This window comes from Sitophilus oryzae, unplaced genomic scaffold, assembly GCF_002938485.1.
Source record: "Sitophilus oryzae breed Bouriz unplaced genomic scaffold, Soryzae_2.0 scaffold_1067_pilon_pilon, whole genome shotgun sequence".
In the NCBI taxonomy this organism is placed as follows: Eukaryota; Metazoa; Arthropoda; class Insecta; order Coleoptera; family Curculionidae; genus Sitophilus; species Sitophilus oryzae.
Genome location: NW_022145690.1, coordinates 1,089,132 through 1,371,172, shown reverse-complemented (window position 1 = coordinate 1,371,172; position 282,041 = coordinate 1,089,132). Strand labels below are relative to the sequence as shown.

General features: G+C 33.0%; 19 protein-coding genes across 30 annotated transcripts; 9 read left to right on the top strand and 10 right to left on the bottom strand.

Moving 5' to 3' along the window:
- Positions 1-2,454: 2,454 nt before the first annotated feature.
- On the top strand, positions 2,455-31,433 carry LOC115879481 (dynamin). 4 transcript variants are annotated; one of them, XM_030896388.1, is made up of 16 exons: positions 2,455-2,905; positions 3,961-4,034; positions 5,089-5,238; positions 5,297-5,500; positions 15,153-15,345; positions 15,807-16,016; positions 16,092-16,299; positions 16,468-16,605; positions 16,722-16,879; positions 17,589-17,883; positions 18,215-18,334; positions 19,427-19,639; positions 19,709-19,955; positions 21,590-21,734; positions 24,227-24,331; positions 31,270-31,433. In XM_030896388.1, the coding sequence occupies exons 1-16, from the start codon at positions 2,742-2,744 to the stop codon at positions 31,331-31,333; spliced, it is 2,688 nt and encodes an 895-aa protein (XP_030752248.1). In that variant the 5' UTR covers positions 2,455-2,741; the 3' UTR covers positions 31,334-31,433. The 4 variants fall into 4 exon arrangements, with proteins under 4 accessions (XP_030752248.1, XP_030752239.1, XP_030752252.1 ...); XM_030896379.1 differs by having other exon boundaries at positions 2,456-2,905; positions 24,224-24,331; XM_030896392.1 differs by lacking the exon at positions 24,227-24,331 and having other exon boundaries at positions 2,456-2,905.
- Positions 31,434-48,281: 16,848 nt separating this feature from the next.
- LOC115879723 (NADH dehydrogenase [ubiquinone] 1 beta subcomplex subunit 8, mitochondrial) lies at positions 48,282-50,002 on the bottom strand. The gene is made up of 3 exons (XM_030896688.1): positions 49,828-50,002; positions 49,548-49,768; positions 48,282-48,561 (listed from the first exon to the last, which is right to left on the bottom strand). The coding sequence occupies exons 1-3, from the start codon at positions 49,907-49,909 to the stop codon at positions 48,343-48,345; spliced, it is 522 nt and encodes a 173-aa protein (XP_030752548.1). The 5' UTR covers positions 49,910-50,002; the 3' UTR covers positions 48,282-48,342.
- A 974-nt stretch (positions 50,003-50,976) lies between these two features.
- Positions 50,977-52,768, top strand: LOC115879693 (protein FRG1 homolog). The gene is made up of 5 exons (XM_030896638.1): positions 50,977-51,548; positions 51,660-51,829; positions 51,880-52,079; positions 52,243-52,442; positions 52,512-52,768. The coding sequence occupies exons 1-5, from the start codon at positions 51,490-51,492 to the stop codon at positions 52,657-52,659; spliced, it is 777 nt and encodes a 258-aa protein (XP_030752498.1). The 5' UTR covers positions 50,977-51,489; the 3' UTR covers positions 52,660-52,768.
- Positions 52,769-55,617: 2,849 nt separating this feature from the next.
- Positions 55,618-62,602, bottom strand: LOC115879697 (DCN1-like protein 5). Of its 3 annotated transcripts, XM_030896660.1 has the most exons (6): positions 62,412-62,601; positions 62,295-62,327; positions 61,996-62,124; positions 61,023-61,377; positions 58,562-58,769; positions 55,618-55,925 (listed from the first exon to the last, which is right to left on the bottom strand). In XM_030896660.1, the coding sequence occupies exons 3-6, from the start codon at positions 62,082-62,084 to the stop codon at positions 55,858-55,860; spliced, it is 720 nt and encodes a 239-aa protein (XP_030752520.1). In that variant the 5' UTR covers positions 62,085-62,124; positions 62,295-62,327; positions 62,412-62,601; the 3' UTR covers positions 55,618-55,857. The 3 variants fall into 3 exon arrangements, with proteins under 3 accessions (XP_030752520.1, XP_030752512.1, XP_030752526.1); XM_030896652.1 differs by lacking the exon at positions 62,295-62,327 and having other exon boundaries at positions 62,412-62,602; XM_030896666.1 differs by lacking the exons at positions 61,996-62,124; positions 62,295-62,327; positions 62,412-62,601 and adding an exon at positions 61,433-61,711.
- Positions 62,603-62,868: 266 nt separating this feature from the next.
- LOC115879473 (NEDD4-binding protein 2) lies at positions 62,869-77,359 on the top strand. 2 transcript variants are annotated; one of them, XM_030896371.1, is made up of 6 exons: positions 62,869-63,086; positions 63,151-63,336; positions 70,443-72,961; positions 73,259-73,695; positions 73,801-73,877; positions 76,811-77,358. In XM_030896371.1, the coding sequence occupies exons 2-5, from the start codon at positions 63,213-63,215 to the stop codon at positions 73,871-73,873; spliced, it is 3,153 nt and encodes a 1,050-aa protein (XP_030752231.1). In that variant the 5' UTR covers positions 62,869-63,086; positions 63,151-63,212; the 3' UTR covers positions 73,874-73,877; positions 76,811-77,358. The 2 variants fall into 2 exon arrangements, with proteins under 2 accessions (XP_030752231.1, XP_030752235.1); XM_030896375.1 differs by lacking the exons at positions 62,869-63,086; positions 63,151-63,336 and adding an exon at positions 67,042-67,149 and having other exon boundaries at positions 76,811-77,359.
- Positions 77,360-85,019: 7,660 nt separating this feature from the next.
- On the bottom strand, positions 85,020-96,670 carry LOC115879585 (MAPK/MAK/MRK overlapping kinase-like). 2 transcript variants are annotated; one of them, XM_030896481.1, is made up of 11 exons: positions 96,444-96,670; positions 96,271-96,385; positions 96,105-96,194; positions 95,960-96,058; positions 95,138-95,297; positions 92,717-92,895; positions 92,554-92,658; positions 90,458-90,628; positions 89,312-89,423; positions 88,285-88,574; positions 85,020-85,198 (listed from the first exon to the last, which is right to left on the bottom strand). In XM_030896481.1, the coding sequence occupies exons 1-11, from the start codon at positions 96,469-96,471 to the stop codon at positions 85,036-85,038; spliced, it is 1,512 nt and encodes a 503-aa protein (XP_030752341.1). In that variant the 5' UTR covers positions 96,472-96,670; the 3' UTR covers positions 85,020-85,035. The 2 variants fall into 2 exon arrangements, with proteins under 2 accessions (XP_030752341.1, XP_030752347.1); XM_030896487.1 differs by lacking the exon at positions 96,444-96,670 and having other exon boundaries at positions 95,960-96,044; positions 96,271-96,319.
- An 11-nt stretch (positions 96,671-96,681) lies between these two features.
- On the bottom strand, positions 96,682-97,694 carry LOC115879759 (trafficking protein particle complex subunit 5-like). The gene is given in 4 exon segments (XM_030896748.1): positions 96,682-96,915; positions 97,023-97,208; positions 97,265-97,391; positions 97,450-97,694. Coding segments are annotated over 4 exon segments (567 nt in total). The 5' UTR covers positions 97,605-97,694; the 3' UTR covers positions 96,682-96,816.
- Positions 97,695-97,925: 231 nt separating this feature from the next.
- Positions 97,926-154,726, top strand: LOC115879628 (cathepsin L1-like). Its single transcript, XM_030896527.1, has 5 exons — positions 97,926-98,141; positions 120,701-121,058; positions 124,747-125,100; positions 126,847-127,087; positions 153,899-154,726. The coding sequence occupies exons 2-5, from the start codon at positions 120,735-120,737 to the stop codon at positions 154,228-154,230; spliced, it is 1,251 nt and encodes a 416-aa protein (XP_030752387.1). The 5' UTR covers positions 97,926-98,141; positions 120,701-120,734; the 3' UTR covers positions 154,231-154,726.
- A 6,760-nt stretch (positions 154,727-161,486) lies between these two features.
- Positions 161,487-175,061, top strand: LOC115879668 (cathepsin L1-like). Of its 2 annotated transcripts, none has more exons than XM_030896593.1 (4): positions 161,487-161,671; positions 164,697-165,032; positions 167,455-167,689; positions 174,688-175,061. In XM_030896593.1, exons 1-4 carry the CDS (start codon positions 161,525-161,527, stop codon positions 174,996-174,998), a joined length of 1,029 nt encoding a protein of 342 aa, XP_030752453.1. In that variant the 5' UTR covers positions 161,487-161,524; the 3' UTR covers positions 174,999-175,061. The 2 variants fall into 2 exon arrangements, with proteins under 2 accessions (XP_030752453.1, XP_030752462.1); XM_030896602.1 differs by lacking the exon at positions 161,487-161,671 and adding an exon at positions 163,353-163,466.
- Positions 175,062-179,007: 3,946 nt separating this feature from the next.
- LOC115879739 lies at positions 179,008-179,895 on the bottom strand. The gene is made up of 2 exons (XM_030896713.1): positions 179,698-179,895; positions 179,008-179,311 (listed from the first exon to the last, which is right to left on the bottom strand). The coding sequence occupies exons 1-2, from the start codon at positions 179,836-179,838 to the stop codon at positions 179,096-179,098; spliced, it is 357 nt and encodes a 118-aa protein (XP_030752573.1). The 5' UTR covers positions 179,839-179,895; the 3' UTR covers positions 179,008-179,095.
- Positions 179,896-180,674: 779 nt separating this feature from the next.
- Positions 180,675-189,174, top strand: LOC115879680 (cathepsin L-like). The gene is made up of 4 exons (XM_030896611.1): positions 180,675-180,900; positions 182,085-182,193; positions 187,459-187,815; positions 188,431-189,174. Exons 2-4 carry the CDS (start codon positions 182,101-182,103, stop codon positions 188,995-188,997), a joined length of 1,017 nt encoding a protein of 338 aa, XP_030752471.1. The 5' UTR covers positions 180,675-180,900; positions 182,085-182,100; the 3' UTR covers positions 188,998-189,174.
- A 2,833-nt stretch (positions 189,175-192,007) lies between these two features.
- LOC115879686 lies at positions 192,008-193,683 on the top strand. Its single transcript, XM_030896625.1, has 2 exons — positions 192,008-192,216; positions 192,278-193,683. Exon 2 carries the CDS (start codon positions 192,295-192,297, stop codon positions 193,108-193,110), a length of 816 nt encoding a protein of 271 aa, XP_030752485.1. The 5' UTR covers positions 192,008-192,216; positions 192,278-192,294; the 3' UTR covers positions 193,111-193,683.
- Positions 193,684-201,512: 7,829 nt separating this feature from the next.
- LOC115879577 (alpha-aminoadipic semialdehyde dehydrogenase) lies at positions 201,513-220,849 on the top strand. The gene is made up of 8 exons (XM_030896474.1): positions 201,513-201,903; positions 202,018-202,234; positions 202,434-202,651; positions 210,887-211,102; positions 211,406-211,585; positions 211,784-211,966; positions 220,153-220,359; positions 220,415-220,849. Exons 1-8 carry the CDS (start codon positions 201,712-201,714, stop codon positions 220,625-220,627), a joined length of 1,626 nt encoding a protein of 541 aa, XP_030752334.1. The 5' UTR covers positions 201,513-201,711; the 3' UTR covers positions 220,628-220,849.
- Positions 220,850-235,967: 15,118 nt separating this feature from the next.
- LOC115879508 (transcription initiation factor TFIID subunit 3) lies at positions 235,968-244,763 on the bottom strand. Its single transcript, XM_030896399.1, has 5 exons — positions 244,645-244,763; positions 244,434-244,574; positions 243,181-243,988; positions 240,043-241,508; positions 235,968-237,232 (listed from the first exon to the last, which is right to left on the bottom strand). Exons 3-5 carry the CDS (start codon positions 243,785-243,787, stop codon positions 236,675-236,677), a joined length of 2,631 nt encoding a protein of 876 aa, XP_030752259.1. The 5' UTR covers positions 243,788-243,988; positions 244,434-244,574; positions 244,645-244,763; the 3' UTR covers positions 235,968-236,674.
- On the bottom strand, positions 243,832-245,537 carry LOC115879194 (methyltransferase-like protein 5). Its single transcript, XM_030895888.1, has 4 exons — positions 245,403-245,537; positions 244,625-244,836; positions 244,434-244,574; positions 243,832-243,988 (listed from the first exon to the last, which is right to left on the bottom strand). The coding sequence occupies exons 1-4, from the start codon at positions 245,535-245,537 to the stop codon at positions 243,832-243,834; spliced, it is 645 nt and encodes a 214-aa protein (XP_030751748.1).
- Positions 244,648-246,074, bottom strand: LOC115879745 (SOSS complex subunit C homolog B). 2 transcript variants are annotated; one of them, XM_030896727.1, is made up of 3 exons: positions 245,859-246,073; positions 245,403-245,805; positions 244,648-244,836 (listed from the first exon to the last, which is right to left on the bottom strand). In XM_030896727.1, the coding sequence occupies exons 1-2, from the start codon at positions 245,887-245,889 to the stop codon at positions 245,537-245,539; spliced, it is 300 nt and encodes a 99-aa protein (XP_030752587.1). In that variant the 5' UTR covers positions 245,890-246,073; the 3' UTR covers positions 244,648-244,836; positions 245,403-245,536. The 2 variants fall into 2 exon arrangements, with proteins under 2 accessions (XP_030752587.1, XP_030752595.1); XM_030896735.1 differs by lacking the exon at positions 244,648-244,836 and adding an exon at positions 244,855-245,019 and having other exon boundaries at positions 245,859-246,074.
- A 5,087-nt stretch (positions 246,075-251,161) lies between these two features.
- Positions 251,162-269,019, top strand: LOC115879568. The gene is made up of 7 exons (XM_030896465.1): positions 251,162-251,472; positions 251,525-251,665; positions 251,717-251,872; positions 252,061-252,720; positions 252,774-252,891; positions 267,481-267,708; positions 268,633-269,019. Exons 1-7 carry the CDS (start codon positions 251,230-251,232, stop codon positions 268,953-268,955), a joined length of 1,869 nt encoding a protein of 622 aa, XP_030752325.1. The 5' UTR covers positions 251,162-251,229; the 3' UTR covers positions 268,956-269,019.
- Positions 253,082-257,727, bottom strand: LOC115879596. Its single transcript, XM_030896495.1, has 2 exons — positions 255,649-257,727; positions 253,082-253,280 (listed from the first exon to the last, which is right to left on the bottom strand). The coding sequence occupies exon 1, from the start codon at positions 257,137-257,139 to the stop codon at positions 255,700-255,702; it is 1,440 nt and encodes a 479-aa protein (XP_030752355.1). The 5' UTR covers positions 257,140-257,727; the 3' UTR covers positions 253,082-253,280; positions 255,649-255,699.
- Positions 269,020-269,089: 70 nt separating the features above from the next.
- LOC115879608 lies at positions 269,090-279,929 on the bottom strand. Of its 3 annotated transcripts, none has more exons than XM_030896503.1 (2): positions 279,479-279,929; positions 269,090-270,029 (listed from the first exon to the last, which is right to left on the bottom strand). In XM_030896503.1, the coding sequence occupies exons 1-2, from the start codon at positions 279,897-279,899 to the stop codon at positions 269,128-269,130; spliced, it is 1,323 nt and encodes a 440-aa protein (XP_030752363.1). In that variant the 5' UTR covers positions 279,900-279,929; the 3' UTR covers positions 269,090-269,127. The 3 variants fall into 3 exon arrangements, with proteins under 3 accessions (XP_030752363.1, XP_030752372.1, XP_030752378.1); XM_030896512.1 differs by having other exon boundaries at positions 269,090-270,014; XM_030896518.1 differs by having other exon boundaries at positions 269,090-270,011.
- Positions 279,930-282,041: the final 2,112 nt, after the last annotated feature.

Here is a 282,041-nt window from a genome sequence, read left to right as displayed (position 1 = left end):
AATAGCCAGGCATAATGAAAGAATGGAACTTGATAGACAATTCTGAAAATTTTCATCACAATTGGTAGATAAAAATTGATATATTTTTTTATTATTAATATGATGGAATGTTTATTATGTTGGCAGTAAATAAATGATTAAAATAAAGTTTATAGTGTTTTTGTTTTAAATGGCATAATTTTAAAAAAGCCTAAAATAAAACACATTTTGTTTTTATAAAAAATAGTCTTACAGAAACTAAAAAGTATACTTAAAGCAAAACAAATAGGATAAAAATAGATCTTATACAATCGTTAAAGAGGGATATTAGGATTATTTGTTTAATTTATCTCTTTTTACGAAATATATTTAAATGTGATTGTTAACCCGGTAAATCTAATGATCCAACCGTTCGTAATTAAACTACCAGCTGATTACTCTCAGCACTGATCTTGGAACAGCTGATTAGTAAACTACCTAATCTAGGATTTTATTTCCGAAAACCCCTTTTAACAATCAGATTTGTATATATTTAATACTTAAAATACTGGAGTAGTGTGTTATTAGTAAGTTGATGGGTAAATAAAGGGTAATGGTGTGGATCCGGTGGCTGACCTTGAAACGAGTTTTTGCTGCATATAGTCACAGATACTACGCATGCGCAAATCGTCGATGTTGCCGGAGTGCAAGTTATTTTGGATTATTTTCAGTAGAAAACAAATAATTTTAATTTTCCTTCATATGTGTTTTTCAGTGTTTTTTGTCAATATATACCGTATGATCGAAAAACGGCGTCCAGTTGGCTGGGAAATGACGATTGAGGACATTTCCCATATAAATTTACATAAAAAATGACAGCGATCTTCATTTCATAGTCATCGCTGACGCTATTTTTTTCGATCATAGTACGGTATATTATTTATATTATTTTAATATTTCGCACAACCCGTGAACGCTTATTATGTATTTTCATAATCAATAAAATTAAATAGAAATAAAACTCTAGATTCCTATAATTAATCTAATTGCTCTAGATTATTATGCAACGTTTAAAAAGGGCTTTATTAAAATTCGGGAAATTAAAAGGAAGTGCCCAAGTTTTTTTTTTTTTTTAATTTTTAAATGCTATAGCTCCATGTCATGTTCATAATAGTTTTTGTTAACATTCCATCAAAACTACGGAGGCCTTAAAATGCCTTTTAGCCTCCGTAATTAAAATTGTAGAATCAGCTTCAGCAACATTAACAGTTACCTTGTTTAATTCTGCTTATACATATATTGCGTTAATTTTTCTGCTACCTTAAGATTTCTCTATTCTTACACCTAATTTAGAATAGCATATATGATTTATAAACCATATTTTTCCTAATGGAAGGATGGAATAGGATATGCAAAATTAAGATATTTTAACATTTATTTTATAATATAGTATTAAGATTAAGACATAACAAATATTATAAGAAAGATCTTAATATAAATCCCAAACTAACTAAGTCTTAATTTGGTCTTGTATAAACACAGGTATAAAACTAATAAGAACAAAACTCAACCTTCACCATATGGTCAAGATTTGGCATTATAGGAAATATAGGAAACAAGAAATTACAGTAAATTAAGAAAAGAATATCAAAGTACACGATATTAAATACTGTAATGTATTCTACGACACAAACCATCTCCCTTCTAAAGAGAAAAAGATAAAACATAAAGCTTATTTTAGTCTTATCACCACACTCTTCGATAAAATATAAGTCTAAAATTGCTATTAATCCATTAACTTGATATTTTTAAGAAATTATCATGGAAATTATGATACAAACATTACAATCAAAGTATATTATATTAGTAACATTATAGGTAAAATGTTACCTCTATCTCCCATTGACGTGTATTGTTCTATAAGATTCGTCATGGTAGTACTTTAATACATCAATACATATAATCAAAACTATTGTTGCCTGTAAATAACTAGAAATTAAATAACTTGAAATAAAATAATTCTAATAAGTTTAAAACCATTAAGAAAAAATCCGTAAATGATAATTTTTAATTCTAATATAAATGTATAAATAAATGTTATTATTATTACAATTTTATATATCATTCCTCAATTTTGGATATCAAGATAAATCTGAAATTATAAAATTAATTATAGAATTTGTATTATTATTGATTAACACTCAAAAAAAAATTATCAACTGCAAATAATTCGAAAATAAACTGCAATTTGGCAACATCGACGATGTGCGCTTGCGTAGTATCGATGATCAAATGCAGCAAATATGGGCTTCAAGGTCAGCCACCGGATCCACACCTTTACCAAATAAAGTTTATTGAGAAATAGAGGTGTTTATCTTAGTATTTATTTAAAAAAAACCTATTATCGATTATTTTATTAGTTTGTTGGCAACACTTGCTAACAATTAAAATACCGTTTGTATTATAGGCAACCAGTCGTAGTATATTCTGTATTCTGTGGTCTTAAATTAAACATTTTTTTTGAAAAACTCCATAACGTTCATATTAAGATTAAGATATTTAGTAGATTTTCCTGGAAAATACCTAATCTCCTTTATAGCGGCTCAAATACTCTTTATCGCAAAATCGTTTCTGAGCATGTCTATTTAATACCGAATCTCTATCGAAATGGGCTATGAGTCATGCGCGTTTAGTTTCAATTGTTGTTCAGCCATGTTCGTTGTGTACTGTTAAGTGTAAAGTATTGCTGGTTAATCGGGAATACAATTAATTCCGGCCTAAAAATGGCAGGAAACACGGGAATGGAACAGCTCATCCCCATAGTGAACAAGCTGCAAGATGCGTTCACACAGCTCGGTGTTCATATGACTTTGGATTTGCCACAAATTGCTGTGGTGGGCGGACAGTCTGCAGGAAAAAGTTCAGTTTTGGAGAATTTCGTCGGAAAGTAAGCTATTTTTCCGTTTATAATCGAAAAGAAATAGTAAACTAATTTTGTCTCATGCCCTATGCCCTTTAAAACTGGCAGTTATATCTAGGGGAGTTTGACCTGATTTTTATAGATCTAGATTATTGAATGAATTAGTATTGACACAAAGATTTTTAAAGGGGCGACTCGAAGTTTTCCTACATACAAGATTTTAAATCGTTATTAGAGAATCTACTAATGCTTCTTTTTATAATTATTTATTTATGTCCGACTATCATAATATGTGAATTATATTGATCTTCATTATTATCACAGTATACCTATACTTTTCTGTGTCTTAATATTCTCTGAATTTAATATATTTAATAAACAATAAGGAGTTCTTTATTAAGTAATAAGATATAAGGTCTGTTCCCAGAAGAATCCCTGACTAGTCAGCGCGTTTCTTATTGGTTGAAATGCGTAGAAACCTGACTAACAATCAGGTTTCTACGCATTTTAACCAATGAGAAACGTGCTGACTAGTCAGGGATTCTTCTGGGAACAGACCTATAATAAACAAATTCCCTTTAAATGTCATCCAAAAAGTCGATATACAGAGTGGTTTGCTTTTTAGTAGTAGCAAGGCTTAATAGTATAGCAAAACTTAGTTTAAAAAGAAAGTTTCATATTACTATTGAATCAAAAATGGTTAGTTTATTAAATTATGTTCCTTATTAAAGAATAAGATATAATAAATAAATTCTGTTTTAATAACACCCCAAAAAAGTTGATATTAATTTACTTTTTAATAGAACGACTTTGTGAAGCATGAATAGAAGTTCTTATTTTAAGAAAAAAATATTATATTAATATTGGTTCAGATCAATAATTAGTTTATTAGGTTATTATAGTCGTGCAACTGAAAAGTGGGCCACTCTGTATAATAATTGATTAAAACTTTCTGTTATACTATTTCTGTATAAGAGCATAAGACTCACAATGTGATAAGTCTATTTTTCATATTATTTGTGCTTAGTATATCCTCTTTGAAGAAGGTCATCCGTTTATTCACTTTGTGTTATCTTTTACAGAGACTTCCTTCCTAGAGGTTCGGGCATTGTAACTAGACGTCCTTTGATATTGCAGCTGATCCATGGCAATGCTGGTAAATACACATTTGTTTGATATCAACAAATATAACACTTACTAAGTTTTAGACAGATACAATTTCAAATTTATAATAAACAAAAAACAATGATTTTTTATTTTTGTTGTTTTTACTTGATAATTTTTTCTTACATTTAAGATGTATAGCAATTGAAGGGTCAAGGGGAAGAACTTGATAAGCGCCAATTTCTTAATTTTAGGATTTTACAATATTATAGTAGGTCTAACTGGTCCCTACAAATTATCTAAACTCTGCAAGGCAATAAGTTGTTAAATCCTATGATATATGCCTAGTAAAAATATAGAATACACGGAAAGAACCTGATAACTAGCAGCCGTCCAGGGCTTTCCTGTAAAATTAGTAAAATGGCGCTTATCGTGTTTTTTCCCTGGACCCTTCAACTAATCTAATAAAATGTATATGAAACCTTATAGTTTAAGAGAATAAAGCTATATTATATTGTTGGTTGCTGTATTGCAATCTCAAAGAAAAGAGTAAATATTGAGGTGACTTAACATGTAAATAATGTTTATAATTTTTAATGTTTGGAATCATTTACAACATGACTATATTAGTGGGATGAAAAAGCAATAACAGGCTCTTTGGAAGAAACTATGGAGGGTAGAGGTAAGGAGAGTTATCTTCATGTATTGAAAAGTGATTATTAAAAAGGGAACAGTTAAAATGGCACTGCTGCAGCATTTGAAACAAACATCATACATTTTTAGAACGGGAAATAATTAAAAAAGTTAAATATAAATGCGATTTATGAAGGCGCGTGTGGCCAAATTTTTTGATTAACTTCACTTTATTTATAACCTCTAAGTTCAGTTCGATCCCTTATTGCTTATTAGCGCCATGTGGTTATTTAGTGAACCCCAGTTTTCCCCGTGACTACTTTTTCAAACAAAATCCAAAAAGAGATGAGTTTCCTTACCTCTTTCTGTTAGAACCCTCTCTATATTTACTTGTTTTTGTGATTATTGCAGTAAATCAATAGCAAATATTCACAGAACGGTACATAGCACTTGACAATTGAATTTTCTTTTAGAATTTGGAGAATTCTTGCATTGCAAGGGCAAGAAATTTGTCGATTTCGATGAAATCAGACGCGAAATCGAAAGTGAAACAGACAGAATCACTGGTAGCAACAAAGGCATATCAAATATTCCGATTAACTTGAGAGTCTACTCCCCAAATGGTATTATTTAAACAAAAAAAATAATAATATTTAAAAATTCAATTTATGCTATTTTTAGTGTTGAATTTGACTTTAATTGATCTTCCTGGTCTGACGAAAGTGCCCATTGGTGACCAGCCAGCTGATATTGAACAACAGATCAGGAGCATGATCTTGCAGTTTATCAAGCGCGATTCTTGCCTTATATTGGCCGTCACCCCAGCCAATACGGATTTAGCTAATTCTGATGCTCTGAAATTGGCCAAAGAAGTAGATCCCCAAGGTAAGATTGGTTTTCTATTTGATAACTGGCATATTGAATAAAAAAAAATGAGGGAGCATACCGATAAAATTAGTCCGACCGTGAAGTTTTTTTAATTTGGCTAACTTAAGGTACGCGCACACTGATCCGTACCTAACGACAGGTATGGTACATAACAGAAATGACGTCACGCGAAATTCCCGATCAGTGTAGCAGTTAATGTACGTTCATATTTATAATGCGATATCTCAATTTTTTTAAATGAAACACCTTGTATATTATTTTTCTGTTAAATGCAGCTTTAAAAAACGAACATTTTTTGTGTTTAAAGTGTTCCTATATTTTTAACGGTTTCGGAGATATTCGAAGTAATATATTACATAATATATGCCTCTTTCAACAGTAAAATATAACGTCAGTGAAACGTGATAACCTGCTAACTCCATTTTTTACGTTAATAAGTTTTTTTACACCATTAGAAAGAGAAAAAAATACTCTATAAGTAGGGAAAGCAAATACATTTTTTCCCATTAAAGAAAATTTGCAATTTTAACTCAATAATATCTGCTAACTCCCAGTGATCTGAAATAGCCACCGAAATGCTGCTAAGTCCATAATTTCCGTTACGATCACGCTAAAGCAAACACACAGATTCTTACTTGTATGTTTCTTTAGGACAGTACTTCCAGATCCAGGGTCGCACTAGGCCAAAGGGGCCCAGGTGGCAATGTAAGAAGGGGCCCGTGTAGATTTTTTTTTGCGAATTTGTTCGCCTTACGTTTTGGTCAATTTTTCACTATTATATACAGAGTTACTCTTAAATAAATGCAAATATTTTTATGGGTTGTATATTTCGACCCAAGGAACACGATTATGATTTTTTTGAAAATTTGGATTTTTTTTTTAAAAAAATTGGAATTTTTTTTTTAATTTTTAGTTTAAAACATACTTTGTTTGTAATATGGCAACATAGGTAGTAAATTAAATTTACAAGAAAGAAAATCTAATGATTCTCAAAATTATAGCAAAAAATTGGAAATTTTAAAAGTGAAATAACTCGGTTGTTTGGATTTATTTGAAAAAACGGTAAAGAGAAAATATTATGTTTCTTTTATCGAGATTTACCAGCCCTGAAAGTATTTGAAGTTATTTAAGACTCACCCTGTATAGAAATCAGGGAACTACCCTAATGCAAGGTAAACCAATGCAATGCAAATGCCATAATGCAATGCAAAAGCAAATATTGTTAAGAATAAATAATGAACTATAAAGGGGGCCCGCGAAGGCTGGGACCCCCCTAATAGTTATATACATATATAATATGGCCAGTTCGACCCTGCGTCGACCCGTTCTGTAAATACGGGGTATCCGTAAAGGGTAAGGGGAAAAACTAAATTCTCTATATACGAGCAATTCATCGGCATGCTATAAATAGTTTAAATAACCATTACTTACTTGTACAAGAATTTCCATAATACCTAATCAGTTTTATTTTTTTCAACGTTTTTTCACGTAAATGATATATAATCTTTATAAAAATTAAAAAGAAGGAGAAAGGTAATTAAAATTTAATAAAATCACGCACTGTTTTCCAAGCTCGGTCTACTACCGTTGTATAAAAATTAGGATAAGCATGGAAGAATTCTACTATATCTTCTAAGAATTATAAGTTTAATTTTTAAATTAGGTATTTTCATATTCATTAAGTCCAAAATGCTGCTACTTCAGATCTTTAAAAATGTATTAAAAAATTATTCTTTTTTGGACTTGTATGTTTTGCTTCTAGACCGACGATATTATAAATATATGGTTATATATATATATATCATATTTTTTAAATAATTGATTATTTCTAAATTTGTTTTTGTAATATTCAATTCCATTTTCAACATTTCAAACAATAAAGGTTGCTATCTCCTGAAGTATATTTTAATTTCTTATTTCTGCAAGACGAATATCTGCTATCTCCCTATTGTGTCTGAAAAAAATGATGTGACACGAAATATTGAGTTATATTGTTTCCCAGCAAATAAAATTCTTATCTCTTTATCATATTAACGCATCAAAATACTTCCTACATGTGTATATATTTTTTGTACCGTTTTTTTGCTCTCCTGTAAAATTATGAATAATGGAGTTAGCAGTTTATCACATTTCACCGACGATAAGACAAAAAATAATGAGGGGGCTTTGATAAAGTCTAGATTTATACATTTTATATAAAATCAATTATTATAAAAATAAAATAAACAAGAAATAACAAAAATAAACAGAAAATTGAAACTCGCAAACATTCGAATTTATCAAGAGCTGTGCCACATCTGTAAATACATAATCTGTGGTATTGTTTCATAAATTATATTACTACAAGAGTTTTTCTGTTATTTGTTGATTTTATCTAGAGACAAAAAAAACAAGCCAGTTTTCCATTAAACAGATATTTTGATTTTTAGAAAGTGTTTTTGTTTTGGTGATGAATATTCCCAGAATATTATATATTACCATAATAAGTATACTGTTTTTAATATTTATTATTAGATACACATAGTATATATTTATTACAGACCTATACAGGGTGGTCCAAGTTAAAATATATCTATAAGGACAATGGTAACGCATATAGTGCGTGATGGAACCTGTTAGTTTAAAAATATTTTAATATACAGTATGTCCCCGGAAAAAAAATGATGAATGCACTTTTTTGAAAATGTCAATTAAGTATAAAAAAGTTTTTCCTCTTGTAAAGACAATCCGGGGACATATTGTACATATATAAATGATAATATACAAATAATTGATATTTGATAACTGAATTTTTTGATTAAATTTTTAGTTTTTTTAATGGTATGTATATATTTTGTTTGTTCAAAGGTGACTAACTTCTCATTCTAAAAATACCATATTATCTCTACTGATTTAACAATTTTGTGAAATATTCTATATCAATTTTACAAATTTAATAATTTAATCTAATAAAAATGATCATATCTTAACAGCCATTCAATATTTACTGAGTTACAACAAAATATGACATTATAGTATTTTTCGACTAGGGCTTTAATGGCTGAGTAAAATATACATAAATATACATCACCACACATTTAAAAATACAGAAGTTCAGTGTAAAAATATATTTGAAACGTCCTGTGTATATCTCTGTGAAAATGTCTCCTCATATTTTATAATAGTGATTTGAGTGAAAATCATAAATATAAAATGAAAATCTCAAATATAAATATTGATCTAGTCTTCTTACGGGACCAGTAGTGGGATGTAGCGTATGATAAAAAAACGGCGTCAAGTTGGTTAGTAAATGACGATCAAATAAATTCACCGAATAAATTTATATACCGGGTGCGTCTCAAAAGTGGCTTACCCCTATAACTTTTTTATTTTTTCAGATAAAACAACGAGATTTGGTATGTTAGTATATGACATAAATTGGGATTGATTGACGTATTCAATTGTTTTTGGTCATTTCCTGTTTCACCCTCAATGGCACCCTCGGTATTTTTTTACTTTATTCGATAGAAAATGACATTCTGAATCGAAAGACATATCATATTTCAATTTTTGACATAGTCACTCAAAAACAAATTCTATTTTAAATTTCAATCTAGAGTGCCATGGCTGTGTTAAAAACACTAATTTTTAATCAAGGAGCCTCGGAAAAATAGATTTGATCGTCTAATGTTTTTAGTGTCTTGTTCTGACCGATTAAAAGATGCCCAAATCGTATTTTTAATCATATCTCAATTTTTTCAAGTGGAACGAGGGTGGCTCATTAGCATATTTGGAAAAAGCATTTTTTTATGAATAATTTGATACCACACACTTGGTATTTTGAGTCAAATTGTTGTTATGAACCGCATGTTACAATTTCAAATAAACCATATGCCAAAATGTCAAAAGTTGATATATGATATGGCATTCGATTCAGAATGTCATTTTCTATCGAATAAAGTAAAAAAATACCGAGGGTGCCATTTGAAAATCAAAAGTTGTAGTCATTTCCGGTGAAACAGGAATTAACCGATAACAATTGAATACGTCAATCAATCCCAATTTATGTCATATACTAACATACCAAATATCGTTGTTTTATCTGAAAAAATAAAAAAATTATAGGGGGTGAGCCACTTTTGAGAGGCACCCGGTATAAAATGTATTTCCAAGGTAACTCTGACGCGTTTTTTTTTCGATCGTGTAATCGTTGCAAGATACTAAAAAATTTTTTAAATTATTTAAAAGTACAATGTGATTGTTTACATTTTATTCATTCATATATCTGCACTTCACACAAAATTAGAATAATTAAATTCAATTTATTTTGTTGACAAAACTTATTGAAAAATCCCATTTTTTATCAATTTTCAAACATTCTATGTCATTTTTAAAAAAATTGTAACTTATCTACGTTTTTAAAAAATTATGAGTCATATAAATTATAGACTATTTTGTGTTTGTTTTATATTTTACAAAATAAAAATGTTTGATAAGAGTTCATTACTAGGCCATATAAGATGTTATTTTTAAGATATAAATATAAATATTTCAGAGTAAGACAAACTATTATATCTTTCCAGTGATTAACAAAAAAAATATTGTCTATGTCCCTTCTATGTCTAAAAGATTTCTGGTAATTTGCTGTTTCTTTTTATTATAATGCAAACATCAAGGATGAATAATTTTTTAATTAAATTAATTGCACATCATTGTGTACAATTAAGAGGTATTTATATTGTTTCATCTTACATTGTTTGTAAGACGATATAACTTGAGATATTCATGTAAGAGTTTTAAAAATTAAAAATCATGAATTTTCTTGGAAATCCTCAACAAACTTGAGTTGACTAACTACGTTATTTTATTTAATGTTCCTAGTTTTATGGATTTATGTATATGTATATACCGGGTGCGTCTCAAAAGTGGCTCACCCCTATAACTTTTTTATTTCTGAAGATTACAGAACGAGATTATGAGGTATTAGAGGTATGTTGGTTATATGAAATAAATTAGGATTGATTGACGTGTTCAATTATTTTCGGTCACTTCATGCTTCACCGGAAATGACTACAACTTTTGATTTTTAAATGGCACCCTCGGTATTTTGTTACTTTATTCGATAGGAAATGACACTCTGAAGAGAATGACATATCATATGTCAACTTTTCACATTTTCTCATATGGTTTATTTGAAATTGTAACATGCGGTTCATAACGAAAATTTGACTCGAAATACCTAGTGTGTGGTACTAAATTATTCGTAAAAAAGGCGTTTTCCAAATATGCTAATGAGCCACTCTCGTTCGAAAAAATTGAGAAATGATTAAAAATACGATTTGGGCATCTTTTAACCGGCCAGGACAAGACACGAAAAACATTAGACGATCAAATATATTTTTCCAAGGCTCGTTGATTAAAAATTAGTAATTATAATACAGCCATGGCACTCTAGATTGCAGTTTAAAATACAATTTTGTTTTAAGCGAAAATGTTAAAAGTTGACATATGATATGTCATTCTATTCAGAGTATCATTTTTTATCTAATAAAGTAAAAAAATACCGATGGTGTCATTTAAAAATCAAAAGTTGTAGTCATTTCTGGTGAAACAGGAAATGACCAAAAACAATTGAATATGTTAATCAATCCTAATTTATGTCATATATTAACATACCAAATCTCGTTTCTGTATCTGAAAAATTAAAATAGTTATAGGGGGTGAGCCACTTTTGAGACTCACGCGGTATAATTATCATAAGATATTTTTTTCTATATTTAAATTATTTTGTTTGTTTAGTGTGCTGTTAAAATACTATGGAGAAATATTCAATGTAGAGATAATTAGTAATTATGTAATTGTGTATATCTTAATTATATTTAACAAGTCGTAAATAAAAGCGAAAATGCAAATATAGTTAGTTAATTCCAAGTGAATTTCATAAATGATCAGTTTACTATATACTATGTATTAATAAAATTATATAAAAATTCTTGCCATTTAACTGCTGATATAGAAATTTAATTCCACGCTGTGTTTGTCATAATGTGGATCAACCTGCTCTCACTACCGATTTCGGAGCCCTACTACATCATCGGGTGAGCTTGGGTCGGTTCCACAAAATGACAAACACAGCGCAGAGTACCTAAATCCGACTTGTCGGAAAGTAGCAGTTAGATTATAGGTTAGATATTAAGTCCCGCACGGGAAATAGCGGCCCGCGTGCAATGGTAATACTTTCGTACCACCGAGGCGACACTATCGATAGTAAAAAGGTTTTTTTTCAGTCAAGTCAAATTATAAAATGGAAAACAGATTTCTTGGAGTATAGGTATATAATAAAATTATATAAAAATTCTTGCCATTTAACTTCTGATATAGAAATTTAATCCCACGCTGTGTTTGTCATAATGTGGATCAACCTACTCTCACTACCGATTTCAGAGCCCTACTACATCATCGGGTGAGCTTGGGTCGATTCCACAAAATGACAAACACAGCGCAGAGTACCTAAATCCGACTTGTCGGAAAGTAGCGATTAGATCTATGGGTTAGATATTAAGTCCCGCACGGGAGATAGCGGCCTGCGTGCAATGGTAATACTTTCGTACCACGAAGGCGCAACTATCGATAGTAATTTTTTTTTCAGGCAAGTCAAATTATAAAATGGAAAACAAATTTCTTGCAGTATAGGTATATAATAAAATTATATAAGAATTCTTGCCATTTACCTTCTGATATAGAAATTTAATCCCACGCTGTGTTTGTCATAATGTGGATTAACCTGCTCTTACTACCGGTTTTACTATGTATTTTATACAGTCACTTATCAGTGAAAAGTTATTCCATTATTTCCCTCGATTTTTGATCGAGATCTACCGCACACTGTACAACCAACTATGTTACAGTCTTTTTCGATAAATTGCCGGTAATTTCAAACTTTGCTGGTAACATACATGTATAGGGTGGTCCGAATTGTATTTGGAAAACTCCGGCAGCATATTATGCAGATAAAAATAAGTAAAAAATGTGTATATAAATGTTTGTCCTAAAATGCTTAGCCCCGTATTTATCGCGTTTCGAATCTGGGTCTCAGAAAAGATCGACAAAAATAACAGGCTTACTACCCTACTAGGCGCGTGTATATCGGCGACGAAACGTAAGTAAGCCTGTTATTTTTGTCGGTCTTTTGCATCTCGTGACTGGAGTCGCGGTTTGAGACTCGACTATATATACAGGTCTTAGATTCGGAGGTACAGGTTGCAGAAGTTTCATTTTTATTTCGATTTTTTCCAAATCATTTCTGGGCCCGAATTCTGTAACTTAGAAAACGCTAAGCGCTTTTAGACGGTCAGCGTATATGACGTTAATTTTCGCATAGCGCGCATTTAACTACCGATTTGGATATTCTCATCTGACGCGCTTAGCGTCTTTACCTTTGAATAAGAAGGCTAAGGAAGGAGCATAATGCTATCCATGTATTCATGCATGGTGGGCGGAAAAAGGACTCTAGGGTGGGGATCCTTGACAGTTCTGTTTGACGATTCATTTGACACATTTAAATTTGATTTGAATTTTTGTGGATTTGTCAGTCTTTACGGAGCTTATTTTATGATATTTATTATTTATTCTACTACTAATAGTTGTATAAAGGTAGTAAATCTAGATGGAAATTGTGGCAGAACTTAAATTAACAGTGACACTATCGCGATTTATCGAAAAAGACTCTAAAATAGTTGGTTTTGTAGCGTGCGGTAGATCTCGGCAAAAATCGAGTAAATAATGGAACAACTTTTCGCTAGTAAGTGACTATATAATATACATGCGTGTAGTAAACCGATCATTTATGAATTTAAATACGTCAATTTGACTTATCTGCTTCAGTAGCGTATCGGATGTTTGTGTTAATAAATAATTATTAAAACTTATCTATTTTTATTATAATAATATGTTTTTATAACAATTTTAATAACTACCAACATTTATTCACAACGTAAAATAAAAAAAAATATTGAGTCTACCCTACATCATAGTTTTACATTTTTTAAGTAGTTCGGCCATATTTGAGTCCCATTGCGGTGGACCTAAGGTTTTTGATATGCTCCTTCCCTAGGCTTCTTATTCAAAGGTCTTTACTGATGGCGCTAAGCGATTCGAAAACGGTTAACTTAAAGGATCGTTTTGCTTGTCGAACTGTCAGAGAAAATCGAAGAAATTGTGATTTTGTGCGTTATCTTGCTCTTTTGTGAAGATTACTTTCTCTTCTAAAATTCCTCAATAAGTAATTGATAATTTACGACTTGACAGCTATAAATATTATTCAAAACATTGAAAAAGATGAGAAGCGTCTTCAACATTTCCCTCGTATAATAAGAATAATGACATATCCATAGAAAAATAGGTTGACATTAACTCAACAATAGGTTATGCAATTCACGTAACATTGACATTTTTCATTGTTTTATTAGCATTTGACTATTAGATACCTGAGAAATTGCGATGCTGTTAATATGTGCTCAACGCGTATCCAAAAAACGATTTGCACGGCAACGAGAATACCAAAATCGACTGCTTGGCGTTCCGCTAATCGAATACTTTTGCTTACCTCTTTGAAAGCGTAACATATTTATGTCAAAGTTACAGAATTCGGGCCCTGAACTAATGTCGATATTTGATGAAAATTAGTGTCTGGGAGTGTTTTGAGATGAGCACATGAGCAGTTTGATGTAAATATGACTCCTACTTATAGAGGGCGCCACCTAGATATTTATTAATTGATTTAAAGAGTATTATACCTTTCGTCAGTACAACTTAACAAGTATAGCTAGAGACGTGCGAAATATAAAATAACACGCGACCGGTGCTGTCCCCAAGTCTCTTCCTATATTTGTACAACTGTACTTCTATAAAACTACTGAGTAAAAAAAATATACATTTGCGACCTTTTTTTTACGCAAAAAAGGTCTCTTGGTAAAAATCGCTACGATTAATGGTCCCCGAAATATTTGGAATCGAAATTATCAATACCTGTCAGTGACATAAATTAAACATATTGACTAAATAGTTATTAGACTGTAATAATAAATTTGACATTTTTTTGTGCTAAAGGTTCCACAAAAACTGTTTTATCATAATTTTTTTCAAAGAAACATTTTTATGATTAATATAAAAAAATCCCAAATTTATTATTTCAGTCATATAAGTCATATTGCCATTCTAAATATCATGAGAACGGTTACTTGTAGCGATTTTTACCAAGACACATTTTTAAATGAAAATATATATTTTTTTACTCTGTAGTTTTATACAAGTACGGACGAAACGTTATTACTTTTCAAAATAGTTAAAACACAGTAGGTGGCGCCCCCTACAAGTAGGAATCATATTGACATTGAAATCAAATTTCTCACACACCGATTTCTATCCAAATATCGACTATAGTTTAGGAATTATTTGGAAAAACCGAAGTAAAAATGAAACTCCTACACCCTGTATCTCCGAAAAGAAGCATTTTAAACCATAAATTTATACGAACTTTTTTACTTATTTTTATCTACCGAATATGCTGCCGAAGTTTCCCGAATACAATTCGGACCATCCTGTATAATAATCTTGGATTGTAATATCAGGTATTATACGTTTTTTGATTTATGAATTGTTTTTTCTTTAGGTATTAGAACCATTGGCGTAATAACAAAGTTAGATTTGATGGACGAAGGGACAGACGCAAGAGATATTTTAGAGAATAAGTTGTTGCCATTGCGGAGAGGATATATCGGAGTGGTTAATCGATCGCAAAAAGATATCGAAGGCAGAAAAGATATCAATGCAGCTCTAGCAGCAGAGAGGAAATTTTTCTTGAGGTATAGAAAAATACTATCTATAATTTAGTTGAATACTAAAAAAAATATAGTTAGCTTGTAAAGCTTGACCTTCTTTACATAGAACAAGAATTAGTAAACCCAAAAAAATCCTTTATGGGTATTTCGCCACTGTACTGCAAATATAGATATTTTTTAAGAATTAGTAAAGTTTACATTACAAAAAAGTTAAAATAGTTATAAACTCCATAATTTTTAATCACCTTTGAACTGAAAATTTAATTCGGCAACATTATTTAGAGATGGCACTGTGTAGTCCTGTTATTTTTGACATAAGGCACGCATTTGTTTCTTTGGTAATTGTTTGTTTTAGGTCCGTGAAATGATTTTGCTTTTCGTTGACGAACTCGATTTTACGGTTATTTTTACAATTACCGTTCCTATATTTTTTAAATAAATCTTAGTTTATTTGAAAGTATAATTTTTTAATTATTTTCTTACAGCCATCCTTCTTATCGCCACATAGCCGATAGGCTAGGCACGCCTTATTTACAAAGGATTCTAAATCAACAGCTGACCAATCACATTAGAGATACGTTGCCTGGATTAAGAGATAAGCTCCAGAAGCAGCTGCTTACCCTGGAAAAAGATGTGGATCAATTTAAGCATTTTAGACCTGATGATCCGGCTATTAAAACCAAAGCTATGCTACAGTAAGTCATTATTTACTATAAATTTTAAAAATATTTAAATTATATTATTATAAATATTTTCTTCCATTTTTACAGAATGATTCAACAGCTTCAAACCGATTTCGAAAGGACTATCGAAGGATCAGGATCCGCACAAATTAACACCATGGAGCTTTCCGGTGGTGCCAAAATCAACCGCCTGTTCCACGAAAGGTTTCCGTTTGAGATCGTTAAAATGGAGTTTGATGAGAAGGAGTTACGAAGAGAGATCGCATTCGCTATTAGAAACATACACGGTATTAGGGTAAGTTTAATTTTCTAAGTAAGGGTTTAAATTGCTTGGTTATCCTCCTTACTTTCCAGATTTAGTTCCAAGCGATTTTAATATTGATTTTCCTACGTATGTACATTTGAACTACTGCTTGTAGTGAGTAAGAAAAAATAATTTCTAAGGTTGTTTCTATTCTTATAGGTTGGTCTTTTCACTCCAGACATGGCTTTTGAAGCTATTGTAAAGAAACAAATTTCAAGATTAAAGGAGCCGTCACTTAAGTGCGTGGATTTGGTCGTCACCGAACTGTCAAATGTCGTTCGCATATGTACAGATCGTGTAAGTATTTACATAATATCAATTAAAATTATGTTTATATCTTTGTAATTAAATGAATGATCTATAAAATTATCTACAATACTGGTAGTTATAATAAAAATACTTTTAATTTCTAGATGAGTCGTTACCCTAGGCTTCGCGAAGAAGTAGAGAGAATTATTACCACTCAGATTAGGCAAAGAGAACAGTATTGTAAGGACCAGATTTGTTTGTTGAACGATTGCGAGTTGGCATACATGAACACAAACCATGAAGATTTTATCGGTTTTGCCAAGTAAGAAATATTATATACTGTTTTTTATTATAATCACTTGAATAATTAGGCATATTTTATCTTTTTTGTTAACATAAACATCTCTATGAACGTAAATAGATATGGTACATTTGAACTACCGTTCAAACTCTAAACCATATTTTTTCATTACATTGAACAAAAATGCTAAGGACAAAAAAACATATGTATTTCTAATAAAAATAAATGAATTAATATAATTATAACAAACTTTTAAAATTGACGTATCTTATTTATTTTTGACAAGTAGTAAATAAATGCGAAAATTTAATAATAAAACTTTAATTAGTTAAGTCTAAATGAATTCCAAAATTTGTTTGTTTACTACTTGTAACATGTATTATATAATTACTTACTAGTGAGATGTTTCATTATTTTTTCATGTTCCCTTCTTGCCTAGGGACAATCGCGCTGTAATTTAAGTCCTGACATAATGTTTTTCAGATTTATACACTACATAAAACCAATTATAAAATTAACAAGAGAAATATGAAATAAAATCAGGAAATCGCAAAAAATCGTCAAAAATTAAGTAAGATGTGAAAACAAGTTTTTCACATCTGTTTTGTCTCTAGTGGTATAAAATATGAGATATCACAAAAAGTTTGCAACAAATGGGATCTTTTAGAAAATATTTAATTATGTATATGGTATATTTGAACTACCGAACCTATGACAATATTTCTTTCAGTGCTCAGAACCAGTCTGAGGCTGCCACAGCCAAAGGTTCCCGGTCCTTGGGCAACCAAGTGATCAGAAAAGGTTACATGTGCATTCACAACCTGGGCATTATGAAGGGAGGCTCGCGGGACTACTGGTTCGTCCTCACTTCCGAAAGCATCTCCTGGTTCAAGGACGAGGAAGAGCGTGAAAAGAAGTACATGCTGCCGCTGGACGGACTTAAATTGAGAGATATCGAGCAAGGGTTCATGTCTAGAAGGCATATGTTTGCTTTGTTTAATCCTGATGGCAGAAATGTGTACAAGGTAAGTGAATCTTCATTACTAACTACATACAGCAACACAAGAAAAACATTATTATACTAGTTGAAGCCTGGCGCATCCGCCACGACATCAAAATCCGGCGACGACAGTTTTTAGTAGAGCCAATTAGCTATCTTTTAGTAAAAGAAAACTTTCTAGAGCAAGTCGTTACTTCAGTAGAGACGACACAGATAAACATTAGCATTTTATATATCCACCTAACCTAACCTAACCAAGCAAATTATATTGAAATTTTACAAGAGCAAATACAAATATGAAGACAGACTAGTTTGTTACAATTTGTTTTTACACTATTTTACATTTTTTCTTCTAGGACTATAAACAATTAGAATTGAGCTGTGAAACATTGGATGAAGTAGATTCGTGGAAAGCTTCGTTTTTACGAGCTGGAGTCTATCCAGAAAAACAAACAGAACAAGTTAATGGAGATGAGGTAAGTCAGTAATAAACAACTGTCATCATTGTATCACAGATTATACAGATTATAATCTTTGTTTTTTCTTTATTGTTTTTCGTGGTTCCAATTTTCGGAATCGGGCACTAGTTAGGTGACTAGTTTGCGCACATAGCACGCCCACTTATGGCCTCTAAAATTGTGCACAGCGCCTGACCGGCACAGTTATTAGAGAGATATCGGTAAACCGAATAGCGTCATCCAGTATTTACGCGTACCTTATCATGGTTACGATATGCGCGAGTCAACGCAACACCCGCTAATAACGTTACCGCCTGACGTAATTTGCGGATCAATTACACCAAGCGCTCTTTCCAAATAACCTCTGATAACGTTTAAAAATTGCTTAAATGGGCATGTGCGGGTATTTGACAACCGGAGCCGGCCGGCGAGATCTTTTACTTTAGATTATGTTTGAATTGTTTTGAATTATTGCTTTAGTTTTATTAGGTAATCTGATATTTAAGTAGCTGGGATTAGTTTTAATTAAATAAATATGGCTCAAAATATGGATTCCACCTCTTCCAATACTAAAGAACCTATAAAGAGTCTTAGGTTTACAGCGGATGACGACTTAGCCCATCTAAGAGAATTTGTTGCTTGTTGTCCTAAACCCATTGGCAGACGTTGAACAATAAAGCACTGGAAATAAGCACTTTAGCCCTTTAGTTTTAAAATACCTAGTCAACAAAACAATTTCAAAGTTTTAAATTCAAAGTTAGGTTAAGTTTAAATAGCGGACGCGACGCGATCAGAATTCTTTCCGATCCGATAACTATAAATGAAGAGAGTTAATACCACCTCACGTAAAGGAAATAACACCTGGCCTTATTAACGTCCATGCACGCTATTTTTTTAGCGTTTAGCGATATCTCTCTATTACGCTGTTTATTGTTATTTTACGCGAGTTTATTTTTGCGCACAGGAAATTTGACTCGTTTGCACATCGTCATAAAAAAACAATTTTCGTACCACGAATTAGGGACAAGATTTTTATCTGTATACTTATAGGATACTTAATCTGTGGTTGTGTAGTAGTATGCTCTATTAATTTATAAATGCTTTTTTTAGCAAACTATCAACGAAGGATCGTCCAGTTCCATGGATCCTCAACTAGAACGTCAGGTTGAGACCATCCGAAATTTGGTAGATAGTTACATGAGAATTGTAACTAAGACTACTCGAGACTTAGTACCTAAATCTATTATGCTTTTGATTATCAACAATTGCAAGGATTTCATAAATGGAGAACTTTTGGCCCATATTTATGCTAGCGGTGATCAGGTATAATAAGCTTTTAAATCTAAACATTTCTCTTCAGGGAATTAAGAACCAATTAACGATATTTTTCAGTCCCAAATGATGGAAGAAGCACCGGAAGAGGCACAGAAACGAGAGGAGATGATGCGCATGTACCACGCGTGCAAAGAAGCTCTGCACATCATCGGGGACGTTTCCATGGCGACGGTGTCCACGCCAGTCCCGCCGCCGGTGAAGAACGACTGGCTCGCGAGCGGATTGGATAATCCGCGCTTGTCCCCACCCAGTCCGGGCGGTCCCAGAAAGCCCACGCCTCAAATGGGCGCGGTCGGATCCAGCGGTAAGATTAATTGTAATTAAAGGGTTTTTAAGTCCTCAGTATTTTGAAGCTGTTATACCTTATCATTACGCGATACGTAAAAAAGAATTACGGTTTGCGTTTTTTATATCGTCTTCTGAAAAACGTTTTTGCGGCTTGACTACAACACGTACCATGTTATTTATTTTGACAGGTGACGTTTCATCTAATCAAAGCGTCAAATAATTTATAACCATGAATAATTGAAGGTTTAGTCAGAGGTTAAGTCTTATTTCATGGTTTGGTGATTGTTACAACTGTTTTTTTTGTGCTCTTTTTTGTTTTAATCCAAGTTCAAGTTGAAGACAATCTCTTTACAGCTGGCGTTCAATACCGGCGTTGCCAAATTTATGTTTAGGGAATCGCATTTTTAATATTTTACTAAAAAGGTCATTAATCTGATGAGGAAATAATTACAGATTCATTCCAAGTATAGATTTATTGATAAAACTACGTTGCCTTACATTTATTTTAACTAAATGTTATATGCAATGAATCTGGCAACAATGTACAGACTTTCACGTTATTAGCGTTAGTGATATTTGTCCTTAATTAGCGTAGTACGTTATCGCTTATTAACTTATTTGGTTATTTAAGTATCAATGCACCTGCTCCGTATAATGTATAAGGTATAATGGAATAATTTTAGAGGGCCTAAAAACTCCCTATTCCCTATTGTCTAGTAAAAGTTAAGTTATATTAGCAGAGAATGAGATGCTTTTAATAAGAAAAATACAGATACGCTACTAAAACAACTAAGTAAACTTTATAAAATTGATGCAGTAAATACGAAAAGGCAAGGTTAACAATATGATTAGTTAATTTTAAATGAATTTCGTAATTTATTGGTTTACTAGGCATAACATGCCATATGATCGAAAAAAACGGCGTCAAAGACGGCTGGGGAATGACAGTTGATGATAATTGTAGCGAAGTCAATCTCTAGACGTCATTTACTAAAAATTGACATAAAACTTGTCAGAAATTAACCCTAATTATCGAAAGATTAAAAAAGGATAGAACATTTCCAGACAAATCTATTTCCAAAAAATATTTTTTTTTTCTCGAATTTTAAACTACACCATTTAAAAATCATTTTACTCAATATAAAAATAAATTACAACCTTCTTAAGCACTACTAAAAAGTAAAGAAGAGCCATGGCTAAGTAATAGGGTAACGTCTAGAGTCTAGGGCTTGATCTCGCCAAAATTTTCATCAATTGTCATTCCCCAGCCGTCTTTGACGCCATTTTTTTCCCGATCGTATTGTACAATTATTTACTTTTTAGTGAAAATTTTATCCTTTATTTTCAATGTTTTTCAGCTGGGAACAATAGCATCCAGCACAAGTAGTACTATTCTTGAAGTCTCTTTCTAAGATTTACAATACTCTCACTGCAATTCAAGTCCTGACACAAGGTCTTTTCAGATTCATACATTTTGTGTGAAACCAATAATAAAATAATCATGAACTAATAAAAAATATATACAGAAAATCATTGGCGTATTTAAAATTCGTAAAAATTCAAACCTGTCAAAAGTCAAGAAACAATATTAACAGAGAAGAGGTTCCTATAACGTAACTTCCATCCCTTATGTATGTTAAACTTTTCTAGGTTCGCTGGGATCCAGGGCTCCGCCCCCACCGCCTGCTTCCGGTCGCCCCGCCCCCGCCATTCCCAACAGGCCTGGCGGTGGAGCGCCGCCTATGCCTCCCGGTCGCCCTCAAGGTCAGGCTTTGCCCGCACCCCTCATTCCCACGTAAGTATCGTTTGTTTTTCATTCTTGTTCTTTATGTTCCCTTATATTAACGTACTAAGACTTTTTCGCGCTTTTGGTTTGAAGTTCGGGTTGATGCTATACAGGATGAGTAATTCACCGTGGTTAATTATTACCTTATGCAAGAGTAATAATACCAAGAGAAAATTGGTATTTTTTAATTGGCGGCCCTTTCGGGCCTCTTAGCGGCCATCTTTCGAACTTAATAATTTAGCTTGTTCAATTTACCTGTAAATATATTATTTTCTTTAAGCTCTATTTTTAACTATTTTTGAATTAAAGCTTTTAGACACTATGGGTTGTTCACCCTGTATATTTCAAAAAATAACACACTGACAAAATTTATTAAAAAAAACAGTATTAAAATTATAATTTTGATATTATCAAATTATTGCGGACAATTATGAAACATTTATTGATATTTTTCGTTTATATTGGACAAATTTAAATGTTTCCTAGATATTTAACCACAGGTTAAATTGTAAACTTGTGGTTTTCTTTTCAGGAGACGTTAGGAACGTACATGTGCGCTCATCATCAGAACATTGTATTGTTAAATTTACCCTTGGATATTATTAATGTTATTACAATATTTTTTATAGAACCTATTTTTTTCTTGCCTTTATGAAATTATTTTTTATTTCAAGCGTATCAAGAGATAATATCACAGTAAAAAGATCTAAGCAGTAAGTCGAAACTTGTTGATTCCATTTTTGTGTATGATTGAATTTTTTGTAAAATATGAGTAGCCAATGAATATAAAGCTTTACAGTCACGTGACATCCAAAATTGAAAGAAGGAGGATATCTGTAATAATGCTGACACAGTGTCTTTCCAAACTTGTACACTTTGCATAATAACAACTTTAAAATAAACAACAAAAAAGATATAATATAAACTAAACCTAAAAACCTCCACAAATTTGCAAAAATTCAAATGTGTCGAGCGAACCGTCAAACAAAGCGACGAAATAAGGTTCAAGCTGACAAAAAAGCAACTCTAAAAGAAGGTTCATAAATGACACAAATTCAAACGTATTAAATACAACCCTGCCTTATTTTCTACATTCCAGTGACATTCCATCTACATTCCGCACGCGCTATGAAGTTAACCTTCTACTTGGATCTTTATACTGTGATTATATTTATATTTATTCCTTTAAAGAAGATGAAAACAAGAATATATTATTAGGGTGCTAAAAGTTATTATACGTTAAGGCTTATTACAATATCATATATAAAATAAAATGTACTAGTTATTTAAGTGTAAAGTACTTGTATAGTATTTGTTGAATCCACATTCTTGTCTCTCGAATCTGAGTAAAAAAATGCTTTGTTGTATTTTTTTAACATGTTTTTTTTATGTATTTAGGAGGCTTGAAAAATGTTTTTGGCTTAGTTCAAATTATGGTGCTGCTGTTCTTATCAGAAAGTATGGCATTATCAAATGATTTTCTATTTATTGAGAACTAAACTTTGCTTTGTATGTGGAATATTTCCTAAATTTAAAAAAAAACTAAATATTTTTTTCCTAAATATATTTTGACCGAAAGATAGGCTTTTGAAGTATTTTTCGCGAAAAAATATTGTTTAAGAAAATATATTTTTTCTGATATATGTATATTACCGAGTTACTTATCTTCTGAACTGTTCTCAGAATATTTCAGAAGTGGGATAAACTGTTATTTCTAGATAAAATTTGGAAATGTTACTGTTATTTAAAAATAACAGCTTAAAATGATAGTTTTCCGTTGTTTATTCATTTTGGTGTAATCGGTCAAAACATCAATATAAACGAGTATATTTTAATAAGTATAAGTATAAATTAACATAACAGTACAGACATCTTTAATGTCGGTAATTTAATTAATCGGTTAATGCATTGTTATTCTCATATCTGTTATTTGTGGTAAGTTACTAACTGTTACCAGCATGTAAATAACATTAGGTCGCGGCGATCTTTACTTCGTAATCCGTAGTTGTCACTGTGCGGATATTTTCCTACCTGTTATTTTTTGGAAGTAACAATGGTTACGAACTGTTATTTCTTAATAACTGATCGTTAAATTTAATAATAGTCTCGGGAATCTTTATACTAAGACCTTCTACTTTATACTACTCTTTATACTAAAAAAACAATGCTGCCACTTCGTATAGTCCTTGTCGCTGTACTGTTATTTTCCTACCTGTTATTTTTTGGAAGTAACAACAGTTTCGAAGTTTCCGAGTTGTCGCTTACCGATTAACAATAGTTTTAAAATATATACACCCACTGATATAGGATGTACTGTGGTAAGGTTAAGGTACCTTTGCGATCACTCAGTCAGGGGGAGGGTACGTGCGTTTGTACCCTTTAGTAGTTTGAAATCAGTCACAGCAGCACCATAATTTGTAGTTACGCATATGACAGGGCGCTGACCTTATCTGCGTGCTCTGACCCAAAATAAATTTGTTCTCTCTGGTGTTTGACAGAAGGGCACAGACAGGTGGCGTCCAAATACCCCAACAAGTGCAAATGGCAGTTGGCAGGGCCATGACCCAGGCGGCAGTCAACGAATTATCGAACGCCTTCAAGTTTAAGTAAATATACACAATATGCATTTCACTTGTTTGTTGTACTTGTACTGTTTCTTTGAGAGCAAAAAAGCAACTGTCTACTAACATGTTTTATGTGCGAAAGCCTGTCAAGGTGTACCATATCTATGTAGAGATGAAATATGTACGTAGGAATGTCGATAATAAGTAATAGTTCACTTTTGTGGTACTGAAGTTGAGGTAACTAACAGGAGAAGGTTTTCAGAAAAGAAATGCTTATGCTTTAGATGTGGTGATTTTTTTATATAAAAATGCTTACTATACAGAGTGGCCCGAAAATGCTATATAAAGATATATCAGGTTTCCTATTCGAGATTTCTACTCCAATCTTTTTTCAAATATAATTTTTACAGTAAGTTAATTATTTTAAATGTATTTTTCGTTATGCGGATTTGCCATAAAATTCCGATTCCAAAAATAATGTAAGGTCATATTTCATATTATACCGAATAGTTTTTAAATATAGCCATTTTTTAGATAAATTGGTCTATTTTAATATAATTAGTTTTGAAGGAGAATATGATAAAATACTTCCAGTTATAAAGCACCCATAACTTGCATTTTTTTAATTTAGGAAAACTTTATATGTGTATAAATACATACCGTTTTAAAAACAACTTTAGAGTAAAACGTATATTTGAAGTATGTCTATAAATACATTTTTAAAATGTACACTACTGTTGTCAGGATATTTAAGAATAACATTTGAATAAAATTCTCAAATAGGAACTTGATACATATCACTTATTCGCCCTGTATATACCAGAAGTGTCAAAAATTGTTGAGTTATATTAAACAAAATTCAACTAAGAGATTCCTTAAATTCACAAACTTCTTTAAGAAAGCGTCTAGTTTTGGGGTTTAATAATATATTAATTTTTCACCATTATTATCTTATGAAATAAATTTTTGTACGGATTTCTTATGTAAATCCCCTTAAAAAACATGTGTTAAGCTCAACAGGATGTTTTTGATATGTTAACACAAATATTATTTATGGGGCAGAGACAGAAATTTATATTAAAACCTTAATAATATTTCGAGTGTTTCTGTAACAATGAATTCAATGTAGTGTACCAGTTTTGCCTAATGATTTGCCTGGTTATAGATAACCCGACTTATGTTTTATTGAATGTGGATAGTATATAAAAAGATTTTTATCTTATACATATAATAACGAGATACATATATATTTGAAGTATAAATATATAAACCTAAAGACACCTCATTAATATAAACGATTCCATACTTAACATTCCAAAGTAAGAGCTAAAAGTTAATAAGTTGTCGTCAGAAATCTAATAGAAATTATTTTATTTTACTGTATTATTTCAATTAAAAACAGTTATACATGAACTGTTTAACATATAAATAAATTATTATTTTTTATAAACATTTATTATAAATATTATGTATCTAAATTAAAAAGTATTTAATATGTAATTCCTCAGAAATACTTATTATACTCATATATCTGCAGAAGATTTTGAAATTTATGAATTTTGAATCCATTAGTGATAATATTCTAGTTTTCTATCGATAAAAAATTAAGAAAAAATATTTACAAAGATGGGAAAACTGAAACTTCTTTCAAAGTAACAGTTGGAGCTGTTACTGTTGTTTAAAAACGCGGTTTTAAAATTTCGTGGCGCAGCATACCGACATCGCGAGTCATTGATATCACTGAACTGTTATTTACTGTTCTGTTGCCCACTTGATAAAATATACTAAGTAAAAGCTGTTGCAAGCTGTTACTTAAAGTATTAGATTTTTGACGACGTTAGCATATTTATATACATATATTAGAGATAAAACTCGATATTGTGCAACAAATGGTACATTAGTCGAGAAGTTCTTCCGTATTAATGTGCATTATTATATAGATGTCTGTAATCATTAGGTGATTTCTAGAGCTACAAACGTATGTCTTAGATAAACAGCGTTCCATATTACAGCTAATATTCAGATTTTTTATCGTAATTATACAGAAAGCCCTTGAAAGGAAATAGGAGATTATTTTTAAACAGTGATAGATTGGAGGGGAAATTTAATATAGCGCCTTATCTCAGACGTACGTCATTTAAATAAAAAAGAATCTTTAAAAACTAATGTATGTCTCTTCACTACTGTTACTACTACTATTGCTGCATTGCTTAGAATTAGTAATAATATCTAACTGCACACAGAGTTGTTTGGCGTATGTCTTAACAAGCTAACAATGTAGATGAAAAACTAGAGCTAAATAAAGGTAGATTTAAAGCTGAATACATAATAGAAACAGTCAATTATTGACGTATTCTCTCTAACGAGTACCTTGTAAAGGTAATGTACTTTACTAAGTTGTTATGCAATATTTAAGTATATAAAACAAGAGTAAGATTAGATTTCGCAAATTATTTATTTCGATTGGCATATGAACATATACAAACATATACACGCAAGCAAAGCCTTGTGCAAAACTATATACTTTGCTACGTTTGTGTGATTAACATTTGTTGGCAACATTTTGGCCGATTTTGTAAAAAATGCACTGTAATAAATGAGATATCATAAATTACCATTATACCGATATACCGTATGATCGAAAAAAAAACGGCGTCCGGTTGGTTTGGAAGTGACGATCGATAACATTCCCTATATAATTTTATATATAAAATGACAGCGATCTTCATTTCATAACCATCGCTGACGCCGTTTTTTTTTTGTTACATTGTAGATTCTTAGATCCAGTCACCTATCTTGGGAACCTTCATTTTGTACTGTAAAGCATGTCTATATTATCTGTCTATTAGGTTCTCTTTAGACTATACATATATTTGATATGTATTACATTGCATTATACAAAATCGACCAATGTAGTTTATTTCTGTTTTATCAAAATCTAGATACTTTTATAGAGTTGGGATAAAATTTAAAATTAAATAAATAAGAATAGTTATTGAAATCGTTCATTACACATGCATTCTACCAAATATAAAATATCGTAAAAAGCTTAAATATTGTAATATTGCGTTATTGTTAAATAAATAAAAGTTGTAATTTATAATGTATCAGATCATGTAGATATATTTCGTAAAAATTATATAAAAAGAGGATTTTTGACTTTTTGTGGTTCCCGATATACCGTATGATCGAAAAAAGGGCGTCAAGTTGACTTGAGGATAACGATCGATGACATTTACAATATAATTTTACATATAAAATGACAGCGACCTTCATTTTCAAACTCCTAACGTGTTTCTTTTTCGATTGTGTGGTATGTTCCAACGCTTTGACATTGGTTGGGTGTGCTTTGTATTGGTAAATTGCACACTAAATTATAAAATTCTGTAGTTAAGTGTAAATATAATTCTACAAATTGGATCTACTTTTATTACCTTTAACGTTTTTTCCTTATAATAGTTTCACACCAGGAAATTTATTTGTGAAAAATTACTTTGGCCAGATATCTTTGTCAAGTTCATGTGACAAAAACAGTGTAAAACGATTTGGGAAGATATTTGATGTTTCTTGAGTAACTTGTAACTTCTAAAATACAGGACGTGGCAAAGTTCGTAACACATGAGAAAGATTCTTTAACAATTATTGAAAAATACAGTTATTGAAAAAGTTCATGTGGAATTTCTTCAGCATGCCCAATAATAAATAAAATCATTCTAGCATGTCATGCGACAACTGCCATGGCGACAAATTGTAAAAATTCTCTATATATTCCACTCTGTATATATGCTACGGCTAAAATGGATACTTGGCTAGTTTTCAAACTAGCCAGCTATTTTGCAACAAGCGCTGTTATTTTGTTGGTTAGGTGTTAGTTTGCAGTGGTGGTTGTGTTGTTTGTTTGCAAAATAGCTGGAGAGTTTGAAAACTATCCATTTTAGCCGTAACATATATAATTTTTGGTTGGTTCTTGGTTTTTGGTCAGTTCATAGCTTTGGTATTTATTTGGCAAAAGAGTATCTTCAATTTATTTGATGTCAAATTGTCATTTCATACTACCAAATAAATTGTACGAGATATTTGATCAAACTAATTTCACTAATAAATTGTCAGGTGTAAAACTGCTACTACACTAATTCAATGCTTCCCTCAGAGAAATAAATAAACTTAGAGGAGCTCATATCTTTGTTGATACAACTGTCACGCTTTTGTGTAATATTAGAAGTAACAAAAAATCACCAGAGCTATAAAATTTGATATAGGTTGCATTTTTTAAATAAAATGCCATGATGTCTTCATTTCAACAGACAGTTTTATTCTTTTCATAATCTTAACTTTTTTTCTTAAATTAATATTAACGGAGATATAGCTAAAATATACGTGTACATCCTGTACTTAAAGTTTTAACGAGAAAAGTCCAATGTGTTTATTGTTATTTTGTTTCACTTTCTTTGCCTAAGCAGTTTTATGGAAGTCTTTTTCGTATCATTTTCATTTATCATTTATTAATTCTAAAGAATGCTGTATAATGACCTTGTTTAGATAAATACACACACCCCTGGTCATCGAAAATCGAAACTGCGTGGTCTGGATTTTAACGTGTAAGACAGTGATGTCGACAGCTTAGTGGAAAATCATTTGTACTAAAAAGTGATAAAAGTTAGATTGATACATTTCTTCTATGCGGTATTGCCGGATTTTGCATTAAAATTTCAAACAGCTTTTTGGTTGGAACTTTTTTCACAATTAGTTACTCATTTTACTACAGCTGTAATAGATTATAGTTAGCTTAGATATAGTATCTTCATTTCAATAGTATACATGAAAGTCCTTAAAATAGTTAATTTTTTTCTACACACATTTTCCGAAAAACGTAAAAACCGGCAACACGTGTGCCGGTTTTTATTTTGTCTCTCTGTCTGTCACCGGTCATTTATACGTATTTATCTCTGTCGCACGCGTTAAAATACAGACTACGCAGATGAAGTGAACAGGGCTAGTATAGAAGGATAACGCATAAGTGGACATATCTACGGTAAGTTGCAATCTAATACAATCCAATAGAGGTTTGTATGTCAGAGCTCTTCTCTGTTTACTTATTTCTCTGAGATGCCTTCCTTCTCTAACCAAGTCTTTCGACGAGTAGCTTTTTATTTTATGCTGCTAATTGGATTTTTTTACAGCGGTGTAGGTAGGTATATTATAGTTATACAGGATATTCTTGTTTCAAAAAAACTTTTATATCGTCTTTCAGTTTCTTATTACAGATGGTAACGGATTTTTTTTTCTAAATACGCTACGAATAGTTGAGTACGTTTAAAAAAATATATTTTTTTAATATACAGGATAATTCACACTTATATTGACAAAAGTTGTATTTTATTTTTAGAAAAATAATTTAAAAATTGCTGTTCATAAAGCACTCTTCCTCAAAAAACGTATATCACATTCAAGTCAAAAACTATAACTCTAGCATGAAATAAAGTTCAAATTGTGACATCATTTAATAGAAGATATATTTTTAAATTGTGAACTATGTATCTACAGGGTGATTCCTGTAAGTCGGTCATGCTTTCGGGGAATGATAGGGGACGTCGAAATATTAATTTTGATATAGTACACTATGGGTCGGAAATACCTCTTACGCAAGATACAGGGTGTTAAAGTTTTTGAAAAATTAAAGCTATTCTTTAATAGTTTTTTAACAGTTGAAGGTATCGTTATTAAATTTTATTATAGGAGTCTACCTGACAGAGACACTTTAAATGTAAAAAGAAGAGGTTTTAGTTTCAACCAGTGGCGTAGATGTGATACGCATCGGGTAATTTAAAAAAAATATAGTATGCCACTGATAAAAATAAAAATTTCTGAGTTTTTTTATTTACTCTGTTTATTTCCAAGAAAAAATGTCTCTTGTAACTTTCTCCTATTTAACACCATTTTGTCAAAATAATTTAAAAATAAATAAATTTTTCATCACATGTGAAAAATGATTTAAATGGGCCAAGGTTAGAGATACATACCTTGGGTAACTTTAGTATTTTTTACTATTAGCCCCTTAACATTTTTTAAAAAAATATAAATTTAAACTACAACTTTTTTTATTGTTAATAAAATTCTTAGTTTTAAGGTAGTTATAATAATTCGCATATTTAAGGTTCTCTTTAAAAAATTATTTACTTTTAAATTAGTGTGACAAAATGGTGTTAGATAGGAGAAAGTTACAAGAGATATTTTTTCTTGGAAATAAACAGAGTAAATAAAAAACTCGATGCGTACCCGATGCGTATGACATCTACGCCACTGGTTGAAACTAAAACCTCTCCTTTTTCCATTAAAAGTGTCTCTGTTAGGTAGACTCCTATAATAAAATTTTATAACGATACCTTCAACTGTTAAAAAACTATTAAAGAATATCTTTAATTTTTCAAAAACTTTAACACCCTGTATCTTGCGTAAGAAGCATTTCCGACCCATAGTGTGCTATATCACCATTAATATTTCGACGTCCCCTATCATTCCCGAAAGCATGACCGATTTACAGGAATCACCCTGTATATAATATTCAACAGTATTGTTTTGTACAGTAGATAACCCTGTAGTATATATACGTATTTTTACCATGTATTATAGCCAAAACACATGCGGCGGTTTATGGGCGTCGCTCAGCCTGCGTTGGCTCCTTAATGGGCCTTACAAAACACAGTACCACGTCGATGTTGACAGCCGAGCGTACTCTGACCTACGAAAACGCCTAAAAACCGCCGCTTGTGTTTTAGCTCTTGTGTAGATTAACATTTTTTTGGTATACGGTCAATAAAATGACGTCATAGCGGATTTTTGAAATGATAATCGATTAAACTTTTATGTTAGTTATTCGGTCCGAAAAAAATAGCCATCGATTGTCAATTCAAAGGGCACTCTGGCGCCGTTTTTTTTTTGGATCATTCTATAAATATTTTATTTAAAATTTGTGTTTTCAGTCGTGCTGGTCCCAACATACCACCCAGGATACCTGAGAGACCATACCCGGCCAGACCAAATTAAAATCTAGTCATGGTGACCATATGGGACCAATGGATATCGCTAGGATACATATACAGCAAAAACTCTACCCGTTAAATAGAGTTCATGCTAGAAAACGACATCATACTGTGATCATTAAATAAGTCTAGATTTATTTCTAAGAATAGCTACCATTCTGTTTCAAATTTGAATCAACATTCAGCAATGATAGTAGACAATTTTAATATTAGAGGAAATTATCAGGAAATCTGATTTAATGTTATGTTACTTCAGCCTAGAACATAATGAAATTGTTCAGTTTTGAAAATTCACAGTTTGTGAATTTGACTAGTCCTCAAAATAGTATTAATTTTTATAATAATAAAAATAACAAGTGTATTTATGTATATATGTATAGGTGTGTATAATAAAAATATTTTTATATACTCTATCTTTATTTCATAAAAAAAACTGCGATATACAGGTTGTTAACTCGACAGTTACTTATAAGGGAACAGAATGGCAACACTGCCTGTTGAGACGCATGCACTTATAGGGTTTTCTGTCGACTCGTCGATAAAGCGGGCAATTGTTGCCATATTTCAACCATAAAGCTCTTGCCGCGTGCCGCGAATAATAAACACATTAACAACCTGTATTTCTACCCTAGAAGCAAACTATGTTAATTCCAAAATTGCCATATTTGAGTTATACTGGTGCGTCTCAAAAGTGGCTCACCCCTATAGCTTTTTTATTTTTTCAGATAAAAAAAATGAAATTTGCAATGTTAGTATATGACATAAATTATGATTGACTGACGTATTCAATTGTTTCTGGTCACTTCCCGTTTCACCCAAAATGACTACAACTTTTGATTTTTAAATGGCACCCTCGGTATATTTTTTACAATATTCGATAGGAAATGACACTCTGAATAGAATGGCATATCATATATCAACTTTTGACATTTTCGCTTACAAAAAAATCGTATTTTAAATTTCATTCTAGAGTTCCATGGCTGTGTTAAAAACAGTAAATCATATCTCAATATCTTCAAATGGAACAAGGGTGGCTCATTAGCACTTTTGGAAAAAACATTTTTTTATGAATAATTTGGTACCTCACACTTGGTCGTTCGATTCAAATTGTCGTTATGAACCGCATGTTACAATTTCAAATAAACCTAATAACAAAATAACCTAATTCAATAGAAAACGATACTCATATTGAGTGTCATTTTCTATCGAATAAAGTAAAAAATACCGAGGGTGTCATTTAAAAATCAAAAGTTATAGTTATTTCTGGTGAAACAGGAAGTGACCAAAAACAATTGAATATGTCAATCAATCCTTATTTATGTCATATACTAACATACCAAGTCTAGTTTTTTTATCTAAAAAAAAAGTTATAGGAGTGAGCCACTTTCGAGGCGTACCCGGTATAAGACAAGATCTGACTTTCGCTCTTTCAATGTGCTTTCAATAGAAAGCGTTCAGCGGCGGCGTAGCGTGGCGTCAACACTTGTGGTCAACACAAGGGGATGTAATAAATAACTACAATTTACATTTTACCATCACAATAAAGTTTTTTCTTTTTTTATTAAAGTCTTTAATTTTGAAGTTACAAAAATAACATACAAAAAATAATCAAACCTATTTAAAAAAAGAACTAAATTTAAGTAAAAAAAACAAAGCTGTGAACGTATCTGTTAGATTTTAAACTTTAAAATTAAGATCAATTCTTCCACTACGTATATTTGCGAAAACTTTTATTACATCTTCTTCAAATGAAGGAGAAGAACGCATACTCTCTAGTAATGAACTTTCAATGTTCATCAATGCTAAAGTTGACAGTCTCTCTTGTTTTTGTGAATTCCGAAGATATGTTTTTATTCTTTTCAGGCAAGAAAATGATCTCTCCGCGGAACAACTTGTTGCTGGAATAGTTAAAATTAAATGTACCAGTTTAGTTAATTCTGGAAACACTGTATGTAATTGAAGAGACACAATGTATTCGTGTAGTTTGAAAACACTGCCGTGTTTCATGTCAGGGTCAACATAAATTACAGAAAGTTCACTTTTAAGTCTATCAGGATCAAAAAAGTTTCCATATGACTTTAACAAAATAGAAAACAACTCTTCGGGAAACGCTTTTTGGAAAGTAGTGAACTGCGTCGAGTCAAGAAGATTTAGAAACTTTAACTTTGATATTTCGCTAAATCGATGCCTGACGTTTAAGATAATAACATCTAAAATTTCAGAAAATAAACAAGCATAACTGCCTTTTTTATCTTCTCCCTGGTTTGAATCCAAATGCACTTGTTTTCTAGGTGGTTCATTTTCAGCGATTAACTGTTCCATATTGTTCCAAAAAAGATCAAATTCACTCCTCATCTTTTCTATATGCATTTTAAAATCCTTAATCTTTTTTTGCAGTAATTAATATCGGAAACCTTTGTTTGTAGAATTTTAAATAAATTCTCAGAATGTGGGAAAATAGAAGAAAACACAGACAAAAAAAAGTTAAAATCAAAATCATTCAATAAACTTAAGAGCCCTCTTGCCCAAACTGTCGTCTCTCGATCCCATTCTGCAGATTTATTTTCCACAATGGTCTCAAAAAGCGCCTCCAAGTCTTGTTTATGTCCACTTATTGTTTCCACTACTCGACTTGGGAAGTTCCATCTTATAGGAGCAACACCGGGGATTCTTTTGGTCACAACACTTTCCAATGCACTAGTTCTTTTGGATGATTTGGAAAAGAAAAATGAAAAACTTGAGAGATTTATGAAAAAAACTTTTACTTGTTTAATATAGCTGGCTGACTGGCTCAAAACTATGTTAAACTTATGGGCATAGCAGTGAACAAATAGTCCGGATTCACAATTCTCTCGAAGTTTAGCCTGCAAACCGTCATGTTCTCCAGCCATTACAGCTGCTCCATCGTATGTTTGAGCTACTAATTTTTGTCGGCAGCCAAAATCGTCCAAAATTTGTAAAGTATGATTTAGTAGAGAAGTAGTTGTTCTGTCCACACTAATGTCCACAAAACCAATGAATCTTTCAATACTCCCATCCTTGGACACATATCGTAATGTTGCTGACAACTGAGATTTCATACTAATATCGGACGCCTCATCTAAAATTAAGGCTACATAGGAGCTCTCAGAAATTTCTAATTTAATTTTATTAGTCAGTACTTCTCCTACCGATGATATCAAGTCATTTTGAATATCAGGTGATAAACCTCGAAAGACTGTAGAGTTTTCTAAGTGAGTTTTAAAAACATTATCGTTTCTTGCAAGTTCATAAACAAATTCTACATAATTTCCCTTATTTGTTGAAGTCCCAATTTCATCATGTACTCTGAAGGGAAGACCTAATTTTCCCAAAAGACATGTCACATTTATTAAGTTTCCTACAATTTGTCTATTTATTTTTACTCTCTCATTGTGCATTGCATTATTAGGTCTGTATGCACTACTTACAATTTCAATACTTTGGTTTTTCCCAAATAAAAGCCAAGCCTTTTCAGATGAAATATGACTAGTTGAATTTCTATGCGCCTTTCCCGACCTATATATGTTATTTAAATCATCGTAGCCGCTAGTATTCCATACATTTTTCTCCTTGGAAAATAGCAGACAAGGCCAACAAAAAAGTTTATTGAGTGCCTTACAACCACATAACCAGTGTTCACTTTTATAAACATTTTCACTAAAATGACGAATACACGATTTTAATTTAGTAGTAATATTCAAAATATGCTTTGGAGGTCCTTCTTCAATAGTTTTTAATTTTTCTGAATACACCATAGAACTGAAGGATGATTGTAAAATTATTTCTATTTTACAGCCGCACTCAGAATCGGTCATCGTAACGGGCGACGGTATTTTTTACCTTATACCGCTAACAAGATGAGTTCACAAAACCACACAAAACATCCCCCTTTAGAACTTTTTTGGTAAATATTGGGAAAACTGGAAATCGTCCGATTTTCACCAAAATTGGTATACACACTATTTTGAGGTCGTAGATTACGAATCTGAACTTTTCTCTTACTGTTTTTCAGAAAAACGGAAAATTAATTCAACATTGAATTTTTCTTTATTTCGGCCATATAAAGTAATAATTTCACTATATTTTCATTATATTATAGTTTATCTAAAAGCCACACTTGATTCGGGATAGAAAAATGTCCAAAATTTTACTGAAAAACACTTTTCTTAACAAAACAGTGTTGCCAGATGGAAAAAATAAAAAGTGGTATCGAGTATTTAAAAAAATGGTATTTGACTGAAAAAAAATGGTATTTTTACTTTTAAAGAGGATCTTAATATTTTTATAATTTTGATACTATGATTAACCGTGGATTAACCCCAAAAACCAAACGAACCTCAATTTGGTTGAAAACATCGTAGCTGTTGGTTGTCACATCAGTTTTCAACTCTTGCGCAAGGCATTTAATTTTTTTTTAACATTTTATTTATGCAAAATAATAATAAAAGAAATAGGTATAATTAATAGCGTTTTTCGTTTTCCTGTTATTACCGATTCTGAACCGTCCTAGAATTGTGATGCGTATGCGCAGAAGGAAATATGAAGACATTATTTCATTTGCGCATGCGCTGGAGAGTTCTTGGACGATTCAGAATCGATAATAACTAGGAAAATAGCTATACCTAATATAATAATAATGTAATAGGAACATTTTAAATAGATAGGTAACATAAAATATATTATTAATAATTCAGCATTAATAATCTACATATTTGGCTCTGAAAATATAGGTAAAACCATAGACTTAGAATAAAATAGGTAAAACTTTTCAAGAAATAATACCTATAAAAAATAATAGAGATATGAGATAGCCTAATAGAGATGTGCTTCATATTTTTAGTAGATGTGGAAAACTAGATTGGTTTGCATTAAAAAGTTTAAAAATGTAGATCGCTGGGATTCTAAAAATGGTAGAAAAATGGTAACGTCTTCAAAAAATGGTAGAAAAATGGAAAATGGTATACTCAAAATTTTTGCAGGTATCAAGGAAGAAAAAATGGTATAGATACCATTTAAATGGTATATCTGGCAACACTGTAACAAAATAACAAAGAAAATTGCGACCAGATGGAAGTTTGACATTTCATATATCCTTCTTTCTCCAGCTTTCTCTCTCCTCTGTAATGAATGAGGAATGAGAGAGACAAATATATTCTAGACTTGATCAAGAATTTGAAAGTTTTACAACGTTGCCATATCTTCTATTTTTTCGGGTGATTAGGGATTTTAAATAGATTATTAGTAAATTAGTATTAGTATAATAGATTACCTATTATGAGATCTGACAATAATTAAATATACCCAGGGGTGGATGGGCCATATGGGAAAACGGGAAAATTCCCGGTGGGCCGTTCCAGATCAGAACTCAAAAAAATATTGAATTAGCAAAAATTAAATGGTTAATCTAACTAAAGTGACGTAAGATTCTTAGTGACTCCATAACTAACTAATCAATTTGCATCAGTATAATCGTCAGTTGCTTTTAAACATAAATACCAATTTGTAAAATAACTATTGTAAGATGTGTTCCTCTGGGACACTTATAATTTTAATAAACAACTATTGTTTAAGCTTGATTTTCATGCATCCGTTGTCCGACGATACGATATTAATTTTATTGGTTGAATTTAAAGACTTCGATTGGTTAGAAACGGTTAACCAATCGAAGCCTTTAAATACAACCAATGAAATTAATATCGTATGAACGTATCGTCGGACAACGGATGCATGAAAATCAAGCTTTATTTTTTTTTATTCGGTTTGAAAATTTTTATTATACAAGGTGAGTCTATAAGTGCAAATATTTTCAGGGCTGGTAGATCTCAATAAAAGAAACATAATATATTCTCTTTACCTAGTTTCAAATAAGTCCAATCGAGTTATTACCTAATGTTTGGAAATTAAAAAAATATATTTTTAAAAAAATTTGAGCCACCTCAATTTTTCGGTATTTGCATCTCTTTTAGTACCGTGGTATCAGAGATTAAGAAAATATACCGTGCAAAAATTTGCAGTGAACAGGAACTTCTAAAAAGTTTTCTAAAATATACAGGAAAATGCTCGATTTTAAACATCTTTTTCTGCAAAAAACCTCATAGACGTGTTCCTGGGGTCGAAATATACGACCTCTGAAAATATTTGCACTTATTTAAGACTCACCCTGTATAGTTTTACTACTATTCTTTTGTTAATAACTAATAAATATGACTGACTGGCAGAAGAAAAAGCATGTATAGCATTAGGTAAATTTAAATAGTCTCGATGTATATTAAGAATACGGTAGCGTAGATTGACAACTGAGGGCCTCGGGCAATATTTTTTGTGCTCCCAGTTGTAGAAAGGTATATAAATTTATCGCGAACTTTGCGGTTGACAGAGAAAACATAAAGATGGCTATCTCTATGCTTGGTTTGAACTGGGGACGGACTAAAAGCCAAGTCTGAGAACTAAAAGCCAAGTCTAAATTGTTGTTTAAAATGTTGCTAAAATGAATTCACTAAAAATTACTGAGACCGCAGAGACCAGTTATATAAAACAGTTAATTTAAACTATATTAGATAATAAAATATTAATATGTCTCGAAAATCTAAATATTCTTATTATGGACTGTAACATACCATTACATCAGAACATATTTATATCCACTGCCTAGGTATTGCCTAGGTTTTTTCGTTTGAGTCATGGCATTATCATAGAAGATGCCAAATGTAGAAAAGTAAGAGGAAAAGTTTTGTGATAAGAACTATATAATAACTTAAAAATGCAGCAGTTTTATTTAATGGCGACCGCGGTTCATTCAGTTAAAAACACGTATACACGACGAGGCTGCTACTGTACCAGAAAAGAGGGAATTTTTCTACAATTTGTAAAAAAGTATATACCTAAAAAGCTAAAAATAATGTATTTCACAGAAGATTGGGTCAGCTGAACTGAATGAAGCAGGAAATTTTAAAGTTTCTTAAAATCGTGACTCAAAATCGTAGCCTATTCAAGATCAAATTACCGTAATCGATAATAGAAATAAAGCAGGAGAACCCTGTAAAACTGAGCCATTTTGTAGTAAAGATTGAGATATCCGACCCAATAATGATCTGTATGAAAATTTTCATCACGACAATTTATTTTTTTTAAAAACCCGGAGGGTAAAAAAGCTTTTTCGTACGAGCCAAAAACACCCTTACTTATACAGGGTGTCTCAGAAATAAATGCAAGTATTTTAACTGGTAGTATATTTCGGCCTCAGAAACACGCCTATGAGCTATTTTTTGCAAAAAAAATTTTTGAAAATTTCAATTTTTTTTAGTTTTTAGTTAAAAAACATAATTTCTTGATAATATGGCAACATAGGTAGTAGCTTAAATTTACATGAAAGAAAATCCAGAAGAGATCCAGTGGTTCTCAAAATTTTAGCAAAAAAATCTTTTTTTTTAATTTTCAAAGTAAAATTACTCGGTTATTTAGGACTTATTTGAAAAACAGTAAAAAGAAAAAATGTTTCTTTTGACCAGATATACCACCCCTTAAAATAATTAGACTTATTTCAGTGACACCCTGTATATTAATAAATAAAATATGTTTCTTCGTTATGGTAGTTATGGTCATTTTGTTTTTGTGGATTTGGGCCGGTTGTCTGTTTTTTCTCGGGCCGGTTTCCACTTCCTCATCCACCCCTGAATATACCTACCTATATACTCAAAGTTACGCGGAAGCGGAAGAGTTTTGATTGCATTGGTTTCAACCTCTATGCGGAGGGGGTTAATCTTTTTTTTTGTTATATTTATAACCACGAAGTTGCACGAAAGAGTTTTGATTGCATTGGTTACAACTTCCATGCGGAATCTTTTGTTGTTATATTATATCAAAAAAAGAAAATGTTTACACAGCTGTTTTGGTTGGTTTTGGTTTCTGGCTGGGACTGGTTCTGGACCGTTCTAGGATCGCCCTAACGATTGCTAACGATTGGCGGTCTGTGTTGGCGGCACGTTGGCGGTTGGCGGTATAATATCAGTAGTGACGGCTGGTGACGGTTACTTGTGTCTAGCCCTAGCAGGCAACTGTTAAGCCCGACCAATCACGTTAGAGTTTTTGACAAACAAATGAATTAACACACTCCAAATAACCACGCTAACCAACCTGATTGGTCAAGCTTAATAGTTGACTGCTAGGACTAGACACTTCTGTGACGGTTTACGAATTAACAGTTCGCACATGCGCAACAATAAATCTTGGATGTGTTTTGGTTTATGGTTCTCTCGAATTGATTCCGAACCGATCCGAGATAATAGCTAGTACGCAATTTGTTCTGTGCAATTCTAGAATCGTCCTGAAATTCGAACCAAAACAAAGCTAATATCACAATGACCGGCATAACCAAATCTGGATAACACCATAATAACACATCTGATAACACAATCAGAATCTGTCTCTGAGTCTCTAAGCACGGCACATAAAACAATCGGCACGCCAACTCTGCTCAGATTCCTTTGTTTAAAATTTCTATAAAATTTGACCTTGACGGAGCCATTATCGTTTCCTAGTCAGGGCCGGATTAAAACGTATCAAAAAATTTCTCAGAAAATACGACAGGGTCGTATTAAAAAAATACTGTAATTGACTGAAACTGAATTTTATTTACACAATACTTTTGTCCAAACAAATGAATCCTTAACCGCGCATACTTCTCGACAAGTAAAAATGAAAAAATCAATTAAATATTTCACTGTAGAGAATAGACAATTAAAATTAAAAACATGCAACTAACAAAAACATGCCAGGAGTTACAAACAAGAATTAAAGAAATACCAATAAAATATTTATTGAACAATATAAAGAGGCTACGTACAAATTATGCCCATCAATGGGCGTAGCAAATTTTATTAATATTCAAATTTCACAAATTAATAAATCCACAATTTTTTTGAGAAACTTCTATTTTTTTCATGGCAGGAAACAAAGTAGTGTATTTTATACGGTTACAAAGTGAATTGGGAAACATTTTAAATTCAAAATGAACAGAACGCAACTTGTACCTTTTGTGGGCCTTATTTATATCTTCAAAATGTATTGTTAACTTATTTTAGATATACTCATTTTATTTACTTTTATAATTATATTTAAATTAATAGTATAATGACTTTTAAATTTAATTTTTAATGTCTAGATACAACATTAAATTTTACTAAATATTTAACATTAAATCTTACTAATATTAAAGTTTGTAAAGATTTTTAATTAGATCTTCCTATTTAGCTGAATGTCCTAATATGTATACTACTGTTTTTTTTTCACAACTAAAATATGTTAAAATCATTAATCACATATATACATACCTAATAGGATCTCTAGGAAACAGAAAGAAACTTTTATTGAACAACAAAAATAAAACTACTAAAACAAATTATAGCTCCCGTATATAGCGTTTGACGCCTTGGGGGTAGCAAGGTACAGCTTGCCATACTAGAGCCGTTCGGTATACAAAGGAAGGTAATGTGGCTAGCACTACGCATAAACCGCCTATTATTTCTCGAAATTTCGCGTTACCTCAGGATTGTGAATCCCAAGTACTCATTTAAGGCTGAGTCGACCTAGGTACCCAAACTATTTTTATTTTAATAAAAATTGTCGGCTGATGAAATGCCGGGTGTGGGATTCGAACCCACTACCTTGAGATTGGTAGACGAGTGCCTGTACCTCTACGCCACCGGGCACCTTTTAGCAATAATACATACAGAAACGAAAATAAAACTAGAAAACCCAAATATATCACATAATAAACAAAAATAAAATAACAAAAACAAAATATATCACTCAAGAAAAAATCAAAATAAATTAAGTCGCACGCTACTGACCCAAATCTGCCGTAACTGTGTGTTGTCGCTGAAAAAACTACGACACTGGTTACTTTCTGTTGATGGAAACGCAAATGGCGGCGTGCGCGAGGATATGCGCGTAGCGTTCCCGCCAAAGCGAGTCGGCCTGCCGTGTGATTTATATGCCGTGGTTATATGGCTTTTTCGGATATGCGAAAAATATTGCCGGAAAGCAGAAACCTGCCTCCACTATGTTCGTACCCTAAGTGTGCGAACACAGTGCAAGCAGGTTTGCCGCTTACCGGTAGTCGGCGTCAATCTGGGTACCTATTCTTGAGATCGTTCGCAATTTTGCGTATACGCATCACGTGTATTGTTATAAACAGGGTATCCCAGAAATAAGTGCAAGTATTTTAAAGGCTGGTAGATCTCGATAAAAGAGACATATTTTCTCTTTGTCGTTTTTCAAATAAGTCCAAAATAACGGAGTTATTTTACTTTGAAAATTTCCAAAAAAAAATTATTTTTTGCTAAAATTTTGAGAACCACTGGATCTTTTCTGGATTTGCTTTCTTGTAACTTTAATCTACTACCTATGTTGCCATATTATCAAGAAATTATTTTCTTTAAATAAAAACTAAAAAAAATCCCAAAATTTTCAAAAAAATCCGAATTTTCAAAAAAAAATATTTAGAAAAAAACCTCATTGGTGTGTTTCTGGGGTTGAACTATACTACCAGTTAAGTTAAAATACTTGCACTTATTTCTGGGACACCCTGTATATGGGTACATCGTAGCGCCGCGCCGCGCCGCCTCGCGCTTATAACCTTGAAAAATGAAAGCGTGTTATCAAATCGGCTAGTTCACAGTGAAAGCAGGCAGATGGCAGGCAGGCACCGTCAACCAGCGTTCATCGGCGTTCTCGCTTTTACCGGAACGAAAATTTATTTATATCTGCTTTTGCACGCGCCGACGGCACACAGAGGGTATTAAGAATTAAAAGTTGGCCAAAATTATGGTTTATGATTTTTTTTTGCTTTTTGCTTGTAATATTAATTATTAATTAGAGGAGAGGTTGCTAATATGGAACCCCATTTTGTTTTTCCTACACAATATTTTTTCCTCTACTCTGAAACCCTTTCCACCGATCAAATAGGGTCATTCTGTGCAAAATCAAGCAATTGGATGAGGATGCTAGAACAAGAAAGTAATTTGTATATTATAGACGATATTTGAGCGAGGATGGGTGTTATAGGGTAAAGACTATTTCCTTTAAGAATCTATTTAAATCAATGTTTTATTTGGCAGTGGCAAATATTGGCAAGATTTTTATACATATTCCAAAGCTGGAGACTTTAAGCATTGAACGGATACTAATTTCCATGCGGAATATTGCCGAATAGTCTTACACCTTATAAAAATGCCTCTGATTTTTTAAATATAAAACATTATAAAGAAATAGAATAGAAGAAAACGTTTCAAAATAAAAATATGGCATAAAACAGGACTTGCCAGCTGGCTCTGTATCCATCATGACAGTTATTATAAACAATTTGCAAAAAAAGCACTACAAGCAATTCCACTATTTTATAATCTTAGAAATATTCAGAATACACTCAAGCTAATTCATACTTACAACTGAAATATATTATTTATTTGATAGTCAACTTACGACTTAAAAAAAGCTAATAAACGCGCTTACATTTAGTATTTATAGATTTGTATTCAGTTAAGATAAAAAGTGAAAATAAAAATATTTCACTTTTGGCCAGGTTTATAGACCAAATACCCCTATGTGCGGCGCTGGCGCGGCGTTTGAATATAGTCAGGTTAGGTTAGTTAATCAGGTAAATTTCCTCTTAATTAACTACTTCCGAACCCTGCTCGCATTTCCGAAAAAGCCATAGAACAATACACGGCATATACGCAAAGTTACACATCACGTGTATTGTTATATGGCTTTTTCAGAGATGCGAGATGTGAGCGATATGTGGTCAAGAATAGGTCCCCAGAGACGGCGCTGGTTGCCGGAAAGCAGAAACCTGCCTCCACTATGTTCGTACCCCTATCTGATAATCTGAAATCTAGAGTAGTGCTGGGCGATGTTCATCGATGTTTTTATTGTTTTTAAAACATCGATGTTTTGTTACCGATATTCGATTTTTTTTAAAAGGTTCGATTAAATTTATATCTCTGAAACTAAAGTTTCAAAAAGAGTCGGGTTACTATATCTACAAATTCATTTACCCACCAGTAGCTCTGCCAGTAGATATAAAATACATTTTTGGTAAACTCTGTCTCAAATAGTTTCTGAAAAATAAAACTATTTTTTTAAAAGGTCCAATTAAATTTATATCGTCGGCTTTATGACGAAAAGACGTATCTCGATTTTTGGCGATTTTGAGATATCAACATCATAACATGCCCAATGGGTCATATTTTAACATAGCGAATTTGCGCATCTCAATATTGTAAATTTTTCATTTCATATTCGTTTAAAAATTTGCCCCATCTCATATACTACAATTCTTCGTTATGACGAAGAGACGTATGTTGAAAGAGGGCTCTTTGTTATATCAATTGTTATACTACAAGAAAGATGGAATTTGAGATAGGTCCTTTTGTTTTAAGTTATGAAAATGCATGCGAGAGAAAATCACACCATTCTACCTAATTATTTTCTGATGGTTGCTTGGGACAAAATAAAACTTCTATCATGGCAGCAGCTCTCTTTTACAGTGTGATTTTGAGTCTGTTTTTTTGCTAGAAACCATTGTTAGAATGAGCTAGACTCTGCACATAGCTGTATCGGGTAATGCAAAAGATTGTCCGAGAATAAATGGGCGAAGAAAAATTGATCGAAAGCAAAACGACGAAACGAAAATTGCCCTAATGGAAAAATTCCCGAAATTATAATTTCCCTAAGAACATTTTAGCGAACCAAAAACTTGCCCGAAAAATACAATAATTTTTATCTCATTATCATTGTCAGGCCATTGGCATTGTCATCCCTGTCAATTTTTGGAAAATTTTATTTATTGTGCCCCTATTGTGCCTATCATCATCCTGCAAAAACACGTAGAATGGAAGCCGAATTTGTTATCCTTGAACAGGGAAAACAGAAACTGTTAGTCCACAGTTATTTGTATCAAAAAGGCACGAATGAAGAAACATGTTTTGTTTTTGTTTAGTTTGGTTTTTATTAAATGGACCGTGAGTTTAAAATGCCTTGTATTAATGCCCTCAATTAACTGAATAATTACTAAAAATATATTAGTTAAAAAATGTATTTTTGTATAAAAAACAATATTATTAAAATAAGCTAGATAAGTGTATTTTAATTGATTATTGTCTTTGCTTCTGGAATGAAAATTGTCTTTGTTTTCAGTTGATCTAATCCAACGCGAATAAAAGTATTTAAAAATATTTGTTTCTGATGGTGATTTGTTCTTTTTTGGTGATTTTCAGATTTTTTTCTGTATGTATGTCTTGTATTTTCTTGTATGTATTCCATAATGTGAATATTGTATTTTTTTTCCTTATTAAGAACACTTTACAATCATTTTTAAATTTATTTTACGTGGGTACTATTCGTTCGGAAATAAATTTATTATCCTATTTCTATTAAACAACTAAAAAGAAATTATTTATTAGAATTTGCGCACAATTTATCTTCAGAACGTTTCCTCAATATCTCCGTTTAAGTGTTAATACAAAAACACTATTAAAAAATTAAAGACTTTACATTTATTGGAGAAATAAAGTAAGTGATTTTCTTTAAATTGCTCCTGAAAAGTAGCAAAAATCGAGATACGCCTTTTCGTCATAAAGCCGACGATATCTCCGAAACTAAAGTTTCAAAAAAAGTCATACTATATCTACAAATTCATTTACCCACTATACAGGGTGCTACAAATTCGAGATACCAGCATTGGTATCTACGAGCATTAGTATCGTAACGACGCGACGTATCGACTAACGACTTTGAATCGATTTCCATTAATTCTATTGGCTGTAATTCAATTTCAGAAACTATTTGAGACAGAGTTGGACAGAGTTTCCCAAAAATGTTTTTTATACCTACTATACAAGGTGCTACAAATTCGAGGTACGAGCATTGGTATCTCGGTAACCGTAATAGATACGAACATGGTTAAATTGCAGCAACGTTGTGCTTTGGGATGTTCACCAAGATGTCATCAAAAATTTCAAGGATTGCTAAGTTTTTTGAAAAAAAACTGATTTTTTTTAAAATCAATTTTATTTTTTCCTGTCGTTACTCTTTAGAAAATCAAAAAACTATTTGCACATTCTCATAGCCACTTTATTAGGGCTATCTGACAGTATTTTTAGATTTTCAAATTAGCTCATAATTTTTGAGATACAGAGGCGAACTTAATTTTTTTAAATACGGACCTGCATTTTTTATTTCATATTTTGAAAGAACTCGGTCTCCTGAATACAATGATATACCACACTTTATACTTATTGTTGTTTTGGATACCTTAACAGCAACAAAACTATTTAATTATTATTTAAAATAATTTCAAGTCCGACTCTGGTTTCTTAAATTATTTAATCTGATTATATTCATCGCAACAATATTGATCAGCGCTAATTAACATTGAAGAAGGAAAATCGAGCCAATTGGAAGATTCAAATAATCAATATCCAGGTCAGAAATTTAAAGATATTATTTTTAAGTTTTTTTATTGAGAATTTGAAATCTCAGTGTGCGATTTAATAATATGCATAATATTAATCGTAGTTATTATAAATAAATCAACTTCTACAAACTAATTTCTAATGTTCTGCATGTTCGAAAGGGTTACCACCGTCCCTATTGCACAAATTTATTTTTCGCTCAATTTTATTTATAGCTCTCTGAACTTTCTTTTTATAGCTCTTATACTTCCGAATGCATTTTGTCTCTTTATTGTAGATGTTGAGATGAATTGATTTCACTTTTACAAATGACATCAAATAATGTAGCCCCTTGGCGATAGGTCCAGGAACCTCGCTGGACATTATACTGTTCTACCATTTCCAATCCATCGTCCGGGAAAATGATTTGATTGTTTATATCACATTATATTTATATTAATTATTTTATTGCATTTGATTTTCCGTATTCAATGCTTTACCCCACGTCATTGTTAAGTTCGAAAGCTTATCAATATTGTAACGATGAATAGATTAAATACTTAAAAAAAATAGAGCCGGTCTTGAAATTAGTTTAAATAAATTGTGTTCAAAGGTCAAAACAAAAAAAAATTAAGTGTGGCATATCATTGTACTCACGAGACCGAGTTTTTTCAAAATCTGAAATAAAAAATGCAGGTCCGTATTTCAGGTCTGTATCTCAAAAATTATGAGCTAATTCGAAAATCTAAAAATACTATCAGATAGCCCTAATAAAGTGGCTATGGGAATGTGCAAATAGTTTTTTGATTTTCTAAAGAGTAACGACAGGAAAAAATAAAATTGATTTTCAAAAAAATCAGTTTTTTTCAAAAAACTCAGCAACCTCGAAATTTTTAAAACTTTTTGGTGACATTTTGGTGAACATCCCAAAGCGCAACTTTGCCCCAATTTAACCATGTTCGTATCTATTACGGTTACCGAGATACCAATGCTCGTACCTCGAATTTGTAGCACCCTGTATAGTAGGTATAAAAAACATTTTTGGGAAACTCTGTCCAACTCTGTCTCAAATAGTTTCTGAAATTGAATTACAGCCAATAGAATTAATGGAAATCGATTCAAAGTCGTTAGTCGATACGTCGTTCCGCTTTTTCTAGGATGATGTGGAATGTGGATGCACCCTCGCAACAACCTAATCATAAGTTTTGTTCGTTTTCTTGTTATTACCGATTCTGAACCGTCCTAGAACTGTGATGCGTATGCGCAGAAGGAAATATGAAGACATTATTTCATTTGCGCATGCGCTGCAGAGTTCTAGGACGGTTCAGAATCGGTAATAACAAGAACCCGAAAAAAGCTATTATCAATATCAACGCAATAGCTTGCAAAGAAAGCGCATTTCAAAGCTACTTTTCTTGCAATCCATCAATAAAAAATTCTGGGACGTAAAATAATTGTTCTTGTCACAGATAATAAAAATTAATTTATGTCCTAGAATTTTTTATTAAGAATAGATATATTTTTTTTGTTTTTGTTACCAATTAATTCATCCAGAAATATACTTTTTGTCGTAAAATACCTCAATATTTTTTCTATTGTGTCGTAAATAATTTATTTCCGTCGTCTATTCACTATACAATAATAAACTGTATTGTTGCGAGCCGGTGTGTACCAGTATATATGCCTGATTTATTTCAAATATTTTAATTTGAAAATAACTTCCAGTAAATACAATACCTACTTTGCGAACGTCAGAATACGCGTACGTTTACCGGGTGCGTCTCAAAAGTGGCTCACCCCTTTTTTGATATTTTCAGATAAAAAAATGACAATTGCTATGTTAGTATATGACAAAAATTAGAATTGATTGACGTATGAAGAAAAAACCAAAAGTTGAAATGACTACAACTTTTGGTTTTTAAATGGCACCCTCGGTATATATCTATTTTATTCGAAAGAAAATGACACTCATAATGACATATCATATATCAACTTTTGACATTTTCGCATATGGTTTATTTGAAATTGTAACATGCGGTTCATAACGACAATTTGACTAGAAATACCAAGTGTGTGGTATCAAATTATTCGTAAAAAAATGCTTTTTCCAAATATGGTAATGAACTACCCTCGTTCCATTTGAAAAAATTGAGATATGGTCAAAAATACGATTTGGGCATCTTTTAACCTGCCAGGACAAGACACTAAAAACATTAGACAATCAAATCTATTTTTCCAAGGCTACTTGCTTAAAAATTAGTGTTTTTAACACAGTCAGTTCAACAACATAATATATAAACAAACACATATAACAACATATGTTATCTATGATGATAAAGCATGGATATAAAGCGATAAGTGCCACGACTATTAATTGTATTGAAATAATAATTTTGGCACAATTATTTACTCAGTCTTCAATTTCTCTTGGTGTATTGAAAAGCGCTCATCAAAAAGAATAATACATAACCCCGATAATGAAAATTTTTTGACAACACCCTTTAATACTTTAAAATAAATTTATTATTTACAATACCAATTATTCGCATTTCTCAAATGTATAATATACTCTTCCATCTGATGGTTTCTGTGGTGGCGTAACAGGATGGAACATTTTCATGTCTTCAAAGAAATAAAATAATCCTAAGCTAACAGCCATCACACTCAAAAACTGAAGTACCAGTATACTGATAGGTTTGGGAAGATTAGGACTAATGTTAACACGATCCTCTCTGTATGTTTCATAGTCTACGTGAATCTAAAAATAATATGTTTTCTTTACCACTTTATTTACGACTTCATACATAAGATAAAGAATGGCTCACTGTTGTGAAATTATGTGTAAAAAAATTCAGCGAAAATTTCAAATACACCATGTATACAGGGTGTCCCAATATTCCGTAGACATAGAACTACTACGTATTTTTGGAATCAAAATAAGTTCATTGGACATAATTTACCTCTATACAAAAGGCTTCGTTTGTACGCTAGAGGGCTTTAAACTTTAAATAAATAAACAAATTTTTTCAGATATTTTAAGAACCGTTATTCCGATTTGAATGAAATTTTGGGTGTCTATGTTTTGCTAGGTGCTTTAACATTTGACTTTCTCAAGAATCAAGAAAAATTACGGCAATTAGTTGGCGAAAATATGGAAAATTTTATGTTAATATCACAAATTATATTTGACAACAAGCTTCATAAAAAGCTTAAGAAAATAATAAATTTTAAATTAATTAACATTCAGATTTATTTTTTACTGATGTCCTCTATCGGTGTATAAAGGTAAATTATGTGCATTAACTTATTTTGGTTCAAAAAAAAAACGTAGCTGTATGTATATTTTGTAGGTCTGCTTTGCAAAAATAAATTTTCCAAAAAAAATTTTCTCAAAAACTATGTGATGTGGCGTTTGACAAGAGACAAAAAATGTAGTAAATACTAGAGAAAACCCGCCATCAGTGAAGTTGAAAAATACTTCTACTAAAATTTATGTAGGGGTGGGGTAGTTTTCACCCTTCCCGTACTTTTTCTCGATTTTTGTGAAAGTAAAGTGTTAAAGCACTTAGCAAAACATACACACCCAAAATCTCATTCAAATTGGAATAAAATCGGTTTTTAAAATCTGATTTAATTCACGGAATATTGGGACACCCTGTGTAATGTAGGATAATACTTCTTTCTACTTGTAACTAGATATTCAAAATTATTCGAGATAATGTTATGGTCAAAATTCCTACGTACGGGTTCATTAAAGTTCCTTTTTAGTGCTGGAATATCATAGGGGTAAAAAGGATCTTTATTTTCAACCGACTCCAACGGTAATTCTGGATAATCGCCAAGACCCGATCCATTATCGGCATACGGTTTATACTCGGCTAGAGGAATACCGTACCTCGCGGCAGCTTTGGCTCTCTCCTCCTCAGTATGAGGGTAAGGCCTCGGCTTGAAATCCTTGTTCCAATCTTCAATATAGAAATTATGTAATAACGGATTGCCATTTAATATTATACACTTAACTTACGGTTTCTGACGGCTATTAACGTGCGGGGAGTTACTTTAAATAAAGAATTCACTAACTTTGAAGAAAGAACAAGCGAATTCATTTCGTATTATTTTTAATAACCCTTTTCAATTTAGACTTCTTTATAACCTCTATGCCTTTGTCTCTGCCTAAGTTGTCAAAAAATAGCCACAGAGTGGCATAGAGTAACTTTTTTCTCTAAGGTTATTAAAAAATTGGGAAAATCTGTGGAAACACAAATCATATCTAATCATATATACAAAAAATATTAATCATATTCATATTTTAATAATTGGCAGTTGGCGAACCTGCAAGCTGCAAGTAGGGATGACAAAATTTCTAAAAAATCGATATTCTATAATATTTTTTAAATAACATTACTCGAAATTCGAAATGTCGACTCATTTGTACAGTACGTCTGCCCGTTCTGTAGCTACGGGGTATCCGTGAGAGGGGAAACGATATTCTCTCCATGTTTTTCGTAAAAAATTAGACGACGCGTCCCATCAATAAAAATTCGACAAATTTGCAAGTAGCCAATAAAATGAGTGGACGGAGCGATTTGCGGTGACGAACTCGTCAAGTCGACGTATAAAATATATTGTTTATTTAAATGTTTTTTGTCCGCATTCCTTTCATAGACACAGATCCAGCAGACGTACTGTATATTCAGCAAAGGTAACATAGCAAAAGCCTGGCAAAAGCTAAAAACATAGTATATGTTATCTGTGATATTCGGTAAAATAACTGAAAAATAACGTACCTATCTTAATTTAACGAACATTGCAAATATTTATTTTTCCGCTAACTCGGTTTTGTTCTTTGAATCTTTCTAACGAGAGTATAATATCAGATAACATTTAACAAGAACAGATAGGTAGATTGTGAGCAAATTCTATCAAAAAATACAGTTCATAGTTGTCAAAGTACATAAGACATGGGTCATAACTAAAGATATGGAAGGAATTACATATCTCTGGTAATAACGTAATAATTATAAATATTTCCGATATTTTGTTTAACCAAATAAATTATAAACATAGACTATAAAATACTTTGATAAAATATAATTAGAAAATATCGATATATTTATCACCATTCGTATACGTGACCATACCTATAAAGTGTTGCCAACGGTATAACTTATTTTACCCTAGTCAAATTTCAATTTCAATTAAATTAAAACTTTCGTTAGTATATTCCAAGTATATTCTGTGATTAAAATCATAAAATAATAAATACAAGAATTAAAACATGCATTCTGCATGCCATAGCTGCATGCATTATATTATATATTAACATTAACTAATTATCATTAGATTTCATATGTATATGTAAACCATATGTAAACATGTTATAAACCAGTAAATTAACAAATTTGTTGAGTTGAATTGAGTTGGATGTTCTATTGTGATTATTGAAAACTTCATAAAAGCTTTGTCCATCTTATTAAATAATTTAGAAGATATTCGATATGGGTGTCGTAAATTTTTGAGTTTGAGGTTATTTGTTGTACACACTCAAATACGTTTAAATTAAACCAAAGTTAAACGTATTTGCTTACACTTGTAGACTTGTACAGCGTAGATGGTAGTCGTAGTAACCCCGCAAAACTTTAGATTATATACCGTAACTTAATTTGAGTATTATACTACCACCACTATGTCTGAATACGATAAAGTTCGTCCAGGCAAGCTTAAATTAAAAGGGGATAAGATCAAGTAAGTACACTGTATTCTATACATTAATTTTAATAATTATTATAGTCTCTATTCAATGCATATATTCCTGAATATTATAGAGATAATAATATTTCGTTATCTGATTGTTAGGGGCAAGAAAAGAAAGCATAAACACAAATCACACGAAGAACATACGCCACAAATCGATGCTGATACAATAAAACATGGCAATTGGTGGCGAATTTCGAAAATAGAAGACATTACTGGCCCTGTTGCTATCGAATTTGGAAAACATACTTATTTAAAAGCCTTAGATAATGGTAAATATATGAATTTGTAAATTGAACTTTGTTAAAAGTGTTATTTTTAGGATTATTCACACTTGGCGCCCCTCACAATGAAGGAGAAGGTCCGTCTCCAGAAGAAATCTTAACAGGTGTTTTTATCAGTGAAAGGAAGGTAGCATTTAAGTCAGGTTACAATAAATACCTGCGAATTGAGAAGAATGGGGTTGTTACTGGCCGTTCTGATGCTATCGGACCATCGGAACAATGGGAACCAATATTTCAGGTAAGACATAAATTTATATAGGTTTTCTCACATAACTTTTCACAACCTGACCAAGTAAGATCTATCAAAAGAAATCAAAGTTAGTATCAAGCATTTTTATAAACTCAAAATTTTTGTTTAAACGTGTCTTCCCAGTTTGTCTTGAATAACAATAAATTTATAGGATCAAAAAATGGCTCTGCTAGGCTGGAATGAATGTTTTATGTCTGTGGACGATGAAGAATCTGTTATAGCAAAATCGAAGAAAGCCAATGTAGAGGAATTTCTTACTATTCGATGTCACACTTTTAAAGAAGCAAATCCTTTGAAAGATGTGCCACAAGAGGAACAGGGAAGTCTTAAACAAGTTGAAATTAATTATGTGTAAGTAATCAATTAAGAGAAACTACAAAAAATTTTAAAAAATAGGAATTAATAATGATTTAATTTTAGTAAGAAATTTCAAAAGTTTCAAGATAAGAGACTTCGGTTGTGCACGGAAGACAGTAAAGATTTAAAGAAGGCTAAAGATGAGGGCACATTCCACGAAACACTTTTGGATCGTAGAAGTAAAATGAAAGCAGATAGATATTGTAAATAAAAATATAATAAAACTGTTAATTCTATGTATTTTTTTAATCTCTATGATTATTTTAAATTATTTAATATATTCTCATTTATTGAAAAATAAATATGAGTATGTCTTGCAAGTTTTGAATTTATTTTATGAATATGGAAATTCTTTACTTAACAGTTGTGCTACTGTACGCTGCGTATGAGGATCCAAATTAATATAATAATTAAACCTTATTTAACTTTCCTCCTATCTTACTACTTTTTAGTAATTATATTTTTTATTAAATGATTTTAATTTAAAAATAAGTTTCAGAATTAAAATAAATACAGAATTAAAAATACATATTTTTAATTCTGTAAATTTTGGTGTAGACAACTTTTAACATTGTTGCATGATTGTTGCTATATTTTTTACTGCAAGTCAAAATAATTAAATATTTGTTTTTAATTTTTTATAAAATCTTACATCGACTCATCCTTGTTTATCATATACCGTATAATAAAAAACGGCCTCCAGATGGCTTGGAAATGACAATCGATGACATTCCCCACTTAATTTTACGTATAAAATGACAGCGATCTTCATTTCATAGCCATACAAATTCAGTAATATACAGGGTGTTTCATTTAAAATAATCAATTATAGTTGAAAGTTGGAACCTTTGGTGTTACAACAAAAAAATAATAAAATTAATTTGTTTTGGTCATCTGCTGATGACGCTAACATGGTTAGCGAAACGCGAGTGCAGTAGGTGCAGTGCAAAAGTAATTGTTAATTCATTGGTTAGTTGGTTATTTGGTGGTGTTGGTTGGTTTTTACCTAAGGTTTTTACTAATTTATATTTGTTTTTTTAGATATTCATTGATTTTCTTTATTATTTGTTTGTAATTTGTAAGTTTGTATCATTGCTGCATGTGCTCACAAGGCAATAATCATAAAGGATAGAAATTAATATGGTGCGCGTATCTTTTTGTTTAAAAAGAGATAAAAGTTGTGTTAATACATTTCTTTAGTAAGCGTAGGCGTTTAGTAGCAAGTAGGCGTTTACGAAAAATGTCGCATCTAGGGTTGGAACTTTATTTTTCACAATTAGTTACTCATTTTACTACAGCTGCAATAGATTATATTTAGCTTAGATATATTATCTTCATTTCAGTAGTATACATGAAAGTTTTTAAAATAGTTTATTTTGTCTACCACAAAACCGGCAACACTGTATGCCGGTTTTTATTTTATCTCTTTGTCTGTAAACCGGTCGTTCATATTTATCTCTGTCGCATGCATTAAAATACAGACCACGCACGGTCCAGGATGGTATATCCATGCATTTTAGTGGCAGGATCGACATCATGACCCCCCGTTTTTGAGGTTTCAATTGGCAAATTTAAATTTGATATGAAATTTTGAGGATTTGTTGGGCTTTTTCAGAGCTTATTTTATGTTCTTCATATTCTACAATTATTGGTTTTGTTCAGAGGTAGTAAATCTAGAATATTGTGCTAGAACTTAAATTAACGGCGACTTTATTGCGAATTCTAGAAAAATACTAAAATAGTACCTATGTTGTGCAGCATGTGGTAATCTCGTACTAAAATCGAGAGAAGTAAGGGAATAACTGATATGAAATTCTAAAATGTACTTTCAATCAAATTCAATTAGAATTAACTAATTATACAAGGTGGTCCGAACTGTATTCCTGAAACTTCGCCCACTTCCCCGGCCCGTTGTTTCGCTTAATATCGCTGATTACATGCTTTACGATGCTGTGTCGTATATAGTGGCTTCGTTGTTTAGTTAAGGACACGGCAATCTACAAGGTGGACCAAACGGTATTCTGGAAACTTGGGCAGCGTATTCTGCAGATAAAAATAAGTAAAAAATTTCGTATAAATGTATGTCCTAAAATGCTGCGTTTCGGAGATACAGGGTGTAGAAATTTCCTTTTTATTTCGATTTTTTCCAAATAATTTATGAAGTAATGTCAATATTCGGATGAAAATTGGTGTCTGGAAGTTTTTCGACATTAGAAATTTGATTTTGATGTCAATATGATTCCTACTTGTAGAGGGCGCCACCTACATATTTTTAAGTGTTTTAAAGAGTGACAATTTAAAACAAAATCAACAAATTAGAGTCTATCCATCCTACACAATGACTAAAGAATCCAACGACAAATAACACCCGAGAGCAAATTGTGACGATGACACCAAACAGTGCGTAGCTTAACCTAGTTTTTCTTAACCTAGCTGTTTGAAGCAATATTTATATTTTTTGATAATTGTTTTGACTACGCCTATGGTGTATCATCCTAATTAATTACGAAAAAAACATATTAAAATGTTAACAAAGGTACAAAACTAGTATCGACGTATAGCACATATCAAGTACATATAGATGTTAATTGAAATTGAAGAATAATTATCGAATTCAATAAGAAAACGCTAAAAAGTTGGAGTGGACTGTTTATTTACCTATGAAACGTAACTCCTGGCTCTTTCTTATCGCTGCTGCTTTTACACTGAAAGCTGAACAACTAATCACCATTGTAATAAAGTTTATACAAAGTTTACTACACACAAACTATTAAAAATCGCTAAAATTGTCGCTGGTGATCAAATGATGACTCATTGTTTGCCACCAAAACAAAAAAAAAGGTCACAAATTCTGCTGCAGCCCGTATAGGGGCGTTACATGTCCTTATATTCTTTAGTCATTGATCCTACATTATATTTTAACACGCAATAAATAAAATTAGAATGGCACTGATAAAAAGTAGGTCATTTTAATCCCCCATCGTGTTCCACCTTAAGTTTGTTGATATGCCCCTTCAGTGAACTTTTTATTCAAAGACTAGAAATAAACAACTTTATAAATATGTGAAATTAATTTATTTCAACTTCCTAATGTAATTAATTATACAATGTCCAAGACTTACATTTTTTTTCCTTTGTTACCTAAAATTTCCAATTTTTTTTTTAATTCTATATATCCTACCGGTCAGTTCAATTTTTAATATTGTGACTTTTTTCCTCTTATTTATAATATGTATCATGGGTTTATTGTTTATAATTTACCTTACAATAATTTCGGCAAAGCAACATAGGCAACCGGTAACGCGGTTGCAGCGTAAATAAAAGTCAGTTTACTAAAATTACTGTAAGGACCTTTGTTAACACAGATTATTATCAGTATAAAATTTGAATTAATCTCCTTAGCTAGACCTCAACTGATCTCTGATTTAGTTCTTGCCGCTTTCAACCATTCAACAAATTCATCCAACATTACTGGCCCTTAAAAAAAAAACAAAGAAAAAAATCAGTGCTGGGCGATACTTTACATCCAAATAATAGTGAAATGGTGTATCTTTTAGTCATTTATATCGGGTGCGTCTCGAAAGTGGCTCACCCTTATAACTTTTTTTTTAGATAAAATAACGACAATTAGTACGTTAGTATATGACAAAAATCAGGATTGACTGACGTATTCAAGTGTTTTTGGTCACTTCCTGTTTCACCGGAAATGATTATTTTTAAATGGCACCCTCGGTATTTTTTTACTTTATTTGATAGAAAATGACATTATGTTAAAAACAATCAAGGAGCCTTGAAAAAATAGATTGGATCGTCTAATGTTTTTAGTGTCTTGTCCTGACCAGTTAAAAGATGCCCAAATCGTATTTTTAATCATATCTCAATTTTTTCAAATGGAACGAGGGTGGCTCATTAGCATATTTGGAGAAAGCATTTTTTTTACAATAATTTGATACCACACACTTGGTATTTCGAGTCAAATTTTCGTTACGAACCGCAAGCTATAATTTCAAATAAACAATATGCGAAAATGTCAAAAGTTGGCATGTGTTATTTTCTATCAAATAAAGTAGAAAAATACCCAGGATGCCATTTAAAAATCAAAAGTTGTAGTCATTTCCGGTAAAACAGGAAGTGACCAAAGACAATTGAATACGTCAATCAATCCTAATTTATGTCATATACTAACATACCAAATCTCGTTTTTTTAACCGAAAAAACGAAAAAGTTATAGGGGTGAGCCTGTTTTGAGACGCACCCGGTATTCACTCACCGGCACGCAAAACGGGCACCATAAAATTTTCATGTATTTTATAGTTTTATATATTGTGTTCTAGTATGGTCAATTTGTACCTAAATTATTTGACTTTTTAATATCTATTTCTAAATTATAAATGAAAGTTGTGTATGTCAATTATACAGGAAAAAATAAAACGTTGATATCTTGGTGAAAGTTTGTAACACCCTGTGGAGTAAGATACCAAAGCAAGGAATTTAAAAATAATTTTTTCATCTAGGTGTACCTTTTCTCGATAGTTTGTTTTTTGATTCATCTTAATAGCTTTATTTTTGGAGATATTCGCTTTTGAAGAAGACACTAACATTTTTTTTTGAATTTATTACATTAAGTCATGCCTTTGCTTTTGGTCTTAGTCAGCAGATCTATAAAATAGTGTTTATGATTTATGTAATGTCACTGTCTTTGAAAAATCATATTATTATTGTCTGTTAGGTAGTCACTCTAGCAGATATGGCTTTAAGTCAGGAAGGAGCATAATTATATCCATGTATTCATGTATGGTTTGGTCTGGTCGTTTGGTAGGAATCTAGGGTGGGGATCTTTGACAGTTTTGTTTGACGATTCATTTGACACATTTGAATTTGATTTGAAATTTTGTGGATTTGTCAGTCTTTACGGAGCTGTTGTTATTTATTATTTATTCTACTACTGATAGTTGTATAAAGGTAGTAAATATAGATGGAAATTGTGGCAGAACTTAAATTAACAGTGACACTATTGCGATTTATCGAAAAAAACTATAAAATAGTTGGTTGTGTAGGGTGCGGTAGATCTCGGTCAAAAATCGAGTGAAATAATGGAACAACTTTTCGCTAGTAAGTGACTATATAATATACATACGTGTAGTAATCCGATCATTTATGAAATTCACTTAAATTAACTAATTATATATTTTTTCTTGCATTTTTTGCTTTTATTTACTACTTGTCAAAGATTAGATGTCAAAGAATTTAGATACGTCAATTTGACTTACCTGCTTCAGTAGCGTATCGGCTGTTTGTGTTAATAATTATTATAACTTATCTATTTTTATTAGAATTTTATATTTTTATAACAATTTTAATAACTACCAACATTTATTCACAACGTAAAATAAAAAAACAAATTATCGAGTCTACCCCATGTCTACCCTACATCATAGTTTTACATTAGAATGGCACTGATAAACCGGAATTTGAGTCGGCCATATTTGAGTCCCATCGCGGTGGACCTAAGATTTTTTATATGCTCCTTCCTTAATCTTTTTATTCAAAGGCTAAAGTTGATATCTGCCATGATCAATTAAAGCAGCAATAGCCGATACTTCAGAACTTATAACCATCTCTACTAGAGTAAACGTCAATAAACAATAATAATATGACTTTTCAACAGTGACACTACAAAAACAATAAACACTATTTTATAAGTGTGTTGATGAGGAATTGAGGATCCAAAATCAATGCTAAAATTGGTGTAAATTGTTACTGTCTTATTCAAAAGTGAATATCTCCAATAAAAATAAAGCTATTGAGAAGACGTACCAAGACGATAAAATTATTTTTTAAATTCCTGCTTTGTTAACATATTCCACAGAGTGTTTCAAACTTTCACCAAAATATCAACATCTCGTTTTCCTCCGTATAATTGACAGATGGAAACTTTAATTTTTAATTTAAAAAGAGACACTAAAAAGTCAAATAATTTAGCTACAAATTGCTTAAAAAATCATCAAAATCGGCCAACTAGAACAAAATATATTAAACTTTAAAATATATCAATATTTTAAGGTGCTCATTTTTCGTGCTGGTCAGTGTAGAGGCTTTACATAAATACTTACATGCTCCATCTACATCATAATTCGAAAGATCATTATAAATAGTTCGCGAGAATTCCAATATGTTGCACCACTGATCCTTATTGATTACTTTGTACTTTGACTGGTCGAGGAACTGACTGAATTGCGTGTACAGAGGCCAATGTTTCCCAAGAAGCAGCTGGAGCATGGCTTTTGCTGTTTCCATGTCCATGCTTCTTTGATCCTTGTCCTGCAAAGAAAAATGTAGAGTAATTGAAGTTAAAGTCTCTTTTTTGCTGACCAAAGGCTTATCCGTAAGTGACCTACTTTGTTTACGCGGCTTCCGAACGGCGGTTCTCCGGTATAGAGGGCTATTCACCTCATATGACACAGAGTATTGTAGCCAAACGATTAGACTTTTACAAATTGTAAGTTTTGAGTTAATTGTAGGACTATTACAACTACAATTTAAAATTATTGGCAAATGGTATATAGAGTGTCCCAAATAAATAAAAAATATCAAAGTTGTATTTTTTTAAATGGAACACCCTGCATGTTACCACATTTTTAGTTTCTACGATTCAAATAAAGGTAAATTTGATTAAGGTTTACTCACACTTTAATCTTACCGTTTTTGAAATATTTACGATTTTATTAAAACGCAGTAACAATTTTAATGATAGGCATATTTAAGTTTTTAAAACCCTATACTGTACTGAAGTTTTTCTATTTCTAAATTTTATTTTGCAATAATACAACCTTATACATAGTGTCTAAAAAGCTTAAAGCCCCGTTCTCAGAACAGCGACTGTCGCCACGTCAAAAGAACGGTCCGCCACGTCAAAAGAATTGGTTCTTTTGACGACACGTGAGATTTGTACAAAATTCAAACAGCTGTCAATTTTAAATTTAGTACAACTCCCATTGGTCGTTTGAAGTGCCAATTAGTGTAGCTGGCGACACGACGTGAGAACGGGGCTTAAAGCCTCGTGCTCAGAACGACGTCGTGTCGCGGGCGACACAGTTTGACATTTCAAACAACCAAATAAATATAATATATACTAAATTTAAAATTGACAGCTGTTTGAATTTTGTACAAATCTCATTGGTTCTTTTGACGTGTCGCTGGCGACAGTCGCTGTTCTGAGAACGGGGCTTAATGGAAAATCAAATGTATTAAAAAGAGATAAAAACTGGGTCGACACAGTTCTTCTATGCGGTATTGTCGGATTTTACATCAAAATCTCAAACTGCACAAGTAGGCGTTTGCGAAAAAAAATGTTGCCTTTAGGGTTGTTAACTTTATTTTATTAACTATTCATTTTACTACAGCTGTAATAGATTATATTTAGTTTAGATACATTATCATCATTTCAGTAGTATACATGAAAGTTTTTAAAATAGCTTACATTTTTCTACACGCATTTTAACGCTGCTAAACAGCAATAACTTCTTTAATTTAAATAGAACACCCTGTATATTTTAGGCGAATCAGATGCACAATTTAATTGTCTATCAAATTGTATTATACCATTTCTTACGTATCTCTTCAAGTTTTCCCAGAAAATGCATTTTCTTATAATTTATAACTCATTTATCAATATACCCATGGAATATTGACATTTTAGATTGCTTTTTTAAATAACAAATTTATAAAATGTACAGATGCTAACAACGATAATATTGCTAGCCATCAATTTTTACAAAAAGAGAAGTAATGTTTAGCTAAATTTAATCTTTGTAAAAGAGTGTACCATTAATTAAATATACTACCATTATTTCAGCCAAATATATATTAATTACATACTTAATTGTGTTAGTTAATTACTGTATTTTCACAAAATTGTGAATATTTAAAAAACGTTAAGATTTAGGTGAGTTAAACTTTAATTAAACTTATCTTTACTTTACTGATAGGAACTAAAAATGTAATAATATACAGGGTGTTCCATTCTTGTAAAAATATTTTTAAATTAACTAATAGTCCGTCAACAAACCCAAAACTTACAGTTTTATAACAAAACTATTGTTTTGTCTACACTGAAAAAGATATATGTAAGTAAATTTACAAAAAATAATATGGGCATGTTACAGCATCTTTAATAAGCTACTTCTAGAAATCTATTATTTTTGTGGAGTTTCACAAAATAAAGTAATTTTACAAAGTAGTTTAAAGTTAAAAGTTATATTTAATGATTACCAAATGATGCTATGTCTGCAATTAGTTCTGTGTTTACAAATGAAGTTTAAACCACAGATACAATTTTGTAATAAAATTCCATGTTTTTTTAACGTCACTAAACACAATGCTATAATTGTGTTTTTTCTGCAACGTTATGTCTATTGTCTAGACAGGATGGACAACCCTCTTGAGAACTGCCATCAGTTTGGCTTAGTTTGTTTAATTTGTCTGTTTTAGTTGTACTACTTAGTTTGTCCATTACCGACTACTTAGTTTGTCCGTTTTGTCTAGTTGCTTAATTTGTGTTTTAGTTGTACTTACCCTGGCAAAATCGTAGGCATACCGGTAAATCGCTTTAAATGTATTCTGATCACTTAACAGACACCGCAAATAATCTAGCCGATACTGTAACTTTTGTATCGAGTCACACTGCATCTCACTTAGCCCCTTCAACCATTCCTCTTTAGTAAAAAAGCCCATCTGCCTGGCCTGCATTTTGTAAGCTAAAACTAACATGACCACGTTCTCGGGCTCCACCCCGATGTCCTCGCAGAACTTCTCCATTCCCTCAGGCCCCAGAGAGTCGGGATCGTCGGGAGTCGTGTATTCCCTGAACCAGGCTAGGCATCTCTTTTGACTAAACGACGTTTCCTCGAGTCTGGAACTTCTCCTAGAACTAGAACATATGAAGATACAGAAGTATTTTTAATAAATAATGCACGAACACCTACTTTGTGTTCTCCATATATACAAAATTTAAGGTTATAATTATGTGAAGTGTTTTTGGCAATAGATTTGAGATCTATTTTTAAATGACAACGTCTAATAGCCTTGGAAAACGTAGCAAAAAAAAATCTTGAATTAAAACACAAAACAACTAACATTAGATAACTTTTTAATGTTTTTATAACTTAAAAAAATATATATTTATAAATAATGTACAAGTAAATTAGTGACAGCATTAGATATATTACATAATTGAGAATAAAGCAGCTCAAATCTAAACCAAGGTAATATTATTAGAAACAATATTATTATAAATGTTTTGGTCCATCTCGTAACCTTGATATTGACATTCAAAGGTTAATTTAATTAATGAGGTTAAGAACACTAAATTCTGTACCTTTTTACAAGTACATAATTTACATCATAGATAAATAATATTTTTAAATAAATTAATCAAACTCAGATTAACTGTTATACCAAAAATTTCAACATGGATTAGATGTATACCAAACACATAAAAATGGCAAAGGTCCTAACTAAAATTATTGAAAGAAAATAACTTCATTACCTAGTTGTGTTACGTTGACGCTTTGAAGTGTATCTTTCTTCATCATTCGAAGCCATATCAGTTGTTGCCCTTCTTTTGCTGCGAGGCATTTCAATATTTTATATATTTATTATATATTAATGGCTTGTGCTAGAAAAAAAGAATCCTTTCACTGTGTTTCAACTCTAATCAATATATTATTTAAATCATTATTTATATCTTCCAGATAAATGTACCATCTATTAAGAAAACAAAACTAAACAAAAAACACTAATTACCAGTTTTATGAAAATCTTTATTACAAGGTATATGATACTTACTTGAAAGCTTCTTTGGAATAATTTTCGATACAGCTTTCAGTTTAATAAAGAAAAGTTAATGTATTTTAAATAAAAAAATTCTCATGTGTGTAGGTACTAGATACTAATTTTTCTCACCTGTTACTACTGCTCAGGTGCATTTAAAAACGTCCGTTTGTTAATCTAGAGGAATGATGAATTTGCAAATAAATAAATAAGTTACTTTAATTGTGGCTATCTAAATTTAATAAATATTTTAATATTATTAATTATTCTTAAAACACTTTCCTAGTTTTGCATTTCTAACCTTGAATAATTTTGACAAGCATTGTCGCCAATCAGAGGAAAATAAAAAATAAAACAGTTTTCAAAAATATTTGTTATTTATCGGGAATATGAGGGAATATTCATAAATAAGGATAATGGTTTTGGGTAATTACCTAGTTTTGTTAATCGGTTAATACTGAGGGTGGTAGTTAATAAAATATAAATCAATACTGTTGTTATCGTTATTTATTTTATATATGATTTGATAATAATTTTTCAATAGATTCTGTGGTAGCTTACGTTACGAAGGGCCACAGAATAGTAACAAAAGCCTTATCACTGCTCACTGCGCATTAAATATGTTTTGATTTTACTTTATCCATACTTTATCAATTTTTCTTTTAAGTACCAACGTAAATTTAATGTTTTTACGTGGTTTATTAATTTTATATTTCCATATCGTCTAAAAGATAACTACGTCAATACATTACCCTATTAATCCTACTGTGAGAAGTTCCATTAGTTGGGAACGACAATATTTAACAGGTAAGGTTAGAAGAATGTTTTTGTTTATAAAATTAGCTATGCATAAATTTATATCCTTTTCAAGGTAATTTTGTTAAGAAAGTGGTTACCTTTGTGTGTCCATAGTCCAGAAGGAATAAAGCAACAATGGCCTCATGTAATATTCAGAATACCTCTGATGAAATTGTAGTTAAGCAGTTGAATGAGTTATTTGGCAAGTCTTTAAATGTTGGTGTTATTAGAAGGGTTGCAGAATCGTGTCAATTTGATGGTAAGAGGATATTTTTTATACCATATTGTCAATTCAGTATTGGGACAATAAGCTAGAGCACTTTTTTTAATGTTAAATTAAGGAATGAATAAAACTAAATAATTATGCTATTCCCTTGAATATTTTATCACTACTTTCAGTCAGCAAATATCTCTAAAAAATTTAAAATTCTGATGTAAATCATAAACATATTAATATATGAAATATAGAGAGGAGGGACTTACCTAGATAATATTTTATTAAAACTTCCAAAAGTGGCAGAGTTGTATGTAAACATATTAAACATATATTTAAGAGCTATTCAATCTAGGCACTGCTTATTAAGCCATTTTTATCTAAAAATTTTGTGGGAAACTCGCTAAATGTTTTTAGCAGTCATGGGCATTTAAATTTTAGCAGAAAATACATAAAAAAAAATCTAACTGCGTTGTAAAAAACCTAATGGAAAGAAGAATGACAGTTCTCTTCCTTCCTGTACTTTGATGCCAATATATCATACATTTTATATTTTACTTATCTACCAAGTGCCTATCTAAATTTTGCCTATCTACATGAAAACTTAAGCTTAATATATTTTGTTCTAGTGGGCTGATTTTGATGATATTTTAAGCAATTTGTAGCTAAATTATTTGACTTTTTAGCATTTCTTTCTAAATTAAAAATGAAATTTGTGAAAGTCTGAAACACCCTGTGGAATATGTTAACAAAGTAAGAAATTTAAAAATTATTTTAATCATCTAGGTACTCTTTTCTCGATAGTTTGTTTTTTGATTCATCTCAATAGCTTTATTTTTATTGGAGATATTCGCGTTTGAATAAGACAGTAAATATTTATATAGCATCAATTTTGGGTTCTCATCAACATAAATACTTATAAAATAGTGTTTATTGTTTTTGTAATGTCACTGTCATTGAAAAGTCATATTATTATTGTTTTTTAACGTTTACTCATCGTTTACTCTAGTAGAGATGGTTTTAAGTTCTGAAGTATGTTGCTTAAATAATTGATCATGGTAGATATTAACTTTTGGACTTAAAACCATATTTGCTAGAGTAACTGCCCAACAGACAATGATAATATGATTTTTCAAAGTACAGACAATACGTAAATCATAAACACTATTTTATAGGTCTGGTGACTAGAACCAAAAGCAAAGGCGTGGTTTTAATGTATAAAATATGAAAAAAAAATTTACATATTTCATTTTTTCAAAAAATGTTAGTGTCTTCTTCAAGCGCGAATATCTCCAAAAAAAATAAAGCTATTCGGATGAATCAAAAAACAAACTATCGATAAAAGATATGCCTAGATGAAAAAATAATTTTTAAATTATTTGCTTTGTTAACGTACTTCACAGGGCGTTTCAAACTTTGACCAAAATGTCAACATTTTGTTTTACCTCGTATAATTAACAGATAGCAACTTTCATTTTGAATTTAGAAAGAGGTACTAAAAAGTCAAACAATTTAGCTACGAATTGTTAAAAAATCATCACAATCGGTCTCTCAATATATAAAACTTTAAAATACATGAAAATTTTAAGGAGTCCGTTTTTTCGCGCCGGTGCGTGGTATTATAAATAATAATAATTAAATTTCAAATATTTGATTTAAAATATGATTTATTTCCTGTATCAACATATTCCGATTCTGCTTTGTTTATTAGCTACAGAGGCAACAGAGGGTTTTGTTCGTGTATATAGGGTGGTGACAATTTCGATGCTCAACATTGGCAACTCAGAAACTACAAGAGATACGAATTCGGTTAAACGGGATAAAAGTTGCGTAATTATATGTTTGAAAAACACTTCGGAAGAAAACTCCGGTATCTTGATTAGTTTGAAATTTATGTCAAAAAAATGAAAATAAAACGTTTATATTAAACTATTGTATCTATTGGAACGTAAGTTGGTAGTTCTATATTTTTGACCTTGGCCAATTAAGTGCCGTTTTCAGAAAATTTCTAAGTCTTCTAGATTTCGCAAAACAGCAGTCAAGTTTTTGTTTTCTTATGACCGCCATTTTGAATTTTTATACTATTAGATAGAGCAAAAAATAATCGATACGGTGGTTTCTAATTTTTATTCATTATTATGAAAATTCGCTAAAAAATAAGATTTTTTAAAAATTCGCCCAAAAGATAAGTCTGCCTTGGAAATACAATTGACATTTTATATTTAAATGTAAAATTTATAGTAAATAGTGTATTTTTTAAATAGTATTAATAGTGTATTTTTTATAGTAAATAATGTATTAACAGTCAACATGTTCACAAGTGAGGAAACACGAGATATGTATGATGTTTACTTAAAAATAATAGAAATTCCGATATGGTATGCGTAAGTTATAGAATATTGTATCCTGAAAGGACGCAGCCTCATCGTACTATTTTCGCAAGAATTTCAAGAAATTTAGCAGTTGCTGGTAGCTTTAAGAAACAAGAGGGCAATATTTTAAAAGGCATAATGATTTTAATGTGCCATTCAGATTGAAATAAATCCGGAAACTTCTAGTAGTAAAGTAAAATAACTCGCGAGTGTTGTATAAGTGGTTCTTATGTAGGGAAATTATCAAAAAACATAAATATCACAACTTTAAATTTAAATGTACACCAAATTTACATCTTTTTACATGCTGGTGATTACGATGGAAGATTACAATTTTGCAAATGGTTCCGGGAAAGCGTTCAAGAGCCCCCTTTTTCTAGAAAAATATTATGAACAGATGAATCTTTATTTACAAATTCTGATACATTTAATAGAAAAAAATTCACATTATTATGCAAAAGAAAATCCTCATTTAATTAGAGAAACCAGACCCCAGACCACAGTAAAATATTCTTTGAACGTCTGGGCTGGCATTCTTGACAATAAAATTTTAGGTTCTGTATTGATCTGTATTGAACTCTACTATACCATTTTTGTGCATCCATATTTGATACTTAATAGAATAAACAAAAAATAACTTGACGACATATAAAGTGTCAACTGGATTTCCAAAACAGACTTGTTCTTTGGCGAATTTTGAAAAAAACTTTTTTTTAGTGAATTTACATAATAATGAATAAAAATTAGATACCCCGTGTAGACTTTTTTGAAAATGGCGGCCATAAGAAAACAAAAACTTGACTGTTGTTGTGCGAAATCTAGAAGGCTTAAAAATTTTCTGTAAACGGCATCTAATTGGCCGATGTCAAAAATATAAAACTACCAACTTACGTTCCAATAGATACAATAGTTCTGAAGATATTGTCATTTAATATAAACGTATTGTTTTCATTTTTTGACATAAATCCGAAACTAATCAAGATACCGGGGATTTCTTCATAAGTGTTTTTGTCAAACATCTAATTACGAAACTTTAGTCCCATTTAACCGAATTCGTATCTCTCGTAGTTTCTGAGATGCCAATGTTGAGCATCGAAATTGTCACCGCCCTGTATAGGATGTCCCATTTAAAAAAGATGTTTATACCATAAATGTAAATTAAAAGGGACAAAGATGGGAATATATTCAGTCTCCATTGGATTCTAATTTATTATTCACGTAGAATGAATTTATAGGTTAATTTTATCCTAAAATACCAATAAAAAATCATAATAAAAATAATACAAAAAGAGGCTAATGTATTTATTTATTGGGGTTTTCAATAGATAGGAGGTAATAAACTGCCTTATTTACTCTTTAGTATATTGTATGCCAAGTATTAAATAGAAGTGTCTATTCAAGGTGTTTCTGAAAATACTTAATTTTGATTTTTTTAATAGTAAATTGTTCTTTGAAGTCTAATTTTATTGCTCTTTGATGACTACAGGTATGTAACGAACAACGAATTGCTATTTACAAATAGAAAGAATTAATGTTACATTTATAGGGTAATTTACAGTTATAATAACATTATGACACTGAATACTGAATACTCTTAAAAAGGGGTTATAATCTAATAATTCATATAGGTTGTCCTAATATTTATAGTACCCCAAATCTCATTCAAATTGGAATAACAGTTCTTAAAATATCTTAAAAAATGTGTTTATTTTTTTTAAAGTTTGAAGCCCTCTAACGGACAAACGAAGCAGTTTTTTATGAGGTAAATTGTGTCAAATACTAAACCAAGAGATTTTTTACGCATTTTTACAGGGTTTTCTAATAGGTCGGTTTGGGTATGTGATGGTAATCAGGTTTACTGTTACAGAACGATGATGCTTTTAAACGGTGAAAAATTTCTTTTGCAATGATTCTAAATACTTAATGTGTACCAAAGGTGTACCAAAAAGTTCGCAACAAATGGGGAAAATATTATTTATTTATCGCAAAAAAAGTTTATGCTTAATTATTTATATTTATAATTTTTATTAGTGTTGTCATATCTATATATTTATATTAAGTAAAAAAATACCGAGAGAGAGGGTGTCATTTAAAAATCAAAAGTTATAGTCATTTTCGGTGAAACCAATTGAACAAAAAAACAACTGAATACCTCAATCAATCCTAATTTATGTCATATATTAACATACCAAATTTTGTTGTTTTATCTGAAAAAAAAATAAAAAAAGTTATAGGGGTTTGGTTTGGTTTGGTTTGGGGGAGCCACTTTTGAGACGCACCCGGTATATACAGAAAAATGGTGGGTGCAATTTACAAAACTTAAAACTTTATCATTATTTTTTTGGGACACCCTGTATGCAACAAAATATTTTTAGGATATGCACTATTATAAACCATACAACAATTGTATAAAATTTTCTTTATATTTGTGCCAACAACGACGATATTGCATATCGCACTAATAGGGGTTGGTTTTATTGCCCCTGGTCATCAGTATATCCTTAAGGAGATTCTTCAGAGCGTCAGTCTCAGTCTGCGTTCAGAGACAGCAGTTGTCTCTGCTCGGCTCTTACAGTTAGAGTTGACAGTGTTAGTTTAATAGTGCATCTAGAGTGGATTTTAATGATTTAGAATGGGTGAGTACTTGTAATTTGTGTATACAGTACGTCTGCTGGATATGTGTCTATGAAAGGAATGTAGACAAAAAACATTTAAATAAACAGCAATATATTTTATACGTCGACTTGACCCTACGTCACCGCAAATCGCTCCGCCCACTCATTTTATTGGCTACTTGCAAATTTGTCGAATTTGTATTGATGGGAGGTGTCGTCTAATTTTTTACGAAAAACATCGAGAGAATATCGTTTCCCCTCTCACGGATACCCCGTAGCTACAGAACGGACAGACGTACTGTATAAAGTGTATAAATTGTTTAACAGGTTGATGATTGTTTAAATTTTTATTTATAAACATAGATTGTCACAGATTTGTAGCATCATAACGTTTTTTTCATTGACTTGGGCGATAGTGTTTGCTTTGGTTTGGATTAAAAATGACAAGAAAATTTATTCTGTTTCCTTCGGGTATCTGTTAAGTTTGACATTTAAGCTTCATTCAGAACACAATTCAATTACACTTTATACTTTTTAGTTTACGATCATTCACAATATTTAAAAAAAAACAGAATTAAAATATTTTTTTTTGAAAGTAATTTTTATTTTTATTAAGTTTCCAAAATCCTCCTATATAATATAACGGGTGCGTCTCAAAAGTGACTCACCCCTATAACTTTTTTATTTTTTTAGATAAAAAAAACGAGATTTGGTATGTTAGTATATGACATAAATTAGAATTAATTAACGGGTGTTCAGTTGTTTTGGTCACTTCCTGTTTCACCGGAAATGACTACAACTTTTGAATTTGAAATAGCACCCTCATTTTTTGTTTACTTTATTCGATCTGTCATTTTCTAAAATGACATTCTGAATAGAATGACATATCTTAATCCAATTTTTGGGCATTTTCGCTTAATAAAAAATCGTATTTTAAATTTCAATCTAGAGTGCCATGGCTATGTTAAAAACACTGATTTTTAATCAAGGAGCCTTGGAAAAAATTAATTTGATAGTCTAATGTTTTTACTGTCTTGTTCTGACCAGTTACAAGATGCCCAAGTCGTATTTTAATAATATGTCAATTTTTTCAAATGAAACGAGGGTGGCTCATTACCATATTTGGAAAAGGCATTTTTTTACGAATATTTTGATACCACACACTTGGTATTTCGAGTCAAATTTTCGTTCTGAACCGCATGTTATGATTTCATATAAACCATATGTGAAAATGTCAAAAGTTGACAGATGATATGTCATTCTATTCAGAGTGTCATTTTTGATGTGTTCGGTTTCATTTAATGATGCTACAGCATTTTGTTCATCTATAAATGCTAACTTGAAAACTAATGTCAAATGTTATTAAGTATCAATCAATTATCGAAATCAATTAAATCGAATTGTTTAAGTGATATTCTTGAGTCTATAACTCGGAAACTTTTTAGACTTTGATTAGACTTGAAGGAAGAACCATAAAATATGCAATAATATACAGGGGGTCCTATTTAAAAAATGAATCTTTAATGTGTCACTACTTTATGACCGACCCTTTATACTTAAATTTATTACCCGCTAATAGATATTTATAATCCCTATAAATTTTATATTTAACTTTTTGCGGTACCTCTTATATTTTACCTAATAATCGACCGTTCCCATACATATCAGCGACCCTGTATAATCAATTAAAAAATTAAATAGAGTAAAACAGAGAGTAAAACCTTTTCTAAAGACCCACAACATTAGTTTGTAAGAAAGTACTTGTTGGTTTGTTAAAAAGCTGTTTTATTTGTCAGTTTTTGAATGCCGATTTTTTTTACATAAAATTGAAATTATTTATAAACTGTTAAAGTTATTAAACTTCCGTTAGTTCCGTATGGGACATTATACACAAAAGTGTCTAGAATCCAAAAATCATTAAATATAAAAGCGGTTTTATTTAAATCAAGCATATTGCTGTTTTTGTTTAAACACGAAAATAAAGGCTCACTTCTGACTTAAATAAAAGTCGACTGTTAATACTGTCGTAATTCAACCTTCAACCTGCTGCCATTGGAGTGGTAGATGAAGGCTGTAGGTAAAAAGTTTGTTTAGTTGTATTGTAGATGTTTCCATATTTTTTATAATACAAAGATAGATTCTACTTTTCTTTGTTTTTTTTCAGTTAACGCTTCATCTAACCAACTGTTCAAAATTACGAGAAACTCTCGTGGTGAAGTTTCTAGAGGAGGCTCACCTACCGTTGAGAAAAAATCCCGGAAAAGGGTTGATATCGAAAATGCCATTCGACGTATCAACGACGGATATAAGGTCCTGGTCATCATGCGAGGTCTTCCGGGTTCGGGAAAGTCCACTCTGGCCAAGTATATCCTGGACAGTTCCGTTGGTCTCGAAAATTGTTCACCTAGCGACCATATACACTCCGCGGACGATTATTTCATGAAAAACGGAGTGTACCAGTACAATTCCATTTTCGTTAACGATGCCCACGGTTGGAACCATGAAAGAGCGTTTAGTGTCATGGCAAAAGGTTATAGCCCTGTCATCATTGATAATACCAACACCCAGATGTGGGAAATGAAACCCTATGCAGCTATGGCAACGGATTTTGGTTATATTCTCGAGATTCTTGAGCCGGACACACACTGGTGTTTCAATGACCGCGAACTAGCCAAGAGAAACAGACACGGAGTACCCAAGGCTACAATAAGGAACATGATCGATAGGTACGATAAGAACGTCACTCCTATGAAACTTCTTACGGCGTACGACTGCAAATACAAGCTACAGAAACCGCCACAGATGAGATTGCACCCTCCCATACTCAAAAACACCATTAAACGGACATGTGATATGCCACCGGAAGTAGCTGCCAAAGTACAACATCCGAATTTCACTAGTATGAGTAATTTGACGTTTAGCCCTGGACTAACACGCAACTTAATGGATTTTAATGAACCTAGTAACCAAACAACTTTTTCTTCTAAAACTGAGAGCATGGAACCCAAACCTTTTAACAGCGTAGACAATTTGCTGATGTATGAAGAAAATACATTGTCTAAAACAAACATATTGAAACCTGTACAAAATTCAGAGATCAAACTATTTGACAGCATTCGAAGTTGGGGTATCGACGAAAAGGCTCTCCATTCGTGGGATATAGTGACGCCATTGAAAGATAACGAGTTTGAGAAAGTAGAAGTGCTTCCTCTAGTTGTTATAGATGACGATGACGGCATGATCGAAACCAAAGAAACTTGTGTCGGTACCGATGACAAAGATTTTGTTATTTTAAGAAATTTATCAGATTTATCAACTAGTCCACAAAATAATGGTATAAAAATTGTTCAAGCCTTTAGTAGGGACATTAATCAAAACCTCCTTCCTCGACCTAAATTAAGAAAAAAGAAACTGATGTTGGACAAGAGCTGTCTGACTAGTGATGACCTGATCGATGATGAGGATGCTGACATAGAACAACTTACCAATGTATTCCCTAACGTGCCTTTACAGAATGTTTTGTATTGGTATAGGAAATGTAACCGGGATATTGATTGGACTATTGAACTGTTGTTGGAACAGAAGGAAGAGGTTTTAACTGTAGCTATTGAGGACGATGAAGGTGAAGAAGTTAGAGAAGAAACTCCTGTAGTTGTAGTCGATAGTGATAGTAGTTCTTCGTCTAACAGTGAGAATGGAACGAGAAGAACGAAAAAGCAGAAACATCTTACTCCAGAATCGTTACAGTTAAAGCGTTGCATCGAAAATAAAATTACAATAAGCGATGTTCACTATTCCGATAATATTCGAAAAATAAAGCAACGAAAATACGGAGAACTTAGTCCTAACCACTCCAAAGAAACAATCGTTATCAATGAGAATGATAATAATTATCAATTTAGTGATAACATCGAGCAGATATACCCCATTAAAAATCCACAACAAAGTACTAGTAACACTTCCGTACTTCCCTCATCTCCCGAGTCTAACGACGAACCGTTTGAATTTCTCGAAATGGACAGCGGATCATCCTCTCCCCAACAAGTTTGGGAAACTGTTGAATTGAATCTTGGAGAGTTCTTCGTCAATCAGCTAGAGGAAAAATTCGGCGATCCAAACCTGATATACCCCAAAGGCTTCCAAACTACCGTTCAGGTCCCGGCTTCCTTAGCCAGACAACTGTACACCTGTTATATAGAGTCTGTTTACCAACAGATGGACGCTCAGAAAGCTTTGATGGAAGAAATGGTTAAAGAAGATGAAGAATTTGCTAGGAAATTGCAAGAGAGTGAAGCACAAGAGGCTGCAGCGCAAGGAGGATCGCAAAAAGTTGAAAACGAATGCTCTGAAGCGACTGGCATACCTGCTATCATGAGGGAAGAACGGCAGAGGAACAAATGGCAGAAAGAGGTAGATAAATGGAAGGACTTGAACCCTGATAATCTAGCTGCGATGTTAACTAGGGAAAAATTATTTAAAGCATTTCCATCTGTTGATAAAGATGTTCTGATAGAGTTGTTGTATGCTCATAATAACATTTATAAGGATACAGTAGATATATTGTTGATAAATACGGATGAAAATGATATCAGAGGTGATATAGAAAGTATAAAGGATCCGCCAGTGAGTTCTAGCGTGTTGACTGAAATGAGGGAAGCTCATGAGAGCTGCAATGATATTGAAGTAAGTTCACAGATTTTTTATGAACGTATTTTAAAATGTTTGGTTCGAGACTATTTTAGTTTTGTTTAATAACATAACCTTAAAAAAAACACATGCATAACGTAGGTTTATTTTATAATTAATATTTTTTAATACCAATATAAATTTAATAAGTTTATACAGTGTTGCAGAAATCTGTTTATCATTTTTTTTAGATAAGCAAAAACTTAACTGCGATACATAATTTTTCTGTCTTGATAATACAAAATAAATTGATGCATACCTTCTTACTGACACTGTATTTTTATTTTTTTATAGCCTGATGAAGAAGCCTGTTCCGGTAACGACTACCGCCAGGAAGCGGAAAAGTACCTCCAAAAACGTACAAGTTTATATGAAAAAGCCCAAAGACACTTTCAACGTGGCAACACCGAGATCGCCCAATTTTATTCAAGTTTAGCAGCTAAACAAACATTTTACTATGAGAGGGCCAATAGCAGAGCAGCTACAGCATTTCTCGGAGAGCATTCGCAGCGACTTCAAGACTTCAATACGCTGGACCTACACTTTCTCTACGTCAAGGAAGCTATACCGTCATTAGATTATTTCTTGGACATGAACATTAATCTTCTGAGACATAGTACGTCGAAAATTGTGGAGGAGTTGCAGATAATAACAGGCAGAGGGAACAACAGTCAGGGGAAACCGAGGTTGAGGCCTGCGGTTCAGGGCCACTTGAATAAACGCCACCTATCGTAAGCATTTTATTACTATTTTGAATATTTATTCTAGCGGTTTTATTTGACAAATTAAAGTAAAAGGGTAATTATTACATCATTATTTTTTTAATTTTTTTCTAGGTATAAACAGCTGAATCCTGGACTGCTCAAAGTGAAAATAACAAAAAATTCAAAACTGAGCAACGAATTATAAAACGGTAAGTGTCAAAAATAGAGCTATTATAATTTAACATACAGGCTTCCCTAACAGTGATACGGATACGCGCGGAATTTGTAATACATGGCGTTGAGATTGCACATTGATTGCGATAAAAAGCTGCGAGCAGCAGTTGCAGGAATAGTTCTAATGTTGGTTTGGAATTTATATTTTCTAGGAAATACCTTCTTACGACGGTGAATCATTTGCAAAAGAAGGATGGTATGGGTGAATGAGAGACCCTTTTTAAATTGCGATATTGATAATGCGATTCTCGCTGATCCCATAAATATTTCTGCCCACGTACTAAAATAATTAGATTTTCTGTATGCATTTTAACTTTCAAGCTTAGCGTCTTTATTGATTGACATTTTCGCATAAAAAAATCGTATTTTAAATTTCAATCTAAAGTGCCATGGTTGTATTAACACTAATTTTTAATCAAGGAGCCTTGGAAAAATAAATTTGATCATCTGATGTTTTTCGTTTTTTGTCCTGGCCGGTTAAGAGATACCTACCTAAATTGTATTTTTAATTATACCTCAATTTTTTTAAATGGAACAAGCGTGGATCATTAGCATATTTGGAAAAAACATTTTTTTATGAATAATTTGGTACCACATTTGGTATTTCGAGTCAAATTGTCGTTATGAACCGCATGTAACAATTTCAAATAAACCATATGCGAAAATGTCAAATGTTGACATATAATATGTCATTCTATTCAGAGTGTCATTTTCTATCGAATAAAGTAAAAAAATACCGAGGGTGTCATTAAAAAATTAAAAGTTGTCATTTCCGGTGAAACAGGAAGTGACCAAAAACAATTGAATATATGTCGATCAATTCTCATTTATGTCTTATATTATCATACCAAATCTCGTTTTAACTGAAAAAATTATAGGCGTGAGACACTTTTGAGACGCACCCGGTATAGATAGTTTTTGCTAAAGCTTAAAAAGTTTCTGACCTCACGATATAACAAAACATTTTTTGGAAAATCTATTTTCCTTTTTCCACATAATCTTCTCACGAAGCCTAACGCTTCTACCAACAATGCTGCTACTTTAACCGCTCGTCAGAACAGTAGTTGGCGTCTTTGTCACCTAAATAATTGTTCGTGAGGGTGATAAAAGTTGTTGTTTTCTAAGCCAAATTTTGGGCTTGTTGAAGAAAAATGTCGCTGGAAGATAAATCAGGTGAATATGCAGGACGGTCCAGTATTTCAAACTGTAAATCGTTGAATTTTCACTATATAATTTTCTTCTACTGTAGATAGGATCATTTTGTTGCGATTTCTGCCTTCAGTTTGTCAAGTAATAGTTTTTCTTTTCAATCAATTAGGATGACCCTATGGCTAGTCAGGGCTGTTGGGCAACAAATGTTGCGCGAATATTGCTGTATGTATGATGAGGTCGGAACATTTTCAGACTAACCTTGTACTTTACTTTTTTTTCCATAACAAGGGACCGCACAGTGGGCCCTAATGAACCAATAATATTGAAAAACTTTTGTACCATTTCTGATTATTAATTAAAAATAAAGGGGTTTTCTCAATTTTATTTTTTTGAATTATTCCACATTTTAAGTTGTTTCTGGCCCAATGTGGGCCGTCCTCTGCCGGAAACACTGCGACTTGTACTTTACTTACTTATTGTATCATCATCATCATCATTTTCAACTTATTCAACCATTTCCAATTATGGTGTAGCTCACATATTTAGATACTCTCTTTGTAGTTGAGCCTATTGTTGTCTATTGTTGGCTATGCGGGCCCAAGTTATCCCTGCTAATTTCCTAATATCATGGTCCCATCTCAAGTTTGGTCTTCCTCTAGGTCTCTTGATTCTTCGTGGATAAAATGCCGTAATTTTTGTGGTCCATCTGTTTTCTGTCCTTTTTGCCAGGTGTCCTGCCCATTGCCATTTGGGTCTTTTGCCGTATCCACTCTATTCTTTTACGATCTCTCTTGGTTATTCCCAGCATATTACACATTGGTAGAATGTTCTCTTCTTTAGATAAAGTAGCATTCTTTATCTAAAGATTTGAATATGATTGAGTTTCTTCCATAAGTACTCCATGCTGACTTAATTCTTCTCTTAATTTCTGGTAGTAGAGATCCCGAGATGCGCATTCATTGGCCCAAATATATTCTACTATTTCCAGTGTTTGGTTTGTTGGTTTGATTAATTTTGGCTTTTGGTTTTGTCGTTTGGTTATTATTTACTATAGAATGTCTTTTCTGTCTACCAATTCGTTGTACATTTCTTTAGAAACTAAATTCGTTTTGAGACCTACTTTATTGCTGGCTGTATTTAGTTCGTTAATTTGTGCTTGTAGTTCTTCAGGACTATTGGCAATTAGAACTATGTCATCAGCGTATCTTAGGTGGTATTCTTCATCTATACTTAATCCTTTGTTGATCCAGTCGAGTTGACGGAAGGTTTCTTTTAGTGTTGCTACTGCAACTATTCCTTTGCCAGTTGGGCAAATATCGTATACTTTATTTGTACTTATTGTATAATAATAATAACATATACAGGTTGTTAATTTGTTCATTACTCGCGGCAAGAGTTTTATGGTTGAAATATGGCAACCTCGACCCGCTCGTCGATAGACGACGCGACGGGACGAGTTGGCAGAAAAATCAATAATGCATGCGTTCTCAATAGGCAGTGTTGCCATTCTGTTCCCCTATAAGTAACTGTCGAGTTAACAACCTGTATATTAATAAAATTTATTGTAACTTTTGATACGTAATAATTCTATACAAACAGTAAAAGTATATGTTGTATATAGTAAAGTATAAAAAATAAATAATATTATTCATAAAAACTATAGAAAGGGAAAAAAATACAAACAAAAACATTAGAAATTCAAACTGATCATATATATAAAATGTAATTTTATTAATTTCTTCTTTATTATTTTCAGAGATACAACCAGGATGACAAGAACAAGAACCTTGAAAAGTACAAAGTGTGAGTACAAGTACAATTAATTTTAATAAACCTCTTCTCATTTTAACTATCGTTGTTTCTTAAGTCTTAAAAATTGTTTGTTCTATTTTTTCAAGGTTTTTTAAGTTACCATGAATTAATTTTAAGGTTATATTGTTTTATGTTGTGTTTAAAAAAATATTAGTTGTTTTTCCTATATAATAGATTCATTAGTGTTGAGTATTTGATTAAAGACAAATACATTTGGGTTGAAATTATCCTCAATTTCACTAAGCACCATGCTACCGTTTTATTATCTATCTGTTAAACGTCTTCAAAGCTCATCATAAGCAATATAAAGTGTAGAATGAGATTAAGCTTTTTTGTGGTAGGAAAAACAGCTAGTATATATTTGTTTTCTCCGTTCTCCATACCAGGGGCGCTATTCTGTATAATCGTCGGTATCGGTAAGTTACCGACAGCTATCGGTACGTACGGCCAATGAGCGTCGTGTTGATTGTTGTTATCATAGTTACCGATCGACCCTATGGCAGATATCGCAAATTTGTACCGACGACTCTCGGTATCTCTACCATGCCCTTGTTAATCTCACGGTAGAGATACCGAGAGTCGTCGGTTCAAATTTGCGATATCTGCCATAGGGCCGATCGGTAACTATGACAACAATCAACACATGTTTACTATATACAAATACGTACCGATAGCTGTCGGTAACTTACCGATACCGACCATTGTACAGAATAGCGCCCCAGTTGTGAGCAAAGCAATCGTTTTTATTTTTCTCTAAAAGAAATTAGGAATAAGTGTATCTTAATTAGCGTTTTTATTCTGAATTTTATAGCCATTGATTTCATATTTCGAAAAAAAAAATCGAATGGGTATCATTTATACAGGGTGTACCAAAAATGGAACAAAATATAGGAACGCATGTAAACAAAATACAAGCAAATAGGAGGCTTTTTAATACTGAGTTTAAAAAAAAATGTATGTGGAATTTTTTCAGCATACCCAATAACAAAAAAAAATCATTATAGCTTATATTTTATGACAGCTTTACTGTCATGATAGCAAATTACGAAAGCTCAGTAACCAAAAGTGGGGTTAGGGGTCTAAATGTCGAAAAAATGTCAAAGATAATAGTTGTTCAGAATTTAATTAAACGTCTACATGCTAAGTTTCATAAATATACAGGGAATTACAAAAAAATCTTTTACAGTTCAGTCTTTACAATTTATTGCGAGATAGTAAAATAAAAGTACTGCAGTAGAAATTACTTTTATTATATTCGCTTTGTCTTACAACATTCATACCAAAAAAATATTTTATTTTTTTAATAAAAAATATAATACATTTTTGGTTTGGCGTTTTCATTGACGTGAAATAGAATTCTGAACAACTTTTCTCTTAGACATTTTTTGATATTTTCAAATCAAAAATGTATTTCTTTGTTGAAAAAATGTCATATAAACTTTTTCTTAATAACTCGTTAATAAAAAAATCATTTGCTGAAACCCTTTGGCATATCCTGTATGTTGGTTGCGTACCACCAACAATATTCAAATATATTTTATCGTTAATTTTATAAGTCAATTTTTATTATGAAAAAGGTATATAGAGCTTATATCTTAGCTTAACGCATTATTTTACAAAATATATTTTAATATTTGTGATTAATTTTTTAAGTAATTTGACTTTATCCAGTCTTTATTTTGAATTTTTAATAATAAAATAATAATTTTAATTCAGTGACCGTCTTCCTAACTTTTTGAAGCCGAAATGAAAACCACGTTATAGTAGGCACAGCAATAACACTTCAACGAAATATTATATATTATTTATAATAACGTTTTAGTTTGAATCTTACTAGTGTATTATTCGAAATCCTTGTAAAACCACTTCAATAGTTTTAAAATATAACTATTTGTATTTTTTTCTGTTATTTTAATGATAACAAGTTTTAGCTATTAGACATAGGTAATCTCAAAATGAAGTGTCATTTTTCGTATTACACCTACTATGACATATTTTTCATTGCATCACAGGGTATATTTAAAAAAAAAATATTTTTTTTAGTTTTTGCACCACTTTGTCAAATAATTTAGTCATACAGATACTTTTTTTTGTGCAATTATATGCATTATTAAGAATATTTTTTGAAAACATAATATTGATTATAATACAGTCGAACCTTGATAGTTCGGACACATATTGGAACAGCCATCGCCGAACTAATGAAGCATCCGGATTACTGGAGGAACATTTTGATGTTATGGATTCATACTTTTATTGTTTCCAACCTAAACTCAAAATGTCAAAAAATGTGAAATTAATATTTAATTTCGAATTGAATTGATTGATTTCAATTTATTGTTTTCTTTTTCAAAATGAATCGATTTTTATCCGTACACATACTTTGGATTTTGTTGCTTCAACAGCCTTTTCTTTTACTGATTTCAAAAGCAAAATATCTTGCGAAGAAACATTTTAACCTATTTGTTTTCTTCTAACCCAACCAACCCAGTAAATACTATAAATTTCATTTTCAATTTATTATTTATTTAATATAATAAGTTTCATTTTCAACACAATATTGTTATTCTCTGTTTCACTTAAGTCGCCATTTGTTTCCTTTGTTTCCAGTGCCCAGTATTTTCTCTTCAATTTGTCTCTGCCTTATTATACTCTTCATACCAGAAAGAAATTCTTTTTCTCCTTAAGTTCATTTACATTTTTTTTATTTTGTACATGGTTTGATTTTTGTTCTTGGTATTTCTGATTTTTTATATCTGAAATATTAAATTTCGGAACAGCATAAAATATAGTCCGTCTAGAAAGTATCCGGAAAAAAGAAAGCAAAATTACAATTATCGATATATATTTTTAGGACTTGAGTTAAAAAACTTATAACAAATTATTAATTTTATTTACTTATACAACCTCCATTTAACTCCAAACACTTAACTAAACGTCCAGGTATACCCGAAACTAGGTCCACACCATAATGTTCAGTGGCGGTAATCCAGGCCTGTAATCCAGGCTCGTTCCACTTCAATCTTCATTAGTCCCAATATGTTTTCAATGGGACTAAGGTCTGGTGAAGCTGGTGGCCATGGAATTGTTCCCAAATCGTGTGGCAGACGTATGGCATCATGCATTATCCTGCTGAAAACGACACCCCTCTGGATATAAAACATGAGCCGTTTCAAGAAGAAAACCATTTAAAATATCAAAATATTTTGCACTATTAACAGTTCCATCAACTATACTTAGAGGTGTAGCACCACGCTGAGATATTGCTCCCCAAACCATTATTTTAGTGGGAAATTTTGAAACTTGAACGGTAACATTTTCTTTTGATAGGATTTTTGGGTGGTTTCCACCAAGCTGGAAACAACTTTCGTTAGAAATAAAAACATTACATTAAAATTATCTTCTTGAAACGTTGACAAAAATCCATTCTTCGCTGCCTTTGTAGAGGTGTTATTGCAGGGATTTTTTTGGCTTCCTTGATATGTAGCCTTATGTTTTCAGTGATATGCGGACGGTTTCTGGACACACTTTTAATTTTCGCTGAATTTCAAGTCTGTTAGCCAATTTGCGAAACCCTAAGCGCGGATTCTGTCGTCTTAATGCGACTAAAGCGTTTAAATTGTTTTCGCGAATCTTAGGCGGTCTTCCTGAAACTGGTCCATGCTTCATATCTGTGCCATTTTTTATCCTCTTTATTGTCTTATACAGGGTTGTTCACCACATACGACACGGAGTATTGTAGCTAAACGATGAGATTTTTACAAATTGTAAGTTTTGGGTTCGATGAAGGACTATTAGAGATACAATTTAAAAATAATTTTACAAGATACAGAGTGTCCCAAATAAGTAAAAAATATCAAAGTTGTATTTTTTTAAATGGAACACCCTGTATATTATTACATTTTAGTTTCTACGATTAAAATAAAGGTAAATTTGATTAAGATTTATTATACTTAAACCTTACCGTTTTTGAAATATTTTCAATTTTGTGAAATTGCAGTAAAAATGTTAAGGCTTCATTTCTCCAAGGGTATCAAAGTTTTTAATACTAAATATTTACTGAAGTTTATTTACTGATCAGTTATTGTGTTGCAATAATAAAAATAATACTACCTTATACAGAGTGTCTAAAAATTTATTTTAAATAATTATTAGCTTCAAACGGCAATAACTTGTTTAATTTAAATGGAACACCTTGTATATTTTACGAGAATCAGATGCATAATTGTCTATCAAATTATATTATACCGTTTTTACCTATCTCTTTAAGTTTCCGTAGAAAATGCATTTTCTTGTAATTTAGAACTTATTTATCAATATACCCATGGACTATTGACATTTTAGATTATTTTTAAAGATGTACCAAATTTTTAAAGAGTACAGATACTAATATTGTCGATATAATTCGTTTATTTCATTAAAAATAAAAAACTGTTTAAATATTTGTTAAAGAGGACCAATTAATATGATTCCAGTATTCAAACTACATTAACTGACTGTTTGTGTTGATTAATCATAATTGCTCCAAATACTAAAAAACTGAATTTTGTATGGGCATTAGACAGTGTGATAAAAAGTAACACCTTAAAAATGATATTTCATTTTTTAATAAATGCTTATTTATAACAACAGAGACTTTAATTTGATAACTTATTATTATATCAATTTCTGACTCAAATCCACATTTATTTATAATAATTTATTAACGAACACAATTAAGTATGTAATTAATTAGTATATGGGCGGAAATAATGGTGTTATATTTAATTAATGGTATACTCTTTTTATAAAGATTTAAATAGTTTTCTTTTGCATACAAATGGGCTAGTAATATTATCGTTTTGCTAAAAACGATAATATTACTAGTCTGTACATTTTGTACATTTGTTGCTTTAAAAACAATCTAAAATGTCAATATTCCATGGATATATTGATAAATGAGGTCTAAATTATAAGAAAATGCATTTTCTACGAAAACTTGAAGGGATTGGTAAAAAATGGTATAATATAATTTGATAGACAATTTAATTGTGCATCTGATTCTCCTAAAATATACAGGGCATTCTATTTAAATTAAAGAAGTTGTTATTGCGGTTTGAAGCTAATAATTATTTAAAATAAATTTTTAGACACTCTGTATAAGGTAGTATTATTTTTATTATTGCAACATAATAACTGATCAATAAATAAACTTCATTAAATATTTAGTATTAAAAACATTGATACCCTTGGAGAAATGAAGCTTTAAAATTTTTACTGCAATTTCACAAAATTGAAAATATTTCAAAAAACGGTAAGGTTTAAGTATAATAAACCTTAATCAAATTTACCTTTATTTTAATCGTAGAAACTAAAAATGTAATAATATACAGGGTGTTCCATTTAAAAAAATACAACTTTGATATTTTTTATTTATTTGGGACACTCTGTATCTTGTAAAAATATTTTTAAATTGTAGCTCTAATAGTCCTTCAACGAACCCCAAACTTACAATTTGTAAAAATCTCATCGTTTAGCTACAATACTCCGTGTCGTATGTGGTGAACAACCCTGTATACTGCCCTTTTTCCGAGTTCAGTCAATTGCACTAATTTTTTAACGGTTCGAACACCTTCTATACAAATATTCCACCTTTTTTTTTCTTGCGACATTATTACTCAAATCTTAAGCCGGTTTACAATCAACAATATTTGACAGATGGTGTTGTTGCCATGCGATTTTGGTCATAGCCTACTATCAGCACAACCTACGTGATGGATTACTGTTGTCTTAAGAGTGTTACAGGAAAAAATACATATAAAATTCCGGATACTTTCTAGACGGACTATAGAATGGAACAATACATATGGAACAGAAATGTTATGTATCCCTCCTTCATTCTCAATGCAACCAATCTTATATTTCTTCAGCAAGAGTCGTTTAGTTGGCTTAGCAACACTTATAAGTTTTTTAGCGGTACTTAATTTTACGATATTCCCGACTCCTGTACAGTACGTCTGTCCGTTCTGTGGCTACGGGGTATCCGTGAGAGGGGAAACGATATTCTCTCGATGTTTTTCGTAAAAAATTAGACGACGCGTCCCATCAATAAAACTTCGACAAATTTGCAAGTAGCCAATAAAATGAGTGGGCGGAGCGATTTGCGGTGACGTACTCGTCATATCGACGTATAAAATATATTTCTGTTTATTTAAATGTTTTTTGTCCGCATTCCTTTCATAGACACAGATCCAGCAGACGAACTGTACTATAAAGAAAATACTACATACTGCCTTTGATACTGCATCTAACCGTCCACTGTCCCAAAAAAAAGCGGACTTTCAGTCATTTGTATTTGAATTTTGTTTGCATCCGGAATAAAACGGTAAAAATATCAAAATTGTCCGGTTGATAAGAGACGCTGAACTAATGGAGTGTCCGGTTTGGCGCCTGTCCGATCCGAACTAGAGAAGTTCTACTGTATATTAATTAAATTAAATATCTTAAAAAAGTTTTATTTTACTGACTGTAAATAAGAGTTTTAGGGCGAAATTTTAATGCATACTTATATATTATTTTATGCTGTTCTGATTTATTGTGGGTTATTATATCGGGTTATTTTATTTGGTATTTTGTTTTTATCCATAAGTGGCTGTTATGTATAGATATGAACCTTGGGATAATTCTGAGTCTTTTTTTTTGAACGAAGAATTATTCCACGAACAAATTATTATGTATCTATGTGTTATATATGTTTATATTTGCTACTTCTATAAAATAAATCTTAGAAAATTAATAAACGTTTTTTTTTAATTCTGTCTCTTTCTGTTGTAAGTTCAACTACTAGGAGTCTACGTTAACATGGATATGGACAAGCAAAAGCAGTGCGTTACCGCAGCACGGATGCACCCGATGTTTTTATGCCGCCGATGCGGTATTGCCAGTTCCGAATTATTACAGAACTATGTAAGAAACAGTCCATGTTATTTTATAGGATCAATTTTAAACATCAACATATAACTGTGTTTTAGAAAGATTTGTATTATGCAGCTAATTGGACTTTTGCTTGTCTGTCCTCCTTATTTGTTTCCAAATGATTTCATTTATTATTTTATTTGACTGTAAAATCATTTTGGCACATAAAATCTATTAGGCAGTGGCAATTGGCAATCTGGCAATATTGTGTACGGTTATTGTTTTAGCTAATTCGCCAGGAGACGACACTAAAACTCACGATACCCTAGACAAGGAAAGAGAGTCTCTCTTTCCTTCTCTAAGGACAAAATACTCGGAAGCTAAACCGCGCAACCGCGGTTTACGTCAAACTCAGCTAAACTTTACCGCTGATGGACTTTGTAAACAATGGCACTTTTATAAATATCAGAGTAAATATGGCCCTATTTAAAAACAAAGTGAAAAACTCATCAGCATTCCTGTATTTTTAAATTATACAAAAAATACTAAAAGCACTTTAAAGAAAATTTGCAATTTGTGAATGTGTTTTGGGGATCCAGCGATTCATAGACAACTTTGATAATTAATATTATAGACCGCCAGTCTATTGACTGGATTATTTTTAATTTGTGTTGTGGTTCAATAAAAATCTACATATATGTATAAAATGCTAATGTTTATCTGTGTCGTCTCTACTGAAGTAACGAGTTGCTCTAGAAAGTTGCTTTTTTTACAAAAAGATAGCTAATTGGCTCTTCTAAAAACTGTCGTCGCCGGAATTTTTTGTTTCTCATTTAATTAAAAAAAAATAAAAAGTATTTTTTCCTTATGTCGTGGCGGATGCGCCAGACTTCAACTAGTATCATAAGTAAATTTTATATACGTACATTGTACATATATTATGTAATACATATGTTTTTTTTTAGTTTTTTCATATTTTTGATTCTGTTGCCTACCCTACTGTAAATGTACTGCACGCCACTGGTACCTCGCCACCAGAAGTATCATTTTACTCCTAATAAAACAGTATACTATTATCGATACATATGCGACGGACATGACTTTATGTGAATAACTAATAAATTTTAGCATGGTATTGATTAACAAAAAAATAAACCCCTAATTAATATCTCTGATAAATACCTACTTACTACTGATAACGTTTTGTGTTGTGTCTGCATTAAATGACAGATAAGGGAAATAAAACAATGTTATCAGTTTATCGTCGAGTCAGTTTTATTTACGTAGATTATGTTTGTTGGCAAAGTCGATATCGTTTATGGACGATATGTGCACCGTTCGCGACACTTTCTTCTTGGGAATCACCTGCGAACGGGAATGGAACTGGTATCGATCGGTTTTCGATTTGGAGTTGGGCGTATTCGTCGAATCAGAGTTCCTGAAAATGAACAAATGACTGATTCCTTATCAACTATATTTTTATGTTTAGTGTGGTTGAACCAAAGATATCTAACACTTTTATACAGGGTGTCCCAGAAATAAGTGCAAGTATTTTAAGGGGTGGTAGGTCTGGCCAAAACAAACATTTTTCCAAATAATTTCTGAAGTAACATCAATATTTGGATGAAAATTGGTGTCTGGGAGTTTTTTGATATGAGAAATTTGATTTTGATATCAATATGACTCCTACTTGTAGAGGGCGCCACCTACATATTTTTAAACTGGTTTGAAGAGTAATAACTTTTTGTTCATACCTGTATAAAATTACTTAGTAAAAAAATATACATTTACGACATTTTCTACGTAAGAAATGTCTCTTGGTAAAAATCACTACGAGTAGTGGTATTCGAGATATTTGGAGTCGAAATTATCAATACCTGTCATTACTGACATAAATTAAACATGTTGACATAGTTGTTAGATTGAAATAATAAATTTGAAATGTTTTTGTGTCAAAAGTTCAACAGAAACTGTTTTATCATCATTTTTTCGCAGAAAAATTTATGATTAATTTAAAAAATAAAAATTTCACAAATTTATTATTTCAGTCAAATAATTTATCTAACCAACGTGTTTATTTTTTGTCAATAATGACATGTATTAACTACTTCTATTATAATTATAATAATCTTGAGAACGGTTGCTTGTAGCGAATTTTACCAAGAGACATTTATTACGTAAAAAGTAACGGAGATGTATTATTTCCTCACTCAGTAGTTTTATACAGGTACGGACGAAAAGTCATTACTCTTTAAAACAGTTAAAATACATGTAGGTGGCGCCCCCTAAAAATAGGAGTCATATTGACATTAAAATCAAATTTCCCACGTCAAAAAACTTCCAGACACCAATTTTGATCCAAATATTGACGTTACTTCAGAAATTATTTAGAAAAAACGAAATAAAAATGAAAGTTCTACACCCTGTATCTCCGAAACTAAGCATTTTAGGACATACATTTATACGAACTTTTTTACTTATTTTTATCTGCAGAATATGCTGTCAAAGTTTCCGGAATACAGTTCGGACCACCCTGTATATCAAGGTATTATTACTTTCTACGTTAATGAATAATTCATAATATGTCATTCTGAAATCAAATTAATTATGAAGTTTATGGTTGCTAGGGTAATATTATCGCTTCAGTGTTAAAAGTAAATCATGTGACTTACTTTTAGCACCAGTGCTAAAAGTAAATGACTTTTACCATCAGTGACATAATGTCACATTTTAGGCACTGACAGCATGCGTTAAAAATTACATTTTTACTGACGTTTGTAGAAAAAAGCTATTACGAGTATAGGGGTGAGCCACTTTTGAGACGCACCCGGTATAACCTCTAATGTATATAACCACATTGGTATATTCTTTGTTATCAGGTAGTAATTGTTAATTTTGAAGTTTAACTTGATATAATAGCTTTGTTCGGGTTCTTGTTATTACCGATTCTGAACCGTCCTAGAATTCTGCTGCGCATGCGCAAATGAAATAATGTCTTCATATTTCCTTACGCATACGCATCACAGTTCTAGGACGGTTAGGTAATAAGAGAAACCCGAAGTAAGCTAATGTCATTTTAATAGAACGTTAACGGTTTTTGTAGACGTATCTGTTTTATAAAAAAATAAAGTGTTCTCGAATAGTCGCATTTAGATATTTTAAATAGTTTTTTCTTTGTGTTTTTTTTCCGACGACGGAAAGAGAACGTTAAGTATTTTTTTAGTCCGTTAGGCAAATTTGTTTATTAGTAAACCACTGCTGACAATTAGTCTTCGTTGGGTTAACGCAGAAGTGTTTACAAAAAATAAAATTTTATTTTGTAGATTTTCTTACAGTGGCGAAATACCATAAGACTTTTTTTGGAGAGACGAATCCGCCATAGAGGCACAGATTAGGTATACTATATCTATACAGATAAAAATCTTATCCCTAATTCGTGGTACGAAAATTGTTTTTTATGACAATGTGCAAACGAGTAAAATTTCCTGTGCGCAAAAATTCGTACTCGCGTAAAATAACAATAAACAGCGCAATAGAGAGATATCGCTAAACCGAATAGTACATGGACGTTAATAAGGCCAGGTGTTATTTCCTTTACGTGAGGTGGTATTAACTCTCTTCATTTATAGTTATCGGATCGGAAAGAATTCTGTTCGCGTCGCGTCCGCTATTTAAACTTAACCTAACTTTGAGTTTAAAACTTTGAAGTTGTTTTGTTTTTACTAGGTATTTTAAAACTAAAGGGCTAATGTGCTTATTTCCAGTTTCTAGTGCTTTATTGTTCAACGTCTGCCAGTGGGTTTAGGGCAACAAGCAACAAATTCTCTTAGAAGGGCTATCGACATCTGCTGTAAACCTAAGCCTCTTTATAGGTTCTTTAATATTGGAAGAGGTGGAATCCATATTTTGTGCCATATTTATTTAACTAAAACTAATCCCAGCCAAATATCAAATTACTTAATAAAACTAAAGTAATAATTCAAAAGAATTCAAACATAACCTAAAATAAAAGATCTAGCCGGCCGGCCCCGGTTGTCAAATACCCGCACATGCCCATTTAAGCAATTTTCAAACGTTATTTAGAAATAGCGCTTGGTGTAATTGATCCGCAAATTTCGTCAGGCGGTAACGTTATTAGCAGGCGTTGCGTTAAAAATTGACTCGCGCATATCGTAACCATGATAAGGTACGCGTAAATACTGCATGACGCTATTCGGTTTTCCGATATCTCTCTAATGGCTGTGCCGGTCAGGCGCTGTGCACAATTTTAGAGGCCATAAGTGGGCGTGCTATCTGCGCAAACTAGTAACCTAACTAGTGCCCGATTCCGAAGATTGGAACCACGAAAACTAATAAAGAAAAAACAAAGTTTATAATCTGTATAATCTGTGATAGAGGTATAGACATTTTTTATTATTCTCATTATTCGAAAATAGAATAACGACACGTGAAAACAAGTTTAGTTAAAGAATGAAACAAAATTGATTATAAAATAAAATACAGTAGCACAGATTGTATTTTTACCTTGACGATTTGAGTATGAGTTCAACGCTCCTCTTTAAGCTGCTCTTCTTCGACCTGTCACTCTTATCAGTTTCCGACGTGTTGCTCCTTCGATGGTCCTCTACAATCTTCGATATCTTGTAATCGATCAGAGGCAAAGACGAGATCTTTTTGTTTATCTCGCTTTTCCGTTTCGCGGGGTAATACGGTATTTCTATAGAGGGCGTTTGAGACTTTGAAGACTTGATGCTGCTTTTGCTGTCGCTTTTAGCGCTACCACTGGTCCTTTCTTTACTCAGTTTGTTTTTGAGCTAGAAAAAAGTCGGATAAATACAGTTAAATATGTACTAAATATAATTGAGGCTGCAGATATACAGGGTGTTTCTCAAAAGTGGCTATAACTTTTTTATTTCTTCAGATAAAAAACGAGATTTTAGTACATTAGTATATGACATATGACTTAAATGAGGATTCAATGAACCTTTGATTTTTAAATGACACCCTCGGTATTTTGTTACTTTATTCTATAGAAAATGACACTCTGAATAGGATGATATATCATCTGTCCCCTTGACATTTTCCCCTATGGTTTATTTGAAATTGTAACGTGCGGTTCGTAACGACAATATGACTCGAAATACCAAGTGTGTGGCACCAAATTATTCGTAAAAATTGCTTTTTCCAAATATGCTAATGAGCCACTATCTTTCCATTTGGAAAAAAAATTAGTTATGATTAAAAATACGGTTTGGGTATCTTTTAACTGGCCAGAACAAGACATATAAAACCTTAAACGATCAAATATATTTTTCCGACCGTCCTTGATTAAAAATGAGTGTTGTTAACACATCTATGGCACTCTAGATTGAAATTTAAAATACAACTTTTTAAGCGAAAGTGTAAAAAATTGACATGTCACTCTATTCAGAGTGTCATTTTCTATCTCGAATAAAGTAAAAAAATACCCTTTAAAAATCAAAAGTTGAAAATAAATCAATTCTGTGATATTCTATGACGAAGAATATAAATAAAACCATGTTATACTTACATAGGTGGAATTTATAACTCCAATGTTGTTGAGATTTACATTTTGTTTGTTAAAATCTTTCGATTTACGGTATTGTTTATAATTGCCTTCCATAGTTGGTTCAAATTTATACCTAAAAAGTAAATATAAATTATTGGGTGATGGTCCACTTTAGGTACGTCGTCAAGCTTGAAGTTATTGATGTGAATTTGATATTAATATGTTCTACAATTAATGTTTTAAACGTTTTAAGTACGGATCGTACGGATACTCGGCTAAATGTTTCAGATTTCTGCAATAAAATTATTTATTTTTTGAGGTTAGAATATAGCTTTCTTTATTAAGTTTAATAAAAGTGACAAGGACGACGCAGATTTAGGTTTATTTGTCTTGCTCACGTCTGCGTATATCGCTGGCGGTAACGATGAAATATTGAAAATTGGGATTTTTTTTATTTATACTTTCCTATTAATTTTGAAAAATAGCGGTAGCGATATTAAGCTGATAAGAATAGATATTATATTTTGATCTGTGTTAAAGGTTGAGAAGAGGATCATAATGGTAAAAACGTCCGCCGTAACTGAGTTTTGATTGCATTGGTTACATTTTTTTGGGGGGTTTGTTTTTCGTGTTATTTATGGACGATCCTGTATAGAAAATTCTAAAATTTTGAGGTACCTAAAGTCCAGCAGACCCAATTATTGATTTAAAGACTATATCCGAAGATATTCCTCCTTGAAGTCAATAATCAAATATTTATTACAATTGTTATTACAACTGTTTGTCAACAAAAACGCCTAAAAATATAACCAGACATCAAAAATCAGGATTGCCAGATTGTTATAGCTAAATTTCGGGATAGTAAGCGAGGACAAAAAAAAAGAAAAGATGACGCTCCAAAAAATAACACATCACCACTCCCTTCCACACTTTCAGGAATAGCGTATAGTATATAAAAATTTTCTCGGAAATCCCGGACGCCTGGTAACCCTATATACGACCAGATTAAAATTCACATCAAATAATACAAGAAGTTAAAAGACATCCATTCTTATTTTATTTTGCTTCTATAATTGCCCATGTGTCATATAACCAACATTGTCATTTTATTTTATTGTTATTTTAATTTGCTTTATGAACACCCCTTAAAATCTGTCAACCACTTACCGTATATCGTCGAAATAGCAGTTGTTCAACAGCCGCTTGACATTTATTCTTTTATCGTGATCGTACTCGATCATCAGTTCTAAAATACATCTACCCTGTCGAGTGATGTGAGGTAATAAGGGGTGAACACCAGTACCTCTTTCCTTGGGGAATACTATACAGTTTCTAGACCTGCAAAAAAATATAAATGTATGCTCTTATAATATAAAATATACTGTATAGTTTCACAAAAAAGTAGCTGCTAAAACTGCAAGGCGTATCTATCTATACCGATCCGTGGCTAACGTCAAGGCCTGACTGTTTTGACAAGAAGTGTCTAGTCTTAGCAGTCAATTATTAAGCTTGACCAATCAGGTTGGTTAGCGTGGTTATCTGGAGTGTGTTAATTCATTTGTGTTGACAGTTCTACCGAAGTGGTCCAGAATTAGTAGTCGTAAACAAACCAATTAAAAATAAACAAACCATTGTTTTCATTAGTTTCGCAACAAATCTGTGTTTTTTACGCGTTTCTATGCTAATAAAATTATATTAAATAATTTTGAGTGAATAGTGAACTATCTTGATCCGATTCATAACATCGTACCCGCGAAAAAAACCATACTTTCTGTAAAAATTATAGTAACACCGGCGATGCCGGCTGTGTGTCCGGACTAGGAAAAAGTTTTGGAATTTATATAAAAACATAATTAATAGCGTTAGTGTTAGTGTATAGTGTTAAACCAACGTAAGTGACGTGTATTTTTATGTAAAACAGTTTTCGTTTCTTTATTTTTACTTTATGAAATAAAAAATTTCGCGACATTGTTCTGTGACTGTGCCTTGTAGCAGCAATTATAATAAGTCCTCAGGATCTGTCTACATTCTCTTTCCCAACAATATTAACTGTAACTAGGTCACGTCCAAAACCTACAGAACATGCTGTGCCTACAATTTTTCCAAATCAACCCTCTTATGGACCCTCTGTGCATGTTCCCATAAAGAGAAAACGTCCCGATGAAAGAAAACAAGATTTGGAAATTCAGGATGAAATAAATATTGAAAAGTATTATTATTATTATGAAATGGCAATATATTTTAAAGAAATTAAATGAATTTGTACTTTATTTCAGTATTTTATATAAAAAAATTATATCTTTATCTTTTTATTTACGATTTATGGAGATGGTACAAATTACTTAATGTTAATAGTTAATTCTATCTGATATCCACATTTTTTAAATATGTTAGGCAAATTTTTACAATTATTTTTAATTAAACTTTAAAATGTATTCTGCCGTTATCATATACAATACATTTTCTTAACTTGTCGATAAACGTATAGTTTTCAAATTTTTTAATATTTGGAAACTTTTTATCACAGGTATATTATTACTAGTTGCTAAATACTCGCTAACGCAATTTTAGGACACGCTTTTATTATCTAGATTTTATTTTGTTCATCTTATGCTGTAGTTTATTTCATATTAATATTCGTGCTTTAGATCTAAATTTTAATGCTATTCAATTACTTTAACGCGATAAAAGTTAATGTTATTTTTTAATATCTTTCTGTATAACATTTTTCATATTTATATCTGGCAAAACTATCAATAAATACTATTATTTATGCAAAACCTATATGCAGTACCATATGGCACAATACAAAAGCCGGACTAGTGCGGTGACGTCACAAATCGATGTCTCTGGCCTGTCTGTCATGTTTGTCATGACCGATCTAGTCATCGAAATTGCGTGGTCTGGATTTTAACGTGTAAGACAGTGATGAAGACAGCTTAATGGAAAATCAAATGTACTAAAAAGAGATAAAAATTGGATTGATACATTTCTTCTATGCGGTATTGCCGGGTTTTGTATCAAAATTTCAACCCGCACAAGTAGGCGTTTACGAAAAATGTTACATCTAGGGTTGGAACTTTACTTTTCAACAATTAATTACTCATTTTACTACAACTGTAATAGATTATTTATATTATCTTCAATTCAGTGGTATATGAACATCCAAAATTTTAGGATGTGCACTCGTCGAAGTTCATTCTCCCAACCTCACTTCGTTTATAACATACAGTGCGAAACTAAAAATAACTGTATATACCAACCTTGATTTTAATTTACTCAAAAATTGTATAGGTGGCGATCCTACAATTTGATGGATTTTCGAGAGCTGGTCTATTTCGTTACTTCCAGGAAACAACGGCAATAAACTAAAAATATTAATTTATTGATAGGTCTAGTTCAGACATGAAAAAAAGTCAAACATACGTAATCATTTCGTAGAACACGCAGCCCACAGCCCACACGTCCATTTTAGGTCCGTAATTTCCGTTGGTCAGCAAACATTCTGGAGATCTATACCATCTGGTCGAGATATACTCGGTATATGGAGGTACACTGTATATACCTCTTACTGAACCCAGATCCGCTAATTTTATTATTTCATACTAGAATAATCAATAAAAAAAATATGTTTTAAATCAGGTATGAGCGTGTAAAAACACAATTTAAAAATAAACGATAATACCAATTTTCATATAAATTTCCCTAATTGACGTAGGTTGGAAATATAGGCATTGTATTCTCCAACCAATTAACAACTTTTTTGCTATATAAACCTTTTTTGTCTAGAGAAGCGGCCTATACATTATCAAACAAATTCAACACAGGCTGTTGCGCAACGAGTTGCCAATATATGGTCCTGTTTGATGCGTTGCGCAATTGTTTGGTAAGTTTCAAGAATGTTTAAATTCTTTTGTGCAACAGGACTGTTTGCGCAACGTGTTGTGTAGTGTATGTGTGTGTTGCGCTTTATTGTGCAATATTTTAGTTCATTTATCCAAATTATTTGTTTTTTTTTTTCGTTTTTTGGTATCATCGACATAATCTAGGGTATGTACGATAATAATTGATATAATGGCAATTGAGGATACGATTGTTTCTCGAACAATGCACATATTTTAATAAAAAGTTTGATCAAAATTTTACCAAGTACATGGGCGATGCAGTTGTGCAACACAACGTTGCGCTGAATCAGTTGTTGTGCAACGCAACATTGCGCATAGCTTTGTTGCGCAATTTGTTCAATAATGTATGGGCCGCTTGACATCAACTCGATATATTTTTTTTGCTCTACTCTTGGTGAAATAATAACACAGATTATTCATTGCACAGCCAGTCGATTTTGGCAGTTTTTGAGTGTCCGCGCGTTACCTTGCGCACATGTTCTCGTACACATGCAGGCAGTAGCTGCATCAGTCTCGGTAATTTTGAAATACGATTATTTGCTTCAATGGAGCTCAGAATACGACTTGTTATACCGGCTGCGTCTCAAAAGTGGTTCACCCCTATAACTTTTTTTTATTTTTTCAGATAAAAAGTCGAGATTTGGTATATTAATATGTAACATAAATTAGGATTGATTGACGTATTCAATTGTTTTCTATCACTGCCTGTTTCACCGGAAATTACTACAACTTTTGATTTTTAAATGGTACCCTCGGTGTTTTGTTGCTTTATTCGATAGAAAATGACACTCACGAACAGAATGACATATCATATGTTAAACTTTTGACATTATATGGTTTATTTCAAATTGCAACATGCAATTCATAACGACAATTTCATTCAAAATACCAAGTGTGTGGTACCAAATTATTCGTAAAAAAATATTTTTTCCAAATATGCTAATGAGCCACCCTCCTTCCATTTGAAAAAATGGGATATGATTAAAAATACGATTTGGTCATCTTTTAACCGGCCTAGACAAGACACAAATAACATTAGATAATCAAATTTATTTTTCCAAGGCTCCTTGATTAAAAATTAGTGTTTTTAACACAGCCATGGCTCTCTAGATTTAAATTTAAAATTCAATTTTGTTTTAAGCTAAAATGTCAAAAGTTGACATATGATATGTCATTCTATTTAGAATGTCATTTTCTATCGACTAAAGCCCCGTTCTCAGAACGACGTCGTGTCGCCAGCGACACTGATTGACACTTGACACTTCAAACAACCAATGGGAGCTGTACTAAATTTAAAATTGACAGCTGTTTGAATTTTGTACAAATCTCATTGGTTCTTTTGAGGTGTCGATGTTCTGAGAACGGGGCTTAAAGTAAAAAAATACCGAGGGTGCCATTTAAAAATCAAAAGTTTAGTCATTTCCGGTGAAACAGTAAGTGACAGAAAACAATTGAATACGTCAATTAGTTCTACTTTATATCATATACTAACACACCAAATCTCGTTTTTTTATCTCATAAAATAAAAAAGTTATAGGGGTGAGCCACTTTTGAGACGCACCCGGTATAACATAAGATATGCGAATATCTAGAAATATCTAGGCAGGTACACAGTCGAGCCGTATTCCATGTAAATGATCGTACTCGACTGGCTGTCTTATAAATTGGATGTGATAAAACCATAAACTATAGGTACTGTAATTATAGCCGGTCCAACGACTTAAGGAAGATTTCGACAGACGATATCCAAAAAATTACAGAAAACACAATTTGACTGTGAATTAAAATGGCAGACACAACTGTCACTGTCAGGGATTCTCCCATTCGACAGATTATAGATGGTGTTATGTTGAAATTCTCAAAATAATGATAATTTTCTCAATAGAATTAACTGGCAGAATATAATTATTAGTACAATTAAGGCCAAAGTTACTTAACTTACTTTTTTCATACGATACAATCGTGTTGATTCAGTAGAGGGGAATTTGATCAAGATATTCTCAGGTTTCACATCGCGATGGAATAAACCGTTTCTGTGTAAATGTTCCAATCCTCTCAGTAACTGATACAAATATTCCTTAGCTTTGGTCTCAATCAAACCCCTAAAAACGATAAAAAATTCAATAATGAATACTTCTCTGTTAATATAGTGGTAATTTTGTATTTGTAACGTAAGAATTTGCTATTATTTACTTCGTTCATTTAGTAATAAATAAAATCTCTCGCCTTACTTGATAAAAAATGGATGATAAAAATTAATAGAATAATTTCTTTAAAAATTCTAAAATCTATAATAGGGTTTTCTTCAAAATTCAGGCTAATAAACCTTGCAATGGTCTTTGATATACACAGAGTGTTTCAAAATTAAATGTTCAAATCACTGGGCTAAACAATATACAGGTTGTTAAATTGTTTATTACTCGCGGCAAGAGCTTTATGGTTGAAATATGGTAACCTCGACCCGCTCGTCGATAGACGAGTCGGCAGAAAACCGTATAAGTGCATGCGTTCTCAATAAGTAGTGTTGCCATTCTGTTCCTCTATAAGTAACTGTCAAGTTAACAATCTGTGTAGTATTCCATTTAAAACATACAATAGTGCAAAATGTTTTATATTAACAAAAATATTTTAAAAATGTGCGCAACTATTGCCCATGTTTTATAAAAAAAAAGGAGATGAAAATCTCAAACCAGACACATGATATAGATTTTTTTTTAGTTTTTTTTTGTCATACTGTATATATGCAACTTTAAAGTGACCCTACCTTGGATTTGTACTGGCTTTTTTCCTAGCCTTCAAATGATCATATAAACTCATATCCATCAGTTCAAAAACGAAGGTTACCTGACCTGAAAATGAGTCGCTGTATATTTAGTTTAATATCTATTTCTCGCATTGATCGGCCTTACTAATGGTACTCAAACATGTTCAATATGTTTACGTGAAAGGGTATCTTCTGAGCAGCAACCACTTCCGCGCATGTTAATACTGATGATTCTCTAGAACAAAAAATTCAGATACAATGCGACCAAAGTAAAAATTAAAAAGACCAAACTAAAATAGTAGAGTACTTACGATTTGTAATGTTTCTTTAACCTTTTTGCAGCATACAACAACCCCGTAGACTTGTGTTGGCATCTGAGAACATCAGAAAAAGATCCTTCACCAATTTTATCCAATATTCTGTATTCTAAACATAATAATTTCAACTTAAAAAATTGCTAAAAATAAGTGACATCATTTTATACTTGCATAGAAAGTGTCTACGTTACACATTATTTGTAATTCCTAAAAAAAACTAAAAACAAATAATTATTTTATTAAAAAAATCAATTTGTACTCTCAAGACATGCCTGCCAAAAAAAATGTCAATTTTAACTCTGAATTTAATTCAGGTACCTAGTTGTCAATTTTAAAAATATTAAATAAATTGTGATAAAGGTAAGTATAACTATAAATTTATTTCACTTTTAAATAACATTGCATATTAAAAAATTGAAAAGAAAATACAATATAATTGTTCTAAAACAAAATATTTACATCTAGGTACTTATATATTTATTTTCATATATATGGAATTTCTTATTGAGAAAAATACTTTATTTTGTACAAAGTTCAGTTTTATCTGTCTTCAACTTGATTATCTCTGGCTAAAACAGACTCTTCAAACTTAATCATGTAGGTGGTTCCTTTATGCCAATGAGCTGTTACTTTTGCTGGCTAAAAATTATGAACAACTACTTATTAAATATGTTTTGTAGTTAGTGTTTTCATGTATATGTGTGTACTGTTTACTAAAAACCCATAGTTTAGTTTAAGAAAAATACTTAAAAACCTGTTCCTGTTAACACGGCTTCTATAATACCAGCAATATACACAGCACAATTTAAGCTACTCTTGTCTCGAGGTATTGAAATAAATTTATTTACAACAGGCTCTTTTTCCATCAAATAATAAGTATTTTCATCATCATTGGAATGTTCTAACTTATCTGCTTCTTTCCCGAATAGCGCCTAAAGTATATATAGTTAGTATAAAGTAGAAATATATTTAAAATTCTGATCTTTACTTTCCAAAAAGTTGATTTAATAAAAAGAAGTATACTAAGTAGCTTCGTTTCACGTTTACCACCTCGTTCTCTTATAAAATACAAGTCTATTAGTTTCAAACCGACTTTTTGACCGAGCTCGTGCAACCTAAAACAAATTAGAGTGTATTTTATACTTACTATTTACAAAAATAAGTTGATCTTACCTGTTTTGTAGTTCTGGTAATGTCTGGGACTTATTTTGACAATACTGAACTACTTCGGAAAATAATAGGGCAAAACAACTTAAAGATACTTCACCCTTTCCTCTACTTAACGGTTTATCTAAAATACTTAAACGATTTCTTCCACCAAGACTCATTTTTGCTTTGATTTCTTAACATGAACTATTTATCAAAATATTTTTGTTTTTAATTTTTTTAGAGGTTAAATACGACATGTCAGATGTCAGTCAAACTCGCAACCAGTTATACAACACTGTTTTTCTGGTCAGCTAGCTTCTTCTGCTTGTTCTAATTGTTAAAATTTTGAAAAAGCGCATTTCCTTAATAAATGCATTTTTATAGACTATGTTAACCTGTTTTTTAAAAACTTTATAGAAATATTCAGCATATTTATGTTGATATTAAATGTTTAAACACATAAACAGTCTGTTTTTTTCGTTTAAATTTATACAAGAGAGTGAATGTGCGATCTTGAGCGGCAAATACGTCACAGAGGAGGACCGTTAAAAGAAATAAACTTCTTCAGATTCAGTTTAGTGTCTTCCTGTCGCTCAAACAGCGGAAACCGGTATTTAAATATATTCGCGCCGTAGAAATTGTATTTTATAAACGCGCTTTTTGGTGATTTTGGTTTTGGTTGGAGTTTTTTTGAGATACCATTATTAAATAAATTGGTAAGTATTTAAATGAATATATGTATTACATAATATGCACTATTCTTTTTAAATAATGTAATTTTGCCAAAAATACAATGTAAAGAAATAAGTTTTAGAAATATTATAAATTATTCTATTAGCAATTTTTATGGTATATTTATTTGCGTAAAAACAAAAAATATAGATATGATTTAATTAAAGAAATAATTCAGTTGCTACATATTACGTTCCTGTTATAATTAAAAACCAGTTGAAATAACTCCGATATTAATTATATTACTTGTTTATATTTATATTTTTTAATATACCGTAAAGCTGTTGATCCATTAAATAAAATTATAGTAATTATAATAAGATGTGAGATGTGATTATACATATAGATACGCATTAATACAGAGTAAATAGATTTTTTAAATAAAAATCTATGAATTGTTATTTTATATTGAAAAATCATTTTAAATTGAATCTATGAATTGGTATTTTTCTACATATATATACAGACTTACGAGTAGTTTAACTATGGTACAGGGTGATTTAACATTAAATGTTTTCTATGTTAGAAATGTTAAAAAAATTATAAAAATGTAACACATCAAATATTTTTTTATTCATATGTTTTTTATAAATATTTTACAATGCTAGTTTTATATATGTACATATATATACCGGGTGCGTCTCAAAATTGGCTCACCCCCATACCTTTTTTATTTTTTCAGATATAAACTTCCTGTTTCACCGGAAATAACGACAACTTTTGATTTTGAAATGGCACCTATTCGGTATTTTTTTACTTTAATCGATAGAAAATGACTCTCTGAATAGAATGACATATCATATGTCAACTTTTTTGACATTTTTGCTTAAAAAAGCCATATTTTAAATTTCAATTTAGAGTGCCATAACTTTGTTTAAAATACTAATTTTTAATCAAGGAGCCTTGGAAATATATATTTGACCGTCTAATGTTTTTAGTATCTTGTCCTGGCGGGTTAAAAGATATCCAAATCGTATTTTTAATCATATCTCAATTTTTTCAAATAGAAGAGGGTGTCTCATTAGCATATTAAAAAAAATATTTTTACGAATAATTTGGTACCAGACACTTGATATTTCGAGTCAAATTGTCATTATGAACCGCATGTTACAATTTCAAATAAACCATATGCGAAAATATCAAAAGATAGACATACATACATATACATATAGATGACATGATATGTCATTCTATTCAGAGTTTCATTTTCTATCGAATAAAGTAAAAACATACCGACGGTACCAATTAAAACTCAAAAGTTACCGAAACACACAAGAAGTGACCGAAAATAATTGATTACGTCAGTCAATCCTAATTTATGTCATATACTAACATAACAAATCTCGTTTTTTATCTGAAAAAACAAAAAAGTTATAGAGGTGAGACACTTTTGAGACGCACCCGGTATACAGAGAATTTCATTGTTCCAAAAAGAAGCATTATTTACTAACTCAACATAAAATAAAACCAGCAAATTATGAGTCTATATTTTAGTCCATTTTATTGAGTAATTCAAAGTATTGCCACGGTACAGTAGATAATAAAGTCGTATCTCCTTTTTGGTATTGTCGATATTTCATATGAATAGTTTATTTTTCATATCAATCATATCATATCAATAGTTTATCAATAGTTTTTATTGTTTGATATCGATATTTTCAGTGTATTAACCCATTCCTAATTAATAGGTCAATAATACAATAAATATTTTTTTTTTTCTATCAAAATACCAAATCGTGTTATCCGTTCCCTACACTCAAATTAGCATACATATGAATATCGGTAATATGAGTTATTGCTTCAAAGGAGCGTTTTCAATGAAAAATTCAATTATAGAAAATGGTGGAAATCCGGTGAAAACCCAACATAACGGGCTATCTATCATCCATAAAGCAAGAAAGAGATAATCTACCAAGAACAAGGTCGAACTATATTGTTTTGAATCAGTATCTGAGTTACATAAACCGTAGTACCTATAAATTATTAGGAAATTAGTACCTATATACTTTACAGATTAATTCCATGAATTATTCTTTAAAAAAAACTTAAGAATTACAATATTAAATATCTGTTCTTTTTTAGTTCAAAAATGCTAAATCTCATTTTCTTAAAATTTCTTCATTAATCAAAGTTATTCGACATCGAAATTTATATCTGACTTCAAAGATCGGACCACTTTAACTGTCTCTGTGACGTCATGTGAGTTTGGGCCACCCTGTAAAATCAAATTATAGGGAAACACCAATTCGAAAAGTATATATGTGAGTACTTTCTTGACAATTTCGTCCCCATATAGTATAGCTGTGTATATCAAGAATAGGTACTAGAAATTAAAAAAAGGTTAACATGATATTATATACGGATATTACGAGTTACGAGTATAACGGTTATATTTCAAAAACCACTCGGGGCACTCGGAGTAGTATATTGTTATATGGTATAGTATACAGGGTGTCCCAGAAATAAGTGCAAGTATTTTAACTGGTAGTATATTTCGTTTTCGGTCTCAGAAACACGCCTATGAGGTTTTTTTTGTAAATTTTTTTAGTTTTAAGTTAAAAAACATAATTTTTTGATAATATGGCGACATAGGTAGTAGATTAAATTTACATGAAAGAAAATTCAGAAAAGATCCAGTGGTTCTCAAAATTTAAGCATTTTTTGTTTAAATTTTCAACGTAAAGTAACTCGGTTATTTTGGACTTAGAAGAAATATTTCTTTTGACCAGATCTACCACCCCTTAAAATATTGCACTTATTTCTGGGACACCCTGTATAGTATATGGTATTTTTGGAACGGAAATTTAGTAAAATAAAAACACTAAATCACCACAATACACCAAAACACTTTTACTTTTACACTGGACGCGCGTTTCGCTAACCATGTTAGCATCATCAGCAGATGATTATAAACTAAAGTACAATCTACAAGTTGAGCGTTTATATACTCACTCAGTGGGCCCCGAGTGGGCGTGGCAAAATCTAGCCAACCAAGTCAGAGCCAACCGAGCGTAACAGTTAGATTTTCGCCACTAGAGTAGTAGGAACAAAGAACTTGAAGGAATTGGACCGTTGACTCTGTTCATACTATCTTTACATTTATTAATTCTGATGCTTTCATATGCATCTAATTGCCTGTAATTTGAGACTTGTTTAATTAATTTTAAATTATTAAGATCTATACAATGTTCTTTATCAACAATATGTTCGGCAACGCAAGATTTATCCGGTCTACCATATCTTATCTGAGCTAAATGTTCCTTAAATCTAGTTAATATTGATCTTCTAGTTTGCCCAACATATTTCTGATTACAATCTTTACAAAAAATTTCATAAATACCCGACCTTTCCAGTGGAGGTGTTTTATCTTTTGGATTACCTAATAATTGTTGTAATTTATTATTAGCAATATACACAAGTTTATAATTGACATTCTTAAAAATTCCTTTTAGACCACGGGATAACTCTCTATCAAACGGTATCGAAAAATATTTAGACGTATCTTTCCCCACTTGAAAAATCTAATTTTCAGAAATCATTAACCTATACCTACGTTTTCTAATTAATTTATCAACTAGTGAAGGAGAATATCCATTACACTCAGCTACATTCATAATGTAATCTCTTTCTATTTCATATATTTCGTTGGAAAGTGGGAAACTAAGTAATCTATGAACTAAGAAATTTAAACTAGCCATTTTATGTTCAATACTATGATGTGATTCATTAGGAATATATCTGCGTGTGGTCGTATTTTTCCTATAGGTATAAAATTTCAGGCAATTATTAGTATTTCTAATAACTAATACATCTAGAAATGGTAATCTGTCGTTGTTCTCAATTTCATGCGTAAATTTAATGGAAGGAAAACGATTATTTAACTTAGAAATAAAATTATCTATGGTGTCTGAATGTGTATCAAAAACAGCAAAAATATCATCCACATACCTAAACCATACTCTTGGAAAATACTCAAACTGATTCTTAGCCTCCACTTCAAACCTGCTCATGAATAAATTAGCCAAAAATGGAGAGCCACTAAGCTAAAAAAATATATAGCATTCCATTTAAAAATATACAACTCTGGTTTGAAAATATGTTTGAATCACCAAGTATGTTGACAAAAATATTTTCAAAATGTGCGTTATCCATTTTATGTTATACATATAGTTGAAATGATGTACACAAACCAAAAACCTAATGCCGGGTCCAGACCAAGCAGACAAACAACGACAAGACAGAAACATTCATGTTTTACGACAAAATTGCGACAATTCCAATACATTTCTGCGACATGTTTGTCTCATTTTTGTTTTGTTCCAAAATTCGGAGACTTTTCAATGTCCCGTCTCGAGTCGGTTAGGTAGTAAAATCTAAATCTAATAAAACTCATTTCAACTAAACTTTTTACTTGTACTTATTGTACTTTTGTCCTTGCGGTGTGGACAATTTGTCTCAAGTTTGTCTTGTCAGAATTCACCAATTTTTTGTCGCGAGTTTTTCTTGTTTTTGTCTCAAAATCGCGTTTACTTTTTGTCGCCTTGGTCTGGACCCAGCATAATATAGATCTTTTTCGGAAGGCTGAATCCCCCTGTATATTAAATGTTTATTGTTTTATAGGTTATTTTTTAATAATATCTATTAGAAAAAACACACACAAAACACAAAAGTAACACAGCGAATAACAAACTACTAAGACTTAATTAATCAGGATTAAATTTTCTTTTTTAAACCATATTACACGCATGAATAAAAGTTTAAATACTATTACGAAAATGTTAAAATGTTAAACTCAACTTTAAATTGAATGAATGTTTGGAGGATGTCAAGAACTCTTTTTGTTAAATGTTGCAACAATATTTTTTTAATACTGTTGCAACTAAATAGATTATTTAATATAAAACTTTTTTAAAGGATATAAGCATACATGAAAAAAAGAAAGAATAATTTTATTTTAGATTGGGTTTTTAAATTTTTCGAGATTTTCAGGATCCCGGGATTTAATATCGGGATTTCGGGATAAAACAGACACAGGGATCCCGGTTTGGAAACCTTAATGTGAATTTTATGTAGAGAGAAAAATATCTTCAAAAAATCCTATATAGGTATTTCGCCACTGCAAGAAAATGTTTCAGTTTTACAGATATACAAATTTGCCTAAGGAACAAAAAAATGCTAAACGTTTTGGAAAGTTTATCTCTTTCCGTCATCGGAAGCCAAAAGATACAAAGAATAAAGAAAACAACTATTTAAAAAATTTAAATTCAACTATTCGAGAACACTTTAGTTTTTTTAAAACAGATACGTCTACTAAAACCGTTGACATTCTGTTAAAATGACATTATATCTATATATATATATAAGTTAAACTTCAAAATTAACAATTACTACCTGATAACAATTACTTAATAAGGTAAAACCAAAAAGCCCAAACTTTCTGTATGATTATTTTTCATTTTTACGTAGGTATGTTCATTGGCGTAACTACAGGGGTGCCCGGGAGTGCCGCCCCCCCCCCAGGTACTGCTGGGCACCCCCATAGAAATCTTAAATTATGACTCTTGGCTACGTATTAATTTTTTTTTGCTTGTGATGCAGTAAAAATGACGTTTTCTAGTTTTGTGTTAATGTATGTAACCCAATATACAACTACAAACCTGTCTGGTCTTTAACCGTGGCAACACTGTTTTCTGTATCATTAATCAGTGGTAATATTAAGCAAGAAGATGTAACAAGTCACTCTATTTTTGTCCTGATTAGTTGATAGTTTGTTTAATGATTATATATATTGTTATTTGTTTCTTTAATAAATAAACCACAAAAACCAACATTTTCTTTTGTTAATATTATTTTGTTGTGTTCAAAAAATGTGTTAATTTTTATTTTTTAGAAAATTTGTAGGTATTTAAGATAATCTAATCTACGGGAACACGGTTTGATAACCAAGTCTAGTGATATACCCCCTTATGAAATATCGGGAATATCTCCTTAACTTCTAAGCCTACCGAGCCTCCACGACTTCATGCGAAGGCGACCGGAGATTTCGCCTAAGCCCCGCCTTAATACAATACAACTCCGGGTAACGTCGCGTCGCTACCGCACGATGCGTTAGACAGAGATAGAAGACTGCCGTACGTCGTGCATCGACTCTGATAGTGGGCGATGCAGAAATCGCTGAACAAAGGTACTCCAACGGTCAAAATTATTTTGGTTTCTAACGCAGCGGCACAGTCAGCGTATGCCAGCGATAGTGAATATTTTAATATACAACACCACAAATATTAAAATAATATAGATAAATAATATTTTTATGTATTATTTATATAAACAGTATTTTTATGTATTGGCAACATTTATAGTAAATAATGTGATGTAATAAACCGCATAAATTCTGTCAAAATATTAGGGTAGGCGCCGCACAGCGATTTTTGCGGCCAGAACCTTATAAAACAGAAGTTGCTTTTTCAATAAGTTTTGATGACCATAGAATACAGAAAAGACCGAAATATTATATTATGCACAGAAAAAAAATTTGGATGCAGATCTGTAACCAGTGAAGGGCAGTAATGTCGAAGGTTTAGTTCTACCGTGTATAATAAATGCAATTTGTAGGGCCCGAATAATAAGTAAAATTTCTTGGTTAGTTTTTCAATACAATTAATTTTTTGCTTTTTTTTTATAAAAGTACAATATTACTTGACTATTTCTAGCTATATTTTGAAAAAAAAACTTTTTCACTGATGCGTACTAAATTAATTAATAAATTAGTATAAAATAAAAAATAAAATATGCTATTTAACCTTGAGTTTTGTTGAGTGCCCAAAGTTGCCCAATTTATTGGCTGATGTTTTATGAAAGATTGGACATTACCCTTCATGTATTTGTCAAACCATCTTGCGCAACTTTGCGCAACTTTAAAAAAAATATTTTTAAAGTAAAGTAAAAGTAAGTATGTCCCTGGTACTTTGAGTAATAGATACTATAGGTCTTTATGATTTATTTAGATTAAGTTCGTGTGATTTTAATAAAATCTGATACTCATGAATCGCCTGTAATCAAGCACATAGTTAGGGGGTCCAAGAGTCCTAGACCCTTCAGCCCCACCCCACCTCAAATCTACAAATTTTGTGGATTTTAACTGAATTAATGCTTAGATTGAGGCTTAGATAATATACAATGTCCCCACTCCTTTTTTATCTTTTTAATGGAACAACATGGAGATTTGAAGTAAGGCAATATGTTTAAAAATATTACGTTTTAGTCTAAATATGACAGTTTAAAATTTCAAGATGGCGGCTTAACTTATTAAAATATCCGCACGTAAATTCAAACTATGATATGTACTAAAATAATGAACCGATTTTAAAAATTCAAGCATTTAAACAAATTATTTTTAAACACATTACATTACGCTAAATTTAAAATCTTTTAGTTGCTCCAATCCAAAAATAGAAGGAGAAAAAAAAATTCCGGCACCCAAAACCACCCTTCCCCCGAAATGGTCATTAAAATTTTTGGAACCCCCTCATCATCCGAAATTAATTTTTAGATGCTTGCCTGTAATAGGTACTTGAAAAACCTAGCCCATACTTTCTTGATTACGTGCCGACTACTAATTTTGAGACATGTGAAACCACGATTGAAAATAATTATTTTTTTACTTCTTCAAAACTAGAATTCAAAAACAATATTTATTTTTTTTATCAAAGTTGTTGGTTACATACGGATAAAAAAATATACCAAACAGACCGATAAACAGACAGACAGACACACAGACATGCCACAAGACAACAATATTCGAAATGGCTTGCAAGGCAAAAGTGTAAAAGTTTTGTCATCCGGGTATTTTTTCTCACATTATATTGATGTGCTGATATGCTGAGTATATACGTGAACTATAATTTAATTAACTAAAATTTTGAAGATTGACTACCTAGAAATTCAATTAAGCAAAAACTGTTAAATTCTATATATTTTTGGTTGATTCATATATCTTTGAAGGTTTTAGCCAACGATTCTTCAATCGGTCCCACCGTGCGCCGCCTACCTTGCCTATCCTGACGAGCCGCCACTGGACCGTACGTCTAAAATTAGTGAAATTAGTTTATGGAAAGCGACTCTATAATATGTAATTATCAAAAACTTATTAAACCAATCAAAGTTCACGCGTTGTAGAAGATTCATTATACGAGGAAGTTCGTGGGACTAATGACCTTATACCCGTAGGTTTGATTTTTGCATCGCGATGATGTTAAAATATACAGTAAAAACTAAAAAAGCACAATTTTTATGTGTGGCCAAATATTCAACGATATAATTTTATTTTAATATGTATTTTAATTTAAATTATAACATTGACATAAACCTGAGATAGTGTGATCATGGTTGAAATAAGAAAAAAAACAAAAATTAGAATCAGTTATGGATGGTATTAATGAAATATAATTTTCACTTTCTTGTTGCAAAATCTGTTGTAATCCGAACTATGAAGGAGTGTTTATAGTTTTGTTTGCTACCGTATATACCTACACACGTTCCATCTCTAAATTAAAATGATTAAGGTCAAGTGTACGTTATTACTCGAGATTTTCCTAGTTTAAATTACTTAAAAAAGAAAGGTGAAAGCATTTCAACTTGGTGGCAGAGTAATTTGAGTCTAGCGAAGTTGCGAAGTACCTAGATTTGTATATGACCAGGTATAGTTATGAATAATGAATACATACAATATTATTTATAAATAATAGACTTTGTAGAATGTAGAATGTTTAGCAGGGGGCTTAATCATCGCGACATTACAGATCTCTATTGTGTGCTCCCCTTTCTTGAGTTATAGCGGGTTATAACTCATCAATCAATGCTTTGACAAAAGCCAGTATCTGAGACGTCTCCACAGAGGCCAGCTCTCCATCGTCGACATCAGCCGTACCAAAGTTTATGGCATGAATGGTTATTATCTCGGCGCACTCAGTGATAAGGTGTTCTGGTGTTTCCCCATTTTCCTCATAGAATCTGCATTCGCCGTTGTTTCTCAGCTTCAATGTACTGAGGTATTCGTTGAGGAGACGGTGTCCTGTTAGAAACCCCGTGGACAATCCGATGATCGTTCTTACTTAAATCAAATTAAATCAAGGAAAATCTTTGATTTTTCTCGGTCGTAAGTTCTGAGGAATTTTTTTGAGTGTCTTAGACCAAACCAAGCCCACTTGACGTCATTTTTTCGATCTTAAGGTATATGTGGTAGGGGAGAATGCCCAACAGTGAGACACATTTTTTTAAAATAAACTATTTTAGTATACTTTAAAGGCAACCACTCTCTCCTAAACATATTTAATTAACTACTCTCATTGAGACAAAAACATGTCTTAAAATTAACAATATTGTTATTATTGCATTTGTCTCATTGTTGAGCCCTAAGGTCTAACAGTAAGACAGAGGAAGTTTTAAACAAATAACTATTTATTAATTACTTAAAAATAGTTAAGAGTATTTATTTGCGTTTGGCATAAAACAAAATAGAGCTGTCTTAAACAAAGAATTTAAAATATAAACACAAGTGCTAAAAATATAATTAACTTAATCAACTAACGAAATAAAAAAAAAGAGTTTCATAGATTTTTGTTGTTAATGTAACTTCGACTTAAAATAAAGAAAAACTCTGTTATATAACAATCAATAACATGATAGACATGTTCAACAATGCCAACGACTGCCCAAAAAGTACCTATGTCCCAGTCTTAACCAAGGGCGTAGATAAGGGGGAGGTACTGGGGGACAGTACCCCCCCCCCTGACGCTTGACGAGATACGAGAATTGAAATAGTCATTGACTATGAAAGGATTTTTTTAAATTAAAATCCGACATAAGAACACTTTGTATGCTTTTAATTATGTTGATTTATCGTTTATAATATGTTCTACCTAATTAAAAGCACACAAAGTGTTCTTATTGGCCAGTACAGATTAGTGGGGTTAACTCTAATCAATATCCATAAAGATATTGAAATAAATGTTGATGCTGTTATTGATAGGTTTTCCAAACAGCGTGCTAGAAAACTTGATTTTGTTTTGTAGTTTTATTTATAGTTTATAGTTTTTATATTTTTTTTTGATAGTTTAGAGTTTTTTTTATAGTTTATAGAAAATTAACTAATAAACGTCGTTGTTTCATTTTTGTTTATGTTATTTACAAATCTATATTTTGATTTTTGTGTTATGTTTTTATATCTTTTTGAAGACAAAAAAATCGCCGTCGTTTTAATTCGACAAAAAAATTCCGACGGTGATTTTTTTTGCGACTTAATCATAGTACCACCCCCATAGCATACACCTATCTACGCCCCTGGTCTTAACGGGTGCACTGTGTGTCGGACACTGTCTCACTGTTGGGAAATATATTTTGTCTCACTGCTGAACATTAACACCAGTCGGCCATTTTGTAATTTATTTTATTCTAAAACTACTTGAACAAAAAAACTTAGAGGTATATTCTAAAAAACCATTTTAGGCTTACCTCTCCACTAATGGATTTATTAAAAAGTAAGTGTTGGCCTTACAGACTGAAGAAAACGCACGTGTTAAAAATTATTTTTCGCTTCAGAAATTGTATTGGGTGCAGTTGACATATATCTCCCAACACTGCAGGTTCCATATTTGATACAAAATAGTTGGTATATAGGTAGTGTTTTACTTTTTGGGCTCGAGTAGTGTTTTACTTTAGGCCTCTCGAAAGGGGAATTGGATTCGACGCGTTTTAAATGAAGGGGATTAAATGTCTCACTGTTGGACCTGTCTCACTGTTGGGCATTCTCCCCTATATTTAATCTGATCCAATGTTTTTGCTATACAGTATACACTAATATACAGGGTGGTCGAAATTTGTCTGTTTTAACAGAGAAAACCTATTTCCTGCCTAGATAGAGCAAAACAGACATAGATGTCATGGGATCGATTTCTGAGATACGTTTAATGGCGTAAACCGCCTGTTAATATTTTCACTGCCAACAGAGATACGGTTTTTTTTGAATTTTTCACCATTTTGAAAATTGCCTAAAACTTTTTTATTTCGCGGAATAATAAAATTCTGCAAAAACGTTCTTAAGGCACTTTTTTAAGCACAATCCAGTGGCGTAGTCAGTTTTTTTCTGTTTGCTCTTTTTGTCAGAAATAATAAAAAATATAATTTTTTAAATGGAAATCGTAGTTGGTTATGAACTTAAAAAAATGCTGGCGTTTAACCCTTTCCAACGATATAAAGTTATGAGTATGTTATATAAGAATGAGAGAAATATTAGGGTTTTTATCTTTATATCGAACCGGGCCTTGGGGGATTTTGAGTTGACCTATTTGCCTAATTATTTTTTATCACAATTTAATATTCTATATTATTATTTATCTGCATACTTATCTAATTAATATAATATCTGCATAATAAACAGGACCTAGCAGGCCAAGATATGGGCCACTTTTTCCAACCCAATTCTCTCTAAATTCTCGATTTAATAGTTCAGTTGTAAACCTGGCGTTTTAATTGTAATTAGTACTAATATAGAATGTTGATTTACCTTTTCAAAAGTTTTTAATTATGCAGATAAATAATAATATAGAATATTAAATTGTGAAAAAATAATCCGGTCTTTTGATTGGGTCCGGCCAGCCTTGATGTTCGTGCTGATCTCCGTATCGCGTCCATTTCTACCGCCAGTAATTTTCTTTTGTTATTCTCTGTCAACCTCCATGTTTCCGCCCCAAAAAAAGCATAGAGAATATAACTTCTTCAAAAAGTTTCAAATAAACTCTTCGGAAAAAAAATGGGGAAAACTTATTCGTTATTTTTAAAAGTAACATGGGATTTCCTATGTTCATGTGTGATATTTCAGACTTTAACATTAGAGGTTATTTCTATTAAGGTAATATTTTTTTTATAAACACAGGTTTATTAATTGTGGCTTTATAATAATTTTCAACCTCCAAGAAAACGCATTTCTGAAATCCAAAAAGTATTTTCAAACACGCAATAATTTTCCCATGTCATATACTGTAAACGCTGTTTTGAAAACTATTGAGATACAATGACCGATAACAATCTTATTATTGCAATAGATTTACGTAAAATATTTGCATATATTTTCTTCCAAGATACTAAAGATGATTTTTAATGACAAAACTGTTGTTGGAAAATTAATTTGTAAAAAATAAATACATATTATAAGATTATGTTATAATATCTGTAATGCAAGTGTTTGTTCATTGCAGGAACTGCATGTGCAACAAGTTAATCATTTCGATCTAACAAAAGAAATAATGAAAAAGAAAATAGGATTTAATGACACCTGAAATGGCCTGGGAAAGAAACTGTGGCTCACAATAACATCTTCACTTTCATTACGAGAAACAACTAAATAAAATTAAAATATATACAGGGTGCGGCAATAGTGCGTCGGTCAGCATGTAGCTCCTAGTATAAAAAACTTGAGAATTTTGTTTAAGTGCAAACCTAAAGTATGTACCAGGATGTATTTCAGGAAAATATTTTAACTTCTATAGGGTGGCTCAAAAAAGTGTGAGTGGACCTGGATGATTTTTTTTAAATGGAACACCCTGTATATTATTGCATTTTTGGCTTCCTTTCAGATCAGTTTACATAACCCTAAGATATGAATAAATATATGCCAATAGTTTCAGAGATATTAAAAAATAAATCAAAAATATATTTTTTTCAGCCCTTCTTAAAAAAATTATTAAAAATACATAAACTTTTCTGAAATCAAAACTATATTAGGTATTTACTTTAGATAGTCTGTACTTACTTTGCTATAAATATGGTAATCGTAAATCATACAGGATATTGAATATTCTACGCCAAACTTTCTAAAATATAAAATATTTTTCCTGTGTTTTCTGTACCAGTTCTTTATTCTAGGAGCTACAGATGCCCGACGCACTATTGCCGGACCCTGTATATCTCACTTTTTTCTTTAATTAAAATAATTTCTGTGATTTTAATACTCACTTTTAACTACTTCTTGAGATTTGGGCGCTCAAAGTTATTATATGCCCAAAATGCGGGACAATATACATGTAATATAACCACAGATATAAGAATATGTGCAAATATTTAAATGTTTCTATAGATATTCTTATACACTCAACGGTACGAAAAACGAGCGTCTTAAAATTTTGATGTATTTTAAAGTTTATATATTTTGTTCTAGTGGGCCGATTTTGAAGCAATTTGTAGCTAAATTATATGACTTTTTAGTGCCTTTTTCTAAATTAAAAATGAAAGTCCCCGTGTACCAAATATACGAGGGAAAACAAAATGTTGATATTTTGGTGAAAATTTATAACACCCTGTGGAATATATTAACAAAGCAACGAGTTTAAAAATCATTTTATCATCTAAATAGTCTTTTCTCGATAGTTCGGTTGTTGATTCATCTAAATAGCTTTATTTTTATTGGAGATATTCGCTTTTGAATCAGAGAGTTAATGATTTACAGCAACTTTAGCGTTACAGTTGAGGGTTGGAATTTGGAACCTTTGGTGTAAGTAACTTTGCACTAAGTAATCAAAGGAACAATCATGTTCATACAAAACCGACTAGTAGACGAACTACAATCGGATGAGATTCTGGGAATAGTCTCGGATCTCACACCACCAATCCAACTCTTGACGCGCACCTAAAACGTCCTGTTTCCGAATAGGGATGAATGGGATAAGCCGAGAAGCGGCTTATTAGATGCGGAAATGTGTTGGTACACGGACGGATCCAAAAACGATAAAGGATCTGGCGCAGGAATTTACTGCAGCAGTCTGAGACTGAAATCTACCACAGTCTTGGAAAACACACCACAATTTTCCAAGCTGAGCTATATGCTATTGAAACCTGTGTGCAACTGCTGGTAGAACAGCAATACACCGGGAAAACAATAAGCATATTTTCGGATAGTCAAGCCGCGTTGAAAGCACTTGAGGCAACGAAAAGCACGTCTATGACGATTCTTCATTGTAAGAAACTACTCAATATATTAGGAGATAGGAACAAAGTGTCGCTAATATGGATACCGGGATATGTCGGCTTAGAGGGAAATGAACGTGCTGATTCCCTCGCCAAAACTGGTGCAGGCTGCAGGCTCGCCATTCGTGGGCCCAGAACCGACACTTAGCGTACTAAAAAATCTTAAGCGTACTAAAAAATCTTGCAAGAGACAGGCTCTGTGAATGGGTTAGGAGTGCGACGTTTCGGGACTGGTATGACAGTCCCGTAATGGAACATGCCAAGACAATCCTAGCAGAGCCATCCAAACGTAGAACCATAGAACAGATGAACTCCTAAAGGCTGGTAGGAACGGAGCGCGTACGCTTACTGCAGTATACACTTAGTATACACGGGCCACTGCCGGCTGAGATCACATATCGCATCTACAGAGGATGGGACTGGTGGAAGACGCCGAATGCCGACTCTGTATAGAAGATGACGAAACAATGAAGCACGTTATGTGTACTTGCCCCGCTGGGGGCAGGACCAGGTTTGAGGTGTTTGGCAAACTCACGCTAGACCTATCAGACCTATCAGCCCTAGATATCAACCCGGACATAACGGCCTATGTTAAAAGGCTGGGATTTGAGGGTGAACTTTAATGCTCTTTTTTTTATTAAAGAGCTTGTAGAAACTGAGCCACAATAGGCCCTCGCGGCCGCAGTGGAGGGTCCCACCTGGGACCCACTCTTAGTCAAATACAAGTAATCAAAAGTATTTTAGTGCATTGTCGTGAATTACTGTTTGATTTTGCCAACTTTAGCATTGAACCCACGCCTTTGCTTTTGGGTCCTCATCAACACACTTAGAATGGAAAGTGCCCATAAGGACAATGTAAACATTATTTGGCGCTATTCTTGCAACGGTCGCGACCCAAAGCTTTTGAAAATTTCTGAGCGGTTCGGCTTTTTCCGGAATTATATCGCCAAATATTGTTTATTCAAATTTATTATTTTCTTTTAATTTTATAAATAAAATACAGTGCGTTGCATACTAGAAACTTTATTTTATATAAGGACATGTATGAAATACCTATAAAACAATGGAAACCGACGTTATGCCACGATCCACGATGGTTTTTGCAGTTCACAGCACAGCTGTTTAAGTTTGTAATGCCACTTTTTCACAATTATCACGGGTTTGAGTAAATAAAACTTAAATTAAACTCACAAGATAGCAATAATTACTTTGAAAATGGACGCTTTAAACAATTTTTGGAATTTTTTCAATGAGAGCGGTTTAGATTTAGAAAGATTTTATAATTTTTGAAGATTCTGACTTTGACAAGAGATATGGACAAGAGAAATTTATTTCTGTTTTTGTTTGCGGTTGTTCTTAGCAACCGCTATAGCAGCGCCAGATCGCGTACAACGGTCGCGACCCAAAACAATTTCGCGACCCAAAATTTTGACGGGCATTCCAATCTAAATACACACTTATAAAATAGTGTTTATTGTTTTCGTAATGCCACTGTCATTAAAAAGTCATATTATTATTCTTTATTGACGTCTCTGATTGACGTTTACTCTAGTAGAAAAATATTATTTTTCACAGACAGATATTACATAAATCATAAACACTATTTTATAGGTCTGTTGACTAGGACCAAAAGCAAAGGCACAGTTTTAATGTAAAAAATACGAAAAAATGTTAGTGCCTGCTTCAAAAGCGAATATCTCAAAAAAAATAAAGCTATTGCGATGAACCAAAAAACATACTGTTGAGAAAATATACATCTAGATGATACAATGATTTTTAAATTCCATGCTTTGTTAACATACTCCATAGGGTGTTTCAAACTTATCACCAAAATATATCAACAATATGTGTTTTCCCTCGTATAATATATAATGACAGATGGCAAGTTTCATTTTTAATTTAGAAAGAGATGTTAAAAAGCCAAATAATTTAGATACAAATTGCTTTAAAAATCATCAAAATCGGCCTACTAGAACACAATATATGTATAAAACTTTAAAATACATGAAAATTTTTAAAGTGTCCGATTTTAGTGCTGGTAAGTGTACTCATTAAATCAACAGTAGGAGTATTATTGACAATAAAATTTTGAATGAAATACCTACTAGACATATTTTTTATAACTTGAGTGAGAGTTCTTAAAAAAATACTTTTCGTCTGATGTTTCGATATTAATAATATACTTCCTAAATAGTCAATGAACGATTATTGTTGTCTATCGACTTTCTCGATGTTGTTCGATTGCAGCATCTAGGATGTAATTTATTAATGACTACTTCTAGATGCGTCTTTTCAGAGAGATTTACATATTTTATAGTCATCGAAATCATAATAATTCTGTAATAGTTATGTATTTCTGTAAACAGTAATTTGTTATCACCGTTAGTATGTTATTACCTAAAAGAAAGATTTTATAAAATATTTATTCAATGTTTAGGCTGTTTTACACCCTGTATACAGGGTGCTACAAATTCGAGGTACGAGCATTGGTATCTCGGTAACCATAATAGATAGGAACATGGTTAAATTAGGGCAAAGTTGCCGTTATTGGGATGTTCACCAAGATGCCCTCAAAAAAGTTTTAAAAATTTCAAGGATTGCTAAGTTTTATGGAAAAAAATGATTTTTTTGAAAATCAATTTTATTTTTTCTTGTCGTTACTTTTTAGAAAATCAAAGAACTAATTGCATGTTTTTATAGCCACATTATTAAGGCTATCTGATAGTATTTTTAGATTTACAAATTAGCTGATAATTTGTGAGATACAGAAGCCAACTTATTTTTTTTTAAATACGGACCTGCATTTTATATTTCTGGTTTTGAAAGAACTCGGTCTCCTGAATACAATGATATGCCACACTTTATACGTTTTTTTTGTCCGACTCTGGTTTCTTAAATAATTTAATTTGATTATATTCATGGCAACAATAATGATCAACGCTAATTAGACATTGAATAAGGAAAATCGAACCAACTGAAAGATTCAAATAAATAATATTCAGGTCAGAAATTTAAAGATATTATTTTTAATGCGATCTAATAATATGCATAATATTAATCGTAGTTATTATAAATAAATCAATTTCTACAAACTAGTTTTTAATGTTATAGATGTTCGAAAGGGTTACCAGGTTACCACCCACACCCACTCTATTGCACAAATTTATTTTTCCCTCATTTTTATTTATAGCTCTTTGAACTTTCTTCTTATACTTCCCAATGCATTTTGTACTCTTTATTGTAAATGTTGAGATGAATTAATTTAATGACGTCAAATAATGTAGCCACTTGGCGATAGGTCCAGGAACCTCGCTGGACATTATACTGCTCTACCATTTCCAATCCATCTTCCGGGAAAATGATTTGATTGTTTATATTATAATATATTTATATTAATTATTTTATATCATTGTATTTTGTATTGCATTTGATTTTCCGTATTCAATGTTTTACCCCACGTCATTCTTAAGTCTGAAAGCTTATCAATATTGCAACGATGAAAAGATTAATTAAACAAAAGTATTAATTTTTGCGATGTGGTTGACATTGTTGACAACATAAAAGTCATTTTAACGCCCAGGTATAAAAGAAAAGCACTTTTACGCCTAAGAACAAAAGTACGAAAATATATTATTAAACTGACATGAAGTGTCAAATTCAACGAGCGTAGTAGTCATAGATAAAAGAATATAATCTTCTATTAAGATAGATATGAAACTTAATAGTACAATTTTGGGTCAAAGCGCCCCTCTGTGTTCTTAGTAGAGACTACGTTTAACCCAGCGCCTTCGCCTTTTCTGCTGTAAATATTTTTTATGTTTATATTTGATTTCAAAGGATTTATTTTTAAAGTTACACTGATATATTAGTATATCAGAATAACTTTAATAAAACATAAGAATATATATATATTTTACAGTTTATTAAATACAAATTTTGACTACAAGGTAGAAAGTAAATCACAATATTTGATAAAACTTATAAGTATACAATTTTTACAGTTAATAAATAATAAAACTATTTCTGACTATGATATTTAAAATTTAGATAGATACAATATTAAAAAAAATACCGGTATTTGCAGACGCAGGCCCAAATTCAATAAAAACCAAAATTTTTCCTGCGAAAATCGGGCTTTTTTCACAGAAAAGGTATTTTTTGATTTATCAACAATCATTGTCAAGTTGACAATGTACAGGGTGTTTTCTAATTAGTCTAAAAAATTGTGGTGTGATTCCTCATGTGTTCTTAAAACAATTTTTATATAACCATTAGGTCTAAAGTACTTCCCCTTTCTGATCTACAGGGTGTTAAAAATTAAAAAAAAATCGATATTTTGCTTAACATAAATGGTACACTACTGCTTTTTTAAAGAAAATATATTTTTTTCTTGACTGGCCATCCTTTTTCAACAAAATTGATCTTTTGAGTTTTTCTTGTTCATCAAACGGTTGCCGAGAAAAAAATAAATATACTTATTAAGAGCCCACCTTATGCCGTTTTCTAACGATTTTTTTATTTTTTAGATTAATTAGGAAACACCCTGTATATGCATATCATAGGCAACCAAATAAACTAGTAACCTTTAAAAATTATTTTTCCTACCACTAGCGACATACCGTGTTTTTAGTAAGTACTAAATTATTTTATCAAAATTTCACTACTGTGATATAAGTTTCCAGGCAATGGTAGTAGTTCCATAGTTTCTCGATATACAGGGTGAGTCTTAAATAAGTGCAAACATTTTTAGGGGTAGTATATTTCGATCCCAGAAACACGATTATGAGATTTTTTCGCGAAAAAAAGATTTTGAAAATTTGGAATTTTTTGAAATTTTATTTAGAAATTTTTTTAGTTAAAAAACATAACTTCCTGATAATATGACAACATAGGTAGTAGATTAAATTTACAAGAAAGAAAACCCAGAAATGATCCAATGGTTCCCAAAATTTAAGCAAAAAACTTTTTTTTGAGATTTTCAAAGTAAAATGATTCTGTTATTTTGGACACATTTGAAAAACGGTAAAGAGAAAATATGTTTCTTTTATCGAAATCTACTAGCCCTGAAAATATTTGCACTTATTTTAGACTCCTCTATATAATTACCTACAAGATATTACTTTTATTTTTTTTTGTTTTTTGGAACGCTATTACATATTATTTATTAATTAATTTTTATTTTTTTGAGAAATATACAGGGTGTCCCAGAAATAAGTACAAATATTTTAACGGGTAGTATAGTTCAACTCCAGAAACACGCCTATGAGTTTTCTTTCGCGTTTCGCGAAAAAATAATTTTGAAAATTCGAAACTTTTTGAAAAAATTTTTGGAAATTTTTTTAGTTTTTAGTTTTTAAAATTTTAGCAAAAAATAATTTTTTTTTAAATTTTCAATGTAAAATAACTCCGTTATTTTGGACTTATTTGAAAAACGATAAAGAGAAAATATGCTTCTTTTGTCGAGATCTACCACCCCTTAAAATATTTGCACTTATTTCTGGGACACCCCGTATATAACGATATATTTGGAACGATATTATTTCAGAAATTATTTCTGACATTTCAAAAAAAATAGTATGTTCTATTCGGAGTAAAAATTATTTTTTGTGCCTCGCCTGTATGTCAATTTTAAACTAAAACGGTATGGAAATTTGAAAACGTATAGTATAAACGAGATTAACCATTTTGGAACAAGTAAATTTGTTTATGAAGAATGCATTTTTCTCATAATATCAATAATAAAACAGGTTTTCCTCTTGTAAAGATAACCCAGAGAGATACAGGTATACTGATCTTGGTAATTTCATCGAACATTAACGTGGTAATTTAGACCAAAATATGATAAAACATAAATTTTAGTTAACAATGAAGCTTAATAACAGAGGAAAGATGAAATAAGATATTAGCATCTCTTTTTAATTTCAGAATATAAACTGTTTAATTACATAAGAAATATTAAAATTTCTTTACTTACTTCGTATTAATGCAAATTGACCTTATAATATTTATTTATTGATCGTGAGAATTGGTAATAAATCAGCGTCTAAATATGGATAATTAACTGACAAATTATTAAATGAGACATCAATCTTATAAGTTCACAGGAGAAACTTCTGTATTCGAGAAAAATATGTGGTAGAAATTTATGTTTTAAATTTTCTATGTAATTACTAATTTGGGCGAGATCATAACACAGGTAAGAATAGTCCAGGAGGCAGTGAAGATTTTTGGTACTTATTTTCCCAATCAGCAAACACCGAAAGAATTATTCGGTATCTTATTCTAAGCAAATTTCATATACCGGGTGCGTCTCAAAAGTGGCTCACACCTATATCTTTTTTATTTTTTCAAAAACAATAAAAAAACGAGATTTGGTATGTTAGTATATGACATAAATTAAGATTGACTGACGTATTCAATTGTTTTTGGTCACTTCCTCTGTTTCACCGGAAATAACTACAACTTTTGATTTTTAAATAGCACCCTCGGTATTTTTTTACTTACGATTATCACAATCAATTATATAGATTGTTGTCATCTCTACATGTTTTTCCTTTTCATAAATTATGGTAAGAAAAGTATTGGTTTAGGGCGATTTGAGTATGGTCAAAAACACTTTTCTCAACGTTTTGGCCCCAGGAATCCAAAAAAACAAGGTTTTAGTCTGGCCGTCCATCATCAAAAAACTTCATTCGCCAATAACTTTGTAATAATTATCAGAGATATGAGAAAGTTGTATTAATAAAATGTCAAATATTTGTTGTAGGAAATTTAATTCTCTACAAAATCGATCTCTTCACTTTATTTAGTACAAATCTCCCTTAGTTTTTAAGTTATTGCAGTAAAAAATCTGATCAAGGTGACTTGTCTTAAACTTTTCATCATATGAATGTTTGGAACTAGAACGATTTTTAAAATTAAGAGTAATGTTTCTCGATTTTGCTATATTGCAAATCACGAAATTGCAATTGCATTTGAGCGTCAAAAAATTTCGCATCTCAAAAAATACGAAATGTACGACCTGACTTATGAGTCTGATAGTGCTTTCATGATTGTAAATGACAGCCAGACGTGTATTTTCTATGAAATTATAGTAGATATTATAGTCTATGAGCTAGCAACGTTTTCGAGAAAGTATTTTAAGACGTCCGGCTCTTTGATATATCTTTTACTATGCTCTCTGGAACAGCATGCGGCCCGTCTGGCTGCCGATACCCCTCAGCGCCCTCTAGCTACCACGAAAAAAATTATGGAAACAAAATTTATACTGGAGATCATTAACGAAGAAAAGTTCTTTTAAACGAACCCTAGTTTGTTTAAATCGAATATCCTAAACCAGAATTATCATATTATTTCAATAAAAGCAAGTTTAACTTTCCCCCACCACTTTATTTTATGAGATAGAGCAAAATAGTCTATATCAAAAAAATTACAAATTTCTGGATGATTATAATAGTAATATTTAAAATACCTGTTCACCTGCATATTTTTGAGAAAAACTTTGTTTTCTGATTGGCTATCAGAGAAACGCCTCCTAGCGGACATTTTTCGAACTTGAAAATAATTTACAGCGATTTCTCTTGGTCGATTTCTTATTAGAATTTTTTCCCAAAGTTATACGATAAGTAGTTTCTAAGATACAGCCGGCGTCCATTTTTAGTTGGCCACCCGGTACAAAATAAAAATGTTTCTGTTGTTTTTTGTTTATCTATTATTGGTTTTATACAAAGTGATAAATAAAATTGGAAAAGGTTTGCTACTCTGACGCCTTTTTCTTCGATAATACCGTGCTGCCATAAGTTAATTTTTTCCATTCTCATTTTTTATTGACATTTATGTTAAATCTTATTTATTAAACAAACGCAAATGTTAACTATATTATGTAGTTTTTTTTATATAAGATGCTGTATGAAATTCTGGTTATGGTTATGAAATTCTGGTTATTTTAATTAGTTAATTGGTGAAAAGGTTAACACATTTATAAACTGCTACATTGTTATATAACATTCCTTGGGTTCATTAACATATCAGACCAATAAATTTCAAAAATATAAATTAATAGGTTAATATTGAATATTTTCAAGGAAATTAGAAGATTATGTAGACGTGTGTTCGCGAATTTATTTTGAATAAAAAATTATAATAATATGTTTTTTTAATTTTTACACAATATTGTACCGTATGATCGAAAAAATACAGTTGGCTTGGAGATGACGCGATCGATGACATTTATTTCCCATATAAAATGACAGCAATCTTCATTTCATAGCAATCGCTGACGCCGTTTTTTTTCGGTCTTGCGGTACAAAACAATTTCCTTTTTTTACTGTAAAAACATTTTCTCCCAACTCCTAACTAAACAAACTTCTTCCCTCTTAGTTTTCTTTACCTCAGAATTATTTTAGTATAAAATACTTTTCTTTGTGTTTATTTCTTTGAATTTCATTTTAATTTTTTTAGTCATAGGTTTACTATATAATTTACTTATTATTAACTTATTTTATTTACTTATACGATTTATTTCCAGATTGTACAATACCGCTACTCCACCCGAACTTACAATGCACTCCTCCAGAATTTTCTATTTTCTAACCACCCTCATCACTCTAACCCTAGCCGATGGGCCCAGGCATGGAAAAAGGGGCTACATTCACCCCCACGGACCCTTGCTCACGTTGCCCCACGTATCGGCCAGCGCTGGGGTGCTGGTTGGACCCCATCCTCCACACCCACACCCTATACACGGTGGGATAGGTTTCGGGGGGGAGCATGTGAGGTTCGACCTGCACACTATGCAGCAACCGAACTATATACAGAACGAGTTCAAAAAACTGGTCCCCGTCAGTTTGGAGAACTTGATTGAGGAGGAATGGAAAGCGTTTAAGGTGAGTTGTAGAGTCTACAGTGCTTTTATTTAAACTGTGAACATAGCCGTTAATCATTGTAATTTGTAAATCACTCCCTGTTGTCAGTGCTATCACCAACCTTTTATCATTCATTGATAAAATATTGACAGGCTATACAGTTTTTTCGCCAAACAAATAATAGACATAAAATAAAATTTCAGATATTTTTTTCCATCCAAACTATATGGATTCTTGGCAATCTCTTGCCTAAAAACTATTTTTAATTAAACAAAGTATTATTTTAAAACAAATATTTCTTTTGCAACGGAGTTTAGTTGGTTGCACACTATTCGTTGAAATTCAATGCATTGACAGTTCCACTTTAAAAATTAACATAGCAGAAGCACTATATTAAGCCATATGTTCATAGTTAAAATAAAAGCACGGTAGATTATACACAGGGTGTCTTTGCGGTTAAGCTTATTATGTTGATATTTATTACATTGAAAGTTCGCTATAGGCTTGGTGCATTTCAGTTGATTTCAAAAAAATTCCGACCCCAGCGCTCTATACGGCAGAAGTCAGAAGTTTTCACTATGTATTTCACGCCGTCCCGGTTACAGTTCATGTTGATCGCATTAAAATATTGAAATCGTGGCTCTGTCATAATATTTAAGTATTTTATTTTTTGCTAGTGCAGGTATTGAAACTATAAAACACTCAGCAAGTTTGTGAAATGTAACGCTGTTTCGGGTAGTAAAAAAAAGAGAAAAAGAACCCCTAGGCGTCGTGTTGTGTTGTGACAATTTCAAATGTTAATAAAATTGGCGAAAAAATATTCAATGATGAAATGGATATTCAAATGAATGAATTTGGAATGAAAAGGATATTCAACTTTCCCGAAACACCATTTTATAACTTCACAGTTTCTCACACCGATTTGATCAAAAGCAAAAATGGATTCAAGCAGTTCGACGAAACAAGTGAGTAAACAAAATGCTTATTACATAATCAAAAAAATTAAATAATCATATACTATGAGAGGATAAAATATAATTTGCAATGTTAATGAAATTTTATGAACATCTAAAATTATAATTATGAACCTTTAAAAAATTTCGTTATAGCCAAAATAGCCCCAATTATGTCTCCATTAGCAAAACCGGTGGTTAAAACTATGCTTGCACCGTAGTTGAACTCATCTAAAAAGGCTTTTTAGTTGGAATAATAAATTACAATACAAATTAGACCTTCTGAAGATATCAAAATATTTAGTTTTTTATTTTTATTTTTAGATTTTTTACAAATTATACTTCCTAACACTTTTTTAATAATTATATAATAATTTTTTTATATACTCGCTATTTAAACCCTTGTATTTGTACATACTAGTTGTTTACGATATTCTCTGATAGTGGCAGCACCGACGGAGAATGCACCAGGCCTATACATATAAAAATAATTTAGTTGAATTGCTTTTATAATTTTTTTATATGCTAAAAAGGAAGAAACCCTTCTTTACCTCTCAAACTTGTTGCGACCACTCTAAAACAGCCTCTACACTATGCGGAGAACTCTTCGAAACAGGTCAAGGTCGCGTTTCGTCGCCCAGCTTGACCCACTTCGGTTTGCTTCGACCTACTTTCGATTCTAAAAACTACTCGTGAGGAGGGCGTGGTGTTTTTTTTTGGCGTTTTTTGTTGCCTCCTTCAATTTTGTTTCGTTTTAAGCTATTTCCGAAACGTGGCGGTACCTGTACCCGAGGCAAAGGATTTTTTTCATAAATCTCAGTGAAATAAGTAAACCTAGACGTTTCTATTATACCTGTTAAACACGTGTTTATAATATGTATAGTAGATGTTTAGGAACAAAACTTTTCACTTCAACAGCAGGATTATAATAATTACAATATTTTTATCATTTAATTTTATTATAATGAATTAGAATATAAAATTGTATATGTTATGTTTGTTTACACAGCCTTAATTGATTAATATAACAGTAGTATTGCTTGATTATGTTAATACTGGCTTGATAATACTGGCTTGTTAATAATTGCTTGACTATATTAATACTGGCAACATCATCAATATATCGAGCTGATTGGGAAAATTATTGATTGGTCCCATGTCAATAAAAGATACTTTTATATATAACTAGCATGTACCAGCGACTTCGTTCGCGTCGAATTAATCATTTGTAATGGTGATGATAAAGCAAAGCAAGAATTTCCATTAATAATACAAACTGGATAAAATTTTCTCACATTTATGCCAGCATGAGAAAAAACAATATGGCGATATTATTATATAATAATAATAATAGCTCTCGTATATAGCGTTTAACGCCAAGGAAGGTAATGTGGCTAGCACTACGCTTCAACCGCCTATTATTACCTCAGGATTGTGAATCCCAAGTACTCATTTAAGGCTGAGTCGACCTAGGTACCCAAACTATTTTTATTTTTAATAAAAATAGTCGGCGGATGCAATGCCGGGTGTGGGATTCGAACCCACTACCTTGAGATTGGTAGACGAGAGACTGTACCTATACGCCACCGGGCACCTATTATTATATAACTTGGTAATATTTAAGGGGTAGTTTCATCTCATTGGAATTTGACTTTCGAAAAATCCGTTTGCCAAAAATAAGCTTTTTACTTCAAGCAGTTTAAGCAGAATCGTGGTTAAGAAATTACCCAACTTTTTGTAACACTCTGTATGATTTTTTAAAAAATTTCAAAATATGTAAAAAAACCAAATAAATTATGCTTGTCCAAGCGTTTTCCCGAAAGACTAACCGTTTTTTAAATAACAACATACTGTAATATTTGAGGGGCGTTTTCACCCTCTTGGAATTTGAGATTCGAGAAACCCCTCCTTATCGAACCTCTCTACACCCCACAGTCAATCCGTTTGCCAAAAACCAGCTTTAAACGTCAAGCAGTTTTAGCAGAATCGTGATAACTCAATGGTCATATTTTATGAAACACCCTGTATAAATTTATAAAAAATCTTAAAATATGTAAATCAAGAAAATAAAGTGTGCGTGTTTTTCCGAAAAAGTCACCGGTTTTTAAATAAAAAATATTTTAATATTTGAGGGATAGTTTCACCCCCTTAGAATTCGAATTTCCAAAAATCCCTTCTTATCGAAACTCTACACCCTAAAGTCAATCTGTTTTCCAAAAATCAGCTTTTTACGTCAAGCGCTTTAAGCAGGATCGTGATTAATCAATGACCAGATTTTTCGAAACACCCTGTATACATTTTTAAAAAATCTTAAAATATGTAAAAAAACAAAATAAAATATACGTGTTTAAGCGTTTTTTCGGAAACTTGACCGTTTTTTAAATAAAAAATATTGTAATATTTGAGGGGTGGTTTCACCCTCTTGGAACAGGAATTTCGAAAAATCCCTTTTTATCGAACCTCTACACCCTAGAATCAATCTGTATGCCAAAATTGAGCTTCTTACGTTGAGGGGTTTGAGCAGGATCGTGATTAATCAGTATATCAGTCACTTAAGGATTTTATATATTAGTATAGATAATAACATAGTGTGATATAAATCCATTCAAAAATAAGAAATAATTAGACGATTTTTTAATTAGTTTAACACCTATATAACCTATAAAAGGCAGACAGAAACATTTCGGGGATAGTGTAGGGGCTGTTTAAAGGTGTTATTTACAATACAGTATGATAAACTTGTCTTTTTTTTGTAGTTAACGTACGGCAAATCCTACCCAACCGATGAAGTCGAACGCTTCCGCAGAGAGGTGTTCATCGAAAACCGAGCCAAAATCGCCAGGTTCAACCAGGAATACAGCAAGGGCAAAACCAACTACGTCCAACAGCTCAATCCCTACGGAGACCTGTTGAACCACGAGTTCAACCAGCTGCTCAACGGGTTCAGACAGACCACGGCGAACGCCACTGGCGCGGAAATTCCTGCCCCCACCACTTTCATTCCTAGTGCTAACGTTGCCATACCTAACGGCGTAGATTGGCGACAGGTGGGAGCGGTGACAGGTGTCAAATCTCAGGGGGCGTGTCAAAGTTGTTGGGCATTCGCTGCGGTAAGTGTATATTTCTTAAACGTTGGTTATATTTTATATAAATAATGTCGTATAATATTGTACAGCTTGTTCGATTCAATGCCAAATTATTAAAATGTAATATATTTTAACAATTTTTATATATATTTGATACCAATTAAACATTTAGTTGCGTAATCGAGGGTGCGGTTTTTAAATTCATTGTTGCCAAACATGGACATATTCAGCTGACTAACTGAAATTTAAATTTCCCGCTAGGAATTCAGGTGGGAGCTCTGCTGCAAAAATGTCAAAAGTTGCCACAATTTATTTTAACCTTGTAGTCGAACATTGCTCTTTTTAGAACCTCTTTTAGTGCGAAAAGTGTACAAGATAGAAGCTTAATAGCCGTAAAAAACACAATTTTGAGCAGGAAAGCGATAGTAATGGTGTCCTTTAAATTGCTGTTAAGAAGATGAGTTTTGTTGATGTAAATAATAACTGTTTATATAATTATAATTAATTTATTTTTGTTTCCTAAAATATTTTGATTAATAGAAAATATATAAAAGTGGGCAACGCTATGCCGGTCAAGCTTAATCACGTGACTAAACGTAAATTTGATATGAACTATACAGGGTGGTCCGAACTGTATTCCGGAAACTTCGGTAGCATATTCTGCAGACAAAAATAAGTAAAAATGTTCTTATAGATGTATGTTCAAAAATGCTTAGATTCGGAGATACAGGGTGTTGAACTTTCATTTTTATTTCGATTTTTTCCAAATAATTTCTGCAGTAACGTCAATATTTGGATTAAAATTGGTGTCTGAGAGTTTTTTGACATGAGAAATTTGATTTTGATGTCAATATGATTTCTACTAGTAGAGGGCGCCACCTACGTATTTTTTAACTAGTTTGAAGAGTAATAACTTTTCATCCGTACATGTATAAAACTACTGAGTAAAAAATATACATTTACGACGCTTTTTACGTAAAAAAAGGTCTCTTGGTAAAAATCGCTACCAGTAATGGTTTTCGAGATGTTTGGAATCGAAATTATCAATACCTGCTATCAATGACATAAATTAAACATGTTATAGTTATTAGACTGAGATCATAAATTTGAAATGTTCTTGTACCAAAAATTCAACAAAAACTGTTTTATCATCATTTTTTTGCAGAAAAAATATGATTAATTTAAAAAAAATAAAAATTTCCCAAATTTTATTAACTACTTATACTCAACGTGTTTATTTTTCGTCAATAATAGCATGTATTGACTATTTCCATTCCAAATATCTTGAGATGTATATTTTTTCCCTCGGTAGTTTTATACAGGTACGGACAAAAAGTTATTACGCTTCAAAACAGTTAAAACACATGTAGGTGGCGCCCTCTACAAGTAGGAGTCATATTGACATCAAAATCAAATTTCCCATGTTAGAAAACTCCCAGACACCAATTTTCATCTAAATATTGACGTTACTTCAGAAATTACTTGGAAAAAATCGAAATAAAAATGAAATTTCTACACCCTGTATCTCCGAAACTAAGCATTTTAGGACATACATTTATACGAACTTTTTTACCTATTTTTATCTGCAGAATATGCTGCCGAAGTTTGCGGAATACAATTCGGACCACCCTGTATATTTTTTTTTAAATGTAGAGCCATAAAGTGAACAATTTTTACTTTTTTGAAAGTTTTGATGGTTTTGCAAATATTGGAATATTTTTATGAAAATATTTTTTTTATTTTAAATTATTTATATTAATTCAATATCAGGCTGGTGCCCTGGAAGCTGCCTGGTTCCGCAAAACAGGCCAACTGGTTGATGTAAGCGAGCAGAACCTAGTGGACTGTACCACAGAATACGACAACGATGGGTGCCAAGGAGGATTGATTGATCCAGCTTTCCAGTATATCAGAGCGAACAATGGTGTTGATGGGGAAGAGGTGTATCCATATGAAGGGCAAGATGGTCAGTGTCGCTTCAAGAGGGACGGCGTTGTAGCTCAGTGTACTGGTAAGTACAAGAATCTCCTTCATATTCCTTATAATTGGTTGGTTAAAGTGCCAAATACGACAGCTTATCGAAGTCAAATTGGCAGAATTGCCTATTTGATACCTATGATACACTCAGTCTGAAACCCTGTCCCTAGGATCTATACAGGTCCGGTAATAGGATATCTAGGCATAGGAATTACATGCATTGGAATGAAACGCCTATAAAAAGTCTAAGCTTAAACAGAGATGGACAACAACTTCCCCGTTTCCACTTCCACTACGACTGTCGAGTTAGACAAACTCCAATAAGATAACAAATTTTGATGATAACCATCCACCTGCCCTTTATCGCCATTATTTTATTTCCCTTCCCGCGCCTCCGCAAAACGCCGTCACGTCAGTCCATCACAGAGTTGCCAGATCTACCGGTTTCGTCTGTAAGCTACCGATCTACCAATTTAAACAAAAATCTAACGATATGTTCAACTGCGTCTCTAGTCTAATCTGACTTTATTATTGTTTATTAAATTTTATTTAGTAATCATAGGTCATCGTTCTGTCTAGTTGTAGAGTTACAAAGATATTCCTACAAATCCTTATTACTCTTTATTAGGCGCGGTATTGGCGATATGCCCTAAGAAGTTGATATCTTTTGAAAAAATTTTGTTTCATTCATCTACTAAAGTTGAACCCATATTTTCCCCAAAAATATAAACAAAAAACAAAATCTAAGTTAAGAAACAAACTAAATACGGATAAATATTTTAGTGCTTTTCCTGTCAAAAAAATATATTAATATGAAAAAAGAGTTGAGAGTTGCTACAGCTTTCCCACTGAAATGAAATTAATTTTAGATATCACTGATCAAAATTTGTACAAAAGGTAAAAAGTGACTGCTATCTCTACTTGTTATAGTTTTTATTAATATATTAATATTGTTTAATTTAATATATTTTTTTTAATATTAAATAATATACCTCTTCCTCAACCCGGATTCATCCACTCCTGGATATAGGTCTCTCCTATCCTTTTCCATGTCACCCTGTTTTGTGCTGTATTTAACCACCGTTTACCTGCCACTTCCCTAATGACACGCAGGCACGTGCCCCTGCCCACGCGAGCCTTAGCTTATCTCCCAAGACTATACTGGGAAAATCACTGTCCCATCCCATTCTCATATCCAAACCTCAAAATTTTCTAATCAAAAGCGTGGCCTTGAAATTACCAAACCACTAAACCACGAAATGTCGAACCTTAAAACAAAACTACCCCAGGCGAGTAGAACGTATGATTCAGAATCTCGCACTGAATATAATATACCTACCTATTTCTAATTCTTGTTATATTTACTATATTTGTATTTTATTTGAGCGATCTAGTATTACGACACATAGGAATGCTAATTTTGGACTTAAATATTATATTTTATTTTGTTTCTGTACTTTTGATTTTCATTGAAGATCTACCAAGAATTTTGTTCTCGTATGGAATTATAATCTAACAAACCCGGCAACCCTGTTCAGCTACTCCTTTATAAAGTTTTTTCGGCCTAATTCCTTTGTTACCGCCGCCGCCGACCGCTGTCGGGGCGACTGGAAGGGAGATCGTACAGTATTGCCATTTCTTAGAATTGCACTTGCTATTTTAGAAATGATTTCAAAGTTCTGCATGTTACTTTTTGTTTTAGAAAGAAGTTGTTATGTGCCTAGAGAAAACATTCTTAAAATTGTTTTGTACTTTATTTATGCCCACTTGCACCGTTTCTATAAACTTTGTTTAAAGGCTAAACAGTGATTAACTATATAATATTTTATTATACTTAATCACTGTTTAGCCTTTAAACAAAGTTTATACAAACGGTGCAAGTGGACATTAATATTTCATTAAGTAGGCAAGATAATGGGATTAGAAGATTCGGGATTTAGGATAAGCCAACATAATTTTCATTTAACAGAATGGCAACACTGTCCTTCGTCTTTCTATTTTTTCCATTCTATTCTATTAGTAGCCGGTAGCCCCCACGTCTTAAATACCCACCCCAATATTAATATTAACACATTAATATTTCATTAAGTAGGCAAGATAATGGGATTAGAAGATTCGGGATTTAGGATAAGCCAACATAATTTTCATTTAACAGAATGGCAACACTGTCCTTCGTCTTTCTATTTTTTCCATTCTATTCTATTAGTAGCCGGTAGCCCCCACGTCTTAAATACCCACCCCCTCACGCAGAGGCTCTCTCGTCGTATCACTTCTATGATCACTTCCCCTATACAATGGTAGGGAAAAGACACTTTATCCGTCTCTGTTGTACTGCAGTGTATTTTGCAGCCTTACCATCTTTTTTTATCGCATTGAAAACCTCCTATTGCTAATGAAATTTTGCCACACGTGTATACGAAGTACACTGGCATCATACTTAGACAAATATTAATATAAGTAGACCTTACTGGTGCTCACAACATTAACTAAGACAGAATATGCTTTGATTATTATACTATTGAATATACAGGGTGTCCCAATATTCCGTGGACATTGAACTACTATGTATTTTTGGAATCAAAATAAGTACATTGAACACAATTTACCTCTATACAAAAGTGCTTGAAAGTGAAAATATAGAATTTTATGTTAGTACCACAAATTATATTTGACAATAAGCTTCATAAAGAGCTTAAAAAATTAATAAATTTTAAATTAACGTTCGGGCAAAGAGGAGATACTCTTTGGTTCGGGTTTAATTTTTATTGATGCCATCTAACGGACAATCAAAGCACTTTTGTATAAAGGTAAATTATGTGCAATAAATTTATTTCGATTCAAAAAATACGTACTTCGTACTTGTTCTATGCCCACGGAATATTGGAACTTCCTGTATATTTTGTAGCTCTCCTCTGGAAAAATAAATTCTCCAATAATTTTTTCTCTATCTATGCGATGTGGCATCGTTCAGTTCGAAAATATTTGAACTAAAATTTATCTAGGGGTCGAGATAGTTTTCACACTTTCCGTACTTTTTTCTTGATTTTGGGTCAAATGTTAAAGCACTTAGCAAAACATAGGCACCCCAAATCTTTGAACATGAACTCCAAAAGTTTGAAAATGAACTTATTTTGATTTCAAAAATACGTAGTAGTTCTATGTCCATGTAATGTTGAGACACCCTGTATAGTATTCCCATTAAATTATATAGATTTTTTTCGCAACACTTTTTCTTTATTTAGATATTATTTAAATATTCATAACTTAAGGCCTTGTAGTTTTTGTTTCATTTACATTTTTAAGTTTCATGTTACGGTGTTTTGTTTTAAATTTGTATTTGGACCTTGCGTTGTGAGTTTTTTTTATCAAACCAAGAGGAAAATTCTGTGCGATGGTGGAGAGTATAAAGAGCATGATTTGTGGAATTTACAACAAAAATAAAAACATAGTCTTTCACAAGCTAGTATTTTAAACAGTAAAACAGTGTCTGGATCATATAGGTACCTATTATACAGTATGTCCCCGAATTGTCTTATAAGAGAAAAAACTTTTTTATTATTGACAGTTTGAGAGAAATGCATTCTTCAGAAAAATTTTTGCTTATTCTAAAATGGTTAATCCCGTTTATACTTTCCCAAATTGCCATACCGTTTTAGAGAAAATTAAAAAAAAACATGAAAGTGTGGTTGAATTTTCCTACTGTTTTTTTCTATTGTAATTTTCTATATTGAAAGTCCTAAAAATCAAAAGGCGTTTCTATGGTAATATAATTTCGATTTCATTCTTTGATAGATGGTTATTATTAACTTTGATTAACGTTATACTTTTTCCTGTATCACATTTTCAGATAACTAATACATAGTCTTTCCGTAGCATAAAACTAAAAAAAATGTTGTACTTCTTTAACACGTTAAAACAGCAAAAAAATTGACTTTAATTGAACTTTTATCCATAACAATCTATCAAAGAATGAAAACGAAATTATATTACCATAGAAATACGTTTTGATTTTTAGGACTTAAAAAAATTCAACCATATTTTCATATTTTTTTAAATTTTCTCTAAAACGGTACATACAGTAATTTGGAAAAGTATAAACGGGGTTAACCATTTTAGAACAAACAATTTTTTTATGAAAAATAATTTTTTCTGAAAATGTCAATAATAAAAACCTTTTTTTTATTTATGTAATTCTTAAACCATTTTCGCCTGAAGAGAGATATTCATTAAGTGTGTAGTCATGTGGGCAAATCAAACTAAAGTCAGAAACGAGCCAGAGAAAATTTCGACAGACGACATCCAAAATGTGTCAGAAAAAAACACCTGGAAATACCCCTTATTTAGATAAACAATTGAGATTTGTATCTTTAATTAGAACCTTAAAATAACTCTAATGAACAGGTTGTTTGAAATACCCTATTAAGGTGCGTATTCATTATCCGAACGAACGAACGAACGAGCGAGCGAACGAATGGAATTCGGTATATTTGGACGGTGGACCGAACGCATGCGGTCGTTCGTTTGTTCGTTCGCTCGGCCATCTGTTTCGAGTCGGTACATCAAAGGCGTTCGCAAACGAATGGGTTAAGGTGTTTTCGTTTGGTTCTAAAATCCGGTTCCGTCCATACTACTACCGAACGAACGAATGAACATTCGTTCGGATAGTGAATACGCACCTGAGTATTTTTTCTCCTTCGGTGATCCTTTTGTATTCCCTTTCTGTAATCAAAACTTGACGAAACACACCTCTCTCTACACATGATAAACGATATTAATCGATATTAGTAGAATAAAATCTCGTCATGCTTGATTAGACAATTTAGTTAATTAGATTCTATAAAAAACAATACGGCTTCCTGTATTAACAATGTCAATTAAAGAAAATGTTGAAATTTCAGGCTCTGTGTTACTAATTATGAAAATATTATAAGTATTTTGTTGACACATTATTGCGTGTTGACCCCACCTAGTTTATACAAGATGATGCATTATAATAATGATAAATATATAATAATAAATAAAATACTTGAATTACATATGTAAATTTTATACTATGTATAGTCAGTAACTTTCAATGCATAGAAAATCTAATATAGTCTACCATCGATAAAGTGTTTAGCTTCATTCTAACAGCACACTGTTGGTTTGCCATTGACTGCAAATAAATGATATTTATACATATTTAAGGCCATGTCTATGATTACTTATTTCTCTTAGGTAATTGTTTTAAGATTATAGATTTACTGTTCCGGGGTAAATTCTACTAAATTGGACAAATATATCTATAATTAAATATTTAAAATAATAATGATATGCATATCTACATATAAAAACCTTGCTCTAGAAATATTACATAGATATAAACTATTGATTACATGTTTGGTCATAATCACACGACAAATTCAGCTGTCTCAAGGTCTAAATCAATTTATATTTGACAGAGTATTATGATAGATAACAGATAACCAGAATTAATTTTATTTTTTATTATTATTATTTTAATTATGTAAAAGATATGTCGAAAGTGAATGAATGTGAAGGATATTTTTTTTAATTTTAGAACGTATAGTTATATGAAGTATATTACTGAAAATGAACATATTAAGATACACCTGAAATGCAAAAATTGATTTAAATATGCAAATAAAAAAGGGTGGAATAATAAAATTGTATTTACCTGTTAAATAAAAAAAAGAGAAATACGTTTTTTAATATATACCAGCATCTGAATTTCATTAAGCCATCTTAAGCATCATTTATAAAATCAGCATAAGAATAAGTAATGAGAGAGGCTGTTTAACTTCTGAATAATCGTAGAGAACACTAATTTAGAACACCTCTATGTTCCCTTATATTCATGATAAGCAATATGATTGATTGAATTAAGTAAAATTCATGAGTTTTCGTAGTATATCTAAAAAAAGAAAATGAATATCAATGAAAAATTTAATTCAAATATTTTAGTGTCTCCTTTTTTACTCCTTTTTACAACAGTAATGAGAATACATTCCTCCAGTATTCCTTATAAAGAAAACAAGAATCTATAATTCTTAAAATGCAAAATATTTCTCTTTTAGATAAATTTAGTTGTAACACAGACTTTATCATATTTTACACAGTATCATTTACAAAATGTCGACAAAAATTAGTTATTCGGTCAAATATTGACCTTTTTCCGGACATTTCGGATTGTATTAACATTTTGCACCATAACTAACGAATTAATTATCTTTGACCAATCAGAGAGTAGAAATCTATCACGAAAAGATCGAGAAATTTAACATTTTAGGATAACAAAAAACAAAAAGTGAAGAGTCTGATGAAGATATTTTCAATTTTACATCGAAAAAGAGATCCTATGTAACGTTTATAGTAGGGATGTTTGAACATACGGATATAGTAAAATATGGATATGTTAGAATATCAGAATCTATAAATTCTTGAATAATTTTGGCAATTTTCTAATAATATACAGTCTGTCAGTGCCAGGGATCCTGCCGTTGGACAGCCTTTACTTAAGGACTTAATGTGACAGACGTAAAATATAAACAAGTAAAGCAGCTGTTTGAAGACAAAAAAATGATATACGAAAATAAGCATTCTACCTAAAGACGTAGTTGTCGTTTTTTATTTAGAGTACTCTACTTTTTAAATTAATAGTATTGATGTTTTTTATATATAGTCTATCGAAATGATATATGGATATCGATATGCTTTTAAACATTCCAAAACATCACTAGTTTTTAGATGAACAATAAGACGATGACTAGGCACTAAACCGTGAAATTCACGCTACACAAAAAGGTGTCAAGTTTTTCAAATTTCTACCGCATCCGGAATGGCTGACTCCATAAAATAACAAAGTACTGAAAGAACTAGATGAATATCCGTAATTTTAGGTGTGTGATTGATACTAAGAATTGAGATAACAAATCACTCTCAATTTCAAAAGAATAATCCACGCGGAACGAAAAAAATGGTAATACCAAAGAACATTGTACGGTTACAATATTCTTTGTAAGAATATATTAAGGGTAATACCACTGGGTAATACCTAGGTTTGAAATGATTTCAGATGATCGCGATAGTAAAATATGTAGGTGGCTATCTTTGAGATATGTCAACCTAGAAAAGTTCTAAAAATTTATTCATACAACCGTCACATTATTCTTTGCCTGATTATTTAAATTAGTTAAATTAATTGGATTATCCAATTCAACTTACCATCCTTATGGCAATTAACTCATAATAATTCTCTATGGTGATTTATTTTCGTGAGATATTTTTAAAATTATATCTTATTGCAAATTTACGGAATGAGATGTATCATTCCATTTAAAAAATGCAATATTAGTGGTAAACAATATTTGCATTCGTCTGTATATTAAATGAACTAAATACCTACCGGGTGTTTCTCAAAAGTGGCTCATCGCTATAACATTTTAATTTTTTCAGATAAATAAACGATATTTGGTACGTCAGTGTATGACATAAATCAGGATTGATTGACGTATTCAATTGCTCTCGGTAACAGTGGCGTAACAACAGACTCACGGGCCTGTGTGCAAACATTTTACCGGGCCCCCTATTACACCTACATATTTGAATACTCTATTCTATTTTATTTCAATACTTATATATACTAATCTGAATAATATGCACTCATATTTTAGGTTAGAAATATCATTATCAAATTAATTTTTATATAGTATTATTAAAGGGAAGAGTGGAAGAGATTGGGGGAGGCCTATGTCCAGCGATGGACCGAAGAGGCTGAATAGATAGATAGATAGATAGTATTATTTATTATTGCAACACAGAATATCTAGCCCAAAACATATAAAATATCAAATAAATAAAAAAATAATACAAACAAAACAAAAAAGAACAACAAAACTAACTAAATTAAAATAAACAATGTAAATAGGAACATGAACATTTCCTTGCATTAGCATGGGCGAAAGTTGACACAATATTACCAATGTCTATTGTACGGGCAACTTGACAGGCAAGATGACTTGACAAGCTGTTGACAGTTTTTCGCCCATAGTATTTCTTAAATAATTTTTGACAAGCTTTAATTTGGAAAAAGATCTTGCAGCCGAGGCCATAGAAACAGGTATGGTGAGAAAAATATGACACGCTGTTAAAATCTCGCTAAAACTAGAAGACGATGAGAGGTTTTTAATTAAAATAAATTCAGTTAGTTCAAAAATGCAATTGATTTCATATAAATTATTTCGGAAACATTGCCTGAAGGAGAGTAATTGAGTAGAAATCGTATAGGCAATATCATCGGGGTATTTAAGGTATAGAACCTGACCCATTTCATACATATTCTCATCAGAAACAGAAGGGTTACATAATACTTCAGGTGAAATTGCGTGAAAATTTGAAAAAACTTCATTGAGTCCAGTACTACGACATTTTATTTCAAATATAATTATGTCAAAGCTTTTAAAAAATACGTTTATTTTAAACCAATCTTCATTTGTTTGAATTTGATTATGGTTATTAATTTCGTCAAAGAATATTTTTGGGCGAGACATCCTTTTCTTTACAAATTCAGTTGTTGTACCGCATTGCTTCGCTAGATCAATAGCTTCTGCCATAACCGAGGGGTAAACCGCAGAGGAATTATGGTGTACACTATGAAGGAATTCTACAGGAATTCCAAGGAATTACGAGGAATTCCAAGGAATTCCATAGGAATTACTAGGAATTCCAATTATTTCCGTAAGAATTCCAATGAATTCCAAGGAATTCCTTAGAAATTTACAGGAATTCCACAGGAATTAAGAGGAATTACAAGCAACTTTATAAAAAATTAACGAACATTAGTAAACCATGAATACTATAATAAGTAGTACTAAATTTAAAGAAAAACGTTTTGCAGGCGATTTTTTACTATCCTAAAAGGAATTACGGTGTACACTTTTCCCTCTGCGGTTTACCCCTCGGCCATAACTAAATTAAAATCATCACGCATTTTTTTTATGTTTTTATATAACACCGTGAACAGTTTGGATGCCTCCTCAATATTTTGCTGTTTTGCAATAGCTTAGAAACAACGTCAATATTTTTTTAAATTTTTGTTTGAAAAATAATTAAAAATACGGTTTTAATTTTTTCTAACTGATTTTTTAATGCTGTTGCCTCATTAGCTTCAGGTTTATTAGTAGAAATTAAAATGATTTTTGAAAGAGCTTTTAAAACATCTACATACTTAAAACGAAGAACTTCTAGCGCATCATGTCTTGATGACGAACGAGTAGGAGTTTTTTTAATGTTATTTTTTATTTTTGGTAACACTTTGTAAAAGAGCCCATCGTTTTATACTATGCCCAAAAAATACATATACACTTTGAATCAAGCCGTAAAAACTTCTTAATTCCTCAACATAGTTCGGGATCGCCCGAACTATGATTCGCGATAGCATATGATAGATATGGAAATGCGGCCCGGGACCCCGGGGGACCAGGCCCGTGTGCTTCGCACACACGGCACATCGATAGTTACGCCACTGATCGGTAACTTCCTGTTCCACCGGAAATGACTACAACTTTTGATTTTTAAATGGCACCCTCGGTATTTATTTTTACTTTATTCGATGGAAAATTACATTCTGAATAGAATGACATATAGTATGCCAACTTTTGACATTCTCGCTTAAAATAAATCGTATTTTAAATTTCAAGCTAGATCTAGAGTGCCATAACTGTGTTAAAAACACGAATTTTTAATCAAGGAGCTTTGGAAAAATAGATTTGATCGTCTAATGCTTTTCGTGTCTTGTTCTGGCCGATTAAAAGATGCTCAAATCGTATTTTTAAACATTTCAAACTCAATTTTTTCAAACGGAGCGATGGTGACTCATTAGCATATTCAGAAAAACTTTTTTAACGAATAATTTGGTAGCCTACACTTGGTATGTTGAGTCAAATTGCCATTACATTTAAATGTCAAAAGAAACAAGAAAATGTCAAAAGTTCACATATGATATGACATTCTATTCAAAATGTTATTTTCTATCAAATGAAGTAAAAAAATACAGAGGGTGCCATTTAAAAATCAAAAGTTGTTGTTTCCGGTGACCTTTCGGTGACACAGGAAGTGACCGAGAACAATATTGAGTATGTCAATCAATCCTATTTATGTCTATTTATGTCATATTCTAATATACCAAATCTCGTTTTTTTATCTGAAAAAATAAAAAAGTTATAGGGGTGAGCCACTTTTGACAAACACTCGGTATAGTCTGTAACAGGATATATATAAGAAGTAAGGAGGATATAAGAGGAGTGACTGTTTTTGTCTCATTTTAATTCACAGGTCGAAATCTTCCCTGACTCGTTGGACATAGTTTATACCATTTACCACATAGCTTTGTAAGAAGTAAAAATAACATGTAAAACAGCAAAGAGCAAAGTAATGTTAATTAAAGCAAATTATGAATATAAAAACGTATAAGAACAAAGTTAATTACAGTTTTATGAAAAAGGATACGTATATCGTATATCTAATAGTATAAGTATGATAAATTTGATAAATGAAATTTCACAACAATGGATAGACTCAATTGAACCATATTTTGATAGTCACGAAACTATGACGACCTCCCGTTTCGTGACCTGAGAGACTCCTTCTTCAACCTTAATTTAATTAGACATCTCGAGCATAAGCCTATTCATTAATCACTTATTTTTCTTGATACATTTAGGTATCTTTATTTGTGTAATATATTTTTCGGTCTGCAGACTGTATGGTCTTCTGTAGTTATAGGCATAAAAGAAATATTTGTTTTAAATTTTATAGCTATAGTTACTATAATTGGTAACTTTTTCTATCATGACTGAACAAGAATCTGTATAGTCGACAGACGACATCCAAAAAATTACAGAAAATATAATTTGCCTGTAAATTAAAATGACAATCCCGTTGGACAGACTATACAGGGTTGTCCGAATTGTACTGTTACTGCAGATAAAAATAAGTAGAAAAGTTCGTCTAAATGAATGTCCTAAAACTCTAAAACGCTTCGCTTCGGAGATACAGGGTGTAGAAGTTTCATTTCTGTTTCGATGTTTTCCAAATAATTTTTGAACTAACGTCGATATTTGGATGAAAATTGGTGTCTGGGAGATTTTCCACATGAGAAATTCGATTTTGATATCAATATGGCCCTCACCATTTCAGTGGCGCCACCTACATATTTTTTAGCTGTTTTGAAGAGTAATTACTTTTTGTCCGTACCCTTATTACACTACCGAGTGAAAAATTCTAGCTAGTTCTTCAACATTTCTCTTATTTTTTACGTAAAAAAGATCTCTTGGTAAAAATCGCTACGAACAACCGTTTTCAACATATTTGCAATGAGAATAGTCAAAACATGAAATTATTCATTATTGACAAAAATTAGACATGTTGACTGAATATTGAAATAATAAATTCGAAATATTTTTGTGCCAACGGTTCAACAGAAACTATTTTATCGTATTTTTTTAAATAAAAATTTCCCAAATTTATCATTTCAGTCATAATCAACATTTTTTTTGACATATATTGACATTGCAAATCTCTTGAAAACGGTTGCCTGTAGCGATTTTTACCAAGAGATCTTTTTTACGTAAAAAATAACGGAAATATATATTTTTTTTAACACAGTAGTTTTATACAGGTACGAACGAAAATACCAAGTGCGTCTCAAAAGTGGCTCACACCTATAACTTTTTTATTTTTTTCAGATAAAAAAAGAGATTTGGCATGATAGTATCTGACATAATTTAGGATTAATTGACGTATTCAATTGTTTTTGGTCACTTCCTCTGTTTCACCGGAAATAACTACAACTTTTGATTTTTAAATGGCACCCCTCGATATATTTCTACTTTATTGGATAGAAAATCACCCTCTGAATAGAATGACATATCATATGTCAACTTTTGACATTTTCGCATATAATTTTTTATTCGAAATAGCAAGTGTGTGGTACCAAATTATTCGTAAAAAAATGCTTTTTCCAAATATACTAATAAGCCACTCTTGTTCTGTTCGGAAAAATTAATAAATGATTAAAAAAACGATTTGAGCATCTTTTGACCGACCAGGACAAGATACAAATTACAAATGTCAAAAGTTGACATATGATTTGTCATTCTACTCATAGTGTTATTTTCTATCGAATACAGTAGAAATATACCGACGGTGCCATTTAAAAATCAAAAGTTTTAGTCATGGTGAAACAGAAAGTGACCAAAAACAACTGAATAAGTCAATCAATCCTAATTTATGTCATATACTATATAGTACTAACATACCAAATCTCGTTTTTTTCATCTGAAAAAGTCCGGGATATTACTCTTCAAATCAGTTAAAAATCATGTAGGGATTTTTTTTTTTTTTATTTTATTTAAGAGGTGAAGGGAAACCTGCAACAGGTACTCGCCTGAGTAAAACCTCCCTATGTGCCAGACAGAGTTATGTGGGATTTTTTACCTCACTAAAACCTAACCTACACCTCTGTCCTCTCTCCAGGAACGTTCTTTCCCCGGCGGCACTCTTTGTAAATACTACTTCGCCGGGGCGTTCTTATTTGGTGTTACTGCTGTCTATTCTTCGTAGGTGGTGCGAAGATCCTTAAGTATGGTCTCAGCATACTCCGCTACCTTGTTCCATGCCGATTGACTCTTCAGCATGCAGTCCACTATATTTTCTGGGCTGATGGACAAGCCCAGATTTCTCTCGAGTTCCGTCCTTATCTCCTCGTATAGAGGGCATCGGAAGAACACGTGCTCCGCATCTTCGGTCACCACGCGGCAATGGTGACAGTTCGGGGAGTCACTTCTCTTGAATCTGTGCAGGTATGCTCGAAAGCATCCATGCCCAGTCAAGAGTTGGGTGATGTAGAATCCAACCTCCCCATGCACACGGGTGATCCATTTGGTGACATCCGGGATTAGTCGATGTGTCCACCGACCTTTCGTCGAGCTGTCCCATCTCACTTGCCAGAGACGATGACTTTCAGGCCTCTCTTCTTCGCGAAGACCTGTCGCTGCTCGGCTTTCTTTTTACGGTGTTGCCGCTTGCGTTCTCCCGCCAAGATGTCGATAGGCAGGCATGATGCCACTACACTCACTGCATCCTGTGATACCGTCCGGTATGCTGACGCCACTCTGATCGCTGAGAGTAGGTGGACTGATGTCATTGTCCTGCGATATGTTTTTAGTTCCAGCGATTCTGATCACACCGGTGCTCCGTATAGCAGGACGGAGGTAACTACTGTTGCAAGTAATCGTCTCCGGGTTTGCCTGGGGCCTCCGATATTGGGCGTTATCCGTGAGAGTGCGCCCTGAACTGCTCCCGCCTTCTTGCTGACGCTGGAGATATGCTCCTTGTAGTTGAGTCTCTCATCCAAGACCACTCCAAGGTACCGAATATGGGGTTGCGACGTTGCGACTGGATATCATGGTCGCCTACTCTGAGGGTGATGGTCTCCATTTTCTTCCGGCTACTCACTAGGAGTGCTTCAGTTTTATGCTCCGTCAGCGACAGGTCTGCCGATTGCATCCACTGTCTTATCCTCCTGATGGTGATGGAGAATGCAGCTTCCAGCTCCTCCAAGTATTTCGCCACAAGGACAACCGCCACGTCGTCCGCAAAAGCCACGAGTGTTGTGTTGGCCGGTAATTCAAGGTGGAGCAGACCGTCGTACATAACAATCCACAAGAGTGGCCCCAGGACAGAGCCCTGAGGTACCCCTCCCGTGACCCCATGCACCGCTGCTCCCTGCTCCGTCTCGTAAAGCAGAAGTCGATCGCTGAAATATGATCTGACCATCCTTCGTAGGTAGTAGGGTATACCCATGTGCTCGAGAGCCTCCAAAATGCGATCCCAGCGGGCTGAGTTGAACGCGTTCTTGATGTCCAAGGTGACGATGAAGCAGTACTTTTTGGAACCGCCTTTCCATCTCTTTCCTGAGATGGCTTCCTTTGCGATGTTCGTGACGAGTTCCAGTGCGTCGATGGTCGATCTCCCCTTCCTGAATCCGAATTGGAATTCAGAAAATTGAGGATCGATGTATTGCTCCAATCTGTCGGCCACTATCCGCTCCAAGTTTTTCCCCTCTGAATCCAGCATGCAAAGTGGACGAAAAGAGGCTGGGTCGTCCGGTGGTTTCTTCCCTTTTGGAAGAAGAACCAGTCGTTGTTGCTTCCATCGGGTCGGAAATACGCCTTGCTGCAGGCAGGCGTCGTACATGCTTATAAACATGTCCGGTCTCGCGGCAATTGCACTTTTGAGTGCGATGTTGGGTATGCCGCTTGGTCCTGGTGCGTTGCCATTCTTCTACCTAGTACAGGCCTTCGTGAGCTCTTCTATGGTTACTCCGGGGATATCCACTTCTCCATCCTCTGGGTGGAATTCGGGGAGTTCTGGTTTTTCCGGGAATAGGTGTACCACTATTCTGTGCAGCTTGTCGGGACAAGTTGGTGTTGTTGAGGGTAGGCTTTTAATCCTATGCATGACCGTTTTATACGGTCTGCCCCACGGGTCCTGGTCCACTTCCGCACAGAGTTCCTTCCAGCATTCTGGCTTACTCGAGCTGATGGCGTTTCGCCAGGAGACGCCTTTTCTCTTCCTAAATCTGTCTGAGCTCCTCTGTTGTGGCCCTGTCGCGCTTTCGGGCACGCTGGTGTTGCCTTCTTGCATTGAGGCACTCTCGCCGGTGCTGGGCGATGGTTGCGTTCCACCAATGAACTGGTGGCCGGCCGTTGTTCTGTCCACTCCTCGGCATCGACGCGTCGCAAGCTGCCTCCAAAATGGCTGCTACTTCTTCCGTGATCCCCTCTGCAGTTGTTGTTCGGGGTACTGGTGAGGCCCTCATCATCAAATGTAAGGTCTCCGCATCCAAACGTTTGCCGTTCCAGCCTGATGGCTACCTCCTTGTGATCCCCTGGCGCCGACCGCTGCTGGGATGGGTGTTGATTTCCCAGATTATAGCCTGATGGTCGCTATTTGTAAACTCCTCATCGACTCTCCATTCAGAGCCTCCTTTTGAGAGGACACTGCTAATGAATGTTAGGTCGATGATGGAGCTCGCGGCGCCTTTACGGTAGGTGCTCGTATTTCCCTCATTCATAAGAATGAGGTTTAATGATGAGAAAGCCTCTTGAATGGTTTTACCTCTTCTGTCCGTCTCACGGCTGCCCCATTAATGGACCAGGCGTTAAAGTCACCAGCGATTACGACTGGGTCATGTCTCCTCCTCACGTCTTCCACGAGAGTGTCCAGAAAGGTCTCGAATACTTCGATTGGAGCACTCGGCGGAGCATAGCAGCTATACAAGTACACTCCCCCCATCTTGGCCGTAACGAACCATGAAGTAGGGTTAGTTGGTAAAATCATGTAGGTGGCACCCCCTACAAGTAGGAGTCATATTAACATCGAAATCAAATTTATCATGTCAAAAACACCTAGACACCAATTTTTATCCAAATATCGACGTTAATTCAGAAATGATTTAGAAAAGAAATCAAAATGAAACTTCTACACCCTGTATCTCCGAAACGAAGAATTTTACTTTTTTTTATCTGCACAATATGCCGCTGAAGTTTCCCGAATAAAATTCGGACCACCCTGTATAATACAAAATACAATATTCAAAAATTATATTGTCCATGGGGATTACAGATTTGTTTACATATTTGGTAGATATCCTAGCACTAATACTGAAATAATGATGAAGTAAAACATGAAATTTATACGGTAAAACAATTTGGACAGTCATCCGTTTTGAGTCAATTCAGCAGTCATTGTTCAATAGAAAATTAAAGTTGATTTGACGCTTGTTAGTGACAATAATAAGAAAAAAGAATGTTACCGCTTGTTTGTTTTTTTTATTTCGATCTTTAAAGCATCGCTTAACAATAATTTTAGAAAGGGATCAGATTAATCAGATACATTTTATCCTACTATCAAGGATGTCTCAAGAATGTTAATTTAATTATAACAATATGAATATTTTTTATGTTGACATTTTTTAACTTTTTTATGACAGATTATTTTACTCACATTTACAACAGTCGAATATATACAGGATGACTATGTTATAATAATAAATGTATATTTGATATTAATTCAATTTTTAGCTACGTAATTGAGGGCGCGATTTTTAAATCCATAGTTGCCAACTATGGACGTATTCGGCGCCGGCGCCGTACTGACTCAAGAACGGTAAACTTTTAGGTTAGTTTTAGGTTTTAGGTTAGGTTTTAAACTATTAGGTTAACTGTTCTTGGTACTGACTTTTGGTACTGACAAAGGTACTGACTAACTGAAATTTAAATTTCGCGCTGGGGATTCAGGTGGTAGCTCTGCTGTAAAAAATGTCAAGTTGCCACATTTATTTATTTCCTGACAGTGTCATTCGTTTTGACACTTTAGTTTTGTATATTACGAGTTTTGGTTTAAATAAATAGTGTTGTGATACTTTTAGCTTAAAAATATTTACTAGCAGACCTGGCAATCAAACATTGTTCTTTTAAGAACCTCTTTTAGTGCAAAGTGGTGCAAGATGTGATGCTCGGTAGCGTAAATAACTCATCGCAACTTTATTAGAATATTTTGAACGGGAAAGCGGTAGTAATGGCCCTTTATGTTCCTTAAGGGCTATTAAGAAGGTGAGTGTTGTTGATGTAAATAATAACTGTTTATATATTTATAAATAATTTATTTTTATTTCCTAAAATATTGTCAAGGTCAAGGTGTATTACTGGTTGCATAACTGTATTACTGCTACATAACCGCAACGTGCATTGAGGAACTTGGCGCATTCGCCAGAAAGTAAAAGAAATTCTACAGAATACTAGAATAGAATTTTCCGGAAGATCCACAGCTATATAAAAGGGCGCGTTATCGCCTGAGGGGACAGTTGAAGTTTGAAGTTTGATAATACCGCGCTTTAAATTGTGAATTAATTGGCGAAGGTGCCAGTACTGTTAGAGTAATAGGAGTTACATAAATTGTGTTGTAAATAGTATAAGTTGTGTGTACAGAGTGAGACAAATAAATTCGTTAAGTATTTTATCGTGAGTTTAAATTAGTGGACCCACGGAATCCGTAACAATTGGTGTCGGAAGTGCGATTCAAGAGGATTTTAAGAAGAAATTAAGTGGATTGGAAGATTTTTGACCGAATTAGAGTATTTTTATGGTTGGTACAAGGGAGCAAGCGAAGAAAATGGAGGAAGTAAGCAAATTATTGGGCGATTTTATGGAGAATATGAGAAGAGAGAAGGCTGAAGAACAAGAAAGGCTCCGTAAAGAAAAAGAAGAGGAAAAACTACGACGTCAAGAAGAACAAGACCGACTACAGAAAATGCTTATGGAAAATCAAGAAATTAGACAAGAACGGTTGGAGAAAATTGTAGAAAATCTAGAAGTGCGTCGCCAGAAAGATAAACAAGAAGAACAGGACCGGCTTGAGAAAATTTTCAAAGATTTGAAAATGCAACGACAAGACAAACAAGAAGAACAGGACCGGCTTGAGGAAATTTTCGAAGATTTAAAAATTCAGCGACAACAGGACAAACAAAAAGAGCGGGACCGTATTCAAAAGAGTATCGAAAATTCGGAACGAAGACAAGAGACCCACTTCCAAGAAGTCGTAGAAGATCTGGAGGAGCGCCTTCAGCAGAAAATGGAAAAATTAGAGATGGACCTACAGAAGACCTGGTGTTCCGGGAACTGCAAACCTTAAGGCCCCGACCTACGATGGACAAACGACCTGGACGATGTATCACCGCCAGTTTGAAGCTGCCGCCGCTGCCAACGGATGGTCTGACCAGGAGAAAGCAGCGGCCCTTGTCATCGCGCTGCGTGGCCCTGCCCTGGAACTGCTGCAAACTATTCCTGCAGCCCAACAGCAGGAATACGAGACATTGGTTGCTGCACTGGACAGAAGATATGGCGACCAACATCGACGTCAACTTTACCAGGCCCAGATCAAGTCACGCATGCAGAGGTCCGGAGAGAGTCTGCAGGAATTTGAAGCAGCCTTACGTCGGCTGGTACACCTAGCGTATCCTGAAGCACCGGAAGGGTTTAGGGAGGAACTCGCGGCCCAGTGCTTTATCAGTGGATTGAAGGACAATGAGTTACAGAGGGCGCTGCAAATATCCCGATTTTCTACCAACAGCGAAGCACTGGTCAGGGCGCTAGAAATAGAAGCTGCATTTAGCGCCATTCCTAAACCGAAGATAGGCTCGGTGACTGTCGAGGAACAACCAAAGAGTTCTCACCTACATTTGTAGGAGATGTTTAATAAACTATGTGAGTTACTAGTGAACAAGAGAGTCAACAACACCCAGACAGTGAACCAGAGTAGATCCCAGGATATTAGGTGCTATAGATGTGGCAGGAATGGCCATATCCAACGGGATTGCCGCATCCAAATGCCATTCCGTTCATCATTAAGAGAACATCGGCATATAGGAAGATCCCAGGACATAAGTTGCTATAGATGTGGCAGGAATGGCCACATCAAACGGGATTGCCGAGTTGAAATGCGATTCCGTTTACCCTTCAGAGAACATAGGCACCAGGAAATTAATACCAATGGGCGAGTATTGGCTGAAGAAAACAGAGCCTCTAGGATGTTTTCCCTTAGGAGTCTAGGAAAAACCGCTGACAGTTTGATGATCAACGGGAAGGTCAATGGTAGAAGAATTCGAATGACTGTGGATACAGGCGCTATGGTATCGTTGGTGCGGACTAACTCAGTGCAAGGATTGAAGATGATGCCTCTTAGAAAAAGAGTGTATTTACGTACAGTTACGGGGGAAATGGCCGTTGTACGGGGAGAGGCTTTCATGGAACTGGAGTTAGGGAATGTGAAGTTTCGGCATAGCGTTTTAGTGGCAGACATTGAAGATGATTTTATCATGGGTATGGATGTGATCAGTCAACATGGTTTTTCGTTCGATCACCGTAGAAACATCCTGAAAATCGGAAATGAAGAATTTTCTGTATCTGAAGAGAAGAGACCAGGATATGGAAGCAAGATCAGCGGAAATTGTTATGATACCTGGTGATGCCCAGAAGACTGTGTTCGGGAAAATGGAGAAAACCCCTGAGTGCCGTGTAGGACGGGTACAAATTATCGACAACGAGCCAGATCGACGACGAGCTACCTTGGACAAGAAAATGAAACATCGCGAAAGCACTATCAGAGTAAGGAATTTTAAACTAAGAACTGACGCACAATGGACGACGACACAATTAAGGAAAGATCAAATGGAAGATCCCTGAAGATCCAGACATCGGAGCAATACTACGGCTCAAGGAAGGTAACGGCGAGAGACCACCGTGGCAGGATATTGCGGACAGAGGGCTGGTTTTCAAAGCTCTTTGGGCTCAGTGGAATTCACTGGTGATTGAGAATGGATTGTTAAAGCGCACGTGGGAAAGTGCGGATGGCAGGACAGTAACAACTCAGTTACTGGTACCAAGGAAGAAAGTTACCCAGGTATTGGAAGAAATTCACGGTGGTAAAACTGGAGCCCATCTTGGAGTAAACAATACCTTGAGCAAGCTGAGAGACCGTTTTCACTGGGTGGATTATTGCGAAGATGTTAAGAAATGGTGTCAACGGTCAAGCAAAGTTTGCACAACACAATTCATTTAAACCAAAAACTCGTAATACAAAACTAAAATGTCAAAACGAATGACCATGTCAGGTAATAAATAAGTAAATGTGGCAACTTGACATTTTTGCAGCGGAGCTACCACCTGAATCCCCAGCGGGAAATTTAAATTCCAGTTAGCCAGCCAGGCATCGAACCATGGACATAATGGTTGGCAACAATGAATTTAAAAATGGCGCCCTCGATTACGTAACTAAAAGCTTAATTATTGAAATCGCTTATTTTTACTTACCAGTGAATTTTTTCCCTTATGTATCTCAATTTGTGACTGATTGAGATCTACCGCACGCGGCACAAAACACTTTTTTGTAGTCTTTTATCTGTGCTTTTAATTGACTTCGCAAATAATGTTACTATAAATTCAAGTTCTGACACAATATCCTTTTTAAGCTTCATCAAAGAATATTTTAATACCGCTTCATTCAGAACCTCGCAATTAGTGGAATAAATTAGTGGTTTCAATTAGCGTAGAAGTTTGTTCCTTTAATTTCAATGTAAGCATTCAAAACGTCAAAATTAGTGGTTCATTTTTAATTAGTAGAAAAAGTTATCAAACTTTTAACTTTTCCACTAATTATACTTCAAAATTTGCCAGAAATGTCATTTTAGCTTTTGATTATCTTCCTCCAAGAGAAAGTGTGGGTTAGAAATCAAAAGTTGTTTTATAAGATAAATATTAGGCTTTCTCTATGGATGGAGACAACCTTTGGATACAACTGACTAACGCAAGCTGTTGCTAGGATATTCTATTAATTTTAATGGTGTTTTTTAAACATTGTGAATGGACGTAAATTAAAAAGTATTAAGTGTAATTGGAACCACTAATTGCGAGGTTTTAAATGAAGCTTTAGATTTACTACCTCTAAATAAAACCAGTAATTGTAGAATAAATAGGAAATAATATTAATAAATAAATGTAATTATATGTGCTTTGTACTTGATCTACTACCCCATAGTCTGTCCAACGATTCAGGGAAGATTTTTGACAGACGACATCCAAAGAATGACAGTAAATACAATTAGACCGTGAATTAAAATGACAGACACATTCGTTTTTTCTCCAGTGCTGCCATACATGATATCAAATATCGAAACTAGAAAAAATCGCATGACTTCTATCGGTCTATATTCCTCTTATAGGTTATTTTAGTAAATCACTGTGTATAATTAAGAACTAAAAACGAACATTGTTGTTGAAATCAGTTAAAAATACCGTTGTCAATGTGTTAAACCTACATACATACATACTGCCATTACTCGCTGACGAGTATTTGACACGCATCAGAAGATGGTCACGCAAGGCGTTTTCTTTCATGAGCTTTTCTGTGACTGAAAAGCCCAATACTTGATGTTATTTGTCTACCGCACTCCGGACATTCAAAAATCTCATTGCTTTGTTGCCTCTTAACTTTTTGGTTCTCGCTGTTAACTGAGTTTACAATTCTTCTCCATTGAGTTCTATTGTGAGCTGCTACTTCCCACTCATTCTGCACGTTAATCTCCTTTAAATTTTCGTGGAAAATGTCTTTGTACCTTTTGAGTTGTCCACCTGGCCTCCTCTTACCGTCTACAAGCTCTCCGTAAAGCAGTGATTTTGGTATGCGGTTTTCTTGCATTCTGCATACGTGACCAGTCCATCTTAGTCGGGATTTTCTAACCATGACTTCAATACTCTCGCAGTTAGCTTTTTCAAGAACCGATACGTTTGAGACATGATGGAACCATTTGATTCTTAAGAGTTGTCTAAGGTGTTTCTGTTGCAACTTGTTTAATGCGTTCATGTGTCGGCGGTACGGCACCCAGGTTTCGCTCCCATATAACATGGTGGGGATTATTATTGCTCGGTACACTGCAAGTTTCGTTTTTGTGCTCAGGTCATGGTTGTAGAAAACCCTGTCTTTTAATTTCCAGAATGCTCTTGAGGCACTGCTAATCCTGTGCTGAATTTCAGAGTCGATATTGGCCTTTTCCGAAATCAAACTGCCGAGATAATTGAATTTCGCTACATATTCCAGTAGTTCTTCTCCGATTTTTGTAGCATTGTTGTGATCTTCCGGGGGAGTGCACATGATTTTAGTTTTGTCGATGTTTAGCTTAAGGCCCAAAGCCTCGTATGCCCAGGTATATGTGTTCAACATTTCTTGTAATTGTTGTACAGTTTTTGCAACTAGAGCGCAGTCATCAGCGTATTGAAGTTCTGTGATGAATTTTGTACGTGTTTTTGCCCTGAGTCTTTTTATGTGGAACAGACCGCCGTCGTATCTGTATCTAATGCCCAATCCTCTCTCCTGCAGTTTGCTGTCCACTATAATGGAGAGCGCTGCCATGAATATGTTGAATAGGAGGCGCTAAGATGCATCCCTGCCTAATTCCTGTATTTGTTAAGAAGGGATCGCTCAGTGATCCATGATGTGACACTCTTGACTTGTTGTTGTTATGGAGGCTTTTACACACTGTAAGAAATTTGTTGGGTACTCCGAACTTTGTCATAAAAAAAACAAACAGCAGTGTTAAACCTACGGTCTAATTCTCAATCAGTGTATGGCGTCCTTGAATTTTGCAAATAATGGATGATTTAGTACAATCAAGAGGAATTATGACCTTTAAACAATGTACATATTGTTCGTTACAATTGTATACGTATTTTTTTATCAAAATTTCATCATTTTCTTAACCGTTACTGTTGGTCTGATTATGTGACATTTTCTTTGCCATCTTGTCAATATTTTTTTATATACATACGAGGGTATCTTAAAAGTATTAGACCCAAGAAACGTACGGATGTATTTTTTTATTTATTATTATTTTTCTCTTGCACTGCATATCTCTTTACATTAGATATGCAGTGCATTGTTTCAAATATTCAGGATAATTAATTACAAAAAAAAATAATAATTTAGTAAACGGTTGATAAGATATTTTTTTATTTTAATATATCGGGTGCGTCTCAAAAGTGGCACAACTGTGTGTGTCACAACTTTTTTATTTTTTTAGATAAAAAACGAGAGTTGGTATGTTAGTATATGACATAAATTAGAGATTGATTGACGTGTATTCAATTGTCTTTGGTCACTTCCTGTTTCAGCGGAAATGACTATAACTTTTGATTTTTAAATGGCACCATAGATATCTTTTTACTTTATTTGATACAAAATGTCATTCTGAATAGTGATGACATATCATATGTCAACTTTTGACATTCTCGCTTAAGAAAAAAATAAATTTTAAATTTCAATCTAGAGTGCCATGGCTGTGTTAAAATCATTAATCATCAAATAGCATTTTTTGACGAATAATTTGATATCACACACTTGGTATTTCGAGTCAAAATGTCGTTAAGAACCGCATGTTAGAATTTTAAATTAACCATATACGAAAAGTTGACATGTCATATGTCATTCTCTTCAGAGTGACATTTTCAAACGAATAAAGAAAAAAATACCTAGGGTGCCATTTAAAAATCAAAAGTTGTAGTAATTTCCTGTGTAACAGGAAGTGATCGGAAACAGTTGAATACGTCAATCAATCCTAATTTATGTCATATATTAACATACCAAATGTCGTTTTTTTTACCTAAAAAATTAAAAAGTTATAGGGGTCAGTCACTTTTGAGACGCACCCGGTACATATTATTTTATACTCATATATAAAGTTATGGACAATTTTCAATCATAGACTTAAAATTTAATGAAGGTTCTCGTTCTTCCATCATTCTGTTGAGGTTATGGCCTTTCAAGTGTTTTAATTTGTACTATACATTATAACAAAATATTTCAAAAAGATAGTTATTAAATTGAAACTTAAATAATTACCTGTTATTATTAAAACACCAATAATTTGTTCTACAGGGTTGTATACCTTGTAGAAAATTTCTACTACTATAAATAATACTTACAACTTTGAAATACTTATGTGGGAAAATATTTCAGCATGAATGAGATATGGACAACTATCATTATTTATTTTAATGTGTTACTGGGGGTCAATTTTATATTGTACAATAATTATAATAAAAGCAAATACATCGGTTAAAATTTTCAACTTTCTGCAATATTTCTTTGACAAATGGTATCATATTTTTATCCGACCATGGTAGGCTATTAAGATCGGGAAAAAAAAGTTTTTTTAATTACACTCAAAGTGAGTTATTTGGGTCATAGATGACCTAAATACAAAATATTTTCTCATGGTTTCTGTCCGTCTGTAACACGATAACTCAAAAACCGCTAAACCGATTTTAACCAAATTTGGCACAAAAATACTGTGGCACCCGAGAATCTGGCCATTAGTTTTTGGTGGTGGTGGGGGGTTGGTAAGGGGGTATGGGAGGGGGTTAAAAATTTTAAAAAATCGTTACTCCAAAATTACAGTAGCTAGCGAAACGCGGTTTTCAATTTAAGATTAGGAATAATATTTGCAACAAAATTTGTAATAACATCAAAATCAGTCAAAGTCGCAGTTTTTCAGATATTCCGTGTTTCCGTAGTCCGTTTTTGAGAAAATCCGTGTGAAGAACTCCAAATTCCCATCGGACGCGACCCCAGGTGGCGGAGAGGGGAAATAACCGCGGATCAAAATTCGAAAAATTCCTTTACTTTGAACCTAAAAGAACTGCCTACCATCTTTTTATTAACATATTTTAGTATGGGCGGCTATATATTTATGGGTGTGCCTCCCGCCGCCAATTTTTATTATTAGTTTACAAAATACCCCTTCAAGCTTAGATTATTCTATATTCTAAGTTTGAAGTCGTTTTTTTGACAATTTGCAGTTAAAAATATTTATAAAGGCGGTTGTATTTATTAAAAATTAATAATATAGCAGAATAAAGTCTAAAGAATCTAAACAGTAATAGAAGATTTTGACAGACTACATCTAAGTGTGAAAAAAATGAATTTGCCGTAATTGGCTATTTTATAGACAATCCATATATCTACAAGTTATCGTAAAATAATTCAAAGAACTACTTCTTTGTTTTTCTTGGTAGAATAATATACACATATTTAATAAATATTATTTATTAAACTATTGTAGGTAAATGAAATAAAAGTAGAGACGGTATAAATTTAGAAAGAACTGGTATAAATTTAAATAAGTTCATAAACTAATTTCGATTTTGAAAATAGCTACTGTCACTAGAAACTTGCCTTGACACCACTAGCCATCTTGATTACAATCTTATTGAAAAATCGCTTTTTATTCAAAATCTGAGCCAGATAGGTATAGGAAACCCTAATATATTATGAAAGAGCATTTAAATCTGCTTCGACTTATTTAAAAAAATACATTTGTATTTTGTACAGTGTTGTATTTGAAATAACGAAGTTTTTATGTAAAATAAATATTTAAAATAGACCAGCAATTTTTGATACCCCTGTATACATTTAAGGAAGGAATAACATTTTTCTGTAAAGTTTATTTCTCTACCTTTAAACTCAGCACAGGTACTAATTTTGAAAAGTAATGTCCAGGGTGTTAATAATCTATTCTAAGGTAGCATGCACATTTAAATATCTTTAAATATCTCAAAAACAAAAGATTTTAAACATATTTAACTCTTATAATAAATACCTTTTTTTGGGCCAAAGAATCCAAAAATGAAATAAAATACCGAGTGTCCCATAAGAAAAAATATAACTTTGGTATGGATCTTAGTTCTGAAACACCCTGTACATTTCAAAATAATTTTAAACTGTGCCCCCACATTACCTCCCCACATATACCCATAAAATATTTTGTTTCTACATCTTTCCGTTTTCGTATAATCAACCGAGGCAAATGAGGTGCGCCACCCTGTATATTTTTGAGTTTCCAGCGTCTGAGTTTCCTGCGAGTTTTTTGACCACCAATTGCCTCTAATTGTCTTCTGTTCTTCCGTCAACAGATGCGGTATTTAACAAGAAACTATTTTCTTTACAGATAATTCTCCATGTAATTTTTTTTGAATTGAGGTATTTGAAATGCCCATTCCCCTTCAATTTCACGATATATGTGACATGTCGATCATCTTGGATCAGATCATCTTATGTACAGCATCGACGTTTTCCTGGTTGACTGCCGTTGTTGGTTACCCTGTTAAGCTAAGTCTAATCCGTTTACGTTTAGATTCTCCATACCAAAGAGAAATTGTCGAATGATATGTTGCTTAATTGCCGAAAACAGAAACCAAATCGGCAAGGCATTCTTGTCATCGAAAATTCTAAAAAATTATTGCGCGAAAATTTTCTCGGCTTAATTCCATTTTTCGACTGACCCGTCAACTTCCGAAAGTCAGTTTAGGTACAGCTTTAAACGAAGCGGTCTAAAACTTTGACGTTAAGTTAACTAAAGATGACAGTTAATTGTGACATTTGATATATTTCGAAAGACGCTTACTATGTTTCTATATGCAAAATATAAAAGACAACCCTCGTACAGTTCATACCAAATAAACTTTTAGTCACGTGATTAAGCTTGGCCCGCACAGCGTTGTCCACTTTTTACATGTCGAATATATCCATGGTTGGCAACAATGAATTTAAAAATCGCGCGCTCGATTACGTACAGTACGTCTGTCCGTTCTGTAGCTACGGGGTATCCGTGAGGGGGGAAACGACATTCTCTCGATGTTTTTCGTAAAAAATTAGATGACGCGTTCCATCAATAAAAATTCGACAAATTTGCAAGTAGCCAATAAAATGAGTGGGCGGAGCGATTTGCGATGACGTACTCGTCAAGTCGACGTATAAAATATATTGCTGTTTATTTAAATGTTTTTTGTCCGCATTCCTTTCATAGACACAGATCCAGCAGATGTACTGTACAGTACGTTTGTCCGTTCTGTAGCTACGGGGTATCCGTGAGAGGGGAAACGATATTCTCTCGATGTTTTTCGTAAAAAATTAGACGACGCCGACGCGTCCCATCAATAAAAATTCGACAAATTTGCAAGTGACCAATAAAATGAGTGGGCGGAGCGATTTGAGGTGACGTACTCGTCAAGTCGACGTATAAAATATATTGCTGTTTATTTAAATGTTTTTGTCCGCATTCCTTTCATAGACACAGATCCAGCAGACGTACTGTAACTAAAAGTTTAATTGATTTGAAATATATTTGTTTTCTAAATATTAAATAAATAGAATATTTATGTCAATTTTCTTCTAGGTTACGTAAACATTGCCGAAGGTGACGAAAAAGGCATGGAAATAGCCGTGTCCACCCAGGGACCCATTGCAGTAGCCATCGATGCCAGCAGGGAAGGGTTCCAGTTCTACTCAGACGGCATCTACTACGATCCCGAATGTGGCAACGGACAAGACGACGTAAACCACGCGGTTCTCATAGTGGGTTACGGGCAAGAACCCAACGGCCAAAAGTACTGGATGGTCAAGAATTCGTACGGGGCCCAGTGGGGTATCGGGGGGTACATCAAGATGGCGAAGGAGGCTAATAATCATTGCGGTATAGCCAATCAGGCTACATATCCTTTAGTCTAATCAAGATTGAAAGACAAATATCTAATAATATCCAGTAGATTCATTCAGAATAACACAGAGAAAGACTAGAAACACAGGGTCTTATCGTATATAGTGTGCTAGGGAGTATTTCACAAAAATATGTTCACTTGAACAACGTATCTCAAAAAACTGTGAGTGAGTAAGAGTGTAAGAGTGATATTTTTAATTGAACACATCGTATATTATTGCAGTTTTGGTTTCCTTTTTGATCGTTTTACGTAATCCTAGGTTTTACCATTGCATTTGTTTCAATAGTCACAGAAAGAGAAATAAGTAAATAAAAAAGAATACTGAAGCATTTTTTTAAAAGCATAAAAAATACAAGAATCATCCCAAAATGAAAAACTATGCTACATATTTACTACAATAATTGGTCTGTACTTGCTTTATCATGATACAATTCTTTATTATAAATATCGTAATCTTTAATATGTCAAAATTGTTCAAATATAGAACTTATTTTTTTTTAATTGAACGCTTTATACAGGATGTCCCAGAAATAAGTGCAAATATTTTAACTGGTAGTATATTTCGGCCCCAGAAACACGCCTGTGAGGCTTTTTGAGAAAAAAAATATTGAAAATTTTATATTTTTCTTGATATTTTCCGGGAAATTTGAAAAAACTTTTTAGTGCCACTTGTTTATTCACCTGAGGCGTCGAATAAGCTGAAAAATCTCGTGAAAAACTCTTAATAGCCGGTTATCGCCAGCGGTTCTCAAAACGTTGCCTCGATTATTTTAATTTATTTTAAAAATGGTAAAGAGAGAAGATGTTTCTTTTGACCAGATCTAAAACCACCCTTTAAAATGTCTGCACTTATTTCTGGACCACCCTGTATATCATTATTCCGTAAAATGCAGAATTATACAGATGTTTATTAAATACGATTTTTGAAACAGTAAAGTACAAGCTAAAAAATAATTAGGTGGTTTTGATAAAAATTTTCTTTTGAACTTTTTTTTAATCACAACTTTTTGATTGAATTAACTCCCAAACCAAACCAAACAAAGCAGATCATTTTCCCTAACTGAAAAAATATATCAATCTTATCTATCTATACTCTATACATCCCTCTAAAAACTAACTACAATAAAATTATACAATAGGTATATTCATATATCATACAATTGGTGTACTTAATGCATGTATTATTTTGTTACGACATTATTATTTATAATATTTATTTTGTTACGATAATGATATACTAGAAAATAATCTACTGGATATATTAGATAGAGTAGTAAAAAATAAATGGACAATATTATTTAATGTTATAAATAATCAGTTTAGTGAATAGCTTGATACTGTGTGATACATCATAGGAGATACAATATTAAATATTAAAATTTGTTGTCATAAGTACTATTTAAATATTTCTCGCAATGATTATTATTTCATAGTATATAATATTATATGTTTGGCCTATACAAGGTGACAATTTGAAAACGAACAGTAAGTTAATATTACCTCTACCGATGAATACGTCAATTTACATATTAAGGGGGACAATCTTTGAGGCATTTGTTGTCGTGTTACTTTTAACCCTTTGACCCCTAGGGCACCGATCCTAAAATTTTAAATGGCAACCCCTATTTCTTTTACACTTTCGAACACAACAAAATAATATTAACTAAACTAAACTAGAAAACCTCATTTTTACTACATCACAAGCAAATAAAAATTAATCCGTAGCCAAGAGTCATAATTCAAGATTACTTTGGGGGATGCCCAGCAGTAACGGGAGGGGGGGCGGCACCCCCGGGCACCCCCGTAGTTACGCCAATGGTTTCGCCAAATTTTCATACCATCATCGGTAGAGGCAATATTAAATACTGTTCGTTTTCAAATTGTCACCCTGTACTTTTAAACACAAAATATTGTCCATTTAATTTTACAACTAAATATGTATTTATTTATAAATTTGAGAATGCTCTCTGTTTGAAACGAAAATTCAAATAAAAAAATCATTGTAAAAAAATCTCAATTGAAAATTTCTAGGATTGTATTTGTTTCACATTGATAGCATTCTAAATTAGTCTATCTAAAATAAGTAAAAAATAATGTGTTTAAGCATTCTCAAGGTGCCACTTTTAGACCAGAATTTATTTTCATTATTACTAAAATTTTTAATGTAAAAAGAAGAAAAATGACAATTTGTATTATATTTTTATACTGCCACTTAAATAAGTTATTTTAAAAATGTAATAAATGTAGATATTTGTAGAAATAAAAATACATTTTATTTATTCTCCATTTTCCTTTAGTTTATAAAAATACACGTAGTTAAAAATATAGAAACTCTACAGAAATTTTTATTCAAAACATAAAAAATGTTCAACATTTTTTTGAAGAATCCTTGAATCAAAATATGTCACCGTTAAAAATATGTATTTGTACTTATTTAAGACACACTGTATAAAAAAAACTACTTTTTATTTTTGTCACTCACGCCATAAATATTTTACATTTGTCTTGAAACACCCTGTATAAATGTACAATTTATCTATCCCGTATAATGTAGTTTTTGATAAAAAAAAACAAACTACACTACAGGTACCTATACCGAGTGTTTTTCAAAGGGGCTCACCCCTATAACTTTTTTATTTTTACAGATAAAAAATGAAATTTAGTAAGTGTGACATAAATTAGGATTGATTGACGTATTCAATTGTTTTCGGTTACTTCCTGTTTCACCGGAAATAAGTATAACTTTTGACTTTTAAATGACAGCCTAGGTTTTTTGGGTATTTTGTTACTTTATTCGATAGAGAATGACTCTCTGAATAGAATGACATATTATATGTCAACTTTTGACATTTTCAAATAATAACATGCGATTCATAACGATAAGTTGAGTCTAAATACCAAGTGTATGATACCAAATTATGCGTAAAAAAGATTTTTTTCAAATATGCTAATGAGCCACCCTCATTCCATTTGAAAAAATTGAGTTACGATATATTATGAATACGATTAGGGGTTGATCATTTAACCGTCCAGGACAAGACAAGAAAAAAACATTAGACGATCAAATCTATTTTTCCAAGTCTCCTTGATTAAAAATTGGTGTTTTTAATTTTAATACAGCCATATGGTAGAGGTGTTTAGTTCGTGAATGAACTAGTTCCAATGAACTATTCCGATCCCGGAATGAAAGGAACTAGTTCCTGATTTCTCAAAAAACTAGTTCCTCAGGACCTATTCCGGGATCGAGACTGTGACCGACATAGAATAATATGCAACGGCGACGGATCGGCTAGGGCGCGTAGCGATGGTAGGCAGGAGTGGGGAGTGCCAGCCGTACGTTATCGGATCCGGACCTAGAGGAACTAAACCACAGAATATACTAACGAACTAAACTAAATAAAAGACTAGTTTACGTACGAATAGATCGGGCCAGCGCGATCGATGCTAGGCAGGAGTGGGGAGTGCCAGCCGTATGCCGTATGTTATCGGATCCGGACCTAAAGGAAATAGAGAAACTAAATAAAAGACTAGTTTACGTATGGATCAGCCAGCGCGATTGATGCTAGGCAGGCGTGGGCAGCGCCAGCCGTATGTTATCGGATCCGGACATAGAGGAACTATTAAAAGACTAGTTCACGGGTATCTATTCAGTCGGCAGATCCGAGATATAATACAAGGCGACGACGATGGATTCGGCCTTGTCTATTGCCACAGCCGGCGCGGCGTAATTACCACAGAAATTTGTCGTGGATACTGTTTTCGATTTTTAAATATTTTATGGAAATGTTTCACTTTAGGTTCCTAAAACTAAGAAATATCTTATAAAACGAAGTAGATATTCTGAACTTTGAGACAAAAACAAAAAGCTTGAAGTGAGGAAAAATACAATTTTTCGTAAAATTTTTGTAATATTTGCTCCAATTGATTTGTGATATAGTTTTTTAAATTCTGATTTGAGTTTTTTTATTTTTTTTTATCTGCAATAAAACTTACTTGTATATTTTTAACATACACAATTACACGTCTCGTTATATCTCCGTACATATATAAATATACATATAAAAATTATACAGATCATACTGTGAATAGTCCTGACTGACAACGAAACGCATTAGCAAGCAAGGGGGATGTCAATGTTAGTCGGGAATTATTGTGAACTAAAGACCTAGTTCAAGGAACTATTCCTCTGGAGGAACTAGAACTAAGGAACTAGTTCCTCCCAAGGAACTAGAATTCTCACCTCTAAGCCATGGCACAGAATGAAATTTAAATATGATTTTTTTAAGCGAGAATCGAAATCATTCTTTTCAGAGTGTCATTTTCTATCGAAAAAAAGTAAAAAAAATACCGATAGTGCCATTTAAAAATAAAAAGCTATAGCTCTGGCTCGAGCTCTGGCTATAGTAATTTCCGGTAAAACAGGAAGTGACCGAAAACAATTGAATACGTCAGTCAGTCCTGATTTACTTATCTGAAAAAATGAAAAAGTTATAGAGGTGAGCCACTTTTGAGAAACACCCGGTATAATTAAGAAATAAATTAATAGAAGAAATATCAAAGTCCGAAAAAAAAGACCGAAGAAAGCTCATCAAAAAATAGCTATCAAAAAATAAAAAAATATTTTAAAGTTTTGATATTGATCAAAATAATCGAGACCGTTATGAAAATACCGTATGATCGAAAAAAAACGGCGTCAAAAAGGGCTGACAAATGACAATCAATGATAATTTTGGCGAGGTCAATCTGTAGACGTCGTTTAATAAAAATTGACATAAAACATGTCAAAATTAACACCAATTATTGAAAGATTATAAAAGGATAGAACGTTTCCAGGCACATAACACAGTTTGATTTATATCTTCAATCTTCATATCGATAAATCATTTTCTATTAAACATGTTTGTTGTTCAATCTTTGCGGAATTTTATGATTTTGTAGAAACGTATAGCAATTTATCATTATTATAAATGACTAGTGATAGACTCAATAATAGATATACCCAATGACATCTGCTCAAAAGAAAGTTTAAAATTAATGTTGTAAAGTTCGACATTTTTAACGTTACTAAAGAAATTGTGGAGAATAAAAATTAACGTATACAGGGTGTTCAAGGCAGAGCGTGCATTAGAAGTTTCTAGAGAACCACTATATCCAGATCAGAGATTTTTTGCACATCATTGTTTTAAAACGAGATCTATCAATTAAAAATATTTTCAATATGGCGGCACTTCGGGAAATACCAGTTGACAACAACTTTCTTATTTTAAATGGGTGCCCTTATTTATTATTGCATACTTAAATTCTCTGTAAAATTTTATGAATTCTGATATTAAACACTCTATACCTAACATTAACCGTTTTTGAGAAAAAAAAAATATTTAAAATTTTTGAACATGAAAAACTGCCTGTCAAAAATATGTGTATAGCCTAAAAGTCAAATTTACTGATTACCATAGCTACTGTGATATAAAGAGAAGACAGGTAGCTGTCATGGAATTGAGCGATTAAAAAATTATGATAAATCATTTTCTTCAAATGGAAACTCACTTTTTTTTATTTTACTAGGGAAAAGGTTTTGCAATTTGTTACTTTTTAACTATACATGTTCCTACACCAAAAATAAATCGTTTTTAAGTTATTCAAGATTTAGTTTGAAAACGTATATTTTTCTTGATTTTATCTAGCTTCCTTTGACATTAAGTGTCAAACAGTCAGACAATTTATTTCCATCTCTCACGAAACGAATTATTTGAATTCCCTATATTGTAAATACTTCCTGCCCTAAGTGCTTAAAAAGTGTATTTATAAAAATATATCTCGTATTTTCGCTCTTTAGTGATGATATATAATAGTGGATCTTATTAATTATTAATCAAATACCGTATCAACCTTGAAGAAAAAATGCGCAAAGTTGACTTGGAAATGATGATCGATTGTTATCAGTTCAAACAGCAGTATGTTTACTGCTGTTTGAACAAAGTGTCACAATATGACATGACCAGATCTATTGTTTTACATCACTTGACGTTTAAAGTCATAGGCCACTGGTTAAAATCAAGAAAAAATATACGCTTTAAAACTAAATCTTAAATAACTTAAAAACGATTTATTTTAGGTATAGGAACATGTATAGTCAAAAAGTAACGAATTGAAAAGGCGGGTTTCTATTTGAAAAAAAGATTTATGATAATTTTTTAATCACTCAATTCCATGACAGCTACGGCCATTATTATATGACATTTGAACAATTTAATCTTTGAAATAGATGAACAATTTAATCTTTGAAATACCACATGTCTTCTCTTTATGTCACAGTGGCTGTGGTAATCACTAAATTTGACGTTTAGGCTATACACACATTTTTGACAGGCAGTTTTTTTATCGTCCAAAAATTTTTATTTTTTTTCCCCATAAACGGTTAATGTTAGATATAAAGTGTCTGATATCAGAATTCATAAAATTTTACAGAGAATTTAAGTATGTAATAAAAAGTGCCGCCATATTGAAAATATTTTTTATCGATAGATCTCGTTGTGAAACATTGTGCAAAAAATCTCCGATCTAGATATTGTAGTTCTCTAGAAACTTCTAATGCACGCTCAGCCTGGGACACCCTGTATATGTTCATTTGTGTACAGTGTGTTCATTCAGTAAATTGTTCATTTGTATACAACGTATTATATTTTTTATAATACAATAGGTTGTTATAATATATTATTTAGATTAAGAATATTTTTTTTTATAAAACAACTACAGTAAATGTCAAAAAAAATTGTTTATACAACAGACAAATGAAATATAAGAATTCTTTTATAGAAAAATTCAACTTACATATGTCAAAATTTGACAGCTCTAATGTTTTTTTTTGATATTTCGAAAATTACACTGTGGGGTTTCAGACAAGACTTTTAAGCATAATTTAAACTTTTTTCCAAAACCAATTGCGTAGATAACTACTGACTAAAATATCGGGAACACCCTGTACAGATAGTTTTAGATAGTTTTGACAATTTCATTTTTTTTTTATAAAATTTCTAGAAAACGATTATTTCTTCTTTCAAACAAATTTGAAACTCACTCGGGATTCCCACAAAAGGATCAAACAGAATAACATAAATAAACATGATAATTTGTTGTAATTCAATATCTGCATTTAAACGCAAAATGATAATAACAAGCGTGATTCCGGTGACAGATATAAATACACTTATGGCCTTAAAAAATATAATAAAAATATGGTATTAAAAGTGTTTTTTCGCTACATAACGGGTTAGTTAGAGTTTTCTATATTATAGCTTCTTAATATGTCAGGTTTGAAAATATTTATCTATATTTGTTTAGTGATAGTGAATAATGCCCAATTTTCGCCACAAACGATTTTAAGTAATGTAAAACCAATGAACATTGATTTGAATCCGGCTGCTCTAACTCAACAATGGGAAAATTTCAAGGCAGGTATTTCAAACATTTGAATATATCCTTGTTATACAACGTGTTTTTTAAATAAATGCCCCCCCAAATTATGTTAACCAATACTAATATATTAGGCCAATAAAATTAAATGGAAAAAAGCAGTTTTGCGGAATTAATTTCCAGCAAGCTGGAAATCGATTTAATACTTCTATTAGGTCCTAAATGCGTGTTATCTGAGTTTGCACCATCCCAGATGGTGAGCTTAACTTTTGGTAGTCAAAAACGCCAAATTTTTCCACCTTTTTTAGTTTATTGCTTGTAGCTGGAAAACCAGGGTTGGCATGATTTAAATCATGATTTCAATCGTGATTTAAATCAAGTGATTTTTTAAATTTTAATCAAACTTTATTATAAATCAAAAAATAACTGTTAAAGTTATAAAAATTTGTCCTAGAAAACTATATAAAATATTTCTATAAAAGATCGTCGGTCGTGGTCGTCAGATAATAAATCGAAAAATAATTGTTAATATTATAAAACTATATAAAAATATCTATTCATCAATTTAAATGTTGGACCGATTTTTAAAGTAATTTCGTGTGAATCCATTAGACCGCTAAACGCAGGGATTTATTTTAAACTTTATGTATAAGTGACAAAAATTCGCTGTTCGAATACATATCATTCGCAGTCTAGTGCCAGAACTAGGTTCTTCTGATATAGAAACTATATCTTCATTCCCGAGAATCTATAATCGTTATCAGGAAATATGTTTTATATTTTTTTTTGAAACGGTTGTTTTTTTCCAAATTCTTACCGACATTTTGATCTGCAGTAAATATTTTACACTTTGACATTAGATAATACTAATTTCATTCTCGACTTAAGACTATTTCCGAACAATAGTGTATTGTTCTTATTAGGAGTAAAAATTATACATTTTTACTCCGAATAGAACATACTATTTTTTTTAAACATTACAAATAATTTTTTAATCAATTTCAAACATTGCAAATAATATAAACAGTAATCGAGCAACAATTTGTACACTAGTTGAATTTGACACTTCATATCAGTTTAATAATATATTTTTGTACTTTTGTGCTTAGGCGTAATAGTGCTTTACTTTTACTTTTATGCCTAGACGTTAAAATGACAAAAATTAATACTTTTGAGACGTTAATAAAAATCCTTTTGATCTGAAGCGAGTTTTGATTTCTAACCAAAATTTTTCTTGACGGGTAAAGGTGCGTATTCACTATCCGAACAAACGAACGAACGAACGAGCGAACGAATGGAATTCGGTATATTTGGACGGGGAACCGAACGCATGCGGCCATTAGTTCGTTGGTTTGCTCCACCATCCGTTTCGAGTCGATACATCAAAGGAGTTCAAAAACGAATGGGTAGATGTTGTTCGTTCAGTTCTAAAATTCGGTCCCGTCCATACTACTACCGAACGAACCAACGAATGTTCGTTCGTTCGTTCGGATAGTGAATACGCACCTTAATCATCAAAGGCCAAAATGACATTCCTCGCAAATTTTGAAATATAATTAGTGAAAAAGTCAAAAGTTTGTTAACTTTTTCCAATAATTGAAAATTAATACCACTAATTATGACGTTCTGAATGCTTACATTAAAATTAGGTGAACAAACTTCTACGGCCAATTGAAACTACTAATTTATTCCACTGATTTCGAGGTTTTGAATGAAGCTGTAGAATAAACAAACTTTTAACTTTTCCACTAATTATACTTCAAAATTTGGGAGGAATGTCACTTTGACCTTTGATTATCATCCATCAATAGAAATTGTGGCTAGAAATCAGAAGTATGGTTTTATAAGCTAAATATTAAACTTTCTCTATGGCTACAATGCAGTAGTCAGCTGCAAGCTGTTGCTAGAATATTCTATTAATTTTAATTATGTTTTTTAGACATTGTGAATGATCGTAAACTAAAAAGTATAAAGTGTAATTGAAACAACTAATTTATTTAACTAATTGCGAGGTTTTGAGTAAAGTTTAATAACTTGGAGACTGAATAACGTTTCACATAGTCCTTCCAATTACTTACCATCATTTAGTTGTACAAAAAACAGCACATTTGTCAGGTCATCGCATTAACATTTAATGTATTCTGCTCTGCTCTTTCTTCTTTGATCGAAAATCTATGCATACAAAGCTATAGCTTCATCTGTTAATCCCACCAGCTTTAAATGCTTCTCGTGCTTGCAATGCTCTATTAGTAGACCCTCAGTTTTGACAGTTTTCGTATCATTAGCCCCCCATACACCAGAAGATTTGGCCTGCGAATTTGGTCGCGGCGCGGCATAGAAAACAAGTTCTGTGGATTTAGTCCGAGGACTTGGCCTATCACGCACCAAAACTCTCGTATTTTGGACAGCCATTAAAAAACATAAAACCTAGGACAGAAACAGGACAGCTCGCTAGAACAAAAGAAGTTTTAAAAAATGTAAACGGCTCAATCTAGACTCAAGACTTAAAGGGGCTCTACATGCCAAATCGCACAGTTCAAATCTTAAGACCAAATTGATAGCGATCTTTTCATACTACAGGTTCAGATTTTATAAAAGATAATTTCGTCAGTCTATTGTTTAGACCATTCTCGCTAAAAACTGTGGTCTGTGCAGTTAAAAATATTCAGCATGTTGAAAGACAGCACGATCATCTCTTCGATGGGATCTTTATCCAAGCTGTCACCAAACGTTGAGATTTGTTCTACATCGAAGGACTGTATAGTTCGAATCTCTCAGATATCGTTGCGTGTAGGGCCTTGCCGGTTAGATCTTTGCCTGATTAAATCCGCGGACCAAGTCCAAATCCGCTGGTGGATGGCCAAACCTTCTGGTGAATGGATGATTATTTCTTATCAAGCCTGCATCTGTCTTGGTAAATTGATGTTACGACACCGCAGAAGTATTCTGAATTGAATTATTTTTATGGTACAGGAGTTAGTTACAAAGAGCCTTGAAGTTCTCAGTAATTACAGTACTAAACAGTATTTAAGAAACTGTATTTAAAACCTTATAATTTTTTAGAAAGAGAACGGTAAAAACTACGAACGTTTAGAAGAAATCCTACGTTTCGACATTTTCAAAAACAATCTAAAATTGATGTTCGATCACAATCAGAAATTCCTCAGTGGTCTGGTTAACTATCATATCGGAATCAATCAGTTTGCTGACATGACCAAAGAGGAGTTTGTTAAGAACATGTTGAAAGTGGAAATGCCAAGAGGAAGATCTAAGAGGCGGATTAAAGAACACGAGAGATTCAGAAGACAGATCGTTGACAGAATTGATTGGCGTGACCGGGGTGCAGTCACACCGGTGAAAAATCAAGGGAATTGCGGCTCGTGTTGGAGTTTCAGTGCAGTAAGTACAGTGTTCCAACTCCAAGTAAACTAATCAGTACTGAAGTGTTATGAAGCTCCCCCGTATACTAAGTGAATACTTTAATACCGATTAGTTTTATACCGTGTGGTGTATCGGAACAGGGGACATAGGAAATCTCATGTAAATTTTTAACTTCTTCTTTTGTTATTTCTAACTATTTATCTAAAAGGAATTTATTCTGAATTTAGCGCGCGGTAACTGTACATGTCGAACGTCTGTTTGTTCTCTGTCCTCTTCAGGCTCCAGGCATCGGCTTATATATGAGAGAAAGAGACAGTCCCGATTTAACTTGAAAATTCTTAGCCGCGTTCTTCGTCTCCTCACCGGCTTCTATAGTCTGTCCAACGAGAAGATCCTTGACAGTGATAGATATGTCTGTCATTTTAATTTCAGAGTAGTTTATTTTATTTTACAAAGAAATAAGTTGGTACAACTGGAACGCATAGCAGGAAATTAATATATATATTTAAAATTTGACTGACAAGTAACTTCAAAATATTGTGAAAAAAACTGTATAAAACTGAAAAAGTGTAATCGAGTTATCTTATTTAATAAAAAAAGGTATGTGTTAATACAAAACAAACAAAAAAAAGACACCACATACCAAAAAAATATGAAAAAGAACTATTTCTTACTTTCAAGCTTTATAAAACTTCCCGCATTTATGATTATATTTATCAATATAACTTATGTACAAATACAAATTTGTAATATTCCGCAGGAATAAATAAAACAACATAAATAAAACAAACTATTTTATCACATTATCATCAACTATTTTATCAATTTTATACCTCACAGGTTGATTAATTAACTTTAATCTTAATTTCTTTAAACCAGTACCTTTTGACATTATTTTTCTGCAGTACTAAAATCCATTATTTACCTATCGTGTGATGTCGATATTTTACAGCTACTCCAGTTTTTAGTATAGCCCTTCTACCATATTCGAGATGCACTTATCTACGACGAGATGGTATACGAACTTTATTGATAGTAACTTTATTGGTGTATCTGTATAAGACTTTCTGCCTGGGCAGCGAGTATTAACCATAAACTGTGCTCTGGGTTCTACAGTTAATTTTCACTCGATTTTTCCTCCACTTGACTTCAAAAGACACAAAACACAATTAATAACACGAATCAAAATGCATCATCTTCCAAAACGCAGGGTATTTGACAAAACTGACAAAAGTTGACACAAAATTATAACCTATAATTTGGCAAGACTTTGACAAACGTCAAAAATATAAAGGCGAGTTCATACGCATCGGCGTCCGTTTGTCGTTCATCGTTCCGTCAAACCAATAAAATTGAAATACGTCTGTCATTTTTTAAATAAACCAATAAAACTGGTTAAAAACAACAAGAGACGACGCATGACGGATTTATATTTAAACTCAAAGTTTTAAACCCATCCATAGTTAACTTAAAAATTATTAGAAACTTTTTTTATTAAAATAAATAGATTGGTATGGGACGTCATCTGCTTTTCTTCTGTCATCGTCTGTCGAAATCTTACCGGAGAAAAAAAAACAGAGTATATTTGTTCTCGAACACTTCTCGAACGGCTGTTAAGAAGAGAATCTTTAGCATTCCACAGAGGTGTCCTTTTCAGTCCATCTAAGTTTCTGTATTTAATATGCCCATAAAAACGGTTTTTGAGTGTGCTCCACGGGAAGAAGTCATTCGGCGAATGATCCTGTGGTCTTTTCCTACTGTGTTCTCCAATAAACGGGAGTCAATGTTTTTCTTTCCTTCAACTTGAAGAATATTCAATTCATTCTTATTCTTCCTGTTCAATTATATTTGTCTTCAAACTTCCATGTGCTTAATACCTTAGTGCCTTTAGTTTCAAACCTGCGGCTTATTATTTAAACTGGTTGACTTTTTCGGTATAGGATTTCTGGAGACTGAGCTGCTAACGTATCTAACACATCGGGTATACTATTTCCAGGAAAATGCCGTTTAACTATCGTAACTTTATCAGAAGTTGTGAAATTCATAATTTTTTTATACAAAATTACGTTGTTTGATACCTTCAATTTTTTGTAAACAAAATGTGACATCGAATTTGACAATGACACAATCACATTTTTTGATGGTATTTTAATTGTAGCTTTCTCTGGACCGTATTATAAATTTTACTAATTGGAAGGTAGATTTTTGCAAATAACTTTTAAATGACTATTCCAAATGAAACGAAATTCTACACAAAGTACAACTTTAACGCCTCTTCAAAAAAGTCTAATACAACTTTTGCATAAAATCATCTGGGGAGATAATATTTGGCTTTTTCAAAATTAACATTGGATTTTCTATGTCTCGTGTTCCAATGCACCACACGGTATATGGAGTTTGACGGGATGCAGAGACCGTCACCCTGTATATACTCTTCTAGATCGGTTCTGTAGAAGGCCAATACTTTTTGAAAACCGGAAATTTGGTGTCTCTAAGCGAACAGAATTTATTGGACTGCGCCACAGATCAGAACAGGGGCTGCAACGGAGGTTGGATGACCAATGCTTTTGATTATCTGAAAGGACACACAATCACTTCAGAAGATGCTTATCCCTACTATGCACAACAACAGCAATGCCAATCTCCTTATGCTCCTTATCGGATATCTATTCAAGGTAATATCTTGTTGAATAAAAAAAATACGGTCGATGGAAGCTCGGCATAACATTGCAGTTGGTGTTTCCGGATATGTTGGGTGGTCCAAACTGTATTTTGCAACATATTTTGCAGATAAAAATAAGTAAAATAATTCGTATAAACGTATGTCCTAAAATGCTTAGTTTCGGGGATACAGGGTGTAGATGTTTCATTATGGACAACTCAAAAGGTACAAGGATATTTGCCACGAAAACTTAAAGAGGGTTAGCATGCAGAATGAGTAGGAAGAAGCAGCTCACAACAGAACCCATTGGAGAAGAATTATAAACTCAGTTAACAGCGACAACCAAAAAGTAAAGAGGCAACAAAGCAATGAGATTTTTGAATGTCCGGAGTGCGGTAGACAGATAACATCATGTATCGGGCTTATCACGTATCAGTCACAGAAAAGCTCATGAAAGAGAACGCCTTGCGTGACCATCTTCTGATGCGTGTCAATTTTGACGTGTGATTTTTTCTAAATAATTCCTGAAGTAACGTCAATATTTGGATGAAAATTGGTGTCAGGGAGTTTTTTGACATGAGAAATTTTGATTTTGATATCAATATGACTCATATTTGTAGAGCGCGCCACCTCCATGTGTTTTAACTGATTTGAAGTGTAATAACTTTTCGTCCGTACCTGTATAAAACTATTGAGTGAAAAAAAAAATACATTTCCGTGATTTTTAAGTAAAAAAATACCGTATGATCGAAAAAAAACGGCGTCCAGTTGGCTCGGAAATGAACATCGTTGACATTCCCCATATAATTTTACATATAAAATGACAGCGATTTTCATTTCATAGCCATCGCTGACGCCGTTTTTACTCGATCATACAGTATATCTTGGTAAAAATCGCTACAAGCAACCGTTCTCACGATTTTAGAGTGGAAATAGTCAATACATGTCAATATTGACAAAAAATAAACATATTGAGAACATAGTTATTTGACTCAATCTTTGAATAAGAAGACTAAGGAAGGAGCATATCAAAAATCTTAGATCCACCGCGATGGGCCTCAAATATGGCCGACTTAAATTCCGGTTTGTCAGTGCCGTTCTATGATGTAGGGTAGACGTGGGGTAGACTCAATAATATGTTGTTTTATTTGACGTTGTGAATAAATGTTGGTAGTTATTAGAATTGTTACAAAAATATATAATTCTAATAAAAATACATAAGTTATAATAATTATTTATTAACACAAACATCCGATACGCTACTGAAGCAGGTAAATCTGGTAAATCAAATTGAGGTATCTAAATTCTTTGACATCTAATCTTTGACAAGTAGTAAATAAAAGCAAAATTGCAAGAAAAAATATATAATTAGTTAATTTAAGTGAATTTCATAAATGATCGGTTTACTACACGTATGTATATTATATAGTCACTTACTAGCGAAAAGTTGTTCCATTATTTCACTCAATTTTTGCCGAGATCTACCGCACGCTACACAACCAACTATTTTAGAATCTTTTTCGATAAAACGCGATAGTGGCACTGTTAATTTAAGTTCTGCCACAATTTCCATCTAGATTTACTACCTTTATACAACTATCAGTAGTAGAATAAATAATAAATAACATAAAATAAGTTCCGTAAAGACTGACAAATCCACAAAATTTCAAATCAAATTCAAATGTGTCAAATGAATCGTCAAACAGAACTGTCAAGGATCCCCACCCTAGAGTGCTTTTTCCGTCCACCATGCATGAATACATGGATAGCATTATGCTCCTTCCTTAGTCTTCTTATTCAAAGGACTGAATTGAAAACTTTATTTTTTTAATCATAAATTTTTCTTCGAAAATATGGTGATAAAACAGTTTTCTGTTGAACTTTTGGCAACTTTTGGAAAAACATTTCAAATTTATCATTTCAGTCTAGTAACTATTTAGTCAATATCAAAGTCAATATGTTTATGTCAATGATGACAAGTATTGATAATTTCGGTTCCAAATAAATCGAGAACCATTCTCATAGGGATTTTTACCAAGAGACCTTTTTTACGTAAAAAAACATCATAAATGTATATTTTTTATTCAGTAGTTTTATACAGGTACGGACGAAAAGTTATTACTCTTCAAACCAGTTAAAAAATATGTAGGTGTCGCCCTCTACAAGTAGGAGTCAGATAATCATCAAAATCAAATTTCTCATATCAAAAAACTCCGAGACAGTAATTTTCATCCAAATATTAACGTTACTTCAGAAATTATTTGAAAAAAATCGAAATAAATATGTAACGTCTACACCCTGTATCTCCGAAACTAAGCATTTTAGGACATACATTTATGCAAACTTTTTTACTTATTTTTATCTGCAGAATATGCTGCCGAAGTTTCCGGAATACAGTTCGGACCACCCTGTATACAGGGTGTTTCAAAAAACCATGTGCCATCTCTCGCGGGGAGATTCTTGTTTCGTAAATACAGGTTGTTAAAGTCTTATTATTTTTTCGATTTATTATAATTTTTTTCCAAGTGCATTTAGTTTTTCGAATGAAATTTTGAGGGTAAAAGTTACTATAAATGCGACATACCGTATGATCGAATAAAAACGGCGTCAGCGATGGCTATGAAATGACGATCGATGACATTTTCCATATAATTTTACATATAAAACGACAGCGATCTTCATTTCATAGCAATCGCTGACGCCGTTTTTATTCGATCATACGGTATTTTGAAGCTAAGTCCACGACCACACAGAAAGCGTTTTTTGCGTTTTTAGCGACTAAAATAAAATAACAGGATTATATAGGAGTGACCACACCAAAAACGTGTAGCGTTCGGCGTGTCTCGCAAAAAACGCAAATGAAAACAAATCAGTTTGGTTTTCTGTACCGTTTTTAGCGTTTTCTAAGATGAGACCCAGTCATAGGCGGACGTTATATTTAATAATACAATAAAAATAAATTAAATAGTATCCATTTTTTTCATTTTAGGATATTATCTAAAAATATTTTTATAAAGAACATCTACTGTTTAGGGAGATTTTATTAAATTCAAAAATTTGAAGGAAATGTTTGAAAAAGTGTAGTTTGAAATGTTTAAAAAAGTAATAAATTAAAGGAATATTTTCTTACGCGTAAAAAATAGTTTTTTATGGGTAAAAAGTGTTTTCTTTTCTGCGTAGAAAAAATTTTCTTAACGTTTTTGACGCGTAAAAAATACTTTTTTACACGTAAAAAATATTTTTTTGGGTAAAAGAGTTTTTTAATAGAAACAATGTTTTTGACGCGTAAAAAATAGTCTTTTACGTGTAACAAATAGTTTTTTACACGTAAAAAATATTTTTTTTTGCGTAAGAAAGGTTTTCTACCAGAAACAATAAGTTTTTGACGCGTAAAAAAATAGTTTTTTACGTGTAACAAATAGATTTTTACACGTAACAAATAGTTTTATACGCGTAAAAATTTTTTTTTACCAGTAACAAATAGTTTTATACGCGTAAAAAATAGTTTTTTACGTGTAACAGTTTTATTCGCGTAAAATAATAAAAATAGTTTTTTACGTGTGACAAATGTTTTTTTACGCGTAATAATTTGGTTCACTTTTACAAAATTTGTATTAAAATATCAATATTTTTGATAAACACGTGAACTGCTCACAAATACGACGCGTCACTACGTATTTCTAAGCCGTTAACACGTTTCGTTACAACGAGCTCGTGTGTCAGGGCCGACACACTAGCTCGTATGTCACGGCCTTCAATTTTTACTCCCAGCGCGCGTAAAGTAGTTTCACTCCATAATGTTTCATAAATCATGTCCTAAAATTGCATTAGCAACTAGAAATATTTACTATTCTATTATATAATTATAATTATTTATTATATTATATTATAATTATAACAAGTACTAACTACAACACTACAACATAAAAAAATATACACATATAAACTAAAATTCGTAAAATTAATGGCAAATAATAATTATTATTTTTACACACACCACTGGCACTAGCAGTAGATTGTGTTTGTCTCCGAATATATGCCCCGGCCCGTCCACAATTCAATCCCAGCATCTTTTTTCTTCGTCTCTTCAACGCTAACGGCGCCGATCTCGCCTATCTCTTTCTCACAGGATTAATTGTTGGACGGGCCGGGAATCCACGAGCTTGCGACGTTACTAATTGACATCTTGATAGAAACTGCGGACCTGCTGCGTCTTTTGCGTGTTTTTAATGGACACAAATCGCTTAAAACGGTAAAATCGCAAAAAGCGCTTGAGACGCAAAAAACGCAAAACGCTAAAAACGCTTTCTGTGTGGCCGTGGGCTAAGAAAGTGTCGACATATTCACCAGGGACGTGCATATGGGTTATCACTGGAATATTTTTTCTAACAAAAAGCATGTACGCCACTGACTTTTTTCTCTTGTTAGCGAAATAATGTAAGAAGTTTAATGCCGATTAAAAGTTTTGACGATTTACCGATTTTTTCGATTTCGGCCTCCCTGATGAGATAAACGCAACTTTATTAATCTGCCTTGATCACCAACTTTAAAAAAAATAATATCATTAACTAGCGAAAGTTTTAAATAAGTACTCATTAATTCTTTGAGATTTGATCAAAAAATATAAAAAAAAGATCCTATAAACATGGGTACGGAAATCCATAGTTTTAGAGTTACAGGATGTTAAATTTTTTAAAATTAGTTTTTTTTAATTAACTTAAATATCACTATTTTTTTTATTTGAAATTGATGTAGCTTGGACTAATAGTAATGATATTTAATAATAAATTAGGTAAAATATATAGATAATTTATTAATTTTGTTTTTATTTTAATTGTAATTAATAAAATTGCATTTATCTCATGAAGGAGGCCGAATGCGACAAAATATCAAGAGATAACTTTTAATTATTAAACAGCCTACACAATTTAAAAATTATTCCAGTGATAACCCATATGCACGTCCCTGATGAATTTATCGACACTTTTACAGCATTAAAATATGTAGCACTTATGGTAATTTTTACCCTCAAAATTTCATTCGAATCGCTAAAAGTATTTGGAAGAAAATTATAATAAATCGAAAGATTATTAAAGCTTTACTTAACACCCTGTAGCTACAAAACAAAGGAGAATCGGACGTATGTTGATATAATAAATAAATCTTATTTTTACGTGAGGAATCTCCATACGGGAGATGGCACATGTTTTTTGAAACACCCTGTATAACACAAATATCTTTTTGAAAAACCTTCGCCAATTTGTCACAATTCACTATTACAGAACTCTATTCAAAAACTGTTTTTCGTTTAACTCTAGTTTAACTGGTTTCAGCTATTCTAAAGTTGAAAAACTGAAAATTATGCATTTCTACAGAAAACTTTTCGTTACTTTCTATTTGAAAAGGCTTCCAAATACAGTACCCAAAACAATTATCGCATATTTGAATAAAAGTAATTATTACATATTTCTAAATGAAGCATGCTTTTTTCTGACTTTCTCTTGTGATATTTTTTAGGATAATTAGGGTACGCACTGACATGTAATTTTTAATCGACTGACTATTTAGTTGCATGTATTTTTAACCGATATATCCTTATGAAGCCGCGCTCACATGCAATCAAATAGTCGGCCGATCGACTTCATAAGTATGTATTGTTTTCACTTTTACAACTAAATAGTCGGTCGACTATAAAAATTACAGGTCAGCGCCAGGCCCGTTCCAGGGGTATCTGGCGCCTACGTGCAGCATTCTGTGGTGCGCCCTTTTTATATTTAAATCAATTATATATTTTAATCTTAATCTCAAAAATTTAAAGAATTTATATTCTGCGACAAACGAGCAATATGTAATTGGAAATGTAAAAAAACCTATTCTAATTAAAGTATAAAAACATTTATTAAATAAATAAAACAAACAAAACCACAAATATTTAGTAACAAAAATAGTAGGTACCCTAAAGAAAAAAACTGACCCATTTTATATGAAATACATAAAAACAATAAACTAAAATTCGGAAATAATATACATGTACTGATTTCTTTCGAAAATCGACAACTATGAAACTATGAACCCTTCCCGGACACAAACGGTACATCATTGTGAGACAGGAAATTGTAGAGAGAAACAAGCCCTATAACATAGGATACAACATTTTAATGAACAGTGCTTTCCATAAAATCAATAAAATGAAAAAAATACGAAATAATATACATGTACTGATTTCTTTCGAAAATCGACAACTATGAAACTATGAACCCTTCCCGGACACAAACAGTACATCATTGTGAGACAGGAAATTGTAGAGAGAAACAAGCCCTATAACATAGGATACAACATTTTAATGAACAGTGCTTTCCATAAAATCAATAAAATGAAAAAAATACGAAATAATATACATGTACTGATTTCTTTCGAAAATCGACAACTATGAAACTATGATCCCTTCCCCGACACAAACAGTACATTGTGAGACAGGAAATTGTGGAGAGAAACAAGCCCTATAAGATAGGTTACAACATTTTAATGAACAGTGCTTTCCATAAAATGAATAAAATGAAAAATAAATAGATGAGATCAATGTGTTGCCGACAGATTGCCCTAGACTTGTTTATTCGGTGCGACCAACGCAAAAAAGACGCTAAGCAAACTTTATCCTATGATGGTTTAAGTATTTGTGTATTGGCAAGAAAGCGTATCGGTTTTTTGTTACAAAGTACTGATTGACCCTTTGATTTTGCGCCCCCAAAATGTTGCGCCTACATGCGTGCACGCACTGCACGCTCGCCAGGAACGGCCCTGGTCAGCGCATAGGCTTATTGTATCGAATTTCCCTTCACAGTATCCGTACTATTTAAAATCGTAAGTCAGGGAATTCAAAGTGTCTTGTTTTTCAAATTAATACATTTTTTAGAAAATATGCGATAATTGTTTTGAGTAGCTTACTAAATAAACAAATACTTCTAACATAACTGATTGCAGCTAAACGAAATTTGATTATTCATGTTACAGGTTACGAGACTATCTCAAACGAAGGTTCTCTACAGCAAGCAGTAGCAACAACGGGCCCTATTTCGGCAGCAATGGATGCTTCCAACCTCCAGTTCTATGCAGGAGGTGTGTTTCGAGATGACGACTGCAACTCCAACTCCGTAAATCACGGAGTTCTTATTGTAGGATACGGATCCGAGTCCGGAAGGGACTACTGGTTGGTTAAGAACTCCTGGGGTCCCAAATGGGGTGAAGAAGGGTACTTTAAGATAGTACGGAATAGGAATAACCAGTGTGGTATAGCTAGCTACGGAATGTATCCCATACTGTAACTGAATATATAAAATTTACTTACTAATTTCAATTATTTGATTTGCAAATTTAAAGGTAATTCGGTCACTGTGGCGCCTTTTTTTATCATATTTTGTACCCTTAGATTAAGAATAAAAATTTATACCTTAGGTACCCATATCTACCAAGAATTTTTATATTTCTAAGTCAATATGGAGATATGCAAAAAGCAAGATAAAAGAATAGAAATAAGTAATCTGTCCAAACGAGTCAAGGAAGATTTCGAAGAGGATTCATTTGAACAGGAAAAAAATATTATTTACCTGTAAATAAAACTGACAGACAATAAATAACGTTACTTTGAATGTGGTAGACAATGATTCAGTATTAAAACTAAAAGAATTTCGGACTTCCATTGTCCCAGACGTTTTCTTTCATGAGCTTTTCTGTGACTGAAAAGCCCGATACGTGATGTTATCTCTCTTCCGCACTCTGGACTGCTCTGGACATTCAAGAATTTCATTACATTGTTGCCTCTCGACTTTTTAGTTGTCATTGAGTTTACATCATTTATTTTTATTTTGCTTACGCAACTTACATTTCCATACTTGGATTGCTAAAGATTTTTTACTATTGTTAGAAATAAATACGACCAGTGGCGGATAAAAGGGGCCCGCAGGGCCCGCGACTCGGTCCCCACTTTATTTCAAAAAGGCCCCACAGGTTAGGAGAAAAATATTAATACTGCGGGGGGAAAGCCAAGTCCGTTATTGAAATTTGTTAAACAGCGAAAAAATGCTAACCCTTTTGCCTGTTTAAAATCATACATTCATTATAATTTTATTTTTGAAAATCGATCTGGAACATACAGCGTGCCATAATCTCACAAAAAGTCTGTTGGCATCGTACGCCGGACTGCAAGCGCTGATTAAAAATCAGCAGCCAAATGCAGAGTTTTACCGTGGTTTTACATTGTACCGCACACAATCTGAATCTCGTAGTTAACGATAGTGTCAAAAATATCTTAGAGATTTCAAAGTTTTATGATATTTTAGAGGAACTTTATGTATTTTTTAGTGATAGTTCCAACATTGAAAAATCGCCGACAGAAAGTGGCGAAACAATTTTTCGACGAACTTGCTTATTATTATTAGGGGGCCCTCATAAAAAGTTCCGCGGGGGTGTCCCCTAATTTTTATGTCCGCCACTGAATACGGCCCCTTTAAATATGCGCTTTTTCCAATGAGCCCATATAACACAACACAATCCTATAGATATCTTGAGGATATCCACCAAGGATATAGTAAATATCTTAAGGATATCCAAAAACCAGAGGAGGATATGGGATATCCAGATGGGACAAAAAAAGTCATCTTCAAGACATCCCTAGGCAAGCCTTTTACGATTATTTGGGATATTTATAGGATAATACAAGGATGATGTTAGCAGTTTATGTCTAGCAGCAACAGTTTACATCAAAGTTAGCACACAGGATACAGGTATAATTTCTAACACCACACATTCCAGAAACTCACAATTTAAACACAAAAATAGGATTTCTCTTTAAATAGATCAAACACGAAAATGGGTTTAGGGATAAAGAACAAGCGCTTTTCAACAAATTTTCACCTATAATTTTGTCACAAATTTTTCATTGTGAGACCCTGAGTCGTTCGTCGTTTTTCGTTTTTCGGCATTAGTTGAGGTTAGGATAGAATTTCTGCTAGAACAAGGCTAGAACTATGAGTATAAGAAAAAACTAAGTCAAACTCAACCAGTTTTGATAGTTTCAGTCATTTTTAAGCTCATTCAATATCGACAAACGACCGAATTCACCTCGAATTTCACTAAATCAAAGAACTGAATTGGAACCACATTGGAACTGAATAATACATAGTAATGTGGATCGGGTAAATACCCAGCGGGTAGGTAAATAAATTTCGGGTATTTACCCAGGTATTTACCTAAATTTTATTTACCTACCCGAAACTGGGTATTTAAAAAGAAAACGTTATTCCTGTAAGTATGCAACACCCTTGTCTGGTGGAGAGGACTACGTGGAACAAACTCCATTGCTGAGGGGTCCATCAGAATTCTAAGTGCTCCCGTAACCTCCGCAGCTACTGAAAGAACTTTTAGTACGTTTAGCTGGATTCATTCAAATAAACGAAATAGGCTCACTACCGAAAGGGCAGCTAAAATAGCGTATTTATCTCATAATTGGAAGTTACGAAATAAGGCTGATAACAGTGACAACAAAACAGTCAGTCCTGTCACTCCTGTTTGTTCTATTCCTGCAACAAATAAAAATAGCCTAGAAGTCTCGGATCTGCAAACGTTGGCAGCAACTCCATCTACATCTTCCACTTTTCGACCACCCAAGAAGAGAAAAACACTTCCAGAGCATGATGTTGATTTAGATGAGGACGAAAATAACCATTACCAAACAAGCGAATCGGATTCAGACCTTGAAATGGAGGAGGATATTCCTTATGCAGACACTGACACTGGGTCTGACAAATTTGACACTGACCCAGATTCATAATTTAAATTAAAATTAAAAAAATATTTCTAAGTACTTATATTTCCGAGTATATTTCAAGTATTAAAGTATTACACGTGGTAGTAGATTTTTTTTCATTATACCCTGATATATACCCGATTTGGGCAAATTACCCGGGTATTTACCCAAAAAAATATATACCCGGGTATTTTACATCACCAATAATACACGATGCAAAAACAAACAACTGTCGAGATGGATTGTGGGAAATTTTTTGCGCGGGCGTTTTAAATTCTCTGTATTACTGGGAGTGGCCAAGCTCATAAATATCCAGATTATCCAGAAGATACCAACAGAATATTTTGTTGCCTTGACGTAATATATATCTATCTGTATGGTTTATTGCATTTTATGTAATATAAAAAGTAGTACATTATTTATTTTTCCTAAATATCTATTCTGAGACATCTACAGGATTTCAGGATGTCTGGAGGATATCCTATAGATGTCTTTATAAGGTGATCTTATAATGGGACATTCCGGCATTCTATGAATATCCTGCGGATATTGTGTGTTATATGGGAGGTTCTTTGTGGACAAACCGGCCTTCCACCCGAAGACCCCCGTGGACTGGAAAAGCCCAATTGTGAATCCAAAATACAACCACTTTGTTTTATTTTATTTTTATTTATTTATATGTAGTGATATAACAAATATTAGTTCTTGGCAATTCGCAAAGATGCGAATAAATCTACTGCCAATATTCGGAATACAAATGCCAGTAATAATTAATAGTTATAAAATATTAATAATTAATATTAAAAATTGTAGATGTTATGATTCAGTAAAATAACACAGTAAATTTGGCACTTAAACGTAAAAAAAGTTACACATCAATTTGATAGTTTTTTAAGCTCTTTCCTTTTAAAAACTCTGTGACCGTAAAAAAGTGGTTTCACCTGGAAAAATGCACCAAAAACTGCGTTTGAGTGACTTTGGCGCCCTTTAACTTTGTAACCGTAGGTTTTAGAGATTTGTTACTTAGAGATGAAACTGTATTCTCTTCATTTTTTGTTCCATAAAATTTTCTGTGGGACCTACGGTTCAGCCAGAAAATCGAATCCAAAATTTTGTTGAGTTTCTTAAAAAGCGGTGGGGTGGGGGTATACAAATTTTAGAATTTAAGCTTTTCCAGTGGACCACTTACGACTGGCAGAGTATGAGAGCAGGGGTAATTTGATGGGAGTCTAGACCTTTTTTATGCCAGATTGCCTGTACTAAAATGAACTTTTTAAATGTCAATTACATTTAAATTTTTAGAAATATATTTCTTGTGATATTTGCCAAAACACCTAGATTTTATCTGTGCCTCGATTATATCTGTGATTATCTGATATCAAACTGATACCAAATACTAAAGTAAATGTTGCAAGACTATATGTTAAGTTACATGATAAACGTACTGTAATATATAACTATCTTGATAATTATATTAAAAAATCTATAGTAAAAGAAACCCTCACTAATCTAGGATAAAAGAAACTCAATTTAAGTTATATACAGTTTACTAATATAAATAAAATGTAATACAATAAACTCTACTCTTCTGAATTATATATGTACATTCAAATATGTTTAACACAGAACTCTATATTGTCTGTCTTTGTAAGCTACCTCGCCCCTTCGAAAAGACTGTTCCCTATCGGATCTGGTTTTATTTAAGTAATATCCAAAAGTGAACATTGGAATCACCATTATACTGAAACCGAGGAACGCATTTAGGCCGGAAGGTCTGAAATGTTCGACGGCAGTTACGCTCATCGAATGGAAACGTTGAAGTGCCGAATCAAACTAGAACAAAAAAATTGAGTATGTAATAATCAAAAAATCTGATGTTTTGATCCCTAATGTTGACAGTAGACTATATATAAGTTTAAAATCCAAAACTCGACTACAGGTTAATTGAAGGATAACGGGAAAAAACCGACGATGTCCATTTTATGAAATTTTTAAGTAATCATCTTAATTTGTTGAGAATATTAAGTCCCAAACCACATGTTAAGAAGTTACGAAAATATTCTTCATCTAAATACTTTTAACGCAAATATAAAGCCTTTTTTATGTTATTAATCTAATTAAAACAGGCCTCAACATTTTAATTAAATGTTATGAACTCAATATCGTAAGAAATTATTAGGTAACAACTAAACATATACAAAAACTATAAATCAACATACCACATGACCACCTGCACCAGTAGCATGGACAAAAGGGTCAGATTTCAGTTTCAAATATTCGTTGCGAAGAAAAAGTCTTCTCTTGGCTTTTTCTTGGAGAATTTCTATTTGATTGGGCGGAAGATCGTATTGTTGAGACATTTTTTTTTTCTGGACGTCAGTGATACCAGTGATACCAATTCAATAATTGAACGAAACTGTCAAAATTCATTCTAACCAACATACAAATATTAAGTCTTCTTTTCATTTATGTGGCTCATTCTACAACAGCAATCATATCAGATCCATTAAATATATGATAATAATATACTTGATCTATGGCATATCCTTCAATGTTGCCAAATAATTCAAATAATCTGATCACTATTGTTTTTAAATAGACTCTGACTGGCCGTCGAAAGGCGCGTGGTCGTCGTGAAACAAGAAGAAGAATTGTTTTTAAATTTTTATCATAGAGGTAAATAAACGTTGTTATAGATATGTTTTTATTAAAGTTAGCAAAACTATCTACGTTTATTATTTATGAAAACGATAGGTAACTCTCTTGAGAGTTGTGATTATTCATTCTGTATATAATAGACAGAAAGACAGGAAATAATAATAATAGACAGAAAGACAGGAAAACAATGACAAATCGGCCAAATCTATTGAATCTATTTATAAGTACATCTTTGTACATCGTTTTATGGCTTTTTCTGGGTACAAATATTCAGACATAATTGATAAATATTTATATATTTTAAAGCACGTAATGATATCAATTCTGAAAAGGTCGAACAGGGTTGTCAGGTTGCCACATTCTATATTCTTTCCGAATTAATTAAACGCACTTTGGTAATTTTATGATACATTTAATTTTGAAATACTAGACAAGAAATTTAATATTGCTTGAATATATATGCTTATAAATTAAAAACTTATTGATACAATAGACAAATGAGTAAATGAGAAGCAAAATATCTTGTCTTTTATACTAGAATAATAAAGAGTTCAAAGTCCGGCAACGCTGGACCAAACTGCGCAGCTGTTTTTGTTTTCGTTCCTTTGTTTGGTACAGGAAAATGCGTATTTAGGAAGACCAAAGCGTGACCAAAGGAAGACAGAAAGAAATCACTTTGCAGACAGTTCGTAAATAAGTAGCTCCATTCCAATTTATGGTCACTCAGTTGAAAAGTAGCTGTACAACCTTATAGACTTGTTATTGTAAGTAATTTCATTTATTATAATAAATAAATTGTTTATTTCTGCTTTATTGTAACTGCTTTTCTAAAGTATCAATATATGCAAGCATTTTTAAGAATTTTATGGTCAATAAGAGGTCATAGGAATCGATGTTAGAATACGAAATTTTTCACTTTGAATACAAGGTGAAATTATTGATTAATTTGAAATTATTGTGGTACCTAACATGAAATTGCATATTATTATACCTACGTATAGAAATTTCTCAAATATTTAGTCATTTTACATCTATAATTAACTATAAAATGAAATTCTGAGCTGATTCTGAGTATTCCCACAAATTATTCCAGGTATATTTTTCTTTGTGTTCGTGTGTCACTTTATAATTCTCTCGAAAAAGTCGTATTTCAAACGTCAAGCCAATTATTTTCATTATTCATTTCTATATGTTATTAGTGCTTCAACAGTTTATTAGGTAGAAAAAAAATAATATGATCGAAAAAAACGGCGTCAGCGATGGCTATGAAATGAAGATCGTTGTCATTTCAGCTTTAAAATTATATGGGGAATGTCATTGGGGTTCATTTCTAAGCCAACTGGACGCCGTTTTTTTTTTGGATCATATGGTACAATAATTTATTTTGATTTTTTTATTTCCAGAATAATTTTAAAAATAACCACTTCATGAATTTTTTAATATATTATAGAGGAGTTAACAAGGAACTTACAGATATATTATTAACTATTTATTAAATTAATACTGTATTATCGAAAAAAAAACGGCGTCAGCGATGGCTATGAAATGGAGATCGCTGTCATTTTATATGTAAATTTATATGGGAAATGTCATCCATCGTCATTTCCCAGCCAACTGGACACCGTTTTTTTCGTCAATCATACGGTATAAAAGTAAGTAGAAATATATAAGTATAAAGGGAACTGACATTTCATCTAGGAGATATTATGTCAAATAATTTTTTGTGATATTCTACTGAGATGTTTTGCACTGATGCATTTACACCCTGTATAGTCAAGAATACCTTGATCATTTTTATATTAAAATATTGAGTCACATTGTTAATGTTATTGAGCTGTCAATGTTTATGTTCAATATTTATACTATTGTAAACAGTATTATGTTTGTTACTGTAATATTGTTGACACATACTTTGAATTTTTATTAACACAACTGTGTTTATTTACAGATATTTCACTAAAAAGATGAAGCTGTTACTAATTCTGGCAGCTGTAGTCATAAGCTGTCAAGCAGTCTCTTTCTACGATTTAGTACAAGAGCAATGGTCATCATTTAAGGTAATTATTTATTTATTTATTTGATTTAATAAAAATAAAAAATATGTTCCTATATCAAAACTAGGTTTGCTAGGGTTTTGTTAGAATTGATTTCTACTTATTTTATTATAAATATCAAAATTGTTAAATTGTAAAATATTTTTCTTTGTTTCTTAAAAAATGGAACATACTGTATATTATTTTTCTTTAAATGGAAAATTAAAAACGAAATGCTATTTGTATTTTAAAGTGTTTTAAACATTTTAACATTATGGCAGATATTCGGTGTTCGGTGTACAGGGTGGCTCGAATTCGACGCTCATCATTGGGATTTCGGAAACCGTAAGAGATACAGGATCGGTTAAATGGAAGCAAAGTTGCGCAATTTGATGCACAATAAAATGCCGTATTGCATTTTGAAAAATTCCGAATACTTCCGAATATATTCGAAAAAAACGGAATTTTCAATTTTGTTTTCTTTTATTTCCTGGCTTTATTTGTTAAGATAACTTAAAATGAAAAACACATTTTCATGGCCACTTTTTCTGCTCTATAACCCTGTGTGATTAAATATTGACTCTGACGTTTCGCCTTCTGGCGACCATCATCAACTTAATTTTTTTAAATACGGACCTGATTTTTTTTTTCAATTTAATTAAATCCTTTCATCACTCTTAAAACACTATATATAGTCACTTTGATATTTGCCGACGTTTCGTACAATTACAAATTCCATCACCAGAATATTTTATGCAAAAAAAATAAAAATAAAAATGCAATACGGCATTTTATTGAGCATTAAATTGCGCAACTTTGCCTCCATTTAACCGATCCTGTATCTCTTACGGTTTCCGAAATCCCATTGATGAGCGTCGAATTCGAGCCACCCTGTACATATATACAATATGATCGAACAAAAACAGCGTTAGCGATGGCTATGAAATGAAGATAGCTGTCATAATTATATGTAAAATTTTATGGAGAATGATTTTATCGATCGTCATTTCGAAGCCAACTAGACGCCGTTTTTCTTATTTTTTTTCTATCATACAGTAGCTCTTTCTACAGAAATTTGTTTCCCAAAGCCGCCCAAGTGATTTATTTTAAGATTATTATTTTTGTAAATTAGTTTCTGGCTGCGTTGGTAATTGGTAATATTTCATCATGAAAACAAATAAAAGCAAATATTAAACAATAACAATCCATTATAAATTTAAACCATATTCTTTAGTGATGTTTTTTTATTAGCATTTGTTTTGTGGTGAAATATTAACTACACATATAACCATAATACAAACTGGTTTAACAAATACTAAAAGTAATCAGTTGTTTATAAAATATATAAGGTTTTATTTCAAAACAATAAAAAAATAATGGGAACTTTTGAGTTAATATTATTTACTTAGTTATTGTGTATATTTTTTGTCCGGTTACTTCATTTCACACTATCCCGGTTACTGTTCATGTTGATCGCATTGAAACGCTGATCAAACAAAAATGTGAATATATGTACCATATTAGATCATTGGTTACTTTTATGCCACAAAAATATGTGTAAAATTTCATCTTTTCTGGAATTTTTAGACCTACTGAAGGCATCAAAATATATACATTTTTATTTTTTTAGAATTTTCAGAACTTGCACGCATTAATAACTCTTCAAATAATAATATAACAAATTTTTCGTGTACTTGCTATTTAAGCTCGTGTAAAAGTCGGTATTTTATGGGATTCTCCGATGCTGGCAGCACTGTCGGAGAATGCATCAAGCCTATACAAAATTGCCTTTATATTTTCCAAGTGTTTCCAGAACCACACCAGAACTACGGATTTCGGATATATTCTACGGACGTACGGATTCTCTTCCAATAATACGGATTTTCTGTCATTATTCAATTTAACATAATATTATATGATTAACACAGAGTCAGAGTTGCCTTGAAAACATATGCTTGGAAATAAAAATCGCTGTTATTTCTCATATGTAAAATTATATGGTGAGTGTAAATGATCCTCATTTCCAAGCCAACTAAACAACTTTTTTTGATCATACGAAACCTATAAAAAAATCTTTGGAAATTAAAAATTTTATCTATTGCCCTCGACTATAATTTATAACAATAAAAAATTGTATTGATTTGCAATACTTTTTTGTTTCATATATTCATATTTTTGTACATGTACTACGTAGCTAGTATGTAGATACTTTAGAATGGTACCTAATATAATAATAAAAATGTTTATTTTTTATTTTTGACATTTATTTTATGATTAACATGAATAAATATTTTATTCATCTACGGATATTTCGACAAACGAAATACGGATTTTACATTTGATCATCTGGCAACACTGTATTTGCTGCTGAATAAAATAATTAAAAAAACAGAGGTGTGGTGAGATTTTAAGTAGTCGATTTTTTATAGGGTTTTGATTATTTTTTATGAGCACCCTGTTTGATTGTATTTAATCACCAACCTTGTATAATATTTAAATCATTTTAAACGGGAATGTACACATTGTACACCACGAAATATCGTTGACCTAAAAAATTCATATTTTTATCTAAATTATATCCTAAATTATTTTTAACGAATTGTGCGAATCTCTGTTTTTATTTTGATAGATATTGGAAATTTCTGTTTGATTATACTGACATGATTACAGTAGCTGTTAATAAGGGTTAAAGGTTTTGATGTCAATAGTTATCTTTAGCAATAAGGATAAACTATTTATAAGCATATTCTTTTAAACTGTTTGATAATGACCATGTGATGATATGTTTCTTTGTTTTGGACTTAACTGACTGTGATATTTGTATTTGTGATAGTATGAATACGTTCTTTGCTTTTAATAAATGATTAAGAAATGACTTTATTAGCAGTTTGTAGTGATAAGCGCAGGGGAATTGTGTACATTTTTATTACACATTCTACATATACAATAACGCATGAAGTTTTTATAACAACTCTTTATTTTGAAGAATTTTATACCTATAATCTTGTGAAATATTAAAAAAGTTAAGATGTTAGCTTGCAACTGTTGAACTCTTCGATATATTATATCGAAAATCTTTTGCTAGAATAAAAATCATTAAAGTTTACATGAAAAATTGTGTTTTGCACTATATGCGCATATTTGAAGTGAACTTCTGCCCCTCTGTCCATCTGTCCGTCCGTTTGCAGGGTGGGACTGTGTGCACCGTCGTTCACATAGCCTACCCACCAAATTTGGTCACGATCGTACAACATCAACTTTTGACGTTGCTTACGTCAAAACTAACTGTCACAGTGACACGTCAGTGTGACACAATCAAGTTGGCCTTAGTTCAGTTTATTTTAGTCACAGTTTAACTGTCACAGTGACACAGTCAAGTTGGCCTTAGTCAGTTTATCAATATATCAAATTTCATTTAAATCGGATAATTTTTTCGCCATTGATGATGGAGTTTCGTAGTGCCCAAAAACGACGTCAAAATATCACGAAAAATACGTCCAGAGATTCAGCTCCTTAGCTCCCATGGGGCCCGAGTTGCGACGCTCAAATATCGTTACCACTTTTATGACGCTTGGCGTGATGCCAGCTCGTGGGTCACGGCCTTGAATTTTTACTCCCATCGCACGTAAAGTTTCACTTCAATAAAAAAAAACTTGAGTCAGTTATAAACCGCATATTTTTTATGAACTTTTGTACTGAATTTTTGAATGGGCAGAATCATAGAATAGAAAAACTAAGGAATAAATAAACAAAATTAGCAATACGTCGTGACCTCGAAGGTACTTTAACATGACTGAATTCTAATTAATAAAGTAGGATAAATTAAATCAAGGGTCAATAATGTTATTAGTTATTCAAATTGTTAAGAAAATATAATTCTAAAATAAATAAGTTATTGTAATTGTTTAATAACAAAAATACAGACACCACCAAGAAAAAATAATAAACTTGAGGTATCTTAATTATGTTTGTCAAGTAAATGAGAAAATGCAAGAATAAAATCAATTTATTAATTTTATAATTGATTGCTTTACTACTCGTAACCGATTTTACAGGGTGATCCGAATTGTATTCAGCAAAATTTCGGCATCATATTCTGCAGATAAAAATAAGTATAAAAGTCCTTATCGAGTATGTGCTAAAATGCTTTGTTTCGGAGATACAGTTACATATATACAGAGCAACTGTTCTGAAGATATTTGGAATGGAAATAAACAATACATATCATTGACAAAAATAAACATGTTGAATAGATAGATTTTTTTTAATTAATCATAATTTTTTTTCCTAGATAAAAATATGATAAAATAGTTTAAAAGTAATAATGCAATTTCTACACCCTGTATATCCGAAACGAAGCATTTTAGGACATAAATTTATACGAACTTTTTTACTTAATGTCATATACAGAATATACTGCCGAAGTTTTCCGAATACATTTCGGACCACCCTGTATAATCACTTACTATGAAAAGTTATTGCAATATTTTTCATGATTTTAATCTGGGAATCGAGTTGCATAAGTTAATCAGTTTGTTTAGTTAGTTTAATCGCACGTTGCATACGTAACAATTTTCGAAATCTATTTTCGTTAAGTCACAATAAGTTCACTAATTCCAGTCCCAATACGATGTCTTCTCAGATTTATACACTTTACATAAAACCAAATACAACAAAAAATAATCACAATAAACACACACATCAAATTGTAAAATTTCTAATTTATTAAGAGAGAAATATCAAACCCTCCAAAAAAAAGGTTGCTATGACGTCTCTCTCTGATGTTTGGATATAAAAATGGAATTTGACTCTCTCCTTTTCGGCGTTTTTAATATAAATATAAGCGAGAATAATATAAATGACCAGTTGACAGACAGAGACAAAATAAAAAGCGGCATATAGTGTTGCCGGTTTTCACGTTTGCTGGAAAATGTGTGTAGACGAAAATAAATTATTTTAAAAATTTTCATGTATACTACTGAAATGAATATAATATATCTAAGCTAAATATAATCCATTAGAGCTGTAGTAAAATGAGTAAGTAATTGTGAAAAATTAAGTTCCAACCCTAGATACAACATTTTTCGTAAACGCCTACTGGTGAGGTTTGATATTTTGATGCAAAATCCGGCAATGCCGCGTAGAAGAAATATATCAACCCAACTTTTTTCTCTCTTTAATACATTTGATTTGTCATTAAGCTACCTACATCAGTGTCTTACACGTTAAAATCCAGACCACACTTCTAAAATGACTAGGTCGGTATATAACTTTTATACATATTTTCAGATGCAACATTCCAAAAATTACGACAGCGAGACTGAGGAAAGATTCCGAATGAAAATATTTATGGAAAACGCCCACAAAGTTGCCAAACATAACAAACTATTCTCCCAAGGCTTTGTCAAGTTCAAGCTGGGTTTGAACAAGTACGCCGACATGTTACATCATGAATTCGTCTCTACGCTTAACGGTTTCAACAAAACCAAGAACAATATCCTGAAAGGCAGTGACTTGAACGATGCAGTAAGGTTTATCTCCCCTGCAAATGTCAAATTGCCTGATACTGTTGATTGGAGGGACACAGGAGCTGTCACTGAAGTCAAAGACCAAGGTCACTGCGGGTCGTGTTGGAGTTTCAGTGCTGTAAGTATTAATACTTTTTTATAACTCAAAAAGAAAAGGAATGTATGTAAAGGGTAAGGGAAAAACCAACGATGTCCATTTTATAGGAATTTTTATGTTATCAACTTGATCTGTTGAGAATACCAAGTAATACCACTTTTGTAGAATGTTTAGGAATGGAGTTAATCACCGCGACCTTACATATCTATTGTGTGCTTCCCTTTCTTGAGTTATAACGAGTTATAACCTTCATCAAACAGTCTCAGGGCTTTACAAAAGCCAATATCTGAGACGGCTCCACAGAGGCCAGCTCTCCATTCTCGGCATCAGCTGTACCAAAGTTCATGGCACGAACGGTCGTCGTCTCGGCGCACTCAGTGATAAGGTGTTCTAGTGTTTCCCCGTTTTCCCCACAGAATCTGTATTCCCTGTTGTTTCTCAGCTTCAGCCTACTGAGGTGTTCGTTGAGTTGATGTTCTAAATCAGTTTTGTGGCATCGTCTGTTTTTTTCCATTATCCTCAACAGTATAATGAAACTCTTGTCTACTCGGTATATCATATGCCATTACTAATTGTATATTGTTTTTGGTGATTAAGAGCGTGGTTGACAAATGCAATATATTTTTTATTTTCCAGACCGGTTCACTCGAAGGCCAGCACTTCCGTAAAACCGGCAAACTAGTGTCCCTTAGCGAACAAAACTTGGTAGATTGTTCAGGAAGATACGGCAACAACGGCTGCAACGGCGGTCTCATGGACAACGCCTTCCGTTACATCAAAGACAACGGCGGTATCGACACGGAAAAGTCCTACCCCTACCTAGCCGAGGACGAGAAATGCCACTACAAAGCCCAGAACAGCGGCGCAACCGATAAGGGCTTCGTAGACATCGAAGAAGGCAACGAAGATGACCTTAAGGCAGCAGTTGCTACCGTAGGCCCCGTTTCGATAGCCATCGACGCCAGCCACGAAACCTTCCAACTGTACTCGGACGGAGTGTACAGCGATCCTGAATGTAGCTCACAAGAACTGGACCATGGGGTGTTGGTAGTGGGATACGGTACCAGCGACGATGGTCAGGACTACTGGTTGGTGAAGAATTCGTGGGGACCCAGCTGGGGATTGAACGGATACATCAAGATGGCCCGGAATCAAGATAACATGTGCGGAGTTGCATCTCAGGCTAGTTATCCTTTGGTTTAGAGGATATAGGACAGCGTTTGTGATTTTTTATTAGGGTTTAGAATACCTATCTCTAAAAGCTCTCTATTTTTTTTTGTTATCAATTTAGTTTTGTAAGATATTTTATATGATCTTTGTAGAGATTCTTTTTTAAGCTTCCATTAAAAACGACTAAAATCATTAAATAAGTAAATAATGTATTACATATTTTTCCTTGCCATTTTCAAGTAATTCAACATTATATATTAGGGATGGGAATATATATCGATACGAGCGGTATCGACATCACGATAATGTGTTTGTGATTTGGATTTTATATTTATTCTTTTTGTCGTATTAGTTTGTTTTTTATGATTCTCATTCTTCCATCAAAAATAATAATATATTTAAAAAAGTACTATTATTTTATTTTGCATCCTATTTCCTATCCCATTTCATAATTAAGGATGAAAATATGCCTTATGTTTATATTTAACAATAAAAATTTCATATTTGAAAAAGCGCACTACATACAAGAACATTGGATGGAAAATAATGATTATTATTATGAATATAATATAACAGTTAATTAATAATAATATGAGAAAATTATAATTCCTTTTATATTCTTCCATTAAAGAATTGTGATAAATATAAAATAATTCAAAATGTACAGGATGAGTCAATGATTAAAGTCCATTATCTATCAAATCTCAAAATTGGTATGAAAATTATATGAGAAAAATAATGTAGAGAAAGATATTTTAATTAATATTATACACGGTGTTAATAAATTTATGAATTTCATCTATTTAAAATTAAAAAATCACATTTTTTTAATGGCACACTTTGTATATATTAATTTCTGATAGATTTTATAAACTACACCAACTTTTATTAAGTGTTTACGTGAGTGTGTAACTTGTTAGATTTTTATAGGTATTCTCCATATAAATAATAGGTACTCTGTATTCTCTGTATATTGTATATTCTATTGTATTTATTTTCTATATTATAAGTTACAAGTGCAGGAAATTCAAGTCCACCAAAATTAATTGAGGATTTTATAGAGAAAATTTGGCAACATTGTTAATATGATTTTCATAAAAAGAATATGTTATAAACTCTGGTTATAAACTTTTAGGGTACGAACATAGTAGAGGCAGGTTTCTGCTTTCCGGCAACCAGCGCCGTCTCTGGGGACATATTCTTGACCACTCGCATCTTCAAATATCGCTCGCATCTCGCATCTCCTAAAAAGCCATATAACAATACACAGATGCGTAACTTTGCGTATGTGCATCACGTGTATTGTATATGGCTATTTCGGAGATGCGAGAAGGATTCGGAAGTAGATAATTAAGAGGAAATATACTTGATTAACTAACCTAACCAAACCATATTCAAACGCCGCGCCCGCCTCGCCGGGGCCACACATAGGTGTATTTGGTCTATAAACCTGGCCAAAAGTGATATTTTTTTATTAAGATTATAAAAATAGTGGAATTGTTTGTAGTGCTTTTTCTGCAAATTGTTAACCTTTAGTTCTTAATACCCCCTGTGCGCCGTCGGCGCGTGCAAAAGCAGAAATAAATAAATTTTCGTTCCGGTAAAAGCGAGAACGCCGATGAACGCTGGTTGACGGTGCCTGCCTGCTTTCACTGTGAACTAGCCGATTTGATAACCGCTTTCATTTTTTTGCGCGGCGCGGCGCTACTATGTAACCATATACAGGGGTCCCAGAAATAAGTGCAAGTATTTTAACTTAACTGGTAGTATAGTCCAGCCCCAGAAACATGCCTATGAGGTTTTTTTCTAAATACTTTTTTTTTGAAAATTCGGAATTTTTTGAAAATATTTTTGGAATTTTTTTGCAATTTTTTTTAGTTTTTATTTTAAAAAAATAATTTCTTGATAATATGGCAACATAGGTAGTAGATTAAATTTACAAGAAAGAAAATCCAGAAAAGATCCAGTGGTTCTCAAACAAATCTCGAAGTATTGGAAAGAATGTGTAAGGACCAAGAACTATTAGAGAACAACGGCATACGGTCGAGTCGGCCGCTGCTGGCACGTAGACGTAGACGTAAAGAATCTTTTACGTGTATAAAAAATAAAAAATATAAGAAATGCGCATGCGTACGTAAACGTTTACGTGTTTGTAGGCCGACTCGACCGTATGCCGTTGTTCTCTATTGACTACAATAAAACGACGGAAAGCAGCATATTTTGGTCATATTTTTCGAAATAACAAATATAGTTTCCTACAACTGATCGTTGAGGGAAAGATTGAAGGACAACGAGGCATCGGGCGTAAACGGTTTTCCTGGTTGCGGAGTTTGCGCCAGTGGTTTAATATAGGAGAGGCCAGTGCAATTATCCGTTTGGCTCAAGACAGGGAGGAATTCCAATTGATGGTCGCCAACCTCCGATGAGGAGAAGGCACATTAAGAAGAAGGTTCTCAAAATTTTAGCAAAAAATATTTTTTTTTTGGAAATTTTCAAAGTAAAATAACTCCATTATTTTGGACTTATTTGAAAAACGATAAAGAGAAAATATGTTTCTTTTATCGAGATCTACCACCCTTTAAAATACTTGCACTTATTTCTGGGATACCCTGTTTATAACAATACACGTGATGCGTATACCACGCGTATACGCAAAGTTGCGAACGATGTCAAGAATAGGTGCCCAGATTGGCGCTGACTACCAATAAGCGGCAAACCTGCTTGCACTGTGTTCGCACACTTACGGGTATATACCCTTTTACGTATACAAAAGACGTAATACATAAATAAAATCATTAAAATTTACCTGATCATTTCAATTTTCAATCCTTTTCCCAGAGCCTTTTCCATAATAATTATTAGCCTACTGAATGCAAGAAACAAATTTACAACTTTTGTTGTTTGAACCAAGTTTGAACCAGAGGTACAGTACAGAATAATTGCCAGAGGTTTGTGGTCTAAACACGGTCTAAATGCAAAAGATTTGAAAATAGAAAAGAAGAATGATTATTTTATGTTGGCTATGATTCATATAAATTTTTGAAGTGGCGATACTGGCAATTGGCATATGATTGGCATCACTGATATATCCCCGCGGAAAATCTAAATTTGTTTATTGTTTGAGGTTACCAAATAAAATTTTATAACTATTTTCCTTTTAATAGATATAATTTAAATTTAGTAAATATAATAATAACTAATTCCTGGTAATTATTTAAATACTTAATACCGTTTAATATTTTCCTTATCATGGTAAGTTAAATTGTATTCTTTATTATTAAAATATTAATGGTTAAAAATCCTTAAATTTCAGAAATAAGATGCTTCAAAATGAATGACCATAAAGCAACTCCTCCACGCCAAACTAACTTAAACCAATGGCTTTCAACAGGAGCAGATAATAATGAAAGAGTTAAAAAGAAGAGAATAGCTATTGAAAGTCTTAAAAAACCTTTATCTATAACCACCAGCCCTCTCAAAACTGGCAGAGTCTCCAGACCAAAGAGGACCACAAAACCCACTTTGAAGAGATTTAACTCGGGCGGCAGTGATGACTTACCCATATTCAATAAAAAATCTCCAAGAAAAAGAGAGAAACAGTCAGAATCATTTAAAAAGTATGGTGTTTCGGTACCCTCAGTCAATCAAGTGATGAGTGATGTGAAAAATTTAACTCAGTATAAGGGTACAGTTAATGAAGTTAAAGATTTACGCGAACCCAAAGCAAAAAAACCTTCACCTCCAGCGAAAAAACAAACAAAAAAGAAACAACACTGGTTAGACTGTAAACATTTGTCTTTGGAAGAAATCACAGAAAAATTCGATGAGAATGTAACTTATCTCGAAAGTATTTTAACAGGGAAGCTATTCTCTGAAAGACATAAAATATTTCATAAAAAAAAAGTTGGAACAAACATACTGTCGAAAAAAGACTTGACATATAATACTAGTACTATAGTTTTCACGCACGAACAAGTAGATCATATAGTAGCTTTAATGGAAGAAAAATTTGATCATGATCACACCAAGAGTGCATATTTTTTTAAAGTATTGTTGCCCGAGTTCTGTTTAAAATTGTTTATGGATGTCCATGAGATGTCGCGAAGGCAAGCCACTAATTACTTAGATGAAAGACCTATAGATTGATGTTTTTGTTTTTTGACATATTTATTTTTTTGTTTTGCTTGCAGATTTATAATCTGATTTTATTTTCAAATAGTTTAAGTATTATTATTAAAAATATGGACAAATTATGTAAAGATCCTAGTCACATTTTTATTAAATGATTACTCAGATTAAAAAATATCAGGTTTTAAATCAGGTCAAATTTATAGTTTTAATATTATTTAATAAATATTTATATCTTTGAAAAATTAATAAAATAAAAATATGAAGAATCAATTAAGCATATTAGTAACAAAAAAATGTATTGACATACCTAAATAATATCAAGATATAATATAGAAAAAAAATTAGGTAGGATCATAGATAAAAAGAAAATAATCTACTATTGGTAGGATATTCCAATTTAATTTTAAAATCTTTGTAAATGATATAATTCTCTCTCTAACTCTGTTTCGAAAATGTATTGTTGAAATTTGGCACTAACCAGTGCAAAAAAGATTAAAAGTGCATATTAGGAATTATTCTTGTTTGATTTACATTGTATTATGTAAATTCAGACCAAAAAATCGTTAAAAAGCTTTCCAAAAATAACACAAAATATTTTAAATTCTATACAGTATTTACACTATTTAAAAACTTTGAAATTTATATTTTTCATTTTAAATTTTAATTTAGATACACCTAATATGCTATTGAGCAACTTAATTGAGAAATATGGAGATTTTGAAAATCTTATTTATTCCAAAAGAATATAAATATCTTATCTGCTTTAGATACGTAAATGTTGTTTTGTATATTGTATTATACGAGGGTTTCATACAAAGTTTAATTTATTTTTGTCGCTTAATTGGAATAAGATCAAAAAAATTGATGGTTCCATTTAAAATAGTCGACTTTATAGTTTTTAATGTATTTTCTACCCCTGCTGGTCATCCAATTTATGTGGTCTGGATTTTAATGCGTGTGACAGAGAATATAAATGACCGGTTGACAGACAGAGAGACAAAATCAAAAGCGGCATACAGTCATGATACAAAGAATACAAGGTATGATATTGCGCAGGTTGATCACTACGTCACAGGTGATAAACGGCACCATTGGTCGGCAAGTTCCGCGCGCCAATTTCAAATTGTCCAACAGATGTCACAATAAATGTCAAAATAATTTTTCAAATGTCAAGCACGATGATTTGACATAACTTTTAAGGTTATGTCCTAATTCTTCCCTCTTTTAGGTCTTTTTTTATTAGTGGCAATTGCACAATATGGATATTTTTTTGTATGGCGTATGACGTCACAGGTGGTATGCGCAAACTTAACGAAATTGGGGCCGCTATCGATCATACCTTGTTTTCTTTGTACCATGGCATACAGTGATGCCGGTTTTTTACGTTTGCATGCCGACGTTCTAGAACGAATAAGAATTGTCGAGACATATCTGGATTGTCTGTCGCTCTCATATATAAGCAGACGCCTGAGGCCTGGGGACGGAGATAAATAACCGGTCGACGCGTACAGTTACAATCGCCGCTCTAATTCAAAATAAATTCCTGTTAGATAAATAATTAGATAAATTGTAAATAAGTTATAAATAGTTCTTTAAGTTTCTTTTAATCGTTATTGTTTGTTATTTAGTGTTAAATAAATTGTGACTTTCTATCCACATGGAACCGACGAAAAACGTAACAATTGGTGTCAAGTGTGGCGTGTGTGATAGACTAGAAAGATAAAAATGAGACTGACAATGGCTTCAAAAAAATTGTTGAAAGACTTGAAAGTGTCCGAGTTAAAATGCATATTGGAAGAGAGAGAGTGCGAGACAGATGGAAAAAAAGCATTCTGCAAGCAAGACTAAGAGATGTTCTGATCGAGGAAGGTGAGGATCCTGACACATTTTGCTTTGAGTTAGAAGGTGATCTTGGCTCGTCATTGAAAGATTTGCAAGACAATTTGAAGAGTTTAAATAATAAAATCAGTGAAAATTCTCAAAAATTAGAAGATAAAATTATGGAAAATTCCCAGGATTTAATCAATACATTAGAAGATAAGATCATCGAAAATTCTAAAGATATACAGGCCAGCTTTAATAATAAAATAATAATTTTGGAAGAAAGTTTTAACAATAAAATAACAGAGATTGAAGATGATGTAAACAGAAAAATCGAAATTTTACGGGAAGAAATAACGAAGTCGAATTCACCAAAATGTCAAGAAACATCGGAGGAACCGAAACTAGTCGAAAATAAATATGCCTCAAAGTCAGTTATGAAGCCTCCACAGTTTGACGGAAAAACCGCTTGGGCCAACTATTTTTGTCAATTTGAACCTGCTGCGAGAGCGAACGGCTGGACAATCGCTGAAAAAGCTACCGCTTTGACTATCGCACTGCGGGGAGATGCGACTGACATCCTGCAGACACTCTCACCATCGGAACAGGGAGATTATCAGCAATTGGTACGACATTTAGAAATGAGGTACGGCCAGGCTCATTTAGAGCATGTCTACCATTCCCAGCTCAAAAATCGTGTTCAGCAGCCTAATGAGACCCTAAGAGAATATCAAGGTGAAATAGTACGCCTTGCTCGCCTTGCGTACCCTGCTATGCCCGAAAATGTTGTGGAGCGCTTAACAGTACAGACTTTTATTAGAGAACAACGGCATACTGTCGAGTCGGCCGCTGCTGGCACGTATATGTAGACGTAAAGAATCTTTTACGTGTATAAAAAAGAAATGCGCATGCGTACGTAAACGTTTACGTGTTTGTAGGCCGACTCGACCGTATGCCGTTGTTCTCTATTGATGGTTTACATGACAAAGAAACAAGGCAAACACTTCTTTTAGCTCATCCAACGCATTTGGGAGATGCCCTAGCACGTGCCCTGGAATTTGAGGCCGCGAAAGAATGCTCTAGGTCTCTAGGATTTGTACGGGCTGTTGAGGAGTGTTCCGACGATTCCAAAGTGGAAAGGATTGTGCGGAAAGTACTGGATCAGTACATGAGCAAGAAGGGGGACCGATTCGCTCTTGGAATTGCGGACAGATGGGAAATCGTTGCAAAGAAGAGAAAGAAGTGAAAGTCTTAAGGACGACTGTGGTTGGTGATAGTTGGCAAACCGAAGATTTTGCAAATGACCAAATCAGTGATCCAGAGTTGGGCTTGGTGATTAACTGGAAAAACGCGGACCAGAGACCAACGTGGGAGGAAGTTTGCAGATATTCGCCGAACGTGAAGTCGTACTGGTCCCAGTGGAATTTATTGGTAATAGATAACGGATTACTTCGCCGTGTGATTGAGAGACCAGAGGGACAAGAAGAGAGAAGGCAGATCGTCATTCCAAAGAAGAGGGTCCCGGAAGTCTTGGCGGAAGTTCACAATGGAACCAGCGGTGGACATCTTGGTGTTAGCAAGACCCTTGGCAAGCTGCGTGAACGGTTCTATTGGATGAACTGCACAGAAGACGTGAGGGCCTGGTGTAAGAAATGCGACGTTTGCGCTGCTATCAATGGACCACAAAGGCGCGGTAAAAGCTCCAATGCGCCAGTACAATATAGGCAGTCCTTTCGAACGAATAGCGATCGACGTGGCTGGTCCTTTCCCGGAGACGAACGATGGCAACAAATACATTGTGGTAGTAATGGATTACTTCAGCAAATGGGTCGAGGCCTACGCGTTACCAAATCAAGAAGCGTCCACCATTGCTGATGCTCTTGTTAAGGAATGGATCTGCAGGTTTGGTGGTCCCATGGAGCTGTATTCAGATCAGGGAAGAAACTTCGAATCCAATCTGTTCCAAGGCGTCTGTGAAGTCCTTAACATCCGCAAGACCAGGACGACGGCTCTACATCCACAATCCGATGGGATGGTTGAACTTATGAACAGAACCATCAACCGTTATTTGGCCAAAGTAGTCTCTGACCACCAAAGAGACTGGGACAAATTTCTTCACCTGTTCCTGTTGGCCTACCGTTCATCGGTCCAAGAATCTACAGGGCAAACTCCAGCCAGCATCGTTATGGGACGGGAAGTGCGCCTACCTTGTGATCTGAAGTTTGGTTGCCGACCGGGAGAAGATGTCGCTGGAGAAGATTATGTCCACACACTACGTCAAAGAATGGACGACATCAGCGAGTCCGCCTGAATATTCAAAGCGCTAGTGACCGAATGAAGGAACACTACGACATTCAAGCTGAGCATGGGGGATACCAACCAGGGAATTTGGTGTGGCTGTACAACCCGCAGAGACGTCGTGGATTATCTCCGAAGCTACAATCTTCGTGGGAAGGCCCATACGTAGTCATGGATAGGATTAATGACGTCGTATACCGTATCAGAAAATTGCCAAAGGAAAACCGAGGATAGTTCATTTCAACCGTTTGAGCCCCTACCAAGGCGAAATAGAAGATCGTGCTGGGACCGTGAGAACCTGCAGCTTTGATCCCCCTGATTCGGAGATGTCCTTTGACGATTTCATGGCCCGATACAACAGCAGTGAAAAGGCTCGCTATGGTGTAACCAAAGAAGATCAACGAGACCTCTTTTCCGTGCCTCCTGATTATTCGCTCGCTCACTGTGTGACCCGAGATTTGCGGATGTCCAGAGGAATCGCGGCGACGTTCAATGAGAAGTTTGGGCGTGTCGGAGAACTACGCCGACAAGATCCAGAGATTGGACGCGTCTTGAGGCTAACCGACAATGCACATGGCCAAGCAAGACACATCTTCTACCTGGTCACCAAGGAATGGTCCCCGAGTAAGCCGACTTATCTCAATCTATGGAAAACCCTGATTGAACTGAGAGAAGCCCTGCTAAACAATAACATTACACGATTAGCCATTCCGAAGCTGGCGCGTGGACTCGATGGTTTGAGTTGGCGTACATTCCGGAACATGATTGAAGTCTTGTTTAGATTTACGGGAATCGAGATCCTCGTTTGCTGCTACAACCCAAAGCTGAGACCGGGCGAGAAAACTGTAGACTGCTTTTTCTACCAGACTTCTCAATGTACCAGGGGCCAGTTTTGCAAATACCTTCATTCACCGTGTACATCTCGGGACGAGCATGTACCTAAGAAGGGGGCAGTGTTGCGGACCCGTACCGTGTGAACTCGGTCTTAGGCCTGGCCACTCGCCTATGGGTACGAACATAGTGCAGGCAGGTTTCTGCTTTCCGGCAACCAGCGCCGTCTCTGGGGACCTATTCTTGACCACTCGCAGCTTCAAATATCGCTCGCATCTCGCATCTCCTAAAAAACCATATAACAATACACAGATGCGTAACTTTGCGTATATGCATCACGTGTATTGTATATGGCTATTTCGGAGATGTGAGAAGGGTTCGGAAGTAGATAATTAAGAGGAAATTTACCTGATTAACTAACCTAACCTAACCAAACCATATTCAAACGCCGCGCCCGCCTCGCCGGGGCCGCACAGGTGTATTTGGTCTATAAACCTGACCAAAAGTGATATTTTTTTATTTTCATTTTTTATCTTAACTGAATACAAACCTATAAATATTAAATGTAAACACGTTTATTAGTTATTAGCTTTTTTAAGTCGCAAGTTGACTATCAAATAAATAATATATCTCAGTTAAAAGTATGAATTATCTTGAGTGTATTCTGAATATTTCTAAGATTATAAAAATAGTGGAATTGTTTGTAGTGCTTTTTTTGCAAATTGTTCATAATAACTGTCATGATGGATACAGAGCCAGCTTTGTTTGTTTGCTCTGTTCTGTTTTATGCCATATTTTTATTTTGAAATGTTTCCTTCTATTTTTTTATGTTTTATATTTAAAAAATCAGTGGCATTTTTATAAGATATAAGACTATTCGGCAATATTCCGCATGGAAATTAGTATCCGTTCAATGCTTAAAGTCTCCAGCATTGGAATATGCACAAAAATCTTGCCAATATTTGCCACTGCCAAAAAAAAACATTGATTTAAATAGATTCTTAAAGGAAATAGTCTTTACCCTATTAACACCCATCCTCGCTCAAATAGCGTCTATAATATACAAATTACTTTCTTGTTCTAACGTCCTCATCCAATTGCTTGGTTTTGCACAGTATGGCCCTATTTGATCGGTGGAAAAGGTTTCAGAGTAGAGGAAAAAATATTGTGTAGGAAAAACAAAATGGGGTTCCATATTAGCAATTTCTCCTCTAATTAATAATTAATATTACTAGCAAAAAAGCAAAAAAATCATAAAACATAATTTTGGCCAACTTTTAGTTCTTAATACCCCCTGTGTGCCGTCGGCGCGTGCAAAAGCAGAAATAAATAAATTTTCGTTCCGGTAAAAGCGAGAACGCCGATGAACGCTGGTTGACGGTGCCTGCCTGCTTTCACTGTGAACTAGCCGATTTGATAACACGCTTTAATTTTTCAAGGTTATAAGCGCGGCGCGGCGCGGCGCTACTATGTAACCATATACAGGGTGTCCCAGAAATAAGTGCAAGTATTTTAACTTAACTGGTAGTATAGTTCAACCCCAGAAACACGCCTATGAGGTTTTTTTCTAAATAATTTTTTTTGAAAATTCGGAATTTTTTGAAAATATTTTTGGAATTTTTTTGCAATTTTTTTTAGTTTTTATTTAAAAAAAAATAAATTCTTGATAATATGGCAACATAGGTAGTAGATTAAATTTACAAGAAAGAAAATCCAGAAAAGATCCAGTGGTTCTCAAACAAATCTCGAAGTATTGGAAAGAATGTGTAAATAAGGACCAAGAACTATTGACTACAATAAAACGACGGAAAGCAGCATATTTTGGTTATATTTTTCGAAATAACAAATATAGTTTCCTACAGCTGATCGTTAAGGGAAAGATTGAAAGACGACGAGGCATCGGGTGTAAACGGTTTTCCTGGTTGCGGAATTTGCGCCAGTGGTTTAATATAGGAGAGGCCAGTGCAATTATCCGTTTGGCTCAAGACAGGGAGGAATTCCAATTGATGGTCGCCAACCTCCGATGAGGAGAAGGCACATGAAAAAGGTTCTTAAAATTTTAGCAAAAAATCTTTTTTTTTTTTGGATATTTTCAAAGTAAAATAACTCCGTTATTTTGGACTTATTTGAAAAACGATAAAGAGAAAATATGTTTCTTTTATCGAGATCTACCACCCTTTAAAATACTTGCACTTATTTCTGGGATACCCTGTTTATAACAATACACGTGACACGTATACGCAAAGTTGCGAACGATGTCAAGAATAGGTACCCAGATTGGCGCTGGCTACCAGAAAGCGGCAAACCTACTTGCACTGTGTTCGCACACTATGACTCATACGCCCAGCGATGCCGACGTTCTAGAACGAATAAGAATTGTCGAGACATATCTGGATTGTCTGTCGCTCTCATATATAAGCAGACGCCTGAGGCCTGGGGACGGAGATAAATAACCGGTCGACGCGTACAGTTACAATCGCCGCGCTAATTCAAAATAAATTCCTGTTAGATAAATAATTAGATAAATTGTAAATAAGTTATAAATAGTTCTTTAAGTTTTTTTTAATCGTTATTGTTTGCTATTTAGTGTTAAATAAATTGTGTTTAAATAAATTGTGACTTTCTATCCACACGGAACCGACGAAAAACGTAACAACATAACCATTTTGACATTTAGTACAACGCAAATAATTTTCCCGGATGTAAAATTTCCAATTTCATGATGTGGCCTAGAAAAAAACGGGAATAGAAGTGGAACTAAATTTAAAAATTATTGATTTTAGTGTCAACAAATTTAACTAAATAAAATATATTTACCTATATGCGATAACAATTAAACTTTTAGTTACGTAATCGAGGGCGCGATTTTTAAATTAATATTGTTGCCAACCATGGAATATTCGGCGCCGGACTGAGTAACTGTAATTTAAATTTTCTGCTGGGTAAATTTAAAAATTCGACTGGGAAAAATGTCAAGCTGCCACATTTATTGATTTATTTCCTGACACTGTCATTTGTTTTGTTACTTTAGTTTTGTATTACGAGTTTTTGGTTTAAATAAAAAGTGTTGTGATACCTTAAGCTTAAAAATGTTTACTACCAGATCTTGCAGTCGAACATTATTCTTTTTACAACTTCTTTTAGTACGAAGTATACAAGATAGCTTAATAGCCGTTGCAAAAAACTCATCGCAACCTTATTAGAATATTTTGAACAGGAAAGCGGTAGTAATGGCCCTTTATATCCTTTAAGTGCTGTTAAGGAGGTGAGTTTTGTTGATGTAAATAATAACTGTTTATATATTTATAATTAATTTTTGTTTCCTAAAATATTTTGATTAAAAGAAATTATGTAAAAGTGGGCAACGCTGTGCAGGTCAAGCTTAATCACCTAACTAAAAGTTTATTTGGTATGATCTTATAGTGGTTATATTTTTGAATAAAACAATTTTATCTAACTCAACACCAATAATAAAGAATCCCGTACGATGCGGACTTTTATCTGACACTGTAGTTCTATTACTTATCGAACAACACTGGTATGTATAAAAATAATAACAGCTTATCAGAACACTTTAAAAATATTGGTACAGCAAGATTATTAAAAAGTATTCTTGTTGTCATATATTACACGATATAGATGAAGAAAGTGAAATAGATAATACAAATGATTTGGTTTAATAAAGTTTTAATACATTCTAATAAAAGTAATTTACTTTCTATTTCGAAAAATACTTTTAAATTACATAGAATGGCGAGTTTTTTGATAAACGATCAAAAGTATGAATTTTTGAAAGATTTGGGTCTACAAGAGAAAAATTTGGGAGTATATGATGGTACATGGAAAGGATCAGGAACGGTAAGTATACAGGGTGACCATAAAAATAACAATCGAAAATATAAATCATTGCTCTCTGATGAAACGCATAAAGGGGGTCATAGACATAGACGACACAACACTTGCTTTTTACAGGTGGTTCAATCCGTATGTCCCAGTAATGGAAAAATAATCGCTGAAGTGCAACAAGGGAATGTGAGTGACTATAAATCGTGTGTGGATAAGTCTGAGGAAGCCTGTAAAATATGGGCTGAAATACCGGCACCCAAACGGGGAGAAATCGTACGTCAAATCGGGGATTCCCTCAGGAAGAAACTGGTTCCCTTGGCCAAGCTTGTATCTTTAGAAATGGGTAATATACCTACAGGAAATTCCAAATTCGCAACAACTGCGACTTTTTTATTATTGAGTTATTGTAAAAGGCAAAATTTTAAATTTAAAGTATTTTAATTAATTTTTATTTCTATACTATCCCATAATCTTCCTCAAAATGTATTTTTTAAGATACCAAACTTATTGCAATGAAGAAAACATTAATACTTTTTTATCAGGTAAAATATTACCAGAAGGTATCGGGGAAGTACAGGAATACGTTGACATTTGCGACTACGCAGTGGGGCTGTCCAGGATGTTGTCCGGGTCGATTTTTCCATCAGAAAGACCAGGTCACGTGCTTTTGGAAAAATGGAACCCATTGGGTATCGTTGGAGTAATATCTGCTTTCAATTTTCCAGTCGCTGTGTACGGATGGAATAGTGCTATAGCAATGGTAAGCAATGCTAGTATTAATAATAGTGTTTTATTTCTTGGTTTCTTATACTTGGGTTCAAACATTTCGCTCCTATTAATTATCAACTATATACCGGGTGCTCCTCAGAAGTGGCTCACCCGTATAACTTTTTTATTTCTTCAGATAAAGAAACGGAATTTGGTATTTCAGTATTTGACATAAATTAGGATTGACTAACGTATTCAATTATTGTTTTTGGTCATTGCCTCTTTCACCGGAAATGACTACAAATTTTGATTTTTAAATGGCACCCTCAGTATTTTTTTACTTTATTCGATAGAAAATGTCACTCTGAATAGAATGGCATACCATATGCCAACTTTTGGTATTTTCGCTTTAAAAAAATAGTATTGTTGCGGGCCGGTGTGGACTCGACCTAACCTCACAATATGGCCCGCCCTCGGATGACCTTAACATCGCATAGACACCGCAATGATTCATTCGTTCGAGAAGAATCGAGTCCCACTGGAATGGACGAGCAGGGTTCGGAAGTAGTTAACTAAGACGTAATTTACCTGATTAACTACGTGTAGTTTTTCTTCAAAAACTACGTCTTTTCCCATTCATTAACTACATGAAAACTACGTTAATAAACTATGTATTGATATTATGAATATTTTTCCTTTGTATCAGGTGTAATAGAGATAATATGATGTAAATATTATATTTAAAGCCATATTTCTTCTTTTTTCTTAAATACATTATGTGTTTTTAAAGCTTCAACTTATTATAACCTCACCTCAAACCTTTGATATTTGAAAGCTACATACATAGGTTACATAAACTACACCCTCTACATAAACTACATTAACTACATGTGATGTAGTTTATGTAGTTTTTAAAAGTAACATGTAGTTTTCCGAACCCTGTGGACGAGTACATACGAGAACATTCGAAAACCTTCTCTACGCACCTAACGATCTATGGACAATTCTAGAGTTCTTTACCTGCCGGTATAAAAGCCGGCGGCCGTGGCCTACAGGGGGCAGTTATAAATATACCAGTGCAGTTGACGCGCTAAAATTCAAAATAAATTCTTAGTTATAAATCGTTTGTAAATAGTTCTATAAGTCTTTTATCGTTATTGTTTTTGTTAATTAGTGTTAAATAAATAGTGTTTAAATAAATTGTGACTTTCTATCCACACGGACCGACGAAAAACGTAACAATTGGTGTCAAGTGTGGCGTGTGTGATAGACTAGAAAAATAAAAAGACTAACGATGGCTCCAAAAAATTGAAAGACCTGAAAGTGTCGGAATTAAAAAGCATACTGGAAGAGAGGGAATGCGAGACAGATGGAAAGAAAAGCATTTTGCAAGCCAGACTGAGAGACGTTTTGATTGAGGAAGGTGAGGATCCTGACACATTTTGCTTTGAGTTGGAAGGTGACCTTGACTCGTGCCTACAAAAATTAGAAGACAATTTGAATGACAAAATTACAGAAAATTCCCGGAATTGCAAGACAATTTAAACGGCAATTTGAATAATTTAGAAGATAAAATGATGAAAAATTCTCAGGATTTAATTAATATTTTAGAAGATAAGATCGCAGAAAATTCTAAAGACATACAGGCCAGCTTTAATAATAAAATACTTAATTTAGAAGAAAAGATAACAGAAAATTCCAGGGAATTAGAAGAGAAGATAACAGATACACAAGACAAAATAACAGAGATTGAGGAAGATGTAAATAGAAAAATCGAAATTTTAAGAGAAGAAATAGCGAAATCAAATTCACCAAAATGTCAAGAAACATCGGAGGGGCCGAAACTAGTCGAAAATAAGTATATCTCAAAGTCAGTTATTAAGCCTCCACAGTTTGACGGAAAACCGCTTGGGCTAATTATTTTTGCCAGTTTGAGGCCGCTGCGAGAGCGAACGGATGGACAATCGCTGAAAAGGCTACCGCTTTGACTGTCGCACTGCGAGGAGATGCGACTGATATTCTGCAGACATTGTCACCATCGGAACAGGGAGATTATCAGCAATTGGTACGACATTTAGAAATGAGGTACGGCCAAGCTCATTTGGAACATGTCTATCATTCCCAGCTAAAAATCGCATTCAAAAGTCAAATGAGTCTCTGCAGGAGTTTGAAGCCGACGTAGCCCGCCTCGTTCGCCTTGCGTACCCTGCTACGCCAGAGAATGTTATGGAGCGGTTGGCAGTACAGGCATTCTCCGACGGCTTACGTGATAACGAGACAAGACAAGCACTTCTCCTAGCCCATCCAACGCACTTGGTGGATGCTTTAGCACGTGCCCTAGAATTTGAGGCCGCGAAACAAAGTTCTCGGTCTCTAGTGAGAGTACGGGCGGTCAACCAATGTTCCGACGAATCCGTGGAAAGCATTGTGCGGAAAGTCATGGAGGAGTACATGGGCAAGAAAGGACCGACTTGTTGCTGGAATTGCGGCCAGGCAGGACACGTAAGAAGTCACTGTAAAGAAAAAAGACGTGGACCCGGTTTCGCCAAGTGTCGAATCAAAGGGACACATATCGAGCAGTACCCAACAGGTTCCAACCAAAACTGCTCAAGTCGCATCGCTACAACACAAGTTCAACAGCATTTTTGTGGATGGTTTCGTGGATGGAGAGTTACGAACCATGCTTTTGGATACGGGTGCAACCAAAACGATCATCAGGCGGATATCCTTAAAACATCAAAAAGGATTAAAACAACACAATGGCGACTACGTACAGCTACAGGAAGCTCCGCTCTCATCCATGGAGAGGTAGATCTTAATTTTGTTATCGGAAGCACCTGTTTTAATCATCGAGTGTTAGTAGCAGACATCGAAGATGAACTTATTCTCGGAATGGACATCATGACCACTAGAGGTTTTGAGCTAAACCTCAAACAAGGAATTTTGAAAATAAATGAAGAAGAAGTGGTTCTGCATCGAAAATGTGAGGAGACGCTTCGCGTGGTGGTAGCAGAAGATGTTTCGATCCCTGAGCGCTGTGAGATATTTTTGGATGGTTGCCTAGAAGGTAAAATGAATAATGGGAGTATTATTCTGTTGGAGCCAAGGAACCATGACAGCGAAATAGGACGAGGGATCGCTGTTGGAAAAGCCCTGCTACGAGCGAAGAAAACTGTACCGGTGAGAGTAATGAACACGAATTATTATTCTGTATCCTTGAAGAAGGGAACCCTCTTAGGGTACTGTTGTTCGGTCTCCTCAGTCGTTCGAAGCGTGGAAGCCTCCAAAGTTTCGACTTCAAAAATTCCGGACAAAATGGTGAAGGAGTTAGTAAACGTTAAAGGATTATCTCCCGAAAATAGAAGAAAATTGAGAAACCTGATAATCAAGTATCAAGATGTGTTTGATAAAGGAGAAGCAGGACAGAGAGGTCGTACCAATTTAGTACAACACAAAATTGATACCGGAGATGCACGACCAATCAAACAAAATCCGAGAAGACTTCCGCTCGCCAAACGTGAAGAAGCTGATAAAATCCTTCGAGAAATGAAAGAAGAGGGTGTCATCGAACCATCTAACAGCCCGTGGACATCGCCGGTAGTACTAGTAAAGAAGAAAGACGGTACCACCAGGTTCTGTGTTGATTATCGGCAGCTCAATAATGTTACCAAGAAGGATAGTTATCCCCTGCCGAGGATAGACGATACTCTAGACACGCTGGCGGGGTCAACGATATTCTCTACGTTAGATCTGAAGAGTGGATATTGGCAAGTCGACATGGCGCCGAAAGACAGAGAGAAGACAGCGTTCTCGGTGGGCTCCGGACTGTGGCAATTTACCGTCATGCCTTTTGGATTGTGCAACGCGCCAGCTACCTTTGAGAGACTAATGGAGTCTGTGTTAAAGGGACTATCCTGGACTACCTGTTTAGTGTACCTGGATGACATCATAGTGGTTGGGAAATCCTTTGACGATCATCTGAAGAATTTGGAAGAAGTTTTCAAGCGACTAGGGAGCTCTGGTTTGAAACTTAGCCCCAAGAAATGTCATCTGTGTCAAGAAAAGGTACACTACTTGGGCCATGTAGTCTCCCTCCCAAGGAGTTGCGGTAGATCCACAGAAGACCAAGACAGTGGAAGAGGGCCGATACCTAAAGATAAACATGAACTACGAAGCTTTTTGGGACTATGCACATACTATCGCCGCTATGTACAGGGTTTTGCCACCATCGCAAAACCATTGACCAGACTTACCGAAGGCGAGAGGCGTTTCTCTTGGGACTCAGATTCTGACGAGGCATTCCGAAAATTGAAGAAGGCCCTGACTAGTGCGCCCATACTTAGCTACCCTCTTGGCAACGGAAACTTTATATTGGATACCGACGCTAGCAATGTTGGTTAGGCGCTGTTCTGTCTCAGATCCAGGATGGTCAAGAAAAAGTCATTGGTTATTTTAGTAAGACCTTGTCAAAACCGGAAAGGAACTACTGTGTAACCAGACGAGAATTACTAGCAGTAGTTAAAGCAGTGGAACACTTCTACAAGTATCTCTATGGAAGAAAGTTCTTGTTAAGAACAGACCATGCTGCTTTGAAATGGCTGTTGCAATTTAAGAATCCTGAAGGGCAGGTAGCTAGATGGATTGAACGATTACAAGAATTTGACTTCGACACAGAACATCGAGCTGGGGCAATCCATCGGAATGCCGACGCACTTTCCAGAAGACCTTGCGCTAAGGACTGTAAGCATTGTTCCCGAGCTGAAGAGAAAGAAGTGAAACTCCTAAGAACAACTGTGGTTAATGATAGTTGGCAACCCGAAGATCTTGCAAATGACCAAACCAGTGACCCAGAATTAGGTTTAGTAATTAACTGGAAAAACACAGGCCAAAGACCAACGTGGGAAGAAGTTTGCAGATATTCGCCGAACGTAAAGTCGTACTGGGCCCAGTGGAATTCCTTGGTAATAGATAACGGACTACTTCGCCGTGTGATCGAGAGACCGGAGGGACAAGAAGAGAGAAGGCAGATCGTCATTCCAAAGAAGAGGGTCCCAGAAGTCTTGGAGGAAGTTCACAATGGAACCAGCGGAGACATCTTGGTGTTACCAAGACACTTGGCAAGCTGCGTGAACGGTTCTACTGGGTGAACTGCAAAGAAGATGTGAGGGCCTGGTGTAAGAAATGTGACATTTGCGCAGCCATTAATGGGCCACAAAAGCGTGGTAAAGCCCCTATGCGCCAGTACAATGTTGGTAGTCCCTTCGAACGAATAGCGATCGACGTGGCTGGTCCTTTCCCGGAGACGAACGATGGCAACAAATACATTGTGGTAGTAATGGATTACTTCAGCAAATGGGTCGAGGCCTACGCGTTGCCAAATCAAGAAGCGTCCACGATTGCTGATGCCCTTGTTAAAGAATGGATCTGCAGGTTTGGTGTTCCCATGGAGCTTCATTCAGATCAGGGAAGAAACTTTGAGTCCAATCTGTTCCAAGGCGTCTGTGAAGTCCTGAACATCCGCAAGACCAGGACGACTGCTCTACATCCACAATCCGATGGGATGGTTGAACGCATGAACAGAACTATCAACCGTTATCTGGCCAAAGTAGTCTCTGACCACCAAAGAGACTGGGACAAATTTCTTCACCTGTTCCTGTTGGCCTACCGTTCATCCGTCCAAGAATCTACAGGGCAAACTCCAGCCAGCATCGTTATGGGACGGGAAGTGCGCCTACCCTGTGATCTGAAATTTGGTTGCCGACCGGGAGAAGAAGTCGCCGGAGAAGATTATGTCCACACACTACGTCAAAGGATGGACGACATTCATCAGAGAGTCCGCCTAAATATTCAAAGTGCTAGTGACCGAATGAAGGAACACTACGACATTCAAGCTGAGCATGGAGGATACCAACCAGGGAAGTTGGTGTGGCTATATAACCCGCAGAGACGTCGTGGGTTATCTCCGAAGCTACAATCCTCGTGGGAAGGGCCATACGAAGTCATGGATAGAATTAATGACGTCGTATACCGTATCAGAAAATTGCCAAAAGGAAAACCGAGGGTAGTCCATTTCAACCGTTTGAGCCCCTACCAAGGCGAAATAGAAGATCGTGCTGGGACCGTGAGAACCTGCAGCTTTGATCCCCCTGATTCGGAGATGTCCTTTGACGATTTCATGGCCCGATACAACAGCAGTGAGAAGGCTCGCTATGGTGTAACCAAAGAAGATCAACGAGACCTCTTTTCCGTGCCTCCTGATTATTCGCTCGCTCATTGTGTGGCTCGAGATTTGCGGATGTCCAGAGGAATCGCTGCGACGTTCAATGAGAAGTTTGGGCGTGTCGGAGAACTACGCCGACAGGATCCAGAGGTTGGAAGCGTCTTGAGGCTAACCGACAATGCACATGGTCAAGCAAGGCACATCTTCTACCTGGTCACCAAGGAATGGTCCCCGAGTAAGCCGACTTATCTCAATCTATGGAAGACCCTGATTGAACTGAGAGAAGCCCTGCTAAACAACAACATTGCACGATTAGCCATTCCGAAGCTGGCGTGTGGACTCGATGGTTTGAGTTGGCGTACAATCCGGAACATGATTGAAGTCTTGTTCAGATTTACGGGAATCGAGATCCTCGTTTGCTGCTACAACCCAAAGCTGAGATCGGGAGAGAAAACTGTAGACTGCTATTTCTACCAGACTTCGCAATGTACCAGGGGCCAGCTTTGCAAATACCTTCATTCACCGTATACATCTCGGGACGAGCATGTACCTAAGAAGGGGGCAGTGTTGCGGGCCGGTGTGGACTCGACCTAACCTCACAATATGGCCCGCCCTCGGATGACCTTAACATCGCATAGACACCGCAATGATTCATTCGTTCGAGAAGAATCGAGTCCCACTGGAATGGACGAGTACATACGAGAACATTCGAAAACCTTCTCTACGCACCTAACGATCTATGGACAATTCTAGAGTTCTTTACCTGCCGGTATCAAAGCCGGCGGCCGTGGCCTACAGGGGCAGTTATAAATATACCAGTGCAGTTGACGCGCTAAAATTCAAAATAAATTCTTAGTTATAAATCGTTTGTAAATAGTTCTATAAGTCTTTTATCGTTATTGTTTTTGTTAATTAGTGTTAAATAAATAGTGTTTAAATAAATTGTGACTTTCTATCCACACGGAACCGACGAAAAACGTAACAGTATTTTAAATTTCAATCTAGAGTGCCATGTTAAAAACACTAATTTTTAATCAAGGAATCTTGGAAAATATATTTGATGGTCTAATGTTTTTCGTGTCTTGTCCTGGCCGGTTAAAAGATGCCCAAATGATATTTTTAATCATATCTCAATTTTTTCAAATGGAATAAGGGTGGCTCATTGAGGATATTTGGAAAAAGCATTTTTTTACGAATAATTTAGTATCACACACTTGGTATTTCAAGTCAAATTGTCGTTATGAACCGCATGTTACAATTATTTCTAATAAACTATATGCGAAAGTATTAAAAGTTGACATATGATGTGTCATTCTATTCAGAGTGTCATTTTCTATCGAATTAAGTAAAAAAATACCGAGGGTGCCATTTAAAAACCAAAAGTTGTAGTCATTTCCGGTGAAACAGGAAGTGACCAAAAGCAATTGAATACGTCAATCAATCCTAATTTATGTTATATACTAACATACCAAATCTCTTATCTGAAAAAATAAAAAAGTTATAGGGGTGAGCCACTTTAGAGACGCATCCGGTATATATATCCTATGAGAGGATATCCATATGACAATGACAGTTGTGTCATTTTTTTTTCATCTGTCGAAATGTTCCCTGATTGGTTGTACAAACTTTAAATTGAATTTATAACAAAACTACAAACCAAAACATTTACAGATCTATTGTGGTGGTTTCATATGTCAAGGTTACATTTCCTAGTTGTATCTTTTTAAAAAAGTCTAATAACTTGCGACTGAACCTTCCATAAGGTTTCCATATAGCTCTTTGCCAAATCATCTCACCTATCGTACAGACAGACATACCACGAATATCTGCGAAACTGTCAAAAATTTAAAAATAGTATACATACAAAAAAATGTCCATTTTTGAATCCTCCCTCCATCTAACAAAAAAATATATACAGGGTATTCCATCCACAAAATTTCTAAGTTTTGTTTTACAGGACCTACAGATGTCCGACGCAATGTTGCAGGATCCGGTATATGTAGACATGTACTCGTTTCTACTAGACACATCATCCGATACTTTATAGGTTTGTGTTTTCTATTTTAGGTTTGTGGAGATACTGTTCTTTGGAAAGGCGCGGAAACAACACCTTTGGTTTCCGTAGCAACGGCTAGGATAGTAGCTGAGGTTTTGGAGGCTAATAAGCTACCCGGAGCTATAGCCGCTTTATGTTGTGGAGGAGCGGACGTTGGTAAAGCTATGGCAGCTGATGAAAAAATAAAACTATTATCGTTTACCGGCAGTTGTCAAATTGGCCAACAAGTAAGTATTTACAGAAAAGACAGTCACAAATACTGTAGCACTATAGCCCTCCATACATCAGAAGATGGATGGATGGAACTATGGATATGACTGACGCGATCGATGACATTTCCCATATAATTATACATCTAAAATGACAGCGATTTTCATTTCATAACCATCACTGACGTTTTTTTTAGTCATATTGTATTATTCGTCTGCGGATAGAAGTATTCATCTTTTCTATGTCTTATTAAGAAAATATCATCACGTACACTCCCAAAATCCATCCACTGGATTTATACATTATTTTTCTTGTTTAAGGTTGGAGTAGAAGTTCAAAAAAGATTTGGAAAATCTCTGTTAGAGTTAGGAGGCAATAATGCCCTTATAGTCGCCGATGACGCTAACTTGGACATCGTAATTCCTGCTACATTGTTTGCTTGTATAGGTACGTCAGGACAGCGGTGTACTACCACAAGAAGACTGATTTTACATCAAAAAGTAAGTCCTCTGATTACTCTTTTTAACACAATTTTTTTTCTAAATTTTATTATTTTGTTGAATTCTGTATAAATCAAAAGAAATAATAAATGGATAAATCAATTAAAAACATCATAATAAATCGATCTAACCCAGTGATAATATACTTTTTTTTATAGCGATGGACATGAATAAAATTATAGTTTCATTCTGTTCTAGGTATATGATGAAGTATTAAGAAGACTTAAAACAGCTTATAGTCAAGTATTGAATAGAATTGGAGATGCTTTAGAGGAAAATACTCTTATTGGACCCTTGCATAGCCAAATTTCATTGGAAAATTATAAGAAAACTATCAACGAAATTAAAAAAGAAGGTGGTACGATTGAACTAGGTGGGAAAGTAAGTTTACATCTCTTCAAATATAGCATGATATGCGAATTTCTCGATGCAATGCTCATACCTCGAGGCGCAGTAAACAGTAGCACAGGGTGTCCCATTAAAAATATAATATTTGGGTAATATTTAAGTAATGACGATTCCAAGCAAAAATCTAACTACACCACTGGTTTCTATATCAAAAATTAGATAAGAATCAGGTTTTAGCTACTTGATAAGTTGAAGGATAATCCAGATACGGGGGTCTCCGAAAATTCACTATTTTTAAGTTCGCCCTCTATCTCATAAATGAAACGGTTCTAAATAATAGTTGAAACTGTTACCACAGAACAGATACAAATTTGTATCTGTTCTGTACTGTTACTCTCAATTACAAATAACCGGTTTCTGTTGTTTATTAGTTTTATTGTTAAAGATTAAAGAGTCAATATTCAGTCAAGTTTTATTGTTAAAGAGCCAATCAACAAGAAAGGAGTATATTTTATAATATATTTCTATCAAAGGGTTTTAATATGAAGATATAGTCCGTAACTTTCTTTTTATTTGTGAACAATTTTGTGTGATCATACCATTAGGACCTAAGTCGATTAGATTAATTAAGAATGTGGGTAGATATTCAACAATACACTAACAATTTCAATAAGCAGCAAAAATCTAAAATTAGTATGTCCCCACCACACAGCAGTTACAAATTGGTTACAACCTTATACCGGGTGCGTCTCAAAAGTGTCTCACCACTATAACTTTTTTTTTTCAGATAACAAATCGAAATTTGGTATATTAATATATAACATAAATTAGGATTGATTGACACATTCAGTTGTTTTCTGTCACTTCCTGTTTCACTGGAAATGATTATAACTTTTGATTTTTAAATGGTACCCTCGGTGTTTTGTTGCTTTATTCGATAGAAAATGACACTCTGAATAGAATGACATATCATATGTCAACTTTTGACATTTTCAAATATGTGGTTCATAACGACAATTTGACTCGAAATACCAAGTGTGTGGTACCAAATTATTCGTAAAAAATGCTTTTTCCAAATATGCTAATGAGCCATTGTCGTCACCCTCGTTCCATTTGAAAAATTGAAATACGATTAAAAATACGATGATTTGGGTATCTATTAACTGGTCAGGACAGAAGACACGAATAAAATTAGACGATCAAATCTATTTTTCCAAGGCTCCTTGATTAAAAATTAGTGTTTTTATCACAGCCATGGCACTATAGATTGAAATTTAATATTCAATTTTGTTTTAAGCGAAAATGTCAAAAGTTGACATATGATATGTCATTCTGTTCAGAATGTTATTTTCTATCGAATAAAGTAAAAAAATACGGAGGGTGCCATTTAAAAATCAAATTTTGTAGTCATTTCCGGTGAAACAGGAAATGACAGAAAACAATTGAATACAATGACTAAAGAATACAAGGACATGTAACGGCCATATACGAGCTGCAGCAAAATTTGTGACCTTTAGACGCCATATTTTTGGACATAACGAATGAATCATCAGCTGTTCATCAGTGACAATTTTAGCGATTTTTAATAGTTGGTTGTGTGTAGCGAACTTTGTATAAACTTTATTACAATGGTAATTTGTTCAGCTTTCAAGTGTAAAAGGCGCAATGATAAGAAAGATCCAGGAGTTACGTTTTATAGGGAAATAAAGAGTACACTACACCTTTTTAACGTTTTTTTATTGAATTCGATAATTATTTTTCTGATATTATATTGTCACGGCCCATTTTGTGGGTTATGACTAGGGGCATAGCAAATAATAAATACTTCAATTTAACTTAATAATCAATTTAATTAATCTACGAATAATAAAATAATTATAAAACTAAATGTGTACTTACATATTATATTTATGGACGAACATCATCACTGGCTCGGGGGTAGTGTCAGGGTAGTGTAACGCCAATGCCGGAATCTCTACCGCGACCTTATCGAACTTACTATCGACTATCGACTATCCCCCCAACAGGTGACATTTTTGTATTTATTGGTTCGTTACGTCGAATCATCGAATCAGCATTATTGGTCTATCGGTGCGATGACCGGTGCGATGACCGCGTTAGTGCTGATTTGATGATTTTATAAATTCGTAGTATTGATAGGAAATATTTTCGCAATTGCCAATTATGCTTATAACTTTGATTTTTAAAACTTTACTTTTGTTGCGTAAATGCCAATGAACTTTAATTATTTTATACTTCCTTTCAATCGAATTATTAATTTACGAAATATATTAATATTAAATATGTTATTTTATATATCGAATAATTCCATCCTTGACACTTCCCCCGCACCTCTAAAGCTGGACCCCAGCGATAATTCAAGATTTATGAAATTATACTTTTTAACAATAATTATTATACATTGCAATAAATTGTGCTTAACGTTTCATAATAAAAAATGTTTTAAGTATACAATATTAAATAAAAAAAATTAAAAAAATGTTTTTAAAGAAATTACTAACTAAAAAAAATATAAAAAAAGCTTCTCTATAAGTTTAAGGATGGCGATTAGCCGTTTACATATAGACAAAAAAAATGTCTTTTAATACTGGCACTAACGTGAACTGCACAATACCTATATAGTTTTTAAGTTTCAATACTTTGCACTGACTTCGTTCATAAAACACCAACCCACAAATCTCGTCGGCTGCTCATGGAGGCTGAAAACTGAAGTTTTGATTGTAGTATCCACCTTCACATCCTAAACCTAACGAATGCACACATGCCTCCCGTTCCCTGCACTTTGAAAAGCTCTTTGTTTTGGTAAGCTGTTTCTCAATACTTGCGTCCTTAGGGAGTTGTTTCTTGATATCGGTGTAGGCTGACAATGGAAACAAAATTCCAGTATGATTTTGTTTGTCATCTGGATTGGCGTCGAATTCATCTTTCGAAGAAGAGACCAGTTTTTAGACAAGACAATAACTCTTCCTGTAGCTGCTTATATCGCCAGACCAAATTTGACAGCATGTTCTGAACCCATTTTTGAATTGGACTACTTGCTTCGGACTGCATTACCATGGTGTACTGGTCACAAAGCTTCATAAACAAGGGTAGGCAGTTTGCATCGTATAGGCATGATGGTGTGGTACTACATTCTTCTTTCTCCTTCAGGGTTGAGTTCATACGTCAATTCTTCTCAGTGGTGTTCCTTGACTTGTTGCTTGGTATTGGCAGTTTTGACCAGTAATTACATGAAAAAAGAGAACAAAGAGTAAATATGTGCTCTTACTTACAGCTTATTGTATTAAATTATTATGTCGTATAAACTAGTTCTTAAAGTACTTAATCCTATTTTAAGTTTGTTTGTTTAATTTTATTTTTCAACCTAGTTCAGAATATCATTTTTTTTTGTTCTTGACAGCAAGAGAGAATATAAAAATTTTATATGATTGGGCGTAAAACAAACAATAAACTTATATTTTCGTTGCAAATTTGTAGGATTTATGAACACTCCTACCTAATTTGTATGCCCTCTATCTCCTACCTACATTTGGGTTTATAATAATTTACTTTATTTCTTTTATTTTTTATATTAAGCGCTAAATAATTAACTCTAGTGGTTCAATACTTTTCGTTTCAAATTGATATTTGTCCTAGAGTTTGCGCGCAGTTAGGGTTAAATATCAATTTAAAACCTACACTAGGGGAGCTCCAATAATACATGTCATTAATAAAGACATCATTAATATTTTATGTTAAGAAAAACATATCTTTTTTCCAATTATTTCAATATTCCATCTTGATTTTTATTTTGAAGAAGACTAACTTGGGCATACAGAGTTGCCTTTCCAATACACGTATACACAATACTTATTCTATTTGTATGCATTCAATAGTTGCATTTATTTTATCCCCAGGAGATAGAGATAGGAGGTTCTGATTATCATTTGGCTCTAGATTATAATGAAATGTTCGATTTTCGCTAGATACGCAAGAGAGTTTAATATTTTTATTTTCATTGTTAAAATTACATCTATTTAAATTTAAACGCCTATTATTTTGCCTTTTTAACTTTATAAAGTAATGCCAAATACAGTAAATAACTAAACATAAAAAGAAAACAATGAAAAAAGTGCAAACTAGCCCAAAAGGTATGTCATGAGACGTGTCGTGATCAAGTTTCGCACCTTGACCGTGAACCATTTGAATTACCTATACTAGTTTCATTTACTAAATTATTTTTTTTTTTTTTTAAATTGTCTTATAACGATTTCGAGTAAATACATTTACTTAAAGACTGAGATTATACCTATTATAAATACGTTTGAAATTACGATTTTTTTAATTATTTATACTTCTGTCACATAAAATTACTGTGTCAGCTAATGGTATATATAGAAATTAGAAATATATCACTCGATTTTACCTATTTTATATATTGAATTAAGAAATCTAAAAAAAAATTTGTGTATGTTCAGACTTTTGACTAGATAATTAGAACGAAAATGTAAACTTAAATTCTACTTTTATCGGTTTTCCTTTTTCGGGTACCTATTCTTCGCATTTTACATTTAAGTTTGACTGTAAAATTTGACTATCTACAGCAATTCCAGGGAGGGTGGCTAGGGTGGATAATAATATCCTTTGCCATCATGACGTTTCGCTTCCTAGATATTATCTTTGTCCTATGTCTTCTTCTCGATGTATGCTCTTTCCATGGCATTGTATTATCTGTTTCAGGTTTATATTCTAAAACCTTTCGCTTTCTTGTAAATGGTAGTTCTTCATTTATGTTTTCTGACTCAATTATCGATTGAGGTTCAGGAAACTGTCTTTTTCTTCTTCTTCCAGGAATATTGTCAGAGGAAATAAATCTATTTTTTGCCTTATCTCTACTTAATATAGGCAAACTTGAGGAATTGCATTCTACTTCTAAGAGCTCATTCTGAATATTTTCTATTTTCGTACATTCTATTTTGCTAGGGAGGGTATTATCCCCATCCTCTACCTGCAAATATTCTCCAGCAACAGGGAGGGTATTATAGTCTTCCTCTGCCTGTGCATATTTCAACGCTACAGGGAGGGTATTATCATCTTCCTCTGCCTGCGCATTTTCTAAAGTGAGGAAATCCAACGTTTCCTCTTTATAGTCATTTACAAAATCATCCTCTTTTTTAAAAATATCCTCTTTTGACATCATTAAAATATTTTCCTCCTGGTTACTATACATTTCGTATGGGAGAGTATCCTGATTATCACAACATATATTATTTGACGACCTAGTTGATTGTGAAAAATTACTGTACTTAGATTGACCTGCATTGTTTATTCTATCTGAACCATAATTATTATTATTATTTATAAAACTAGTTCTGCCCTTTAAGTTCGAATCTAAATGATTAGTAAAATATTCATATTGAAAATCATCGCGCCTCTGACTGATATTTGAATTTACTTGCTGTGATTGTCTTTTATTTATATTAGAATTTTGAGAATGATAAGAATTTCTGGAATATGCTGATGTTTTGGATTCTAATAATATATCTTTTAAATCGCTTATTTTATAGATTATATTTTTCAAACTCTGGAAATTCATATTTTCGGTAAGCAGTAAATAATAATGGTAATTATACGATTCATGTAAACCATATTCGAATTGATCTTTAAAGATTTCAAAATTTACTTTACCATATATTTCATATGCAATTGATAGTAAATCGTAATAATAAGATTTTATATCTTCATTTTTTCCCTGTTTCCGTGTACGGAATTTAGATTTTAGTTTGCGTAGTGATATTTCACTTCCAAACTCTAAAATAAAATCTTTTTTGATATCGCTCCAGACTTTATTAAAATTATTTTTGTCATTAACATATTCCTTATACCATAAAAGCAGCGTTTTCTAAGTAACATTCTAAATATTTTATCTTAAAAGCATAATTCCAGCCATTCTTACTAGTTATTTTATCATATTCTCGAATAAAAGAAATTGGGCAGTCGATTGTAGGGTCAAAAGTAGGTGGCGGTATAAATTCCGGTAGAACAGGTGCTTTTACAAAAGACATTAAAATATATTTAAAAAAATCAATTTAAATAATAATAAAATAAATAAATTCTAAACTATCATTAAAATAATTATCGCTCAGTATATCATGTAATGAAATACATTTTTCAACACACACAGACGTACAATGCAGTTCTAACTAAGTCAGCAGTATTTGTAACACGAATTAAATAAATATGGTCGCTTCCTTCAACACTCATATTTCAAAATATTCCTAACAAGAATAATATTTTCTAGGTCAGTGTCATCCTTGATAATGATATTCAACCAACAGGTTAAATTCTACAGTTTAAATAACTGAAATAATAAAATTCTCATTTAAAAATTATATTTATCATTATATATTTATCATGGCAACACTAAAAATAATTTAAAATATACTGTCTATCAATATACTGGATGTCGTTTTATGTGTCCTTATAGAATAAAAATAAATAAATTATTCTCAATAATAAAAATTCTCAACATTCACAAAATTATTACCATATGCAGTGATTATTACCATATGCAGTAAAGAAAAATTAAACAATAAGGATTCGACAGCATTTTCTATCTAAATAGTGTAAAAATACTGGACATTTAAAAAAAAAAAATGTTCCTACGCATTGAATTTATAAATGGTAAAAATAAGTAAAACAAAACTAATATAAGAGATTCCTAAGTCTTAATATAAATTTTGCCATCTCCAATTATTATTAATACAATAAATTAAAATAAATAAAATAGTCCGTCCTACCAAATAATCAAGCATTTTAAATATATAATTATTTAAGTCAGTAAATGTAAAATAAAAGTACGAGCTTCTTTGTTGCTATCGAAGTATTAAAAAATTATTCATTTCGTATATGTTTTAGATTTATTTACACATATGGAGATGTGTAAGAAATTGTTACTTAATAAAAACCGGCGCCTCCACCACATATGTCACGGCCCATTTTGTGGGTTATGACTAGGGGCATAGCAAATAATAAATACTTCAATTTAACTTAATAATCAATTTAATTAATCTACGAATAATACAATAATTATAAACTAAATGTGTACTTACATATTATATTTATGGACGAACATCATCACTGGCTCGGGGGTAGTGTCAGGGTAGTGTAACGCCAATGCCGGAATCTCGACCGCGACCTTATCGAACTTACTATCGACTATCAACTATCCCCCCAACAGGTGACATTTTTGTATTTATTGGTTCGTTACGTCGAATCATCGAATCAGCATTATTGGTCTATCGGTGCGATGACCGGTGCGATGACCGCGTTAGTGCTGATTTGATGATTTTATAAATTCGTAGTATTGATAGGAAATATTTTCGCAATTGCCAATTATGCTTATAACTTTGATTTTTAAAACTTTACTTTTGTTGCGTAAATGCCAATGAACTTTAATTATTTTATACTTCCTTTCAATCGAATTATTAATTTACGAAATATATTAATATTAAATATGTTATTTTATATATCGAATAATTCCATCCTTGACAATATGTACTTGATATGTGCTATACGTCGATACTAGATTTGTGTGTTTTGTTAACGTTTTAATACGTTTTTTTCGTAATTAATTAGTATGATACGACAGGACACACCAGAGGCGTAGTGAAAACATTTACCAAAAATATAAATATCGCTTCAAGCGGCTATGTTAAGAAAAATATGTGCCACGGCACTGTTAGGAAGAATGGTCACAGTTTGGTCTCGGTTGCTATTTGTCCTTGTATTCTTTAGTCATTGATTATCATATCTATCATACCAAATTTCGTTTTCTATCTGAAAAAATAAAAAAGTTATAGGGGTGAGCCACTTTTGAGACGCACCCGGCATATAATAAAAATTCCCGATTATTGGTTTACGTTTCTGAAACCGTCAAAAAATCCACGTACCTAGGGTTAATTTGTATTCAGTTGTATTTGTAACAGTTGTAAAATAATATGTAGTAATGTAACCGATAGTAGTAGTGCAGTAGAACCTGCAGTTATTTTCATAACTATTATTTTTTAAAGTAACAACAGTTGCCTTGTTATTTCTGGATACTTTGTAGAATTAGCAGTTATTTTCATAACCGTTATTTTATGAATGTAACAAATGTTGCGTTTTATTTCTATATAACAGATTTTTTTAAATAATATTCTTTTTCTAACGTATATTAGGTTCTGGACAGGCCTGGATTCTTTGTAGAACCTACGATAGTAACAGGGATCGCTCACGATAGCAAGATCGTGAGAAACGAATGTTTCGCCCCGATATTGTACGTACTTAAAGCAAGAAACGTCGAGGAAGCCATCGCATGGAACAACGAAGTACCTCAAGGCTTGTCCTCCAGTATTTTTACTCAAAATATTCCTGATATTTTTAAGGTAAACGGTCTTTTTCAAACAGTTAAGAGTTTACAGATTTTATTGTACTTTTCAGTGGATAGGTGAGAAAGGTTCAGACTGTGGCATAGTAAACGTCAATATTCCCACTTCCGGCGCGGAAATAGGTGGCGCTTTTGGCGGTGAAAAACACACGGGTGGTGGTAGAGAATCAGGCAGCGACTCGTGGAAACAGTACATGCGCAGGTCTACCATAACAATCAATTACTCGAAAGAACTGCCTTTGGCGCAAGGCATCAAATTCGAATAAACACATATTACATAATATCACTGAATAAAAAGACTAAGGAAGAAACATATCAACAAAATTAGCGAGACCACGAAAGTACTTTAATAAGCCTAACTTATGCTTTGAATAAGAAGACTAAGTGTGACTAAGACCCACCATGCATGGTGGGCGGAAAAAGCACTCTAGGGTGGGGATCCTTGACAGTTCTGTTTGACGATTCATTTGACACATTTGAATTTGATTTGAAATTTGTGGATTTGTCAGTCTTTACGGAGCTTATTTTATGTTATTTATTATTTATTCTACTACTGATAGTTGTATAAAGGTAGTAAATCTAGATGGAAATTGTGGCAGAACTTAAATTAACAGTGACACTATCGCGATTTATCGAAAAAGACTCTAAAATAGTTGGTTGTGTAGCGTGCGGTAGATCTCGGCAAAAATTGAGTGAAATAATGGAACAACTTTTCGCTAGTAAGTGACTATATAATATACATACATGTAGTAAACCGATCATTTATGAAATTCACTTAAATTAACTAAATTACATATTTTTCTTGCATTTTAGCTTTTATTTATTACTTGTCAAAGATTAGATGTCAAAGCATTTAGATACGTTAATTTGACTTACCTGCTTCAGTAGCGTATCGGATGTTTGTGTTAATAAATACTTATTATAACTTATCTATTTTTATTAGAATTATATATTTTTATAACAATTTTAATAACTACCAACATTTATTCACAACGTAAAATAAAACAACAAATTATTGGTTTGGTTTGCCCTTCCCACGTCTACCCTACATCATAGTTTTACATTTTTTAAATAAAATTAGAACGACACTGATAAACCGGAATTTAAGTCGGCCATATTTGAGGCCCATCGCGGTGTACCTAAGATTTTTGATATGCTCCTTCCTTAGTCTTCTTATTCAAAGAACTTATGTATCGGTCTCTCAGTGGCGTTGTATTTTTTTCTTGTAGAATGTGTTAAAAATAAAGTCGGGTAGACTCAATAATTTGCAGGTTTTGATTTGCGTTGAGTCAACAAATATTATTTAAAATAACAGATAAATTAATTATTTAATAACAAAATAACAGTGAAATTCTAACTAGTCATAACCCGTTATAACTCAAGAAAGGGGAACACACAATAGATCTGTAAGGGCGCGGTGATTGGTTAGGTTGACTCCTAAACATTCTACATAATTGTTTAAACAATTTCATATGTTACAAATAATATTAAAATATTTAAAAGTAATACCGTATGATCCAGAAAAAAACGGAATTAGAAAACGGATATATTATTACGGAAAAATCCGTAAGAACGATAATGGAGTTTGAGAAGTTAAGGTATTATGATTGTAATCGGAGTTGTAAGTAATATAATATTGTAATAATAATACCGTATGATAGAAAAAAAAACGGCGTTAGCGATGCCTATGAAATGAAGATCGCTGTCATTTTATATGTAAATTTAAATGGGAAATGTCATCGAACGTCATTTCCCAGCCAACTGGACGCCGTTTTTTTTTTCGATCTTATATATCGATAAACTATGACACTCGTTGAATTTGACACGTTATGTCAGTTTAATAATATATTTTCATACTTTTATGCTTAGGCGTAAAAGTGCGCGCTTTACTTTTATACCTAGGCGTTAAAATGGTTATTATATTGTCAATCACGTCGCAAAAATTAATACTTCCGGGACCTTTGAAAAAAAACATAGTTCTAAACAAAGTTTGTAGATCTACTGTTCTATCTACTAGTCAGGGAGCGAAACTAGAAATAACTATTTATGAAGGCTCTTTTTAAGATTCGCAATGTATTATAAAACAGCAAAATAACTTAACAAAGAATATGAAGGCTCAACAAACCTGCAAACAAATTCAGATGCGTCAAGGAGAACGTCAAACAAAACTGCCAAAGAAGTGTTCTCATGACATCGTTTCCGGTTTCAATGCATGAATATAAAAATAGAAATACGCTCTCCAATCTTAGTCTTTTTATTCCTGGCATAATATATAAATAAATATCCGGTAATATTCTAATATTCTGACTCACAGTAATAAAAAATAGATTACGTTCAATCAAAAAGCAAATTGATATTAAATAGAATAGTTAGTTTATTAAATAATTGAATAACTTTGTATTAATAGAAAAATAACACTCCATACAGTACAACTTTTTAAAACAATCTTTAAAACTATGTATCTTTCTTTTTGTTATTTTGCAAAGCGACCTGCTCTAAGCTCTGAAAGAATATTTATATTTTATTTTCAATAAGTTGAATCTAATTTCTTTTAAATCTGTTTGCACAAAGGTTGGATTACAAAGCAACTACTTTATTGTATTAAATATATTTAAAGGCTGTTTGTATTCTTTTTTATATAATATACGTTTCAGAAAATCTCAATTAACATAAATATCTTTTAATCACGCGAAAAATGTCGACAAAAATCAACACATATTTGGATATATTTATATACCTAAAAATATTATATTCAATAACGAATAAACTATTTTTGTATTTTTTATATATGTAATTCCGATACAAAATTAAATATATTATGTATTATTAAAAAGCTAATGAAGTTTTATTTCATTAAGTTTTAAACCTTATTTTTATATTACCCCAGTGCAGTTATGATATTTACCATGTTGAAATTGCAAAAATTTTTAGAAAGCTGCGACTATTGAATATAGTTAGTATTAGTAACCCTTATTAACATACTAAAAGTCCCCATTTGTCCGGTGTGTGCGTCATCAAAAAAAATCGGCCGCTATCTTGAATTTTTGTACTTTTTGGGAAAAAATGTAAATAACTCGAAAACGGTGCGTTATAGCGAAAAACTTCAAGAGATAAAAATTAAAGAGAATAAAAAACTCTACCAGAATTAATAAAAGACAGTTTATTATCATAACGCGTAAAATTTTTTTGAAAATCGAGCAATTTTTAAAAGGAATCACCGAAATGCAAATTACTAATTTTTTAAGCTTATTAACAAATAACATGAATATTTAGCATCAATTCAACTAAAATACAATCCTTGTGACATTTCCAAGAAATATTTATTGGTTGTTTAATAATATTTGAAAATTAACAAAAATTGTAAAAGTGTATCCTTTACTAAATACATGAGTACTAATAATGTGCGAAAGATGCCTCCACCTTGTCCCGATCGGGGCTATTTGCACTTAAACCAAGGTCTTTTTGTTACCATTTTGTGAACAACTTGTTTTTAAAAATACAGTGACAGTTTGAAAAATTAGGCTACAGATACTGATTTGTTAGTTTTATTACTGTATTATCGGACAAAAAATTCTATTTTTATGCTTCGGCCTGGAAAATCATCCAAACCTCACAGAGTAACTGACATCGGTAATATGCAGAACAAGATTGGTGACATGAAGCATTCACTCTTATTTGCACATGCTATATGAGGATGTGATACAACCTCGTGCTTGTTTAAAAAAGGTAAACTGGCGACTTTCAAAACGTTGCAAAGATAGTAATGTATGGCAATCGCTTCTTTGATTTTAAAGAACAATAGATACAACGAGATAAATAAACATAACATACGTAAAATTTAAAAATAATCATACAGAAAGTTTGAGGCTTTTTGGTTTTACCTTATTAAGTAATCTTATTAAGTAAATTTTGAAGTTTAAATATCAAGCTGTGTATCAAGTTAAAAATGTCATTTTAACAGAACGTCAACGGTTTCTTGTAGACCATAGACAAACAAATAAAAAGAGACCGACAAATCTCATGGTAAAGAGTGGGACCGCGTTCCCGTAGCGCAACTCAGAATAACAATTTTGAAACCAATTAGCATGACCATGGCAGGACGTACGTCTTTATTGCTCTCTTTCTTTATTATGTGTGCTTTATATGAAAAAGAAAGAGATAGGTATAAAACCTTATCACATTATCGCACATTCTGGCTAGCGGAAAATTTAAATTAGTCATTATTAGTATAGTATTCTTTCATTCTGAAACTGAAAACTTTCACTTAAACTGATTTATATATTCCCTATACCACGTAAAGGGAACGTGGTGTAGGGTGGTGTGCAAAGATCCTCATCTGCGACAAATTACATCCATTTTTTTAGATCCTGCAGCACAAAAATCTGAGCTAGTCGAAGCTGGAAATACATTCTTATTTTTATTATATGGTCGACATAGGCTAGCAAAAGATTTAGATCAGTTGAGGTATTATAAATATAAAACCCTTACATCTCATCAGGTACTTAATAAAAATTTTGATTTAGCTACTTTACCTCCAATAACTAACGCAGCTGAAAATCATTATTATATATCATTTACAAATGCAGTATGGGCTAAATAACGGAAAAGAGGCAACAGAATGGGGATGGACTAAAAAAACGGATACCTTAGTTCCAAAAACAACGTCAAACGCAGTAGCACCAGAATTTGTATTGAAAATGATTTACTGTAATTGCAAATCTGGATTTAATAAACTATGTACATGTTTAAAATCCAATATGCCATGTTCAAGCTTGTGTGGTAACTGTAATAATATTTCTTGCGACAACAAACAAATCTCGGTCGATGAAGAACAATTCGAATAAAATTGTAAACTTCATTTTTTTTTCTAGAGATGACAATTTGAAAAGTTAGGTTACAAGTTGGTAAGGCATTTTTATTAAAATGGTCATAATTTGAATTATTGTTATTCGATTTGTAGGGGTATGTTTATAATGTATTTATCATAATGAAAAAGTGTTAAGATCGTAGATGATATTTATGTCAAAAAGACATTCGCAAGTACTTTACATTTTATTTTTTCCTTCCAACCTGTAGCCTAATTTTTCAAAATGTCACTGTATGTATTTTTAAAAACAAGTTGTTTACAAAATGGTAACAAAGAGACCTTGGTTTACGTGCAAATAGCCCCGACCGGGACAAGGTGGAGGCTGCTTTCGTACATTATTAGTACACATGTATTTAGTAAAGAATAGCTTTTACAATTTTTGTTAATTTTAAAATATTATTAAACCACCAATAAATATTTCTTGAAAATGTCACAAAGATTGTATTTTAGTTGAATTGATGCTAAATATCCATGTTATTTGTTAATAAGCTTAAAAAATAAGTAATTTGCATTTCGGTGATTCCTTTTAAAAATTGCTTGATTTTTAAAATAAACTATTTTTTATTGATTCTGGTAGAGTTTTTTATTCTCTTTAATTTTTATCTCTTGGAGTTTTTCGCTATAACGCACGGTTTTCGAGTTATTAGAGAACAACGGCATACGGTCGAGTCGGCCGCTGCTGGCACGTAGACGTAGACGTAAAGAATCTTTTACGTGTATAAAAAATAAAAAATATAAGAAATGCGCATGCGTACGTAAAGGTTTACGTGTTTGTAGGCCGACTCGACCGTATGCCGTTGTTCTCTAATAACATTTTTTTCCCAAAAAGTACCAAAATTCAAGATGGCGGCCGATTTTTTTTGATGACGCACACACCGGACAAATGGGGACTTTTAGTATGTTAATAAGGGTTACTAATGCTAACTATTTTCAATGGTCGCAGCTTTCTAAAAATTTTTGCAAATTCAAAATTATTTGCACTGGCCTATATGTTTCGCTTGACTAATAAATAAATATGATTTGTTGTGCCGATGCAGCTGTGCAAATTAATAATCAAAAAGTAGCGAATACTCATCGCTTTTGAATATAAAAAATTACTTATCAAAACATAAAGTTCTATACAGGGTGCAGAAATAAGTGCAAGTATTTTAACTGGTAGTATAGTTCAACCCCAGAAACACGCCTGAGTTTTTTTCGCGAAAAAAAAAATTTGAAAATTTTTTGGATTTTTAGTTAAAAAATATAATTTCTTGATAATATGGCAACATAAGTATTAGATTAAATTTACAAGAAAGAAAATCCAGAAAAGATCCAGTGGTTCTCAAAATTTTAGCAAAAAATATTTTTTTTTGGAAATTTTCAAAGTAAAATAACTCTGTTATTTTGGACTTATGTGAAAAACGATAAAGAGAAAATATGTTTCTTTTATCGAGATCTACCACCCCTTAAAATACTTGCACTTACTTCTGGGACACCCTGTATAAACTATGTTATAAAATAATGAGTGTTCCTTCCATTTTATACTAGGGTCGGCATTTCTGGCCTTGGGTGCCGATTTTCCTGTATACGAAGAGTATGGTCAACCACTCTTAGTAAAATAAAATGCACTGAATAAAGACCGAAGGCAAGTATTTTCCCAAGCGCATGGAATCTAACGTCAAATTAAGTGTTTATGTAATAAATACTTCATATTTTTGCTCTCTCCGACTTACTAGATTGCCATAGCGATTCACTCTTATACATATAAACGCCGACCCAAGGTTTCGCTTGCCAGGATGGTATAATATATAATAGTGGAGGAAAATACAAAATCCAGTTTTGACTCAAGCCGTATATAAAATGCAATAGAGAAGTGTACTTTCGTAAAAGTTTTTGAAAAGGACACTCATATACAATAAATATACTTCCAATTAAAAGAAATATCAAATTGGGGATCTTATCATTTTGTGAAAGCTTAAAAGCACAAAAAATTTAAAATGGTCTTACTAGATTTTTGTAGTGTGAATCATCATCATCATTCTCAGCTTATTCAACCATTTCCAATTATGGTGTAGCCTCACATATTTAGATACTCTTTGTAGTTGGGCCCATTGTTGTCTATTGTTGGCTCTGAGGCCCAAGTTATCCCTGCTAATTTCCTAATATCATAGTTTAAGGAAGAGTAGTTGCACTCTCGCAAATATTTTCTGCCAGTTTTTGCAAGCTGTCGAATATCGGCAGCATAGATCGGCAGCTTGCAAAGCGTTTCAGTTGAATTCCGTCCGTCGAGCTGCGAGGTTCGAGCGTTGCGTCCCAGCACAGAGACGGATTGACAAAAAATGAGTGCCTTACTGTGTGCTGCTATTAATTGTAGTAATAATTCAAAAAATCGTTCTTTCAGTTTTTTTAGATTTCCATCGGATGTAAATCGGCAAGCTGATAGTAATTATCAATAAACATTTAATTATATTTGTTTATTTTAGAAGCTGAGATATTATGTAATTAATTAAATGTTATTATTTTTTTTAGCATGTGGGCAAATCTTAGAAATTGTTTTTTAGATATACAGGTTGTCTCAAATATGCGCATGAAAATATTCTTTGGTCGGGGGATTTGCCATAAAATTTTCATTCCAATAATAATTTACGAGATAATTTATATACTTAGATTGGTTTTTGAAACAATTTTAGAGTAAATATTTTGTACATCTAAAGTCTCCGCAAATTATTCATATTTTTTAAATGAAAGAATTTTATAATAGCATAATCTATTATAAATTTAGTGGACTGTATTTTTTTATGTTTTTTTTATTTTATTTATTTTTTATTATAAGTGGTCGTAATATAACAATATTCGAAATATTATAGACAAAATATTGAGTTTATATTTGAGGGAAGAAAAGTGCCACACCTAGCTTTAAACCACCGTAAATATACAGGGTGGCCCATTATTGCGAGGAAGTCCAATATCGTCGTTCTTGTCGAAGATGTGAAAAAAGTTTTATTCATATGTTTCAAGGTTTATAAAGGGTCGTATCCTAAAATATTTTGATATATACAGGGTGTCACAAAAAAGTTATGGTAAAGTTAATTTTATTTTTTTTTTTTTAATTATTTTACATCATTCTATATATATTATTCTATATAGGGTATTTTTTATGGCGATGGCGTCACTAAAATCGGAATGTTTAAAATGGTACATCTCATTTTTTTTAAATGCAACATTCTGTATATTATTTTTCGGTCAGATGCAGAATTAAAAAGTGAATATTTTTTTATTTAAAGTGTTTCTCTAAATTTTTAACGGTTTCGCAGATATTCGCAGTATTATATTACATATAGCTCTTAAAATAGTAAATTTTTATCAAAGCCACCTAATATGATCTTTTCTGATATTTTATCGTTGAAAATCCCATATGTAATGAAATACAGAAAATATTTGCAGAACGCCTAAAAATTTAAGAACACTTTAAATACAAAAATTGTTCACTTTTTAATTCTACATCTGAAAGAAAAATAATATACTAGGTGTTGCATTTAAAAAAAATGAGAAACAACATTTTAAATATTACGATTTTGGTGACGCCATAAAAAATACCTTGTATACGCTAAAGTAAATTTTTCTACACGAATTTATTCTAGTGTCCTTGTCATGTTTAAGAAAACATAGCTATAAGTATTAATAAAGTTATATTCACTCTAGTTTTTTGCAACTTTTCATATATAATGTTTTTAACCAAAGTTTTTTAGTAAATAAGAAATAGAATGGCAACACCGCAGTGTGCTTTAAATAGAATCTAGTTATCTACAGAAAATTAAACTTGTTTTAAATCAAAAAAAAATTGTAGAAAATCTCTGAAATAAATAATAATATAAAAATATGTCATTATATATATTTTCCGCATTTCTTCCCATCAGAAGATTTTCAGATACAGAAGAATTGTTACCTACACAAAATGTGAAAACATTCTGTTTTCAAGCAAGTTTTTACTCGATGATCAATTTATTTTATTTTATTGGGAACTCATATTGTTCTAAATACATATCTGTGAAACTACGGCGAGTGCCACGACTATACTTTGCTTAGTTAATAGACCACAACTATACATCTACGTCAGTGGTCACGGGAGGCGAGAACAAGGTCATATAAAGTGGCAGAAAAAGAACAAAGGATTTGACTAGGAGTAAATCTACTAGTTTCCTTATACTATGCTAATATCATGGTCCCATCTCAGGTTTGGTCTTCCTATAGGTCTCTTAAGAGTCTATTATGCTGTACTGTTCGGGTCGCTCTCAGGGGTCGGGTGAAGCCTGTGTGTGGCTCAAGGAAATATATATTTCATTTCAGAAATCTGCATAAAGCTGAGCCCGATTCGTTCGTTTTAAGCCACATCCAAAATTCCAAACACACGTGTTATGATTAAGGTTTGCAGAGCTTCAGCATTTGCAATAAAATAGCGAGCAATTTGTTAGAAAACCGTATAAATTATATATCACTGTAATCACAAAACTTAAATCTATTTCCGTATTGTAACGGAATTTTAAATTATTTCTTTATTTTCGAGAAAATTTTGTCCAAACATAAGGAATATTTTGTTGATGTTTGACCATCAAAATCTTAAAAATAAAGAAGTTGTCTAAGAATGTGCTACAATATGGATATAATATAATCCTTTATTTTTAATTTCCGTCTTCATTTGTCTAAAACTACCTATCCAGTTTTACATAAAACATTAAATGTCGAATGCTTATTTTGCTACTTTTTCGGACTAGTGAAATGGACTCTTAATTCCTCGTGGATACCATGCTGTAATTTGTGGTCTATCTGTTGTCCGTCCTTCTTACCAGGTGTCCTGCCCATTGCCACCAGTGGCGGATCCACGGTGTGGAGGGCCTTGGTCAGTCAAGTAATACGATATTATTAACTTATTTTGTCATAAAGGACTCTGGAAACTTATAGCACAGAATATCTAGCTACGCAACAGAAGCCTCGTTACATGTATAAAATTGTAGGAAGCAAAAGGAGACAGGCTTTAAAAGCCTGTCTACAAATCAGATATTTTGATGTGGTAGTTTCGCTACTACATAATAGAGGGCAATAAATTTAAAAGAAAACAGTTTTCTACAAACAAAATTTAAAAGAATTTTGTGCAGTGTTGCCATTGTGTAATTCATATCGTAATACTTCCTGATAAAGCCTACCTTCAAATTTGTTACATCATTTAAACATATTAAAATAGATCAGAGCTGTTTTTTTCAGTTTGCCATGTTAGTTGGAATTAAATCTTATGAGCTAAATTACAATTACTTCCTGACGTTTGATTGTATAATTAAATCCTGAATTTTCATTGTAATTCGGCGACAATATAATAAGGATTGTTCTACAGAACTATTATTATAGTTCTACCACTTCCTGACGTTCGATTGTGTTCAACCAAGTTCATATCGTATAATCGGGAAAAAACGGCGTTAGCGATAGCTATGAAATGAATATCGCTGTCATTTTATATGTAAATTTATATGGGAAATGTCATCGATCGTCCTTCTCAAGCCAACTGGACGCCGTTTTTTTCAGAAGCATATCAAGTGATACCATAATATAGTACTATATTACGATACATGGCGTTCGATTGGGCTTAAACTTGGTATACTATATCTTCAGTGACATTGTAATATCATGGTACCATGAAGCATATAAAGTGGTACCTTCTATAGTACCATATTTGATGACATAGCAATATTAGGTACATCGCGGCAATAGGGCTTAAACTTGGTATACTACGTATTTTCGGTGACATTGTAATATGATGGTACTATGATGCATATAATCTGGTACTATAATATAGTACCATATTATGTACATGGCTTCGATTGAGCTTAAATTTGGGATACTACGTATCTTCGGTGATATTGTAATATTATGGTACCATGGAGCATAATAAGAGGTACCATAATATAGTACCATATTACGATACCATTTCCTGGCGTTCAATTAGGCTTAAACTTGTTATACTACGTATCTTCGGTTACATTGTAATATGATGGTACTATGATGCATATAAAATGGTACCTTAATATAGTACCATATTTCAATACCATTTCCTGGCGTTCGATTGAGCTCATATTTGATATATACTTGCGTATTTTTGATGACATTGCATTATTATGGTACCATGAAGCATATCAACTGGTACCATAATATAGTACTATATTACGTACATGGCGTTCGATTGGGCTTAAACTTGGGATACTACGTATTTTCGGTGACATTGTAATATGATGGTACCATGATGTATATAAAGTGGTACCTTAATATAGTACCATATTACGATACCATTTCATGGCGTTCGATTGTTCTTAAATTTTGTATACTACGGATCTTCGGTGACATTGCAATATTATGGTACCTTAAAGTATATCGAGTGGTACCATAATATAGTACACTATTATGATATCATTTCCTGGAGTTCGATTGGGCCCAAATTTGGTATACTTGCGTTTCTTTATAAAGATTTGTTTAATTAATAATTTTAATTTATTTTACGAATTTTAATTTATTGTTCGATGTCGTGACAGCAACTTTTATGCCGAACTAATATATTATTAATTGTACCCGTGTCACTTTTTAAAATCTACCTAGGTCTATATAAATAACATGGCAAACGGAAGAAATTTGTTATTATAGTATTTTTAGTCAGTTAACATTTTTGTACTGCATTTTAATAAATTATTTCCATTATTATTAAACCTATATTTCATTACTAACGTTCCAGCATTAATAAATATCACTATCAATCGCCCTGTATATTATTAATTTTAAAAGTAATTAAAGGTATTTTCTTACTTAACATTATAAGGTATAGTGTATATTAAAAATATATATGTTTTGTAATAATATACTTAAAACTATTTTAATAGCCAAAGGAATAATTAATATAAGTGTATCTGACAAGGAAAGAAGAATAGAAAGAAACACATACTGCATTATACACAATAAAAAGAATGGGATGCCAATTCAAGTCTTTTTGAATCTGGCAACTGTGCATATTTAGCCGAGCTATAAGGCCGTCGATCCAAAACCGAAAGTTCAAAATTTCTAATTATATTCTGATTATGATATTGTGGCGCCATCTAGTATTCTATTTGTGCAATTTTAGCTCTTTCATTTCGAGTATTTTTCTGTTGCGTAGCTAGATATTCTGTGCTTATAGTAAAGTTTTGATTCTAACCCCCCCCCTTCCAGAATCCTGGATCCGCCCCTGATTGCCACTTGAGGGATTTGATTCAGTGGATGTCAGTATTATTTTACGGTTTTTCTTGGGTATTCCCAGCATATTTCGTTCCATTGACCTGCAGTTTCCTTATAATGTCCGTTTTAACCGTGCAGGCTTCGCATGCATAGGCCTATAGGCCATGACATGTAGTACAGATTGGTCAAATGTTATCTTCTTTAGATAAAGTGGCGTTCTAGATTTGAATATGATTGAGTTTCTTTCATAAGTACTCCATGCTAACTTAATTCTTCAGTTGATTTCTGATAGTAGAGATACCAAGCTGAGTATTAGTTGTCCCAAATATATGTTTTCTTCTACTATTTCCAGTTTTGTGTTATTTATTAGAATGTTTTTTTTGTCTACTAGTTCGTTGTACCTTACTTTTGTTTTTGCTAAATTCATTTAGCAAGGTAGTGTGAATATTATGACAAATAGAGAAAAAATGTTATTCCTTTTAAAGAACTACAGCTTCAATGTAAAACATATTGAGAATAGCACTGTTACATAGTCTCTAAAATAACATCAGTTATTATGAAAAAACTTTTTTGGACAATGAAAAATAAAACCCAGGTTACAATAAAACATACTATTTTTAATATGCTTTTCGTAATTGATAAGGTTAGAGCAATAATTAATATTAATAATTAAGAAATAAAATCCTAAACAATCATTAATATAGTAACATACGTTTTATAATAATATATATTCACAATAATCTTTGTTTGTAAAATTAAGTTCTTTGTATTATCTAAATATTTACAATTATTATATTTAACATTCTTTTTAACTACTTATTTAAGCCCAAAATAATATTAAACAATAAACTACTATTTATATATTTACACGCATTATTAATTTTGAGGATTTTCACACAATAATAAAATTATTAATTTTTGAGCTTGTCAGTCCATGTAAAAAGAAATTTCTACAGTAAATTTAAAAAAGAATATTGGTTCAAAAAAAATAACAATTTTGTATAAAGAGTAAAATTAAATAATTCTAATAAAATAATATTGTTCAAAATTGATACTATAATAGGTACAATTTGTTGATTTCCATATTCATCGAAAACCACACTCAGTACTCGAATGTTTATATTTATATACTTAATTATAAAATTTTTGAACAACTTCCTAAAAAATTTGAACTTGTATATACTTAGAAATTTAAAAAAAGTATTTAGATGTAGCATAAATATTAATAAATTGTATCCCATTAAGTAAAGTCAAAAACATTTAATAATATATTATTAGTTTGTAAAATAAAGGTTTTAAATGGACAAAATAAGCACCTAAAAAAAGACTTGTTAAAAAGTTACAAATTTTCTTCATACAACCTCTGCAGACATTGAATAAAAATACTAAGGAAGTACATAGTAAAATATTACTGTTATATACACGCGTTAAAGACGCGAGAAACATCATGGTAACCGTTTCAAACATCTTTTTTGCCTGTTTTATTAGACTTTCATCTTGACAAATTAGTATTTTGTAATTTTTTTTGTGTTTTTCTGTATATTTTAGTTCTTATTAGGTTTATAATCAGTAATATGCAAAAAAAATATGGATTTGAATTACAGTTATTATATTTACAGTGATTATTATGAAACTTAAGAGGCTTAACAATAGCTATTTGTGAAGCATACGATGCTTCCGAGATTAAAAAATAATTATACCGGGTGTTTTTTAAAAGTGGCTTACCCTACAAATTTTTTATTTTTTCAGATAAAAATAAGATTTGGTGTGTTAAGACATAGTATAGTAGACGAGTAGACTTAAATCAAGATTGACGTATACAATTATGTTCGGTCACTTCCTGTTTCAGTGGAAATAACTACAACTTTTGATTTCTAAATGCATGGTACCCTCGGTTACCATGGTACCCTAAGTTAACTAAAACCAGTAATTCTAAATCAAGAAGCCTTGGAAAAATATAATTGATCATCTAATGTTTTTTCTTGACATTTCCTGACTGGTTAAAAAATTACTAAGGGTGGCTGCAACGACGTCCCGTAATCCTGCTGTTAAAACAAAACAATTACTTTTTATATATAAAAAAACAGCTGGTATGTTTTAACCGCAGGATTACGGGACGTCGTTGCAGCCACCCTAAATCGTATTTTTAATCAAAACTTAGCATAATTAAAAAAAACATTTTTTAGGAATAATTTGGTACCACATACTTGGTAATTCGCGTGAAATTGTCATTGTGGACACAGCCATTGCACTTAAAATTTAAAATACATTTTTTCAGCGAATATATTAAAAGCTGACATATATGTCATTCTATTTAGAATGAAATTTTCTATTAAATAAAGTGGCAGACATTTCAGGTGAAACAGGATGTGACCGAAAATAGTTGAATGCATCAATCAATACGTCATATAATATACTAACATACTAAATATCGATTTTTTTGTCTAAAAAAAATAAAAGTTATAGGGGTGAGTCACTTTTGAAAAAACACCCGACATATGTCAGGAATAATCTACGAATTTTATTACTACTTGTGAAGAAAACTTTGAAAGTCAATTCTTTTAATTTAATTCAAGTTGCTTCAGCATATCTATAGTTTTGTTATTAAATAAGTATTAATTTATTTATGTTGGAACTATTTTTGCAATCACTTTTAATTAAAAATATATTTGTACTTTGTACGTAAATTAGAAACGGCAGATTACAATATACCATATTATATACTAAGGGCTGGCAAAGGTTAGTCTTGGGTCGAGATTTCCGTATGTCAGAAGAGTACAATGGTTTAGAATGTACTGAACAAAGAGAGAACAGTGAACACGTTGCCAAACGTATGAAATAAACCGATAAACTGTGCACATTGCTAAGATACGTGGAAGGGGACATAGCAGATTTGTCGCAGTCAACCGGTTGACCCAATTACCTCTATCAGTACTTAAAGTTCCAGGGAAAGGTGTACATCATGCGTTCAGCTTCACAATTTAATTACGTCTCGTTATACTTCATTTGTTTATTTATTAACGAGTCGTTGTAATTTTCCCTACAGCTTAAAAAATTTTAACTGCAAGTTAGAAACACTTGCATTTTTGATAAAAATAAATAGAATTGAGTTGATGTTCGACAGTGGTCGCGCTATTAGAACTCTGAATTCAAAAATCGATGTCTCGAAATCTATTAGAATTGATTGTAGTTTTTCAAAAACTTTATTCGCAGACAGTATGCAAAAATCTTTATAAATATAAAAGTTACACGATTGCTGAAAACTGCTATGCACTAAAAGTAAATGGATGGGTTGTTTAAATTTTAGAATGGAAAAAACAACCTTATCGAATTTTTCTTATGTAAACATACTGTAAATGATCCGATCTTCAAAATAAAAAAAAAGCTTCAATATCTAAAGTGGTTCTTAAGTTATGGCGTGTTATGTGTAAAATGGTTGAGTACTTAAATTATCGCGATTACTGACGTTTTCTCTACGTTTTCTCGTTATAAAAAAAATGGACACCCTAACGATATCCTTATAATTCCATTTGAGATGCTCAGAAACATATCTAATGATTTTATCTAGTTACCTTTTCGAAAAAAAGTCTCAAAAATAAGCGGTTTGCGATCGTGATTTTACTTTACTTGATAGGGAAGGCGTACCGACAACAACTCAACACCACACTGTCCGTCGCATTTCTCTCACTCCAACTTAATAAGATCCTTATGCGATTTACTTCCAAACATGTAAATACCGACCCAAAAATAACAGTTGCCAGCACGGTATGTCAACGCCTAAAAAAAATCTAAAGCCACTATTTACCCGGAAGTCAAGTCAGACATAATAAGACCCCTTCGCGGTCTAACGAAGTTTGTTTAATCTTCCTTAGACATTTTATTCAATGCTATTTACCTGTACCCTCTAAACCTTGATAGGTCGTTTTATTGGACAAATCCACATTCTTCCGTGCCAGACACCGACAGCAGTACCAGTTATCCTTATTGTCCGAGAGCACCTTAATGCCCACGTACACCTAATGGTACCATGCAATGTAAGTCATACTTAGGGCAGAACCATATGATGGAACCTCAGCTCCTTGCTAAGCTAACCTTCTTAACGTTGGGAGATGTATCTTTGCATTTCAAAGGGTGTATTCTGGATGTTCATGGCGGTCTCGGTATTGAACTCAGTGTGGTAGGTTGGCGGTTCAGTTGATATATGGACTGAAGAGGAATCTTAAACTGGAGTCTTCTTTTTCCTTTTCTTCTTCTTACTTGATAAATCCGCGTTCTTCTGTGCGAGACACCGGCGGCAGTACCAATTCTCGTTATTGTCAGGAGGCACCTGAATACCCACGCACACCCAATGGTACCAGGCGTCGCACCCATCGCACCCAATCATTGGTCTACCATCGTCTTGAAGGTCACACTCAGGACAGAACCATATGGTATTACCCTCAGCATCCTTGCTAGTGTATGGCTGCTGTTGAACCTTCTTCACCTTGGGAGTTGTCGCTTTAGGCTTCAAAGGATGTATTCTGGGTCTTCCTGGCGGTCGAGGTGTCGAAGTAGGTGTAGTAGGTTCAGTGGGTGATGGTTTTTCCGTTGCGGTAAGCACTGGGGAAGGATTCTTTGGTTTCGGAGGACCAGTGACCAAAGCAGATATTTTGGCCAAGCCTGGAGATGTTTCGCGCTTTCTTTCTGGCGAGGAAGGCTCTTCTTTCTTTATTATTGGCTTAATGTTTAGCTTTTTGGTGGTATCCGGCGTTTCCGGCCTAGGCGATGGGGAATTTACCTGCGGGAATGGGCAAATGTCACAAATTTATTTTATCTGTGTGAGTTTAGATGTAAGATGATATAAATTAGGGTTTCTCAAAACACTTTAGATATTCTACTACCACCATTGAAGTTCTGATAGATTGTTAGTAAAGTCAAATTTCAAATTAACCTACTTTCTACTTAATAAGGTAATGCCAAAAAGTTCTATACATAATAAATATTAAATTTTTCACTATGTGTAATGTTTTGTGGTTTTTTAGTTTTTGAACAATCAAAGAAACGATAACCCTAGATTACTAACCTACTAACCCCACTGTATGAGCAAGACATAGGTACTTTTATTTACGTATCTTCCACTTCATTTTGAGAAATCCTAATATAAATGACAAATGAAACATGCACCCAAAAAGTTCACACTTTCAATGAACAATCAAAATGAATAATGGTATTTTTGAAATATTATTAATAATACTGGGTATTACACGTGACATAATAGGTGGCTATACCATACCAGTTACCTGTTTATCTTGGAGATAAGAGCAATTTTAAGAAGTGCAGCACTTAGATCACATAATATGCAAAAAAATTAACCCAAAAAAATTATATAGTTTGTTAGAGAGAGAAAAAACGATTTTGACATCCAAGAAAAAAATAACAACGGTCACTTTCATTAGGCAGACTGAATATCTAATTCTGTTATATCAATAACTTTTCTAATAGCCAAGTTAAAAAAATAAAAATTTGCGACATTCATCCATTCCAATACCGCTAAAACTTCAAATTTATAGCTCTAAAAATATTGATCTAATATTCAGAAAGAAACATTCTCACGTAAAGCTCTTCATAAACAATATTATACAAGTTATTTTAGTAATTTTATTCAAAATAAGTATAAAAAACTCTCACATATTGAACAAAATAAATATTATTGTACGAGAAAATATTCTGATTAAAGCTTATCTAATACTTTCTAACTCTAATTCTCTAATAAGTATGCTCTCAGAAAAATAAGTAAACCTCGAGGAGTTCTACCTAGAGCACTAGTTCATAATAACCATCAGCTTTTTCCTTACATCTTGGAATGTCACATTTTCCAGGTATACAAGATGAAAACATAACTTTTTATTTGACTATTCCCTTGACAAATTTGAATTTTTGAGGGTTACTTGTTCTTTCCTCTGTTTAGTTTTTATTATCTTCTGTTTATTTAAAATTGGCTTTATTCAAAATATTTATGTCCTTTTGTCAGGTCTGGCATTATAATAAGATCAGTGTGAATCATAGTAGTTATACGGGGTGCGTCTCAAAAGTGTAACTTTTCATTTTATCAGATAAAAAACGAGAGTTGGTATGTTAATATATAACATAAATTAGGATTGATTGACGTATTCAATTTTTTTTGGTCGCTACCTGTTTCACCGGAAATGACTACAACTTCTGATTTTTAAATAACACCCCGGTATGTTTTTACTATATATCGATATGATTATTTGATAGAAAAAGACACGCTGAATAGAATGACAAATCATATGTCAATTTTTGACATTCTGGCATAAGGTTTATTTGAAATTGTAAAGTGTGTCGTACCAAATTGAAGTGTGTCGTACCAAATTATTCGTAAAAAAATATATTTTTTAAACATGCTAATGACTCACCCCTGTTCCATTTGAAAAAATTGAGATATGATTAAAAATACGATTTGGGCATCTTATAACGGGCCCAGACAAGACACGAAAAATCATTAGACGATGAAATATGTTTTTCCAAGGCTCCTTGACTAAAAATTAGTGTAGGATTTGACACATCCATGGCACCCTAGATTGAAATTTAAAAGACAATTTTTCTTAAGCGAAAATGTCTAAAATTGACATATGATATGTCATTCTATTCAGAGTGTCATTTACTATCAAATAAAGTAAAAATATACCGGGGGTGCTATTTAAAAATCAAAAGTTGTAGTCATTTCCGGTGAAACAGGAACTGACCAAAACCAGTTGACTACGACAATCAATTCGAATTTTTGTCATATACCATACCAAATCTCGTTTTTTTATCTAAAAAAAAATAAAAAAGTTATAGCGGTAGGCAACTTTTGAGATGCACCCGGTATATGTTATCAGTAGTCAACCAGTCAATTAAGAAGTTTATTTAGAATTAATTATGTTTTTTGTTCACTCATTTATTACTATTTGCCAATAATAATTAAGATGTTAATTTTATGAATTATTATTACTTATGATGATGTTCCAGTATTGTATCTTCATTTCCGTAAATATACATCTTCGTTTTAGTAAATTTTTTACTTACTAAAAAAGAATTAAAAATTAATATTGGAAATGAATTTTATTTTTATTTTTTAAACATTATTAATATTGATTGTTATTGGACGTAACAAAACCAGGAAATCACTGAGTGTAGGAGTACATCTACTTTATGCTTTATTATTTATACCTTACTAAATAAAAAAAAATCGGACGCCACTGATCACCTGGAAGTCAAGTCAGCCATATTGAAACTCTTTTGCGATCTTGACAAGTTTAACTATCCCTCCTTTAGTTTTTTTTTAAAGAAATTCCAATTAACAATTATTTTTCCATCTGAACACCTCATTCTGTTATGCATAATTTTGTAATAGCTATTTTGATTTAATAAATAATAATTTTGACTACAAACCAATGGTTAGTTATAGGTTAGGGCGCATCTACGTTTACCTGTTTTTCTGAGACCCGTATTATAACTTAACTGGTAATAAATAAAGTCTTTGGTAATACACGCTGGCATAAAAAATCATTGAAATCTGAGTACTTGCCGTCAAAGATAACATACCTTCAGTAGCAACTTCGGAATGCTGGTCACCGCTTCCACTGGCTCTTCTTTTGGAATTTTCTTCTTCTTCTTATCTTTCTCCTTCTTGGCCTCTTTCAATTTCTTCTTCTCCGACTTGTCCTTCACCTTCTCCTTCTTATTCTTCTTCTTTATCTTCTCCTTCTTCTCTTTCTTGTGCTCCTTGGACTTCTTTTGCGTTTCGGGTATCGTCTCTCCTTCAGTTTTGATCGTCAAAGGTGTCGCAGAAGAAGAGAGTTCAGTAGAAACCGGTGGTGCAACTTCGGCAGGTTCTTGTTTGATTTGTTCTGGATGTTTTGGCGGCGAAACTTTCGCAGGAGGTTCAGATTTGATATGGGGAGGACTAAAGAACGATTGGTCGGCGAAGTTTTGCATCAGAGGCGAAAAGGGAAACAGTGGAGTGCCGAATGTGTGGGGTATCAAGCCGGGGCCTCCGAAATTTGCTAGAGGAGGTAAACGGAATTGATTGGGTATTCCAGGAAACGCTAGTCCGGGCCTTAATAAATTCTGAGACTCTATTGAAGTTTTATGGTGATGTTCCATGGACATGTCCATGAATCCTGGGTCCATGAAGTGAGCTGGTGGATTTTTTCTCATCTTCTTCGCTCTAGGCTTCTCAGGTTTTTCTTTTCTTTTACGTTTTTCCTTCACCATTGTCGGCGGGCTCCGTGTCATAATCTCTGGAGTTCTAGGCGTTGAAGGAGTGCCCGGAGGAGAACCATCATCAAAGAAGTAATCCATCTTTTCCGGACTTCTCTGTACAGGCCCTCCGGTGTTCATGATCGGCTCTATAGTGATATCGCTGGACAAACTAATCTTGTTCACTATGTCACGAGTTTGTTGGATCATGTGCGGGCTCATGTGATGCTGCTGTTGTTTCGGCACTTTCTCGTGCTTCTCCTTCACATTCGATATCTTCTTCAGTATATTGATTTTCTTCTTATCAGGCTCAGTGACCAGTTTGTCTACTTGATGATGAGGGACTGAAGATACGGGAAACTGTCCTGGTTCGGATTTTATTGGTATAGGAGTGATCGTGGTGTTGAGTTTTTCGGTTTTGGCCTTTGCTGCTGCCAAGGTTTTGTTGAAAATGCTCGTTTTGGACGAAGAAGGCGGTTTGTGAAGCGGCGTTGCCAAAGGAGGCGGTATTCTGGAATCTCCAGGAAAATGAGCAGTGTTCCAGGGAGGTATCAAACCCAAAGGAGGAATGTTAGCGTTTGCGTTGTTAGAAGATTTGGGCTGTTTGATTTTTGGTTCTTTGGGAGTGTGGGCTTTCTTAGGAGGTGGTTTTTCGTCGCCTGTCGATTTCGATGGATCTTTCGGGGCTTTTTCTTTCTTTTTTTCCACTTTTTTCTTGATAGAGACCAGTTCGGGTACTTGAGGTACCGGAGATGGTGGTTTTGGTGGTTCAACAGGTGGGTTCGGCGCTTTGGGTTCAGGTAACTTACCTAAAATATAAACATTGAACATCTAAAATGTAATATACCTAACAATGGTTTATGTAGTTAAAATATATAGGGACCATTTTATGTAGAGATTATTATGTATCTTATAGCAGTCTTAAACCAGACAATTTACTTGTAAAATTTTTCATGAGAAATTTACACTATACGATCGAAAAAAAACGGCGTTAGCCGTCCCGGGGAATGACAATCGATGATAGTTTTGGCGAGGTCAAACCCTAGATGGGTATTTATATAATAAAATTATAGTATTTTAAATTCTGAAAATACACTGGCAAAACAATTATAAAAAGGAAAACACAAGCGTTTAGGGTTTAAAAAATTGAATTGATTCATTTATGTGGAACAGGAAATAAATTCGATCAAATATCTGAAAGTAAATAGGACTTGTTCTAATAGTTTCAATGAATTAGACAAGATGATACTTAAATTATTTGATTAAAGATTTAATCAAATTAAATATGCCAAATAAATTGCAGGTGTAAAACCGCTATTAGAAAGAGACTCCAAATTGTTACTTATGCAGTGACTGATCATCCGATCATGCCGAGATTAAAAACATTAAAAATAATAAAACAATTTTTCACTAGTACAAGTAATTATAATATAGTAAACCAATATATATGTACTATAAATTCGTGAAATTTTAACAGTGAATAGATGTAAGAAAGAAAAGTTACCCTTCTCGGGGGTGAAAAATAAATCATCCATTTTAAGGGTAAAAATCAATAAAGGGATGAATTCTAAGCAAAACATTTTTTCAGAAAATTAATATTTTCCTAGTTATTTAGGATTGAAAATGTTGATTTTTCATCTAAAAACTGCATATTTTTCTGCCATTTTTTATAAATAACTCGAAAACCTTGCGTTTTATCGCAAAATGCATATAAAGCAAAAATGAAGCTTTTGGAATAACTAAACGATTTGTTTTTTGTTGATTACCGTAGGTGTAAAATAGCCGAGTTATCATTCTGTAAAAGTGATTTTTTATTTTTCGAAAACTAAATTGCAACATTTATCGTAAAATAATGGCGAAAGAACACATTTTTCGAAGAAAATGAATATGACCGTTTTTAAAGTGACCTTTTAAATGCTTTTTTTTTAAAGTTCGTAGCTCAAAAAATCGAGGAGATAATAAAAATAAAATGGTCATTTTTTCTGAAAAAAAAATTAACAAAATCTATGACTGAAATAAAAACTAAGCGTAATACATGTACAGTTGGCTATATTTAGGTACTAACAATGGGCTCTCCAAGTTCGAGCGATTTAGAATGCCTAAATTTGAAAAAAAGTTAAAATAATGAATTTTTTTTTTATTTTTTAAAAAATTTTAATTTCTTTGACATATCTCAAAAACTAAGCAAGATACGTAAAAAAATGCAACAGAGTAGAATTGGTCTTTTTGCAATATTTTTGCTCTCTTTCAATTATTCTGTAGATCTCTTTATTTCGTAGATATTACGTTTTTTTTAGTTTGACTTGCGTGTCGCCAAGTGAAGTCGCCAAGTGCGCGGTAAGTCTTAAAAATATAAACTTATATCGTAATCCAAAAAAATAAATAAATAAAAATAAAGACACAAGTAACATAAAATTGTAAAAAATAATTAAATTCTTCATAATATTAAAAATATGCTAAAACGCTTGATCGATAACTTACCTTCGCACGCAGGAGACAAAAACCCTGAAGTGGTCATCATCACGCTGCTAATCTCCCTGGTAGGCCTTCCACCTTCTTCCTCCCTCTTCAACCTCCTGTACTCCGGCGATACCGTATCATTACCCTTCTTCAACTGTTGATCGTCATCTTCAACCTCCTTCTTCACCGGCGAATTCTCGGTATTCTGTTCTTGTTGCTCTTCGAGAAGCGGATACATAGGAGGTAGATGCTCGTTGATATGCACTGGCCGAGTTACAACTTCTTTGGATCCGGGTTTCAAGAAATTCAGGTGACTTTCGTTGGGAATGGGGAATTTTGGGACCGAGGGTCCTGGCGGAACAAAATTGACATAGGTGACGTATTCTTCAAGTTCGCCCAAGTTAACTCCGACCTCTTGAAACGCCAGACCCAAATGATCCAAGTTGGGTTCGGTTTGACCAAACTCATTGGCGTAGTCGTTGGTTATTTTCGCTATTTGTTTGATGTAGTCTGACATCAAATCCGTCAATACCTCCAGCGGCGTGGAGTTGATGGAATTCCATCCGATTGTTTGGAGGATCTTGCCCACTGCAAGTTTGCAATGTTCGCGAGCGAATGTCGAACTCATGTTGTTAAATTTAATATAATTTAGCCACGAATAAAATAAGTTTTTTAACAAGTCTGTTGCACTGAGAATTTATAAAAATCCACTTCAATGTCCACTGAAGATTTCTTATGGAACTTGTAGGTTGAAGGAAGATTGTAGTGTAGTTCGGCCAAAACTTCGGCTTTAACTCCTAGACTTTCTGCATATTTTAACATGTGTTTTCTAAAAATATATACAATGGGGGTCATAAATTTTCCAACAAATAGGAAATAGTATATTTTTCAATATGTAGGAAAGTGTTTCATATAACCTAACAGGTAAAAGTTTTACTGTAAAACATTATATCTACCAGCTAAGAAGAAATACCATCTACAGAGTCTGCAGAACTACCATCAGTCCTCTAGACGTTAAAACGTTACGTGTAGAAGAGTTAAAGAACGTTTAAAGTTTTAAAACTACTACATCATAATTTGCATTAAGGATTTTTATTTGTAGAATCAATATAATGAAAATATCAAATTTTTAGTTTAAACCTTTGCCGGTAATGTAAGGTCTAAATTTAATTTTATTTCTTTATCATTTTATTTTGTTTTTATTTTATATTTCTGTATTTTTTTTATTTAGCTGTCTAACATACTAGTCATGTAAAAATATCAATGATCCTTACCTTGTGGTAGTCTTGTGAAGAGAATATACAACATTTTTGGACAACTTCAATGCCACATCTAAAAACTGTTTATCAATGCCCTCGTTATTTTTTGTACCAAACGGCGGGTTCATTAAAACCGTATCAAATTTTTTAGAAAATCTAGAAATTTGTTAATTTAAAAAAAATTACCATAAATAGAGCATGTGTACTTCTCTGGTAGATTTCTCACATCACACTGAACTACATCCACATTTTCAAGTTCATGGTCTGTTATATTGTCTTTAAAAATGTCTAAAGCATCACTGTCTATTTCAAAACCGATTACAAGGGAAGCGTCTAATATTGCAGCACCTATAGAAAGGCCTCCACAGCCACAACCAAGATCGGCTACAAGTTTTCCACTTATATCTCCATATTGAGACTGAAAATATAAAGTTATTACATAAAATAAGCTATAAAAAATAAATACTGAATTTTTTATGCTATGCATTTGAAAATTCACTAAGTCTTTTAGGATCTAATTTAGATACAAAATCTCAATATCTTAGGTTAAGGATATTTCAAGGTGTACTTCTTTTTTTATATATTTTCCACTCCCTGATGCCTAAAACATTCATATTTGTATATAAATTAAATAGTAAAAAAACTTTTAATAAACAGGTTCTGTGAAAAACCCTGGGGTGCAACTTTGTTCAAGTTAGCAACCGATCATTTAGAAGTGATGTGTCGAAACCAGATCGGTACTACATTCATTGCAAAACTATTGTCGTTCAAATGCTGTGAAATATGATATCACTATCACACTCTTGCACACGTGTGCGACACGGTCTAGGCTATATCTAGGCAGTCGCCTCGCCACAAAGCAAGAAATCAGAATATCGCTACGAATCGATGTTGCTACTGAACATAGTGCCTCAAGCTACAAATTACTTTACTATCGCTTTGAAACATGAACAAAGTTGCACCCCTGTACTGCTGATGTCATACCTGAATAGTATACAACATATGCGATCCCAAATGTGCAGGAGTTACGTATTGTTCTAATTTAATTTTAGGCTTTTTAAAATCAGAAACTTGTTGAAGAGTCTCTTCGATTTTCCTTAATTTTAAACATGGAAACATTACTTTGAGTCAAATCGAGGTAAAACGGGTAAAATCAAATTTCCAAATAAGGAATCTTGCGAGATGAAGTATCCCATAGATTGAGAATTAGCAGTTTGTAAGGCGGCCCGTTGTTGATGGGAGTTCATTGAATGTCCATCGTTATTCTGAACGGTAGTAGATCCTAAAACTGGGAGTGCTGAAGAGTTGAGTGTTGATGCGACGCCTTGTTTGAGTAGCAGTTGCTTTTTAAGTTGAAGCTCCTCTAATATTTTACGATTTGCCAATTCTGTAAAATAAAATTGATTGAACAGAGATATAAATGGCCATTCAAATTATTACCTCTTTGAGCATTAGGTTGAGGATAAGCCATCAAAAATGTATATCAGTAAAATTCAATTTTTAATAAACAATTTACAGGTAAACGACAAACACGATGCTGACATCAGTGACATTTAACATCTGACAGATCTGACATGTTCTGCAGTGTTCCCAACTCTCAAAAATTTATCTCCCTAAAAATCTAAAACGCTCGCCTCAAAAATCCCCAAAATATCCCTAAAAACCTAAAAAAATATCCCGAAAAAACCCTAAAAATATAAATAATAATAAATAAACAATTTGTTGTGTTTTAAGTGGTTGATCAGTGCCTTCTATTAAAAGATCAGCCTACGGGCGGACTTTTGTTTACTTCATCAGCTGTACATACTTAGATATTGGGTTAGATTCCGTTTCATATTTTGTGGGTTGATTTTTGGTTTTAACTCTTTGATTTTTGGTATTATTTATTATTGTAGTGCAAAAAACTAATTATTTTGGTGTTGAAGTACATAAACTACTACCAGATATATGGTCACTCTCGGTTTCGCATAAAAAAATAGAAATTTTAAAAATTACACGTTGTGCAAGTGATTTAACCTAAAAGTGCCCATACATTTTTTACTTATCGTGATTTTTGTGTGTGTTTTTTAAGACTCTAACAATTCATCAATAAAGCTTAAGTGGAGTGTGTTATTGGTGCTATGCCTCATCTTTGTTGTGTTCCTGGTGGAAAGGATAGTTACTAAGGATAGTTATTATACTAGGCAGCCTAAAGTGTCCGGAAGAGCAAGAAAAGTGGGTACGAGTTATAAATCAAGAGAATTTTATTGAAAATATCTTTAATAAATTTAAAAATAATATTCTCCCATGATGGTATTAATGAAAACTGGACAATTATGTTTATTTTATTCATATTGTGGAATCTCCACTCCAAGTGTTGCTGGTTCAGCTTCGATAGATTCAAACACGTAAGTAGGTATTATGATCTAGGGAAAAATAAAGAATATGTGTATTAGAGATCATGAAAAAGATTATTATTTTGAGTTCAAATTTTAAAAAGATTTTTGTAAAGACAAGACTGATATACAGTTTAAAAAGAAGAATGTGTTTTTGTTTGATAATATATAATGTATGTTAAGCATAACATATATTTGTTCAGTAATTTTTAATGAATAGTATTGATTATTTATAATACCAAATTAATATCAAATATTTAAGTGATGGCTGAATACAATATGAATAAAATAACAATAAAATTGGTATATTTGCATAATACAAAATTAAGTTTTAAGAATAAAGGTGTTACTAAAAATACTAAGAAATTCATATTTCTTTTGTTTTAATTGGTCTAATGTTATTTACATTGTATGTAAGAATTATACCGTATCATCGAAAAAAATCGGCGTCTAGTTGGCTTGGAAATGAACATCGATGACATTCCCTAAATAACTGTACACATAAAATAATTAACTAGAATTTTACAATCTTGGAAAATTTGATATTCTTGAACCTTGATTCTAAATATTCTAAATTTTTTGATTTTCTTGGAATTTAGGTTCGGGAAAAAACGCTGATTGATTTTTCATTTGGTTTTTCATTATTTTTTATTTGGTTTAAAAAAAAAACGGTTCGGCTAACATTATAGCCTCCATCAGTGTTGTGTCATATGAAAAAAATAGTGTCAATATAATCCAAAAATTGCATATAAAATATTCACACCACGCACATAATGTTTACTGCGTATCTCCATAGTCAATGTAGATAATTTTAGTGTTAAGAATAATAATTTTAAAAATATGTGGTCATCTTTTGATAAGTTTATATTAGTTTATTAATTGCAGTAAACATTATGAGGTGTGAATTATATTGTATATGTAATTTTTTGGATTATATTTGACACTATTTTTCTCATATGACACAACACTGTGAAGGCTATAGTTAGCCGAAACGTTTTTTTTAAACGAAATAAAAATAATGAAAACCCAAATGAAAACTTAATCAGCGTTTTTCCCGAACCTAAAAATCCCAAGAAAATCAAAAATTTTAGAATAATTTAACATATAAAATGCCAGCGCTCTTCATTTCATAGCCATCGCTGACGCCTTTTTTAGATAATATTGTATTATTTGTAAATATAATTTTTTCGAACATTGATACTGGCAAAATATACATATAAATTTTGTGAATGCAAATAATAATAGGTACATCACTATTAGTAGATATTAAATGTTTTTTGTTAAATTAGATCGATTTTTCAAACCCCAAAATTTAAAATATATTTACATTTTACCCATTATCTTATGTACCTATACATTATTTGTACATTGTAAAAACATTTGCTGCATTTGTATGGTTCATAGTTTATTTGCCAAAGTATTTATTACTATAAATAGGTATATATGCTGTAGTTATTAACTGTATATTATGTATATTTCATTTAAACTATATCATTTTTAAAATACAAACCAAAAATCTGAGGAATAATTATGTTTTCCATGTATTCTACAACATATTTATTAATCCGTTATATCTAACTAGCGTGACGTCATAAATCTCGCCCGTAGGCTGATCTTTTAATAGAAGGCACTGGGTTGATCTTGAAACGTCTGATCACACAAATGTAGCCAACTGTTCGAAACTTTCCATTAAAGCAATATTAAACCTTCTTAAATCCAAACAACTAAAATCCCCACAACTGTTATCCAAGATTCGGTGATTAAAATAAATAAATTATTTTGTTTTATTTATACTTTCCGGGTCTGGTCCACTTTAGGTATATCGCCAATCTTGAAGTTATTGATGTAAATTTGATATTAATATGTTCTACAATTAATATTTTAACGTTTTAAGTACGGATCGTCGGCTAAATGTTTGAGATCACTTCACTATTGATACTTAAAATTATTATTTTTAGGTTAAATTTACGATAAGTTTTTAATGTGTGCGATAATTATGACAGATGAGAGAGAATGTGTTTTACTGGTTGTATTATTTTCGTTTAACTTTTAAAGCAACGTTGCCAATGCTAAATCGGATATTGTTTTATTATTTATACTTTCCTATTAATTTTGAAAAATAGCGGTAGTGATATTAAGCTCATAAGAATAGATATTATACTTTGATCTGTGTTAAAGGTTGAGAAGAGGATCACAATGGTAAAAACGTCCGCCGTAACTGAGTTTTGATTGCATTGGTTTTAACTTTTTTGCGGACGGTGGATCGAACCTCGATAGACATAAAACTTTTTTATTTTTTTACAGCTGTTTTTATTTTTTAAAACTGTTTTTATTTTTTTTATTTATTTAGAGTCGTTGGTAACGGCGACCAAAATACGCAGTAGGCGTAGGTATACCTAGGCGTATTTTGATTGCGTTGGTTAGTCTTTGGTGTGAGCAGTGTTGCCAGATGGAAAAAATACAAAGTGGTATCGAGTATTTAAAAAAATGGTATTTGACTGAAAAAAAATGGTATTTTTACTTTTAAAGAGGATCTTAATATTTTTATAATTTTGATACTATGATTAACCGTGGATTAACCCCAAAAACCAAACGAACCTCATTTTGGTTGAAAACATCGTAGCTGTTGGTTGTCACATCAGTTTTTGAACTCTTGCGCAAGGCATTTAATTTTTTTTTTTACATTTTATTTATGCAAAATAATAATAAAAGAAATAGGTATAATTAATAGCTTTTTTCGTTTTCTTGTTATTACCGATTCTGAACCGTCCTAGAATTGTGATGCGTATGCGCAGAAGGAAATATGAAGACATTATTTCATTTGCGCATGCGCTGGAGAGTTCTAGGACGATTCAGAATCGATAATAACAGGAAACGAACAGACCTAATATAATAATAAGGTAATTAGGAACATTTTAAATAGATAGGTAACATAAAATATATTATTAATAATTCAACATTAATAATCTACATATTTGGCTCTGAAAATATAGGTAAAACCATAGACTTAGAATTAGATGTGGAAAACTAGATTGGTATGCATTAAAAAGTTTAAAAAATGTAGATCGCTGGGATTCTAAAAAAATGGTAGAAAAATGGTAACGTCTTCAAAAAATGGTAGAAAAATGGAAAATGGTATACTCAAAATTTTTGCAGGTATCAAGGAAGAAAAAATGGTATAGATACCATTTAAATGGTATATCTGGCAACACTGGGTGTGAGTTTTTTTTGTATTTATAGATTGCACGCAAAAACCTGATCGATTTTGTATAACTCATGCGCATGCGCGGAAGCAAAGGAGCAAAAGTGGAGTGCGGCTCCCTAGCTTCTAGTAAACCAATGCTATTAAAACTCCTTCGTGCAATTTTGTGGTTACATATTTAGCTATTGTCAGCTTTCGTAATAGGTCATTTATTTAAAATCCGTAATTACCCGAAAAAATACAAGATATGGCAACGTTGCAAATTTTCAAATTGTTAGATTAGGTCTAGAATATATTTGTCTCTCTCATTGCATAGAAGAGAGAAAGAAGGATATATGAAATGTCAAACTTCAATCTTCCATCTGGTCTCAATTTTCTTTGTTAAGAAAAGTGTTTTTCAGTAAAATTTTGGACATTTTTCTATCTTCAATCAAGTGTGGCTTTTAGATAAACTATAATATAATGAAAATATAGTGAAATTATTACTTTAGAAGGCCAAAATAAATAAAAATTCAGTGTTGAAATACCCCACCCAGCACCCCTTTTCACTCCCCAATCCCGTAAAATTCTGGGGTTGTTTATGGACGATCCGCACTTTTTTCGTTAGAAAATGTCATTATAAGTGTTCCTCTTCTCAATTCTGTATAGAAAATTTTAAAATTTTGATGTACCTAAAGTGGACAAGACCCTACTTTCCTATTAATTTTGAAAAATAGCAGTAGCGGTTTTATCTCCTCTTTGGTAGCGGTAAAATTCCATTGAAATTTTATCCTTAAAAATATCCCCAAAAAATTTTACTCCCTAAAAAAATCCCCATATAGATTTTTTCTCCCCAAATTTAGGGATAAAATCCCGGAGTTGGTAACACTGATGTTCTGTCGTTCTGTCTTGAAATCACGGCTTGAAATCCATACTTGAAATTATGCTTGAAATTATCCATAAATTCATATACAAGTCTTTAGAGGTTTTCGGAATTAAAATCCTAGATTAGGTAGTTTACTAATCAGCTGTTCCTCTTGGAACAAAAAAACTGATCTTTCAGTGCTTGAACAAAAAAGTGTGAGTTACAACCATATCTCTGGTTACAACTAGTTTAGTATATGAAGTGGAAAATTTATATATGTAGTCTTTCCAGCTATGGCTGATAAAACCGAACTTCAAAAAAGAAGAATTTTATTTATTGACAGTTATAAAAGAAGTAAAAGTGTGGTTCATCTTGATTTGAATCTAGTTTATGTTATTCTTTGATTTGATATTATCAGATATTATTAAAACATTCAAAATATTTGAATGTTATTATTGTTTCGTTTTTGTTATAGTTATTAATTCTTTAATTATTGCAATGAATTCTTCAAGTAGTTCGTCAGGAGGATCTAGACATAAGAAGCAGGCTAAAATGGGGAATAATAAAATACAATCCGTACAAAGTCAACAAGATAATACGAGTAATGAAGAATACCAGGAGTTTCCTTCCAAGGTACGTTTATTTGGAAAGCAGTAACTAGTATTAAGGTTTTTCATTATTTCAGTATTTTCAAGGATATGCTGGAATAGGTCCAGACTCCATAAAAATTTATGCGGAACAAAATAACATAGAAGAAAATTTTACTGAAGAAATGTATAATATTTTAACTGAAGATATTAATTATAAATTACGTTACATAATCCATGTATGAGGTGTAATTATTGTGACTCGCATAGTTTTATAGTTAAATTTTTAGAATGCCTTAATTAAAGCCAAATTGCAACATAGGGAAACTATAACTTCGGGGGATATAGAAGAAACATTTGCGAATCTTAATATTGACAAAGTTTATGGTGCATCGTCCAATCCAAATTGGTTAAGATTGCCAGACGACAGCTTATTTTTTCTTGATGTAAGAAAATTATGAGAACAGTTTACACAAGAGTTTTTTGCTATTATTAAAAATAATTTTCTCCATAGACACTGTATTATTTATAGTTTTAAAATTTTAGTAGTAGATAAAATAATGTTTATTGATTTTTTTCTCACTTGAGACACTAAAGATTTTGGTTAATCTTTTGTTATAATTTTAATTTTAAGGACCAACAAGTAAATTTGGTAGAAATAGCAGAAGAACAAATGACATATATGCAAGAAGGAGACACTGTAATAAGTCAAGTGTGGTTGTCTGCTAATGATACTGAATCAACAGATTATACCCAAACTTTTACCAACTATTTTAAAGTAATGTGCAAATCTCTTGTTAGTAATAATGAAGAACTAAGAAGAATGGCTTTAAAAGATATTAGTGAAAATGCTTCCATAGGCCCTATCACAAATTGGTTCTATAATTTTTCATATTTTATCTTGAAAGACATTAAATATGAGTCATTGACTTTAAAAATATTACAATTACTTGAAGTTCTAGAAAATAGCCCTCTACCAAGTTTACAAGTTAGTACAAAACAACTAAAGTTACTTACAAATATTTTATGTGGGAGGCTTTTAAAATCAGAAGTACCAGAAAATGTTTTGAGTCCGATGTGTTATGTTCTGTCCCTCTTATGTTTACGTCTACCTCTAAAAAAATATCTTTTGAACAAAATCAAACAAAAAATATTTTATACAGACAAACGCCTTATTCTGCTGGCTATAATATACTTCCTTGGAATCGATGCAGTCTCTGAAGTTTTTCGGCCGAATATGTCTTATCTTTTGGTGGATGATTTAAAAGACGAAAGATTGACAGAAGTGATTTTGGTATATAGTAATAATTACGGTAACATTTGTTTTATTAATTAGGAATTTTTTAGAGTATATATGGTTTAATATGCAAAGCAAATCTTAACACTGGATCTATTTATGACGGATTTAGGAATATATATGGAAGACAGTTAACCCCTTTTTTCATACCAAATAAAATAATGCCAGGTAACTTTTTATTTATATGTTTTTTATAGAAATTAGTTATAAAATTTGTTTATGTTTTTATTCTTACATTTTCAAAGTTATTTACTAGTTGTAAAAATAATTAGGATATGTAATTTTATTAATTAATTATCACAGGCCGACAAAAAAAAAATTTTTCGATGTAACACAAAGCTCAATAGGATATTGTGGTAGAATGAACCTATCTAATCACGAAAGTGGCAAAAAAAAAGTCGTAACACGTAAGGTTTTTTTGTTACATTAATAAAACATCATTCAATATTACAATATTCAATATATTAAGATAGCTATTCAAAACATGATTTAAGAACTTCTTAAGCCTATATACCGATTATATTTTATAGTTTACACTCCTCAAACATTACTTATACCACAGAATATCTAGCTACGCAACAGAAGCCTCGTTACATGTACAAAATTGTAGGTAGCAAAAGGAGACAGGCTTTTAAAGCCTGTCTCCAAATCAGATATTTTGATGTGGTAGTTTCGCTACTACATAATAGAGGGCAATAAATTTAAAAGAAAACAGTTTTCTACAAACAAAATTAAAAGAATTTTGTGCAGTGTTGCCATTGTGTAATTCATATCGTAATACTTCCTGATAAAGCTTACCTTCAAATTTGCTACATCATTTAAACATATTAAAATAGATCAGAGCTGTTTTTTTCAGTTTGCCATGTTAGATGGAATTAAATCTTATGAGCTAAATTACAATCACTTCCTGACGTTTGATTGTATAATTGAATCCTGAATTTTCATTGTAATTCGGCGACAATATAATAAGTATTGTTCTACTATTATTATAGTTCTACCACTTCCTGACGTTCGATTGTGTTCATACCAAGTTCATATCGTAAAATCGGGAAAAAACGGCGTTAGCGATAGCTATGAAATGAATATCGCTGTCATTTTATATGTAAATTTATATGAGAAATGTCATCGATCGTCCTTTTCCAGCCAACTGGACGCCGTTTTTTTCAGAAGCATATCAAGTGATACCATAATATAGTACTATATTACGATACATGGCGTTCGATTGGGCTTAAACTTGGTATACTATATCTTCAGTGACATTGTAATATTATGGTACCATGAAGCATATAAAGTGGTACCTTCTATAGTACCATATTTGATGACATAGCAATATTAGGTACATGGCGGCAATAGGGCTTAAACTTAGTATACTACGTATTTTCGGTGACATTGTAATATGATGGTACTATGATGCATATCATCTGGTACCATAATATAGTACCACATTATGTACATGGCGTTCGATTGGGCTTGAATTTGGGATACTACGTATCTTCGGTGATATTGTAATATTATGGTACCATGAAGCATAATAAGAGGTACCATAATATAGTACCATATTACGATACCATTTCCTGGCGTTCGATTGGAATTAAACTTGTTATACTACGTATCTTCGGTTACATTGTAATATGATGGTACTATAATGCATATAAAGTGGTACCTTAATATAGTACCATATTTTAATACCATTTCCTAGCGTTCGATTGAGCTCATATTTGATATATACTTGCGTATTTTTGATGACATTGCATTATTATGGTACCATGAAGCATATCAACTGGTACCATAATATAGTACTACATTACGTACATGGCGTTCGATTGGGCTTAAACTTGGGATACTGCGTATTTTCGGTGACATTGTAATATGATGGTACTATGATGCATATAAAGTGGTACCTTAATATAGTACCATATTACGATACCATTTCCTGGCGTTCGATTGGGCTCAAACTTGGTATACTACGTATCTTCGGTTACATTGTAATATGATTGAACTATGATGTATATAAAGTGGTACATTAATATAGTACCATATTACGATACCATTTCATGGCGTTCGATTGTTCTTAAATTTGGTATACTACGGATCTTCGGTGACATTGCAATATTATGGTACCTTAAAGTATATCGAGTGGTACCATAATATAGTACACTATTATGATATCATTTCCTGGAGTTCGATTGGGCCCAAATTTGGTATACTTGCGTTTCTTTATAAAGATTTGTTTAATTAATAATTTTAATTTATTTTATGAATTTTAATTTATTGTTCGATGTCGTGACAGCAACTTTTATGCCGAACTAATATATTATTAATTGTACCTGTGTCACTTTTTAAAATCTACCTAGGTCTATAATATATAAATAACGTGGCAAACGGAAGAAATTTGTTATTATAGTATTTTTTAGTCAGTTAACATTTTTTGTACTGCATTTTAATAAATTATTTCCATATTTCATTACTAACGTTCCAGCATTATAAATATCACTATCAATCGCCCTGTATATTATTAATTTTAAAGGTAATTAAAGGTATTTTCTTAGTTAACATTATAAGGTAGTGTATATTAAAAATGTATATGTTTTGTAATAATATACTTAAAACTATTTTAATAGCCAAAGGAATAATTTATATATGTGTATCTGACAAGAAAAGAAGAATAGAAAGAAACACATTCTGCTTTATACACAATAAAAAGAATGGGATGTCAATTCATGTCTTTTTGAATCTGGCAACTGTGCATATTTAGCCGAGCTACAAGGCCGTCGCCGAGCCGTCGATCCAAAACCGAAAGTTCAAAATGTCTAATTATATTCTGATTATGATATTGTCGCGCCATCTAGTATTCTATTTGTGCAATTTTAGCTCTTTCATTTCGAGTATTTTTCTGTTGCGTAGCTAGATATTCTGTGCTTATACCTAAAAAGTACAAAAACAATCGAAACGAGATCAAAACATAAACAAAAACTTTTACTTTTTCCTTTTATGAGGGACCGCGTCTTCTCTCTTCAAAAACCAACAGTAATCACCCATCATGGCTGGATCCCATCGTCCTTGATAACGAATTTCCATTGTCCTTATGTCTTGATGGAATCTCTCACCTTGCTCATCACTGACAGCACCCATATTTTCAGGGAAAAATGACAAATGAGAATGGAGAAAGTGAATTTTTAAAGACATTCGGGCACCAAGCGATTTATAAGCATCTAAAAGCTCATTAACCAATTGTTCGTAGTTCGCATCCTTATTGTTTCCCAAAAATCCCCTCACTACACTAACAAATGAGGTCCATGCTCTGAGTTCCTGCCTGGTAAGCGTGTCTGTGAAATTTGTGTCGTCCAACAATTTCCTGATTTGTGGTCCAATAAAAATACCCTCTTTCAATTTGGCATCACTCAACTGGGGAAAGACTTGCCTTAGGTATTTAAATCCATCACCTTCTTTATTCATAGCTTTCACGAAGTTTTTCATGAGGCCAAGTTTGATATGAAGAGGAGGCAGGAGGACGTCTTTGGGGTCTACAAGAGGGATATACTTGACATTTTGGGAACCCGGTTGAAATTCACTTCTTTCTGGCCAAATTTTCTGTACATAATGATGATTTACTGCACGACTGTCCCACAAACAAAGAAAACAGCAATATTTTGTAAATCCTCCCTGAAGTCCCACTAAAATTCCTATAACTTTCAAGTCCCCACATATCTGCCATTTATACCTGTTGTAGTTGATTCTATCTAAAAGCATGCGCATATTTTCATAAGTTTCCTTCATTGTCACTGAATGGGCAACTGGTATAGAGGGTTTTAAATTTCCGTTATGCAATAACACAGCTTTTAGGCTATATTTCGACGAATCTATGAATAAGCGCCACTCACAGGGAGAATGTTCTATAGAAAGTTCCTGCATTAAGCCATCGATATCAGTACATGCACACAACGAATCCTCCATACTGTAGAATGCAGAGAACGGAGCATTTCTTTTTCTAAAAGTGGTGATTTTTGTTTCATTGGCTAACAGATTCCATTCCTTAAGCCGGGATCCAAGAAGTTCTGACTGCTGCTTTGATAACCCCAAGTCACGCACTAAGTCATTCAACTCGCTTTGAACAATCAAATGTGGCTTGTCGGAACCGCCCTCTGGGGTAAAGGTAGGATCAGTACACTGGTCTCCAGAGCTGTTTGATTCAATATCTTCCTTATCTTCCAAAACAATACCTTGCCAGTCTAAGGGCGCGATCGGCACTGGGAGATCTGCACCATGAAGAACAGGTCGTATGGCAGACGGCAAATTGGGATACTCGATCTTGTGCTTTTGTTTTTTGGAAAAACCTTCAGTTTTCGTCAGGCAAAAATAGCAATCGTCAAAATGGTTAGTTGGTTCTCGCCATACCATTGGAACCGCAAATGGCATTTTTTCCTCTTCCCTTTCATCCACTGCACAAGCGACACGCTACAAGTAACGCAGCACACATGAGGAGCCCACTGCTTGTCTTGATCTCCAACCAAAACTCCAAAATACTTGAAGTAGGCTTTCTTCACATTTTCAGAAAATGGTCTGGCTTGTGATTGCACCATAAATTCTCCACAAATGTAACAAAATCGATCAGGAGACACTTTACAACTGCGGCGCGTTTGACTTGACATTTTCGTACTATTTATCTACACGCATAGAACAACTCACGTCGAAAATCAACTGAAAACTGAACTCTCTTATGTTTTTCACAATATATTATAGTGCACAAAATGCGTCCCTTTCAATCATCCCATCATAAAATTTACCTGTATGTAAACGAATCTACCTAGACTTAATACCTGACATCTATAAAATTGACTACCTGCAAAAAAGAGGCGTAATTAGGCAACTGAAAAGTGGTACGTGTAGGAGCTTCAGGAGTATTTTTTCTGTTATTAGAAGCATATTTTTATGAAGAAATTCTGCAACTGACTCGTGTTACAAAAATCATGTCGGCCTGTGTTATTGTTATTGCATTTATATTTTTAACAATTTCAATAACTAATAACACTTGTTTACGTAATGATCCAATGTAAAAAAAAAATAAAATAATATTTAAATAAAAAAATAATATTTAAATAAAACAGAATGCCACTGATGACCAAGCGCGGATTTAGTGGAGGGGTAATGGGGGTAGTTACCTAGACCACAATGACCTAGACCTCTAGACGTAGAGATAATTTAGTAAATTTTACATTAACCTAAACGTCAAATAAAAAATATCCCTTTAGCAATTTATTATTATACCCCGCTGGCAAGCGAACCTTTGGGTCGGCGTTTACATGTATAGGAGTGAGTCGTTATGGCAATCGAATAAGTTGGAGTAAGCAAAAATACGAAGTATTTATTACATAACTACTTAATCTGACGCTAGATTCCATGCGCTTGGAAAAATACTCGCCTTCTGTCTTTATTCAGTACATCTTATTTTACTAAGCGTGTTGACCGTACTCTTTGTACATATGAAACCCGGCACCCAAGACCAGAAATGCCGACCCTTAGTATATCATATTTCTGTTAGAATAAGGACAATTTGTTACAACTAGTAAATAATAATAATATTCAACATTTAAAATCTGATCGTTAGGTGAGTTTTGTTGATGTAAATAATAACTGCCTAAATATTTATAATTTATCTTTGTTACTTAAATATTTTGATTAAAAGAAAATAATATGTAAAAGTGGGTAATACTGTGCGAGTCAAGCTTAATCATGTAACTAAAAGTTTATTTGGTATGATCTATACGTGTATTGTATAACATTGCCGAAAACTGTGCGCTGTGCCAAATGTTGTTTCCAACATTGGACGAATCGTACAGGGCCGGCTTAACTGACTACATATCTTCTCTAGTGTCCGAGATTCCAATGATGACTTTGGGACACCCTGTACAGGGTGAGTCAACGATAGACTAAAGTCCATTATCTCATTTGTTTCGAGGTTTACAAAGAAATGTTAAATATTGTTACGGATTCCGTGGGTCCACTATTTAAACTCACGATAAAATACTTAACGAATTTATTTGTTTCACTCTGTACACACAACTTATACTATTTACAACACAACTTATGCAACTACTATTACTCGAACGGTATTTCGCGGTATTTTCAAACTTCAGACTTCAGACTATCTTCAGACTTTAGACTTCAAACTTCAAACTTTAAACTTGTCCAACTGTCAAAGCGCGGGCCTTATATACCCCTTGGCGGTTGTTTCTAGATTTTCTAAAGAATTCTATAATTTTCTTTACTTTCTGGCGAATGCGCCAGGTTCCTCGAGGCACATTGCGATTTTTTTAGCAGTATGCAGTTATGCAACCAGTAATACACCTTGACATTGCCCCTTCTCAAATTTGATCGTCCCGATCAAGGTTTCCTGTCTGGTATCTCTTCAATCGATCCAGATGAACTACTTTCATCTTACTTCTAGGGCTGCGTTGAATCCGGTACACAACATCATTTATCCTCTTGATGACTGTATAAGGACCTTCCCATGCTGGAGTTAACTTTGGGGACCTCCCTTTCTTGCGCTGTGGGTTATATAACCATACCATATCGTCCTGTTGAAATCCCGTAGAATTAGCTCTGAGGTCGTAACGAGCTTTCATCCGGTCACTGGCTAGCGTAATCTTACTTCTCACGGCCTTATGAATTCCCAATAACCTTTCCTTCAGTTCATCCGCGTAGTCCTCTACGTTCGTGGTGCTGTCGTCTGGTGATCCGAACACCAAGTCACAAGGCAACCGTAATTCTCGACCAAATAAAATCTTCGATGGTGAAAGTCCGGTGGTGTTGTGAACTGCACTTCTATATGCCATTAGGAATAGTGGTATATGCTGATCCCAATCTCTTTGATGTTCATCCACCATTTTCGAGAGATGTTCTTCAATGGTCTTATTGAATCTCTCGACCATCCCATCAGACTGCGGATGTAAAGCTGTTGTCCTAGTCTTGTGAATACCAAGCAGATCACACATCTTCTGGAACAGTCTTGACTCGAAGTTCCTTCCTTGGTCAGTGTGAAGCTCTAAAGGAATTCCAAATCTACTGAAGACATTATTGACTAATACTTCAGCTACAGTCGATGCTTCTTGGTTTGGAATGGCAAAAACTTCTGGCCATTTACTGAAATAATCCATCGCCACTAAAACGTACTTGTTGCCCTTGTGCGTTTCAGGGAATGGGCCTGCAATGTCAACAGCGATTCTTTCGAATGGCAGTCCAACGTTATATTGTTTCATTTTTCCCCTAGATCGAGTGCTTGGTCCTTGGCTGGCTGCACAAATTTTACATTGTCGACACCATTTCTTGACATCTTCGCAATAATCCACCCAGTAAAAGCGATCTCTCAGCTTGCTCAAGGTCTTGTTTACCCCAAGATGGGCTCCAGTTTTACCACCGTGAATTTCTTCCAATACCTGGGTAACTTTCTTCCTTGGTACCAGTAACTGAGTTGTTACTGTGCTGCCATCCGCACTTTCCCATGTGCGCTTTAACAATCCATTCTCAATAACCAGTGAATTCCACTGAGCCCAGAGAGCTTTGAAAACGAGCCCTCTGTCCGCAATATCCTGCCACGGTGGTCTCTCGCCGTTACCTTCCTTGAGCCGTAGTATTGCTCCGATGTCTGGATCTTCCATTTGATCTTTCCTCAATTGTGTCGTCGTCCACTGTTCATCGGTTCCAAGTTTAAAACTCCTTATCATGACAGTGCCTTCACGTTGTTCCGTTTTACAGCAGTGCTTACAATCGGTTTGACAGGGTCTTCTGGATAAACCGTCTGCGTTACCATGCATTTTTCCAGCACGATGTTGGATGGTAAAGTGATACTGTTGGAGCTTCTCGAGCCATCGTGCTATTTGACCTTCAGGTTGTTTCATCTCCATAAGCCACTTGAGAGCCGCATGATCTGTCCTAATTAAAAATTCTTGGCCGTACAGATATTTATGAAAATGATCAACTGCCTTCACAATTGCTAGCAGCTCCTTCCGGGTAACGCAGTAATTCCTTTCTGGTTTGGATAGAACTCGACTGTAATATTCTATCACTCGTTCTTCGCCATCTTGCACTTGTGATAGCACTGCACCTATGCCGATATTGCTGGCGTCGGTATCCAGGATATACCTCCCTTGTTGTTGCGGGTAGGCTAGAATAGGACTTGAACATAAAGCCGCCTTAAGTCTTCCAAAGGCTACATCACAATCGGTGTTCCATTCGTAGCCGACTTCATCACCTGTAAGTCTATGTAAGGGTGCAGCTATATTGGCAAATCCCTTGACAAATCTTCTGTAATAGGTGCATAAACCCAGAAAACTTCTAAGTTCATGTTTGTCGCGAGGTTTAGGCCAATCCTTGATCGCAGCGATTTTCTTCTGGTCGGTGTAAATTCCGTCTGCCGAGACTACATGACCCAAGAATTCCACTTGTCGCTGGAATAAGCTACACTTCTTCGGGTTCAAGTACAGGTGAGCATTCCGTATGCGTCCGAAGACTTCTTCTAAATTTCGCAAATGCTCCTCAAAAGTTCTTCCCATAACCAATACATCGTCGAGGTAAACCAAGCACGTTTTCCAAGTTAATCCTCTTAACACCACCTCCATGAGACGTTCGAAAGTGGCTGGAGCATTGCATAATCCAAACGGCATGACCTTGAATTGGTATAGTCCGTTTCCTGTAGAAAAAGCCGTCTTTTCTTTGTCTTCCTCGTCCAGACCAACTTGCCAGTATCCACTCTTTAAGTCGAGAGTGGAGAACCAGCACGAACCTGCCAGTGTGGTTAACGTGTCGTCTATACGTGGCAGTGGGTAGCTGTCCTTCTTAGTGACGTCATTGAGCTTCCGATAGTCCACGCAGAATCGTGTACTACCATCTTTCTTCGTCACCAAAACAACAGGAGATGACCATGGACTCGATGATTCTTCGATAACTCCATCTTCTAGCATCTTATCTACCATTGTCTCCATTTCTTGTTGTTTGGAAAGGGGCACCCTTCTAGGACGTTGTCGAATCGGCTGAGCATGACCAGTATTAATCCGGTGCTCCACAAAATCCGTTCTTCCACTGTTGTTCTTCTCAAAAATACTGCCATGCTTTAGCAGGAACTGCTTGGTCTTCTGTTTCTCCTCAGGTGTTAGGTGATCCCATGGCTGTTCTAGATGTTTTAGTGTTTCTTGGGATGCCTTTTGTGTAACAGCTGACGACACTTCATCACATCGGGTGACACTTCTTACAGGTTCGCAGATGGCTATCTTGTCACCTTTTTGAATCTTGACACAATTCGGGAAAATATTCGCAACTCTGATCGGTATATTCTTGTCGGTGTTCACCAATGATTTTCCTACTATGTACCTATCTTGTTTCTTGTCGCCACTTTGTACCAGTCCAACACAGCACCCAGCGATTTTCTCCACTTTACCTGGTGAACGGGATCGCATTTGAACGCGGCAATCCCGTTTGATGTGGCCATTCCTGCCACATCTATAGCATCTTATGTCCTGCGATCTTCTATGGTTCTCTGTCTGGGTGTTGTTGCTACTCTTGTTCACTAGTAGCTCACATAGTTTACTAAACATCTCCTCCAAACGTATGTGAGAACTTCCGGGCTGTTCCTCGACCGTTACCGATCTTATCTTCGGTCTAGGGATGGTGCTAAAAGCAGCTTCGATTTCCAGCGCCCTGACCAGTGCTTCGCTGCTGGTAGAAAATCGGGATATTTGCAGCGCCCTCTGCAATTCGTTGTCCCTCAGTCCGCTGATAAAGCACTGAGCAGCGAGTTCCTCCCTAAATCCTTCCGGTGCTTCTGGATATGCCAGGTGTACCAGCCGACGTAAGTCTGCTTCGAATTCCTGCAGACTCTCTCCGGACCTCTGCAGGCGTGTCTTGATCTGGGCCTGGTAAAGTTGACGTCGATGTTGGTCGCCATATCTTCTGTCCAGTGCAGCTACCAAAGTTTGGTATTCCTGCTGTTGGGCTGCAGGAATAGTTTGCAGCAGTTCCAGAGCAGGGCCACGCAGCGCGATGACAATTGCCGCTGCTTTCTCCTGGTCGGTCCATCCATTGGCAGCGGCTGCTGCTTCAAACTGGCGGTGGTACATCGTCCAGGTCGTTTGTCCATCGTAGGTCGGGGCCTTAAGGTTCGCAGTTCCAGGAACGCCAGGTGTCCTTACTTGTACCTTGGTCTTGTGTAGGTCCATCTCTAATTTTTCCATTTTCTGCTGAAGGCGTTCCTCCAGATCTTCTACGGCTTCTTGAAGGTGGATTTCTTGCCTTCTTTCTAGTTCTTCAAAGTTCTTCTTAAGACGGTTTTGATCTTCTTGTCTTTCTTTCTGGCGGTGCGTCTCTATATCTTCTAAAATTTCCCTCCATTCATTCTTCTGACGGATTTCTAAATTGCCTAAAATTTTCTCAAGCCGGTCCAGTTCTTCTTGTTTTTCTTGTTGTCGTTGTAATTTTTCCTCTTCCTTATCTTTACGTAGTCTTTCTTGTTCTTCTTGTTTTTCTTGTTGTCGTTGAATTTTCAAATCTTCAAAAATTTTGTCAAGCCGGTCCTGTTCTTGTTGACGTCGTAGTCTTTCCTCTTCCTTTTCTCTTTCTAATCGGGCTCGCTCTTCTTCTCGTTCTTTACGGAGTCTTTCTTGTTCTTCTGCTTTCTCTTTTCTCATGTTCTCCATAAAATCGCCCAATAATTTGCTTACTTCTTCCATTTTCTTCGATTGCTCCCTTGTACCAACCATAAAAATACTCTGATTCGGTCTAAAAATCTTCCAATCCACTTAATTTCTTCTTAAAATCCTCTTGAATCGCACTTCCGACACCAATTGTTACGGATTCCGTGGGTCCACTATTTAAACTCACGATAAAATACTTAACGAATTTATTTGTTTCACTCTGTACACACAACTTATACTATTTACAACACAACTTATGCAACTACTATTACTTGAACGGTATTTCGCGGTATTTTCAAACTTCAGACTTCAGACTATCTTCAGACTTTAGACTTCAAACTTTAAACTTGTCCAACTGTCAAAGCGCGGGCCTTATATACCCCCTGGCCGTTGTTTCTAGATTTTTCTAAAGAATTCTATAATTTTCTTTACTTTCTGGCGAATGCGCCAGGTTCCTCAAGGCACATTGCGATTTTTTAGCAGTATGCAGTTATGCAACCAGTAATACATCTTGACAATATAAAAGTTATAGGAAAGTTAATTAATTTGTTTAAACAAATATTAGATTTCCGTGTTGTAAAAAATAATTATCAGTGATTATTATTATTACAAAAATCAACAGTAGTCGGGTAAAACCCGATGAGACTATTGAATCACATAATCACATTTATCTAACACAGTTGTAAAAATAAATAACTAAGTATTGCACTGCGTACATTCAATTAAAAAACAAATCACAAATCAAAATTAACATCACAGTTTACGATCACATGTAGTGAATAAAAAGGTTGTTCCAGCTCTTCATTTCCACATCAAGTCTATTCTTAAATGTATTTACACTTGTAGCATTCACTGTATCATACTGGAGCCTGTTCCAGCTGTACACTACTCTATTTGTAATAAAGTTCCACCTTAAGAGCTTATTACAGCGTTCTTTATCCAATTTATTGTTATGTCCCCTAAGGTTGTGCGTTTCACTGATATGGAAGATGTTCATGACGCATACATAGTAGCCACTTGTAATCTTGAATGTTTCGATGAGATCGCCACGAATTCTCCGTTCACGAAGAGTTGTTAGACCAAGCCTTTGCAGTCGATCCTCGTATGACAAATTTCTCATTTCCAAAGGAATCTTAGTGACCCTCCGCTGAACACACTCAAGCATTTCAATGTCCTTGGCATAATAGGGGTTCCATATGCATTGTGCATATTCAATCTTTGGTCTAATGTATGACTTATACAATTTGAGTATCATCTCGCCTGATTTGTTTGCAAATGCTGCTTTTATTAAGCAGATCATTGTATTGGCTTGTTTAACTATGCGATTTATATGGTATTCCCACTTCAGATTTTCCGTAATTTCAATGCCCAGGTCTTTTTGATGTTGCCCACTTAGACTTCTGTCTGCTCCAGATAGTATCGTTGATGTGGGTTATTAGGGCCAATGTGGAGAATGGTGCATTTTGAGTTGTTCAGTGGCATTTTCCAGATATTCGTCCACGATTTAATGGTTGTTAAGTCTTCTTGGAGCAAATTTTTTTCTGTTAGGGGGTTGCAGTACTCATTTGTATCGTCGGCGAAGGATGTATAGTTGGTTTTAAGGGTAGGGTATAAGTCACTCAAATAAATAATAAATAGTAGCGGGCCCAATACTGAGCCTTGTGGCACACCGCTGTGAACCAAGTATTCGTCTGAAAGTGCTGATCCCACACGCACCTGGAAAGTACGGTCTCGCAAAAATGAGTTTATCAATGCCAAGATACGTCCCCTAACACCATAATGTTCCAGCTTGCATATCAAGTAATCGGTTGGGATTTGATGCCACTGTTTATGAAGTTAGACTACTAAAATTTGGCAGGAGAGTTTTATAGAGATGAAGAAAAAGATATATGTAAAGTAAAGATATTTTAGTTAGATGCTACAGGATGTGCAAAATATATTTATGAATTCCAATTACTTAAAATTAAAAATCTCAAATTTTGGCAAATAAATGGCGCACCCTGTATATTATCATTTTTTCTGATATATATATTACAAAACTCTTCAACTTTTATCAAGTATGTCATTTTTTGTAAACCTCGAAACAAATGAGATAATGGATGTGACGCTATCGTTCCCACCCTGCACTAGTGATGGGCATTATGATTCTTTTTAGTGAATCGAATCACACGATTCGATTTCTCATATTGAATCGACTCCTACCATTCGGTCATTTGAACGAACCAGATGCACAATTTATGTATCATAAAAACAAGAATCGTAACTGGCACTACCGGCGATAATTTGGCTGGACAATTACTTAAGGTACCAGAAAAAGAAACATACAGTTCTTTCATTCGTTTTTCAACACTTTACGACACTAGAGTAATTGGACTGATTATTTTACAACTAATATTAAATTATCAATCCAATTCATATACTATTTATTAAAGACTTCTTAATACCAATTTAATATTTTTAGAGCCATATTTTAATTCCGATTTAATAGTTTTATAATAAATAGTATATAATACCCATAGAGTTAAAAATAATACCGCATTATCCAAAAAAAATGGCATCCAGTTGGCTTGGAAATGAATATCGATGACACTGTCCATATAATTTTACATATGAAATGAGGGTGCATCCACAATCCACACTATCCTAGAAACGGCGCGGCGTATCGGCATAACGGCGTAACGACCTTTAATAGATTTCCAGTAATTCTATTGGCTGAAATTTTTGGGAGATGAATTTGACAGATAAATTTTTCAACCAATAGAATTACTGGAAATCTATTGAGGGTGCATCTACACTATCCTGAAAACGGCGTATCGGCGTAACGACCTTGAATCGATTTCCAGTAATTCTATTGGCTGAAATTTTTGACAGATAAAATTTTTGATAGATGAATTTTTCAGCCAATAGAATTACTGGAAATATATTCAAGGTCGTAACGCCGTTACGCCGATACGCTGTTTTTAGGAAAGTGTGGATGCACCCTGACAGCGATTTTCATTTTATAACCATCGCTGGCGCCGTTTTTTAATCATATTGAGCAGAGGCCAACAACATTTATTTGTTGCATAAAAACACGATTTCGTCTTTTAGTCCGTAATTTAATGGTTTATAATCGGTAATATTATTTTAACAAAAATATTAACGTAAAAATTAAATACTTATCGTTTGCATTTTATACCCATGCTGTTTGTTTAGGGCTTTTGTTCAAGTCTAAATATTAGTTCCTGACTCTATGGCTATATCACCGCCGCACCGTAGAAACGAACGATCGCATTGTGATCCTATTCAATTCTCACGATTCTTGTTTATGGCTCATCGTTCAAATCTTATAGATCCGTATTTCAAGCAATATTATCGAATTGTATTGCAAGCAATGAATCAATTCTTACTAGAGGTGTGTAGTTCGTGAACGAACTAGTTTCAATGAACTACTTCGACCCCGGAATGACAAGAACTAGTTCCTGGATTCTCAAAGAACTAGTTCCTCCGGACCTATTCCGTGACCGATATACAATATGGGACGGCGCCGGATCGGCCAGCGCGCGTAGCCCGAGGCTAGGCGGGAGTGGGACGTTCCAGCCGTAGGAACCACAACAGGAACTAAATCACAACTAAATAAAAGACTAGTTTCTAGTTAAAACTTACCTATATGTTTTTAACATACACAATTACACGTCTCGTTATATTTCGTACATTATAAAAATTATACAGATCATACTGTGAATAATTCTGACTGACAACGAAACCCATTAGCAAGCAACGGGTATGTCAATGTTAGTCGGGAACTATTGTGAACTAAAGACCTAGTTCAAGGAACTATTCCTCTGGAGGAACTAAAACTAAGGAACTAGTTCCTCCCAAGGAACTAGAATTCCCACCTCTAATTCTCACGACTCTTATGGATCCGTGCTGGCTACGATTCAATTGAACGAACCGTATTCTAAGCAGTGAATCGAATCACACGATTCATTTTTAATACTCGTTCAAATGAACGACTCGTTCAATATTTGCCCACCTCTATCCTGTACCCTCGCGATCTCCTTAATTTTGTTGATAACTGTAGTTTAATTTTTAGATGAGCAAGTGGAAATGAAAACAGACTTTGTAACGATGAAAGTTGCACTGATGAAAACGCGCAGAAATATTTCCAAAATTGAGATTGAAAAATTCGAAAACAGAAATAAGAAGACTTCGCATCGATTAGACGATTTTTTTGAAATACCTGAAAATGGCAGAAATTTAAGCAATCGTTTAGCTGTTAATGAAAGAATAAAATTTAAGAAGATCGAAAAATTTACTTTAGGTAAATTTAGTTTTAGTATTTTAGTATCGCCGGTATTGAAATCTAACAAAAGAAGTCAGTGTATAGATCATACTTTGTTTAATTATAATCTATAACAAAAACAAATTGTCTTTTGTTTAATTTTATTTATTAAAAATATAAATTTATACAAAATTTTAACACTGATAATCTTGAATAAAAAATACATCACATAAGCAATATTATCGAATTGTATTGCAAGCAATGAATCAATTCTTACTAGAGCTGTGTAGTTCGTGAACGAACTAGTTTCAATGAACTACTTCGACCCCGGAATGACAAGAACTAGTTCCTGGATTCTCAAAGAACTAGTTCCTCAGGACCTATTCCGTGACCGATATACAATATGCGACGGCGCCGGATCGGCCAGCGCGCGTAGCCCGAGGCTAGGCGGGAGTGGGGCGTTCCAGCCGTAGGAACCACAACAGGAACTAAATCACAACTAAATACAAGACTAGTTTCTAGTTAAAACTTACCTATATGTTTTTAACATACACAATTACACGTCTCGTTATATTTCGTACATTATAAAAATTATACAGATCATACTGTGAATAGTTCTGACTGACAACGAAACCCATTAGCAAGCAACGGGTATGTCAATGTTAGTCGGGAACTATTGTGAACTAAAGACCTAGTTCAAGGAACTATTCCTCTGGAGGAACTAAAACTAAGGAACTAGTTCCTCCCAAGGAACTAGAATTCCCACCTCTAATTCTCACGACTCTTATGGATCCGTGCTGGCTACGATTCAATTGAACGAACCGTATTCTAAGCAGTGAATCGAATCACACAATTCATTTTTAATACTCGTTCAAATGAACGACTCGTTCAATATTTGCCCACCTCTATCCAGTGCCCTCGCGATCTCCTTAATTTTGTTGATAACTGTAGTTTAATTTTTAGATGAGCAAGTGGAAATGAAAACAGACTTTGTAACGATGAAAGTTGCACTGATGAAAACGCGCAGAAATATTTCCAAAATTGAGATTGAGAAATTCGAAAACAGAAATAAGAAGACTTCGCATCGATTAGACGATTCTTTTGAAATACCTGAAAATGGCACAATCAGCAGAAATTTAAGCAATCGTTTAGCTGTTATTGAAAGAATAAAATGTAATAAGATCGAACAACTTACTATAGGTAAATTTAGTTTTAGTATTTTAGTATTGAAATCTAACAAAAGAAGTCAGTGTATAGATCATACTTTGTTTAATTATAATCTATAACAAAAACAAATTGTCTTTTGTTTAATTTTATTTATTAAAAATATAAATTTATATAAAATTTTAACACTGATAATCTTGAATAAAAAATACATCACATAAGTTTGTTAAAGTCAAAACAGAACAAGGTTCGCATTCGAGTTTCTTTGGTATTTTTGAGAAATCTTGTACACACTTAAGAGCAATAAACGGGCTGCTGAAATGACAAGATATCTTTACAAATTTTCGGTATATTCAAACAATTCAAATACAAAAAATATAATTTACATCCGTATATAGTCGTATGCGAGCTATAAAATCTGAATTTCTTAATTATATAGTCTCTAGTTTTGTTTCTGGAAAGTTCCAATAACGACGGAACACCACACAAAAATTGCTTCTCTGGATCTAAGCGATAGGGATATTTAATCCAATCCCTGTTTATTCTAAAATACGGCTCAAACCTTTTGGCGCTATCCACATCATATTCTAATACTAAAGGGATGAAATATTTTTTAAACTGTGATATTTTCAAATCGGTGTCATATAAAACTCGAGCTAGAGTTTTAGTCGTATCCACATCATACATGTATCTAATATCCATATGGAGGCAAATCCTCATCACGTCAGTACGATGACCATAAAGATCATATACACAACTCACTTCCGAATTCAACAGGATATGACCGTAACACAAATACAAATAAATAATATCTAATGTCATTTCAAAATATACCATAGGATTGGGTTGGGACTTTACAAATTCCAAATACGGCAACAATTCGAAATCTTCAAATAGAGGATCGATATTACCACTTTCGAAGATTATTTGTATATAATCGTAAACGTAAGCGTCGTCTAGTATTTCTACAATGAACCTGATGAGGCTCATCGTCATTTTCTGGTATTTGAAGTCCTTCCAGATCACTCTGAACTTGTTCAGGTTGGGTACTCGAAGGCATAGGGAGAAGGTGTTCAAATCGGGGTGGACGGGGTAGTTGACGTTGGCGCCTCTACGGATGATTTCCTCGACCAATGGGCATTCGTGGGTTATCGCGAGATTCAGTACAGTCATACCTTCTGCTATAAAAAAGTTGGCTAAAATAAATATGTTAAAAATCGATAAAGTGACGACCTTGCGTCTCTGGAGGGCCTCGCAAAAAAGTTTTTCGAGTTGTTATTTTTTTTGTTATCCGTATTTATTCATCATTCGTCATACAAATGTAGTAGCAGCTTACGATATAATTGTAGGAAATTTTAAATTTAATTTTCTAAAAATCTAAAATTTTATTAATTGAGGGTAAAACTTACTATACAAAAGTTATTTTTTATGACGAATCTTTGAATAAGAAGACAACGAAGGAGCATCATAATGCTATCAATGTATTCATGCATGGTGGGCAGAAAAAGGACTCGAGGGTGGGAATCCTTGACAGTTCTGTTTGACGATTCATTTGACACATTTGAATTTGATTTGAAATTTTGTGGATTTGTCAGTCTTTACGGAGCTTATTTTATGTTATTTATTATTTATTCTACTACTGATAGTTGTATAAAGTAGTAAATCTAGATGGAAATTGTGGAAGTTAAATTAACAGTGACACTATCGCGATTTATCGAAAAAGACTCTAAAATAGTTGGTTGTGTAGAATGTTTAGAAGGGGAGTTAATCACCGCGACCTTATAGATCTATTGTGTGTTAGTTGGTTGTGTAGCGTGCGATAGATCTCGGCAAAAATCGAGTGAAATAATGAAACAACTTTTCGCTAGTAAGTGACTATATAATATACATACATGTAGTAAACCGATCATTTATGAAGTTCTCTTAAATTAACTAATTATATATTTATTCTTGCATTTTTGCTTTTATTTACTACTTGTCAAAGATTAGATGTCCAAGAATTTAGATACGTCAATTTGATTTACCTGCTTCAGTAGCGTATCGGATGTTTGTGTTAATAAATAATTATTAAAACTTATCTATTTTTATTATAATAATATGTTTTTATAACAATTTTAATAACTACCAACATTTATTCACAACGTAAAATAAAAAAACAAATTATTGAGTCTACCCCACGTCTATCCTACATCATAGTTTTACATTTTTTAAATAAAATTAGAACGGCACTGATAAACCGAAATTTAAGTCGGCCATATTTGAGTCCCATCGCGGTGGATCTAAGATTTTTGATATGCTCCTTCCTTACTCTTCTTATTCAAAGTGACGAATCAACGAGTGCTAATCTATCATTTTGGCCACTCAATTTTTTTTTAAAGATTGTTATTAGTCTTGGATGAAGGCAATGACTAAAGAATACAGCACCCGACACTAGGGGCGGATACAAGAATTTATTTTAGGGGAGCCCAAATCAAAAATTAATGTAGAATATGCTTTTTAGAGCACCATTTTATTTACCTATAAAACGTAACTTCTGGCTCTTTTTTTATCGCTGCGGCTTTTACACTTGAAAGCTGAACAACTAATCACCATTGTAATAAAGTTTATACAAAGTTCACTACACAAACTATTAAAAATTGCTAAAATTGTAGCTGATCACCAGCTGATGAGTTATTCGTTACATCCAAAAAAATGGCGTCTATCTAACATCACAAATTCTACTGCCTGTATCTGGTCGTTACATGTCCTTGTATTCTTTTTGTCATTGGATTAAGGTAAATTAATAAAATTGTGTTTTTCTCATCAAGGACACTGAAATCGACAACATATTAAAAGAGAACTTTTAATCGGCATTAAATGTACCTACATAACTGTGTTAATACGAGAAAAAGTCAGTGGGGCACAGGATTTTTTTAGAAAAATATTCCAGTGATAACCCATATGCATGTCCCTGGTAAATCTGTTGACACTTTTTTAGCATTAAAATATGTTACACTTAGAGAAACTTTTACTCTCAAAATTTAATTCGAATCGCTAAAAGCAGTTGAAAAAAAATTATAATAATTCGAAAAAAATAACGACTTTAACACCAATAATTATTAGCGATGGGAACTATCGAATGAATTAGACTATCGAATGGTTACTGAATGAATGATTTCAACTATCGAATGGTTTTATTCGAATAAAATCATTCATTCATTTGTATACTAAAGCATATGTGACAACCTGGCCGTGCAACTAAATGGTTATCGTTGAGCCACGACTATCGAATGCTTTTGATAAATGAAATTTAGTATTCGTTTGATTTTTGTGTACGTCAGTGCATTATTAGTTCTTCCAAATTTTTATAACTTCACCTTATAAATACTGTGCTATTTTTGCGTTTATTAAAATATTTAAAATACTAAAATATTTTTTTTTAAATTGACGATTGTGTGCGTGTGCAGGTGTCAAAATTTTTCCGAAAATTTGTGTGATTTTCCGTAGCCCGATCTTTCATTTATTTTATTTTATATGGTATATATGGTCTATTTTTTAATGGGAAATTTTGAGAAGTAGCAATTTTTAAGAGAGATGAGATGAACTTAGAATTAATTTTAAAAATACATATTTGTATTTTAGATGTTTTAATAATATGAATTAGTTGAACTTAATAATCATGTTTAAGTAATGTGGTTAAGTAAATGGGGGGGGGGTATCGAACTCAAACTATGGAGTGTGAAAATTAAATAGAAAGTTTTACACGTGCCAATTTAAAAAAAAGTTAACGATGTTTGTATTTTGTTTATGCTAATTCTCTTACATGTAGTTTTTTGCGAAGAAATATTTCATTTATTTTTTAAAGTAAATGCCAGTAAAAATAAATAGTAATATTATATTATTTTTAAATAGTAATATAAAGTACCTAATATAAATATTTTTGATTTCTAATTTTTTATTTATATTTTCCTTCCATTACACTGCATGCTTAGAAAATTAATAAATGTTTATATTTCATGATTTTAAAGTTTGTTGTTAATATAACAAATTAGTTCTGTAATTATTATTATTTAATAAACCAACGTTGCCAAAAAAATTAAAGACTATATTATTTTTAAATAGGATCTAATATAAATAATTTTGACATCTAATTTGTTTTTTATATTTTGCTACTACGTAAAAAAAACGTTTATATTAAATTATTTTAAATTTTGTTGTTAATAGGTATAACAAATTATTACTGTTAACAAATTATTACTATTATTTTTATTAAACCAGTCTTTGCTTAAAAACATTAAAAATCATTTTCCTACATCCAAAATAACAAGTATTATTGCAGTGTAACAACAGAATATTAATAAAAAAATGCAAAATATATAGACATACTATCCCTAACTAACTAAAGCCAAACAATAATATTCTTTGCTGATATCAACTAATACCAATATATGGCAACAGCGCCCTTCATAATGTATTTTCTGTGTAAATACTAGCACCTCAATAAAAAAAAATAATGTGTCCTTATCTTTATATGACTCCGTAAAAAATCAAAGATGCCGGCTTCTTTCATAGCATTGCCACCGACCGCTGTCGGGTTTCTCGGAAAGAAACCTACGTCGCCGGGCGACAACTAAAATCCAGTTAATATTTTATTATAATCGATCCTGACGAATAAATGAATTTCATAAATGAATGAATTTTATAAATGAATGGTTTTTGCTGCCGAATTCCTAGAATACAATATTTCAAGGCAGATGACGCATCTATTCGATAATTTTTATTCGAATAGTTTTCAACGAATGTTTTTTTACTAGCTATCGAATTATTCGAATGAATTGCAACTATCGAATGTTTCGATAGTATTCATTCGATAGTTCCCACTACTAATAATTATCAGCGGTTCTTCCTAAACTCCTAATGGAAAAAAAATCGTAGGGCTCTGTTTTCCCTACTCAATACTCGTCCCTTAATATCGTCTGATTTTCGTTTTCCTGTAATTCAAGTCCCTGACACAATGTCATTCCAGATTTATATACTTTGCATAAAGAACAATTATAAAATAAACAAGAAATAGGATAAAATACACTGAGAAGAGCACAATTCACGTATATCATAACTAGCTGAAGTTCAAAAATGTCAAGAAAGTATGAAAAGAAAGGGTAATTATTAGGAAAATTGGAAGTCGTCCGATTTTCACCAAAATTGGTATACACCCTATTTTGAGGTTGTAGATTACGAATCTGAACATTTTTCTAGCGGTCTCTTACCGTTTTTCAGAAAAACGAAAAATTATTTCAACATCGAATTTTTCTTAAGTTCTCATATTTTTGAGGTATTCTAGCACATATTTTGTTAAGTATTCAATAAACAATGGGCCTTTTGCTATTTTCTGTTATTTTTAAACCAATTCTATGCATAATAGAGGAAAATTTGCTAATATAAATTTGTAAACAATCTGAAAATGTTGGGTTATGTGTTTCTGACATTTAAAGCATCATTGCCAATGCTAAACCTAAATTTAGCGCGTTTTTTTCGCTCCCTCTGGGATTACGAAAGGCGGTCGTCAGTGGAACGGCTCCTTCCCATAACTGCTATTTTATCAACGAGATTTGACTATTTATAACCTCGAAGTTACACGAAAGAGTTTTAATTGCATTGGTTTCAACTTCTATGCAGAGGGGGTTAATCTTTTTTTGTTATATTATAACATTATCGTATTTATTTTGTTATACTATATTATCATATTTATATATATTTTGTTATATCAAAAAAAGATTAACCCCCGCCGCAAAGAAGTTGAAACCAATGCAATCAAAACTCTTTCGTGCAACTTTGTGGATATAGGTATAAATAACCTATTGTCGGATCTCCATAGGTAACTTATTTAAAATCCCTAATCACCCGAAAAAATACAAGATATGGCAACATTGCAAATTTTTAAATTTCTAGACTAGATCTAGAATGTATTTGTCTCTCTCATTACATAGAAGAGAGAAGGGATATATGATATGTCAAACTTCCATCTGGTCTCAATTTTCTTTGTTATTTTGTTAAGAAAAGTGTTTTTCGGTAAAATGTTGGACATTTTTCTATCCTCAATCAAGTGTGGCTTTTAGACAAACTATAATATGAGATGAAAATATAGTGTAATTATTACTTTATAGGGCCGAAATAAAGAAAAATTCAACGTTGAAATAACTTTCGTTTTGAAAAACGGTAAGAGACTAGTGATGGGTTGTTATTTAACTATCTGTTATTTTATAACAATTATTTAGAAATAACATAACGCAACCGTTACTACTTCTAAAAAATTACAGATATGAAATAACGACACGTAGAGATCGACCGCTCGTGAAACGAAGTCGGCGCACTGCTCCGCCACGAAATTCTATGCTGCTCGAAGCAATTCCAAAAAACAACTATCGATACAGGCGGCGAGATACAACGGACAACGGAGTGGGGAATGCGCTACGGCGAACGTAGCTGCATCGGTCGATGCCGTTGATGGTCGTGTTGGGCTTGCAACAGCTTAAAAATAATAGGATATAAAAGAAGCAGCTTTTTTGAAACAGTTGCGGGCATAACGCCTGGCGGTCGAGATAACAGGAGTGGGAAAGGAACGCTGCTGCATCGGTCGATTTTCGATGGAGGCTCGCAACGGGTTGGAGAATAACGTATAGAAAATAAGCAATCATTTTAGATACGTTGTTTTTTAACCTGTTACGAGCATAACAGGTGGCGGTCGAGATAATCGGAGTGGGAAAGTAACGCTGCTGCATCGGTCGATTGTCGATGGAGGTTCGAAACAGGTTGGAGAATAATGCATCAGTTGTTTTAGATATATTGTTTTTCAACCTGCTACGAGCATAACGGACGGAGGTCGAGATATTATGGCGCTGTATGTTTCAGTACTTAGTTATTAAGTTTCAGTTACTTAGTTATTTTTATTAATATCTTTAAATATATACTTTCATTGTTTTTGCTACATTTTAAAACTCTTCAAAGACAATTTTACTAAGATTTACTTTAAGAAATTGTGAATGGTGCTTAGAAATTTAGTGATTAATTTATTTATTATAAATTATAATAATGAAAAGTAATATATAATGATATAGACTAATAAACTAGCTTAACAATTTTTAATTATTGCACTATAATAACAAAAAATAAATAACACAAGTTCACCACAACCGTAACCAAATTTACAGAATACAGAATATAAATTAAGTCATCTCTCAAATGCAATTGTCAAGAAGTGAAGAAAAAATATTGGTTTACACAGTTACGGGGTGGAACAAACATACTAAAATTTACTTAGTCATTACGTCTGCTTGAATGAAGTTTTTTGAAAGTTATAAGGAATTTTAATTTTAATTATTAATTTATAATTGACTAACATTAACATACGTTAGACTATGTAATTAACATATTTATTATTTACAAATAATGTATTATGCATAAAAACATAACTTTATTAAATACTATAATATTCTAGGTCTGTAGAATGATATAAGTGAAAAAAGATACATTTTAGTGAAAGTAAGCTAATTATTAAAAAATCTATTTATTAAACAACAAAATATTATGTATTTTACAGATTTCTTATATTTAGGTATTTATTTATCTGAAAAATTTTCAGAATAAATACCTAAGTAGAAATTCTCCTTTGTCTCCTTGACCGCAAATGTAAAATCATAACTAAGAGCTTCTCGCCCGTCGAGTGAGATGCATCCTGTACACTGCTACGCAATTCAGGCAGATAGAGGGGCAGGGCGTATGTAGGTCGGAATGTACAGGTATAGACGAGTGGCGGCATTTTGGATTTTTTTATATCGCAATTTGTAAACATCGCTTATTTGTAAACAACCACCGTTTTTAGAGAGGTATTTTAGATAACAATCGGTATTTAGAAATGTTTTGACACCCTGGAAATACTACCACCGAGCACGTCATTGTTGCAACTTGCAACTTGCAACTGCGTTGATACGCCTGGCGGTGACAGCCTCATACTCTGTCAGATATTTAGCAATAAAATAAAGAAATCTGTTATTTTTAAGCTGTTTTTTATAAATAACTATAACAGTTTCAACCATAGACTTAAAATAAAATATAGACTACACTATTTACATCTATACGCGGTCAAACAATCTTTTTTGTACACATGTTTACTTCTGGGTACAGTCGACCGAGCCTTCCTCATCCAGCCTATGTTGTCACGTCTTTAATATTATCAATATTTTTTTTCTTGTTATACACATATTGAGATATTAATACTACATTTTAATAAAGTAGGTTTTAATATTCCATAGATGTATTAAATAGTTCTTATACTACTAAGTTATAAGTCGGATATTATTTAAAAAGGATAAGTTCTTTACAATATGGCAACACCGATTAGAGGCGAGGTTGCCTCTTCATTCAGATATTACCTTGTAGTACGCGTCGCACGTGTGCGGTAAAGCTTTGTTGCCGCTATGTCCCCGGCTATATTAACGCATTTTCTTAGCTTGTAGTCCTTAAGTGTTTATTTTATTTACTTTTTCTGTTCAAGAACTATAAAATATGGTTCGCCAGTGCCAAATTTGCAAGAAATTTGACTTAAATAATCCATTTAAGTCTTGAAACGACTTTCGACCGGTAGGTAACTCTCAATTTACCCATTGGGGGTCAGTGGCGTTGTTGTAGAAAGGCGCTTATTTAGATAATATTTTAGTAAAATGTAAAATCTGAATTTTTTCTCTTACATAATCATTTATATAAAGGTTTTTGTAACAAAATCATAATTATTATAACCCTGTTAATAATTAATAATGTTTTTATTAAAAATATATTCCGGTTTATTCTAAAATTATCTTCAGAATCTAAAATAACATAAAGAATTTTAAAATGATATTACATTATGAAACAATATTTTTTAATATACCGGGTGTGTCTCAAAAGTGGCTCATCCCTATAACTTTTTTATTTTCTCAGATAGAAAAACAGATTTGTATGGTAGTAGGTATATGACATAAATTAGGATTGATTGACGTATTCAAATGTTTTTGGTTTCTTCGTGTTTCATCGGTAATGATTACATCTTTTGATTTTTAAAGGCACCCTTGGTATATTGCTACTTTATTCGATAAAAAATGACACTCTGATAGAATGACATATCATATGTCAACTTTTGACATTGTCGCTTAAAAACAAATCGTATTTTAAATTTCAATCCAGGGTGCCATGGTGTTGTTAAAAACACTAAGTTTTAATCAAGGAGCCTTGGAAAAATAGTTTTGATCGACTAATGGGTTTCGTGTCTTGTCTAGGCCAGTTAAAAGATGTACAAATCGTATTTTTAATCATATGTCAATTTTTTCAAATGGAACAAGGGTGACTCATTAGCATATTTGGAAAAAGTATTTTTTTATGAATATATTGATAGCACACACTTGGTATTTCGAGTCAAAATGTCGTTATGAACCGCGTGTTACAATTACAATTAAACCATATGCGAAAATGTCAAAAGTTGACATATGATATGTCATTCTATTCAGAGTGTCATTTTCTATCGAATAAAGTAGAAATATACCAAGGGTGCCATTTAAAAATTAAAAGTTATAGTCATTTCCGGTGAAACAGGAAGTGACCAAAAACAATTGAATGCGTCAATCAATCCTAATTTATGTCATATACTAACATACTAAATCTTGTTTTTTTATTTGAAAAAAATAAAAAAATTATGGGGATGAGCCGCTTTTGGGACGCACCCGGTATAATAAAGACAGTACCGAGTTAAATAAATGTAGTTTTCATTTTATCCACTTCCTATCACCTTCCTTGCTTTAATGGAACATATTTATGTTTTCTCTAATTTACATAATAAGACATTGCTTAACCAGAAAAAAAAGTACAACAATCATAACATTTTTTTTTCTCTCCCTGTCGCCGATTCTATTATATCTGTAGAATAGATCCTGTTTTGATTAATATTAGGGGTTGTAAATGTTTGACTAAAATTAATATTTTTTTAATAATTTCAAAAATTACGTAATTTCGATTATAAAATTTCTTCTATAACATGTATTTTATTATATTTATCCTTTTTGGACTCTAAATCGTTTTTTCTAAACTTTTATTACAAAAAAACCTCTCCTAAATCTTAATAAAATACAAAAAAGTTTAAATACGATGTATTTTTAATTTAATGATAGCTTCATTAAAATAAAAAATTACCCGGCTATGATACGGAGAGTTCAGGTGTACTTGAGAAACAAAAGACAGTGTTGCGTTTCTCGTCAGAGTCCCGGGTCAGGGAACGACCGTTACGACAGAGACAACCTATCTATCGCTCGTGTCGTACTCGTTATAACCTAAAACAATAACACAACAATAACAAGACATTGTCTGACCGCATGTTCCAGGTATTTATGAATGAGATGCTCAGTCTATATTTTATTTTAAGTCTATGGTTTCAACTGTTATCTAAAAGTAACAGTTTTGCCCATCACTATAAGAGACAGCCAGGAAAAAAGTTCAGATTCGTAATCTATGACCTCAAAATAGGGTGTATACCAATTTTGGTGAAAATCGAAAGATTTTCAGTTTTCCCAACAATTACGAAAGAAAGCATGATTCCTGTCCATAGTTTTTTTATTGAATGGATAGAACTGAAGCGTCTAGTTACCTGTACGAGCATGGAAATCCGTAACGTATTCTAGTAGAAACTCCTGCATATCCGTATTCTCCGAAATGATAGCTTTCATAAAAGGAGTGATACCATTCTCTGAATATACATTAGGATCGGCATTGTAACAGAGCAACATACAAAACGTTTCAAGGCAGTTCTCCAGGATGGTTTCAAACAAGGGGGTTTCGTTGCAGTAATCCAAGGCATCCAAGTGGGCTCCGCTCTCTATCAGAAGTTGTGTTATGTTGGGGTGGCGAATGCCCACATGCAGCGGCGTCTGTTGCTTGACGTTGGCCAGGTTCACGTCGCAGCCTGCTTCAATCAGTTTTTTGGCCATATCGTAGTGTCCGTTCGAAGACGCTAGGAGAAGAGGGGTATCTCCCGGGTAGGTTTGTCTGTTGATTTGGATATCTTCCATGGCCAACAGATAATCTACTATATCGTGCCTAAAATCATAATATAAAATGTAGTTTTTATATTATAACTTGAGCATAAGTACCGTATGATCGAGAAAAAACGGCGTCAGCGATGGCTATGGAATGAAGATCGCTGTCATTTTATATGTAAATATATATGAGAAATGTCATCAATGTTCATTTCCCAGCCAACTGGACGCCGTTTTTTTTCGATCATACGGTAGTTAATAAATGTAAAATGTATATATAAATGTACAAATTAAATAAAGATAAATAAAAGACGACCAGAAAATTAAAAAAAAGCATAACTTTCTATTCCATATTATTCCTTATATTCTTTATAAGTTTGTTTAAGTCATTAAAAAGATAGTCTTTTTATAAAAGGCTTAAGTCAGATTTTTATATAATTTTAAAATCAATTTTTAACAGGAGCATTTATTTTTAATCTGTTAGGCGGCAGCCAAGCAGCAGAATAAAAAAACAATGCTCAATACCACTAGTTGTGTGTGATTAGTTTCGGGACCTGCCGAACCGCTTTTTTCGGAGATATCGTACTTTGTTCCAAAAGTCTTTCGTTTGACCTTCAAATTCCTTTGAGGTCATATTGCTGCCGTGCCGCTGCACAGTGTTTCAGAATCCCAATTCAGTGCATATGATAGGATATGTCCTGCTCCAGGTGCGATAAAATGCTTTCGGCTGAAGAGGTTAAGGCGAAAATAATATGCGATTTCTGCAATGACGCCCATTGTGCCCCATGCTCAGGACTATCCTCCTCGGAGACTCGGGTCACTCAACTGGCGAAAGGGCGTATTCTTTTATTCGCGTGCTCCCAATGTATAAGCATGGTGAAGATGAGAAGCCCCACAAGCCCAAACAACCACATGGAACACCAGTTGGAAAAACTGCAGGTCCAACTCACGGCATCGGTCTTGTCATTAAAGGATGAAATCGCTAACGCTTACACCCAGAAGTTAGATGATCTGAAGGAAAACCTGACTAACAGATTGGAAGCATTTAAGGAGCTACTCAATACTCAGAAAGCCCATGCTATACAGCACTCCTTAACACCTAATGATGAGGGTGGGCTTTCTGAAAGGAGTGAATGTATTCCGGTGACTGCGGAGGCTGTTCGGATCGCGGTGAGTGATGCACTTGGATCTCTCTACAGCTCCAAGCTTCGGGATCTCACGAAGCCTAATAAGGAGATTGGCTCTACAGGGGCCGTCCTCAGAGGATCTGGAAACGACGGATTGGAGGATTTTAGGGGAGAAGTAGGTAGGATGTGGCTATACATCGGGCGAGTAACCGAAAAATCCAATGAAGAGGCAGTTAAGAATTTTATAAAAAGGAAAATCAATATGAATGATAGTGATCTGTTCAGCAACTTCAAACGAAAGGAAAAACCAACTCATTTAAAATCGGAATAGAATCGAGCTATTATGAAACCCTCAACGATCCTAGATTCTGGCCTGCTCATATTGTTTTCAGAAGATAAACTTCCGTAAAGACGTGAGTATGAGTTTACATAAGTCTGTACATCAAAGAAATGGTGATCGTAGCAATGATGAAGAGCCCAGGCGATATGACAACAATCATCGCCAGGGGAACGAAGAACGTAGCACTCAAGGGACCAGGCGATTCTATAATTACAACAATTACTGTAATGAAAACAATGCTCAAGGCTATAATTCATCAAGGAATAACAATTATCGATTATATGAACGCAGGCAGAACCAGCCAGGTAGAAATTTTCCAGGGAACCATCCAGAACAGGACCGATTATAATGTATCTAAATATTCAAGGCCTTAAGTCACACAAAACTGAACTAACATGGATAGCAAATCAATATAAGCCAAGCATTATCTGCCTCTCTGAGACACATATCACCGAAGACTTTCAACCTAACGAAATCAATATAACTGGATATAATGCAATATACAACACATCAGAGAGTGTACATACAGGGGGAACACTAATTTACATCAAAAATGGTTATAAGTATAAGGAAATACTAAAAATTGAGGATAACATGAACATATGGATAATAGGAGTTGAAACTATAATTGAGAAACAGAAGTTCTATTTTTACAGTCTATACCACTCACCAAGTGCAAGCAATGCAGAATTCTTGGACAGGCTCGAT

What these genes read in the sequence shown, in the direction of transcription:
- LOC115879481 (XM_030896379.1), top strand. Translation starts at nt 2,742, where the DNA reads ATGGCAGGAAACACGGGAATGGAACAGCTCATCCCCATAGTGAACAAG. An exon ending in AAAACCAAAGCTATGCTACA is followed by an intron (nt 16,017 to 16,091) that starts GTAAGTCATTAT and finishes CCATTTTTACAG; the next exon opens with AATGATTCAACAGCTTCAAA. An exon ending in AACAAGTTAATGGAGATGAG is followed by an intron (nt 18,335 to 19,426) that starts GTAAGTCAGTAA and finishes TGCTTTTTTTAG; the next exon opens with CAAACTATCAACGAAGGATC.
- LOC115879723 (XM_030896688.1), bottom strand. Translation starts at nt 49,909, where the DNA reads ATGAATTCGCTTGTTCTTTCTTCAAAGTTAGTGAATTCTTTATTTAAA. An exon ending in GTTAATAGCCGTCAGAAACC is followed by an intron (nt 49,769 to 49,827) that starts GTAAGTTAAGTG and finishes TCTATATTGAAG; the next exon opens with ATTGGAACAAGGATTTCAAG. An exon ending in AAAGGAACTTTAATGAACCC is followed by an intron (nt 48,562 to 49,547) that starts GTACGTAGGAAT and finishes TATTATTTTTAG; the next exon opens with ATTCACGTAGACTATGAAAC.
- LOC115879608 (XM_030896503.1), bottom strand. Translation starts at nt 279,899, where the DNA reads ATGGAAGATATCCAAATCAACAGACAAACCTACCCGGGAGATACCCCT. An exon ending in GGATTTCCATGCTCGTACAG is followed by an intron (nt 270,030 to 279,478) that starts GTAACTAGACGC and finishes TATTTATTTTAG; the next exon opens with CCAACTTTTTTATAGCAGAA.
- LOC115879508 (XM_030896399.1), bottom strand. Translation starts at nt 243,787, where the DNA reads ATGAGTTCGACATTCGCTCGCGAACATTGCAAACTTGCAGTGGGCAAG. An exon ending in TTTGTCTCCTGCGTGCGAAG is followed by an intron (nt 241,509 to 243,180) that starts GTAAGTTATCGA and finishes TTTATATTTTAG; the next exon opens with GTAAGTTACCTGAACCCAAA. An exon ending in TTCCGAAGTTGCTACTGAAG is followed by an intron (nt 237,233 to 240,042) that starts GTATGTTATCTT and finishes CCATTCCCGCAG; the next exon opens with GTAAATTCCCCATCGCCTAG.
- LOC115879697 (XM_030896652.1), bottom strand. Translation starts at nt 62,084, where the DNA reads ATGCCTCGCAGCAAAAGAAGGGCAACAACTGATATGGCTTCGAATGAT. An exon ending in CGTCAACGTAACACAACTAG is followed by an intron (nt 61,378 to 61,995) that starts GTAATGAAGTTA and finishes CATATGTTCTAG; the next exon opens with TTCTAGGAGAAGTTCCAGAC. An exon ending in ATGCCTACGATTTTGCCAGG is followed by an intron (nt 58,770 to 61,022) that starts GTAAGTACAACT and finishes TTTTCTTTGCAG; the next exon opens with GACAAGGATCAAAGAAGCAT.
- LOC115879473 (XM_030896371.1), top strand. Translation starts at nt 63,213, where the DNA reads ATGGCCTCATGTAATATTCAGAATACCTCTGATGAAATTGTAGTTAAG. An exon ending in AGAATCGTGTCAATTTGATG is followed by an intron (nt 63,337 to 70,442) that starts GTAAGAGGATAT and finishes GTTTTTTTTCAG; the next exon opens with TTAACGCTTCATCTAACCAA. An exon ending in AGAGCTGCAATGATATTGAA is followed by an intron (nt 72,962 to 73,258) that starts GTAAGTTCACAG and finishes ATTTTTTTATAG; the next exon opens with CCTGATGAAGAAGCCTGTTC.
- LOC115879680 (XM_030896611.1), top strand. Translation starts at nt 182,101, where the DNA reads ATGAAGCTGTTACTAATTCTGGCAGCTGTAGTCATAAGCTGTCAAGCA. An exon ending in AGCAATGGTCATCATTTAAG is followed by an intron (nt 182,194 to 187,458) that starts GTAATTATTTAT and finishes ACATATTTTCAG; the next exon opens with ATGCAACATTCCAAAAATTA. An exon ending in CGTGTTGGAGTTTCAGTGCT is followed by an intron (nt 187,816 to 188,430) that starts GTAAGTATTAAT and finishes TTTATTTTCCAG; the next exon opens with ACCGGTTCACTCGAAGGCCA.
- LOC115879745 (XM_030896735.1), bottom strand. Translation starts at nt 245,889, where the DNA reads ATGGCTTATCCTCAACCTAATGCTCAAAGAG. An exon ending in TCAACCTAATGCTCAAAGAG is followed by an intron (nt 245,806 to 245,858) that starts GTAATAATTTGA and finishes TTTATTTTACAG; the next exon opens with AATTGGCAAATCGTAAAATA.
- LOC115879686 (XM_030896625.1), top strand. Translation starts at nt 192,295, where the DNA reads ATGAATGACCATAAAGCAACTCCTCCACGCCAAACTAACTTAAACCAA.
- LOC115879194 (XM_030895888.1), bottom strand. Translation starts at nt 245,537, where the DNA reads ATGTTTCCATGTTTAAAATTAAGGAAAATCGAAGAGACTCTTCAACAA. An exon ending in ATATGTTGTATACTATTCAG is followed by an intron (nt 244,837 to 245,402) that starts GTATGACATCAG and finishes TTATATTTTCAG; the next exon opens with TCTCAATATGGAGATATAAG. An exon ending in GTGAGAAATCTACCAGAGAA is followed by an intron (nt 244,575 to 244,624) that starts GTACACATGCTC and finishes ACAAATTTCTAG; the next exon opens with ATTTTCTAAAAAATTTGATA.
- LOC115879693 (XM_030896638.1), top strand. Translation starts at nt 51,490, where the DNA reads ATGTCTGAATACGATAAAGTTCGTCCAGGCAAGCTTAAATTAAAAGGG. An exon ending in TTAAAAGGGGATAAGATCAA is followed by an intron (nt 51,549 to 51,659) that starts GTAAGTACACTG and finishes TCTGATTGTTAG; the next exon opens with GGGCAAGAAAAGAAAGCATA. An exon ending in TTTAAAAGCCTTAGATAATG is followed by an intron (nt 51,830 to 51,879) that starts GTAAATATATGA and finishes TGTTATTTTTAG; the next exon opens with GATTATTCACACTTGGCGCC.
- LOC115879577 (XM_030896474.1), top strand. Translation starts at nt 201,712, where the DNA reads ATGATTTGGTTTAATAAAGTTTTAATACATTCTAATAAAAGTAATTTA. An exon ending in GACTGATTTTACATCAAAAA is followed by an intron (nt 211,586 to 211,783) that starts GTAAGTCCTCTG and finishes ATTCTGTTCTAG; the next exon opens with GTATATGATGAAGTATTAAG. An exon ending in ATATTCCTGATATTTTTAAG is followed by an intron (nt 220,360 to 220,414) that starts GTAAACGGTCTT and finishes TGTACTTTTCAG; the next exon opens with TGGATAGGTGAGAAAGGTTC.
- LOC115879739 (XM_030896713.1), bottom strand. Translation starts at nt 179,838, where the DNA reads ATGTCTCAACAATACGATCTTCCGCCCAATCAAATAGAAATTCTCCAA. An exon ending in CTGGTGCAGGTGGTCATGTG is followed by an intron (nt 179,312 to 179,697) that starts GTATGTTGATTT and finishes TTTTTGTTCTAG; the next exon opens with TTTGATTCGGCACTTCAACG.
- LOC115879668 (XM_030896593.1), top strand. Translation starts at nt 161,525, where the DNA reads ATGTCAGGTTTGAAAATATTTATCTATATTTGTTTAGTGATAGTGAAT. An exon ending in AACAATGGGAAAATTTCAAG is followed by an intron (nt 161,672 to 164,696) that starts GCAGGTATTTCA and finishes ATAATTTTTTAG; the next exon opens with AAAGAGAACGGTAAAAACTA. An exon ending in CGTGTTGGAGTTTCAGTGCA is followed by an intron (nt 165,033 to 167,454) that starts GTAAGTACAGTG and finishes ATACTCTTCTAG; the next exon opens with ATCGGTTCTGTAGAAGGCCA.
- LOC115879628 (XM_030896527.1), top strand. Translation starts at nt 120,735, where the DNA reads ATGCACTCCTCCAGAATTTTCTATTTTCTAACCACCCTCATCACTCTA. An exon ending in GTTGTTGGGCATTCGCTGCG is followed by an intron (nt 125,101 to 126,846) that starts GTAAGTGTATAT and finishes ATTCAATATCAG; the next exon opens with GCTGGTGCCCTGGAAGCTGC. An exon ending in CGTTGTAGCTCAGTGTACTG is followed by an intron (nt 127,088 to 153,898) that starts GTAAGTACAAGA and finishes ATTTTCTTCTAG; the next exon opens with GTTACGTAAACATTGCCGAA.
- LOC115879585 (XM_030896481.1), bottom strand. Translation starts at nt 96,471, where the DNA reads ATGTGTAACGTAGACACTTTCTATGCAA. An exon ending in GTGTTCTACGAAATGATTAC is followed by an intron (nt 92,659 to 92,716) that starts GTATGTTTGACT and finishes TAATATTTTTAG; the next exon opens with TTTATTGCCGTTGTTTCCTG. An exon ending in TGCTATTTCGACGATATACG is followed by an intron (nt 89,424 to 90,457) that starts GTAAGTGGTTGA and finishes TTTACTTTTTAG; the next exon opens with GTATAAATTTGAACCAACTA.
- LOC115879596 (XM_030896495.1), bottom strand. Translation starts at nt 257,139, where the DNA reads ATGCCATTTGCGGTTCCAATGGTATGGCGAGAACCAACTAACCATTTT.
- LOC115879568 (XM_030896465.1), top strand. Translation starts at nt 251,230, where the DNA reads ATGTTATTCTTTGATTTGATATTATCAGATATTATTAAAACATTCAAA. An exon ending in ACCAGGAGTTTCCTTCCAAG is followed by an intron (nt 251,473 to 251,524) that starts GTACGTTTATTT and finishes TCATTATTTCAG; the next exon opens with TATTTTCAAGGATATGCTGG. An exon ending in ACAGCTTATTTTTTCTTGAT is followed by an intron (nt 251,873 to 252,060) that starts GTAAGAAAATTA and finishes TTTAATTTTAAG; the next exon opens with GACCAACAAGTAAATTTGGT.